The following is a 288,358-nucleotide window of genomic DNA, read 5'->3' as shown; positions in this document are numbered from 1 at the left end:
AGATGAACCCCACTACAGTTCCCATGGCGAGTCTTACCAACAATTCTACAAAAGCTGTCCACTCAGTCTATTATCACTTGACCTTTAAAAAGTCCCCAAATGGTGCTGATAAAAGATTTAAAAGTGACTCACCTTACCTCTTTAATGTATGCCACTTTGGAAATTTAAGAGCATGTTTACAAATGTTCATCTAAGAGTCATCAAAGTGATATGAGTTTTATCTGTTCAGTCTTGTTGAGTTAATTACTCTCTGGAATCAATACAATTTCCAGAGATTCCCTGAGCTTCTCAGAGACTCTGAATGTGACTGACACACAAATAGCAGCTGTGGGGCTCTGGCCATGTTTAGTTTGGTGCTGTCTGGACTTCAAAGTCACCCAGAGCTTTGGCATCAGCCCCAAAAGTAATTTTCCCAACACAGTCCAGGGAACTTTCTCTAAAAGATTGAACTTCAAATGGAAAAATAAATATTGAAAGTGAGATGAGGGGGAAAAAGAAGTTCCTGCCCTTAAAAAGGATTTTGAAAAGTTGATAACAAGTCTTCAGTGAAAGCCTAGGGAACCAGACAGAGAAGGGATGCTAAGTCTTATTGGAAGGACAGCATCCTGGAAATATCTCTGGCAGATATGTTGGTCAATTACTTTGTCAACATTTCATGTGGATTTTCCAGTCTGCATTTAAAAATCAAGCCAACCAGGACTAGGAGCCTCAGTAATCCTAGCAACTTGGATGGATAGGAGACAGAGTTTTTTTGTTTTTTGTTTTTTGGCCAGCTGTGGATGAAAGTTTGCAAGACATCATCTAACTCAATAGCCGAATGTGGGTGACATGACTTGTTATCCAAGCTACAAGAGAAGCACAATGGCTGTGCATGGTGGCACCTGCCTGTCATCGCCAGCAACAGGGGAAAGCACAAGTAGGAAGAACAAAGCTCAGGCCAGTCTGGGCATAAACTGAGACCTAACTTCAAAGATACCCAATGCCCAAAGGGGCTAGAGGTATGGTGTAAGTGGCAGAGTACTTACCTTGCAAGTCTAAGCACCTGTACTGCCAGAATGGAAGGAAAGAAGGAAGAGAAAGGAAAAATGGAAGGAGGGAAGGAAGGAGGGAAAGAAGGAAGGAAAAAAGGAAGGAGGGAGGGAGGAAGGGAGGGAGGAAAAAGGAGAAAAAATGAATAAAAGAAGGAAGGAAAAGAGAAAAAGAGAGAAGGAAGGGAGGAGGGAAGAAAAGAAAGAAAGAAAGAAAGGAAGAAAGAAAGAAAGAAAGAAAGAAAGAAAGAAAGAAAGAAAGAAAGAAAGAAAGAAAGAAAGAAAGAAAGAAAGAAAGAAGGAAAGAAAGAAAGAAAGAAGGAAAGAAAGAAAGGAAAGAAGGAAGAAAGGAAGGAAGGAAGAAAGAAAAGAGAGAGAGAAAGGAAGGAAGGAGGAAAGAAAGAAAGAAAGAAAGAAAGAAAGAAAGAAAGAAAGAAAGAAAGAAAGAAAGAAAGAAAGAAAGAAAGAAAGAAGACAAAGAATATAGAGGCCTATATATTTTGCTCAAATTTCTTTCTTTGGAGTATGGTTGGAATCTGATACATAGAAATGAACTACAGCAGCTAACAAAGCTCCAAGATTATCTTCAACTGACCAGCCATTACTCACTCATTAATTAGATGGTTTGACATTGATAACACTTTGTGTCCTTAGAAAATGAAAACTCCCATAGGTACACAGTAATAATGAACAGCTTGTAACGGGAGTATGCTTCCTTGAATCTGGATGATAATTAATGCTTTGGAAGTTGCAAAAAAATATTAGGCCTACAAAGTGAAGTGTTAATCCTGGATTATTTGCAGGCACAGCAGTGTGCTTTTCTGGTTATAGCTTAGTTCTCTACCACCTGGTGCCCCATCTTTGAGATTTTTGATAAACTAAGATAAACCTAGGTACCTGTTATTAGGAGAATATCATGTAGCATGGGGAAGAAGATATGTAAATACTCATAAGCTTCATGAGAATGAGCTGTTTTTAGTTGAAATGGATGTGATCCAAATTGGACCACGGAATCAACTTTCTCTTTGATGCTTTTGTGTACAGAAGCCTAATGATTTTCCTTGAGGCAAAGTTAAAGCTAGAATCTTAACCACTGTTATAGAGTTCTATTTTTCTTTTCTTTTCTTTTTTTTTTTTGTTTTTGTTTTTGGGTCCGGTCGTGGGGTCTGAACTCTGGGCCTGGGTGCTGTCCCTCAGCTCTTCAGCTCAAGGCTAGTGCTATACCACTTGAGCCACAGCGCCACTTTGGCTTTTCTCTTTTTGCTTATGTGGTACTGAGGAATCGAACCCAGGGCCTCATGCATGCAAGGCAAGCGCTCTACACTGAGCCACCTTCCCAGCTCCTATTTTTCTTTTCTTTTTTTGCTGCTCATGGGGCCTGAACTCTGGGCCTGGGAGCTGTCCCTCAGCTCTTTAGCTCAAGGCTAGCACTCTACCACTTGATCCACAGCACTACTTCCGGATTTTTCTGCTTATATGGTGCTGAGGAATCAAACCCAGGGCCTCATGCATGCAAAGCAAGCACTCTACCACTGAACCACCTTCCCAGTCCCCTAGAGTTCTATTTTTCTACATTTTAGTCTGTTTAGTTGGCTTCTTTGCTGGGCTACCCTGGTTATATTTAAGCTCTGTTCTGTGGTGCTAAGACCTCAGCTTTGACAATGATCTCCAGCAGTGGATGGTTCCAGGGCCTCTTCCCAAAGCACCCCAGGCAGAGTGTACCAAACAGACAACGAGTCTTGCAAATACCCAACAACTCTGAGAATGTCCCAAGCCAAAGAAAATTGAAGAGATCTCCAATAACAGCATTTGGAAATATTCACAGAAATGATAGCAACTTTGAAAAAAATACTGGTGTTGATGGGTGCAAAGCAGGAAGGATACAGGATTGGAAGCCCTCTTTAGGTACCCAGATCATGGAGAGAGGCGTCTCAAAGAGGGTCAAAGGATACAGAAAAGGGGAAATGAAGAGCATTCCAGGCAGATTTTATGTTGTTGTATGCAACTTTGCCATTCTGAAGCTGATACAACCACCTCTGGGTATCATGGCGATCTCTAACCCAGTTCAAGGCCCCTCTGAGCTCTTTCTCTTGGTTGGATGGATGACATCATTTGACAAGTCATCTTCAATTATGTCAGGAGTTTCAGGGACAGGGAGAGATATCAACAGAATTTAGAAGAGACTAAAAGGTGATGCTCATTGGGATCCATTCCCAGTTCTATCACTGACTCATAGGCTGACTTTATTATTCCTATTGTTATTAGGTCTGTTTTATTAAAGGGCTGATACAATACTTAACAAGATTTGGAGGTCAATCCAGGACCATTCTTTGGAGCTTTAGTATCTATATTAAATGTAAAACTTTCTTTGAGATTGAAAAAAAGGTAAATGTAAAAGTTATAAAATTCAAAAGAAGGAGAGTTGGAGATTTTGATGCATCATTTTCCCTCTTAAAATGTATTTTTTACTGTAATTAGTGAAATTTATAGAATAGAAATTTAACCATTTGGTACATTTAAAATGTTGTAGAAGTACTCCTCCTATCTACTTGCAAAATATCTCAATATTCCAAAGTAAAACTCATACCTAGAGCTGGCTGTAGCCATAATCCCTGCAATCCTAGATTGGAAGCACTATGTTTTGAAATCAGCCCAGGCAAAACATTTTGAGACCCTATCTCAACTTTTTAAAAACAACAAATGGTTAGTCTGGCGGTACACACCGATCAATGCTGGAAATATAAGAGGATCACAATCTAGGCCAGTTCAGGCAAAATTGTGAGGCTTTATCTCAAAAACAAAGCAAAAAGAGCTGGGGTTGTGGCTCAAGTAACAAAAGCAAAAAGAGTTGAGAGTATAGCTCTCATGATAATGTATTTGCCTTGAAAGTACAAGGTTCTGAGCTCTAAATCATAGTATGATACACACATGTACACACTCTCCCTACATATGCACATATATGCACATATAATTTTTATTGCACATATTATTGTTAGCTCTAATTGCAATTCTGCACAACGGATCGGTAAAACTCATTCCTCCAGTCCAACTGAAATGACACACCATTTGACCAACATCTCTGCTTTTCCCCTTCCACTCCCAAACTCTGGTAACCACTATTCTACTTTGTTTTCATAATTTTTACTTGTTTAGTTTCCACATATTAGTGTAGTATTTGCTGAATATTTTAGTAGGAGCAGTGAATTACAGAAAAGGATTCATCATCATTTCTTGAAGAAAATATCAGTATCTATTTCCTTTGAGCCTTCCCAGTTAACAGAACTGTTTCATTAGAGTTAAAGGTTAATGACAACCTACTCCTACCATAATATGGATGGCTCTGATTCATTCATCACTGAAAAAAAAAGGAAGAAAAGGATCTCTAAAGAGCTACCCTCTGTAGGAAGCTGGTAGCTCACACCCCAGTTACTCAGTAGGCTGAGATTTTAGGACCTTGATTCAAAGCCAGCCAAGGCAGGAAAGTCCATGAAACTGATCTCCAATTAATTACCAAAAGGCTGGCAGTAGAGCTGTGACTCAAGTGGTAGAGCACTAGCCCTGAGCAAAAATGCTAAGGGACAGTTCTCAGGTCCTGAGTTCAAGCCCGAGTATTAGGATGTGCACTGCAAATAAGGAAATGAGTAATTTCTGTGACTGCAATGTGCATGTTTTCTTGGTAATACTGTAAGCAATGACCTGAGATGAGCCAAGGTGCAGGAAGGCCAGATGTGGAAACTCTATTTTTCTTTCTTTGCAGTAATATATCTACCACTGAGCTCCACCCCAGGTCTCAAATTGTTAAAATATCTGTGAAAACACTACTTTGGTGATATTAAACCCAAGAGGTCTACCACTTAATTCTTGTTTGCTTGTTTGTTTCTCTCTCTCTCTCACTGTTTCTCTCTGTCTCTCTCTCTGTCTCTGTCTCTCTCTTCCAGTACTGGGGCTTGAACTCAGGGACTAGGCTGTCCCTTGGCTTTTTTGCTCAAAGCTGGCACTCTCCACTTGAGCCACAACTACACTTCTGGGTTTTGTTTTTGGGTTTTTTTGGTGGTTAATTGGAGATAAGAGTCTCTTGGATTTAGGATCCTCAGATTTCAGCCCCTGAGTAGCTATGATTACAGGTGTGAGTCACTGATATACAACATCTTGTTTCATTTCATTTTTTCTCTTTTTAGATTTTTAAAATTATCTTTAAGTAGTTGTACAAAGGAGTTGCCCTTTGACAGAGCAGCTTATGAATACAATATATCTTAATCAATGTCACCCCTTTCAACATTCTCACCCCTTAGTTCCCCTACCCATCCCTTCCTCATCTTCTTAGTTTTGTAGATACACATTGGATTCTTGACTGCATTGATTGATTCTCCTAGATTTCACTAACTTTGCCTGGCTGGCCTCTCATTCAAGATCCTCCTGCCTCCATTCCCAAGCTGCTGGGACTACATGTGCACCAAGGTGGTGTCATGTTTGCATTGTCACCGCATTGTGCCACCATAGTGAAGCAATTCAGCTTGCCAATCCATGTAAAGAGAAAAGCTGAAATTGAAGTATAACACCCATAATTCCTGTTTCTGACTGAATGCATGGTTTTTCTCTTCTATTTACAGTAACAGGAGATCAAGCAGTAAGCTGTGGGTGAAGCTGGTCGCCAAGCAGAGATGGGTTTAAACAGGTGCTTCTTTGATAGCACAAAATCCAAAATACAAGTCATAAATAAAGCCAGACACAAGATTCAGGCATGAATTAGGAGCTAATAACCCATTCTACCTCTGAGGGACATTTAACATTTCTATGGCCTGCATGTATGTAATTTTATATAATTTTAAAATACCTCCAGCCCATATCCAGCTAAGAAGCCTAAACTCTCTGCTGTTATTAGAAAGAAAAGAAAAAAAAAGACATAGTACTAACCTTTGCAGCTATCACTGATGACTCTATATCTCAACAATATGATATCAAAATCCTGTGGGCTCATGTCCCATAATTCCTAGGGAAGGACACAACAGATAGGAGAACATATTGTCCAGAGCATAGGAGAAAAACATCAAGATCTGTTGGTTCTTAAGACCAAGATCTGCATTTAAATTCCAAAGGGACAAAAATAAAAGAGGTAATTCAAAAAGACATCTACAAATCACAAAGAAAGGCTGTCAATGGACTGAGGGCTGGTAAGATCTGAAAGAGTGTCTCTCAGCCTCAGCCCAAGCAGCTCCAACAGGATCAGCTGGGAACCTGTTCCAAAACCAGTGCCCATGCCTACACTAGAGCAACTATTAAGCTGCCGTAACATAGTTTAACAAAATGGGTGGCCTACACAATAGGTATGTATTTTCTTATCATGGAAGGCTAAAATTCCAAGATCAATAAGCCATCAGGAATAGCTTCTTGAGAGGCCTCTTCTGTCCTATAGATGACTGACCTTTGTCCTCACATGGTCTTTCTTCTGTGTACATTTTGGAAAAGAGAACTCCCTGGTGTCTCTCTTGTTCCTATAGGATGAAGCCCCACCCCATATGGCCTCATTTAAGCTAAACTACCTCCCTAAATCTACTTCTTCACATTGTCATATTAGGGAGTAGGGCTTCAATATCTTAATTTGGGAAAACACAATTCAGTTATAGCACCTATAGACTCACAAACATTGAAGCAAAGTTCTTCCCCCCCCCAAAAAAAAATTGCCTTTAGCAAGCCTTCCAGATAATTCTGATTCTTAGTGAAGTTTGAGAATTACTGATATAAAACTGAAGATGTAGCTCATTTGACACCCAAGTTCTTAATGATTTGTGCATTTACTCAAGAAAAGCACCTTCCTCTCATCAGGAGTATGTGAACTTCAAAAATGGACCTATAAAACCTGCCAAGATGATCAACTGTGTTGGCTTTTGTTGTTGTTGTTACCTAGGCTAAGACTGATTTTTTGGAAGCACAAAAGCAATCCACACATAGTCAGAAGGAAAGAAGCCAAACCATTTAATGGGACTAAAAAGGGCTTTTCTGCTGGAAACAGCTGCCAGTAGAGGGGTGACCTGCAGCGTCTGCATATTAAATATGGCCATTTTGTCCTGGCCCAGCAATTATGAGGAAAGCAAAGACTGGAGAGAAAATTCTTAAGTCAGAGAAAGGGGTAACTGTTGCTCTCAGTGGGAAGTTGTTCAGTAGCACGTTGCCTATAAGCTATGGTTTTCTTCCTAGAACAGCAGAGACAGAATTGATAGACACCCCCCTCCCCCAGCCTGTGAAGGATGAAGGGGGGGGAAAAAGGCTAGAAAAGAAATGAGAAATGCACTCTTTAAAGATAAAAAGCAAAAAAGCAGCCATGTTAATGCATTTGCATTCATGGTCAAGAGCCCAAAATTGAGTCCTTTAGGAAATACTAAGCCAAGGATTTATTCTCAGAGAAAAATAAACTTAAAGAGTAAGACAAGAGCAGTAGAGATTCAGTTTAGCCCAACTCAAGGAAAATATGGGAAACTGAGAGGCAAATAAAACATACATTGAAAAAAAATTGCTATCTGGGCACCAGTGGCTCATGCCTAAAAACCTAGCTTACTCAGGAGGCTGAGATCTGAGGATCACAGTTAGAAGTCAGCCCAGGCAGGAGAGTACATGAGATTCTTTATTTCCAATTAACTGTAAAAAGCTGGAAGTGGAGCTGTAGCTCCAGTGGTAGAGTGCTAGCCTTGAGCACAAAAGCTGGGGGACAGTGCCTGAGCCTAGAATAAGCCCAAGGACCAGCAAAAAAAAAAAGGATAATAATTTCTTGACAACATACAAACATGAGGTTTTCCTTTGAGTGGATATTTCTCTGTTCTTCTGTTAATGGGAAAATTACAATTAGCATTGGCTTGGAAACTGTCGTATAACCAAGAAATAAAACCTACTTGGTTGTAATATTTTACTTTTTCATAGGTTGCTAGACTTAGCATTTTAATTATGATGATTTAATTTGTATTTACAAGTGCTATGGGTCTGTAAGTTTCCTTTCTTATTGATTCTGTACAATTTTGATATCAAAGCTGTACTTGACTCAAAATATATTGGGGGAATATTCCCACTTTTCCATTTTCTAGAAAAACTTAAGACAGTCTTTATTTCAGATGTATAAAAATATCCCTTAAAATGGAAACAATGAAGACAATCATACATCTAAAATATGAAACAGGAGGCTAGAGATTATTTTCTTTCAACAATTACATCTTCCATTATCCTGGCTTTGTTTATTTCTGATGAGATGTTTCTTTTTTTTTTGGGGGGGGTCCTGTCATGGGGCCTGAACTCTGGGCCTGGGCTCTGTCCCTCAGCTCTTCAGCTCAAGGCTAGCTCTACCACTTAAGCCACAGCGCCACCTCCGGCTTTTTTCTTTTTGCTTATGTGGTGTTGAGGAATCGAACCCAGGGCCTCAGGCATGCAAGGTAAGCGCTCTACCACTGAGCCACCTTCCCAGCCTGATGAGATGTTTCTTGTTTTAGTTTACATCTTTGAAGCTAATCATAACCCGCCCCCCTTTGCCACTCCCAACTGTTTTTAAAACTCTTCTATTATCTTTGGTTTTGTTGGATTTTTCTGATTATGGATACTTTTTCTCTACTTGATTTTCAGTTTCTTTCCTCCCTGTTGTTGAATTTTATGCCACATGAAAGGTCTTGCTGTTGGAAAACCCCTAAAATGACATGCATGAAAATGATCGAGATCCTCCTAGGAGCTGATGTAGCAGATTGCAAAATTGGAAGTATAGAAGAGGGGGTGCGGGGTGGGAGTATATTAGAGAAAGAAAGAGAAAGGGAGAGAGAGAGATTTTGTAGTTGTATAAGTGTAACCCAACAAGAATTTCCATTTTCAGTTCCCAGAATCTTTACATCAAGCTTGAGTCATACGTTTGCTGAATACTAGCAGCATTATGTGGGTCTAGGTCTATCTGAAGACAAAATGAAACAGATAAATAAATTCTGGCACTTCTCAGGCTTGGCAATTTCTCCTCTCTCAAGGACAGCCTCTATCCTCAGCACCTTCTGTGACCCCCCCATTAGGCAGACACAGAGAGGCAGGGAAACCACATTTCCTCTGATGTGTTCTGTAACTATTTCCTTCCCATACCTGTCTCCTAAAACTGCTACACAGAGCTGGCCAGTGGTCAATATTCTTGACTTTCATCTTTGAACCTAGCCTCACTCACTGTTCTTGGGCTTCAGGCATTTTTACTTTGTTACCTTCAATAAGTTTAAAGTGAGAAATTATGAGTTAATTTCTCAATTGTTAAAACCCCTATCTGTTTAACCACTTGATTTTTCTACCAAGGCCAAGAGTTAGTTTCCTCATCCCCTCAAGTATCACAAGAATCTTTATCATTCAGTACTCATTCTCATTAGATAACTGTTTCCTAGCCCTATAGTTTCCATCTGCTTTTAAATTTCTTAATTAATTCTAAACATTACTTTGATTTAAACCATTTTTAAACTTCCCATTGTTCACTTTATCTGAGCTTCCCCCATGGTTTCTCTTTTCTTCTCACTGAGAATTTATTTTTTAATATTTTGTTAAGGAATTATAGTTAGGAAATTATGTAAAACTTTTATGTCAGGAAAAAATGTCTTTATTTCACCTTGCTCTTTGAAGAAATTCATTTGGCAGACAATCCCCAGTCATGGGGATTTTTCCTCAGTGCTTTGCTTCTGCCACTCACTGTGGCCAGTGAGAAGTTAGGGGTCAACCGGAGTCATGTCCTCTTAACTCTCAGTCTTCTCTTGCTGAACACTTTTACGATTTACCCTGATCCGTGAGCCTCCCTAGTTTTTCTGGATGAGGATTTACGTTATCCTCTGGCTGGATGTTTGGACTGCTCTTTAAACCATGCTTTGTTTCATGCAGCATTCTAGTCAGTCCTTGATCCTTTAGAAAACAGATCTTCACACCTTTTTTGCAAATGGTTTATGTTCTACTGTGTCTGTCAGATAATCATTCATGGCTCACAGGTTATAAAAAGGTCTACTGATTTTCACTCTAGAAATCTGGGCATTTTTCTAGTCTTGAGCAAATACACTGTTCTGTGCTCTGTCTTTTTCCTACTCAACTAGCCTTTTACTCACCATCCACACACTACACTACCATCACCATCACCACCACCACCATCACCATCACCATCTCTACCACAAATATCACCACCACTACCACCGCCACCACCATCACCACCACCACCATCATCACCATCTCTGCAATTCTACCAGCCACATGATGCTCGACAGGAGTTAAGTCACTTGAAATGCAGGATATGTTCAGAAATATAACTCCAATGCCTAGATATACATTCTGAGGGAGACCTGTAGGTACATGTTTACTCACTCCCGCTATCTCTCTCTCTCTCTCTCTCTCTCTCTCTCTCTCTCTCACACACACACACACACACACATACATCTGAAACAGAATTCCACCAAATACTACCTACCCTTACTTCATGCAATATACTGATACTTTCTATTTTATTCTGTTTTATTTGTTATTTTTTTAAAACAATCATCACTCACTAAATAGTTTTTTGGGGGTAGGATGGAGGTGTGTGTGTGTGTGTGTGTGTGTGTGTGTGTGTGTGTGTGTGTGTGTGTGTGTGTGTGTGTGTGTGTGTGTGTGGCAGCGCATGTGCATGCTGGTCCTAGGGCTTGAACTCAGAGCCTGGGTATTGTCCCTAACCTTTTTTTGCTCAAGATTAGTGGTGTAGCACTAGAGCCATAGTTCCATTTCTGACTTTTTGGTAGTTAACTGGAGATCAAACCACAATCCTTAGATCTCAGCCTCTTGAGTAGGTAGGATTACTGGCATAAACCACCAGTGTCAGGCAACTAAATTACTTTAAAGACTGTCTTAATCCACTCAGGATAACAGTGAAAATCATTTACCAGATGGCTTATAAACAACAGGCATTTATTTCTCACAGTTGTGGAGGCTGATGTAAAGACTCATCTTCTGTTCACAGGCAGCAGTCTTCTAGCTGTATTGTCACAGGACTGGAGAAGCACAGAGCTCTCTGATGTCTCTTTTTAAGGACACTAATCACCTCTGAAAGACCAATACTTCCAAAGAGCATTATATTGGTATTAGGTTTCAATATCTGAATTCCTGGGGGATAAGCACTCAGTCTATAGCAATAATCCCATTCACCGATGGTGGCCTTAGCTTAAAAAATACTAGTTTACATATATCCTAAAAAGTTTTAAATTGTTATTATAAAGGTGATGTACAGGGGGGTTACAGTTACATAAAGGTAAAGAGTACATTCTTTTTGGGAAGAAGTCACCCCTTCCCTTGCTCTCTCCCAGGTTTTTTCCTCCCATCCCACTCACAAGTTGTATAGTTCATTTTCAACATAGTGTCTAACGAGTACCGCTGCTGCATTTGTTCACCCTCCCTCAGTTTATGTATTAAGAAAAAACATTGTGAGTTAAGAGTTTTGTGTGCTGGACTGAAGTTCTACTATCATTTGTAAGATGGTCTTACTGGGAAAACGTATTCCTATTTTCAAACAACTAGATTAGAATCCATCTGGGATGATTCAGTACATTTACAAATTGGAGATTTCCATGGTCTAACTTGGGAGCATTTTTATATTATGAGTTCATTTAGACCAAAACATAGAAAAGCCAACTACCAACCTTCCTAAGGTAATTCCAATCCACTGTCTACTTGGTAATAAAACTCATTAGGAAGTAGTCAACCTTAACATTTATGCAACTTCTTTTCCCCTTATAAAATAACTTCATTTTAATATCTGAAGACAGCACAGAGGAAATTCATTTCCCCTGTAAACACAAGAATTGGAAGCTACTTCAATGTGTTTGCTATAAAATATAATTTTGCAGTAACTCAAAGTTTTTTTCTGTATCCACCTGGTTCCATCCCTACATTTCCAGCTGTTGTGTAGGCAAGACTTTTCCCATCTCAACCTGTCCTATTGGAGAGGAGTCAGGAAGTTCTAGAACTCCTTCTCCACATACCTGAGCCTTATTACAGCTAACTTCAGGAGCTCTCAGAATATCATTAGATATTCTGACAGATGCTAGCCTTATTTTTAGGGTTTTCTAGAGACTGAGATCTGAGGAACACGGTTCAAAGCCAGTCTGGGCCGGAAGGTCTAATCTCCAACTAAGCACCAAAAAGTCAGAAGAAGAACTCAAGTATTAGAGTGCTAGCCTTGAGCAAAAAAGCTAAGAGACACCATCCATGCCTTGTGTTCAAGCCCCAGTACTGACACACACACACACACACACACACACACAATAAAACAAAGAGACCTATATATTAATCAGGTTATGTAATTATTTTAGACAATATTGGGGTTTGGAAGCATATAGGTAAGTCTACCAATCTTCATGACCCTTTTTGTTGTTGTTGTTGTTGGTTATAGGGCTTGAACTCAGGGCCTGGGCACTGTCCCTGCGCTTTGGTGCTCAAGGCTAGCATTCTACAATTTGAGCCACAGCTCAAGAGTCTTACAGATTTTCCCGCCTGGGTGGTTGTTGAACCTAGACCCTCAGATTGCAGCCTCCTGAGTAGCTAGGATTACAGGTGTGAGCCACCGTCACTCAGCCATGCACTGATGAATGCCCCAGGGGCTGAAAGCAAGATCCAAGCTGCCCCTTGAGTAGTCTCCATAGCAAATGTCCAGAAACTGCATTAATCTTACATCTTATCTATTCTGAGTCACTGTTGGAGAGAGTCTCCTATTATACACGATATGAATGGGATGAGAGGCCACTTTCAAGCCCCTTCAGTGCCCCCACCTTTCATCTAGACCTTGGGCAAATTCCTTAATTTGTGAAGGTAAACCTCGGTTTCTTCATCTACAATTTACAAATCCATGTATTTCCTATCTGACTTCTCTACAAAGGATGCGGGACTAAGGGACACACTTAGCTGGTATGGGAGAAGTATTTACTATAGTGTCTAGCACATCGTAAGCCTCCCATAATTAACTCCTTTCTCTCAACTTCTTATTTAACATGCAAGCTCAAACAATATTCTGGGGGGGAGGGCTGAGGGGCAATTCAAGACTGAGAACTGAATTCATCCTCTGCCCCTTTCTGCCACACCTCCCGCTACACTTGAAACCCCATCATATGCAATAAAGCCATAATATCCAGTAAGAAGGGAAATGGCTCCCTTGAAACATTATACCTTATAGTAATGTCATTGTTTGCCTAGAGTGTTGGACCAAGCAGGCAGCAACAATGTGGTATGGGGTCTTGATCTCTTGAAAGACTGGAAACACACAAATGGCATTGTCGGTCTACTGTGCCCATGTTAGTGGAGTCCTAGCAAGGACTGCTTTGAGTGAGCATCTGTGGTGGGCAGTGTTGTGTGCACATTGTCACATCTCAGGAAGGTAATGCTGTCATGCCTCTGCTAGGAGAAGACAATGCAAGTTTTGTGTTTTCTATATTCCTGGATTTTGCCCCACTTATCTCTTTATTTGGCTGATTTTTAATCTGTATTTTTAACTTGTACCGAACTATAGCTGTGAGTATAACAAAATGGAGTGGTTTGAGGGTACCTTCTGAACTTTCAAATGATGTCAGAGAGTGATCTTAGATGAACTGTACAAGTAGCTCAAGTCTTGCAGACAAAGAAACAGGCCATGTAAGTCTGGGTTATGTAAGACCTTGTAGAACATAGCAAATATTTTGGCTTTTATTTTGCAGAGAGAGAAGCAACTATATGGATTTAAATAGAGGAATTTAGATAAGGGGAGGTCTGAGATAATTCAGGTGTTAACAGGTCCTTATGAACACTGTGTTGATTAAGAATTGAAGGTAATCCAAAGGTGAATAAAGCAGGAAACTCAATGATCCCGAGGGAAATGATGGCAGCTAGATCTGGAGGGAGAGGTAAAGGAAGGTGAGACACAGATGTAAAAGTCGACCTCAAAGGCCTTGGTTTCAGATAGAGGACTCAAAGATGATGGCAAGATTTGGGGTCTAACTATAAGAGTAGTGTGGCCGTTATCTAAGGAGAAGTAGAGGGAGGGAGGAGCAAGTGGTGAGTGACGTTGGGACACCACATCAGGTCGTGACATGTTGAGATGCTTATTTCATATCCAAGTAGGTAATGCACACATAAGGATAATTACGCCTGGAATTCAAGGTAGAAGACTGAGCTGGTAATACAGACTTAGTAGCCATCAGTGTATATGTGATAATTTAAGTGGTAGAACTGGAATAGGTCATCTATGTAATACGCAGAAACAAAAAGAAAAAGGAAATGCCCTTGTGCGTGTCAATCTTTTGGAAGTCAAAACCGGAGAAGCAACTAGCACTGTAACTTGCATTGCTTTCCTAAGGTGTACTTGTTATCCTCTGAGAACTAAAATAGTACCAAAATCAGAGAGTGATGAGTGAATATGAAGTAGGGATGCTGACTCTAACCAGTGCCATCTTGGCCATTTTGTGGATGATAGGGTATTGGGTTTAACTGGCACCATCTTGTTTTCATGGTAGAGGCAGGGAAGTCCCACCTCCTAGGTGATGGGTGTGCCTAAATTTCCTAGAGGCAGGGGCAGGGACTTGGGCAATAGATTACTGGACCTGCCAGTCTTGGGTTGTGAACTATCAAGTTCCCCATGACCTTGCCATCTTTCCTGACCTGACCCTTAGACTGGAACCAGCCTAGGCACAGTTACGACCATGATTCCTGTCTGTGTCATGTCTCCGTGTCTCCTGGCACTTCTCCCAGTCACCATGGCATCCCGCTTCAGCTCTTCAGTAGGGCTGATCTGGTTTGTTGGTATTGTTTTGCTGCCCTTTCTTTCCTCTCTGGCTCACATGGCTCAGTTTTCTGACAGTGTTAAGTATATTCATGGGACTGCAGGTCTTTGTGACGAAAGTTTACCTGTAGTCACTGGTCTTCTAGTAGAGACTCCCAATTCAACCTCTCAAAATGTGGCTTCTCTGAATCTTGCTGACAGTCATACTGATTGATCAAAATGGTTTATTATTTACAAACATTCAAGTGGCCACAAAAATGGATAATGAGAACCATTAGAAGTGGAAGACTCTGAGGAATTAGATTGGAGATGAAATGGAGATATATTTATTCTTTATTAAAAAATCTTCTATATACCAACAGTATCTCCATGTGATGTCATTTTGCTGGGGTAAAAAGAAAGTAAAAAATCCTATTTCTCCAGGTAGGAAAAGTCTATTTTCTGCAATGATAGTGGTCATGGAACACTTTGCAAGATTTATGTGGCCCTAAGTAACCCAACAGTAAATACGCCCCATGGGAAATTTTCACCTTTGAGATTCATTTCCTTGGAAGAGTTTCTCTATACTTGTATTTGTAGGAAACAGATTAAGCAAAGTCATTTGCAGGCTTCAGTTGCTTCCACTCCATGATTGCCACTTTTTCTGACTTGAAGGACTTAGACTTTACAGACTTCTGGAAAGCACAGATTTTAGTCCCAGGGCACTCAAGTAGAAAAAGATAAGGAGGTGCAAATTAAGAGCAGGAGAAGTGTTTATGAAAGTCCCCTGGGCTATCAATGCCCATATAGGATTTTAAGAAAAAAAAACTACTAAATCTGATTAAGTATGAACCGCTGTCACCCAAACCGGCCACACTTTCTAAAGCTGCTTCTTCCTCCAGAGGCAACCCTTCACACAAGCCTATACTTCCACTGAATATACAAAAACACAGAGGAGCTGATGTGCTAACAATCAGAAAATCACTGATTTTCTGGGTACTGGAGTACCTGTGGCTCAGAGTTATAATCTTAGCCACTCAAGAGGCTGAGATCTGGAGGACAATTGCTTAAGACCAATCAGGCAGAAAAGTCTTCAGGAAGCTGGGCTGGAGGCATACCTCAAGCCATAGAACACCAGCCCGGCAAGCAAAGCCAAGCAAGCATTAGTACCTAATTTCAAACTCCAGTGCCACCAAAAGGGAGGAAGAGGAGGAAGAAAATGGAAAGAAGAAGGAAGAGGCAGAGGACATTCTCCATCTATTGTCAGAAGAAATTTTTGTGGGTCGAAGGGCTTGAACTCAGAGTCTAGGCACAGTCCTTGAGCCTTTCTCAAGGCCAGTGCTCTGACAGTTTGAGCCATAGCACCATTTCTGATTTTCTATGGTTAATTTGGATTTAAGAGTGTCATGGACTTTCCTGTCTGGGCTGGCTTCAAACTGTGATCCTCAGATCTCAGCCTCCTGAGTGACTATGATTACAGGTATAAGCCACCAGCGCCTAGACAGAGTAAATATTTTTAAAATTGTAATTTGTAGCCAAGTACCAATGTCTCAAGCTGTAATCCTAGCTACTCAGGGGGCTGAGATCTTAGGATGGTGGTTTGAAGCCAGCCTGCACAGGAAAGTCTGTAAGAGTCTAATGTCCAATAACTACTCAGAAAAAGCTAGAAGTGGCACTGTGGCTCAAGTGATAGACCTCTAGCCTTGAGCAAAAAGAGATGTTCAGGGATAGAGCCCAGGCACAGAGTACAAGCCCTAGGACCAGGAAAAAATTTAAAAAAATTAATTTCTTATATTTTTATTGTACCTTTCATTCAGATAACTTCAGGCTAGGGATGTGACTCAAATGGTACAGAATCTGCCTAATGAGTATGAAGCCTGCGTTCAAACACCATTATTACAAAAAAAGACAACAAAAATATCAGTTTTTCTCAAATAGCAGAAAATAGAATATTCAGATAAATTGGAGTGTTGTGCAAGATCTGATTAATTTACTTTTGAAAACTGAGCTAGGCAGATCATGTAGAGAAAAAGGAGAGAAGCAAGAGCCAATTCAAAACTGAATCTCTTGACTTGGTCCCTTGAAGTATAATAGTTTTAGTGAATCAATAGATCTAGGATTGGCTGAATGAGTAAAATGTTGAATAGATTAGTTAACTGTTAGTATATTAGTTAACAGCTACTATAACAATGCTGCATAACAAATAGTAAAAGCACAGTACACCCATAATAACACACTTTTCTTCACACAGTTTGGATGGTGCTCTTCTCATTTTGGCTGGACCTAGTCACATATATGCAAATTAGCTTTGAAGTGGTTGATGTGGATTGGACTGGCTAGGAAAGCTGAATGGAGCTGCTCTGCCTCACATGCCTCCCATCCTTTTCTGAGTCTGGACATGTCCTTTTTGTAACAATCGGCAGAGCACGCAAGAGCAAGTAGAAACAGGCTACTTCAGGCCAAAGCTAAGACTTGCTCAGTGCTTACTTCTACTAAGGCACATCCTTTTGGCTGAAGCTAACAGCAGACTCAAACTGTAGTCAAGAGGCAAGAAAATACATCTTGCCTCTTTAGGAAAGGACTTGCAAGGTCATATAGCAAAGGGCATCATTACAGGAGGGGATATAGAATTGATTTAAGGGAATTAATTCTACCCTGTATGGTAGTAGTAATGACATCCTACACATGAATGTGGATTTAGAGTTAACAGGGTATATTCAAATTATTTTGTCCTTTGTTACCATTTAGTTAGCTAATGTTCTTTTGATGTGCCCATATAAGAAGTATGGGTAACCAAAGAAAGACTTTTCTACTTCTGGCAATACCAGGCCCTTGATTGCCCAAGGCCTAGGGGTAAACTCAGAAGCTTATAGCTACAAGCTTTGAGAGCTATTAGTCTATTGACTCAGGCTTTAGAATCCAGAGAATTATGGTTCTACACTCTCAAGTTGGAGGTTTATTACTTTGGTCTTTAACCACCCACAGCTCTGACGGCCTCTAGCAACAATGGATGGCATTGGCTAGAGCCAGCAGCAATAGGCAGAACTGTGTAATATTACAGTTCTTATAAAGGCTTTGGGTGCTGATACCTTGAGCCAATCAGTGACGAGTTACAACCCTTAGGCCTAGGGTGTCACAATACCTAAACCTTGATAGCAGTAAGTGTTATAGTTCTTAGGTCTAAAGTATTGGGATCGACAGCCCTTGGCAGGGGTTTGTGTCAGACCCACAGGGTCTGAGACCTTGGTCTATAAGGCTTGGAAGCTCTCTGGAACTCTATGAGCAAAACCAGAGCTCAGTTTCTTATCTTCAGTTTCTCATTGTCTCCATCATTTCTGCTCCTACCACTCTCAGAAAAACCCTTCAGTTTCTCTGTCATCACTACTGCTTATATTATCACCACTATTGCTCTGCCACTGTATCCAATGTCCTGTCTTATCAGTTCAGCCCCTTCTAGTAATGATAAAGAGCAAAAGCAGGCAAGAAAAGACCACACAAAGAAAGCCTTTTACTAGGGGGCAGCTCAGCTTGATCAGGAAATGGGTCAAACAGCCTGCTTCCATAGTCAGAAAAAGGGTGGGGAAAGGAATATCTGCACCAATTATAACAGTCCTTCAGGAAAATGAACAACTGTATTTGCACCAATCAGAGACCTGCTTGAATACCAGGGGAAGTGCTTCCTTCTGACCTGAGTGGAAATAGCTGCAGGGTCATCTAAAGTTCACCAAGGAAGTATTCCTGATATGGCTCAAATGGGCAGAGTTCATCAAGGCTTGTAATGGCAAAACAAAAATAAAAAATCTGCAGTAAGCCGTTTGAAATAGTCATAGCTGGGCCAGTGCCTTCAAGAGCCAGAGTTGTGCTTCAGCAGCAAGTAGCAGTAGGTGCTGTGTAGCTTCCTCAAAAAGGCCAGTGGGGACAAGAGGCAGTGCTTCTGGCTGTTTGGCTGGTGTTCCCTTACTCCAGGCAGCTAAAGCACCAAGGAAGGAACTAAATATCTATCAACTAGGAAGTCAAGGGCACATTGCCACTAAAATCTTAGCTTATTAAAGAAAAAATAAACATTGGGGTGGGGGGGAGGTCCTTAATGAATCATCTTACCATTAACATCAACAATTCTAACAATGCTTAACTCCTGCTCTAGTGGCTCAGGGACAAGTAGGTCTCAATAATCTGACTACATTTGATTTTCCCATAGGGGGAAAAAAATAAGAGCAAATGTGAAAGACAAAAGAAAAAAGGGAACAGAGAAAAAAAAAGGGAAACAGTATTTAAGGCATTTGTCCGAGATGTATACTTACTGTAAAGAGATTGAGATAAGTCATAGGGGTTCGAATCCATAGTGAAATAGTTCTTTGTTGGTTATCTTGTATAGTTTCACTATAGGTATAGCAATGTTTTTGTGTTCAAGAAAGAGCTAGGTCACTTCAGAACGATTCTTGCTTGATATTGTACTTCAGGAAAAACCAATCACACCCTACATATCTACCACATTGGCTCTGACTCGTTGCTAAGCAACATACATAAATACAAATTGCTGTTTATTTTCAGATAAACATGCTAATTTGCGAAGTGACTGGGATGAGAGCACAAAGAATGATGAAAATTCAAATGCGGCAGTACTAAAATGCTAACAGCATCACACACTGAAAAACTGCTTATGGATTTCCTGTCTTCAACTGATTGGAAAAAAAGACTAGTTGGAGGTGATGAACTGTAGCATGTTGGAAGTAATTGGTTTAGTAAGGAAAAGGGTGTTAATTTAGAAATATCAATACTGCTACCCTCCTGGTGGATTAATAGAGAGAGAACAAAATCAGAGCTCCCCAATGATCTGATAGTTTATTGTTTCATTTGCCACAAGACAAGTGAAGCCTCACAGACATCGCCTCTAGAATAAGTGAGATTTTGCTTTTCTACCAGAAACATCCGTTCCCTGTCACTTATAGAGAGGAAGAAAGCTTGAACCTCAAAGTCTAATGAAGATTGGTGGTAAAATAAGAAAGGTGAATACAAGTTTCCAGTAATTTTTTTTTTGTTTTTTACTAATTATATCACAACTCTTGGTCAACCTAGACTTCAGTAGAAATCTTCTGGGAGCCCACTCCCCCCAACCCAAGGTTAGACCCCTGTTATATGAATGCAGAATATCCTACCGTGTTCTTGTATATTGCCCTTCTTATAGTTCTTGAACACATGGCAGCATGCCCTGGCCCCAACCACTGCACACATAGACCCTTCTGCTGAACACCATGTATACATCCCCACTTTGAGCTGAAATTGCTCATCTTCTACCTGCAGTTCAATCCCCACCACAGGGAGGGAAACCTTTCCAGACTCCCCAGTAGGTTACATGTCCCATCAAAGCCTTGCTAAAAACTGAAAGAAGGATACTGGATCTAACCAGTGCCATCTTGGCCATGTGGTGGATGATAGGGATTAGGTTTAACTGACACCATCCTGTCTTCATGCTAGAGAGGGAAGTTCCACCCCTAGGTGATGGGCATGCCTGAAATCCTAGAGGCAGGGACAAGGACCTGTCAGTCATGTGCTTTGAACTCACCACTCTCGTGTTTCCTGTGACCCTGCCCCCTGATCCTGGCCCTATTTAGGTCTAGACCTGTTTAGGTGCCGTTATGCCATGGCCCATGTCTTGTGTCTCCTACATCTCCTCCAGTCATCATAGCATCTAACTTCAGCTCTCCGTTGGAGTTGATCTGGGTTGTTGGTATTGTTTTTCTGCTCTATCTTTCCTCTCCTGCTCTCATGGCTCAGTTTTCTGACAGTGTTACGTGTATTTGAGGGGATGCAGGCCTTTATGACAAGAATCCACCTTGTCTCCAATAAAGACTACCAATTCGACCTCTCAAAATGCGGCTTCTCTGTTTTCCACCACTGAGTTCCTATAGGACAGAATCACCTACTGTTCTCTTCGGCAAAAGTATATTGGTTATTTTTTCAGTTGGTTTGTGATTATTGATTAATTACTATGTCCCTATTGTATTATAAGCTCCTGGAATCTAGGATCTATGATAATTTTGCCTATCATTTAATATGAGTTTTGCTTATGATTTAACAACCAGAGCTTAGCACTAGCATTTGGTCATATCTCTATAAATACTTATTGAATGAATCAATCAGTAATGAACCACACAAGTACCTATCTCCTACCCTCTGCCCAGATGGATGAGTATCTTGAGGCAATCGATGTGTTCATCCTAAGTTTCTTTTGTTATGTCAATACTTTTGAATTTAAATGACATGGGATCTTAATCAAGGAACAAATCTCAACCAATTACCCTCAGTTTCTTTGCATAACATATGACAAGTATTTTTCTATTTATCAGACTTCCCCTTAAAGACTTTTTGATTTTAAAAATGACACAGAATAGCTGTCTCCTCAGAGACTTCATCTTTATTAGCAATCAGTCCCTTAGTGAGCTTTCTCTTCTTGTCTCAGACATTTGTCATAGTTTATCATTAATGTTTTTTAGAAAAACTCCTCCTACACCCATCCTGCCACATATGGCCACAGCTTGTTTGCAAAGAATGTTGATCATGCTTTCAAACAAAACTATTCCCATATGTTCATGATTCATTCCCCTCTTCCTGCCTGTGCTTCATTTGTTTTAGAATTGGAGTTTAATTTTGAAACTGTAGCTATAACAGGAAGTATCTGGGGAGAGGAAGAATTAGAATAGGGACCACAGAAATGAGGGAGTAATAGAGAAGGTATGTTGTTTACTAAACACACAGAAGGTATGAAAGACTGTTATATTGGAAAAAGCCCTTCCAAGAAACAGCACGTTCCTAATCTGATCCCGTCCTTCCAGTTTAAAGAAGAGAAATAGGGAAAGCAGAGAGATGGAGGCACTACATCTCCATTCCTGGAATGCATGATGTCCCATTATTTACCCCACAACTCAACTCAACATACAGCTGAATTGGTAACTGGAGTGATCTTTTGAAAATTGGAAGCATTCCATCTCCAGAGAAAATTAATGAACTCAAGGGATGAATTGGGCAACTTTCTGCTGCTTATAACAGCTCCATGCATGACCTTTCAATGGAGCAAGATGTTTGTTATATAAAAATTATCTTGCACTCTTGGATAATTTACTCATTCATAAAATATTATTCCAAATTCATTACATGCCGTAGCCCTTCCTACATATGGAATATAACAATGGAAACGTTTACATTATCTACCTAAGTGAAACCATGCAGCATCTGTCTTCTTGTGCAGAGCTTATTTTACTTAGTATACTATATCCATCCATGTGGTCACAAGTATTAGGATTTCTTTCAATGATCCACTTTTAATTGAAGTTAATTGGATACACAGAATGAAAATTCTCTCTTTCCTAAATTGGCAAATTTTTAATGATTTTTTTTTAAAGATCCTCATAGATTTGGGATGGGGTAGATGGGGATATAGTAGGAATTGTTGCTTCCTAAGTGCCACAGTTATAAATTTTAAAGCACAGCAATTGAAATTTTACTTTGAGGTATCGTACACTTGAACTCAGGACCTCTCCTCTCTCTTGGCTTTTTTACTCAAGGTTGGTGCTATATCACTTAAGCCATAGCTCCACTCTTGGCTTTTTTTTCTTGGATAATTGGAGGTAATCTTGTTGATTTGTTGCCCTGGCTGGTTAGAAACCTCAATCCTCAGATCTCAGTCTCCTGAATAGCTAGGATTACATGCATAAGGCACCAACATCCAGCTTATAAGCATTTATATCAAATAAGTGTTCTTATAAATTAATATTCTGCTTTCTATCAATTTTGGTTTCTCTTCCAGCACAGTAATCCCCTTAAACATCCCTGAGTAATGGCCTCCTTCCCATTACTTGCATTTCTCCCATACTGATGAACTGATTGTGTTTGCCATTGACAGGGAAATTTGTTCTCACTTCACTCATAAAGGAGTATCAATTAGAGTTGCATTATGCTGCAAATAACAGAAAAACCAACTCAACAAGGGTTCCATTTTTTTTTAATGAAACAATTTGTTCAGATGTCAGCAATCCAGAGTTGGTGTAGCAACCCTACAGTACAAGGCCCATGCTTAACTTTGTCCATTATAGGATAGGTATAAAAAGTATGACCCATTGAGTCACCGTTAGGAAGAGTTTTCCCAATAGTCCCATCCAGCCACTTCCCCTTAAATCTCATAGGCCAGACAATTTTCCTTGTCTACCTCCAGCCACAAAGGTCAAAGTCAATGTTTCATCTGACATATTGGCATCTTGAGAAAAATTGCAGTTCTACTACCAAAAAAGACAAAGGTAATAGATTTGGGTCAGCAACCAATAGTGTGTAAAGCCAACACAAAACAAGGAAAGACATCCTCTAGTTTCACTTGCCGTTTAGGTACATGCTTTCATCAGCACTTTGAGATATAGATAGGCCATCTCTGGGTACCTTTGCCACAGATAAAAATGTTGTTTGATGGGCGGGTCACAATGGTAACCACTGCCTACATTGCACCCTCCAGAAACTCAGTGGATTAAAACTGCCGTCTTTTCCATGCCATGAACTTATTTTTCTGTTAGAGGACCGAAAGCTGTATGCTCAGGTCATTCTAGGCAGTCATTTCCTAGCCATGTACCCCATGAAGAGCCATGACATTTGATTATGCATGTGGAGACGGCCAATTATGCCATTTACTGCCAATCACCTTTCCCACACTTCAGACCACCCTCTTTGTTTATCCCATAAATACTCCCCCTAAGCCCTATCCTTTGAGAGGCAAATTTGAGACTTGTCTCTTTTCTCCACACAATTGGCACATCCTGAATAAATTCTTTTGCAAAACTCATGGTTGCTTCAACAATTGGCATACTAGAAAGTGGGAAAATCAGAACTTGTCTGGTATGTATGTATGTGCCAGAAAAGCATATTCTATTTTCCTGTATTCATATTCCTTCCCATCGTGAGACAAGAGAGAGCTCAGAGCTCAATGGACCAGTTCTGAGCTATCTAGGAAATAACAGGTGTAGGAGATAAAGTCAAAACCAGGGGAAAGACAGAGAACACACAGTCAGCAGAGGCAGCTCCTGCTGCCCCTGGGAAAGGAAGCTTAACAGAATCCCAGAGCATCTCCAGCTGGTCTGCTGGAGTTGGGAGGCTGAGTGAGGGTGGATCAAGCTAGAAACCTAAACAGAAAGCAGATGTTGCCTGTCTTTGCCAGTCTTGGGGGTGAGGGATCGTTTATACACATGTGGAACAATTCCACCTGTTCCATACCCATGTAAAAAATCACTTTTTCCTTCACTTTTTAAGAGCCTGGAATTATTCCTTTCCTATTAAGGATGTACATTCATAGCCCAGCACTGGTGGCTCACACTTATGATCCTAACTACTTAGGAGGCTGAGATCTGAAGATCACGGTTTGAAGCCAGCCCAGGAAGAAAGGTCTGTGAGGCTCTTATCTCCAAATTAAGACACCAAAAAGCTAGAGATGGAGCTGTGGCTCTAGCGTTGAGCTAAAAAGCTCAGTGATAGCACTGGGGCCATGAGTTCCAGCCACAGGACCAGCACACACAAAAAAAGATTTACATTCAGTAGAGCAACACTGGGTGAATCGGCCTTAATGTGTAAAATGGCCACACAGGTGGACATCTTGTGTAGACCTGCCATCCATATATCTGGGAGTTTCATTTTTTGATGGAATACAGTTAACCCATCAGCCAGCTAGGAGCCTTCCGTCCCATCGGAGTAGGAGAGGCTCTTCTCGTTCTCCTGGGTCCTTGGTAGGTTTTTATAATCCCCAGCAAGCAGCCAAGTGCTACCCTCTAATGCCATGGCTTTGGCTCAGGCTCTGAGGGCCAGGACCCTTGGCATTACAGCAACAAGTATTACAACTGCCCTGGCTCAGCTGTCAGACCCTTCGTGCCTTTCACAGACACTGCTGTTCTGCCACTCCTGACATTGCCAGCTCTGCTATCATGGGCCACCCCTGTCACTGCTGTTTCCATATTTGCTGGCTGCGCATGCCAGCTATGATAGCGCTTCTACCACTACTATCTCCTTTTGTGTGGACACCAGTATTGGGTCCACTGTCATTCCCACTGCTGCCAGCTTTGAGTATTCACCACTGTCGGTGCCAGTGCTGCTCCCGCCACCACTCTGCCTTCATTACCATGGCTGTCCACGCAGGTTCCCGTCACTTCCAGCTCTGATTGGTTGCTAATGTCAGCTTCAGTGATGCCAGGATGTATCCCTTATCCACTGCTTCCACTGCATATTCCCTTTGTTTTTATGCTGTCAGCTCAGTCACTCTATTAATCATAAAAACGAAAAGTAGACATGAAAAGGCAACTCAAGGGAAGCCTTGTATTGGGTCTAATGTTGCAACACTGGAAGTAGCCCAGGAAGCTGTCTCCCAGCTGAACCAGGAAGTCGGCCAAATGGCTGGCTGGTATAGGTCAAAAAGCCAGAGTTGAAGCTGGGAAGGTGGCTGAGTGGTAGAGTGCTTGCCGTGCATGCATGAGGCCCTGAGTTCGATTCCTCAGCACCCCATAAGCAGAAAAAGCCGTAAGTGCTGCTGTGGCTCAAGTGGTAGAGTGCTAGCCTTGAGCTGAAGAGCTGAGGGGCAGCACCCAGGCCCAGAGTTCAAGCTCAGGGCTGGCAAGGAAAAAAAAAGCCAGAGTTCTGTGTTGGAAGCAAACCCTGGTTGTCACACAACTTCCTCAAGTTATTCAAAGAAGCTGCCACTGGCATAAAGGCAGCCCAGAGCCTTGCTGGAGGGTCTAGGCTCAAGGTATCTAGGGCCCCAGCAAAGCATCTAGCAGTGTTAAACATTAAAAGTGGTACTTACATTAAAGGCATATCATTAACATAAACAGTGCTTTAACAGTGTCTACCAGTGTGTTAATGTGACTTAACTCCTACCTCAGCTCCCTATAGATGAGTCTCTACCATTAGCTTCACTGTCACATACTTTTAATATGTACCAGGTTCTAGGCTGTGCACTACTTATGATCTCCACATAATTCATTAGGAAGGAAATGGCGCTGTAGCTCAAGTGGTAGAGCGCTAGCCTTGAGCTGAATACAGCGCTCAGGCCCAGAGTTCAAGCCCCATGACGGACAAAAAAAAAAAATTCATTAGGAAGTAGTACCTTTTCTCAGATGCTTTGTTCTCATAACTCAGTGTTGCTCCCCTGGCCCACTGACCACCCTCCCCCAAGGACCCCACCCCTGGCCTTCACTCCTGGCCTTATCTGAACACACAGAACCGGACTTATCTGGAAGTGCAGGACTGTCACTGTCAGAAGGATACCATACCATAAATCCCCAACAGGATAGGACAAAGAAGATCTCACATTCGAATGTATAAAAACCTACAAACCCCTACACGCTCTGCTCCTTGTTTCTCCAACCCTGCTCAGTGTTGCATGGAGTCCCTCCGCATCAATGATTAAAGGTTGTTCTGGTCTACTGAGATGTCTGCCTTCTTTCTCTCCTGTTGTCACTTGATTGTTCCCTAATAGTGAGTAGCCAACCCACGATACAAAGCTCAAGTCTGATTCTGAACCCATGTACATGAACAAAAGTTCTATACTTTTTTGCCTTGAAGTCAGAAAGGAGCTAATCTAAAATCCTTTGGGTTTTTTGGTTTGTTTTTGTGTGTGTGTGTTTGTAACATGAGAACACACACACATAGCACAGCACAGTACAGGACTGGAGATATCGCTCAGTGCTCGCACATCAACCTAGCAAGTACAAGGCTCTCAGTTCAAGCCTCAGTATCACCAAAGAAAAAGGTATCAGAGACCTGCTCAATATTGACAGCTATAAGCAGAAAACTGTACCTAGTCTCCCTTCATTCTGTTTCTTTGACACAAACTTAACACCTAAGTAACTATTGTCCTTGCTGTTTTGGAGGGTCTTGGTTCCAACTTTTGCCAGAGATGTTATTATTTTCAAGTACTAATGTCTCTTTGAGATACTTCATTAATAATCACATTAGGCTAGGTGCCAGTGGCCCACGCCTGCAATCCTAGGTACTCAGGAGGCTGAGATCTGAGGATCCCAGTTCAAAGCCAGCCCAGGCAGGAAAGTTGTGAGGCTCTTATCTCCAATAAACCACTAGAAAACCAGAAGTGGCACTGTGGTTCAAGTGGTAGAGAGCTAGCCTTGAGCTGAAGAGCTGAGGGACAGCATCCAGGCCCAGGGTTCAAACCCCACAACCAGCCAAAAACAAAACAATAATTATATTAATTTCTTTCTAGACTAAGAAAATAATTTTTAAATCACATCCTGAAGCTATGATTAATATTCAAAGAGTTAAGGAAACACCAGAATGTAGACAAGTTTCAGATTTTCTGAATTTTGATTTTAGCAGAAAACCAAAATTAAGGCAAAAAGTTCTCCAAATCCATTCTGATAGCCTCTGCTCTAACGATCTCAGAGCAAGGAGCCACATGTGGCTCTTCCTGGAGGCCAGGTGACTCACTACCCCATGACTCTTTATATAAACCATCACCTGTTCCTCTGGGAACCTTCTCCTCTCCTCCAAACGAGACTCCCTGATGGAGCCCATGTAGAATTCTGCTTCTGGCTGTGATGGATTTGCTGGACTGGACCAGCCCTCCTGAAGTAAACAGCTATGACATTGGGCAACATAGATGAAAGTACAGTTTTCAGACAATGAACAAAAGGCCATGCAGGACTGTGATCCCTAAGAGCTCCCACAATACCTTTTCTGATTTCTGACACTTTCCAGATTGTAACACAGGGAGGAAGCCAAACAGGGCAGTGTTCCCATTGAGCTGAGGAGACAAATTGAATGTCTGGACCACAAGGACAGTTGGAATGTGCAGGGCGATGTTCCATGAGGAAAGGAGCTCTTCCAGGATCTACAGAGGGTCTCTTTGAAACTTAGGCTGATTCATGAGCTGTTCATTTTTTAGGGCAAGCCTGCCTACAGCTAGGCAAAGAACTCTGGGAATTGAAAAAGGAGCTACTAGAAACAGAAGAAGTCTGCAGAGGTCCAGTCAGTGACCACACATAATAGAAAGGTGACCCTGGTACACAGTAGACCCCATTAGAAAACCCATTGTAAACCTATTCTACTTAGGTTTTAAACCAACCAATGCCAAAGTCTATTTGTAAGGAAATAAACTGCCAGACAGAACAAAATTCAACACTCTAGTAAAAAAAAAAAACTAATGAATTTGACACATTCAATTATTGAGTATTCATAATTTGTAGCTTCCAACAACTAATATATGTGCAGAAGCTGTCACATACTATGGCCAGTTTAAATACAGTTGATTAAAAGATGTAGCAAGGACCAAGATGATAAACAAAAGTGACAAGGAAAGAGTGAGATTTCACAAAGAACACACAAAAAGCACCAAAAGATCCCTCACAAGGAAAAGCCTCTGGTTTCTGTGATTGCTAAGGGACAGGGGAAAGAAACATAGTGGCATCCTTTTGTTCCCAGTTAGCTCCTCTCTTGGAACCCAAGCTCTCACTCAACAATCTGGTGATTAAGAAGTGGAAATCCCAGTTCATATCTTCCTTGGCCTCTTTGGACATCCAATACCATTCACCACAATCTTTCAGAAATTCTCTCATTCCTTTTCTGTTTCTCTTCCTTTTTTTTTTTTTTTACAGTTCTTCTAGGTCTTTCTCACTATTTTCTTTTCTGTTATTATTCTCATCTCAGTTCTTTCTCCCCCAATTTTATATTTATTGTGACTCACCCATGATTCTTACTATCCACTTATATGTTACTTAGAAAAGCTCATTAACTCTCATGGTTCGCACTCTACCCCCTAAGCTTGTCATCAGATAGTGAATTATGCTCTAAGTGGCAGAAGCTGCCTGAGTTTTAGAAATGCCACAATGAATAAGTCATTATCCCAATTCTCAATGATGCTATGCAAGTATGTGCAGCAGAGGAAAACTCATGCATGCTTGTGCACTTGTGGGAGATGTCTTCCCAAAGGAAGAAACATTGAGCTGAGTCTGCAAGATGAGTGTAGAGAGAGGAGAGAGAGAGAGACTGCAAGTAGACCATAGTAATATCTCACACAAGGTTTCTAGCTAAAAACTGTTAGATCTCCCTTGAAGAACATGAAAATTGGTCTGACTAAATGGTTCATAGGTCACATTTAAATAGTTGATTCTTTCACTTCGATACACATCTGCTACATACATGTAATATATGTGACCATATGTACCGTGCTGCATGTATACAATTTAACTTCACTCAACACTAACTAGGCATCTGTGATATTTCACACTGAGAAATGTGGGTCTAATCCATTCATTTCAACTACTGCATGTTTGCCATTGCATGAATAGGTCATTTAATTACTATTTTCTTACTGAGAAACATGTGTTTCCTTTTGGCTCTGATACGTGTTTTTCCCAATTATAGAAAAAGGATATTTGGGTATTTTTTAATAAATATATAGCACGCCGCGTGCCGGTGGCTCATGTCTGTAATCCTAGCTACTTAGGAGGCAAAGAAGTGAGGATCACAGTTCAAAGCCAGCCTGGGCAAGAAAGTCTGTGAGACTCCTATCCCCAATAAACCACTAGAAAACCAGAAGTGGCACTGCGGCTCAGGTGGTAGAGCGCTCGCCTTGAGCTGAAGAGCGCACAGTCAGCGCCCAAGCCCAGAGTTCAAGCCCCACGACTGAACAACAACAACAAATATATATATATATATATATATATATATGTATGTATGTATGTATGTAACACATTCCATATATATGCAGTACTAGAGTTGTTGAGTTTTAGCACTGAGGTTTGAACTCAAGGCCTTGTGATTGCTAGGCAGGTACTCTACCACTTGAGCCATACTCCCAGCCCTTTTTGCTTTACTTTTCAAACAGGGTCTTGTGTTTAAGCCTGGGCCAGGCTGGATCATGATCTCCTTACACTGGTGCCTATAATACTAGCTACTCATGAGGATAAAATTTAAGAATCTCAGTTTGAAGCCAGCCTGGGCAGACAAATCTGAGACTCTTATCTCCAATTAACCAGCAAAAAGCTGAAGCTACAGGTATGGCTTAAATAGTAGAACAACAGGTATGATCAGAAAAAGCTGAGTGAGTTCTCAAGGCCCTGAGTTCAAGCTGTAGTATACACACACACACACACACACACACACACACACACACACACACACACGGCCATGCCTTTCCAGTTAAAGCGTATAATTACCTTACAGTGTGTGTTGAGTAACAAATATTTCTACAAAATTTGATGTCTGCTATTGCTCAAAATGCATCCAAAAGCTGGACGCCAGTGGCTCATGCCTGTAATCCTAGCTACTCAGGAGGCTAAGATCTGAGGATCTGAGGTTCAAAGCCAGCCTGGGCAAGAAAGTCTGTGAGACTCTGATCTCCAATAAACCACTAGAAAACCGGAAGTAGCGTTGTGGTTTAAGTGGTAGAGCGCTTGCTTTGAGTGGTAGAGCGCTTGCTTTGAGCTGAAGAGCGCACAGACAGTGCCCAGGCCCAGAGATCAAGCCCCATGACCGAGGCCCCCCCCCAAAAAAAAATGCATCCAAGATGCTTTCCTTCCTCACATGGGAATCCTAACAGCCTTTGTAGTTCTGGGTCTGCTCCTGCCCCAGTAAAAACAAACAAAAAACTTGTAGAATGAATTCTATAATTCTATAGTAGAATGAATTCTATAACTCTCACTTTGAAGATTAACAGGCCCATCAGAAACCGCCAGAGAAGGAAATGCCATCATTGTCATCAGAGTAACGTGATCCAGGAGAAAACTGCAAATGTGAGAATCAGTGTGGCCAGAGAAGGATCCTCCCTTCCTCCCACAAGCTTTTAAAAAGACAGTAGGAGGGTACTTACTTGTTTCTATTTAGATGTACCTTTTCCCTGTCAGCAGCCATGGCTTCTCCACACCATTGCAGTGTGCTGTCCCAAAGCGTGGCTCTGGCCATCTTTCATCCAATACTGCACAAGTCCACTTCCAATTCTCATCTTGCTGTGAATATGGACAGTGAGGATGAGGATGAATCATCCTGAAAGTTTTCAGGTGTGTCAGCCTTTCTGCACTGATTCTTCCAGTCGGTTTCTCCTTGCCAATTGTGTCAGAGAAACCCACGGTCACATTCAATACAGCTGAGGGATTCCACTGGCTTGATTCTCCCAAAACATTCAGTTGTTTATCCTCCCGAAGTTTCTCTGACAGGATGAATCAAACCCTCCTGGCATAGGCTTGGGCCATTTAGACCATCTGCTCTGAACAGAAATTGACAAAGAACTTTAAACAGGAAGGCTATAAAAATACTTCAGTTGAAGGGAAATGCCATTATTTGCCAGAGAAGCAGGCTAAAAGTAAGTCTTCTTGATAGAAATTTCTTGTCAAGAAATTTTATTCTAGAAGTCTTTGGAAGCAAGAAATTTATACTCTATCTTGTCCCCTTTATGATTCTAATTAGTCAAACTGGAGAGCAGTGTGCTGGGAAGGATGATCACATCCTAAAAAGGTTACATTTAAAAGGCTTCACTTCCAAAGTTGCTGGAGTTCTCTGCATAAGAGACATCACCTGTTCCTTTGATAGTAATTGTTTTATCAAGTCTTTTGGAAGACAAAGTTAACAAGCCCCAGCTTTGATGTTGGTTCCTCGAACTAAGGAAACAATAAGGAAATAGTGTTAGTAGTAGCAAGATTTCACTATAGCAGATTAGTCCTCTCCTATTCATGCCCTAGAACTAGAATTCTTTTACCCCTTTTAAGATTAAAAGGGATCAAAGTCATGAGGCAGGTAGGAAATAGGACAGGAGAGATAGGTAAAGAGATAGGGAAATTATACTATTTTTAATAAATATAACGAGGGCCAAGCACTGGAGGCTCAAATTTGTAATCTGAGCTACTCAGGAGGCTGGGGTCTGATGATCTCAGTTTGAAGGCAGCCTGAGTAGAAAAGCCTGTGAGACTCTCTCTTCAATTAACCAGAAAACAAACTGGAAGTGAACTTTGGCTCAAGTCATAAAGTGCTAGCCTTGAACTTTTTTGCTCAGGGACAGCACCACCCCCTAAGTACCCTCTAAGTTCAAGCCCCAGGACTGGCTCTCTCTCTCTCTCTCTCTCTCTCTCTCTCTCTCTCTCTCTCCCTCTCTCTATCTATCTATATATACATACATACATATATATATATAGGGGGAGAGAGAGACAGGTAGACAGACAGATAGATGGACAGACAGATAGATAGATAGATAGATAGATAGATAGATAGATAGATAGATAGATAGGTGGATAGATATCTCAGAAGTAAAAAAACAGTTAAGCTTTGCTCTATTTGAATGCTAAGTTACAAGACCTAAAAGAGGCTATCTAAAATTTCCCTCTTCGCTGGGCGCTGGTGGCTCACGCCTGTAATCCTAGCTACTCAGGAGGCTGAGATCTGAGGATCCCGGTTCAAAGCCAGCCCGGGCAGGAGAGACCGTGAGACTCCTATCTCCAATAAACCACCAGAAAACCAGAAGTGGCGCTGTAGCTCAAGTGGTAGAACGCTCGCCTTGAGCTGAAGAGCTGAGGGACAGCGCCCAGGCCTAGAGTTCAAGCCCCATGACTGACCAAAAAAAAAAAAAAAAATTTCCCTCTTCTTTGAAATGGCCAACATTTGGCCACCTGTGTAAAAGGATAGAGACAGAAAGATGAGAAACTTCTCTGAGAGAAGGAAGCCCTGAAGCTCACTTTTTGTCTCTAGGTTTACGGCAGATGCAGAGGCATCTCCGTATTTTAAATACTAAGTCGTGTTCACCTTAGCTACCCAGAGCTAGGCATCTTGATCACCCGCATTTTCCCAGCTCACAAAAAAACAAAGGCAGCCAGCATCAATTGCCATTTTGAGTATTTAACTCCTATTTTCTGCATGAGGAGCAGGAAGTGTTTCTCTTTCTCTCTACTTTATACTAAAATAAACTCTTCCCACACTCTCCAAATCCTAGAAAGCTGAAATCACCTTAACCATCTAGCTGAAGCTTACTGTTTCCCTTCATGGTATACTCTCTCACTTAGTGTGTATTTTCATTCAGTTCCTTGTTGAAGATGCTAAGATTCTAGGATCTTCACCTCTGTGACTACCCACAGGTAACAGCAACACTGCCTTGGTTCCCAGAAAACAATCTGGCGTGTCCAATCAAGACCATCATCCCTATGAAGACAGCAGTTAAAGGGGTCACGAGGAGCCAGCCATGACGGCACAACACAATTCACAGGAACTTGAGATCCATCCTAAAAAAGCATTTAGAGAGTTTCTCAAAGAAGAGAAGGTAGAAGGTAGCAATGATTTATTTTTAGCAAAACAGGATAAAGTAGGGAGGAATAAGGAAGGAAGGAGAAACAGCTTCTGCTTCATATGCAGGTGATGGAATGAAGAAGAATAAGGGTTTGTCTGGGGTCCTTATCTGAAGGATTTTATGTTGAGTTCCCCTAAGAAACCAAGTTACCTAGTAATGCCTAATCAGTTTACGGAGTTTCAGATGTACACAATGTGTTTAGATTGGGGCTATTGTCAAAACATGCTCTTTTGCATATACTCATTGACAAAACCATTTGGATCTCTCCCTGTTCTCTTTTTCCTTCCTCCTGGTTACCCTTCTTTCCAACTATAAACTCTGAGGAAAATGTGACTGAAGTGTTTGTAAGCATTCCAAGTTCCCCCTGATATTACCTCATAGCAGACACACAGCAAAGCCTTTTGAAGCCAGACACATTCAGAAGAGAGGATGGGTTACATACATGCATGAAAACTTGGAACTCCTTTCTTGAAGGAAACCCATTTGCTCAGTGGCGATGGCTCCATCTAGCAAAGGTAAATTCAATGAGACAGTGAGTAGGATTTACTACTGGTGATTACTACTCTCCAAGAAATATTTCGTTTCAAATCACCAGCCAGCAAAGCAACAATAAACCTGAGTGGTGAAACTGGGACAGGCAACTAGGAATGAGAAGAGTGAGCAGAACAGAGTTCCTAATGAGAGAAGGTGTTGACCTTCATTAAACCCCATCTAACATGGCCACAGGACTCACACACAGCTACAGTTCACATCTAAGTATTCATTGCACTGGCTGAGCTCAAAACACCAAATCCAGACTCATCAGCTTTGTTCACCTGCAGGAACAAGTCTATCAGATAAAATAAGAAGAGTATGAGTGAGCCCCTGGCCACACAAGCTCTCCAATGCTCAGACTCAGGGGACGAATAACAGGTCCTCACCTCATTATTCTCTAGTCCCAGACTCCAGTGAGTTCAATCAGCCTCCAAGGCTCTGGAAGCATTACGCACAGCAGCCCCAGCCATCAGACTGACATGAGATAAGATCTTATAAACCAGGATGTCAGTTAGCATTACACAGGACTTGGGGCTTAACAAATGAAATGCCACTCGAAGTCTTCGCTCTGAGATTCAAAGGATGTTCTTGTTAGGGTGCCAGCTGAGTGTGTAGTAGCATGTCTAACTTATACCAAATCTGGATAAGCACTAAGGAGACTTGTGTGCAGAATTCCTGTGGCAGCAGCGGCAGGGGGCTGGGGCTGGGGGGGGCAGGGGGGGTGTAAATTCCCTCCTACAATCCTTGATTACATCATGAATACCACAGAATTATACAGAATGAGCTCTCTTAAAGTACGCCTTTGAGGGCAAGAAGTTAAAGCACAATCAGGTTTATCCCAAGCTTTCAACTTTCTAGTTCCAACTGGATTCAGATACAGACACCAAAATTATCAAAGGAAAAAATGAATGCTTCAGAATCTCTTTATCACTCCCAGAAAGAAATATGGCTAGAATGTTCCAGAAAAGCCAAACCATCAGCCATCTTGATATTAGAGAGTAATTAACTCCACCTCAGGTTTTTGTGCCGTTATCTTCATAATCACATTCAATGGTGAACTGCAGTACTCAAACCCCTGGCTCAGACAATTGCTTCAATTATCCTTGCAAGTGCTATGAATTGAACTTGCAAAATGAGAAAAATAGATAATGATCTCTACCTCTGTGGCACCACTATAAGTACCTGTGCCTTAAAGGATTTCTTGGGGTGTGGATGGGCAGTCCTGAACTTTGGGCCTTCATGCTTGCTTGGCTTGCTTGCTCAACTGGCACTTGACCATTGAGCCATGTCTCCAACTATGCCCTTGGCTGGTTATTTTGGAAATGAGGTCTCACAGACTTTTCTGCCTACTCTGGCTTCAAACTTCAATCATCTAGTTCTCAGCCTTCTGAGTAGCTGGGAATGGAGATAATTTTAAGTAAAACCCAATTTTCAGTCACCAGAAGCAAAGTCCAGGAGGCTCACATTGGGTCTGCCCACTCACCCTCACATGCCAAATAAAGAGCATGGTGAAGGAAAAGAAAGGTCATCCCATGGTAGCCATGGGAAGACAACATTTCAGTACACCTTCATGGGAACAGACAGTGGTCTCAGGTTAAATAGAGAGAATTAGGGATAGGGGATGAGAAACTGAGGCAGTCCCAAGCTCACAGGTTGGTCATTAACTCAGTCTTTGATGTGAGTGGCCTGGCAGTTTGTCACTAGCTTTTGGTTGCTTTCTTCAAGATGAGAAGATCACACTGCCAGGTTGAGAAGCAGTTTGACTTTTGTCACAAGATGCATGCCAGGGACTCCTGCTTTTCCTGAAGCTCAAGGTGAGAGTAAACTGATTGCAACAGGGATTGGTTCAGATCAAAGAGCACAGATGTAGAGTGGGTGCCATTACAAGTATCCATCCCGGATGAACTGCTGGGGATGACTTAGGGCCACTTTTATGCCTTGCATCCCAAGTACCCACTAATAAGAGAATAAGTCAGGGATGCCTGCCACACAAAGGCCAATACACAAGAGACAAAATCTGATAGGAAGGAAGCAGGTTTATTCAAAGGCAGGCAAGCAAGAGAGGAGAGGTGGACTACTGCCTCAGAGCTCTATCTTGGGGTGGAGCACAAAAAGACTTTTATAGAGGGAAAAGGGGAGCAGGGCAAGGAGAATGTGTGCTGAGTTGTATGTGGGATGTGTGATCCAGGGTGTATCTCCTTGTTTTCGTCTTTTTCTTAGGAACATGGCTAGTTCTTGTGGTTTTCCTTAGACAGACACATTTATAGAACTAAAGGGTTACAAAGGTCATCAGATGATTTGGGTTCTTTAACTCTAAAGAATATCACTTAAGACTGTTTGGTAGGGCTTCTCTTCAGAAGTTGAAATGCAAAAGAGGAAGGGGCAAAAGACAGAGGGAATCAAGGACAATTCCAAAGGAGCAGCCCCGTGACAGGTTGAATGCTGAGTAAACAAAATACCACCATGTTATGGTGTGTGTGCATAAAATCATTTGATTTATGAGGATTTGGATTGAGGGAAGAGAACAATTTAAAAGGCTGGTGCCTACTAACCAGTTTGAAATCAGGATCTCTACCACCTCTTGGCTGTTGGGTTCAGGTGAGTTAACCTGAGTGTGTTTCTTCCTCTACTAGAAGTAGTAAAGGTTAGATCGCTAATTCTTTTATAGCACTTAGCAAAGTGTCTGGCACACAGGAAGGGCTCATTAAGCATAAACTCCTGTAAATGTTCAATCAATGGATTAAATCCTTTACTTCTGAATATAAATTGACTATAAAAAAATCTATGGGATTGTTTCCTCCATTATTTGCAAATACCGCATTGAGGGAGCATGCTTATTTGGCTTTGTCCTAAGGCCTGGCTCAGTTGATGTATTTCTCTCTGTAGTCATTTTTTGAGCTTTCTCTCTGAGTCTCTAAGCATTTATGAAAAGCATCACTCACAAGATAGATATTATACGCTGCTCTACTGAACAACCATAATCTGTGTTCTGACTAAGTATTCAAGGCATCAACTCCAAAGCTAATATCCCTATGAAGATGTAATGCTTATATACTAATAATTTAATACATTTAATGTATTGATCTAGTTTGTTGTAGGTGAGGTGACCTTGGGTGATATGGGCCTGACAGGTATTATCATTGCTCTACAAATATGTCCATTCAGACTCATGGAGGCTTGCTGAAGGTCACACACACACACACACACACACACACACACACACACACACACACACACACACACAGGCACAGCCCCGATAATTCTGTGCATTTTGAGAGCAAATGCTCATAAGAATAGAGTTTTGTCTACCCCATTGGCATGATACATTCCCACAGGGAAAGTTCTCTGCTTTGTGGAAAACATTTTAAAACCCTAGAGCCCATTTGTGAATGCCAGAAAGCTAAGGTTATCTTGTCTTGTTTTGTTTTATGAATCTAATAATTCGTGTCCAGATGAGAGTATAAATGTCTATCAACTATTTGTACAACTAGGTTGTCAGTTCAATCAACAAAATAGTCATACACTATAGAAAAAGAAATCAATGCTAAGTTGTTTGAATTTCCAATATAGTTAAGCAATGTAGTTAATAGGACTGTATATTTTGTTATATATCATATATAAATATACTGAAGAGAAAATGGGCCTCAAAGGTAGCAACTTGCAAATTAATCAGCTGAGTTCATATAGTTATTTAAAGTTCAACCTCTTAAACAAGGCCTTTGTTTTGGCTAGCTCATAAAAGTGTAAGGTGACTTTCATCATATTTAAATTCTCTTAGCTGTGGATTTGGGAAACCAAATTTAATCAGATAGGCCCATAGACAGCTTAATTTATTGTTAGTAAGCACCTAAATTTCTAACTTCAACAAACATGTCAAGAACGTAAGGATCACCAAGCTTAGAATACTTAAGTGAAAAGAGGCTTTGTTTTCCTCACGTATCAAGATGCTGGAGGGGGCTGTCCTGGGTATGTATGGTAAGTGGCTATCATGGAACCCAGGTAGGCCTTCCTTTCCAGGCAATTTCCTTTCCAAATGTGTTGCAGTGTTGCAAGATAACTGCTCCATGTCGAGCCACATGCCTACAGCTCAGATGTGGAAAGGGCAAAAGGCAGCAGGCAAAAAGAGCACACCAGCTGAATTTAGAGCTTTCCAGAAGCTCCATGCACATTTACCTCTCACTTGTCTCATTGCAATGGAGGATGGGACTATTTTTTTTTTTATCTGGACATGTTTCAGCTGTAAACCAAATTGGAGTTTGGGTTGTAAAAAAGAAAAGCAGCAAAAAAAGAAGAGGAGAAGGAAGAGGAGGAATGATGGAGGAGTAGAAGGGTTAGGTAACCAGCAATGCTTACCACCGCTCACGTAGAAGTGTCAGTCTGAAGAATGAAGAATGGATATATTGATCTTCTTCCTCTGGACATCTGAGTATGTGAGCTGTTTATAGACTTAGGCTATGGAAGAGGAAACAGTGGAGAGATCTAAACTAAAGGTCACAGAACAGTCCGTAGGCTTAGTTTCATTCTCCTGGTCCTTGCTGGTCATATTGTACTCTTTTTCATATTATTTTTCTAGTTAGGATTCTAATATTTCAGATGAAGCATATTATTGCCACATGCTGCTATTACCTTTCTTAGTTCATGTTAATTGGTATGTTAACCCTTCACTCAGAGCACATTTTCTGCTTGCATCTAAGTAGTTAGTACTAAACTCCCCATGTCTTTTCTTGCTGGAACACAGGAAGGATTTATGCAGGGAGGGACTGGCACAGCAGGGAACACCCACTAAATGCTCTATACAAGTACAATTATGATCTCCTCAGTTCCACCATAGGCTCTTCAAGTCAGGACTACTGTCTGATGCCTTGTGTTCCCCATCTGCCAGGCACGGAGAGGATACTGAAGTATTTGCTGATTGATGAAATGGGTTGTTTTAATTCATGTCACTGACCTATAGATTAAAGCAATTGCTGTCATCATCAATGTGATCCCATTGTGACTTGAGAGAAGGCTAAATGCGTTTAAGAATTTCAATTACCATCCTCTGTGTGGACTAGTTTCCTGGATTCCCCAAGGGAGTCTACAGGGCATAGTGGTTAAAAGTCTGGGCTTTGGAGTCAGACTGAATTAAGTCTGTGTTAACTTGCTGGTTGTAGGGCTTCAGGAAATTCACTTGTTCTCTTCCAACATCACATTTCTCTTTTTTCTGGACAATAAAAGTAAAATGTATCTTAGGTAATGTTGTGTAGTCCATGGTCAAGCCTGCGCAGGGAGAGCCTCCAGATATTCATGGGTGGGAACAGATCTGCTCCATTCCTCACCACCCTCCAGAACGCAGGGAGGCAGAGATACAGGGACCTGGGGAAGCTGGCCACTCCTACTTCTTTTGGTGGCCTAATTCTGTGGGAATGCTGCTCATAGACTGGTGCTACTGTACAAACCATCCTACTGGAACTTCCAAGAACCCTAATCTTCAAGGAATTCAGAAAGCCTAAGATGTGACCTTGGTGGAAGAGGGGGTCGAAAACACCTACATATTCTTTTTTCTTTCTTTTTGTTGGTCCTGGGGCTTGAACTCGGGACCTGGGCTCTGTTCCTGAGCTTTTGCGCTCAAGGCTAGCATTCTACCACTTTGGGCCACAACACCACTTCTGGTTTTCTGGTGGTTAATTGGAGATACCAGTCTCAAGGACCTTCCTGCCTGGGGCTGGCTTGGAACTACGATCCTCAGATCTCAGTCTCCTGAGAGTAGCTAGGATTACTTACAGGTGTGAGCCACAGGTGCCTGGCTATTTTTTCTTATTATTTCTTGGGTATTTGTTACTTTGGCTAATGTCTAAAGGTCTTAAACTAAGTTCCAAGATATGCTTGGAAGCCTAGAACTGAGATCTGGCTCCCAAGGTCAGACCTCGCACAGTGGCTACAATTCAATAAAAGGAAATAATGAACTTGAAGTCCTACCAACAGCCTGGCAGTGTGGTAAGCTCTACACTGTGACTTTTCATGCTTCACCCAGCAGCACCTAGGAGGTAACTGTTGCTTTGTTTTGGGAAAGTGAGCATGAGTTCCTTGCACTTCCTAGGGATGAAACTATAGAGAGCTGAAAGAGAAAAAAATTCTGAACCAAAGCATGAATCTCACTAGGACATTGCCACATATGCATGTGTGTACTTGGATCTCATTCATCCTCATCACCATTCTATTCCCCAACCCCTTAGTTCTTTCCTTCCAAGTCATCCTCCATTTTGGTTCATATCTGTTTGTTTATTTGTGTTTTTGGATATAGATGCTGCATATGAAAAAACACACTCACATTTTGTCTTTATGAGTCTCTCCTATTTTGCTTAACATTTTGCTTATTCATTTACTTGAACATGACATAATTTCATTTTTCTGTATGATTGTATAATACTCCATTGGGTATTTATACTAGCTGTCTTTATCCAGTCATTGGTTGGGCACTTAGGCTGATTCTATAACTAGACTATTGTGACAATAAACCTGAATATGCAAATATCTCTATTGTACATAATCTTACATCCCTTCAGATACATGCCCAGGAGTAGTAAGCAGGATCAAATAGTAGTTATGTTTTGAGATGGAAGAGAATCTCTATATTGACAACTCAGTAGATTATTTATTCTTTTATTGTTTAATTTTGTTTAGTTTTCTATATTTTGGATATTAATCTCTTGTCAGATCAATGGCTAGTACAGATTTTCTCCCATTGTATGGCTGTCTTATCATTCTAATTGCTTCTTTTGATGTATGTACAGAAGATTTTAAGTTTCATGCAATCTCATTAGTCAGTTCTTGCTCTAGTTTTAGTCTTCCAACTATGGATAACTAGTTTTCCCATCACTATTGAAGAGGCTCTTTTCTCCAATGTATTTTTCCCTCTTTCTTTCTCTCTGCTTCTTCTTCCTCTTCCTCCTTTTCATCTACCTTTTTTTTCTTCCTCCTTTACCACCTCCTCCTCCTCCTTCTTTCTATTAGCATAAATGAGTTATACAAAGATGGTTTCATTGGGTCATTTCTACACACATATATAATGTATCCCCATCATTCTCATCCCCTTTATCATTCTCCAGTATCCCATTTCCTCTTCTTAAAAAATTTCAACCGGTATCATTCTTATTCTACTTTCAGTATCATTCTTATTATACTTTCACACATGCAAAGAAACTATGTTGACCATATTCATCCTCTTTGTTAGCCCTCTCCCAAATTATGTTTTTTGATATCTTTGTCAAAAATCAGATGGCTGTAGTTCCATCATCTTATTATCTTATTTCTGGGTATTATTTTATATTCCATTGGTCTATATATGTGCTTTTGTATCAATATTATGGTTTTGGAGTATAATTTGAGGTTAAGTATTATGATACCTTCAAAATTATTCTTTCTGTTCAGCATTGCTTTGGCTATTTGATGATATTTTGAGCTTCCATGTAAATGTCAGGATTAATTTTTTTCTATTTTGCCAAAGAATTTCACTGGGAGTTTAATGGCGATTGCTGTAATATCTTTCAATAATCCAGCCATTTGCACAATATTCTGCCAATTTCTTTTTCTAAGCAAGTTCAATGTTGGTGTATTGGACAACTACTGGTTTTTGTGGGCTGATCTTGTACTTTGCTGAAAGTGTTTGGGACTGTTAAAGTATAGGATCATATTATCTGTACATTGGGATAGTTTGACTTCTTCCATATTCTTATTCCTTTTTCTTTCCTTACTGGTCTAGAAACAATATTGAATGAGTTTAGAGATTAAAATACTGATGTCATTTCTGATTTTAGGGAAAATGTTTTTCCCCATTTAGAACAATGTTAATGATATCATATACAGATTTTTATTGAGGTATTTTCCTTCTATTCCAAGTTTCTCCAGGGTTATTTATCACCAAAGGTTGTCAAACATTGTCAAGGGCCTTTTCTGCATTTATAGAAATGATCAAGAGATTTCTGTCCCAAATTATATTTGTCTATATGTATTGTTTACCAATTTACATAGACTGAACCATCCTTGCATACCTGGAATGAACCTAACTGAATCATGGTGTATGATCTTTTTAATATGTTGGTAAATTAATTTCGTATTTTATTAAGAATTTTTGTATCTATTTTCCACCAAGAAAACTGATCCATAGTGATTATTATGTTCTTACTGAGTCTTGCTATCATGATATTCCTGGCTTTATACAATGAGTTTGTTAGAAATCCTTCTCTTTCTATATCATGGAATAGTTTAAGCAGCATTCATGATCATTTTGTTTAAAAGTCTGTTAAGTCCAACCATGATTTTCTTTCTTTTTTTTAATTTTTTGGGTCTGGTCATGGGGCCTGAACTCTGGGCCTGGGCGCTGTCCTTCAGCTCTTCAGCTCAAGGCTAGCGCTCTACCACTTGAGCCACAGCACCACTTCTGGCTTTTTTTCTTTTTGCTTATGTGGTGCTGAGGAATCGAACCCAGGGACCCATGCATGCAAGGCAAGCACTCTACCACTGAGCCACCTTCCCAGTCCCAACAACCATGATTTTCTTTGAGAAATACTTTATAATTGGTTCAATTTGATCATTACAGATTGGTTTCACTTATTTATATCCCTCTGGTTGAATTTTGGTAGTCATATATGCCTAGAAATCTATCTATTTTGTCTAGATTTTCCAATTTATTGGGATTTTCCCCTCAAAATATTCCTTAATGATCCTCTGGGTTTCATTAATTGTAATGTCCTCCTTTACATTTCTAATTTTATCAGTTTAGATCTCTGTTACTTTTAGTTACTTTGGTTAAAGGTTATCAATCTCATTGATCTTTTTAAAAAATTGGCTCTCATTTTATACTTTTTGCAGCCATAACTGAGGTTGAACTCAAGCGTCTCATGCTTGCTAAGCAGACATTCTACCACTTGAACCATACCCTTAGTCCTTATTGTTTTATTTTGTGTGTGTGTGGGGGGGGCGAGGATAACATCTCACATTTTGCTTAGGATAAATCGGGATAGTAGAAATCCTAAATTTTCTGATAGAAGTGTGATACCCTGCCCAGCTATCAGTTGAAATGAAGTCTTTCTTCCTAACATTTTACTTGGGCTCAAATTACAATCCTCCTAAATCCATCTGTAGTTGGGATTAGAGTCACCATGCTCAGCATATTAATTCATTTTGTATTGGTATTGGGACTTGAACTCAGGGCCTCATGCTCCAGCTCAGAAAGTTTTACTCATGGCTGTTGCTTTACCACTTGAGCCACATCATGCTGATTAACTGGATAGTCTCCTGGATTTTTCTCCCTTGGCTGGCTTTGAGCCACATTCCATCCAAACTCATTCTCCCAAGTAGCTAGAATTGCAGATATGAGCTACCAGTGCCCATCTCTGATATTTAAACATAGAAATTCTTAGAAGTAAAATTCCTAAGACAGCATTTGCTGTATCCAATAGGCTCTGTTATGTTTTCATTTTCATTACTTCTAAGACTTTTTGAACTTCCTAATTTGTTTAATGACCCACTGATCATCCAACTACATTCAAGTACATTCTTAGCTGGGCACCGGGAGCTCATGCCTGTAATCCTAGCTACTAAGAAGGCTGAGATCTGAGGATCACAGTTCAAAGCCAGCCAGGGTAGGCAAATCTGTGAGACTTTTATCTCCAATTAACCACTAGAAAACCAAAAGTGGTCTGTGGCTCAAGTGGTAGAGTGCTCACCTTAAGCTGAAGAGCTGAGGGACAGCTCCCAGTGCCAGAGTTCAGGCCCCATGACCAACCAGAAAATATATATATATATATATATATATTGTTCTGGTAAGGAGAGGACACAGAAATGGAGGGACAAAGGGTGAACAAATGCAGCAGTGGTTCTTTCTAGACTGTGTTGAAAATACAGTTGTGGATGAGGATGAGAGGGAAAACAGAGAGAACAAGGAAAGAGGGTCATTATCGAAAAAGAAATGTACTCGTTACCTGACATATGTAAATGTAATCCCTTTGTACATCATCTTTATAATAATAATATTTTGTTCACCCATGTGCTTGTGTAGTTTCTATTGCTAATGATGTAGAATGTTATTCAATTATGATTCGGTAAGATATCAGATACTATTTTTCTTACATTTTTTGAGACTTGTTTTATGGTCTAAAATGCAATCTAATTTGGAGAAAGTTCTATAGGCTGCCAAGAAGAATGTGTATCTCTCACAATTGGATGAATTTTTCTGCCTATTATGTTTATTATGTTATAATTTAAAGATTTGATGACTTGAGGGAAGAGTTGCTGGATGTATCTGGATCTTTTGTCTCTTTGTGTTCAGTAGTGTTTTATGAAGCTAGGTGAACCAATATTTGGTACATATAAATTTACAATTGTTTTTCTTGACACATTGTTCCATTTACTACTAGTGAAGTATATTTCTTGTAGATAACAATCCAATCAGTCAATTGTACTTCAATAGGAAAGTTAAGGACACTTACATTTAGGGTTATTATTCTGAGGAGCTTTTTGGTTCACAGAATTTTTCCCCCTGTTGGATTCTATAATATTTGCTTATCTTGAAAAGTCTTTATTTATGCTTCTAGTTTAAAGTATAGTTTGGGTATAGTATTTTGGGTTGGCAATTATTCTCAGGCTTGAAATATGTCACTTAGGGTTTCTGTTGAGAGGTCTCATGAAATTCTGGTGTTAATACTTCCCCACACTCCCCCACCTTCATTTAATGTTTTCTATGCCTTAACTTACTTACACCTATTCTTCTATACCCATGACTCATTGTTTTGGTCTTTCAATGGTGTCCTTGAGGTCTTGTTCTATTGGTCCTCATTTCATAGTTTCCCTCATTTGTAATAATTAGAATGTGTCTAGGATAGTCCTAGCAGAGAATCATAGCAGCTCAATAACCATGTACATATGACCATACAAAGTGATGCTAATTGAAATGAACTCCAAGACATGGAAACAATAGGCCTTTTTTTTTTTATTGTTGACCTTGTCGCCAATATACTGTACCTAGTTCTTTCTTCTTCCTTCATTTTTCCCCCATTGGTTTATCCCTGGCAATCACTGACTGTCTTTGATTCTGGTAGCCTGTGTCATGTATATACATTTATCTGATTTGGGGAAGGAAAGAGAAATAACAAAATGCTGAAACAAGGACAAAGGATGACCAATTGCAACAATGATACTCACAAGACACTATGTTGGAAATGAACTTTACAACTTCTGGGAGTGGGGAAGAAGGGATAGTGGGAGAAAAACAAAGGAGTGGATAACAAGGTTTGACAAGAAATGTACTCATTACCTTACTCAGGCAACTGTAACTCCTCTACAGCTACTTTACAATAAAATTTTAAAAGGTTCTTGTGAAAAATGAATTGAATAATCTAGTGCATCTACTTTATCTTTAAACTGATAGATTTAATTTGATTCAGTTCATACAGAGGCTTTCAACTGAACTTTGTTTCCAGTACCAGTTTGTACTCAGGACCTAGTCTTGCTCAGTTTGCTTTCTCAGCTGAGAAAGCACTCTACCACTTGAGATATGCCTCCAACCTAGCCTTTTCTGATTATTTTGGAGAATCTTAAAGACCTTTATCCCAGTGCTTGTTTCCAACTACAATCCTTTGGATCTCAGCTTCCTGAGTAGCTATGATTACAGGTGTGAGCCCCTGTAGCCCAGCTGAATGTAGTTATTTGACTTACTAAGGTTTATATTTCTAAATTTTTCAAGATTTCTATCTATCATATTGCTCTTTCATATTCTTCATTGTCTTTATTTTGTCTGTTTTTTTTTTTTTTTTGCCGGTCATGGGGCCTGTACTTTGGGCCTGGGTGCTGTCCCTCAGCTCTTCAGCTCAAGGCTAGTAGTGCTCTACCACTTGAGCCACAGCGCCACCTCCGGCTTTTTCTGCTTATGTGATGCTGAGGAATCGAACCCAGGGCCTCCTGTATGCAAGGCAAGCACTCTACCACTGAGCCACCTTTCCAGCCCATGTTTGTCATTTTCTTCTTTAACTTCATCGATTTTTTTTTTTTTACAATTACAGTTTTGGCATGGTAATATTGCCTTGTTTTTCATATTGCTTATTTTTCTACACATGAGAGGTGAAGTTATTTCTTAGAGATTTTAATCACTTGTATTCAGTCATAGTTTAAATATTTTCGTCTTTCAGGTAGGACTATGTAGTATCAGGGTTGCGGAGCTATTTCAGATTGTACTGGTTATATGGCTCAATAACCAGGCTTTCACTCTCATGCTGAGAACACCTGATGTGTTCCCATCACTGTTCAGATAGAGGAAAACTAGCTAGTTTCTTGTAGAAAGAAGGGTGGGTTCTCCACTTTGGAGCTGCTTTCTCTATAGAAGCTTTTTTTTCTTCATGGACTGTGTGCCATTGCTGACCATCTGCAGCTTTGGCTTTGTTGCCTGTTAGCTAGTTCTCACCGACTCCACAAGCCCCTGAATTTGTGTCCCCAGGGGGTAGCAATCATCCTAGCCTAGGGTTATCACGTAAACGTAATGGAGAACAAGTAGAAAGGGCACCCCATTGATCGCTGAGTTCTGCACTGGCTGAAAGAGACAAGAGAACCAAGGCACCTCAGTATACTAGACAGTGCTTTCAGGTCTCACGCTTGGCAGTCTATGGAGATGACATGATTTATAGGCTAACATAAGTGATCAGGAGGCAGGTCCTGAAAGTTAAGTACTATGCTAGCCACAGGCTTTGTTCCTTATTTCTGCCGTGTTCCTGAGGCAACGGGACTTTAATTCTTAGACAGGGAGGGATTCTGATCATTCTACCATTCATTGTGAAATCTCCTTAATGCTTAAGAATCTCCGAAGGACCTTTCTAGACATTTACATTAAGATGCCCAATCCACTTGAATTGACATTAGTACAGGACAAGAACTAAGGAGCTAGTTTGTGTCTTCTGCTTGTGGTTATCTTGTTTTTCAGTGCTAGTTGTTGGAAAAGCTATCTTTTCTCCAGCATATGTTCTACACCCCTCTGTAAAATGAATCAGATAACTATATGGATCTACTTCTTGGCCTTCTACTATATTCTATTGATCGTCCTTTATGTGCCAATACCATGCTATATAGTATAATTTGAAGCCTGGTTTTTTGATACCTCCAGCACTGCTTCATCAAGATTTTAGCAACTTGGGAGTTTGTGCTTCCACACGAATTTTAGGACTGATTTTTCTATTTCCATGAAGGACATTGGGGTTTTGATAAAAATCACATTGGATTTGTAGAGCCATTTTTAATCTATTAATTCTTATAACCCATAAGCATGATTTTTCCATTAAAAAACAACAACAACAACAAAAAAAAAAACAACTCAAAATAACCCCTCAATATCCTTTAACTTTTCATGTGGCTGTTTCTTTTTTTTAAATCCAGATCTTGAATTGGCTTCCTTATTCAGTTCTGCTCTTTGACTCTTTTTGAGGTCTTTCATTTCAGTCATTTCAGTATCTCTCAATTCAGTTATTGGGGTTATGAACTTTTGGAGGAATCATTTTGCCTTGACTTTTTTTTCCTATTTCTTTGGTTGTTACCTTGTTGTTTGCACAGTAGTTAGGACAGCTGTCTCAGTTTATTTCTTGTTGGAATCTTCTCAGTGGAGAATATTCTCCTGGTGTCACAGTCCCTACTTTCACTCAAAGCGGAGAAAGCAGGCAGGATTAGCAATCACAATAATTAAAAAACACACAAGCTATTTAAAACAACTGGAAACATCAACTACACTCGAGGATAGAAAAGAAAGGAACTAGAATACATATCAAATGCATTAGGAGTGTAAAAATGATTACATTTAGAGGTACTAGTAATTAAGTAGTAAACAAGGAGAGAAAAGGGAAAAGGCAGAGAGAAGAGGCAAACTAGGAAATAAGAAAATATGGGGGGGAGGAGGCATAAAAAATTAGAAAGATGGTAAGAGAAAGTGGTAAAATGAATATAGCAAAAGACAAAAATGCCAAGAAAGGAACCACACCTGCTATTTATAAAAGTTAAAAAAAATTAAAGAATATGTACACCACCCAGTATTTCTTCCTTGCTTTGGTCTTGAGGCTGGCTGACTGACTTCCAACTGTCTTTTGAGTTTCCTTTGTGGGAGGGCAGCTTTTTGTTGGTTTTCCTAAGTTACAGTTGTGAACCTTGACCTGCCTTCCCTGCTGGGTCGTATCCAGGACAGTGTTTACCTATACCAGAGCTCCTGAGGAAGGAAACACAGGGCCCACCCTCAAACAAATCCTGATTCCTGAGTAAAGGATCTTCTGTCTAATTGGATGTCTCTGCCTGTGTTGGTTTATCATGAGAAATTTCTGAGTCCTGTGTTGGTTTATCATGAGAAATTTCTGAGTATTAGCTGCTGTCCACCAATTTCTTTGACCCTTCTTATATATGTATTTATTAACAGATGCTGAGTTTCTTCCTATGTATCCTTGTATGCTGCATAGAAAGTATATCTCCCATTTTGGGTTTTTGTAAAATGCCTACTGGTGAAGGCTTGTATGTTTTTCAGTCTTGCTTTTGTCTTTTGCCTGTACTCCACTCCCCTCCCTTCCTGGGGATTCTCCCTCTTCTTGAAATTTTGCTCATCTATGTTACAATTCATTGTTTCCTTTATTAATCTAAACTCCAGTATTACTTGATTTCATCCAAATTCTATGTACTTTCTGTTACTTCCTTTTATTTGAAAATCATTCTTTCCCTCAACCACAAACTTGATCATTTTGTTGCAGGTTTGTGGAGATACCATAAAATGTTGGATTTATTTATGTATTTATTATCTTGGGGTTGAATTCAGGGCCTGGGTGCTGTCACTGAGCTTTTTTGGCTCAGGCCAATGCTTTAGCACTTCCGTCACAGCTCTGTTTCCTCCCTCGTTTGGTGATTAATGGAGAGAAGTGTCTCGTGGACTTTCCTGCCCCAGCTGTCTCTGAACTGTAATCTTCAGATCTCTGCCTCTTGAGTAACTAGAATCATAAGTGTGAGCTACTGACACTTGGCTAAAAGGTTTGGTATTTCTTTTCTTTTCTTTTTGTCCAAGACAGGGACTTTTGCTCATTGGCTAGCTCTCTACTGAGTCATACCTATAACCCCCCTGCTGGCTCTTTTTAACCTGCCATCTGCCATCAATTCTGCAGAAGCTAAGGTTTAAAATGACTATTTTCACTATTAATTCTGAAAGCAGGATACTTAAGTACTTCATACTCTTAGGCATGAAAGTAGTACTATGAATCAAGGTGTTGCAGCCCAGAAAATTGTTTTCATGGATTCATCCTGCTCCATCATGTCCATCTTATGGAGTAAGAGTCAATGTAAAAACAAACATTTTAAATAGTGCTTTGGTTGTGTTATAATCCATTAGAATTTTGCAAATTAGAGAAATCAACCCATCTTTTCTTAGGTAGAAAGATAAAGTATCTTTTGGAACAGATTATTTATTGAAAGATTATTGGGGAGAGAAGAATCATAAGACATATTTTGTTTCTGGTGGAAACAGGTTGGCAATGGAGGCACAGTTGCTTCAAGAAGACAAAGCTGAGCAAGGGCACAGCTGTCCCCCACAGTGTATCTATCAGAGCATACTAACTGAAACTATATGTTATGGTCTAGATATGAAATGCTGCCTCCCCGCCAGCGTGGTCCTCTGCTAGTAGCTCTAATAATTTGGGAGGTAACTAGATTCTGACCTAATTGACAGATCAATTGATAACTCATTAGTCAATTGAGTGTGTTATTGGGAATTGTTGAAAACTAGGTGTAGTTTGACGAGAGAAGTGGGTCATGGGGGAAGACTGATGTCTTTGAAAGGTATACCTTGTCCATAGCTCGCTTCTCTCTCTCTTGCTGTGTTTTGTCTCCCGTAAGGTGAGCAGCTTCCTCCACCACACGTTGCTGCTGCCATGATATACTGCCTCACCTTGTGCTTAAAAATCAATGGAGTTAGCCAACCAAAGACTGAGACCTCTGAAAATGAGAGCCAAAGGAAGCCTTTCCTTTGGAGTGTTTTGTTGTTGTTGTTGGGGGTTTTTTAACCTCAGGTTATTTTGTCACAGCAACAAAGGGCAAACATGTTATTCATGAAGGAAAACAAATTAGTACTCATGATGGGTTAATATGCCAATAGTTAAGAGTTAAGAGTTGCAGAAGTAAAGGACTATAGAGCAAAATAAATAATGGAGAAAACCCAAAGAATGAACAAACCATTTCCCCTGACCTTGCTTGTCCATTTTAACGTTTATTCATTTATGTAAAATTATTCTTGTATTAATATTTAGAATGAAATAATCTTTTCATTTCTGAATAGTTCCATAGAAAATTTGCAAAAAAAAAAAGTGACTCAGAGTTCCTATACATTCTCTTATCCAGTTTCAACCTATTTTTGACATTTTACATTTGTAAGATACATTTTTTCACAATTAATGAATCCATATTGGTTGGTTATTAACCAAATTCCATATTGTATTCAGATTTACTGAGTTTTTGCCCCCAAAGACCTTTTCTGTTTTAGGATCACATCCATCCAGGATGCCACAATACATTTACTGTTTACTAATGAGGCCTAGGCTACTCTTGGCTATGATAGTTTCTTAGCCTTTATTTTGGGTCTCTTGACAGTTTTCAATAGTAAACGTTAGTGTTTTTTCTTTTTGTAGTGTCCCTATATTGAGCTCTGTCCATTTTTCTTGTGATTAGTCTGGTGTTAGAGGTTGCGGGGGATAAATATCAGAGAAGTAAGATGCCACTGTCACCACATCATACCAGGGTACATACTATCAAAATAATCTATCATTGTTTATGTCAGTCTTGATCACCTAGTTGAGATGGTATGATGTGCTTTTTTTTTTTTTCATGCCAGTACTGGGATTAGAACTCAGGGCTGTCTACTCTCACTCACCTTTTTTTGCTCATGGCTGAGACTCTACCACTTGAACCACACCTCCGGTTCTGGTATGATGATTTTTTTTTTTAAGTTAAAGTCAATCACAGTAATTTTAGAAATTGTACAAGGCAAACAAAAGCATGTCAAACAAATTGAAATTTTATGTTTTCAAACTCTAAATACAATACTTCTAGTCGACAAACAAGTTTTATAACACCAACTATTCCTCAATATTCTAGGAATATTAAGATACTGCAGGTAAAAGTTAATGTGTTTTACTGATGATTTTCCTTGTCAATCATATTAGTCAAGTCCACCAAATATATTAAAGAAAAAGCAACATTCCAAGTTTCACAGAATTGTTGACATTTGTAGCAAGTAGCAGCTGAAGCAAACTGTACTAATTAATCTTCTGTGAAAAGAACTAATCTGCTTGTGATTTTTTTCTAAAGGGAATAAACTATATTTTGGCCATTTAAGGGCTAAAAATCTTGACAATTGTTGTTTCCAATTTATAGGTGTTTTTAAATATCAAGTATCATTAAGAGTATAGTCATCACCTTCATCAGTGTTCAATCAAAAGAAAACATGCTGATATTTTCAGTGAATTTGTTTTTCAGGTCAGGGATGTAAAAATAGAAGAAACATCCAGGAATGTGCAATGAGCTTCAATAAACAGGATGCATCCAGATAGTACTGAGGTTCCACATGAAAGACTAGATGATGACAGGCATAATTTATGCAAGGGGAAGCAACATGCATATCTTTTAAAGTGTTTCCACATTAATGGTTAAAATAAACAACGTTCTTCCAGTTTTTAGGGAAAAAAAGCATACAATACCCTATTTTCAAAAGAGTGATAAATTGAGGCTTTAATGTAAAATTATATGAGGATGTTTCTAATGTATGTTTACTAACCAGGAAGGAAACCTAAAATAGGTTCTGTAGTCTAGTATGTGGAAAGTTTTGGCATACCGTTATCTTCCCAATGCATGTAAGTTAAATTCCCTTATTACTCATAAGCACACCCATTTAGCTGAGGACTGATGTACTGGCGAATTATAGACAAGCTATACCTAGTTTTCTGAAACCTCAGAGTTCCCTCCGAGATTTATTCTTGGTTCATGTGACATATCTTGGCATTCTTGACCTTCAGTATTTTCTCAACTTGATAATGCCCACTTTCTTATTGCAATTCCTAATTTAAACCACACTGATCAGTGGAACCTTGATTTGGAAATCTAGGATAGATGAATAAGAATGAAAAAATTAAATTCCCTAAAAAGGAGTATTTTACATAAATCTTAATTTCCTCACTCTATTTAATATAAGAATATACACTTAAAATACGTTAAGATGCATGATAAACTACAATAGAAGAGACTTGTTCCAGGTGAGTCTGGGGAGAGCAGAGCACTGCAAAGTGAGCCTATGGCTGCTTCTGTATGCGAAGAAAAAAAGCCTTTTTTTTTTTGCGGGGGGGGGGGGGGCGGGGGGAGGGGAGGTCCGGTCTTGGGGCTTGAACTCTGGGCCTGGGCTCTATCCCTTAGCTCTTCAGCTCTAGGCTAGCACTCTACCACTTGAGCCACAGCGCCACTTCTGGCCTTTTTCTTTTTGCTTATGTGGTGCTGAGGAATCGAACCCAGAGCCTCAGGCATGCAAGGCAAGCGCTCTACCACTGAGCCACCTTCCCAGCCCCTGAAAAAAAGTCTTAAGAAAACAAAACGAAATATGCTTCAAAGAACATGTAAAGAAAAATAAGGCACTAAGCACCTTTTACATTAATTCCTCTGTATGAAGCTCTGGAAAAAGATGTAGGGAAAACTCATTATAAAAATTAGATGCTGTATTTTTGTGATGTGTAAACAAACATGAAAACTAACTGATCAAAAAATCCTTCATTGTGCTAAAAGCCAGTGGGGCTCACACCTGCTATCCTAGCTGCTCAGGAGGATGAGATTTTAGGATTGTGGTTTGAAGCCAACCCTCAGCAAAAAAGCCTCTGAGACTTCTCTCAACTTAACCACCAAAAATATGGAAGTGGAGCTGTGGCTCAAGTGGTAGAGCCTTGGCCAAATAAAGCTCAGGGACAGTGTCCAGATCCCAGAGGTCAAGCCCCAGGAACACACACACACACACACCTTTCATGAATATATGAAAACTCGTGGACTCTTTCTGTTGATGTCACTGTGCTGCAGCAGCTTGTTTGTCTGACTAGATTTTCTATTTGATACTGTTACACGAGGCCTTGTGTTAGCATTAGAACTTCTTTTTTAGCACAATGCTATCATTGCTAAACCGTTAAGAAAGTTCTAGGTAGGCACGGGTGGCTCATACCTGTCATCCTAGCTACTCAGGGGGCTGAGATCTGAGGACTCAGTTTGAAGCCAGCCTGGGCAGAAAAGCCCGTGAGACTCCTATCTCCAATTATGCACCAAAAACCAGAAGTGGAGCTGTGGATTAGAGTGGTAGACAGCTAGCCTTGAGCAAAACAACTCAGGGACAGTGCCTAGGCCCTAAGTTCAAGCTCCATGATGACAAAAATAATAATACAATGAAGAGAAAAGCAAGTTCACCTTGTTCAACTGAATTCTGAGTCTTCTAAATTGTATTTGTTCAGTCAACCACCAGCCTGAAAAAGCTGGTAATTTGTAGGGAGCATCCTAGTCACAATGCAAATCAGTGATGCCACAATTTAATTCGAAAGCCAATTAATTTGTTAAAATGGAAATGTATCAGCAAAGCTTAGGGTCCATCAAACACTTCTGGCACATCATGGGACAGAGACCAACTCTACACTGGTTTGTAAAGATCACTTTACAGAAAATCCAAATAAAGATTATCCTCAAAGTATTTTGTCCATTAGAATTAGTTTACAAATGGAAATCTGCATTTAAGAAGAAAACTTCAAGACTTTGAGCTATAATCACATGACTTATGGGTAGCAATTTTAATACAAATTTATATGATGTCAAAAACTGTGTGTGTGTGTGTGTGTGTGCGTGCACATGCATGCACACCAGTAATAAGGTTTGAACTCAGGGCATGGGTTTGCCCCTTAGCTTTTTCAAAAGCTCAAGGCAACCATTCTATTACTTAAGCCAGAGTTCTACTTCCAGCTTTTTGGTGGTTAATTGGAAACGACTCTCACAGTTTCCTACCTGGGCTGGCTTCAAGCAGCAATATTCAGGGTTCAGCCTCCTAAGCAGCCAAGATTATAGATGTGAGTCATCAGCACCCAGCTATTGTCACACACTTTTTGTTTTGTTTTGTTTTTGCTAGTCTTGGGGCTTGAACTCTGGGCTTGGACACTGTCCCTGAGTATCTTTTTTGTTCAAGGTTAGCACTCTACCACTTGAGCCACAGTATGACTTCCGGCTTTTCCTGAGTGGTTTATTGGGAAGAAGAGTCTCATAGACTTTCTTACCTGGGCTGGCTTCCAATTGCAATCTTCAGATCTCAGCCTCCTGAGTAGCTAAGATTATGGATATGAGCCACCAGTGCCCAGTTTCAGCCATACACTTTTAACCACTAATTTAGAGAATTCAGTTGAAACAATACCTGAAGAAAGTAATAGAAGTAACAGATACTAAGTCCACAAATACAAACTATTTCTTTAAAATTTTTTTCCCCATGAACACAGGCCACAAATAGCAAGCATCTTGTACTCCTACTCCCAGAAATTCCATGGTAATCCAGAAAACATGAAGGTTAAAACCTGCATCTAGCTGGTTGACTATGAAAATCATAGGAGCAGCATTTAAGCAAAGATACGATTACTTCATGCCAAAGAAAACTGACAAACATCTGCCAAAGGTTTTGCTATCAAAGCTTTAGTAAACTTGAAACAGCACACCCTTACTGTCATTGTAGTAATATTGCCAAATAGTTAGAACTATAAAAAACCAGTGTTGCAAGCTGACAGATATTTATGGTGCCACCTGGTGATTCCCTTCAAGCTCGGCCAGTACAGCTATTAGTTTGAATGCCATAGGCCCTGCCCCAGAGGTGCACGTGGGGGGGCCCAGGGAAAGCTGTACTGTGAGGATCACACTGCTGCAGTGCTCTGAAGCATCACAGAGAAGAGCTGCCAGCCAAAAGAAAAGCAATGAAAGTGAATACTTTACTGTGCTTTTCCAGAGATAGAAGCATGACTTCATGTCTGAGAAAAGGAGCCTCCTTTATCTCAGATAACCTGCACATTTAAAATTCAAAATATAATTTTCCCTACAACAAGCAGTAAAAGATGCATCAAAATCCATCCAAAAATCCTTGATGGGACTTTAGTTTCCAAGGTGAAGGAGGAACAGGATCTGGATACTGAATGATGGCTTCAACAACATCATACAAGATGGCTTTTGGGTTTGCCATATAATGTAAGTTTCTTTGTTGTGAGAAGCTGGGCCAAGCCATTGAGAAACACCAGAAAGATGGTCATGGACATAACAATCACATAGTGGCTGATGCTGCAAAAAGAGAAAACGAACCATGTTAAATGCACAGGGAACACTTACGTGGAAAAGCATTGAGTCCTCCAAGTTTTATTCTCCTGGTAACTGAACTCAGGGCCCATGCTTATTAGGCAAGTGTGCTACCACTTAGCTATTTCCCAAACCCTTCTGTTTTTATTTTAGTTTAGTTTAGTTTCTAAGATAGGGTCTTATTAACTTTTGTCTGAGCTGACCACAAGCTTGCACCCTCTGTTTTCTAGCCTCTGAATAACTGGGATTACAGGCTTGCACCACCATACTTGTACAGATGTCTTAAATGGATAGGCAAATTACACGGACTATAAATGATACCAATGACTTCAAAACAGGTACTGAAATATTTTGAAAAACCCACAACTTCATTATATAGAGATAAATATGAATAATATAAGTACTTCCTTGGTAGTGTACTAATTAAAATTAATACAGGTAGCAGGCATTTTCATACTGTAGCTGTATCGTAATCTCAAGCTATTATGTTAAACACTATTTCAGCATAATGGTAGTTTGTATTATAATGTTTTAAAATAATCTATAATGGATATGCCTCTAGCTTGGTGTTTTACTGACAGATTTTTACTGACAGGCTTTGAATGATGATTTTCTAGATCTCAGCCTCCTGAATTGCTAGGATTATAGGTGTGTGCCACCAGTGACTCACTAAATCTCCTTTTAGTTTATTTATTTATTTTTGAGATAGAGTATTGCTATGTAGTCCAGGCTGGCCTTGAACTTCTCCTTCTCCTGCTGTAGCTGCCTAAATGCTCAGATTACAGGTATGTCCCACCTTGGCCACCTTAAGGCCTCACAATCCTATTTTGAATCCCATCCCAACTTTCCTACTGAAAATACTTCATTTTTGCAACAATACCCTCCTTTCTAAAATTACCATTTTTTTTCTCTATGGTAAACATATCCATCATACAAACATGTAGTTTTTCTCATCTTCAAACAAAAAGGCACCTAAGATATCATAACTTTCTCTAGAACCATCCTAATATCAAGCATCCTAAATTTGATACATCAAAAAAAAAACAAAAAACAACCAAACAAACAGATCTTACTACCCACAGTTTTCTTTACCAAACTGACTTTCCTAGTAATGGCTTTCCCATTCACTTAGTTACTTGAGATAAATAACTTAGGACCCCTATAAGCCCTCCCCTATAAGTGTCTCCCTCTAGTGCATTCTGTACATCAGAGGATTTTATGAACCTCTTTTAAAATATTTTCTTGGTCCAGACACTTGACCCATTCATTTTGAATTGTGACACTGGTAGAAGCTGCCACCATGTAGCTTAGACTATTGCAATTGCCTCTTCATCCTATAGTATGTTCTTCATACTGTGGCCAGAGTATTGTTTCAAAAATATTGGAACAATCAAATTATTTGCATGTTTAACATTCTAATATTTCATCTTATAATTAAAATACATTTCTAACTCCTTAAAATGACCTTCAAAGGCCATAAATGGTATCAACTGTCTAATCTCCAAATTTGCTTCTGTGGTTTCCCTCAACTATTCATGATACACTAACTTGTGGGATTTAAAAAAAGTTTTTACTTGAACTAAGGATACAGGTTGACCCATTGTAACAATGAGATGTACAAGACACTATGTTGAAAACGAACTTTACAACCCTGGGTGGGGGGAGGAAAGAGTTGAGGAGGTGGGAAGGGAAGGGATGGTAGGAAAAAAACAAAGGAGGGAGTAACAATACTTGATAAGAAATGTACTCATTACCTTACTCATGTAACAACACCTCTGTACAGTATCTTTATAATAAAAGTATATATTTAAAAAGTCTTTACTGAAAGTTTACTTTGTAAACAAAGCCCTATATATCTAGTTAGTCATAGCTGTAAGCCAAAAGGATATACAACTTCATTCTGAACCATGATTATCACTGAATTATTGAATTATATGTGATTTATTTTTATTCATGCTATTAGTATTTTCTAGAATAACCATGTGATGCATTTCTATTAATATAATGTTTAAAAAGTATGCCTATTATGAATCACAGAACTAAAGCTAATAATTATTACCAAAATCTTCAACAGTGTTGTTTCTCAGTTTTCATAGGCTATTTCAAAATCTGTAGCAATTCTTAAGATCAAAATCTGCAACCCAATCAGCTGAATATAATGGACACGGCTTCTCCATGCAGTAAAAATGTTTGACCCATAGGTCATGGACTGAACTTTGTAGCAGAGGCGAGATGAGTAAGTGAGGGAGTACAAACTGTCCACTACATAGTTTGATGGGTCAAAGCCATGGAAGCTCAATCTGACTTGGTTCCATGGGAAACCCAGGCAAGGAGATTGGAGGTCATGATATAGAGAGAAGCTCTGAGGACTGTAATACAAAAATAGTACATTACAGGAAGGACAGAGTGTAATATATCAGCATACTTGAACATTCCTCAGCTATAGCTACAACATAGATGAATGCCCAAAATGTACGACAGAGAGAGAAGCCAGTTACAAAACACTCTATAGTGTATGATTCTGTTTGTATGAAATGCCCAGAATTAGAAAGTCTGTTTAGACAGAAAACAGATTAGTGACTATCTGGGCTCAGGTAATTTTTGCTGATAAAATGCTCAAAAAAGCAAAATATGATGATGGTTGTATAAAAAAATTGAAATAATTTAAAATAAGTAAAACCTTCAAATAGATACATTTTATGGTGTAAATTATTTTACAAAAAATGTTGAGAGACAGAGAAGAGAGAAAAAGAGAGAGAAGGTTAAATTTTGTTCTTTTAAGTAAAAATATTAAATCCAACTTGATGTCTTAAGTAAAAATATTAAATCCAATTTGATGTCTTAAGTGTTCCATTCCAAAATTTAATGAAAAGTCTATCCATAAGCACAGTTATTCTACAGGTCACTCATCTCATTACAGTGGTCTGAAATGACTGACTCTTGCTAAACATTATCGGGAGAAAGAGCTGTGGAGCTCATCATCCTTGTGTAACTGAGACAACAGGCATCTAGCTTATATTTAGCATCCATCATGTCTTTCTGTCATGAAGACATTTACTGAAGTTAAAAGGTGAAGTGTCAATGTGAAATGAGTTTACCTATTCCACTACCTGCCTATCTCTATGCTGACATTTAAGTCTGCAACTGTCAAGGCAGACACACGTAGTGGGAGAGAGGGACCATATATGTGTATGGAGGACCACACAGAGCTACCAGGCAGGCCTTTTTAACCCTCACAATGGGGCATAAAAACGTCACTGCTTTCTTCTCAAAAGCAGACTCTATTAAATGAGCAGAAAAAGACTAAGAGTCATTTGAACAAAGTAAAAGGGCAGGGATGTAGCTCAGTATTAAGAGTATGTGTCTATCTCTAGCAAGGTCCTGGATTCCACCCTCAGCACTATAACAAAACAAAGCTTGTCTGACAAAGCTTGTTAGTCATCATAAGAGTAAGGCATTTTATAGCACTTACTAAAATATTCAAAGTGATTGAACCATAAGCTTCCATCATAACTAAAGAAAAATGATAAATACTTTAATCATCATTTTTTAATAAGGTATAACAGCAGTGCATGTGGGAAACAAAGACCAAATGAACACCCCCATCAAATCAAACTGCAGCTCAATCAGACTGATGGTCCTGACTCTAGTCACCTCACTGGAAATACATCTAGAACATAAATTTAAATATATGTTTTTATAGTTATGAAAATTATCTCCTAAGAATTGTTCCCTAGTTTTAAAAACGCATTTTCATTCTGCCATATAAAAGGTAATACTCAGTAATGTTTATGATATGCAATAAATGAAGATGAAGTGTAAAGATCACAGGAAGAAAACCCTAAATTAATTCTATCAACTGAGCAGGTTTACAGCCTAGGCAGGGTATTTTCTCACACAGTTATTAAAAGAACACCTGATGCCCACAGGTCTGGGGAAGGCTGAGGTTACACTGGAGTTTCAGCTCAACACACTGGCTCTGCTGTATTCTTTTCAGAGTCCCAATTAAATTTAGGTAAAATCTGCTCTGAAGATGCACTATAAACAGAGTTACTACACCCCTAAACAGACACGTTGTCCCACATTCTAGTAATTCAGCTTTATTGTCGAAGAAACTCTTCCTTATTCAATAAGTCGAAAATAACAGCTGAGGAATCTCTGCAAAGCATTCTGTAAAGTCACCGCAGTCACCTTACATTACCCAAACAAGGCAGACTACATTCATGCGCTCGACCTCGTCTCTAAAATTTCCAGCTAGGTTTGCACCATTTCAGTATCAGAAAGCAATACAATAGTGAGGATAGCTGTGCGCTCGTGGCTCACACCTGTAATCCTAACTACTCAGGAGGCTGAGATCTGAGGATCAAGGTTCAAAGCCAGCCTGGGCAGAAAAGTCCGTGAGAGTCTGATCTCCAATAAACCACTAGAAAACTGGAAGTGGCAATGTGGCTCAAGCAGTAGAGTGTTAACCTTGAGCTGAAGAGGACAGGGACAGCGCCCAAGCCCAGAGTTCAAGCCCCACAAGCAACAAACAAACAAGCAAACAATAGTGAGGATAAAAGGACATCTTTTATTCCTGTGAGTAACAGGCCTGGAATGGCTGATGGTATCAACTATATTACTAACAACAAGGAGTTCAGAAATAAAATTTGTCACAAAATAAAACCACCACAGGAGTGCAATTTAAATAACCCTGGTTCCCCTTAGGTAACTCTGCCAGGAAGTTCAATAATACTGGAACCTAGACAGAAAACATCTCTGTTTTTCCGATAAACTTTCACAGAGGAATTAGAAACCCCAACTTAAAAGCAACATTCTCACAAGTAAAATGCAGAAAAAAACATGGTAATTAGGTTTTGGTATGTACAGTGCTTTAGCTCTAAATCTTGAAGTTTATCTTCCTCCCTAATCACCTAGGCTTCTTCTTGGCAATAAACCAGCTGTCTATAAAGGTATGACCTGCTCCTGCCCATCAGCCCAGTTCTACATGGTCCACTGAAGCAGTGTATACTACCTCTGCTAGAGGACACAAAGAGAACATTGTAGAACTGTAGAACTCTAACCACCAAAAGCAGGAATGACAAAAAAAAACAAAACCTCATAGTGTCATATCAACTGGGGGAAATTCCATTAGGAAAACCTGATTTCATAAAGTTAGATTTCCTTTGTGTTATTGCTGCATTCTGACCTCTCTTCTCCAATTCCCTTCCTTCCAACGATCTTCCTTTTGAAGAGTGGGCATCTTTTGAATGATATGGTAAGAAACCAAGAAAACAAACACCAAAGAGATATTTCAGCAGGAATGACCTATGGAACATGCATGAAGTTTATATAGATTAGTCCAACGTTCTTATCCTGACTAACAGGACTATGACCTGTCCCTGACTAAATCTGTCAAGAGTATTTTAGCGAGGTGTTGGTGGCTCTTATCTATGCTCCTAGCTATTCAGGAGGCTGACATCTGAAGATCACAGTTTGAAGCCAGCCTGATCAGGGAAGTCCATGAGATTCTTATATCCAATTAACCACCAAAAGGCTGGAAGTGGAGGGATGGCTCAAGTGATAGAGCGCTCAAGCCTGGAGCAAAAGAAGCCTAGGGACAATGCCAAGGCCCTCAGTTCAGGCTCTAGGATCAGCCAAAAAGAACAGTTTATTCTGGAATAGTACTTCATTTAGCCTATGGGATTTAGATCCCTGATAAGCCAAGATATTTAACAGGTTAGGCCTTTATCATCTTTAGATAACCATCTGCTTAAATTTTTAATCTGGTATACATAATGGCAATGTTAAAGTTAGGATTGTCCCAGCTAGAGCAAGACATAAGGTCACCTGTATGTACAGAACAACAACCATGACAAAAGAAATTACTATTAAATACTTCTACAGCATATTTTACCCTGTATGTTATTAATTATGTAATATTTAATATATGCAAAAATCAGTACTGAAACATGGAGAAGAGCATGCTAGATCTTAAATACAACTTTTGCAATGGCTTTTTAAAGTGCCTAAGTATACACAGGTAACAAAAGTGAAAAATAATGAATTGACTGTACCAAGCTGGGTGTAGTGGCATAAGACCTGTGAAGCAAGGAAGTCACAGTCTCCTGAGGGCCACAGTGTCAGAAACAATGTGTTGGAAGACACTGTAAATGGCACATACTGTAAATGGTTGACATTCTGAAGTTCCTATTTAAGTTTGAATTTTTGTCCTACTTTGTTTTTACTTAAATGATCCTCTGGTGTCTGGATTACCTGTCTCTCAGATATCCCACTGGTGGGTGTATGGAACCTGTTGCAATGCACAATGGAATCTATTGCTCTCTTGTGTGTAGTTCTCTGCCTCTAATCTACAGGAAGCTGGCTTTGCGTGGGCTCTCCATGTTGTTTCCACAACTCCATTCTGACAGAGAGTAATTAAAATTGATTAAACTAGGGACATTTACTCCTTCCAACTATAATCCTCCTCATGTTCTTAAAATCTCCCTCATAGACAGGTATCAAGGTATTCCCATGAAAATAGTACCCTATATATCTCAAATTATACTTCAAAGAGTAGTCTAAACCTAGAGCCCTACTTCCTGACCTCCAGTTCTATTTATGCACTTCTCATTAATTTTTATCAAATATGTGGTACTTTAAAAGCAAAAAAAAAGTATGAAAATTTGTAATAAAAAGTAACACAATCTAGTTCTCCCTAACTTACTTTCTGGAGCACTCTAGTTCTCTTTTTAGATCTTCTGGTGGTTATCTACCTAACATGAATTAGTACCTTTATACTGTTAGGAGACAGGAATATATAACCTACTTATATTATGGGCCTACTCATTTCAATTTTAGATAGTGATCTTGGTTTCTATTTTTCAATTTTGAGGTATAATTCACATAAGAATATAAAGCCATCTTAAGTGTCTAGTTAGCAGCATGACTAGGGTTAGTCAGGCCTTTGCAACCATCATCACACTTAAGATACGAAACGTTCCCACAGGCCTTTGTGCAGTCAATCTTACCTTCATCCTGAACCTTAGACAAATACTGAAAAGCCTCCCATGACTACAGATTAGTTTGGTGTTCTAGAATTTCATATAGTTGATTAATATTCTCTCTTACATATCTGGCAACTTTCACTCACTGCAGTTTGGGATTCATCCAAGAACTTGAATTCATCGTTCATCTCTATTGTAAGTAGTACTCCATTATGTTGATGTAGCACAGTTTGTTTATCTATTCATGTGGTGATGAAGGTTTGGATTATTTTTCCTTCTCTTAGGTAGATACCTAGGCATCAAGTGGCTATTTCAAGGGCATTTAACTTTTTAAGAAAGTCTTGCAGGTCACAGCAGCACATGCCTCTAATTTAGCACTTAGGAGGCTCACAGAGGAAGATTGCAAGTTTAAGGTCACCCTTATCTACACTGAGAGATTCTGTTTACGAAAGTCTTTACCCTCTCAAGTTACTCATCAATAGGACAGGGTGGCTGCCGGATGTTCTATGCATGTGATAGAAATTGCTGTCAGGTTTTAGAAGTGAGCGAGAGGAGTGCCTGTCTCTACCCTCTGGGTAGGGAGAGGTATGAATAGTAGCAGGTAGACAGCTTTCCTCTGAGTTGGAAGCACATACAGCACAACAGTGAAATTCTTCCCAGCCCTTTCTTAAGTCTGTTTACAGTTTTCCTCTGGGAGTAAAATGCTTTCTTCATGGAGATAAAGGGGAGGGACTACAGAGAGACCCACTGATACTATCATTCAGCATTCATCAGACAGACATCTGTTTAATCCCCTGCTGGCTAAATCTCTTGTTCTCCATGTGACTGTCTGAGTGAGTCTGGAATTTCTGGGGTTCTGGTCACACCTCCCTTCTGGGCTTCTACTTCCTTTCTCTGATTGTCCATCATCTAAAAGGAAGGAAATTCTAACTCATGCTACAACATAGATGAAACTTGAGGACATCATAGTAAATGAAGATAATCTAGTCACTGAAAGATTAGCACTGCATGATGCCACTCAGGTTAAAAATGGAACTACAGAGTAACAGTAAGTATAGCAGACATACATTGATGCTCACTAGATGCCAAGTACTATGTGAAATGCTTTATATGGATTATTTAATTTAAAATGACAACAAGAGAAGGGAGGTGGGCTTTAAGACACTGAGTCATGCAGGGTCTCACAGTTAACAAGGGGCAGAACAGGGATTCAAACTCACAGACTGGTCTAAGCCTGTGTTCTGGCCTACTATCTGCCTAGATACTCTCTGACGAGAGGATATGTGAGAAATAGAAAGCAAAAATTGGACTAAAATCAACAAGAGTCTAAATGCCAATAGTGGAATTACTATTCAATCAAATGAACAGAGTGACATCTGTGAATAACTAGAAATAAAGAAAAACAACTCAATTTTAATAAAAGGTATTACCAAAGTTGTAAGTGGGAAGTTTTAAATATAAAAACCATTTTTTTCATATCTAAGAGACAAATGAAGACAAAATTAACAACCTGTTTACAATCTTTTATGTGCCCAGCATGTGTGGCATGCAAAGGATTCAATTTAAGTCAGGTACAGTGGCTCCAATCTGTAATCCTTGCTACTCAGGGGGGAGAAGTTGGGAGGTTTGCAGTTTGAGGCCAACCCTGGCAAAATTTCATGAGACCTCATCTCAACCAATAAAGAAATTTGTCCTGGTGGTATGCACTTGTCATCACAGCTAAATGGGAACCATAAATAGTAGGATAGAGGTGTAAGCCAGCTCCAGATAAATGCAAGACCCTATCTGAAAAATCATGAAGGCAAAAAGAGCTGGGGGTGTGGCTCATAAGGCAAGGTACCTGCTTGCCAATTGCAATGTTGAATCTTCAATACCACTAAAATAAATAAATAAATAAATGTAAATCAAATCCCAGATCTGAGGGGATCTGAAGTATATTGAGAGAGGCATATATATATGTATGTATATACATATACATATATGTGTGTGTGTGTGTGTGTGTGTGTGTGTATATATATATATATGTGTGTATATATATATATATATATATATATATATACACACACACTATAGTATGGCAATATAACCTGTAAGCTGCCTAAGAGGAGAGAATGTCTAATGCAATGTCTCAAGCAAACCTACACAATTCTTGGCAACTAAAAGTGTGAATAAATATTGACTGAATAAAATAAGCCAGAATGCATTTAGGAAGAAAAACAGAGGAAAAATTAACTTTGCTTTCTTCTTCTCAAAGGGAATAAATTTAATAATTATGACAATGTATATTCAAATCACCATAATGAAGACACTGATTTTGTTCAAATTAAATTTTAAATAACAATGTTATAGGGATCCATGTTAAACTGCTCTCACATTAAATAATCTAAAAGGCCAATAATGATCACATGAACCATCACATAAAATTCACACTACAACTTGAAAGCCTTATTGTTCCAAAGAGATTGTGAGATTAAGAGAACATGCAAAAGGCACTGGATTGGTCTACTTTGAAATCCCAATTTCAAGCACCTTCCTGTTGCCTATGAGTTATCTCCAGACTAAGCATTCATTCTCTTCCCCAGAGCATCCTAAGAAAAAATTTGCTAATGTGTTAAAGCCAAAAATTAGATGCAGTGTTGCCTCCAGAGGCTTAAAATAATTGATGCTTGCTATGCTTACCTCAAAATTATATTAGCACCTGCTATACTAAGATACCAATTTTTAAATTTTTTTCCAGTGCACTTTCAAGAACATCTATGTGAATATATACTATACCTTGTTCCAATATCAAGCCAGCTGCCATAATCCTTGACCAAGAAGAAAAAATGCTATAAAATAAAATATAAAATATTTATTATATTTTTATAATAAAATATGGCCTCACTAAAAACAAATTCTATTTATATTTAATATAAAAGCAAGAGGTGTTTTTTTCTCTTTTAGATTGTATGTTTCATATTTCTGATCCTTCAGAACCACTGTCTACCTTTATGGAACTTTTGCTTCAACTAAAATGAGCAATAGTCTCAAATGCCAATAGCAGAATTACCACTCAATCAAATGAACACAAAGTGACATCTGTGAATAACTAGAAATAAAGACCCAGCCAACTTTAATAAAAGCCATTAAATATACCAAACAGGTAGATAAAGTCATATCACCCACTCGTAAAAATATGCACTAATACTACCTACTACGTATGAATAGGCAATATACTATATACAATGATAAACTCCCGCTCATGAGTGAATATCAGATGTGCAAGTGCACATATTTGTACATGTCTGAAAGACATGTCACAGAGCATACAAGCAACTATGGAAGCACAGAGGAAGGTAAAAATCTAAGCCAAAAGCTAAGAGACAGATGAAAGAAGAGATGGAGAGACAATGTAGAAGTGTGTTTCGAGTAGAGGGAATAGCCTGTAGAAATACCAAAAGTTCAGACAAAGTTCGAGAGATTAAAAGTGAGGCTGGCGAAGAGAACACATGGGAGAGGCAAGAGATAAAGCCAGTCAAGTAAGCAGAAACTAGATCATAAATGGCTTTGCAAGTTTAATTAAGCAGTCTGACTCTTCATATAAAATGAACCAAGGAATTTTTAATAGTGTTCTACTTACATGTATTTGCCTATTGTAATTCTGTGAACAAAACTGATTTTGTTCTGATTGTGTGCCAATTTCAAAAAGATATTGAATACTTACTTCAATACATTGCAAAAATGTTCTCATCTAAATCAAGTGACTGGGAATTTAGCCTAGTCAGTATTTCTAGTCACTTCATGTGAGATGATATACAGCAAAGTTTTTGTTTGTTTGTTTTTTGCTTTTTTGTGGTTTTGTTTTTTTCTGCCAGCACTGGGGCTTGAAATCAGGGCTTTGTGCTCTTGGTTGGCCTTGTACCACTTGAGCCATATCTCCACTTCTGGCTTTTTACTGGTTAATAGGAGATAAGAGACTCTTTGATATGTCTTCCAGGGCAGGCTTTGAAGCTTAATCCTCTGATCTCAGCCTCTTGGGTAGCTAGGATTGTAGATGTGAACCACTGGTACCTCGCTGTAAAGTATTAATCTTATCCCAAAAGAGATATGGCCTTTGTCCTCATCCACTGAGAGGTCATTTCTAGGTCCTTTAAATGTAATGGTAGAAGGGTTTGCCCAGGATACTGGTCAGTAGGCAGTTCAATAACGTAATTTGTGTTGTGAGGCTTTGGTTCCACACTGTAGCAGTCCTACACCTTAAAGGATTGGAGAAAACAATCAGCCCTGTGGGCAGTATGTGATCAAACTCTCCTAAGCCCGGCTAACAATACTCTGGGATTATTGGCATGGTTCACAACCCCATTCCAGAGATAGAACTCAGAAGCTCTGCATCTGGATCTAGTGCTGCTCTATATATCTCTATCCTTCGCTGAGGTAAATCTACATCATATGTTATAAATCATAACTGTGAATATGACATTGTTCAGCAAGTACTGTGAATCTTTCTAGGGCATTACTGAACCTCAGTGTGATTTGGGGAACCTTCTGAGAATGTTTTTTGTTAATAAATAGAGGCCTAGCTACATAGTCCTCACAAAGAATTCATTTGTTATAGCAGCTATCATCTGATAACATTTTCTCCGCTGGTACTGGTGTTTGAACTCAGAGCCTCATGCTTGGGTTTGCTTGGCTTACTCAAGAGTTCAGCTAGTACTCTATCATTTGAGCCACATCTCCAACCCTGATAAGAGCTAAAATTTCTTTCTTTCTTCCTTCCCTCACTCTTTTTATTTCTTTCTTACTTTTTACTGATAAAATGGCTAAAGATCACTTTCAAATCTAAAGTTACTTTTTCTGTTCATTTCCTGTGGAAGGCTCATTTCAGGCACAATGCAATATGGAAGACTAGGTATAAAATGACAGGTTTGAGTAAATCAAGTAATGAGACTTCTGACACATTAGCAGGTGCTCTAATGCATATGTAATATAAAAAAAGTAATTTGTGTAAATTATGCCAGCACTTAGAACTCAATATCTAAAGATTTCATGCACAGAGAAGTATTTCCATTTCTTCTGATTAAATTAACTCAGCACTTAGTTTTTGTGTCTTATGTATATTGAATACCCAATAATAGCTTACCAAAGCCATAATGTCTGATATGATGAGAACAATGAGAAAAAGGCTGGAAAAAAAAGAAAAGTTACATTTAACAGGTACACTTTTCAAGTATGTTAAAAATCCAAATGGGAATAATTAGATAACTATGAGGATCAAGGAAACACCAAAAGAATGGAAGAATGGCCATGTAGAACTGCTGATGGCACTCACCAACTCTGTGCTACCAACCTCTAGACTCCTTGTTATATGAGGCAAATCTACCACTAGTTAAGATTTTACTTACAGCCCAAGGCATCCCTAATGGTTCATCCATAGGGTCCACAGCATTTACATTCCCTCCTAATGGCCTTTATCCAAATATACAAAGCCTTGGCAATGAATTCAGTCATTAAGACTGATTGATATACATATAGTGCGTGTGTGCGCGTGTGCATGCGTGTGCACATGTGTACATGTATTCTAGTACTGGCACTTGAAATGAAGACTTTGCACTCTTGCTTCACTTTTTCACTCAAGGATGGTGCTCTAATACTTAAGCCACAATTCCACGTCTGGCTTTTTGCTAGTTAACTAGAGGTAAGAGTCTCTCAAACTTTTCTGCACAGATTTTCTTCCAGTTCAGCCTCCTGGGTAGTTAGGATTACAAGCATGAGCCACTAACACCTGGCTCCAAATTACTGATATTTAAAAGTTAATTTTAAGTCATGAAAAATAAATAATGCAATCACAGCTTTATGAAATAATGCAATCACACCTTTTTCACTAAGTGGGAAGAAAGTTTCAATCATTGGCTTGTTATATTAAACTCATTAGTAGTATAGATCTAATAACAAGTTACAACAACAATAAAATAATACAATCACAGCTTTTTTCCTAAGTGGGAAGAAACACTGTCAATCACTAATTTGTTACATTAACTCATCAGTAATACAGATCTATTAACAAGCTAATAGTGTAAAAACCACTCTAATTTCTAGCCTTTTATGAGTTGTAAGCAGATATTTAGCAAATAGATAATAAGAAGGTGGCAATATGGTCAAAAAGGAAAGATGATATAAACAATATTTAACAATTTAACAAGCAGTTAAATTTGCAATGAAGGGTAGATGGATTTGGCCAATGTGATGCACTAGATAAAGAAAACAGGATAAGAAGCTTCATGTCAATAGAAAGAAAGAGTCACTGGGTTCATTGTGAGCTATATTAAATCTGAGGAGTCTGTGTAATATCCAAAGGGAAATGTCAATGTCTTGGAAGGGTTGAAAGGTGAAAAAGAAAATTTTTATAAAGCCTCAGTTTTCTTCCTTTTTGATTATGTGTGTAGTTTTTCACTGTATTAATCTCAGGATAGAATTACTAGGTACATAAAAACAAATATATGCACACATACAGATATTTACACTTCGACAAGTTTTCATTCCAAATGTTCTAGTTCTATTTAACCCTTTAAAAATCTATCCACTGAAAGAGTTGCAGGGAAATTCAACTGCTTTTTGTTGTTGTTGTTTTCCCCTGCATCTAAGTGTCTTCTGTGATATCTGGTAAGGCATGAATGTTTTCAATATTAAATTCATGAAAATCCTCTGAGAAGGTAAACTAACATTATTTCAAATTAGAAACAAGATTTTTTTACCCCATAAATAGTAAAAAGAATCTTTAAAAACAAAATCTATGGCATAGCCCTAATGGTATGCTAAATCCAGTCCTACCATAAACTCATCAAGAATAATATGAAAATTTATGTTAATACTTGTTTTTCATTCAGTATTGAATATGACAGCTTGATTTAAGAATAACAGAACTAGTAAGAAGTTTCATTTTTTTTGTGAGATTTATATTTTTACATTACGAGTTTTTTTGGAGGAGTTTATTTTTACTTATTTTTAAATTATCTTTAAATAGTTGTACAAAAGGGTTTCAATTCAATATGTAAAATTTTGTGCATAATGCATCTCAATTGGTGTCAACCCTAACATTATTCTCCCTTATCTACCTATCCCATCCTATTTAATGTTACAGTCTTACTAGCAGTCATATGAACATCCTTAAATGTTTATTCTCATTTACTAAGTGGGGTAAAAAGTCAGATGGATGTGCTGGCATACACTGGTAATCCTAGCACATAGGAGGACAGTGAGCTGGAGGGCAGCCTAGGTTACATAGCAAGTTCATGACCATTCTAAACTAGAGAGTAAGATCCTGACTCACAAATAGGCAAATCAATGCTTCCTAAACATTAACCTTACCTTTTTGATGATAACTGTGTAGTTAATTGAACTGCTTCAAATGCACACATCACAAGGAGGAAAGGAATTAAAATCTGTTTAAAATAATACATTATCAGTAACTAAAGCATTTGAAATATTTTTGAAACATACTATTTCTGCTTATAGATACATTTTCAATCTCTCAAATAACTTCTATACATACTAGTGAAGACTGAACACTGAAATTAAAAGACAATATTATGTTATAAGACAGACCATTTATGAAATTGATTTAAAAATCTATACTTGCATTAATAACTAGAGTACTCACAGATATATTTGTTGAAGGAACAGATTGATTCCAGGTTTAGGTTATGGCATAGGTATTATAACATAGTGGCTGCTTGGTGGTTGGGGACCATGGATTAAGGGAGGTTTAGAATCTTTAGCATCCTTGGTTTTGATCTTAGCTTCTTTGAAGGCTTAAGTTATCTGATAAGTTTTTCTGGGACTAACATTCAATCCTTACTCTTGGGATCAAACAGCCTTAAGAGTCAGTCAGATGCTAGTGGCTCATGCCTATAATAGTAGCTACTCAGGAGGCTGTGATCTGAGGATCATAGTTTAAAGTCAGCCCAGGGAGAAAAATTCTAGGAGCAGCAAAATGCTACACTGGAGGCGTGGCTCAACTGCTAGAGGAGCCAGCCTGAGCTAAAAAACTGAACAAGAATAAAAGATCCTCAATTTAATTCCTAGTACAGCACAGGGACACAAAACAAAGAGTAAGGCAAAAAAGAAGAACAGTATCTAGTGGTATCAGTGTCTTGCCTGAAATTACATTTTTTTCCCACTGCTATTTAACTCTGTCACAATGACTTGGTAATTTTATCATAATTTTGTCATAATTTATATAACCTTAAGGTCCAATTAATTCATAATCCTAAGCAACCAGTGCTTTAATACAAATAACAAAATTAGAAAACTAACCTTCCACATCATCAGGGCTCCCATCATGAAAGGATTAAACACAGTCAGAAAACAATACACCGAGGCAAGATCAAAGCTAAATAGCACAAAGAAAGTGGATTTAAAATTCATACTATAACTTTAAAATAATTGATTGCTAAAACTAATCCCCCCAAATCTATTCTTATTAAATAAACAAGCTTACATTGGACCAAGGAATATTTTGAAGTCATCATTAACAAAGTAAGTATGTGCTGATATATACCCATCTCCAAAACGTAAAAAACAAGATTACAGAAAATACCAATTTATACCATTTTATTAAAAAATCAGAATCTCACTATGGCACTCAGGTTGGTCCTCATCTTCCTGCTTCACTTTCCTGAATGCTGTGATTACAGGAGTATGCCACACAGCCCAGCCCTACAATATTTTTGGGTTATATAAACATATATGCTGTTTTCATTTAATTACCTGTTAATTGAAGCTATATTTCCAGTTCCAAAAAATGCTGTCACTAGGAAGAAAACCTAAAGAGAGTTAAGGAAATGCCAAAACAAGTAGAACAATTTCTTTCTCATTTAGAAAGGCATACCAGACAGCAATTTCCTTTGATCCTTGTATATTGTGTGGGTTGTGAAGTGATGGTAGAAATGAAGAAAGAAGGGGCTGGTGGGATTTAGATAAACTGCAGTTACATATGATTTCTTACAAGCTTTTGTGTTCTTCTAAATGGAGCAGGGGAAATTGAGAATAGCAGACCTTAAGACAAAAAGTCCTAGCAGGGGCTGGGGGTTTAGCCCTGCCTGGCAAGCACAAGGCCCTGAGTTCGGGCCTCAGCTCTGGGAAAAAAAAAAAAAAAAGTCCTAGCAAAGGATACAAGGAAAAAGGCTCTACGGATGTCATCCAGATGAAGCTGCCGAAACTGAGCTATGTCAGTGTTATAAGAGAACTGGATACTGTTGAGCTACAAGGCAAGAAAAGTTGTATCAATGTACAAAAACATCTGGCTCACATCTACACACAAAGACAAACTAACAATGGCTAAGTTACCATGGTCAGTTTGTCTCATGTTAACCAAAAACCAACAAGAAATCTTCTATAGCTTAATTACATTGTAATAAAATCCATAGACAGGTAAAATAATTATAATAATAATAGCATACTAAATACAGTTGCAGTGTTATTGTGTGTGTAATTAATATGAAAAAGGAGCACTTCCCTATTCTATGTAAACATTCCTTTCTTCTTCTTCTTTTTTTAAGAGATGAGAACCAAACTTGCTAGGCAAAGGCTCTTGCACTGAGCTAAATCCCCAATCCCTAAAGATTCCATTTTTAAATCTCTGTTCAAAGATGTGATTTCTCATTGTTTTGGTTTTAATCTCAGATACAGTATAATATTAAAGTAAATGTTTCTCTTTTTCCTGTTATATTTGCAAATATATTACTTTTTTCTACACAAAAGCAAAAGAGATCTGGGAGTGATGGCATATACCTATAATCTCAGCTACTTAGGATGCAGAGACAGTAGGCTCATGGTTTAAAAGTCAGCCTGGGCAAAAATTTGCCAAAACTCTATGTCAAAAAACAAATTGAGCCAAGTGTAAAATCCTGAAATCCCAGTTTTTTTGGGAGGTAGAGATAGGAAGATTTGTGGTTCAGGGCAAGCAAAGGCAAAAGAACGAGATATTATCTAAAATTAATTAATTAATTATAAAAGGGCTGTGGAGCAGGCTCAAGTGGTAGAGTGCATGCCTAAGAAGCATGAGACCTGAATTCAAGTTTCAGTATGGTTCAAAAATAAATAAAATAATTAAAGTAAAATGACATGAATTTTTTAAAAAAACAAAACAAAAAAGTCCTGTCATGGGTAAAATGGAAAGTCACTCAGCTATAATAAACTGAATATTGCTTAATCATGCTTCCAAAAGATATTGATTGGTGAGTTTAAAAGAAGATTTTCCCATGCCAGACACTATCAGGCCTATGAAATTTCCCCATAAATTTCTGTGGTGCTTTGATACTCTTTTTTAGAAAAAGACAGGCTTGCTTTCAGTTAAAAAAATATAATTTAAAAAGTGGTACACAATCCTCAGTTAGTCTGCTGAAATATTTAATAAAAAGGACCATTTCTAACCATTTACCATCAACCTGATAAAAATTTCTTTTCATGTTTTTCATTATTTGCATATTCAGGAGTGAAAATTAAGAACCAGAATTACTAAGTATACTTGAACAGTTTCTCCTGTATTGAAGTTACATATTCTGAACTATCAGTCGTCTGTATATACTCAAGTGGAAACCTTTCAGCGAATCAACACTCCAAGTGTTTTACAATATCCATCCATCTGACTCTGTAAAAGTGGAGCTATTCTATCACTAGTTTTTTGTTTTTTTTATTTCCCCTTCCCATCCCTTCCCATCTCCTGTTATCACTAGTTTTTTAGGATTACCATCAGTTCTAAAAAAGACAGGAGACACCAAGTTAATGCTTTCCTTCAGCATGATAAAGGTGAACATAAATTCTGGTTGGCTTCTAGCCAATCCCAAGGTTATTGGGTTGTATAAGTAGCCTAGGATTGTCTGAAGCTAAAATTATGAAAAGGACAAAAGCATCTTAGATTAGGGTGACTGGACACACAGCAATGGGCTCAGAAGTCATCACAGGATCAAGTTTACATACTAACCTAGGACAATGTAAAAATTCTTCTGACTTAAGCAATGGGAAAACTGGAGAATAAAGTAAAGGGCACTAATTTCTCCCTTAGTCATTCACATATATTGATGTTATTATATCAGTAGTTCTCTCAAGTAATTGCTGTTATTATAGTAGTGGTTCTTTCAAGTAATCACTAAAACAGCAAAGCTGTGCCTTTCTGTGATAAATAAAACTCTTCCTGATGTAGTTAACTGTTTAACTTAATTACTCATGACACATAAAATTTGTCATGAGTAATTAACTAATGTGATTTTAATGCTACAATCTGAAGAATGAAGAATTTTGGAAGAAACACTGATAATTTCCTCAGAGCAAACAGTATGTTTGTGTTTTCATTTAAATGTCACGTGGCTTGGATGAGCTACCTGCCGTTTACAGGACACACCAGATTGTTGTAGGGTTTCTTGTTCCATATGTATCCAGAAAAACATCAAAAAGGACAACACCAGTGGAAATAGAGCTTCATATCTAAGAGGTACAAAGTTGGGGGAGGGAGGGCAGAAATGAAAAGAAAATGTAAACAAAGAAAAATGTGAATTCAAACTGAGAAATCTTTCTTAAAATAATCTTGATAGCATTTGTAAGTCTTCATACAATCACAAAATTTAAATCTTCTAGGCTTTCCAGAAGAATAGTAGGAAAGAAAATAACATGCAAGTTTCAACTCTAATCTTATCTTATTTTAAATTTATTAAACCTTGAGATAGGTGTAAGTTTAAAATAGTAGATATTTAAAATAATTCATAAAATTATAGCAGATATTTCTCAAAGAGAAAGAAAATGTTAACATAAAGGTAAAAAGATACTTTTGAAATCAAGATTATTAATATATATAGGATAATAAGACAAACATTTCATATTTCTTAAAAACTATAGGTACAATGATAGGAAGACAAACCCCAAAATAAAAAGGGTATGGTGGAGCATGTCTGTAATCCCAGCTACTTGGGAGGTGAAGGTAGAGGACTGTAGTCTAAGGCTGGCCTGGAAAATCAAGAAGCTCTACCAGAAAAATAAACTAAAGCAGAAAGGGCTGGGGACATGGCTCATGTGAAACACTAAGTTCAACCACAGTAACACAATAATGTCTTGTATATAAGTTTATCTGATTTGGGGAGGGGAAAGGGAAGCACAGAAACAATGGGACAAAGGGTGAGCCAATTCAGCAGTGAAAGCCACTAGACACTATGTTGGAAATGAACTTTACAACTTGGCAGTGGGGAGGATGAAGTCAGGAGGGGAAAAACTGAGAGAATGAGGGAGGGGCTGACACTTCAAAAGGAAATGTACTCATCTGACTTATGTAACTATAACCCCCTTGTACATCACCTTTACAATGAAATTCTAAAAATAAAAATAACAACTATACAATATACATAAGTAGGCCAAAAACATGAAAATGTTTGACCTTATTAATATGGTATAGAAATCAAAGCAATTATGAAATATAGAATTTATCATGTTTGTCAATAATAAAAATATAGCATTGATAAGAGAACAATGAAAACAAATTCCCATGCTCTCTTACAGAAGTATGTATTCACTGGAAGCCCTTTTAAAACTATATATCAAGAACTCAAAAAAAAAGGACCATGGTTCAAAGTCACCCCAGGCAGACTATCTCCAATTAACCACAAGAAGCCAAAAGTGGAGCTGTGGCTAGAGTGCTAGCTTTGCCCAAAAAGATCTCAGGAGCAGCAGCTTGGCCCTGGGTTCAAGCCCCAGTACCCACACCAAAAAAAAAAAAACAAACAAAAAACAAACCCAAACAAACAAAACCCCAAACAAAAAAAGTTTACTTGTATATATTTCCTACTGGTATCTAAACTCTTTGAATTCAGTCTCTCTGTTCCTCACTGCAGACTTGGCTTACAAAAAGGGTTTTCAAGTGAGTTACTAGTCTAATTGGAAACACCAGAACTAAAGAAGACAAACAAAACCTATTTCCCTTTTAACTTTTCACCACTGAACTCTATACATCAAGCACTATTTGCTAACTGAAGAGAGCAAAAGAAACTTATGCGTTAGATTCTACCACAATTATAAAACAAAAACTGGGCAGAAAAGTCTGGGATTGAGAAAGCCCACACAAAATACTTGATTTAGAATGTCTAAGCCATGAATAGATATTATATACATGACAAAATATTATTAGTAAAATAAGAACAGAAAACTGTACAAAGCAGTGACCATTTATGGCCTATTAAGGCAGAATTTGGTACTTTTATTTAAAAATGAAAACATCAAACTAATAGTACTAAGGAAATGATGAAATAGGAAACTTTATAGTCTGTTGGTATTATTATAAAATGGTACTGTTCTTCAGACAAATAACAGTTTCAAAAAAGTTCAGGTGAGGGCTGGGAAGGTGGCTCAGTGGTAGAGTGCTTGCCTTGCATGCCTGAGGCCCTGGGTTCGATTCCCCAGCACCACATAAGCAAAAAAGAAAAAAAGCCGGAAGTGGCGCTATGGCTCAAATGGTAGAGCGCTAGCCTTGAGCTGAAGAGCTGAGGGACAGCGCCCAGGCCCAGAGTTCAGGCGCCACGACTGGACCAAAAAAAAAAAAAAAAAGTTCAGGTGAGTGTCGTAGTTCACACCTGTAAGCCCAGCTACTTAGGAGGCTGAGATCATTGAGCCAAGATCAAATCCAAGCAAAAAAGGACTGGGGCATGACTCAAGTAGTAGAGTACCTGCGTAGCAAGCAAAGGCCCAGAGTTCAATATTGCCAAAAAATTTTAAAACCAAATGAACGACTTATGCTATACTGAGAAGCAAACAAAATAAATATCTAAACTACAAAGAATGCATAACAATGTGGCTCAGTACTATTTATGATAACAAAATTAGAAATAAATGAAATGAGTAGAAGTGTGTGTATGACAAAATATCAAATGTTTACTAGAATGGTGGCTAGGCAGGTTTTCTCTCATTTGCAGAAGCTAGATGATCTAAAATACACAAGGACATGATAAATTATACAGGACTCTAGGAATCCACATACAGTAAGATCAAAGGAAGATAGTCTTAGGGAAGTAACACAAACGTGCAATGCCTATGTGCCTCTGATCATATAAAATATTTATCAAAATGAACTCCAAGAAACGGAAACAAGAGGTTTCTTTCTTTGCTGCTGTTTGTTTTCTTTCTTTATGTCTTGTTTGTTCATTTAACTGTCTTTATAATGGTAAGGAGGGGAAAATGGTGAACAAATGCAGCAGTGGTACTCACTAGACAGTCTGTTGAAAATGACCTGTGAAGCATCTTGTGGGGGAATGACAGGAGGGGAAAACTTGGAGACAGCAAGGGAAGGGATGCCATTGTCCAAAAGGAACTGTACTCTTTACCTGACTTATGTAACTGCTCTGTACATCACGTTTTGACAACAATAAAAAGAATAAAATAATGGATACAAGCCAATGACCCACATGGGAAAACGCCTCCAAATCATGTTAGGTAGAGAAAAAGATCCAAATTAGTATACGTACTATGATGATCAATTCTTTTTTTTTTTTTTTTTTTGGGTCCAGTCGTGGGGCCTGAACTCTGGGCCTGCGCCCTGTCCCTCAGCTCTTCAGCTCAAGGCTAGCACTCTACCACTTGAGCCACAGCACCACTTCCGGCTTTTTTCTTTTTGCTTATGTGGTGCTGAGGAATGGAGCCCAGGGCCTCAGGCATGCAAGGCAAGCGCTCTACCACTGAGCCACCTTCCCAGCCCCTATGATGATCAATTCTATGTTAAAAAAACAAATACAGAATTAACTGGAAGACAATATACTAGAATATCAGCAAGAAGATAGAGATAATACATAATTTTCTCTCTTATCCTTCCTTTCCAAAATTGGTGATAGTGTTTTGACAATGACTAAAAAATTAGAAACAAAATTTGGCTATTCTTTAAAGTTCAGTTCAACTTCTTTTTTTTTTTTTTGGCGGTTGTGGGGCTTGAACTCTGGGCCTGGGCGCTGTCCCTCAGCTCTTCAGCTCAAGGCCAGCGCTCTACCACTTGAGCTACAGCACCACTTCCGGTTTTCTAGTGGTTTATTGGAGATAGGAGTCACATGGTCTCTCCTGCCCGGGCTGGCTTTGAACTGCGATCCTCAGATCTCAGCCTCCAGAGTAGCTAGGATTACAGGCGTGAGCCACCGGCGCCTGGCTTCAGTTCAACTTCTACAAGAACATAATGGCCTCATGTTGCTAGTTATTTCTCATATCATAAAATTCACAATCCACAAAACTTAATTGCTTCATTTTGCAATTGTCTGACACTGTAAAATATTGTCATCATTTCACAGCAGTTTATAATTCTTCTTCATGCCAGCATTATGGTCATACTTCTTTCCGTATGTCTATGTAGTAGGTAAAAATAATTAAAAATAAAACTAATTAGAAATTACGAAAATGAAGAAGGTACATACTCCAGGTAAAAGGGAAACATGATTTAAAAAAATATTTGCAGTTATATATGAAGCTATTCTTTCACAACCCATAAAATAAAAATTCTTAATAGTTCTACAATTAGTGCTACAGATTTATCTCCTTTAAAAACATGCTCAACATTATCTCATGTGGTCATATGTACATAGCCTTTGACCTTCTCTGCTTGTCCTAGACATGTACTAGTCATTGCAAACAAGGGAAATCATGGGACCTATGTTTTTTTGGGCCTGGCTTACTTCACTTAATATAATTTTTTCCAAGTCTTTCCATTTCCTAACAAATGGGCAATGTCATTCTTTTTGATGGAGGCACAGAATTCCATTGTGTGTGTGTGTGTGTGTGTGCGTGCGTGCGTCTGCGTGCGTGCGTGTGTGTGTGTGTGTGTGTGTGTGTTTGTGTGTGTATCTCACATTTTCTTAATCCATTCATCTACTGAGGGATATTGGGGCTGGTTTCATATTTTAGCTATGGTAAATAATGCTGTGATAAACATGGTTGTGCTGGTAGCTTTGGTATGATCTTGTTTGTGATCGTTTGGGTAAATGCCCAAAAGTGGGATTGCTGGGTCATAAGGGAGCTAGCTTTATGTGGAGTCTTTTGAGGAACCTCCAGACGGTTTTCCAGAGTGATTGAACAAGTTTACACTCCCACCAACAATGTAGTAGGGCTCCCTTTTGGCCACATCCCCTCCAGCATCTGTTGTTACTAGATTTCTTGATTATAGACATTCTAACTGGGGTGAGGTGTAATCTCAACTTTGTCTTGATTTGCATTTCTTTTATGGCTAGAGAAGTTGAACATTTCTTCGTGTGTCTATTAGCCATTCTTATTTCCTCTTCAGAGAAGTCCCTCTTTAAGTCTTTAGCCCATTTATTAATCAGGCAGTTATTTCTTTGAGTATTTGTTGTTGGGGGATTTAGTTTTTTGAGTTCTAAGTATGTTTTCGATATGAGACCCTTGTCTATTGTATGGCTAGTGAAGATTTTCTCCCAGTCCATGGGTTTTCTATTAATCTTGCTAACTATGTCCTTTGCCTTCCAGAAGCTCTACAGCTTTATGCAATGTCATTTGTCCAATCTTTCTTTAATTTGTTGTGCTTCTGGGTCTCTATTAAGAAAACTTCGGCCTGTGCCAAGGAGCACTAGAGTTTCTCTTATTCCTTCCTGTAATGTTTTCATGGAGTCTGCTTGTATTTCGAGGTCTTTGATCCATTTGGAGTTGATTCTGGTGCAGGGTGATATATAAGGATCTAGCTTTAGTTTTCTACGAGTGTTTAACCAATTTTGTCAGCACCATTTACTAAAGAGGCTGTTTTACTTCCATTCTATTTCTTTAGCTCCCATGCCAAAGATTAGGTGGCTATAGGTCTGTGGGTTCATTTCTGGGTCTTCAGTCATATTCCATTCGTCCTCAGATCTGCTCTTGTGCCAGTACCAAGCTGTTTTTATTACTATGGCTTTGTAGTAGAGTTTCAAATTTGGAATTGATATTCCTCCAGCGCTGTTCTTTCTAGTGTTTTTTTCTTTCTTGCTAGTGTTTTTAATGTACTTACAATGCACTATGTGATTCTTTTCTTTCTTTTGTATGTTTTCTCCCACTGTATAACCCGTTTTCACTGGATTTGATGCCGCTGTTCTGCATCTTGTATATACATTTTTGTAATCTGGGGAGGGGAAGGGATAGTGCAGAAGGCTTAAATGGGGATGCAGGCTGACCCACTGCAACAACAGGATGTACAGGACACTATGTTGAAAACGAACTTTACAATGTTGGGGTGGGGGTGGGAGCAGGAGGAGTTGCGGAGGGAAGTAATGGTGGAGAAAAAACAAAGGAGGAGGTAACAATGCTCACTACAAAATGTACTCATTACCCTACTCATGTAACTATAACCCCTCTGTTCAACATTTTTACTATATATATATATAAAACATATGCTCTTGTCATTTCTTTTTTGCAAAACATAAATGATAAATCAGATCAAAACAATCTTCCTGTGGGACTTTATCTCTTAAGAATCTATATATTGTATAAAACTTATAAATCTAAATGACCTAAAATATCAATAAGTTATCATAAGCTTGAAGAGTGTGTAATGACCCTACTGAATCAAGATCTACCGGTTTATTCTGTGTGTAACCTGTTAGGGCTTGAATGGCATTCAGCTAAGTAATCAAATAATGTAAACATAATTCCAGAGGGAAATGCCTAACAACTTAAGAGGACAAATTATTTTCATGTACTACAATAGCTTCCATTTGCACACAAATAGTTGAAAGCTAATTAAAAATGAATTTTTATTCATTAAATCAAGGCCATATAGTTAGAATTTAGGATTACTAATTACTATATTTGTAGCAACATTCATTGTAAATATCTTATATGTCTGTCTACTCACTAAATTACATAGAGAAACCTTCAGTTATACAAAATAGTTATGCTGAAGCATAACAGGTGAGTAATGCTTTAGAAACTGTTATGACACCAGAAACTGTACTAATGTAACTGATTACACAGTGCTATTTCAAGATATCCTTTTAAAAGCTAAATATAGACTAAACATAGGCTCTGATGTTGAATAATTATATCTTTTAAGGCATTCATTAACATGGTCACACTTGGCATTACTACTCTGATTTCAGACATGAACTTTCACTTTTTAGATTTTCTTAAAAATAAGATAAATGTGCTTATGATAATATGTCTTCTCATGATCATTAACCTGACAGTTTAAAACACTATAATACTAATTCCCAAGGTAAGTTACAGGATTAACTCACTGTATATTATAAAACAATATTTTTGGTGTTAATATATATTTTTTAATCTACTAGACATTCCTTTGAATTTGTTTACTGCTTTAAAATGTAGGAGTCAAAAAAAGGGCTTTTTCATTATTAAGTGACTGTGTAGAAGTTAGCATGCGTTTCTCTACCTTCTTAAATATTTTTCTCTCTCTTTCTCTCTTATTTTCTTGTCAGTACTGGGGCATGGTTTCAGGACCTGGAAGCTCTATTTCACCCTTTTTGCTCAAGGTTGACACTCTATCACTTAAGCCACAGTAGCACTTCTGGGTTAGCCTGGGCTAACTTCGAACCTTGATTCTCAGATCTCAACCACCTGAGTAGCTAGGATTATAGCCATAAGCCATTGGTGCCTGGCATATATTTAAGTTATTTTCTGGGTGTGATGTCTTCATAAAATTCGCGTGTCACCCCAGATGTTGGGTTGGAATAGAAGCGATTTTGCCTTCTGCTCTCATATATAGACTAAAAACTTGTACATATCTTAATCTATTTTTGCTTTGACGGATGATAATATAACATGAAGTTTGATAGTCTTAACAATAAAGAGGAAAATGTGAAGAGTTTACGTGATTATTACTGCTGAGTAAGAACTGGATGCTCACAAACTGTTTTATTTAAAGTTCAAAGTTGTAAATCTCAAATCAAGCTATCTTAAAATCTTCTATTAGGCAACCAGTGAAAATGTCCATGATGCTCATATTATATCATCACATTTGTGGCTGGTTAGATAGGAAGAAGGGAAGACAGTAAATATGAGGAAATTTGGTATGAAGAGGTTTAGAGCCCCTAAGGGAGCATTTCCTTTTTTTGGAGTTTAGAAGAACTTCTTGAGTTTAGGTCACTGAGAATGCTAGAGTCTACTATGAAGCAACTGCAAGAATATCTTGAATCAGGACAAATAAATTTCCCAAGGAATGAATCCAAGTCTTGGGCCCCAGATGGCCTTACAAGGTCATGTAAAGTGCAATGGTGATAGCACCATAGTGAATCACTACATGTAATCTAATTTGGATCAAGATACTGAGTGAACTACCAGTAGTGTTTATTTTTCTGTTCAATTCATTATTTTTGTTATAAAGTAAGCATTTTTCATCCTTATAAGGATTTAAGAATGAATTAAATAAAATTTAGAACCAAATGAACAATTCTTTCTTCCCAAGTAAATAAGTAGAGTATATAACTATCCTCACCAATTCTAAAGTATGCTTCAGAATCCATGTCAAAATCAAACTGCTTTGTTTAGCTGTTGTTTTTGTGGTACTAGGGTTTGAACTCAGGCTTTGCACTTGCTAGGCAGGCACTCTACCACTGAGTCATGTCTCCAGCCCCTTTGTTTTTTTTTCATTTGATGAGAAAATTTCAATTCTAAGTAAAAATGATTGCATTAACTTTTGGAAAAATATTCTCCAGTGCCTTCAATCAAAGGAATATTTGGATTGTAATACATGTAATATATAAATAAATATTATATTTAAATAAGAATGAGTAAATTGAAGCATACTTTTTTTTCTTTTTGCAACACTAGGGACTGAACCCAGGGCCTTATACATGTTAGGGAAGCACTCGTAATTACTGAGATATACCTCTGTTCCTATAGCATAATTTAAAATCTATGAATAGGGCTGAAGGCGTGACTCAAGTGCACAATGTCCATCTAGTTAGTAGGAGGCCTCAAGTTTAGTTGGTAGTAGAAAGGTAATGGAAAACTCAAGAAAAATCAAAATCCTTCTGTCATCCTTTGAGACTTAAAATTCCTCCATAATCCATCAGAACTTTCTTTTTTTTTTTTTTTTTAAATTTTATTTTATTTTATTTGAGAACATACTGTACAGAGGGGTTACAATTACATGGGCAGGATAATGCATACATTTCTTACCAAGCATTGCATCCTCCTCCTTTGTTTACCCTTCACCTCCCTTCCCAGCCTCCCCCCTCCCTCCCACCCAATCATACCCCCCCTCCATCAGAACTTTCTAACATTCAAAATAAAAATTTGGAAACTTCATTAAACAGCAAGACCAAATAGGCAAATAGTCTGAAATTGGTAAGAGAACAAAACTAGAAGATTATTAAGCAAGTCACATAGGGTTCACATAGAGTAGAAAATATTTATAACTTATCCTTCCATATTTATTATTTATCCTTCTATATTCAAAAATGCTTGTCATTTCCAGAGCTTAAATACTAATAGCAAAAATGACAATTATAGCATTTAAAACTTGCTACTATAAAATTAACGTAAAAAAAGTTTACCCTGTGCTTAGAAGTAGGTAGGTAGCCATCAAGGAAAGAAGTATGCTACACAGTCTCTGAACGAGAGCTGTGGAGCTCAGCAGAGGCACAACAAAGGAGGAGGCTGTAATAAAGCAAAGTACATCATCTGTCACCCCAGGAGACATACATCATGTTAGTTCAGAAGCCCAAAATACTGTTGTCATTTGTGGCATTTGTGTGACTTTTAACATGTATATGTGACCTAATGATTTCTCTAAGAAAGTAGAAATTTCACATTTTTAATTTCCCATTGTGTTTAATTGTTTTGTTTTGGCAATATTTTGCTTTAAATAAGTCTGATTTTCTCAATTATTATTCAGACTAGATCACTGTACTCATGTTGTCCCAAATGAATAATTTATTATTTTCTAATGAAATAAAATATATTACTTAAGATTCAGCAACTTGTCTCTTAATTAGGCATTTATATCTCAGTGCAAAGACAATTTATTCCCTAGGAAACCTATTTTTTTCTAATTTTCTCCTTCTTCAAGGTCTCCCATCAGAAAGCATATGTGTATACTTGAAGTATGTCACTGAGAAAATTGAAAAGAGAATAAAATGACTTCCCATGCATGAAAGTTTATATAAAGAGTCATCCTTAATGAGAGAAGTAATGTTTCTTGACAAGGTAAGAAAAGTGACCGTCTTAATGCAGGCAAGACAAGTGAAAGGGGCAAAGGACAGCAAACATAAGTTCCTCCTGTCTTTATTTGGGAAAGACAAAGTATAGAATGAACTTCTAATACCCAAGGACTCCAGAGGACAGAGACTTGGGATGAAATCCTGCTGAATAACTCACTGTTTTAATTGTGGGATAAGTTTGTTAACTCACTAAAGCAGATGATTATCCATTACTCATCTGGCATAACATTAAAAAGTTACTGTATGTTTTAAAACAATTTCACCTAAAAAATGCTCCCTTAGCACAATGCCTGGCACACACTGCTTAGCTGCTGTAATTATTAGCTTATTATTAATCAATATCTCGTAAGTTAAACCTAAAGATAACTTCATTCAATGATAAGTTCTTGCAAGTTATATGCAAGTTATATTTCTAACATCCTTTGATGAGCAGCTTTTGGCTTTTTCAAATGCGAGTTAATTCCAATAATAATGGTATCATCATCTGATACGTACTCTAACTGGAGGAAATAACACTCATGGAGCTTGAACCCAGGACCTGGGTGCTGTCCCTGAGCTTTTATGCTCGAGTAGTGCTCTATCACTTGAGCTAAGCTCGACTTCCAGTTTTTGGGGGTTAATTGGAGATAAGTCTCACAAACTTCCCTGCCTAGGCTAGCTTCGAATTACAGGACTCAGATTTCAGCGTTCTTAGCATGAGCCACTGGCACCTGGCAAATATTTTTTTGTGTATGTGTACAAGGCACGGGGGCTTGAACTCAGGGCTTGAGCTCTTACTTGGCTTTTTCACTCTAGGCTGTTGCTCTTACCACCTGAGGCACATCTCTACTTCTTAAAGATTACAGATAAGAGTCCCAAGGATTTGTATGCCTGGGCTTATTTTAAGAGTCAGTTAAAATAAGATCTATTCTGTAAAATAATTTATTTTATCATCAGTAAGAGATTATATGCATCTAGATCTGACCTTAAGAAGGACATATTTACACAGTATTCTAGCGAATATGGCAAAACCTCAATTTAATTGAAAGGAAACGTCAGACAAATTCAAATTATGTAAGTCTATGTGCAGAAGTACTCTTTATTTTAAAAATATCAATGTCATAAAAGAGAAAGAAAGGCCAGGTGTGGTGATGTAGGCCTGTAATCCCAGCATTGGAAGACTGAGGCTACATGGTAAGACCTTGTCTCAAAAAATAAAAAATAAAACACAAGGGAAGGAAAAAAATGCCATAAAGGCCATTACTAGATTAACTAAAAAAATAAATAAAATGTACTGAATACATGTATCTAACAATGAAGGACAACATAAGGAGTATAATGTTCTAGTTTTCAGCTTTTCTATAAGTTTAAATATGAGATTATAATGACATACTGACAAAGTCTGATTCTGTATAACCTTTGTCTTTTTGGCTTATTACTAGACAGGTAAGAACGCCAAGAAATTGAATAAGGCTGCACTGTAGTGAGAGAAGCTGGCTGCCTACCTAGGCCTAATTTATTATCTACATGTATTGTTTATCTGCTGATGTGAGTTCTATGATAGTATATTTGTGAAATTACATGGCATAGCAGAAGACTTCCCTGTAATACTATATCTCCTATTCCTGACTTTCAGGTTTTCTGTGGATTTTAAAACATATCATGAGACATCATCACATACAACACTGCATAGAATACCTAGCCTCTGCCCAAGCAGAATATAAATTCTAGAAGAGTAAAGATTTGGTTTGCCCTTGTTAATAATAGGGAAGAAAACAGTGCTACAACATAGAACAAAATTTTTTAGAATGTGTCATGTTGACTAGTTAATGTTATTTTCAGCAAAAGAAACATGAAATTTAGCCATTTCTGAGAATTTATAAATTGATATGAAAATTAAGATTGTCTTCATTAAATATTCTCTTTCAGAACTCTGGATTTTTGCCAGATGTTAGTAAGTATACAATCATGTTATCAGATCATAAATGTATGAGATAGGAATATAGCTGGTTACTGTTTTTCTACAACAAAGTTGTTTCTTTCAATAACAAGAATTCAGACATAACTGGATCATTTAATAGCTAGCTTGATATAAAGTTAGCCCATTTAGTTCAAGGGATTGCTTACCTAATATTGCCCAACTCACAATCTGATTTGGAAGAGGTAGTCCTTGTTTCTTGAATAGACTACTATGGGTGCTGTATACAACATACATGGAAAGCACTATGCTCAGCATCTGAAAACAAAAACAAAACAGGACAGTAAGCGAGAAGGTGGTGAAAGACTATGTTAGCTTAGCATAGGAAGTACTGAGAACAACCAGTATCCAAATGAAATTGTACTAAAATTGGACCAGTTCCAATTGTGTGTCCTAGGCTGAGTTATCATTCCTGTACTATGTAAAAGTCCTTTAGAAGCATAACATAAAGCATTTTATACTTTCAAAGACGTTTTGGCATACATACATCATTACACTATTTCCATTTAAAAGTATTTGTTATAAATGTTTAACGTTTCTTAAATTATGGAAACCAAAAGAGCAAAAGGTATATACTTTAGTATAAATGGTTTAGATTAGTACCTTCCACCTCTGGCCTACCCCACAATAATTTATTCATCTGACATATTTTTGTGGCCTGAATATTTTATCTTGCACCAGAAATACAAAGTGCAAAAATATGTTTCAGAGAATATTTATAAATTTGTGTAGATTTTGTCAAACTACAACTTGTAGGCTGGTGGTATATTTTTATGAATACTGTTTTAACTGAAACACAGTTACTCATCCTAATTTATGTATTCTGCCTTTTGTACTAAAATGACAGAGCAAGAAAATCTGTAACAGACTCCCTATAACCAATCAACTAATATTTCTTACCTGGGGCTTTGTTTTATTAATTTAAATTTTATTGTGAAAGTGATGTACAGAGGGGTTACAGTTACATAAATGAGTACATTCCTTTCTGAACAGTGTCATCTCCTCCCTCATTTTCTCCCAGTTTTTCCCTTCCTGCCTCCCTTTTCCCCAATTTATATAGTTCATTTCCAGTATAGTGTGTAGTGATATCACTGCTGAATTGGTTCACTCTTTACCTCAGCGTTTCTGTTTCCTCTTTCCCTTCCCAAATCAGATAAACTTATATAAAAGACAAAGGGAACAGAAATAAAAAACAGTGACAAAGGGGAATAAATTAAAGGGAGGAAAACTGCAAACAGTAAAATAAAAAGCTTTTTGTTTCCATTTCTTGAAGTTCATTTCAGTGTTATTTTATATGATCATATGCACATAGCTATTGAGCCCTGCCCTGTGATCCTCTCTTATGAACATTGTCCTTTGTCCTTTGTTCTGTGTGATTTTTTTTTTTTTTGCCAGTCCTGGGCCCTGAGCTTCTTTTGCTCAAGGCTAGCACTCTACCACTTGAGCCACAGCACCACTCTGGCTTTTTCTGTTTATGTGGTACTGAGGAATCAAACCCAGGGCTTCATACATGCTAGGCAAGCACTACAACTAAGCCACATCCCCAGACCACTGTATGAATGTTTAGAGACCTGTTTAATTCATCATGTCCAAGTGTAATTATTTTTCTTTTGCTATCCATTGGATTTACCTGTATTTATAGGCACGTGGAGCTGTGGCTCAAAGTGGTAGAGTGCTAGCCATGAGCAAAAGGAGCTCAGGGCTAGTGACCGGAAAAAAAAAGAAAAAGGAAGAGAATGTACCTGGGCCTTTAGAAAAATGTTTCCTGAGCCCTAAACTATGCATTGTCACATTTTTAAAAAACTTGAACTAAAGTATGATTATAAATGAACTAAACTCTGAGTTCAGATCAATAGTCTCATTACCAAATCTTAGAGACGCATTATTCTCTTGTATTTCAATGAATTAAAAAATAAAAAATGCTACAATAAAGCTACAATACAATCCTAAAATCCTTTCAATTGTGAAATATTTTAATTATAGATATTAAAATGAGAAAAATGTGTATCAGAATCAATAAAAATGATAGGGAGTACAGAAATTAATGTAAATTACTAAAGCCAAGGAGGAAAAAAATACTTTATAATGGAGTTATGTAATACTCAAGGGTATTTCTAACAAAGCATGCAAGCATTTTAGTATCATATTCTTTGTTCCTCTAGAGTGAGAGTCAGAAAATCCACTTCTGTCAAAGTCCTCATTATTGGAGGTGAATTCTGTCAAAGCTACTGTCTTTAATGTAAAGCCAGTCAGTGTACCCTTTAATATGAAGTGTGAGGCAGGACATTTGACAATGTATTGCTTTTCTTTTCATAAGTTCTCTGCTGTTCTCCAAGTATCAATTTAAGAGATGATGTCATCTTTTAAATATTTTCATTGTTTCAAACTGTTTTGGAAACATTGTTTATTATTACAGCTTTGTTCTGGGGAAATTATTTGAGAAGACTCCAGATATTTTTTTCTTTGTCAATGTTTTAGATGTGGTTATTTATTCATCTAAGAAAAAAAGTGGTTTCCCATCTTATCTACAAAAAAATGGTACTTTACAAAATATTACATAATATAATCTCTACTTCTTACAACCCCATTAAATATTATTTCTACTCATAGAGTAAAAACAAACTGAAGTCAAATTACTAAAAATTATTCAATTTGCAGAATAACTCAAAATTGTGAAACTTCATGTTCAGAGAACTATTTACTGCACCTAAGCCACTAGCCAAATTCAAGTTCACCTTCTTCTAGGAGATCATTTGAAGGCTTAACTGGCTGTTCTTCATATAAACACAACCTAGCACTTCCACTTCAAACAAGCTTGCCTTTTGAGTGAGGACAATACAGATTCCCAGTCAGAGGAAGCCCTTTTCAACACCCCTGGATGAACACAGAGGCCTCTTACATATCTGAAATCTCTATTCTCTGGGCATATTTCAGCTACTTCTTGACCTTTTTGTTATTTAATTCCTTTTAGAAAATGTCTTTCTTTCTTTTCTTTTCTTTCTTTCTTTCTTCCTTCCTTTCTTTCTTTCTCTTTTCTTTTTTCTTTCTTTCCTTTCTTCTTTTTCTCTTTCTCTCTCTCTCTTTCATTCGGACAGTCCTGGGACTTTTTGCTCAAGGCTAGCACTACAGCATCACTTCTGGCTTTTTCTGTGTATGTGGTACTGAGGAAAAGAACCTAGGGCTTCATGCATGCTAGGCAAGCACTCGACCACTAAGCCACATTCCCAGCCCAAGAACTTATTTCTGTGTACTATTTTAAAGAGAAAAATTTCTTCTCAGCTAGCAGATACTGAATGATATGAACACATGGCACCATAAGGACATAACTAAAGGCTGTGGTATGGCTCAAGTGGTAGAACCCTATCTGTAATTATGAGGCCCTGAGTTCAAACCCAAAGTACCACCTCACAAAATAAACAAACAAACAAATAAACAAATAAACTGTAAGATACATTTTACAAGATCATTAGTATAATATAATACTGAAAATATGCAACTGACCTGTAACAGATACACCAAGAGTTCTTCTTCTACCAAATTAGTTTTTCTTTTTATGAGAGATATTACAACAAATAGGGATAGTAGAAGAACCAGCAAGCCAGCACTCATTCTGTTGCAAAATATAATTCATAATTCAAAAATCTGCTTGATATATGCTGTAAACATGAAAACATGAGATATTTTAATCTAATTTAAACCTCTGAGTAATTCTTTAACCAAGATGAAGAAGCAAAATAGATATAGGAATATAATAATGAGTAAGAATCTTAGGATAGGGGCTGAAAGGTGGCTCAGTGGTTAAAGCACTTGCCTTGCATGCCTGAGGCCCTGGGTTCAATTCCTCAGCACCACATAAGCAAAAAGAAAAAAGCCAGAAGTGGCGCTGTGGCTCAAGTGGTAGAGCGCTAGCCTTGAGCTGAAGAGCTGAGGGACAGTGCCCAGGCCCAGAGTTCAGGCCCCATGACCGGACCCAAAAAAAAAAGAATCTTAGGATAAAGACACTTCAGGAAAGGGACTATTTGTAACCATTCTTCACAAAATTTATTATCTTTATTTCCTTATTTAAATTTAAAAAATGTTTACATATGCTACCATATTTCTTAGCCTAATAGGGGTAAGTTTACATACGACAATATAAAGATAGTTAAATAAATACAGTATCAGCATAATTTGCATTTTATGACTACTCATAAAAAAATTATACTTATACACATTTAACTTCTAGTAGAACCAATAGCAGCTGACCTTGTGCTTTTCATCAGCTGCCCTAACTAAAGGACAGTGGTCACAAAGGTGCTATGTAGGTTGATTTCATTATTATATATTCATTTCGTGCTGTAATGAACAGATGGGGCTTTTCAAGAATCCCAAGTACACAATGGTTCCTGTAGTCAAAGGCAACTACTGCTGGAAGTATTGCCTATCTCCTAAACCTCTGAATAACACAAATGAAAGTATGTTCAAGATCAAGTCTAGAATGTAAATAGAACACAACTGAGAGGCAAGATGTTGGTTCATAGAAATAAAAAGCAAAACAGCCGAGCATGGTGGTACACTCAAGAACCTGAGACAAGAGGATCATCAATTAAAGGCAAGCCTGAGCTATATTGCTACACACTGTGTCAAAAAACAAAAACCCCACAAGCAAATAAAAGCAAAAAGAGAAAAAGTAGGACTAAATATCTAAAGACAATGCAAAGATGGAGTCCCCAGGAAAATGTTTTTTGTCTATGATTTTAAAAAATTCTGTCTATGATTAAAAAAAATCTAAAGTCGGGCACCGGTGGCTCATGCCTGTAATCCTAGCTACTCAGGAGGCTGAGATCTGAGGATCGTGTTTCAAAGCCAGCCCAGGCACGAAAGTCTGTGAGACTCTTATCACCAATAAACCACTAGAAAACTGGAAGTGACGTTGTGGCTTACGCGGTAGAGCCCTCGCCTTGAACTGAAGAGCGCAGGGACAGTGCCCAAGCCCAGAGTTCAAGCCCTGTGCTTGACTCCTCCCACAAAATTCTAAGAGTTATTGGGGAAAAAGTATGAATATATTGAATATGGGTGACATTAAAACTTAGAAAAAATGGTCATGTATGATCAAAGTTCTTCACAAGCCAGGAATCAAAATCAATTAACAAACAGAGATAGTAGGAAACCAACCTAAAATTTAGTCAAGGAGCAATTTAAATTAAGTATCAAGAGAAAGCAAGAACTGGAGTTGTCATATTTTAACTGGTCTATTTGCTTCCTGCCTTCATCTCTTTAATAGATTATGCAAGTAGTAAATTTCAATGGAGACTATACAATTTCCTCTTCTTTTAGTGCATGATAAATTCTGCTCAACAGGATGAATATTGCTTGACAAGGACTGATATGCAGTGGCTGATAAAAGGAACTAGAACAGCTTTACAGAAACAACACAAGAGCTCACAGAGCAATTTGTAGAAATAAATGAAAAAAATTGAATTTATTTTCTCACATACTATTCATGTTTATGATAGGTTCACAAGGTTTTGACTTGCCAACACTTTGAAAGTACAACTTAGCTAGGATAGTCTTAGAATTTAAACAAATATTGGGCTCTGATAAGAAGTTGACTTCTTTGTATAATTTCTGATATATTGCATGTTGGTTTTCCTCAACAAATGAGAGAAAATACGTAAGACTTCTTAAACTAACAAATACCTAAAAATATTCAGCATCTATTCCTGTTTAAAAAGAGATATGCATGGTGCTGTGGGCGCTGGTGGGTCTCCCCTGTAATCCCTAGCTATTCAGGCATCTGAGATCTAAGGATCGTGGTTCAAAGCCAGCTGGGCAGGAAAGTCTGCAATATTCTTTTTTTTTTTGTCGGTCGTGGGGCTTGAACTCTGGGCCTGGGCGCTGTCCCTCAGCTCTTCAGCTCAAGGCGAGTGCTCTACCACTACAACGCCACTTCCGGTTTTCTGGTGGTTTATTGGAGATAGGAGTCTCACGGTCTCTCCTGCCCGGGCTGGCTTTGAACCACGATCCTCAGATCTCAGCCTCCTGAGTAGCTAGGATTACAGGCATGAGCCACCAGCGCCCGGCTATCTGCAATATTCTTATCTCCAATAAACTACTCAAGAAAGCCAGAAATGGCTGTGGCTCTAGTGGTAGAGCACTTGTCTTGAACAAAAGAAGCTCAGGAACAGCACTCAGGCCCTGAATTCAAGCTCCAGGATCAGCCAAAAGGGAAAAAAAAAAAAAAAAGATATGCTCTTATCTACAAAAGGTTAAGGTTATGATTTTCAAATGCTCATGGAACAAAGGTGAGTACTGTTCATATAATAATCCTAGCTACTCAGGAGGCCAATTAAACAGCAAAAACTCAAAAGTGGAGATATGTTTTAAGTGGTAGAGTGCCAGCCTTGAGTGAAAAAAAATCAAGTGAAAGAACAAAATTCTGAGTTCAAGCCTCAGTACCAAAACCCCAAAAGTCACAAACATGACTACATACTAAAAAAATAAGAAAGGAAATGTTAAGTAAAATAATAACCATTTAGCTTGCAATGTATACAGACACATACACAAACATACACAAACACACACATAGCTATTAGATTACTCAACATTAATCCAAAAAGTATAGTTAAAAGCAAAGACAACCAATTATTTTACATATTCGTGTAGGTCATGTTGAGGAGAAATTTAAGTAAAAGTACACAGAAGAATTTTCACATAATTTCAATGATTAAAAATGGAAAACTTATCAAGATAAAGGGTTTCCTCCCAGGGAGATCTTTGTATGATAATTAGAATGGGAAAAACTTCCATTGTTTTTAGAAGATATGTTGATGTGGATGTGCACAAAGGCAAAGAAAGAGACCTTTTTGTTTGGATGATGGGACATTTTTCATATGAAATTTAAAGATAATTTCATTGTGGAGACTTGGAAGCATCTCCAAGGGGATCTAATGACTCTCAGAGCATTAACTGTCTGTTCATATGATCTTAAAATTGTAATTATCATCAGACTAAAATTCATAGCATTGATTCAAAAAAATTTGTGGTGTAAAGGAAAGAAAAGATTACACATACACTAGAGATATATCCGGCTTTCGACCTACAACAGGCATCAGCGGGAACACTGCCAGAAGCAAAGAGAAGAAAGTCCAACAAAAGGAGGTAATCTAAAATCAAGGAGAAAAATATGTTTAAAAAAAAATAGTACAGATATTTGTTTTTAGTGTTACATAGACTATGCGACTATGATACTGACAAAAAAATATAAAATCATACAGCTGTTTATTTTTTAACTAATAAGGTTAATATTTATGAAGGACTTGTTTTGTACTAGGTGGTGTATTAGGTATAACAGGAGCATTATCTCATTTAATTTTCAATTACCTCAACTTACTATTCCTATTTCAAATAAAAAACTGAGCTGAAAAAAGTGAAAACATAAGTAGTATTGGGTCTACAAGTAGCAAATAGAACAAATAAATATGGGGCTGATATTTCAAAATAAAAATATCATTCAGTTCACATTATACCATTTTTTGATGATGACAGCTGTAAGAAAACTAGAATGAGTCCAGAAGGAAAATAAGTAAAATCTTTTTATAATTAGTTAAGACAAAAATGATCAGTAATCTATGTACTGGAGTTGGTTTTTTTGTAAATACTTTTTCCTATGCTGGTACTGGGGCTTGAACTCAGGGCTTAGGTGCTGTCCCTTAGCTTTATCACTCAAGGCTGGCACTCTACTACTTTAATTACAACTCCACTTCAGCTTTTTGGTGGTTAATTAGAGATAAGGGTCTCATGGACTTTTCTGTTTAGCTGGCTTTAAACTGAAATTCTCATACCTCAGGCTCCGGAATAGTTAGGATTGCAGGAACCAATCACCAACATCCAGCCTAGTTTTTGTAAATTCTTGGACAGAAACAAGACATTTTTATCTTCCAGATATTTCCATCAAAAAATACCTAAATGGCCGGGCACCGTGGCTCAGGCCTGTAATCCTAGTTACGCAGGAAGCTGAGATCTGAGGATCATGGTGCAAAGCCAGCCCGGGCAGGAAAGTCCAATTAACCACCAGAAAACCGGGAGTGGCACTGTAGCTCAAGTGGTAGAGTGCTCACCTTGAGCTGAAGAGCTTATAGACAGTGCCTAGGCCCAGAGTTCAAGCCCCATGACAGACAAAAAACAAAAACAAACAAACAAACAAAAAACAACCCCCACAAACCTCCAACAAAATGTAAACATAAGAATGGCCTTAATAGAGCAAGATGTGCTAGTGCTTGACTAAAAAGGACCAGGCTGTCCTGTGAGCTAAACCCATATCAGAACAAAGTAATTACTAAAGTATACTATGTCAAAATAAGCACATACCTTTGCTCGAGTCCACAGATGAGTGAAAAATGGCCAAGTTGCAAATGCAGTGAGTCCTGCTGTAAGCATGTAGCGGTGGAAAAAACTGAGAACCTAATAATGAGTTCCAAAAAAATGAGAATTGAGATCATTTAATATAAGTTACATATACATGAAAGACATCTGCCAATGTTCTAATCTCGTAAATTACTTACTAACACTTCGATTCCCAAGGTAAAGATGAACAAGTACCCAACCAACTGGCTCAGAGGAAAAGTTAGCAGTGATGTAACAAGGTCTTGAATAACTTGAAATCTGTTATAAGAAATAATCCATAAAACACTATACTAGGAATTGAATTTAAAAAGAGCAAAAAGTAAAAACTTTGACAAAGCTTCAAATTAGGGATTGTTTAATTCATAGGTTACTTTAAAACTAAGTAAATTAATAGATTTCTTTGAAGGGCTCTACTATTGATTTTGTTCAGAATATAGAAATATTTGAGGAAAAAATGTAATTTGAATTAATTAGAAATGATTACACAGTTTAGTTTTTACAAACATCAATGACAATGTGTGACTCTTATTTGATCTCAGTTTAAACACAGGTACATAAATTACAGATATAAAATCAGAAATAAAATGTAATACAAATACATGCAAACTAGAAAAAAATGTAAATATCCCTATGGTAAGTTTATATTAAAATCTCAACCATCTTAATGAAACTAAAGTTTCTTTTTTTAATTCAGGCAGAGAAATTTTAATTTTACTTTTTCTTTTCCAGTACTGGAAATTGAACCCAGGGTTCTGTGCATGTCTAAGCAAGTGTTCTACCAATGGCCTGCATCCTTACACTTCATTTCTGAATGAAATTTTATTTTGAAACAGGATTTCCTTAAGTTACTCAGGCTGACCTTAAATTCACAAGCCTCCTGCCTCTACCTGCTTCACACTAAGATTATGGGCATGAGCTACCATGCCAGGCTCAATTTCACTTTTTAACTGAGCTAAATAACCTTTTCCAAACCCAATCTAGAATGTCATTAATTGTATACTAATTGTAATAGCAAATTTATAACCATCAAAAATGTATTACATACTTGAGTACTTTTTACATTTCATCATTGGAAAGAAAAAGTTTAGCATTTGTAGTGCATTAAGTAGGCAATTATAAAAGGTCAGTATCATTTAGTTTATGACCTTATTTTCTGGTTGAAAACAGTGGCTGCAGAATGTTATCAAATTATTAAGGTGCCATGTAGGAAAGAAAAGCTAAGACTAGTTAAAAGCAGAATGCTTCTTTAGTTTTCAAGAGTGAGTGAGGCAAAGAATGAGAGATGACTCTGCACAAACACTTTGAGGACATTTTTCTACAAGAAAGGTGAATATGGAATATAACATATTTTCAAAATTATATCTTCCCTAAAATTTAAATTTATTTCATAATTAGGATATTTAATAATATAGGAGGAATTCTATAGTAGAATGGGATTTTCTATAAGGATAAACCTTTTAAAAGTTGTAAAGCTAAAGAAAATAGTATTAGGAAAATATCTGAATAAGCAGATCTAACAACTCTATTCCTTTCAAAGAAGAAGTAACAGTATGTTCTTTGGTCAGTGTCTTTTTGCCTTATATAAAAATAGCTAGGATTTTAAATATTTTTAGTATTATTTGTCTTTTGATGCATTTAACATTTTGATAACTTTAAGCCTTCATTTTTAATAGGATATGTCCATCCCTTTTTTTTCTTTTTTAAAAATTTTATTGTTATTATAAAGGCAATGTAAAGAGAGGTTAAGTTACATAAATCAGGTAGAGAGGATATTTCTTTTCTTTTCTTTTTTCTTTATATAACACAAGCTATCTCTAAACTCTAGATTCTACTGCATTACTGCTGGGGTTACAGGCATGTCCAACACAGTCATATTGTGAACCAATCTTGATGATGCCCTTAAAAATCTCTAAAACTTGATTGTCCACCTATTTTTGAGGCTTTCTAAAATGACTAGAATTTATGTTATTAACACAAATTTATGAGGAAGTACTTAAAGGTAGTAGAACCATTTGTAGTACTTGAATAATATGTACTAATCTCTGTCAGAATACGTTACTGTGTTTGATTTAATTACAGTTTCATTTATCTAGCTTTACATGATGGCTAATAAGGGCAAAATAAAACAAGAGACAGTCTGGATCTGACATGATAAAATAAATTCAAATATAAGGTACTCATGGTATATTACAATCAGTATTAATCAAGTTACTTTCATTCCAGTTACTTTCATTTCATATTATTAATTAAAGATACACCAAGAAGAAAATAAGGGCACTGTTACCTCAGTATAATAAAAGATGAAGATAAAAGGGAAAAGTAAAACGGCAAAAGGATGATTAATACATACCATTTATCAGTTAGCAATGAAGTGAGGGGCCTGGAAATTTGATTATATTTTTGATGACTTATGGTACAAAAATGTAATGAATTTAAACACAGAATTAACTGTTGATGAAGTAAGAAACAAGGAAAAAGGATGTGTTACTTACTCTCTTAGAACTGCATACCATATTGGCACTGGCAATAAACAATATACATAGTAAGTCCAGGGACAGGCTTGAATCAGCAGGAAAAATATCACCAAAACTCCAATAGCTACAAAACTACTTGACAGGAGGTGGTTTGGTTTCTGAAAATCAAATGAAACATAGAAAAACACTTTCAAACCATGGGAACTGACATGTTCCAAAGAGATTTTATAAAGTGTAGAAAAGATTACTTCCTTCAAAGGTTCTACAACTAGATTAATCAAAGAATTGTATTTAAGAAGAAAAATCTAGCATTTGAGAAGCATCTTACTGAAGAATAAGCTGGATAGACTGGAATTATTGTTACAATTAGGCAATTTTGGCTTAAAAGTGATGATAGTCCTCAAGTTTATTTGCAAGTGGTTTTTCAGAACACTGAATATATTTCCTCTTATCTGCAATTTTTTTAACTGAGTTCTCTGGCTAGTACACAAAAGTTTACTTAATCCATAATAAAACTCTAGGATTTAACCTTCATTTGGAACAATGCTTCTGTTTAAATTCCAATTTGGAATGCAGCCTACAGTGTCTTTCCTCCATGGCCCAACCACAGTAGGTTTATTCAGTCATGGCTACTCTTCCCAACAACCTACCAACCAAGAGCATTCTTCAGTGTAAGTGGTGAGTGACAGCTTCCATAGACTAGATTCATGGATGCTTTAGGCCAAGTATAATGGTACTGTAAGAGTCAGGAATAGATATTCCAACAACTGTGAAAAAGACAAATTTATAGAGAAGTGGTGCTATTAAGAACAAGAGTTCTAGGGTATTAAACAGGAGCTAGAAACGGGTATATAGTATTCTAGAAAAGGTTAAGAATACCTGAAAAGAAAAGTGGGAGAGAGGGGGGAGGGGAGAGGAACCAAAAGGCAATGTGGAGCTCCTTTGCTTCCATTCCATGTTTACGTTTTCCCTTGCTTTGTAGCCAAGGTAAACAAGGTAAGAATTAAGAACCTCCTTCTGGAAGAAGGTAGGTAAGGTAGATAGATGTTAATTATAAGAGTTCATGTTGTTTTGAAAATAGTGAAGTGGTAAGAAATGAAGGATGTAAGAGTACCTGAAAAAAAGCCACTTGGATTTTCTTGAGTCAGTGCAATATGGTGTAATCATCTATCTTTGATACATGTCACAATCCACACTAGAAATGACACTTATTTACAGGAAACTAGAACATAAAGAAATGCAGTAGTTTGAGCTATTCCTACTAAGGCAATAAAACAGAAAAGACTTTAATAGTAGGAAACATTTCATACTTAATCTTAAATTGACTCTTTCTCCCTCCTCCCCCCCCAAAAAAAACAAAAACAAGTGATAACAAACTATGTATTTATTAAGTCACACACTACTTGATTTGAGGATTTTATATCTTATATTTTTATTTCTATTAAGTAATAGGGAGCGTAATAAGGAGCAAGTGAGACTTAACAGAGTAAGCACTGACAAAAATCTGAAAATTTAGTTGCAAAGCAAAAGACATCTGAACTAGCAAGAACAAAGAAGCAGCCATGGATATACCAAAATTAAATAGAATTCAAAAAAGGGAAGCTATGGAAAACTACATTTCAAGGAAAGAACTAGTCATTGAACATACCTGTAATAGTAATAAATTTAAAAAGACATCTAGATTCTGGAGGACAATAGAGCGGCATAAGCCTTGGAATCAAACCTAAATTCTGACACTGCCATTCTTTTTGCTTGTCAATGGACTAAATCAGTTAGCAGGTCTGATGCTGTTTCCTGATGTGGTGAACAGACAATAATATTTGTTGCAATCTCATCTTTTCCTCCTTTATTAGGCCCTCAGTACTCCCATGGCTCTTCCCAGAGACCTGTTACCTCTCTGCTCACTATCCACATACTATTCTTTCTCTTTTTTCTATTGGGCTACTTGACCCACCTTTAATATTCTATTGTGGAAATAACTTACGAGAATAGTCCACACATACCAGTGGTAAACATTGTACATTCTAGTATATGCATTGCAACTGTATTACTATCATCTAACTGCTTTCTAAGACCCCTTCAGTTAATGCTGTAGACTATGGACTATTGTTTTTCCTAGAAACTGGTGAGTTGTGTAAATTCCCACTGAAAATTCTCACTGAAAAGGAATCAGAATATTTTTATAGACAGACCAAAGGATCCAAAATAATTTAAATGACCTCAACTATAATGGTCAGTTTTATGTGTGAAGTTGTCTGGCTACTGTCTCCAATTTCAAATACTAATCTAGTAGTACTGCAAAAGTATCTTAGAGATGCAAATAAGTTCATAGCTAGGTAATTGTTTTTTCACTATTTTATAATTATCAACATCTTAATTGTAAACATTAATAGGTTTCACTGTGACATTTCCATACATGCATATATCCTGCATATATCCTACTCTAGTCCTATTTAGTTGACTTTAAGTATGTCGAAGATAATCCTAGATAGTCTGAGTGGGCCTGATTCCATCAGCTTTAGAAGTAGAATTGAAGTTCCCTGAAGAAATGTGACCATTAAGTGCAGCTTCAGCTCCTAACTTCAAGTTCTATTTCTCTGGTTGAGCCCCAACTGATACACAATTTATCACTGAAGTACAAATACCAGTATTTGAGGCCTTTGTTTACTTTTTTCTAGTCTATACTGTCAGTATTATATGTTATCACTTCCTTGAACAAATTCTCTACATTCTGCCCAAATTTCTCTTAAAGGCAGCATAAAATAGAAAAGGCAAGAATTTGTGTTATCCAATATAAATTCTGTCATTTTGAGTCTGTACATTCTTGAAGAAGACCTGTAATCTTGCTAAGCCTAAATTCTATTCATATCATGAGAACTGTAATCACTAAAGGTTGGCTAACTTTAAACTTAACAGGATAATGTCACAGGACACTCCCATAACAGTGTGTCTCAATTAAGGTATCTTATTCTCTGAACATGGTAGAATATTTGTCAAGTTCTCTCTGTATCATTCAATCTACTTTAGTTCTTATCCTTACCCTACAATCCAACTGCTAAACTTTCATCAAGACTTGCGTTTGCCTGTAATTGTCTGAGCTAAAGTGAGTCCTATTTTTTGTTATTGGGAATTGATGCCAGGGCCTCACAGATGTCAGGTAATCATTCTATTGTGAGCTACATTCCCAGACCTTTTGATTGTAGTTGGTTTTTGAGATAAGGCATAAATGGCCTTGAACTTGAGATCTTCCTGCCTGTTTCCCAAGTAGTTGGAATTACAGTCATTTACCATGATGCTCAGCTGACTTCTACTTTATTTAAAATATGATAATCTTTATACAGTCTCCAAAACCTACATATTATTGTTTGTAATACAGACACAATGATCAATATCTAAAAAGGTGGTTGTGTGTGTATATCTCTTACTTTATTTAAATTCTAAGATACTTGAGGATAAAATCTCAACTTCCTATTTCTCTGTATAGTATCCAGCATTGTACTGTTGACGCAAATATTCTCTACATTATCAGACTAATGGATAAAAATGATTTGTTCTCTTAATGCTCTATCATTCTAAAAACATCATAATACCCTTCTCAATAAACTAAAGACAAACATTTTGAAAAAGCAATTTTTGGTCACAGATTTCAGTGTTAGTTCCTCTATCCTCATTGATTGGTTTAGTGAATTAATACCCTTACCTTCAGTTTCAACTTTGTTTGTTGTTGGTTGTTGGACTTGAACTTAGGGCCTGGGTGCTGTGCCTGAGCTTTTGTGCTCAAGGCTACTGTTATACCACTTTGAGCCACAGTGCTACTTCCGATTTTGTGCTGGTTAATTTGAGATAAGAGTCTCATAGGCTTTCCTGCTTAGGTTGACTTCAATCCAGGACCCTCAGATCTCAGCATTCTGAGTAGCTAGGATTACAGGCATGAGCTACCAATACCTGGCTACTTTCAACTTTTATAAACAAAAGTTATAATGCTTACTTCCAGCACTTTATGAGTCTGTATATTTCAAGTATTCATTAGATTGCCTAGATATATCTATTTCTAAAACAGTCATTTCTGTATTTTTTCTACCATGTATAAAAATATTTCCTATTATAGCCAAATTCAATTACATTTAAATAACTGAACTTACATGAGAGAATTATTTAAGATGTATTAAAGCATTATAAAATATTAAAATTAAACACTAATGTTCTCCCCTCCAGTTTAGAAAAATAAATGTAAAATTGGAAAAACTAGTGGATATTTTTATAGACTATTATTACTAGAAGTATACCACCAGAACATATTACATTTAAAAGGATTTGGATTTAGCGATAATCATTAGTGAGACTGAAGCAGAGGAAATTGAAATAGCATACTTTTCTTGGTAAGTGATGCTTAGTAATATCTTCTAAAAGAGCAGTGTTCTAATGAAGTAAACCCACATATGTACTATTCTATTTCCTGTTTAGACAAGTTTTGAATTATTTTCATTGAAAGCACAGATACATTCTTAAAATAAGGATAAATCAAATGTGCTGAAAGTTTGTATTTTGAGAAATTGAAGAAAGTTGAAAGAATAATAATTCCAGAAAAGTTCATATATTATGTAAAGAGAAACATTTTAAGCAAAGAATTTTATCATTTTTCTAGGCTTTAAACTTCTTATCAGATAAAGTTAAATATATTGCTTTGATGTGCTTTTATAATCACCTGTACTGTAAGTATGTGGAATACTCACATCATGTTAAATAGTTATTTTAAAAAAAGAACAAAAAGGGGCTGAGAGGGTGGCTCAGTTTTAGAGTGCTTGCCTTGCATGCAGGAGGCCCTGGGTTCAATTCCTTAGCACCACATAAGCAGAAAAAGCCGGAAGTGGCACTGTGGCTCAAGTGGTAGAGTGCTAGCTTTGAGCTCAAGAGCTGAGGGACAGCACCCAGGCCCAGAGTTCAGGCCCCACAAGCGACAAAAAAAAAGGAACAAAAAAAAATCATTAAGCTTATAGGAGAATTTAAATTATTTACATATCTTCCTAGCCCTGTCAAGTGTCAAAGTCAATTAATTAACCTATCTTCTTATTCACTAAATAAATTGAGGTAATAGAAAAAGGGTCCAATATATCAAAAGCAAATGAAAGATAGTTAGCTTAATAGAAATGAGTTGTACATTCTGTGAACTCACTACATATTTTTATATCACTATCTAAATCTTCATTACATTCTCTGAACCTACCTTAACTGGTTTACTAACATCTCTTATAAAGTTGGAATGAGACTTGATGATCAACAAAGAAGCATATGATATCCATCCCACAAAACCAATGACAACACTGATGCCCAAAAAGAATCTGTCGTAAGTGTGATAATATGACAGTCCTTTCAGCGCACGATCAATCAGCTCCTTGCAAAGGTAGACCTATGAAGAAAAATATATAAGTTGCACATGGAAAATACACACACAAAAAAATTCAAAGGCAGGAAAATTGTAAAAGTTCCTAAAAGCCAAACCCTTGTAATGAATTAGAAATTAGAGTAATTTTACACAGGGATCTAAGAATAGATTCTAATACTATGAAGATCTTCATGCCAAGATTAAACAAAAAAAACCCCTCTTTAATCTTGACAAGAAAAGGCATTTTAGTGTAATGTGCTTATGATATATCTGATATTTTAAATTAGTTCATTTTTCAAAAATTGATCTTCAGATGATACATAATAGATATTAATGTTCTCTAATACAACATCCCAAATGATGGAAATTTCTTTGTTTGTGGGTATAACTACACACACACACACACACACACACATGTTTTACTTTCTCAGTTTAATTACATTTACTCTAGAACATCAGTAAAATAGGCTAATGCTTTAGAGAAGGTTAATTTAGTATTTTAAAAACATAATAAAAAAATCAATATTAGGAATACATGAGTTGGCATCTTGGAAAATGAAAGCAGAATTCTAAGGTGACCATAGTAAAACACAATTGGAATACTAGCTAGTAAGAAGTCAAGATCTGAAGGCTGAAGCCAGCATGGGCAACTTAGTATGACCCTTCCTCAAAAATAAAACAAATCAGTTATTCAGGAGATGGAGACAAGAGGATCACGGTTCAAGGCCAGTCAGGCAAAAGTTAGAACACCCTATCTAAAAAAAAATTCCAAACCAAAAAAGTGCTTTTCTACTAGCAAGTGCAGGAGACCTGAATTCAATCTCCAGAACCAAATTAGAAGGAAAAAGAAGAGGAAGGGAGGGGAGGAGAGGAGAGAGAAAGGGAGAGGAGAGAGGAGAGAGGGGAGAGAGGACAGGAGGGAAGAGGAGGGGAGAGGAGGGGAGAGAAGAAGGAGAGGAGGGGGAGGAGCTGTAGAGAAGGAGGAGGAGGAGGAAGAGGAAGAGAAGGAGAAGAGAAAAGAGGGCTAAGGAAAAAGAGAAGAGGACTGGGGCTGGGGATAAAGCTAAGAGGTAGGTAAATAAGCCTACCATATGAGGTTCTCCATACTGTGAAATTGAATGAATGACTGAAAAAAATGACAAATGAAAAACACAGTGTGGTGGCAGTTGGAAGGATCAAAGTTCTGAGCCATTAGACTTCTGAAGAGATAATTTTTTTACAGTGTTATGATCTATTTATTTAAACCAGCCTATAGCTTCATTCATTAACTTGGATTAAGACACATCTTAAAAAATCTAATATTAACTCCTTGTATCCACCATCATGAGATACTGACAATACTTTTAGTTTCTGATCAGAGAAAGGACATTTTGAAATGGTCAATCTGATTCTACTACTAGTTTATAAAGGAAAAGATTACATCTTAAAAACAAAGTCCAAGAACAAAATTTTTCAGTACTCATCTCTAGTGTACCCCAGCAAAATATTCACAGATATTAAGAAATTGCTAACTCAGGTGGGATAAATATTAAATGTAGTACTTTAAAATATTATACATAGCCGGGCACCGGTGGCTCATGCCTATAATCCTAGCTACTCAGGAGGCTGAGATCTGAGGATTGCGGTTCAAAGCCAGCCTGGGCAGGAAAGTCTGTGAAACTCTTATCTCCAATAAACGACCAGAAAACCGGAAGTGGCGCTGTAGCTCAAGTGGTAGAACGCTAACCTTGTGCTGAAGAGCTGAGGGGCAGCGCTCAAGCCCAGAGTTCAAGTCCCATGACCGACAAAATAATAATAATAATAATTAATAATAAAAATATTATATATAACAAGGTGACTAACTTGAAATTCATTTTTTTCAGTTATGAAAGTTCATGTCTAATACTAACACAGAAAAATCTACCCATGCTATTATGAGAAATAGAGAAGTATTATGTACATGCTTAAGCAGCAACTCCAGAAAGCTCCCTAATAGGCCTAGCAAGATTCCTATTGCTACATCTTATCTTTCCCTCACTCCAAAAAGATAACCAGCAATTCATGTCCATAAGGCCTATGCACTTACCACTTCTGCAAACTGCTCCTGCTTCATAAAAAATCTTGCTTTTCTTAAAATGTTCAGTTGTTCAGACTCTGAGAGTAACCTACAAAAGAAAAAAGTACATAGGTTTATGGAGTATACTCATTTTAATTATATTGTTCTTGTGTTTTATTCTTATTTGGAAAAAAATTTAAGTGAAAAATGAAGGAAAACTAAAGCTAATTGTACTGTTGCTGGCTATCCAAACTCTTCTAAGAAACTTACTTTTCTTGACCCAAATTTCCTTTCATTTTCAAATTTTAATTTTATTCTTTTTTTGGCAGTTGTGGAGCTTGAACTCTGAGCCTGGGCACTGTCTCTTAGCTCTTCAGCTCAAGGTGAATGCTCTACCACTTGAGCCACAGCACCACTTCTAGTTTTCTGGTGGTTAATTGGAGATAAGAGTCTCACAGTCATTCCTACCCCCGCTGGCTTTGAACTGTGATCCTCATATCTCAGCCTTCTGGGTAGTTAGGATTACAGACATGAACCACCGGCACCCAGCTCACTTATTTTTTATAAGTATACAGTGATATGATGAGGGGTTTGTGTTAATTCTATAAATGCATACAGTGTACTTTGAACAAGTTCATTCCCTCTATTATATTTTATTAAATGACCCCTTTTTCAAACAGTGGCTCATGCTTGTAATATTGGTTACTGAGGAGGCTGAGATCTGAGGATCTGTAGTTCAAAACCAGCCTGAGATAAAGTCTGTCAGATTCTTTTTTCTAATTAACCACCAAAAAGCCAGAAGTGGAGCTGTGACTCAAGGTAGCAAAAGAGCTCAGAGACAGTGCCTAGATCCTTATTTCAAGCCCTAAGACTGACACACACACAAAATTACATAACACTATATACAAACATAATATATGAACATATATGAATATATATTCTCATTTTATATATAGACACACACATATATATACATACATATGTGTATATATATATATATATATATATATATATATTCACACAAACACACTCAGAATATATAGAGTTCTAGTTCTAGTCTAAAACATAAGTTCCAGCCCAGTTAACATAATACAGCTAGGTCCTATTTGCTCACAACTAAAATCCTAGCTACTTAGGACAGGAAGATCATGGTAGAAAAGTTCATGAGTCACTGGCTGGACACAGTGCCCTGTGCCTGTCTTCCCAAGTTACATGAGATTCTGAGATTGGGAGGATCCTTGGTCAGCTTGAAAACAGAAGTCCACAAGACTCCATCTTCACAGAAAGGAAGGTAGACATAGTAGTGCATATGTGATCCCAGTGAGGATGAGAAGCCTAAATATAGGCAGATCACAGTTCACGTATGTGCTGGAGCAGCAAAGCCAAGACTATTGTAAAAACAACCAGTGGAAAAAAGTCCTTGCTCAATATCACATCAGTCTAGCAAGCATAAGGTCCTAAATTCAAACCCCAGAATCATCAAATGAACTTGAGTAGTTAAAACAAGAATTTTTGTCATAATCTATTTTGTTCAGAATATGTAAACTATTTCAAAATTAAAAAGGTAATAAGTAGGATATACACATACATGCATATATACAACATAGTATGTACAGTGAAATAATAAACTGTACTTTTGTCTCCAGAGTAAAAGACTGTAAGACTACATCAACAGAGAAAAAACTTTTTATGATTGTTTGTGTAATTTTTAATGTGTACATGCATCATCTTTATTAATAGTTTAATAATCAATTTTTTTAAAAAACAGTAAGGCATTAAAGTTTAACCATACTTCTAGCTATGACCAAGAAATCTGGAGATATTAATATGGCCACCAGGAACAAGAAAGCCTGGGAAATAAAATTAAAAATCAATTCAAAGCACCAAGACAATCAAGAATTGAAGAGCTAAAATCCTAGAGAAACCAATGAGAAGTAGTAAAACTTTCTACAAATTTAATTTTTAGGACATCTGACATTATTGACACAGGACAAAAGAATTTGGAGATATTATGGCAGCCAGAGAATAGAGAATCTAATGGGGCCTTTGGCAATCTTAGAAAAATAAAAATTACAGTTTATAGCTGCCAATGTAGTCAACACTTGAGGATCTTAAAAGAAAAAAATTCTTTTTAATGTACACTTTTGCTCTGGGTTAAAGAAAAAAATTACCTAGCTGGGTGCCAATAGCTTATGCCTGTAATCCTATTGACTGAGAAGGCTAAGAGCTAAAGATCATGGTTCAAAGCTAGCCGGGGTAGGAAAGTCCATGTGACTCCAATTAACCACCAGAAAACCAGAAGTGGAGCTGTGGCTCAATGTGGTAGAGCGCTACCCTTGAGCAAAAGAAAAACGAGTTCAGGGATAGTCCCTAGCCCTCAGTTCAAGCCCATAACCACCATCATCAGCAACAACAAAATTCTATTTAACTTCCTTAATAGTGTAGATTATTTTCACTTTAACCAATTTTCTTTTATAATACTCAAAATCTATTAACAGATTTTTACCACACTGTCCTCTTAATGCAGCTGTTTAAGTACTTCTTGCTTCTCAAATGATAAAAGAAAATAGTGACAAGGAGTTTTGAGAAGATTCATAATAGTGGCAAGATCAATTAAAGGGTTGAAAATTAATTTCCCTTCAAGCAAGGCTAAAGAAAACACATTATTTAACATAGCAAAGAGGAGGAGGCTTCAGGAAGGAAAATATTTCTCAGATGTTAATAAGGAAGACCTTGTAATCAGCTATTCTTACTTTTGAAAAAAGTCATTTATGATTTACTTGTTACAAGAATTTTTTTTCCAGAGACTAGGATTTTATTTAAAGAAAAGAGTTAAGGTATTGACATTTAAGAGTTTAGACAACAATAAACACTGCATCAGATTTTTCTATCTCTTTCTTATTTTGTGGTACTGAGAACTGAACTCCAGGGCTTGTGCTTTTTAGGTCATTGCATTATCCCCTGAGCAATACGTTTAGTCCCCCTCCATCTCTATATTTCTATTTCTCATGAAATTATACAAGCTTTAGGTACAATACTGCATAAGGTCTTCGGAATATTTGAATCATTAATTAGCTCTCATGCTCTTATAAAGAATAAGGCAGTAATGGAATGCACAATTCTAACAAACATAAGAGACTAATAGAAAAAAAAGTTGAAATCTTAATGGTTGAAATGATAAAAATATATTGCTTGATGAAGAGATACTATTATTGATGACAGAAAACACACTATGTCTAGAGAAAAAAAACAAAGCACATTACAAAGTGAATGGCTGAAAAGCCTACTATAATACATTAATGTGGATGTTCAAAGAGTATTATCCTTTATTTCATAAACCAAACAGAGTTGTTAAAAACAGGGTGAATATAAAAGTAAGGAAACTGGTGGCTATTTAGAATCTGGTACCACACAATACATCAAATTCCATTTTACTTTGTGATGTAAGACATAAGAATTTCATAGCAAATTAGTATAACAAGGAATATGACACTGTGGACAATGTCAGTATTTTGATTTTAGATATTAGACAGGGTTTGGTATAGTAAGAAATACCTAAACAATTTTAATGGAATGTTTAGTTCCTATGTTAGGACAATTAGTTGGAACAGCAAAATTTCAAATAAGAAAGATTAGTTCATAGTAGAAAACCTGGAAAGACATGGAAAAAGGAAACCTACTGTTTTCTTGTATCATAAAATTAATCATATATTTGTGTCTACAAAAAATGGGAAAAAACAAGAGTTGAGAAATAATTGTCTTTTTTAAATTCTAGTTTTATGAGTCAATCATGAATAAAAACACATGGAGCATCATAGAGATATTTAATTTTTACTTTTTATTTATTTATTTAGGTCATGGGCATTGAAGGGCCTGGTGCTGTCCCTGAGCTCAAGGTTAGTAATCTACCACTTTGAGCCACAGCACCACTTCCAGTTTTCTGGTGGTTAATTGGAGATAAGTGTCTCATGAATTTTCCTGCCTCGGTTGGCTCAGAAACATGATCCTCAGATATCAGCCTCAGTAGCTAGGATCACAGGCGTGAGCCAGCAGCGCTCAGCAAGATTTAAACATTTTTTTTAAAAATTCATTTACACAGGGCTCAGGGTATAACCTAATGACAGAGTACTTGCTTACATGCATGAAACAGAGTAACTTTTTCCACAAAGTAATGGTATAAAAGCTGTTGGCTTACATCATTAAAAATTTCTTCACAGTGAAAATTTATTATGTTTATACTATTTTGGACTGCTGCTAAGATTAGGCTTCGAGAAAAATGAATGACTAACGCATAACAACATCAACGGGGGTAGATTAGATATTCTAAAATCAAGCATTCCACAATGCTGACTTCATGTACTATACTACTGACATACATAAAACCTATGCTTGCTTAACAAAATACCAAATTTCGGGCTGGGAAGATGGCTCAGTGGTAGAGCGCGTGCCTTGCATGCCTGAGACCCTGGGTTTGATTCCTCAGCACCACATAAGAAAAAAGAAAAAAGCCAGAAGTGGCGCTGTGGCTCAAGTGGTAGAGCGCTAGCCTTGAGCTGAAGAGCTGAGGGACAGTGCCCAGACCCACAACCGGACCCCCCAAAAAAACAAACAAACAAAATACCAAATTTCACTACATTAACCAAAAGAAAAAGTCTGATAGTAGCTATTTTCAAACAATAAAAGTATGAAATAATATAGCATCTGAGATAGAAAGAATGAGGAGTGAGCATCAGATCAGGAGAAAGAATATCTGGAGTCAAGTCTCAGCTCTGCATCTTACTAGCAGTGACTGAAGACTGGAAAGTCTCAATTTTATTACTCATAAAAGGAGAGAACATCATTTCATTCAATTCACTGGTTACTGACTATGCCTTAAAAATCATTATTTTGAAGGAACTACAAATTCTTAACCTGTCTAGAAAGGCAATACTCTCTTTTGCTCTTTTTATATGTCTTCAAATGCCAGATATAATTTGCCTTAGCGCCTTTTCAAATACAATTTTGTTCTCATTTTTTTCAGTCTTGTTTCCCATTAAAAAAAAAAAAACCTATGTTCAAACTGACAAAGTAAAACCCATTTATTTTATATTTTGTTTATTTTTGTTATAAACTTTACTTTTCTTTTATAGTATATATTCCAGAAAGCTATAAACAGAAATGCTTCTCTTAAAATAATTTTCCATGAAGACATGATTTTTAAAATAATTGATAAATACAAAAAAAGTAAAATATAAAAGTTACTTAAGCACAAATTATCTTTTTCTTTCACACACATGTTTTTAATGTAGGTTTAATACTAAATATGCATGTAACTTCACAACTTGCATTTATCTTATAAACATGCTGACATAATATCTGAAAACAGGATGTTTAAGGATTACTCTATAGTCTAGTTAACAGACATATTGTTGTTCAATGACATGATTTCCACCCTTTCGATTAGAAACTATCCTGTGATGAGTATCTAGGGGCTGAGACTTTTTCACATTTGTTTCCTGAAGATAGCTATTACACAATGGTACTGAGGGAAGGCAATAAGAGACAGATAGGGAGACAGTGCCCCCTTTTCTTCCTGGAGACCCTGGAAAGTGAAAGAAGCCCTGGTGAAAGCAAAGCCTTTGATGACCCTGAAGCAAAGGACAGGCACCTCACCTCTCCCCTTGGGGCAAGAGGACAGTGACCTGACCAGATGCCAGGACAACTGACACACTCCCAAAAGAGATATAAAGGGAGACCTCGGGAGCCCTACATCGGGCTACCAATTTCTGGTCCCAATTTGCTTGTACCATGAAGTCTACAATCTCCTCCTCCTCCCTCTCCTCTCCCTCTTCTTCTTCCTCCTCGCCTGGGAAGCAGGTGGACTGGACCTCATACAGCATAAGGCTTTCCTCCCAGCAAGGAGTCCTGGCTGGAGCTTGTAGCAATTTACCAGTAGTTAAGATGCTTTCCTTAATCTTCCTGGCTCCTTATTCTCACTTTGAAGAAAATGAAGTTTGCCTCTGTTTCCATTTTGTCTGCCTCATAATTTTTTTTAGTTTTTTTAAATTGGTTTTTATAGTAGTGATGTACAGAGGGGATACAGTTATATAAGTCAGTTAATGAGTATATTTCCTTTTGGAAAATATTACACCTCTTCCCTTGCTTTCATTATTCTTTATTTGGTGGAGAAAACAAAGAACCCAAGACTCTTGGATGGTATCAGTCAAAGATCATAAACACTTTTTAAGGTTCTTCACTGTGTGGAATTTAATCTCCAGAAAATAGATTAAACAGATTTAGGCCGAAATTGTGGGAATATTCACTTAGCCACATTATCATAGGAAAAAAATTGGGGAGTTAATTCTAAAATGGAAACAATGCGTCAACTTGAATTAATTTTTCCTCGATGACTAAAAAGGTTATGATTTATATTTACTCCACTATAGTTTTGCAAGCTTCTTGCCTTAAAATGTTTTAATAAACTGTAGAATATTTACCTATTTTAAATTAGATAAACTTGCCTTTCTTAAAGAAGTATAAATGTTATAATCTGGATTCTTTTAATTCAATTATAGTATAATGACTCCCATTCTTAAAATTCCACCACTGTGGAATAATTCTTTATAATACTTTTTTTAATCTCCATAAATAAAAAATGATTAATAAATTCCATCCTTATGTAATTATATAACAGAATAATGGACTTGTTATGCTTATAAATGCTCACTCATAAGATTCTTTTTTTAAAAAAGTAATTTTATTGTGAAGGTGTAATTTTTTTGGTTTTTGTGGTTTTTTTGTTTTTGTTTTTTTAAGATGCTAAGGATTGAACCTAGGCCCTCATAAATGCAAGACAAGCATTCTACCACTGAATTATGCCCCAGACACTAGTACAGTATTAATTTGTCTTGAAATCAGTGTTTTCATCTAATCATACCTAATTCTCAAATGCAAGAGCAAGGAGTAGTAGAACACAGTACTAGAGAGCTTGTCTAGACTGTACTTCTAGAAACAGACACCTGATCCCTCCTACAAACTACTACTTATGATATCACAACAAGAAAATGTACCATTTCTGAATTTCAAAATTTGACTAGGTAAAAAATAACTTGATTCTTTTAGAATTTGATTTTGGATTCTTTTTTAAAAATTCTTTTAGAATTTTGATTACAATTGGATTCTTTTTCAGTATTTGATTTTTTTCTTCAACTTCTATTTTAGGACACATCTGTTGATGTGTGGCCAACTGAAGGCTTCCCAAGCATCCATCTTTGGAGATTGTGGGATAAGCTTGTGGCTTAAAAAAAAAAAGTATAAGAAAAAAATATAAAAGGCTTGAGGCCAGCCAGGAGAAATGACAAAGAAACTTCAAAGTAATTAGGTCACTGAGCGAGAAACATAATTAGGAACACTGGGCCTCAGTGGGTATTTACATCTAAACAAGGAACTTTGGAACATATAGGGTTCATAGGAGATCACCAGAGAAGAGAAGGACTGCACAGACAGTCCTAGAGAACATAGTTCTGACTGAGGTGAGCAGACTGCTCTACCATCCTCGCCCTGATCTCGTCTATGGCCTCACCATACAATCACAGCAATGGACTGAAACCTCTCAAATCCTGTCCAAGTAAACCTTCCCTTCTGACTTATGTATTTTGTTAACAAGTGCAGTCAAGGATCCCAATGTATATCCTACAAAATTAAGAAGAACGAGGGAAGTAGTGGGTGGGGGAGGAATGAGTGAGAATGTTGAAAGGGGTGACATGATTAAGATACATTGTATTCATAAACTGCTTTGTTAATTGGCAACTCTTCTGTACAATTAACCTACAGATATAATAAAAAGGGAAAAAGGAAATGGAAATACAACTAATATACAGCTACAGTCAAGCTATGATACATTAATACAGGATTAGAGTGTCACAATTCCAATGACTAGTGTTCTTAAAAGGAGAACAGCATAGAAATAGACACACAAGAACAAAAGTTAAATGTTGATAAAGATTGAAATGATACATCTACAAGGCAAATGTAAAAAGACAGTAGCCAGCCACCAGAAGTCATGCACACACAAGGAAAAATAATTCCCTAGAGAATTTGTTTTTTGTTTCTGTTTTTTTTTTGGTCAGTCGTGGGGCTTGAACTCTGGGCCTGAGCGCTGTCTCTCAGCTCTTCAGCTCAAGGCGAGTGCTCTACCTCTTGAGCTACTGTACCACTTCCCCCTAGAGAATTTGAAGGGAACATGGTCCTGATGCCATCTTTATTTTGAACTCTAGCTACCAGCACTGTGAAAAAATAATTTTTTGTTATGTTAAGCCTCCCAGGTTGCAGCAGTGTGTTACAGCAGCTGGAGAAAACAAATACACCTTCCATATCATCTGGCAAAATTCAGGTGCTAAAAAAAATGTTTTCCCATTGTTTAGTTTTCCTCTCAATTTATGCACCTCTGAAATACAGTGTGTGCGGGTTTTTTTCCTCTGTCATTTTTAAGGTACTATCACAAGTACACGTAGCTTTTTTGCTTCTCTTGGTCGTATAGCTCCACCTGCTGGTCACTCCTTGGCATACCACTAGAGTCCACAGGACTTTTAGTTTCTTTTTTGAGCAATTTTAAATATTTCTCAAAAGGAATACTGCAAGATTTTTATTCTTCCTTGAGATTTTAAAATATCAAAGAGAAAAGTTACTTATTTTAAAAAATAGGATAAAATGTGATATGCAGTTTCCAAAATGAACCCACTGGACCTTTTTACAAATTAAAGATATGTGTAGGATTTTAACAATCTTACTTTTCTGTATTTTAAAACATTTGCTAAACTGGGTGCGGGTGGCTCACACTTGTGATCCTATCTACGCAGGAGGCTGAGATCTGAGGATTAAGATTTGAAGGCAACACAAGCAGGAAAGAATGCAAGACTTTCATCTCCAATTAACCACTTATATATAGGTCAAGTAGAACTGGCTCAAGTGGTACAGTGCCAGCCTTAAGCAGATAAAGTTGAGGGGAAAACTGACAGTGCCCACACTCTGAGGTTAAGCCCCAGTACTGGAAAAAAATTACTATTTAATAACCTTAGAAATTATTTTATTATTCACTAATTATTCATAATACTCTAGAAAATATTTAAAGGCATAATAAAAGGATGGTTTAAAAAAATCTATCAAGCTGGGCGCAGGTGGCTCAAGCCTGTAATCCTAGCTACTCAGGAGGCTGAGATCTGAAGATCGCAGTTCAAAGCCAGCCTGGGCAGGAAAGTCCAATAAACCACTAGAAAACCGGAAGTGGCGCTGTGGCTCAAGTGGTAGAGCACTCACCTTGAGCTCACCATATCCCAAAGCAAATTCTCCCAAACTTAAGAGCATTTAAGTAAACAATATATTCCTATGAACAACAGTGAAATACTCACTTTCTACATTCCCTCTAGAGTCTCCTACATGTTTGGTAGTTTCCACCATCTTCATGCTAATAGCTTCAAAATCTTTGCAACACATTCATATCTCATGAAATGCAAGCCCCATTTCTAATGAATTAATTGATATCTTCAAACAAAAGTTGAGCTTGTTTCTCAAATTAGCTCATTTCTTATAAACCATAATGGTACCAGGATCTTCCTAATCAAGCAAGCCAAGAGCCAGGGAGTCATACTGTCTACTGCCCCCATACTTTCCCCATCAGTCAGGTAAGCCCTGATGAAGCCATCTCCTCAATACTTCTCAGATTATCTTTCTACCTCTCTATCCCTTCTTCTAACCATTCAAGGGTATCTTGCATATGATCCATTAGTTAATCTAATCAATAGAAATTCAATTCGAGTTTACACTAATGTACATGAAACAAAGTAATCTATCTCATCAGTACCAAAAGCTTCAAAAATTCATTACTTCAAGTTAATTTTAAAAATGTAAGAGACTTACTTAAATGGTGTAAACAAAAATGGTAAAGTAGCTTCTTTTTTCTGAGTCATCTTCACCTGGGAACCAAGCATGAAACTATTTTATTACATTATAAATGAGAAAAAAATTAATACATTTCATTTTGAAATATAAACAGTCATTAAAATGGCTCTTCAGGAATGATTAACTACTTTGAAAATAAATGAAGTTTTACATTAATATATTGTTTCATAAATACTTAAGAAAAAAAATCTCAGTAAGCTGAGACTTAAGCAAAATAATCTTGCAAAATAACATATATAGCTATCAATTAAAACAGTATTCTCCTTAATTCTTAAAGAAAAGGCAAAGATTTAGTCAGAGTCATCTCGATGTTCTTCATGTATCCAACAATGTACATGAAATGACAAGAGATATGGCAAGCTCTAACAGTACTGTCGATGGGGCAATAAAGATTTGACTTAGCATCTTTAAAACATCCTTGATAATCTTATAATTAGAGAGAATCCTGTTCTTGGTACTGAGTCAGTCTATAGTACAAAACATGAAACTAGGTAAAAAAGCAAAACTGGGAGAAAATTACACAAAATAACTTATTAAAACATAAAACCAAAAGCTAGGTGCCAGTGGTTCATACCTGTAATCATAGCTACTTGGGAGGGTAAGATTGGTAGGGTCATGGTTCAAGTCTAGCATGGGTAGAAAAATTCTAGAGTCTACTTCTCAATAGAGAGCTGGATACAGATTTGAGTCTGAAAGCCTAGCCAGGAGGAAAAGCTAAAATAGGCAGATCATAGCCTTAGTGTATGTGTATGCATGGATGTACACATCAAGAAGCAACACCCAATGTCTAAAATAACTAGCATAAAAAAGAGCTAGAGGCATTACTCACTAATTTGTCTGCCTGACAAATACAAAGCCTTGAGTTCAAAACTATCATCATAATCAAATATTTTCACTTAACATATTCAATTTCAAAATTTCAGTGTTGTACATGTGTCTTTTTAAAAATTACCTTGAACTGTTCTAGAATCTGTAGTGCATTGGTAAGCATGCTTTCTGCCTTGAAGAGATCAGTGTTGTTAAGATAGTCTACAGGAAGGGTTCCCTGAAAATAAAGAACAATGGCCTTGTATTAATAATGCTCAGGCTATTCTAATAAAACAACAGACTTACACAAAGGCAAAGATGATGTCTCAACAAATGAATTATTAGACTAAATGAAAAAAATCTTCTGAACATTTTAATTCAGCAATGATCTATAATTTTTCTCACAAAGTTGTTGTAATAAATAAAACAAATGTAATAAAATTTAAACCTAACATTGATTGAGATTGTTCCTATGGCTTGGATCTTAAGTGTCCCCTAAAGGGTCATGTGTTAAAGGCTTGTGCCCTACTCACTGCTATTTGGATGTGATGGACATTTTTAGAGGTAGAGTCTAGTGGGAGTAACCCTTTGAGAAGGAGTCTGGAGCAATAGAATATCTTCAAATGAGACTGTGGGACCTCAGTCTTTTTCTTTTTCTCTTTCACTTTCTTGTGCAGTTTGGCTCTGCCAGATACTCGCACCATATTGTGCCAGAATGGACTGAGAGCCCTACTACTGTGAACCAGAACAAACCTTTCCTCTTTTTAAGTTGATTTTTTGGGGGGATTTATCAGTGTGTTGAAAAGTGCTCTAAGTATTATTACTACATCTTGCCCAACTCAGCCCAGGCCCATTCCTAATAACATAACTGATGCCTATTAAGAAACAAGATGCACTGTCTATAGCATGGTTGGGTTGTAATCAGGGTCCCTATTTTTCCCCGGAGAAGGATAGGCAAGTACTTTAGGCCAGAACATCTGGAATTTGATTCTTGAGAGTCAAGGAATAGAAACTAAAACAGTTATAATGCTACTGTAGTCTCACAGTGGTGCCCAGAACATACTGGTCCTGTCACAGGACTATGGTGATTTGTGAGTGCTGTTGGTTCATGGATTTTCATCCCCAAGCCTGGTTTTTGATCACCTATGATTCAACAAACCATCAATACTGTTTTAATAATTTCTCTTTCAAAAAGATTGTCTCTATAATCAAAAAGGTACTTTTAACATTTTTATTACTTATAATTGGAATACAAAGATTAAAAAAAATATATATTTAAAAATTTAAAAAATCAAGGAAATGATACTGGGCTTGTTAGAGATTATAAGATATTCATATATAAGGTATAACAAACCTAAAATAAATGTATAAGAACATAGTTTTAAATGTAGTTAAAGATTATAAAGAAACGTAAAAGCAAATTTGACTGTATAATTTTTATATTGATTATTGATAATAAATTTTATTCCTCACCACTGAATTAAGAGGAAAGGGAACTCCAATAAGGGAAGCCATCAATGGTGCAATATCAGCCTACAAATAGAAAAAGTTTAATTCTGATAAGTGTATAGGTATCAACAAAGAAATCGATATGACAGAACTCACAGAAACTTGACAAGCATGCAAATTTCAATTTGTATAACAATTTTTCAGTATTATTTGGAGGAAGTCTTCTCTTAATTTCACTTGACTTTAAAAATATTTTCCATATGAGGCTAGTGGCTCACACTGAAATCCTAGATCCTACTTACTAGGTAAAGATTAGGATGATCATGGTTGAAGCCAGCCCAGGTGAAAAGTTCTTTTTTGTTGTTGTTGTTGGTCATGGGGCCTGAACTCTGGGCCTGGGCGCTGTCCCTCAGCTCTTCAGCTCAAGGCTAGCACTCCATCACTTGAGACATAACAGCGCCACTTCCAGCTTTTTTTGCTTATATGGTGTTGAGGAATCGAACCCAGAGCTTCATGCATGCAAGGCAAGCACTCTACTACTGAGCCACCTTCCCAACTCAAGTGAAAAGTTCTTAAGACCCCCATCTCAACCAATAGCTTGTCATGGTCATATGCATCTGTCATCTAAAATACTCAAGGGGCTGAAATTGAGAGGACTGTAGTTCCAGACCAACCTGGACAAAGAAACAGATGATCCCTCAACTGAATAAAAAAAGGATGGGCATGGTGGCTTATACATATCATTCTAGGCACAATGGGAAGTATAACTAGAAGGATCAAGGTCCAGGTATGTTTCTGGGTAAAAGTGAGGCCCTATTTCAAAACTAGTAAGAAGACTAAAACAGACTGGAAGCATGGCTCACATGGTAGAGGGCCAAACAATAGGCCCTGAGTTCAAATCCTAGTACAAAAAAATTGGGCACAAAGAGATTGGTTAGGCTAAAACATTTGTACTTACTCTTATTGATAACTGACATATATCTAGTGTTCTGTCATGATTATTATTACTACATTTTTGTCTAAACTTCTTATAAATTGCATTTGAACATAATTAAATTGAAATGGTCACCTGATTGACATCCCGTCTCTTCCAATTCTCCAATCTCCATTCTAAAAGACAGAAAACACATCAGTTACAAAATCCCAGTATCTAGAGTATATATCCACTAGGAAAAAAATGTGTAAGAAATAGCATTTGTGAAAAAAAATGTTCGACTATTTACTGTAGATGTGTTGCTGACTACATTGCTCACTATGCCCTACCATCTTTATCAGGATCTAGGAACAAAATACAATGATACATCTATTTTTTTCCCTAATGGATATATACTCTAGATACTGGGATTTTGTAACTGATGTGTTTTCTGTTTGGGTTAGAAAACTAATCAAATTTACAATTGTCCTTAAATTCTAGGATTTTTTTTATTCGTTTAATCATTATCAAGGAAACCTCATACTCATACTTGAATTAATAAACAAGATTCAAAAATTAGTTTAGTAGATACTTAGAAAGGTATAAATAAATATTAATACTGGAATGCTGGTATGTGTTTAATAATTGGTTCTACAAAAAGAGAAAAAGCACTGGGAACTGATGGCTCACACCTGTATTCCTTTTTTATTTTTATTTTTTAACTTTATTGTCAAGGTGATGTACAGAGGGGTTACAGTTGCACACATAAGGTAATGAGTACATTTCTTGATGGACATTGTAACCCCTTCCTCTTCTTTCTTCCACTTTGCCTCCCCCCCACAAGTTGTAAAGTTCATTTCTGACATATTATTTAGTGAGTTCAGCTGTTGCATTGTTACCCTTTGTCTGAATTCCCAACTACTCAGGGGGCTGGAATCCAAGGATCACAGTTTGAAGCCAGGCTGGGCAAGAAAGTCTGGGCAGGAAAAACTGGAAGTGTTGCTGTGGCTCAAAGTGGTAGAGCAGTAGCCTTGAGCAAAAAAGCTTAGGGTCAGTGCCCAGGCTATGAGTTCAAGCCCCAATTAATCTAAAATCTTATTTCATCTTAATGTGTGATTTCTGAAAGCAATAAATACAAATGGACATACCTTTCAAGAATTCATCATTAAATTGCTGAGCTGATACTTTCTGTGGATACTTGATTCCAGCTCCCCAAGTGACTAATGGAGTTAAAGTCTCTGAAGGATGACCAGCTCCATGGGAACCTATAAATAAGATACCAAGAGTAGTCATATAAGAAGTAATAACTAACTTAGGGATACAGCTCAGTGGTACAGCACCTGCCTAGCATACCAAGACCCTGGGTTCAATCCCCAGCACCATAAAAAATTAACATATGGCTAAAGATTTGATCCATACACAGTTAAGTCTACACAACAAATCCCAAATACAACTTTTTAAAATAATGTTTGAAAAATTATCCCATTAAACAAATTCAGAACATCAATAATAGACAAAAGAAAGAAAAGGAAGGAAGGAAGGAACGAAGGAATGAAGGAAGGAACGAAGGAACGAAGGAAGGACAGACCCAAAATGCCTTCTTAGTTACTCTAGGTAAACAAAGAAAAATCAAAATAACAAATGATAAAGGAGACAACTAAAGACACTAAAGACAAAACAGGGAGAATTCTTTTTGAAATAACCTTTCCTCGGTTTGGAGCAAGTAGTCTCTGAAGAGGACAGCAAGGTATATGGACTCTTTTCTTCCAAGTCACTCTAGCTGGTATGGCTAAAGAAGCCCTTTAAAAAATGCAACTCAGCCCACTAGAATTCTATCTTGTGATTGGGACCCAAATCTCATTTCTACATTAAACTGTTCTCTGAGTACAAACTACATTTGCACTGAGAAGCTCATAGGAGGCATGATTCATCCACATAGATTTCAGCTGTCTTAAGTCTTAATAATGCTGTCTCAACCTCACACCCCTTTGCCATAATGTATAGTGAGTTCTGGGTAGATAAATAATAGGGGCTTTTAATTTTCTTCTACTTTTCATTTGCTAATAACAATATATTTTTTGTACAATTATAAGAAAACGATTTTTTACGTAAGATCAAAGTTTTGTTTTCATTTTTTGTTAGTGTGGGGAATGATCTCAGAGCCTGGACGCTGTCTGAGCTCTTTTTGCTCAAGGCCAGTGCTCTACCGCTTTGAGCCACAGCACCATTTCCAGTTTTGGAGTGGTTAATTGGAGATAAGAGTCTAATGGGGACTTTTCTGTCCAGGATGGCTCTGAACCTCGATCTTCAGATCTCAGCCTCCAGAGTAGCTAGGATCACAGGCGTGAGCCACCAGCACCCAAAATATCAGTGGTTTTTTTAAAACAACAACAACAACAACATTTTAAGCTTGTAATTACTACTTGCTAGACACTTTGCACATAGTACGACGTCTCATCACCTCAAACTTCATTTCTCAATACTTTCATTGAAAAATAGATATCACTTAAAGGCAAACTAACCCCAGGCTGTCATTCCATGGTCAGAGGTAAAGATAAATGCTGTTTTTCCGTCATTTCCATAAAAATGTTTAAACATAGACACAATTTCTTTCACTCCATCATCAACTTTTTTAATATTATCCTTATATTCTCTGTTTATAAAAAAACAGAAGAGCAAATTAAATTAACTTAGAGAAATCAAATTTATTTAAGGTAGACTCATTACATTCAAAGTCAGGAACAAAGAAATGCTTTTAGATTTAATATTTAGTATTTTAAAGTCAGACTCTTTAGATTATTGAAAATACTTTTATAATGACTAAGGAATCTGAAATAGATTTCAGAGGTGGCTTAATAGGAGAGTATTGATTAGAAAGTCTATTTCAATTAACTCTTTTTTAAGTCTTAAGTGAGATTTATAAAAAGATTTTCAAGTTCATGTCTATCATAACAAAATACACTGGGTCTGATCACTTAGCACAAGTTCATTGAAATAATGACACTTCTTCATCTATAAAATGTCTGTGATATAAAATACAATTCTATATTTTGAATAAATTATACTAGGTTTTCCATACGGTTGAATAAAGACTGCATGATATGCACATATTCCATCATTTAAATTGTGCAACATGTTCAACAAGGAGGATATGAAGTATTCACTACTAGCAGTTAATCAGTATACTTTATAGAAAACTAATATAAAACAGATTCCACATAAAAAAATAAAAGCATGATCTGGTTTCTTCTTCTTTCTTATGGTCTGAAAACTGAGGATAATATTTGTTCTTCATATTTAATGAATGTTAGGAAATGCAGATTATAAAAATTTTATTTCTTTTATATAATATTAATAAATGGAACATACAGTGAACCATGTATCTTTTCAGAGCTGCAAACATTGGCAGACATGAATGACTCATACCTTAATTACTCAGGAGACTGAGTTTGAGAATCTCAGTTCAAAGCCAGCCTGGACAGAAAAGCCCAAAAGACTCTATGTCCAATTATCCAGCAAAATGCCAGACTGGATGTACGGCAAAAATGGCAGAGCACTATCCTGAACAAGAAAGTTGAGAAAAAACCCAAGATCCTGAGTTCAAACCCCAGTACTGGCACAAAATAGAAAAATTAATACCATAAAATAATTTGCTTCAAAATGTACTGAAAAATATTTCTGAAACATATACATACAATTAAACATTTTCTCTACCCTGATAAATGAAGAATACAGAATAAGAGTTTCACTTATTTTCAATCTCAGTGTGGCTTCAGTACATGTAATTTTAACCACTCTATGGTATGCTATTGTATATAACTGAGAACTTATTGTACATTACCCAGTTACTTAAAGTATTATATAGTATGTTAAAAGTTAAAACAGAAAAGTTACATTCCTTAAAAAAAATTAAATTAAACATAGCATTACAATTACCTTGATGATGGTCGGTGAGCATGTCCATTTGTATCTATTCCTAGTAAGTGTAAGAAAAAAACTGTTTTTTCTTCATTTACTTTAGAAAATAAAGTTTGGTTCTTCCTGGCAGCATGAAAGAAGTCCTATATGTAACAAATCAGTTAAAATTAATTAAATTTATGCATTACTCTCAAATAAAATAATTTGTCCTCAAGATCTAATATAAAGTCCTTTTTAAGACATCATATTTTGGGAAACACCCCATTTTTCCTATTGATTTTTCTTTTTTCTCTCTTGCTCTTTTTCCTCTTTCTCTTTTTTTCTCTTTCCTTTCACTCTTTCTCTTTTTTCTCTCTCTTTCCCTCCCTCCCTCCCTCTTTCTTTCTTTGTCTCAATACTGGGTCTTGAGCTCCAGGTCTCACACTTCACTTGGCTTTTTTTTTTTTTAATCCACAATTGGTGTTCTACCACTTAAGCCACATCTCCAGTTCCTTCCCACCTTTTCTTCCAGCCAGACATGTCTTTAGGGATGTGGCCAATGAGATTTAAGTACTCCAATCAATGATATGTAAATGAGCTAGGAATGGTGGCTCATGCCTGTCATCACAGCTACTCAGGAGGAGGAGAAAATCGGGAGGATGGAAATTCAAGACCAACCCAGGCAAAAAGTCAGTGAGTCCTCATCTTAACCAATTAATAGGTTGTAGTAGTGCCAGCCAGTCAGGACATAGACTGGAGGATGAGGACAGCCTAGGCATAAACATAAGGTCATATTACAAAAATAACAAAAGCAAAAAGGACTAGGAGATGGCTCCAATGGTACAGTACCTGCCAAACAGCATGAGGTCCTAAATTCAATCACCAGTAAAAACAAACAACAACAACAACAATCTATGTGAACCATAGGAACCACTGGTTATTTGAAAAAGATATAACTCATTATGAAAGAAGGTCCTTTGGATTCATCCAACTGTTGTCCTAGAACACTGAAAAGACTACAAATGAAGCACCATCTGAGACCACAAGATGACCTAAAAATAAAAACCACTCTCTGAGGACAGAAAAGAACTTTAGAAAACTAGGTCCTGATGACACTGCCTAGAATACTAGACTGAATCAATTCCTGGTTGCCTATATCTAGCATTACCTTTCCTGAGTCAGATGTAAACATACCTAAGTCCTGTGTTTTCTACCACACAAGACTACACCTAGTCTGAGCTAATACACATATCTACCCACCAACAAATTCCTTGATAGAAGCTTAGAGTTAAAAAAATAGTATGATACATGATCAAAGGGGAATGGGCCAATGAATCAATAACTCATACTAAAGCATAATAAAGTACTAAAACAGAAGTTGTAGAACACAAAACAGGCTTATCTAAGTCAAACTGGGAGCAGGAAATAAACTGAGTTTTAAGAAGTAAATAGATATGACATGGAACTTTTGAGTACATTATTCTGAGTAAAATGAGCCAATCACAATGCACAGTAAAAGAAAGCAGAATGGAGATTACCAGGGACTAGGAGAAGGAGGAGAAAGGAGTTATCATTAAGTGGTTAATAAATTCTCAGTTTTGCAAGATAAAAATGTTCTAAAGATTAGTTATCCAATGGTGAGAATATATTTGACACTAATAAATAACAAATTTAAAATGGTAAAGATGGTGAATTTCATGTGAATTTTACACCATTTCCAAAAAGAAGTGAATGGAATTTTTCACGGATTTGCAACAGAATGTAACCTAAATTTGCATCAGTTTTTGACCATAAAGTCCTGATAAGACTCTCAACTTCCTCTCTAGACCCACTTTAGAGATCCTGTCACATTAACCTCTCTTTTCTCAGTTCCTCAAATCCATTAGGCTGGCTTGTGCCTTAGACTCAACACTTACATAATGCTATCAGCCTTAAATCAACAATTTCACACCAGTTCTCCCCAGTTATATCCTTTCCTTCTTTTATCTCTTCAAAGATCATCTCATAACTCTCAGGAAAACATCCTGGTAACTGCCTGGTCCAGATTAGAATTTTCTTAGTCTGTATGTTGCTTCTCACTTCTTACAACTGTTGATGATCTGAATTACTGTTACTGATTAAATATATATCTTTGCCATATTGTATGAAGCAATCATGGCCATATCCTTTTTCTCTTTTCGGTATCATATCTCACCAACACTGATGAAATGAAGAAAGGAAAGGTATACACATATGGTCAGTGCCTGCCCATTCATAAGGAATCAAAACCATGATTTTGGAGTATTTCAGTTAACGTAGAAATTAGAAGCCTAAGGCTGTTAATATAACTAAATTATCTTAGTAAGTGTTTAGCAAAATAATTTGCTAATTATTTTCTTAAAGAGGTTTTATTTAATTTGAAAGTTTTTCCTATTGACTAAATTGGATGTTGGGGTGAAAAAAAGTTAAAAACACTAAAGGAGAAAGATCCCTGACAAAAGAAATACATTTCAGCAAAAAATTTATGAAGTACTTAATTTCTACTAAGTAAATACAAAGAAAAACGCAGGTACATACTGAGGAGCATGTTTACAAGAAAACTAAAAAAATTAAAAATGACTACTGAATGGAGAAGATACTACATAGATATGTAAAAATAATATATCTAAGATGTATTTACTAACAAATCCATTGTCAGAACTTTACGTAAATATGTGTTTTGGAGATTACCACCCACCTTAACACTGTCAAAAACCCAGGAATCCAGTTTTGTTGCATCCTGGGAACCAAAATCTTCTCTTTCAGCATTGTAACTGTATGTATAAACATGGTCTCCACTAGCACCTGCAAAGGAAATTTAGAAAGCATACATTTTAAAAGAATCTTTTAACCTATCATAAAGTATGAAATAATCATACAAACATTTTTTTGGGAATACTCTCTTGCTGTTGCCCAGGCTAGTCTTGAACTTTAGGGCTCAATCAAACCTCATGCCTCAGCTTCCAGAGTGCTGGAATTACAAGTGTACAACACTACATTTGGCATTATTTAAAATTTTTTCTAAAGTAACCAAAAATTTTTACAAAGCACTTTATTTCTGATAGGGGAAAAAAGGTTGAGAAATAATTAACACATTAGGTGTCAAGAAATAGTGCTATGTACCTTATCATATCATTTTTGCCCTCATAAGAGCTTATTCTCATTTCATAGTTATGTTACATATAAGTTAACTAATTTGCAAAGTAAAAATTCTAATATGTAATTAAACAAAAATAAGCACTAAATTTTATCTCCTTTAATAAACTTTTTAAAAACTGTATCATGATATAATATATAAGATGTAATATAATCTAAACTAGATGAAAATGTCAGACATATAAACCTTAAGACTAGAAAAAAATTCAAATATTTCATCTGTCATACGGACCATGTATTTTACTAAATAAAAGGCAAAAAAAAGCCTATGCCAAACGTTTAAAGAGGTCAATGACACACTAATCTTAGAGATTTGCAAGGTCTGTTAATAATCTGACTAACTTCTGGGGTAGATAAAACTTTTGTTGGTCACAGAAAAAGTTATAATAAAGTAATATGATCCCTGTAATATAAAGTCAAGTCTAATGATCCTATTTCTCAGCTCAGTCATTTTATTTCCCACATCCAAAGTTAAGCAGCAGTCGGTTATAAGATGAACTACAACATTCTGATTGGACTGTGTGGGATTCAGGCATGATCCTGTTCTATTAGTTATAGGCAGAAGTAGGAAGATGAAGTTGGTAAAATATAGCAACTTAACCAGTCTTCACCACCAATTAAACAGATTTTTTTTTGTTCTACTGAGTATAATAATGTTCTATGAATAGTAGATGAAAATACATTAAATATAGATGTGTAATGATCTTCAGGGTTCTAATTATTCAAATTATATCCATGGTTAAGCATAATGTTACAAAAACTTTCCATATAGTGAAATGATCAGTCACTCTGACCAGTAAAAAGCATTTAATGGCAGTATATATATATATATATATATATATATATATATATATATATATATATATTTATTATATATACTTTTCATTGAGAAATGATCTAATACATTCAGGTTTGTGAAATGAACAAATTCAGCACATCTAAATGTCATACTCAATTGCAGCAAATATAATTGAATATAATGGCATTTCAATATATTAAAATCCACTAATACCGTAGATATCAATGTAAAATATATGGCATAGTAAATACATTCAAATAGGAATTGTAAATTTTAATATTTGTTTATAAATACCTACAATTTCTTGGTTGTAAAGTACAATGAATCACACATCAACATTATCACCATAATGAAGGTAAGTGATAAGCACTTTAATAAATGTTTCAGAGTAATTCCCTAATTTAACTCTAAAAACATTACTATTGTTGCATTTTTCAAAAAGGAAAACTGAAAACTTTATAAAACCAGCTATTAAGATTGTAAAGTTAAGTGACAGAGCCATACACTATTTTACTGAGTACACAGTACTACCTAAGAGTGTGATGTGCTAGTGTTAAGTATAATTAAGAAGTAAAAAATGATTCCAATTAAACTGGCATGTCTATCCACTGTAACACACATCCTCAAAGATGTGTGATGGAAACATGTCTCTTAAAATCAATAAATATAGTAACAGATAAAATGATAGAATACAACCTAGTGCACCTGAGTAATATAATGAATGACTCTTACCTTTGGCAAACATAGGCAAGATATCTGGGCTTCCCCAGCTCCATGTGTACTTGCTTTCATTAAAAAGAGAATCAAATTCTACAGGGTTTTCTTTCCATCCTTCCGGTAATGAAAAAAAATAGCAATAAGAACAATAAATAACCATGGCAAATAATCTCTAAATGATATATTCTTCAAATAACAGTACCTGGAGATGAAATACTAATGAATGTAATGAATCTTGATTTTAGGAAAAATCTTTAGACTGGTTTTTAAATTATAGATTTTTGCCATACATTTTATATTAGTATTTTTAAAGAGTAATAAAAGTCATTACTAAAATATAAAATCACTTTTTAATTTTTGACCGTAGTATGTAGGTAAGTCAAACATCCATCCAACTATATTCTTTGAGTACCACAGGAAAATGGAAAGACTAAAGCTTAATTCCAGAATCAGTATCAATTTGTGGTCATGGGAACAAGGCATACAAAAACACTTTACCAGAAAAATGTGGAAAGGGGTAACAAGTTAGACAAGATATGTACTTACTACCTTATTTATGTAACTATAACTCCTTTGTACATCACCTTGACAATAAAATTAAAATTAAAAAAAAACACTTTACAAAAGTATCTCAAAACATGCTTTTCAGCTTATGAGTAATTTGATAGTAAAGAAGTAGCAAATACATTTGTACTTACAGTTATTCATACAGTGGCAAATACATTTATACGGTAAGTATTTCATTTAATTAAAAAAGTTTAAGCAGACAATACCTTTGGCAACTGCACTGACATCTTCATAAAACCCAGCTATCAAGGCTACATGACCTGGCCGAGATTCTGTTGGCACCCGTGTATGAGATATCCCCCAGCTGCCTTCATGCATTATAATGTTCCTAAATGATAACACAGATGAATAGCGAGTAGACTCTACTATCATAGTCTGCTCTTATAAGGCTTTAGAAAAGTAACATTATTACAGAAGAAATCAAGACTGAAAAGTTAAAATTCAAGATAGTAAGGAGTATTTCAAACCTAGCTGACTCCCCTGTAGTACCCATGCCACAAGTTCAATACAGAAGCACAGGAAGCCCAAGTGGCACAATTTACCGCTTAACCACTGCATAGAATCCCAAGACAAACACAGCATTAAAGGTGTAGGTCACAAAACACTAAAGCATGTGTAGCTAATATATAAAATACCATTACATCAATGTCAAACTTCATTTGGTATGATGATCGTATTGTGGTTATTTAAGAGCAAGTCCTGTTCTTAAGAGATTTATGTTTGTTAGGGGTGAAATGTCACAATATCTTGCTTCTAAATAATCCAGGAATAAAACAATTAAAAGCAAGTATATGCATACACAGCCCTGTATGTGTACATGTGTTTGTGGGTATATGTGTGTGGGGGTTATGTATACATGTGTATGAACTGTGTATGTATGTTGAGAGACTTTTAAAAGCTGAAAACAAATGCATATAAATATTCACAATATAACCCTTTGTTGAAAAACTTTTTTAACAATTTCTGAAAATTTCTCTTTTTTTGACAGCACTAGTGTTTAAACTCAGAAATTCACACTTGCTAGGCATGCAGGCACTCTACTGCTTAGGTCATAGTCTTTTCCCCCCTCTGGTTATTTGTTAGATACAATCTTTTTTTGCTAGGTCCAGCATGGACCATTATCCTACTATTTACACTTCTCAGTGTAGCTGACAGATATACAACAAAACAATCAGTCTTTTCTACTTAGATAGAATCATGCCAACATTTTTTTTTCCTTTTCTTTTAAGCCCAAGCTGGCCTAGAATTAAAATCCTCCTGATGTTAGCCTCTTAGTTGGCTGGGACGACAGATGCACAACACTATGCCCAGGTTATTACTTGAGAAGAGGTCTTGCAAACCTTTTGCCTAGGGTGGCCTCAAATATATCTGCCTCCCAAGTAAGTAGCTAGGATTACAGTGATGAGTCCCCAAGCAGGTAAACAGCTTGTATTCCTAATTACAAATTTAATCATATTCCTAAATTTGAGATTAAGGCAGAAAAATATTTATTTTGCTAAAACTTATCAATACTATGTTGTATTACAGTGATTAGCAAAATGTAGGGAATAAAGAAAAATCACTAGTGATGCTAGTACAGAAAGAGAGCCAGTAGAGCAAGAAGAAACACAAGAAACACAAGCATTAGTAGTACTGGACCCTTGACTTTCAGTATTTTCTGAAAAAAAATGTTTATAGTTACTGGTTTAGATTCTTTTGATAATGATTAACCTTATAAAACTAATTTGGGTAAAACACATACATAGTAACTGTAAGGTCCGCCCTGGGCCATGTAGGCCCTGTGCAGATACCTTCCCCTACACCTGCATGTCTTCCCCTACCCTCACCCCCCAGTGCCTGCATTACCTAGGTAACCAGCACACCTGGAAAAAGTCACCTCCCCCTCTCCGAGGTCACATCCTGGGCTGCCCCTAGACAGACCTCCCATTGGGAGGTATAAAATAGTCTATATAAGTCTCAGCCCTCATGGGACTTACATAACAGTAAGTAATACATAAAAGAAAAAATATTAGGGCTGGGAAAGTGGCTCAGTGGTAGAATGCTTGTCTTCCATGCATGAGGCCCTGGGTCCGATTCCTCAGCATCACATAAGCACAAAAAGCTGGAAGTGGTGCTGTAGCTCAAGTGGTAGGGCACTAGCCTTGAGCTGAAGAGCTGAGGGATAGTGCCCAGGCCCAAAGTTCAAGACTCATGACTAACAAAAAGAAAGAAAAAATATTAAACAAACTAGACAGAAAGTAATGCTGACAGTTGGGGACAGATAAGTACATGAGTATTTAGATAAATCTCCTTTGGAATCTGATTTTAACCTCTCCATAAATCATTAGGAAGGGTTTTTGAGGGACTTCATATTAATCAGAAAAGATATATTGTTTATAGTAACTTTGTAAGCCAAAATAATTAAACATCTCTTTCCAAAGCCACTTAGTAAAAGCCAAAGTTACATTGAACAGTGGTAACAGACTTTATAGCAGGCTGTATTCAAGCTGTATTTTGGCTTAAACTCTGTATTTTCTAGTTAAACTTCAATGCATTTAGTATTTAATATTATTTCTTCTCATCACAAGAAAAAATAGCAGATTTTAATAAATTAATAAATAGCAGATATAAGAAATTGTTAGCTAGGTTTGAAAAATTACAATGAGTAGGCCAAATCAGATAGGGCTATATGTTTTGATTCACCTGGTATCAGCTTCTACCATAATAAAAATAACATCTCAGAGAAAACAAACTAGCAATCTAGGGCTAATATAGAAATGCAAATGTGGCAGGGTCTCTTCTCTTTCTCATCACCCCTGCGCCCCTGTGAGACACACAGCAAGGTATTTTGCTGTTTACCTGACCTCAGAATAACATTTCTAAGAGACACTCTGTACCCGTTGACATGCTTACCTAATAAATGGTGCTCGAGTGTTTCCATTCTCATCCAGTTCATAAAGTGTGTCTGCTCGAAGGCCATCGGCAACAATCAACACTAATCTTTTTGCTGGAGGAGGCAATGGTGTAATCTGAGGAGTCATTCCATGAACCAACGGAGATGTAAAATAAATGTCAAAGATGGAGGCAAAGAACACAAAATGTATGAGCAATCCCAAAGCAAAAAATAACAGCATATCCCGTAACTGATTGATCTTCAAGAAAACCTGAAACAGGGAACAAAATTAAACTGAAATAAATCTTAATACATATGTGTTTTCACGTATTTTCATAAGTACATATAAATTGAACATGTATTTTATTTTATTTTAAGTAGTTGTATAAAGGGGCTTCAAGTTAACAAATTAGTTTATAAGTACAATTCATCTTGATCAATGCCACCCCTTCCATAGGACATGTATTACAGAATATTAGATAGTTCACACCTCCTCTTCCACTTACAATAGTAACAATAAACATGATTTAACAATGAGATAGTGCCAGGAAAAAAAAAACCAGCAAACTACACCAAGGAAAAATTTCAAAAATGTTCATTAGGACTAACAACCGGAGGGCTGGGAAGGTGGCTCAGTGGTAGAGCACTTGCCTTGCATGCACGAGGTCCTGGGCTCGATTCCTCAGCACCACATAAACAAAAAGAAGAAAAGCCGGAAGTGGCGCTGTGGCTCAAGTGGTAGAGCGCTAGCCTTGAGCTGAAGAGCTGAGGGACAGCGCCCAGGCCCAGAGTTCAGGCCCCAAGACTGGACCAAAAAAAAAAAGGACTAACAACCGTTAATAAGCTTAAGTCCTTACTAAGCACATAAAAATTTTCAAGGAGGCAAAAAAGAATTAAACCACCTCTAAAATGAATTAAGGTTCAGTTAAAAAACATGTATATATCTATATATAATACTCTTGCTTGTGCATATTACAATTGTTGCTATTATTTGTAATTATTTAAATATTTGTAGATTGAATTTCATTAGTTTTTATCTTTTACTGTAGTGATCAGCTCAAAGAGCCAAGGGGCTCTCTTGCCTATTACAAAATTGAAAGGAATCACGTATTCTATCCATTTAGGTGAGTTATACATAGGAAGTTAAATTTCATCTGTGCTTCAGAAAATCTGCACTCTATTTTTTGCACTCTCTTTTTAGTCCCTGAATCAATACAAAAAAGGCTACATTTATTCATTCAGTAAAAATATTCTCAGGGCTGGGGGTTTAAAAACCTCAGCGGAAGGGCGCCCGCCTGGCGAGCTCAAGGCCCTGGGTTCAGTCCTCAGCCCTGGAAAAAATGTTCTCTATACATGATGTCAGCATAATTATGAGCGTGAGGCAAAAAGTACCAGGGAGATATAATCACAGATATGACAAGCTTACAATTCCCAAAGACAACTCAGTGAAGCGAAAGGTTTCAATAACACTGTAAGACAGTATGCCATTAAACAGTATGCCATCAAACTTGCTATAGGAGGATTTTTCACATCAGTCTACTAATTTGCTTTTGTTAACAGATCTCTCTAAAGAAGAAAGAAAAAAAATCACTTGAACTTGATCTTACTTGAATCAGTATTGGCTACATATAATGACCCTGGGTTGAAATATACCAAAGACAGAATCATTTGAATTATAGACACATCTTTTTCCAGGACTGAAGAATCATCATACCATGGAATAAAAGGATGGCAAAATAGGCTGCAAAAATGAAAGAAAATATTAGAAAAAAATGCTTATCAAAGGTAAATAAAAAACCCATACAACAAAGAAAATATGACAGAGCAAAAAGGTCAAATCATATGCTAATTTTTTTAGAAAATCAAGAGTAAACTAAATATCAAAGTCCAAACAACATAAAAATTCCTTAGTAAGCAGTTATAATCAAAAGCAATGGTCTCAGTATAAACGTTTGCTCCTTTTTTAATCTACATGAGCTCAATGAGACAATAAGCAGAAACTTAATAATGGCATTCTAAGTATAAATAACAAAATTGTTAATAAATAATATAGGAAAATTACCTATGTTTCTACCACCTGAAATAAAGTCTTTGTTAATAGTTTCTTACAATTTTCATTCTATCTACATTTTGTAAAAGCACACAATTTTACTTATTCATTTTTTCTTTTTTCTATTTTTGGGGGGGAGGGGGTCCGGTCATGGGGCCTGAACTCTGGGCCTGGGCACTGTCCCTCAGCTCTTCAGCTCAAGGCTAGCGCTCTACCACTTGAGCCACAGTGCCACTTCCGGCTTTTTTCTTTTCTTTTTTTTGCTTATGTGGTGCTGAGGAATCGAACCCAGGGCCTCATGCATGCAAGGCAAGCGCTCTACCACTGAGCCAACTTCCCAGCCCTTACTCATTTTTTCTTTTGCATACATTAACATTTCTTTTTCAAAAATTAAACATTTTCCCATATATCACTTACCACACTCTATTCTATTCTACAGAGTCTTATTTTCCTGATGAAACTAAGGTTGGAATGTTTTCTAATTTTTCACTATGAAAAGCATCACTGTGGCTGGGAGTTGGTGACACACACCTCTAATCCTAATTACTCAGGAGGCTGTGGTCTGAGGATGCTTGAAGCCAGCTGAGCAGCAAAGTATGTGAGTGGAGGTTTGGCAAAAGTACTAAAGTGCCAGCCTTGAACTAAAAGACAAGCAAGCGTGTGCTGGTGGCTCAGCTAGCTACTCAGAAGGCTGAGATCTGAGGACAGAGATTCAATGCCAGTCCAGGTAGCAAAGTCTGTGAGACTCTTATCTCTAATTAACACCAGAAAACCAGAAGTGGAGATGTTGCTTAAAGTGGTAGAACCATAGCCTTGAGTGAAAAAAGCTCAGGGACAGTGCTCAGGACCTGAGTTCAAGCTCTACAACCTAGAGAAAAAAATAAAAAGGCCAAGCAGGAACTTAAGGCCCTAAGTTCAAGCATTAGTACTGACACACATACAAAACTCAATGTGAATAATTAAAATTTATATATAATTGTATAGTCTTAAATATATCTCATATTATGTTTTAAACAAACCATAAGTACAACCATTAATTCACAAGCTATAGGCACCTTTACTGCTTTTGACATCTGTATACAGAAACAATTTTTTTAATTGAACATTGATTCTCCTAACAATAAATTAATTCAGTAACTCAGCAATAAATATTTCTCTTCTTTGCTTATTTCATAAGCCATCCTAAGGAAAAAGCTGCCATTTCCAATAGATACAGCATAACAAAGAAAATTGGATAAATAAAAAGGAGATGTGGTATATAATATTCAGGCAATACTTCAAACAGAATTTTTAATATCTTTTATTATTATTCAATGTGTTCACTTTATTTCATGAAAATTTTCAAATATTTTCATGGCCATTACCATATATATATATATATATATATATATATATATATATATATGTATGTATATATAAACTTTAGCTCCTGTTTTAAAATATTTTAAGATATACTGAAATTCTCCTCCTTGACTATGCCTTCAGGATAATTCAAGAAAGCCCCAAGATCCATCAGGAGCTATCAAAGTTCAACACCAAGATAGTCTAAGACTCTTTCGGACAACCTTAGAGGAAACCTACCAGTGTAAGCATGAAAACTTATAAAGCAAAAGAGATACCAGATAAAATTATTTTAAAACGGGAAACAAACTTTCCTAGACTTAAAGAAAATAGAACAAAATTTTACTGTTAAATATATCTCTTGAAAAAAGTAAATATATTCATGTGGGTGAAATTTGACTAACCTCTGTTAGAATAAAAGCATATTTGACTAAATCTAGTATCTTAGACCAATATCTTAGAAATATTAAACATTAAAATTGGCTTGCTTTATTCAGTGAAACAAAGTATCACTTAACATGTAAAAAGACATGTAAAGACCTTCAAGAATACTTCTTATGAGCATTACTGCTCTTGATAGGAGTTTTTTAGGAAAATATTTTCCCTTGTATATCACTATATGCCTTCTTTCAATTAGTAACAATGAACTACACATTGTATTTCATTAGGTACTTTCTAAGAGCACCGTCACCCAGTTTTTTCTTTCCAGGTTGGCATTCTACCATTTAAGCCATACCTCTACTTCCAGCTTTTTGCTGGTTAATTGGAGGTAATTATCTCATGGACTTTCGTGCCCAGGCTGGCTTTGAACCTAAATGCACAGATCTCAGCCTCCTGAGTAGGCAGGATTACAGCAAGCCATTGGTGCTCAGCTCTATTTTGTATTGGGTTTTGTTGTTATTTTAACAGGATGTCATCCTTTCTACAAATATTACTCCTTTCATTTTCTATTTACATTCTTGTCTCACTTTGGTTACTGAATTTTGAAATTACTCAAAATTTGGTCTTAGGCTACCTTATCACCCTGTTCTTTCTATCCTGCCTTTATTTAATCATATCCTTATTTGCATACCTGAGGAAATGATACCATATTATCCTGAAGTATGCAAGTCACAGAATTATCCATCATTCATTTTACCACACTCTCCCTTATATTTCATCCAAGAATTGAGTCTACTTTATTTTCTTGGCTCTTTTTCATTTGTCTTACTCTACTCCCATTCCTGTAGTCCTCCAGGTATGCCATCCCTTGCCTGAACTACTGCACTCAGGCAGGCTGACTCCTAATATTGTCTTGGCACACAGTCATAGTATTATTTTCATGATTTTTTTTAAAAAAACAAAAGACAGTTATGTACATCTTAGATGCTGTATAAAACCCTGCTGTACTGCTCTCCATCCTAGTCAAGACTTACAAGGTCTTACATGGACTGGTCGCTGGTCGCTGCTTCCTTTTCTAACCTCATCCCGTAATACTAACCTTTATTGCAGTTTAGCTCATTTCACCATTCTCCTTTATCTCTCCGAGTATCCCATGTGCCCCATTGCTATACAATGTCCTCTCCATAGAATGTACTTCCAACCTAGCCTCCACTCTCACTTGTCACGCTGTCTCCTTTCAACCTCACTTCCTTAGGGACTGTGCAGGCTAAATCAGAAACCAAAACCTTTGGATTGAGTACTTAACAATGTCTTTGACTGTTTGGACTAACGTATCTCTCCACCACGTCACTGTAATTCTAGGGAAGGAGGATAGGACATCATTAATGTCCATCACAGTCCTATATGCACTTGGTAAGGACTGAGGTTTTTCTGAATTATTTGTTTACCATATCAAAGACAATATGTGCTATGGACACTAGAGGTCGCTGTGATTCCCTTTTTAATTCTAGACCAGATCTGTAAAGACTGAACTACCTGTAAAAAAAAAAAAAAAAAAGACCCACATTTTATGTGTAAGTAATCTCTGATACATAAAAAGCTCAGTAAATTTAAAGTATTGGTATTTACACATTACTTATTATAGCCAAACACATGAATATTAAGCAATACTATCATGTGATTTTTCTCTTTAAAGACAATCACTTCTTGTTCCCATTTATTGAGAATGAAACTCCTGCCATGATTCAATTGTTTGGAAACTTTCCTATCTTCATGCATCAATAAAATCTATCTGGCTTACATCTGTTGGATGTTTAACACACACTGAAAAGTAAAAAATTATTAGATATTACTAAAACTTTAGAACGTTAGCCTCCCAAAAATATTCCTCTTTTTTATTTTGATGGTGGTAGGGCTTGAACTCTGGACCTGGGTGCTGTCTCTCAAGGCTAATAATCTAACACTTTGAGCCACAGCTCAATTTCTGGCTTTTTGGTAGTTAATTTTTTTTTTTTTTTAATTTTCTTGCTGGTCCTGAGCTTGAACTCTGGGCCTGAGCGCTGTCCCTTAACTCTTCAGCTCAAGGTGAGTACTCTACCTCTTGAGCCACAGCTCCACTTCCATTTTTCTGGTAGTTTATTGGAGATAAGAGTTTCATGGACTTTCCTGCCTGGGCTAGCTTTGAACCACAATCCTCAGATCTCAGCCTCCTGAGTAGCTATGGTTACAGGCCTGAGCTACCAGTACCCAACTCCAAAAATATTCTTTAACACTTACATGATTAAAGTGCTTGGAAAATAAATTTTATATCTTTATTTCTAAAATACAAATTTCAGTAGCTATTATTATGCAGATAAAACATTAGCTATAAAGGCTAAATCTTCAGTAGAAAGTAAATTTCCCAATAATATTAGTAATAAATTTTGATAGCAGAGATCAGAAATTATTATAGGTTGTGTCACTTGCATATTTTATTGATAAATAAAAATCTACACTAGTCAGGTGGTAGCAACTTAGGCTTACAATCCTAGCTGCTCGGGAAGTTGGGATTGAAGCATGGAGGTTCAAAGCCAGCACAGGCAGGAAAGTCTGTGAGACTCTTATCTCCAATTAACCTTCACAAATCTAGAAGTGGAATTGTGCTTCAAGTAGTAGAGCACCAACCTTTAGCAAAAGAACTAAAGGTCAGATCCTGACCCAGAGTTCAAGTCCCAGTACAGTTACAACAAAACAAAACAACGTGTTCTGATGGTGGTATACAGAGGTATCCCTCTAGGCACTTCCCAGGACCTAGTGGGAAGACTGGCCAGTTCATTTGTTATGGGCTTGCAAGGTCACATAAACAAGCCCACGCTTACAGGATAGGCATTAGATGTAGTAAAAACAACGCATTTCTCTATGTTCATCAAGAAAGAACTTCTACATCCAACTTCTTACAGTTCTCCAAGGAAACATTTTTAATCTATTTTCAACCTGAGTGTTAGAACTCAGATCCTAAATTAAGGGTATTTCCTTTTAGCTCTGCTGTCCTAATTACTTTTTCAGGCTTTATCTGCTAAAACAGTAGCTATTTGGTTTCTAAAAATGTTTCAGTAACTACTATTTCATTAATTAATAACTGGCCATACTAACATTTATGGCTTACCACTGTGACAAGAATATTCTCAATTTTATGCCTTTCATTATCCCCTTTAGCAGATGAATGCCAGAGTTTGACAGAATTTAGGCTTGAATTTTTTCAAGGTCTCATAATTTATATGTATAGTTGGGACTTTAACTTAGGCTTAGATTTCTAAAATTTTGCATTACAGAGATGGATATATTGTACAAACAATCCATTCTTTTGTACAAACAATCCATTCTATTGTACAAACTAACCATTCTTTTCCTGTGTCATTCACTAATCCTCCATTCCAGTGTTTAACTTTTAATCACTTTGGCAAACTGAAATAAGGATCGGCAATCCCTTTTGATTTAAAAAAATATGTAAAAGGATAGAGTATTGGTCATTTTAATATCATTGATATAATTGGTATTATTCCCTAACGTTGGAATTTCTCGTATTTTCTTCAACAAGTGGCACTGAAAAATATTTAACATAGAATATCATGAGGTAGTCCTATAAAAAATTTATAGTCTAAAGTAAGCAAGGGCAGGCTAATAAGATCTGGAGGATGGCAGGACACAGCCATGTTGGACAGAAACGTTTGTGATGCGCTATCTCCAAAAGAACCAGCAAAAAGTTAGGCTGGAAGCATAACTCAAGTGGTGGCATGCCAGCTAAGCGAGCAAGCAATCAAGCTCAGTACCAGCCAAAATAAAAATAGCTCAGGGTTCCATTCAAATGAACATTTCAGTTTGCTGAACCTGGTTCAACTGAAACTCAAGCCTACAACTGTTGGCATATGTTACCTGTAAACCTATAACCTGACCTAAGGTTATATAAGAATGCTCTACTTTTATTTTCCACAAAGGATACTTTACTGCTTCAGTGTAATATGTAACTTGCCTGATAGTCATAATTACAGCTGCTTGTTTGTTTTTGGTGCCTACTGAGGGCTGTACTGTAGGAAATTGAAAACCTGCATAAGTAGCAAGTTGTGTGAGAAAATAAGCCATCAGCAATAGCCGTCTAGTTCTGTCCATTGGAAAACATTGCTTTTTTCAGCTTGTAGCCAAAAGGTAATGGAAAAGATAAGCGCCAGTCTTCCCAATTAAAGACTACAGTGTCAACGCACCACAAAGGAAATCAATACTGCCTACAGCGCTCCACCTTTAAAATCAAGTTCCACAAGCAAAACCTCCATCCTAGCTTCAACCAACCAGGCAGAGAGCGTGCAGGGCATTGTGGGAAAAGGACGGCTCGGGACGGGCCACAAATGACGGGACTTCCTTTGAAGACTTATTGGTGGAGCTCCTGGGGACGGGTCCTAGAAAATCTCTGGGCTTTAGTTTACACTCCAGAGAAAAGTCCCTGCTGTGAGAATTGTGTGGTGAGTCCCAGGTGTTCCGGGAGCGAGTACTTAACACTGTTGTCACAGACCGACGCTGGGCATTGCATCTTCCATTCAAACTCCACGGCGCACCGCGCTTCCCACGGGCGGGGGGAGCCCTCGCCCACACCCAAGCCACTCGGGGCTGTCGCCAGGCCTCCACGGGGACAAAACACAGGGGCGGGAAGGGCAGGAAGCCCGGCTCTGGCCAGCGTGTGCGGGGCACTCGGCCTCCGCGCTGAGGAGACGTCACCGAGAGCAAACAGTGGCGCGGATCCGCGGGACCACGGTTCCCGCGAGGCCGCGGCTTCGGAGCCCCGCGCTTCAGCGCGATGGTCCCGGGACGTTACCTGGGTCAGACCTGATCTCGGAAACGAGGCCTCCTCAGCGCGAAGGCAGGACCAAAGGCCATGGAGCTATCGGAAGGGTTCCCCACAGCCCACGCAACGGACAACCACCAGGGTGTCCCTAAAACCACCTCCACACCCGACCCTCAACCACCAGACGGCCCCGACACTTCCCGAGCCGCGGCAACTCTCACGATAATTCCCGGGCCAATCCCCTGGCATCCCAGCCAATCAGGAGGAGTGATGGGCGGGGTTTTGCTTTTGAGCCGGGAGCGGGTCCTTCAATCTTGGAGCCTTGGGGCTGAGATAAGGCGGGACTGAGGCGTGCTGGGGCGGGGTTAAGGCGGGGAGAGGGCGGGACACCCTGCAGTTCTCGCGAGACTGGGGACCAGGAAGACGCCTGCAGAGCCGGCTGCTGGTGCAGCGGCTGCTGAAGCAGTGGGTGTTGCCGCACCCGGACCTCCTACTTCCGAGCCAGGGCTTAGCCTCCAGGTGGGGAGGCGGGACGTGGTTGGGCCGTGGCGGTGTAGGCGCTGCGAGGCCACCGACGCTCAGACTCAGGCTGCGGCCTGTTGGCGCCTGCCAGGGAGGCGCCCACTCTCCTGTCAGGATAAGATGGCGGCGATGGCGCCCGGAGGTGGCGGCGGCGGCGGCGTGAATCCGTTCCTCAGCGATTCGGATGAGGAGGACGACGAGGTAGCGGCGACCGAGGAGCGGCGGGCAGGACTTCGGCTGGGTACCGGCGTGGGCCTGGACCCCGGCTCTGCGGGCTCGCTGTCGCCACAGGATCCCCTGGCCTTGGGGAGCGGCGCGCGGCCGGGGGTCCCGGCGGAGGCGGCGGCGGCGATGGCCCTGGGGGGCGCCGGGGAGACCCCGGCTCGCTTGTCGATCGATGCCATCGCCGCCCAGCTGTTGCGCGATCAGTACCTGCTGACCGCCCTGGAGCTGCACACGGAACTGTTGGAGAGCGGCCGCGAGCTGCCTCGGCTGCGCGACTACTTCTCCAACCCAGGCAACTTCGAGAGGCAGAGCGGTACCCCGCCGGGGATCGGGGCTCCCGGGATCCCCGGAGCGGCGGGCCTCGGAGGCGCTGCAGGTCGGGAGCCGAGCACGGCGTCGGGCGGGGGACAGCTCAGTAAGTCGGTGCTGCCTGTCACGCCCGCAGGGTTGTTTGGGATGGTGGGGAGTTATTGTGAGGGTGTCGGGGTGGGGGGGGGACTTCTGGGGAAGGGGTTTTTTCTATATATGCGGGGATGTCATTGGGGGCCAGTGAATGTTGGGTTGGGGGATAGTGTATTTTGCTAGACAACAACTGTGTCTGTTGTTCCTGCGGGCCTCCAGTTGGGTGTTGCACTTGCTCCTGGGATCCCCACCCCCAACCCCCACCCCCAGAGGAGTCGGTTCCTATAAATGATCAAGTTTGCAGTTTACAGGTTCTTGGGGGACTTGAGAACGCGACCTAAACGTTTGCTCTAAACGTTTTTGCGCTTCCCCCCCCCCCCCCAGTGTCCTGAATCACACTACCAGGAAACAGTGTTCTTCTAACTGCCCTCAGTCATTCTTTGGTTCACAATCAAGAGAAAAGGTATAGGAAATAAATGTTGCTTCTGTCTCCTAAAGCCAGATGCACCTAAGAAGAACCTGTTGTCTTTGGGACTTTTTTTTTTTTTGTCGTTCATTCAGAAAATGGGGTTTCCGTTCTTTTGTACAATTAATATATAGTAATGAAAAAAAGAAGGGACTGGATTTTCTGCTGCTTAAAGTTTGTTTAAAAAGTCTTTACACTTTAATGGCACCAGAAATTCGAATTGTTAAACGCAGAGGTAGTGGAACTGCCAAGAGTGCATTTTCTTATCAAGATACATCCTGGCTAACCAAGGTGGCTTATGCCTGTAATCCCACATGTCCAGGAGGCAGGGCCCTGGAGGATCTTGTTGGAGGCCAGTTGGGAGGAAGGACGGGGGGGTAGCAAGACCCTATCTCAACTAATAAGCCGAGCCTAGTGTTTCATATCTGTGATCTAGCTACTTGGAAGGTATGCCTTGGAAATCAATGTCCAGACTAGTCCCACACAGAAATTCCAGACTGAGCTTAAGTGGTAGAGCACCTGCTTAGCAAGCTCAAGTCCCAGAGTTAAAAAACAATGGTACTCCCAAAAGAACCACATTTCTTTTTTGGATAAGGAATTTTCTCAGTAGATATACCTTCCATACTTCGTAGGACAGTCTTCTTTTCCAGGAAGAGATTTTCTTATTGCTCACCTTTAACACATAAAATATGACAAAGAGCAATTTTCTGAATTCTTTCATGATTCTCCCTGGCAAAGGCTTCCTCTCTCCTCAAGGCCTAGCTCCAATGTCACCTTTGTAAATGTTTCACACACTCCCTGGCTTAGTTAATTTAATTGCTTGGTTCTTCTACTGTGCCACTTTCAAACCTCCATCCATCATAGAGCCTTTAGCTCTTTTGGATTTTATTTAGTAATTTCACCATGAGCTTGACAATTTCTTGAATTATTCATCTTCCTCTATTTCCTCTCTCCTTTGACCATGCTGTTTTTCCCCAGCACCTATCGAAGGTACTTTTACCTCCCTGTGTTCCATAGTCCTTCCTAAGTGTCACCATTGCTGCCCTTTCATGTTGCTTTCTTCCCAGTTCTCATCCCTCCTGCTTTACACAAGGGTTCCTTTCCTGTCTTAAGTTGAGATAGGGTCTGATGCTTTTGCTTTTTGAGAGAGAAAATATCGACAGAATATTTGTAAAATTTATTAAGTTTGCTGTTCTTAGATAAATGGGGTTGTCTGTTGTCTGGGCCACTGACATTTCAATATATCTATTGCCTAACTCACTTTTCTTCCCATGGCTTTCCAGTTGTTTCAAGATTAATAATAATTCTTGTAAAAATGTAGCCTATTTTCCTTGCAGCTTATAGTAAATATATTTGATACTTAGTAGTTTTACATTGATACATTTGAAACTTTGAGCGGCTTAGGGTTACATGGAAACAAAAGTATAATGGAGCTTACCTTCTTGATAGAGAGGGAGGGTTGAAGACTGTGGGTGCATGGCTCAAGTGGTAGAGCCCTGAGTTCAAACTCTAATAACTCCAAATGAGAGTTAGAGAATATCTTTCTGTGGTAAAAGATACATAATAGTATGTATTTGAAAATGCTTGTCATTTACGGAAATGAAATAGCCCTTGTGGAGAAGTTTGACTCTCAAAGATAAGTAGTGGTTTTGAATAATTAGTAACGTTATTATCCTGAATGAGAGAAGGAAAGAAAGATAAAAATTATTTTTGTTTCTCCTTGTATAACGCATTATCTGGGAACATCAAGCTACCTTGCTTACTGTTATCTGGCTCACCACATAATAAAATGATTCAATTTAGATAGTTGAAAAAAATCTGGTATGACATTTTTAAACTCTGTGGCAATGTATAGGGAAGCAGGATGTATTAGTCTGGGAAGATAGACCTTTTTAATGTCAAAAATTAACATTGTTCTCTCTGTTTTTAGGCTAAAAGTTAATTTGGACAAATTTTGTTAAATGAAAAATAGAGAAAGGTCTTAAATACGAACAGCTTTTTTCACAAGTTTTTTTTTTTTTTTTTACTGAGTTGCTAATAAGTACAGTGAGCTTTGATAATTACACGTGACTTTTAAATTATTTACACTAAAACCATGAACCTCCCCTGGTAGCTAAGAATACAAGCCCTCGCCACTGATTGAGACAGTCTCACTGACTTGTCTTCAAACCTTGCCCTTCTGCATCTCTGCCTCTATACTAGCTGGAATGGTAGGGGGCGAGACACCATGCCCAGCTGCAATTAGCTGCCCCATTTTACTGAAACAGGAGACAGTACTACTCTCCAATTCCACATACATACTTTCTAAGCTAAGGACCATGTGAACAAGTTGAGTATACTTTGGGTTGGTTGGCTACTTTTCTTTGAGAAACTCGTCACAGAGTTCTTAGAAATTAATCTACTGTACAATTGAATGTAGCAATGATGCTTCCCAGCAATCAGCACAAGTGAATACTAAGCCATAATAAAATGAAGGAGAATGTTTTAGAGCTGGGATGTGTGAATTACAGCAAGATTCATGACATATGTTGTCCTGAACAAAATAGAGAAATAAGGGTGTAATTGAGTTGCTGTGGCAAGATAAAGCAACCTCAGGTCTGTGCCATCAATGCAATTCTCCACTTGTCCTACAATTTGAAGACTAGTGGACTTGTAGAAATAATATCTAACTCTCAGTTTGGTCTCCTGCTTCAAGATCTGCTACCTTGGGTAAATCACTTTTCATTTATTTTGGTTTGGTTTGGATTTTGGGGGCTTAGGCAATACTCAGCTTGAACTCAGGACTTCAAGTCTGCTCAGCTTGCTTGCTTGGCTACTAGCACTCTACCACTTGAGCCAAAGCTCTCTTTCCCTGGATCTCAGCCTCCTGAGTCACAGACACCTAGCTCAGGAATCACCTTTTAAGCCTTGTTATTAATAAAGTTCATGTGAGAATAGTATGTAAAATAATTTCAAAACATTTTACAGTAATTTATTTTATGAGAAAAAGTGAAATACTAGAGGCCACTAGCTCTGATTTGCTGATAGAAAGTTAGGAGGTATCTAATAGTATAGGATTAAGCTGGACTAATGAATGTTTGCTGTCCTAACTAAATAATAATAAAGCAATAAGAGTTTCACCTTATTATTTTCACCCTATTTTTTCACCCTGCTTCAAAGACAGGTCTTCCTACAAACAAAAAAGTTTGAAAACGGATAGACATCTGTGCTTGAAATTCACTTGAAAAACTTGATAGCATTTCTATTTGACTGTACATTATAGAGATAATTACATCCATGTATGTTTTAAATTAGCATCTTACTGAGTTTTTCTTAGGTATTAGCTCTCAATTTTCTATGTGACATAAAAGGAGATGACTTTTATTTTGAACTTAGTAATATTTTTTAATCCATATACATTGCCATTTACAGAGAAATATGTAAAAAGCAAAGGAGTAGAGGTAGAAAAATTGAGTTAAAGCATAGAATAAAGCCATGGAATAAGCTCAGAGAGTCTGGTAGACTTGTTAGTTGATAGGTGATTTTTGTTATTGTTTTGAGAATTACTAATTTATGTTTGTGGGCTCTGAATTGTGGATATAAGGTTCGCTGGATCTTTGATTTTATGTTAAGATACCTGGGCACATCACAGAGCCAGTGAGCGCCCTCAGTTCCTCTGAGAGCCTTAATTTTACATCCTACAAAGGCTTCTACAACCTCTTTTTAAAAAGCTGTAGTTCTGCAGAAGAGTTTTGTGTGATATTACTGCTCTTGTAAACAGTGTATCCCGATCAACCTCTCTGTTATTTTCCTCCAGCCCACTCCCCTTTCTTAAAACAATATAAACAGGTTTCATTCTATTTCATACATGCAAATAAACTATATCAAAACAAGTTTACTCCTCATTCACCCTCTTATATAGCCCTCCTCTCCCGGCCCTCTTTTACTTTGCTGTTGATTGATATGTGATTTGGGAGGTGGGGGAGGTAATAAGAAGCTTGAACTCAGGACCTCACTCTATTTTCTGCTCACAGCTAGTGCTCTACCACTTGAGCCACACTAGCTTTTCACAGATGAAGTGATGATAAGGCTTGTCTTTGAAGGCTGGCTTCAAACCCCAATTCTCAGATCTCAGCCTCTTGAGTGATTTATGATTACGGTCATGAATCTAGCACCTGGCTTGATCTATTTGTTTTGTGTTTTAATCTGCTATCTCACTGGATTCTCCCTAACAGAGATTTTTCTACAAGTAGTATTTTCTTCTGCATGTAATTTTGTTTATACTCTAGCTGAAAGGTAACTTGTACACTGACATGTTGTTGGTAGGACACTCTTTTAAGAGTAATTTGTTCAAAAAAAAGAGAGAAAAATAAGATAACCAATCCTTTGGGTTGGAGTATGGCTCAGTTGATAGAGTGCTAGCCAATGAGCTAAAACTGCAAGTTTCAAGACTGTCTCAGACCTAAAAAAAGGAAAAAAAAGAGTACTTTGATAATATCAATCACATTTTAAAAGTGTATGTTCTCTAACCTCCAATTCCATGTCTAATCTATTTTAGACATGCTTCCACCTCCCACCCCCACCCCTGGTCGTTGGGCTTGAACTCTGGGCCTGGGTACTGCCCTTGCACTCTTCAGCTCAAGGGGAGTGCGCTACCACTTGAGCCACAGCACCACTTCCAGTTGTCTAGTGGTTTATTGGAGATAAAAGTCTTCACAGACTTTTCTGCCCAGGCTGGCTTTGAACTGATCTTCAGATCTCAGCCTCTTGAGTAGCTAGGATTACAGTTGTGAGCCACCAGCGTCCCTTAGACATGCATTTTTATTGTTATTATAGAGGTGGTGTATGGGTGGGGGGTTACGTTTATGTGAGTCAGGTAAGGAGTATATTTCCTTTTGAACAGTGTCATCTGTTCTCTAATTCTCTCTTAGTCCCTCTCTCCCATCTCCACCACAGTTTGTATAGTTCACTTTCATCAATGTCCAGTGAACTCCACTGCTGCACTTTTTTACCCTTTTTCCATCAAGTTTTGTGCCCTCCCTTTCAACCTCCCAAAGATGTACATGTGAATATACTGTTTATAAGGTAAGGAAAAGTCATCAAAAACTAAAAAGAAAAATAAAAGTCTTTTGTTTTCATATCTTGGAGTTTGTTTCGGTATGTATATTACTTTATATAAATATGAAGCGGCATTGCACCTTTTTAAATATATTTTTATTGTAAAGTTACTGTACAGAGGAGTTACAGTTACATGAGTAAGGTAATAAGTACATTTCCTATCAAGCATTGTTACTCCTTCCTTTACTTTTCCCCTACCATGCCTTCCTGCCCCACCTCCCCAACTCCTCCCTCCCCCTGCACCTTTAAGACACTTATTTTTATTTTTTATATTTATTTTTAAGACATGTTTATTTTTACAACAACAAGTAAACCTAGACTTTATAAAAGCTCTGGGCTAGGATTGTGGCTTAGTAGTAGAGTGCTTGCCTAGCATGTTTGAAGCCCTGGGTTTGGTTCCTCAGTACCACATAAACAGCAAAGACTGCAAGTATTGCTATGGCTCAAGTGGTAGTGCACTAGCTCTGAGCGAAGTTCAGGGACAGTGCCCAGGCCCTGAGTTCAAGCCCCATGACTGGCAAAAAAATAAAATAAAAAAGCTTTTTAAGTAAAAATATTAAAGGCTGAAAACAATGTCCAACAATAGATTATTTAAAACAGGAATATATGTGTGCTGATGTAAAATATCACCAAATACAAGATACATTTAAGCAGATAGATTAGAATACAGCCAATATATGTATGCTAAGATTCTATCTATTAAGGAAAGAGAAATTGCATATGCCAACATGCTTATAAAAAGATACATACAAAATAATCTAATAATTGTTCTTGCAGATTAAGATTCTGGTTGGGAAGTAAGGGGGCCCACTTTCTATGTCTTTTACTACATACCAGGTTATAAGTAACAGTACTAAGATTCCAGATAACCGTGATCCTCAGATCTCAGTCACCTGAGTAGCTAGAATTATAGGCGTGAGCCACTGTACTGTGCACTTTCTGCTAAACCATAAATGCTGCATATGTGTGCTTTAAAACACAGCTCTACAAAAGTTAGGTTATTTCAGAAGAATATGATGCAAACTGTTTTAACTTAGTAGAACTGTTAAAATACCCAATCTATTTTGAAGCCAAGCCACGTGATATAAAAATCAATCATTAAAAAAAATAAAATGTCAAAATATAACACATACTAAGGAAGTGGTAAAGAATCTGCCAGAAGCATTGTAAAGTGGTCATACTACACAGCACAGCATTAAACTTAATCAAAATCAGGATGTTGTGCATATATAATTGTAGGATATTCAAATGAGACTATGATCAAGTAGTCATCAACTAAAAGTCAAGTATACTATCAGCTATACTGAATCAAATAATCTAACAAAACCAAATTAGCTTGCATTGTCTTTTTCATCTTGAAGCTTTGCTGCACAGTTATATTTAAGTTTCTGTTCTAATGAAGAATGCTTGGGCTGGAAAGGTGGGTCAGTGGTAGAGTGCTTGCCTTGCATGCATGAGGTCCTGGGTTCAATTCCTCAGCACCACATAAACAAAGCTGGAAGTGGTACTGTGGCTCAAGCCTTAAGCTGAAGAGCTAAGGGCCAGAGTTCAGGCCCCACGACCGACAATAAAAAAGAATGGCTAACCTTTGGAAAGAATAGAACACAGTTGCAGTCTAGGGTGTAGCCTTTCAGATTTTTCTCATCCAGTATTTCAACAGTTCTAGGAAGTAAAAAATGATGTTCATTTGTTCTTGGAACCAGCTAGTCCTGTTGTGGGTGTATAAAATTGCTCAAGGTAATGTCATGAAATTTTCCATATTGTTTCTAACCATTTCCTGGTTCTGTACTTGTGTGCTGCCTTATTTTTTGAGCCTTTAGCTCATTTCTGGACCACCAATTTTAGTCTTGCCCTGTGGCTTTAATTTGTTCCAACATTTTTACTAATTCAGAATTTTACTTGTATACTGTTCAACGTAGATTAGTAAGCATTAATGAGTAAATACATAGCCTTCAGTTTTCACAGCTTTAAAAATTAGAGCATTAAAGCTGAGTGTCCGTGGGTCACACTTGTAATCCCCTTCTTTTAAGTCCCCCTTCTTCCTAGCACACAGAGAGAAAAAAAGAAAAAATATTAGGGAGTTGGGCTGTCTCTAAAATGTCTTCTCAAATATTTTGAAAATACTAGCCATTGGACACTGAGCCCCAGCATTAGAGAATTGAAGATCCAGAAATTAAAAATGTGAGTTTGTGATGGACAGAAGTAGGACTTTCCCTATTTGTTGTTGTTTGTTGTTATTTGCCTAGATTCTAGTATATGCAGACATTAACTTTTTACCTCAGTTCAAGCATATTAAGTGCTTCAAGTCTTTCCTGTTTCTTTTACCAGTGTTACCACTATTTTTAAAAAATTGGTAATGTGGCTTGAACTCTGGCCTGGGTGCCTGTCCCTGAGCTTGTTTGCTCAAAGCTAGTGCTCTACTGCTTTGAGCCACAGCTCCACTTCCTGCTTTCTGGTGGCTAAGAGTCTAATGGACATACGTGCTTGGGCTGGCTTTGAACCATGATCCTCTGATAAAAGCTTCTTGAGTAGTTAGGATTATAAGCCTGAGCCACCAGCATCCAGCTTGTTTCTACTATTTGCAGCCATATCAAATATTTCAAGATTGAGTTATAAAAGTAGAAGATAGAGTATCATTGTGGTTTTATTGGGATGTTCATAAGTACTCTCTCCACTTAAAAGAAAATGTTCATTGAAAGTTCATTCAATAATATAATTTTACATTGCTTCCAAAGTAGAAAAATTACATTTAGTCATATTTCTTTCAGCATCCATATTTTAGAATAACTATAAGTTATTCTAAGTGCATAATATATTTAGACATTATTCTAAGTGCATAATATATTTAGACATTATTCTAAGTGCATAATATATTTAGACATGACCTTAGGCTTAAATATGATTTTTTTTATTTTTTTGGTAGTAATAATTTGAAGTCAGGGTCTTGTGCTTGCTAGACAGATAGGCAGATAATCTGCTACCACTTGAGCCATAGCTCCATTTACCTTAGTAATAGTGTCTTTATTGTATAAATGTAGTATGTATTTTATATCATTTATCATAACAGATTTTTAGGCATTTAATGTCCTTTATTATAAAATTATAATTTAAATCTAGCTCGTTATTTTTTTCCCTGCCATTTTATTGACAGCTAAGTATTTACAGGATTTTAAAATGATAGAGCTTCCATAATAAAAAATCAAATATATTGTGAGAAAATAGTTCAACATTCTACTCCAATGAGACAATTATTAATACTAATGTAAATATAGTATAAATGTATTCATATTAATACAGTATAAATACAAATAGACTTAACATTTATGGACTTGTTTTTTCTTTTCCTCCTTTAAAAAATTTTTCATACAAGATCTCTAGCCCAGTCTGACCCTGAATTCAGGATCCACCTGTCTCAGCCTCGTTGCTTATATTACAGGTGTATACCACCTGTACTTTCTATGTCCCTGTCCTTTTAAAAAGTCATGTTTTGGTAGTTCACTTTATTTCTTGTCAGTGAGTTGGCCTATAATAACTGTTCAATAAATGTTTGAATTTGGCCATGATTGCATTAAACATTCCGTCAGCACCCAGTCAGTTTTTTTTGTGCATTGTATACTGTAATATTTCTACAAGATACCTTTTAAAGAATCTGGAATTTTTGTATGAGTGTTTGTACACACATGCACCAGTCATAACTCTAAAACTGGAGGCTTGGGTACTGTCCTGGAGATTTTTTGCTCAAGGCTAGCCCTCTACCATTTGAGTACGGCTCCGTTTCTGTCTTTTTTTTTTTTTTTTTTTTTTTTTTTGTCGGCAGTGGGGCTTGAACTCTGGGCCTGGGCACTGTCCCTCAGCTCTTCAGCTCAAGGCAAGCGCTCTACCACTTGAGCTACAGCGCCACTTCTCTGTCATTTTTGATAGTTAATTGGAGATGAGAGTTTTAAGACTTTAATTGCTTTTAATTGGCTTTGAACCAATCCTTAAATCAGCTTTCCAAGTGGCTAAGATTTCCATTGTGAGGCACCAGTGCCCAACCTTATTTTTCTTAATATTGTGAAAATTAATATATCTCAGTATTAAAATAGTAAATAAAATAATACTTATATGGTATGGTTTATAAAATCATCTTGCATGCTTTTTTTGAGCTGGTACTAAGGTTTGAACAAGGGCGTTCATTTGTTCCATTTGCTTGGTTGGCTAGTGACAGTGACTTGAGCCACTCCTCCAGCCTGGCTTTTTTTTGCCTGGGCTGATTTCAAACCATAATCCTCCAGATGACAGCCTCCTAAATAGCTAGGATTCAAAGTCGGATCCAAAGGCATTGGGCTTATTCTGTGTATCTTGTATCACACCATGTTTAATAGATTTAGATCTCAGATTTGATAAACTTAAGAACAGGTCTTACTGGTTTGTGAACTGTGATGAAAGTTCCTAATCATTAGCTTCTGAGTTATAAAGCAAATTGTTAAGAAGTTACACAAGCATCCTGGCATTTGAAGAAATGCTTTGTGGTTAAAGTACTTCATATGAGAACATGGTGGTTTCTCTTCTCTGCTTTCCTCTTCTTCCTCCTTTTCCACCTTGTCTCAATTATTCAAACTTTTGGGTTCAAATGATTGTCTCACCTCAGCCTCCCAAGTAGTTAGGAATACAGATATATGACATCTCACCTGGCTGATAACTTCTTTCTTAGTCACACTTTTCCCTTTTCATATTAGAACATTTATTTGTCCTAGAAAAGAATTGTGGCTGAATCCAAACAAACATACAATTCATATAGCTATGATAGAGCCTCTTAGTAGTCTTAAACTTAAAAGTATGTTAACTTACAAAATCTGGTAGAGCTTAGTTTGGTCAAGGTTAAAATTTTTTCTTCCATAAATATTTTCTGATGAGATAGACTTGGTTTTATTAAATTGGACAAATTACTTAACTTTTAATTAAAAAGAAGCTCATGGAATATAACATCGTTGACTTGGAACTTAAAAAATGATAGGTGCTGGAGGTGTATTACCTGTAGAGCACTTGCCTAAATGCTTGGGGCGTTGGGTTCGATTCCCATCATTGTCAAAAAAAAATTAAGTAACATTTTAAATATATCCATAATAATATCACATTGAAATTTAGTCTGTGTATTTGCCTTCCCCAAAGATCATTTCTATTGTATAGATGTGTTCTTTAGTACTTCAAAGAAAAATAGTTACAATGTAATGGATAAGGCATGTTACCTAAAGATATTGTAATTTAGGCATATACAATAAAAAATTAGGAGAAAGAAGAGATTTAGTAAAGCAGTAGATAGATGAGTTCTTAACATAAAAATACTTTATCTGAAATCAGCAGCTAACTAAACATTCCATTAGGAGTAAAACAGAGTTTAGTATCAACACCAGAATAATGTTGATTTATCTCTATAATCTCTCCAACCCTGTGTTCATCTAACGATTTTAATTTTTATGATTTTAAAATGAAGTTGCATATCAGTGTATTTTTCCATAAAAACTTCTACATGTATATCATTAGAGATCTTTAATTTTTTAAGTTAAAATTTAAAATTAAGAAGATATATAGATTTTTTTTTTTGTTTGGTTAGTGTTTGTTTTTTGTTTGCCTGATTTTTGGTATCAGTACTATGGCTTGATCTCATGCTCAAGCTCAGCTTGCTTGCTCCTGTCTGGAAGCCTGCTGCTTGAGCTACACTTTCAGTCCAGTATTTTACTGGTTAATTGGAGATGGAGTATTATAGACTTTTCTCCCCTGCACACCATTGATCCTGTGATCTCAGCCTCCTGAGTATTTAGAAATACAGGCACGAGGCACTGGCACCTGGCTATAAGAGTTAAATATACCATTTAATGAGTTTGGCAAATGAATGCACCTGTGGTTTCACATACCCTATTACAGAAAATCCTTTATGCCCCTTCCTAATCCTGTGTATAGAATTTTTGTATCAGGCCTTCTAATTTAAGACATTCAATGTCTTACGTGAATAGCTTGATTAACATAGCATTTAAATATCTTAAAAAAGGATTACCCAGGGCTGGGAAGGTGACTCAATGGTAGAGTGCTTGCTTTGCATGCTTGAGACCCTGGGTTCAATTCCTCAGGACCACATAAGCAGAAAAAGTCAGAAGTGGTAGAGCACTTCAGCCTTGAGCTGAAGATCTGAGGGACAGTGCACAGGCCCAGAGTTCAGTCCCCACGACTGGCAAAAAAAAAAAAAAAAAAAGGATTACCCATTTTAAGTGGATAATTCAGTGGTTATTAGAATATTTACGGAGTTGGGTAACCATCAGCTAATCCACTTTTGACTGGATTTCTTGCAGTCTACCCTATGTGTATATTGTTTACAAGCTAGCCAAAGATAGGGGCAGGGAAACTTGATTGCCTTAAAGTAGTTTAAATTGATTTGAGCATTTTTACCATGTTTGTTTAGTGGAATTCCTAGCACTTAAAAGTCATGTTCTGGGGCTGGGAAGGTGGCTCAGTGGTAGAGCTCTTGCCTTGTATGCCAGAGGCCCTGGATTCCTCAGCACCACATAAGCAAAAAGAAAAAAGCTGGAAGTGGCACTGTGGCTCAAGTGGTAGAGCACTAGCCTTGAGCTGAAGAGCTGAGGGACAGCGCCCAAGCCCAGAGTTCAGGCCCCACGACCGGACCCCCCCCCCCCAAAAAAAAAAAGTCATATTCTTATTCGTAGGTGCTTATCTTAAATTTTATCCCTTACTTGACAACTAAGTAAAAATCTATACATTAACCATTTTACTTTTCTGTTTATTATAGATCGAGCTGGAAGCATAAGTACTCTTGATTCTTTAGACTTTGCAAGATATTCAGATGATGGTAACAGAGAAACAGATGAGAGAGTAGCAGGTGAGTAAGATTGTAAACATAGACTTGGATTCTTTGACTTTCCAGAAATATTAAAAAGGCTTGAAGAATTCTCTTCCTTCTACAATATGGTATGTTACTATAATGTATATAATTATTATACAAAGTTGTGTTCTTAACTTCCTGTTACTAATTACTAATTAGGTTTTAGGATTCTCCAGCTTCCTGTTTGAGAAGTGCTGAGATTTTTGCTGAGAGTTTTGGTATTTATATACCTCCAATTTGCTGAGTTTTCCTTGTAGCTAGCAATTTACAACCAAGTAGTTGTAAATCTGGTGAAAAACAGGCTTAAGTTAGCCATTGTGTAGTACAGTTATTGGACCTTAGCCTCATTTGCCTTAATCCTTTAGTCTTACAAGTCAGGGTTATTGTGATATTGTGTATCACTGTAACTATTGATTGTTAAAAATTGGTTAAAATAGCTACATTTTGGTTGGTAAATAAAAGTTAGCCTTGAGTTCCCTGTACTCCCTAGGCACACAGATTTCTAGAAAGTTTCTTTCTTATGATTCAGAAAATAGAAGGATCGTGCTGTTACAATAAGCCTTTCCAGGAACCTGCCCATGCCAACAAGGACATCTTTTCTAATTGTTTAGTTTTTCATTCCAGTCTTCTTTCCCCTTCTGTACTCCACCCTTTTCTTCACAGCCCTGCCTTGTAGATGTTATCATTGGATCTATAGGGACTTCAGAGAACCAATTTGTACTCTATATTCTGCCTATGCCAGATGAGCCCATTGGGAGTCTGCTGAAGCAGGGAGTTGGGGCTTTCATGCTGGAATTTGCCAGTATAAAAGCACTGGCTCTCTAGTGTGAATATCTACTATCTCAATTGCTCTTTGCTATTAAAGACAATGTTGATTGTATTGCAGAAACTACTTTTTGGAAGACTTTGACTCTGAGAGAGATGGAAAAATAAGACAGTCAATTGGACTGTGCACACTTCACTGATATAGAAAAGTTACCAAAAGGAACCCTGCAATAGACCACAGATAGAGCCTGGGAGGGTAGTATAAGGTCAGAGAGTGCCCTTAGTGGAGATTGATCTATTCACTAAATCTATTGAATTTTTTAAAATTTATTGCAACAAGTTTGTTAAAAAAAAACTACGAAAGGAGGCTGGGAAAGTGACTCAGTGGTAGAGTGCTTGCCTTGCATGCATGAGGCCCTGGGTTCTATTCCTCATCACCACATAAGCAGAAAGAGCCAGAAGTGGCGCTGTGGCTCAAGTGGTAGAACGCTAGCCTTGAGCTGAAGAGCTGAGGGACAGCGCCCAGGCCCAGAGTTCAGGCCCATGATTGGCATAAAAACAACCTACCAAATACTTCCCTGTTATGGTCATTATGGCTAAAAGTATATACAAATTTGTATGTAGCACTTGCCCCTAACAGTGTATATTAACTCATTGATGATAGAATTACTATTATCTTTCCTTTCCCAGGTAACTGAGGCACACAGATTACATAAGACTTCAGTAGCAGAGCCAGGATTCAAATCAAGATAGCCTAGCAACAGAGTCCACAGTTGACTGCACCATATGCTACCTCTTGGCATGAGGATTAGGTTTGACCTAATTAAAAATAACATTCCCATAAATGATGTTCATTCCTTGCTTGAGATTAGAGATTGAATATTTAAAACCTCAGTGTTGCAGGAGTTAAAACAAAAACTATTATTAATTCCACAGAAGCTTAGAGAGAATTCAGCATATAAACAACAGTAATATCAATTTAATAAGGACATCACTGAAAGAATTTAATGAAGCTCCTTGTATTAGATCATTTATTGACAAGAATATCAAAACAGTAAATCATATCAGAAATATCTAAAAGCAAATCAAGTATAAAAGCATTTAATGTTAGGATTAATTTATCCTATATGTCACTTGTAAAATTGTATTACCTGTAAAGTAGCATATGTAATCAGATAGTAGATATTTTTGTTAAATGTATAGTATTTAGTCTATATATATATGCATATATGTATATTTACATAAAGTTTGACATGTTCTTTTTCTGTACATATTGATACATTTTGCTCCTATCCAGAAATTGGTCATATGATTATTTTGTTTAATCTTTTGAAACATATTTTAGGTTGAGTCAAATTGAAATGCTCCTTGTTATTCTTCATAGTTAGCTGTTTTCATGATTCTAATTAGTATTATGCATGTAAGAGCAAAATATTCATAATCATTAATTGGAATAATCTATTCATGGCCACATAGGTAGAAATAATAGTATAGTTCCTTTGACTCATACTATATATATGATGCTTTCATTCCCTGTATAATTTTCTATTATTTTGAGTAATCTGGATACTTCACAAATATATTCAGCTAAGAGTGAAATGTATTAAATGTGATCATTTTTACTTTACATTTTTAATGTGAGAATCTAAAGAAAATATCATACCTCTACATTTGAAAATACTTTGTGACTTTTAATTACTACCCTGTATTCATATATAAATTTATCTTCCCTAGAAAACAAAGATATAGTATACTAAGAGAATAGCTTTCAATCTTTTGGTGCTCTTGTGTTGTTATTTAAATCAAATGTGTGAATATGGATGAGGCTTTACCAAAAATTTCAATTTACTGAAACTCCCATTTCCCAAAAGATGTGTTAACCATTCATAGTAAGTAACTAAAATCCTTATCAAAAGACTGATAATTCAGTGCGTCTTTTTATCTGCCATTGGATCATATATAAACGTCTCTAAGTTTATGGATAATGTAGGTAGAGAGTTCCTACTCTATGTCAGGCACTTCGCTCTGTGCTTTATATAAAATTTTAAATTTTGTTAACAGTCCTACAAAATAGATCATTCTTATTTTATAATTTAGAAAACTGAGACTTACTAAACCTGGGAAATTTGCCACTAGCATTAGCAGTGAGATTTTCTGGTACTACTGTTTTATTACTTAGTATTGCTTTTGGGGTTTTTTGTTTTGTTTAATTCAGAACCCATAATATGTCCTTTAGGAATAGGTTGTACCCCTGAGCACTGCAAAATCATGGGAGAAGAGTCCTGTCTTTCTCAAATAAAACTTAAGCTACTCACTGGTATGACTCTTGCCTGTAAGTATAGCTAGTCAGGAGACTGAAATCTAGAAGCTGCAGCGTAGTTCAATGGTAGGCAAAGTTCAAATGGTAGCATACCAGCCAAGCAAGTATAAAGCCCTAAGTTCAAACCCTAGTATGGGCAAAAAAAACCCTCAACTTACCCATTTTGTTCTCAAAAGAGTAAAAATTTTAAAAGTTTTGTATCTTGGTATTTTCTGCTTTCAATTTACTTTTCTTATGAAGTATGTATGTTCACATAAATGATTTAAGTAGAAATTTAAGATGCCCAAAACACCTTAAATGGATTTTATTTTTCGTTAGTAAAAAGCCCAAGATTTTTTAAAGTATCAAAAGACATCCATGTTTCAAACATTTGAATTACTATAATTTAATTTATGCATTTTGAGTGTCTGCTATTTATTAAGTACTATGTTAGTAGATATAGAAGTAGTTTTTGCCCTAAAGAAATTTGTTCAGAAACTTATCTGTATATTATAACACAGTGGTTTGAAAATGCTGACAGACTCCTTGTTAATTTTAGAGTTACCAATACTCCTGTTTCAGGTTTAGAAGATCAATCTTTTACCATCAGAATTCCTGTCTGACATTCTAGTATCACCTTCTGCTAGTGTGTAGCTTCTCTAAATCACACAGTTCTGTGCTGAGATTTAGAGAAGCATAACAATTGTACTTTCGAACTTGTAGGGAAAACTACTATTTTTTTCTTTCTTTTTTAAGTTTCTTGTAAAGATGGCTGTACAGAGAGCTTACAGTTATATCAGTAAGGTCATGAGTACATTTCTTGTTGAGCATTGTTACCCCTTCCTTTGCTTTTTTCCTACTATCCCTTACCTCCCCATCTCCTCCACTCCTCCCCTCCCCAAAGTTGTAAAGTTCATTTCCAACATAGTGTCTTCTGAGTATCATTGTTGCAATGGGTCATTCTCTGTCCTTGTTTCAGCATTTTGTTATTCCCCTTCCCCTCCCCAAATTAGATAAATATATATACAACATGCAAGGTATCAAAATTAATACAGTGACAACAGGGACATACCGTAGGAGGAAGAACATACAAAAGCAACAAACAAACAAAAAAAAAGCGGGCACCGGTGGCTCATGCCTGTAATCCTAGCTACTCAGGAGGCTGAGATCTTAGGATCACAGTTCAAAGCCAGCCCGGGCAGGAAAATCCATGAAACTCTTATCTCCTATAAACCACCAGAAAACCGGGAATGGCATTGTAGCTCAAGTGGTAGAGCACTAGCCTTGAGCTGAACACCTGAGGGACAGTGCTCAGGCCCAGAGTTCAAGCCCCATGACAGACAAAAAAAAAAAGAAACAAAAAAAATTACATAGTACATTAAAAACAACAACAACAACAAAGTAAAACCTCTTGTGTCCGTATGTTGGGGTTCATTTCGCTTAGCATCTTATATGGTCATGTGTACATAGCTTTTGAGCTTTTGTGCTCATCTGATAAGATTATCCTAGACATATACTAATTATTATTGCAAATAAGGGAAACCATGGGACCTATATTTCTTTGCATCTGGCTTACTTCACTAAATGTGATTTTTTTTCCAGGTCTTTCCATTTCCTAACAAATGGAGTGGTGTCATTCTTTCTGATGGAAGCATAGAATTCATAGATAGATAGATAGATAGATAGATAGATAGATAGATAGATAGATAGATAGATAGATAGATAGATAGATAGATATACACACCACATTTTCTTGATCCATTCATCTACTACTCTTAAATGCTGGCATGATCAGTTGATGTTTCCGAAGTATTGGAAACATTGCCCACTAAGTAAATATTTTGAACACTTACTCTACATTCCGGGTCTTATGATGTTCTAGGAATAACAGTCAATAGCACAACCCTATGTAACCTTTATGATGCTGACATGATACAGTAAACATTCTAAAATGGCCTTCAGACTTTTACCTGCAGGATAATCTGCCCCAGTCCTCTGAGGAAAAAGTAGCATCTGTATCCCTCAAATACTTTAGGTAAGGGCCTGGCAGTATGCAGATCCAGCTACCTTAGGATTTTTTTTTTACTACTATATCTCTTATATATTCCTCCTCTGTTACAGCTTATATATTCCTCCTCTGTTACAGATACATCTTCCTTTCTCTATTAACAGTAACTTTTTATTTCCTTGTATCAAGCCTTATCTAAATCCTATTTTATAATTTTGTATCACAATTAAAATAGGATGCTCCAACAAGGCTGAATAAAAGGAAGTATTTTCAAATAGATTTATCTGCATTTGTTACCATGAAACTAAGATAGGGTTAAGGGAAGGAGGTATATATTATTGTAGTGGATGTTTATATTCGTTAATTTTTTGTGGATTTCTCATCTTCTTTAATATTACTTAAAGTTCATAACAATGTTAGTTGCATAAAGGAACAATGAAAGTGGGGAAAATAAGAGAATTTTATGGTTAGATAAGTTTAGAAATTCATGTTTTTCTGTAGGATTTTTCAATCTTCAATATGATTATATGTTTATTTAGTAATTTATGATTCTATAACATAAAGGTCTAAAGTATGAGCAAGTACAGAGACAGTTGCTTGAGGATATTAAAGGCTTAGATTCAATATGGTTTAGACATTTAATAGGAGGAAGGGTAAGAAAGAAATAGTCTTGAAGTTTCCTTGGTTTGTCTGCTGAGTATATACTAATACCTTTAATGGATAGAGACTGCAAGGGAAAGAATAGATTAGAGAGGAAGATGATGAAATTTATTTAGATAAGATCAAATTCAGGATTTCAAAAACATTTAAGTGGACATGCCTAAGAAATAATCTGGTAGATCTGTGTCTTGGAGAAGAGGATTTAAAAATTTGAGCCTTCAGAGTACTTGTAATATTTAAAAGCAGAGGAGTATCATCTATCTAGATAGTTAAGTAGACTGAGAAAAGGGCCAAAGATGATACCCTGAGAAACACCAAGTTTGAGATGAGTGACAGAGGAACCTAAGCAGGAGACCAGTAATTGAAAGAAACTTTATTTTTTCTTTTTGCTTGCTTGCTTGCTTGCTTTTTTTCTTTTCTTTCCTTTTTTTTTTTTTTTTGCCAGTCCTAAGGCTTGAACTCTGGACCTGGGTGCTGTCCCGAACTTCTTGCTCAAGGCAAGCGCTCTACCACTTGAACCACAGCGCCACTTCCACTACTTCCACTTCTTCGGCTTTTTGAGTAGTTTATTGTAGATAAGAGTCTCAGGGAGTTTCCTGCCCAGGCTGGCTTCGAACCATAATCCTCAGATCTCATCCTAGATCTCATCTAGGATTACAGGCGTGAGCCACCAACTAAGAAATGTTTCCTTAAAGGCTCAGGGAATAGAGGATGCTTCCCTGTCCCAATATTACATGAAATGAATGAAGAAAATGCAGCCTACTAATTGTGGGATTGCATCTAGCTTTGATGCACTTATCATTCTCTAAGTCATACCTCACAGAACTAGGTGTTTCTAAAGTCCACTTAGAGGATCCTTGTAAATCCAGTTGCAAGGTAAAGTACTACGTTCTTGCCTTATGTTGGAAACAAATTTTTATTCTAACTTAGAGTCTTAAGAAAACTTAAATTTTTCCTTGTTCTAGAACTATTCCTAGGATAATTAAGTAAAACAAGTATTGAAAGTATAAAATTGGGGGCTGGGAAGGTGGCTCAGTGGTAGAGCACTTGCCTTGCATGCATGAGGCCCTGGGTTCGATTCCTCAGCACCACATAAGCAAAAAGAAAAAAAGCCAGAAGTGATGCTGTAGCTCAAATGGTAGAGTGCTAGCCTTGAACTGAAGAGCTGAGGGACAGCACACAGGCCCCATGACCGGCCACCCCCCCCCCCCAAAAAAAAGTATAAAATTGTTCCTTCAAATTACCTTGTAGTACAAAAAAAATCCAGGAAATTCTCAGCTGAAAGAAGACAAATTGTACTTCTGTGAGATGCAAAGTTCTAACTTGGAACTGTTGATCTGAACTTTTGAATGGGAATGAAAAACTTCTTGACAAATGTTACGGAAAATATCTTCTAAATATTTTTGTGTTTCATGTCAAAATGAACTGCTTTTATCAAGTATTTCAAGATAAATATAGTACTAAATATAGTCAGAACCATCGAAAATTATTTCTGACTTCATTTGTTCACCTCCAAAGTCATGAAAGCAGGACTTTTGTATTTATAAAGATAGAGATACACATATAGTTATAAATATAGGTATATTGTTATTGTTTGAAACAAGAACTCACCATGTAACCTGTCCTGGAATTTGAAGTTCTGCCCCAGTCTCTTGAGTAATGGGATTACAGGCATGTACTACCACACCAACAGAAATCATAACCTTTAATAACTCTAACCTGCCAGGTGCCAGTGGCTCATACTTGTAATCCTACCTACTTAGGAGGCTGAGATCTGAGGATCACAGTGAAAAGTCAATCTAGGCAGAAAAGTCCATGAGACTCATAGCCAATAAACCACCAGAAAACTAGAAGTGGTGCTATGGCTCAAGTGGTAGAGTGCTAGCCTTGAGCTGAAGAGCTCATGGACTGCGCCCAGGCCCAGAGTTCAAGCCCCATGACCAACCAAAAAACAAACAAAAAACCTCTGGTCTTCTACTAGTATTAGGGTGAGAAATAATTATTTCAACTAATTTAAACATGCTTATACTGGCTCAGTCATTAATTGTTTTGGTAAAATTGTAACATGCAATATTAATATGTACCCACATGCTTGTAGCTATTACTTTAATTGCTTGTAGCTATTACTTTAATTCCAGTAAGAATACATTCATCTAGGTTGGCCAACTAGAGTGAGCAGGTTGGTTGTTAGTTTCTGCAGTATTTTTTATAAACACGTATTCTCAAATTTTTAATAAGATTTAAAAATATTTAAAAATACTTGGAAATTTGAGCTCTAATTCATTCTTTTACTAAAGACAGATTTATATATATATATATATATTAGCACTGCTATGAGGAGCCTTTCTTATTAAATTTTCACACAACTGCAATTACTTGATTATACTGTGCCTTTGTAGAGATGTGCCATAGCCTCAAATATATACTTGTCTTTTAAGAACTACAATGTATACTGTACTGTAAGAAACATGCAGCAGAGTGAATTCATTTTGATTGAAACTGTCTTTTCCAAACATTGGTAGTTCCTGATGACATTTGGCTATATATGTGGAGATGTGTATAAAAATATACTATATTCTTGCCGTCTGACATGGGTTTTTCTGGCTTTCTGTGCCTTAATCAGTGTTTTGCTCTTGGTCACAACTTTTCACTAATTTAATTTGAGTTTTTACCAATTTGTGTTTTAACCAAATTTTCCCCTTGTTTTTGTTTTAGTTTTTTCACATTTCTGTCATTCTGGTATAGGGCATTTCTGATCTGCAATTGTTCTGTAATACATCTAAGTAAATTTTTAGTGATACTGAAAGCATAATATGTACACTTTTACTTAAGATACAGTACCATTAGATATTTTTAAACCAAAATCAGTTACCTAAATTTAGAAAGTGAACAAACATACTTTAATGTGTATTTAGTCTTAGCACTAAGTTTCTAGAAATGTAAGCTGTAGGGGAAACGTCTTACCTTTGTTGCACAGAAATGTTTGCAGATCAGCATTGCTGACTACCAAAAAGCATACAATAACATAGTGTCATCTGATTTTTTTGTTGTGCTTCCATCTTTGCTGCAGTTAAATTCTGTGCATCCAAAAAATTGGCCATCTTATACTAGATGTAACTACATCTCAAGTTTTTATCAAGCATATGCAAACTGAGTGAATTCTGATTTTTCCATATATTTTTATAGGTTTGTCATCTCTGACCACATCTCATGTAATCTTTTTTCTTTTTACTAGTCAACTAGGAAAAAAAAAATCAATCTTTAAAATGAAACCTTAAATCCCCTAAGTTTAATACAGAACTATTAACTTGTCTTTTTAATATTCAATTGTGACAAAGTGTACTTCATTTTTCCAGAGATTTACTTAAATGTTTTTTCCCTCAAATCTAAGTTGCTTTTTTAGCCTAATATTTATAAAGTTAAAAAAAAAACCAAACATATGTATTGAAACTTTATTCATAACAAAACATTTTAAAGAGCTTAGTAAGAACACAAGAAAGATCTTGTGTTCCTTTTTATTTTATGATCATATTATGGTAATAGAAATCTTTTAGTTTCATTAATCCATTCTAATATGAATAAATCTATTTGAAGACCTATCAGAATCTTTGGAATTCCTTAATTGTACTTGATATCCTTAGATAACTATGCAAAATCATTTTAGAGTTTAAATGAACATAATCACTTGCTTTAGGAATTATCCCAGCTAGAAATTAAAAGAGATACTACTTTACTTTTTATTTAAGTAAAAAGTTAATTAAAACCCTATTTTTATTTTTATTTTTTGGTGCCAATTCTGGGGCTTAAACTCAGCATCTGGGTGCTGTCCTTAGCTTTTTTGTTCTACCACTTGAGCCACAACTCTCTAGCTCTTTTGGTGATTAATTGAAGGTAAGAGTCTCAAGGACTTTTCCTGTCCAGGCTGGCTTCCAACCCTGATCCTCAGATCTCAGTCTCCTGTGTAGACATGAGCCACCAGAGGCCAACCAAAATACTTAGAATTTTTGAGGTGTTTAACATAACTATGCTTATTTTCAGAAAATATATTTGTTTGTAGGAAGATGTATAGGCATCTTACTGTTAGTAAAGTATTTAGTCTATATTTCTTTAACATCTTAACAAAAAGAATCTGTTCACTGATATTATTACATGTTGATGTTAGAATATTGTTCTAGACTGCATTTTAAAAACTTTTTGGAAAAATCCTAATGATATTTATTTAAGGATAAATTTCATCTAATTTTTAATTTTTCCTCTAAAATTATTTTGCCTTAAAACATTTCATTTTTTTTACCTAGACTGAGTGAAACAGTCTTAGAGATTATAAGATTTTACCATTACCTAAATGAAAATATGCTGTACATTTTATTTTTAAATAGAGCTATTCCTTGTCAGACAGCTAGAACATTTGCTAATAGTCCCTTAATTCTGCTAAAACTATGGAAAACATTCACCAGTTTGCTTGCAAATCAACTCTGCTGCATGCGTTCACAAGTTTCATAAAGATTGCATGCTTTCTGTTTTCAATACAAATTGTATTTTTTTTCATACCCATCTTTGCTTTTTATTTTATTTTTTATTTTTGTTTCCCTTTTCTTGGTTGGATGCCTGTGTGTGTTTATTCCAAATCCCTGTCCAGTCCTGGAGTTTGAACTACGGAAAGCCAAGGAGACCATTCAGGCCCTCCGAGCCAACCTGACAAAGGCTGCAGGTGGTATACACAAAACTTTTCTGAGACTTTTTTACTTTGACTATGTAGAAGTAGCTAGGATATTTTTAAAGGTAAAATAATAAAACATTATATTTTCTTTCACCAGAACATGAAGTTCCTTTACAGGAACGAAAAAATTACAAATCAAGTCCTGAAATTCAGGTGGGTCAGTGATAGATCTAAAAGTATCTTTCATATAGATCCTTAGCACAAATATTAAATGAGGAAATTTACAGCTTGTTCATCTATCTTTTATTTTGCTTACAGGAGCCAATCAAACCTCTTGAAAAGAGAGCTCTAAACTTCTTAGTCAATGAGTTTTTATTGAAGAATAACTACAAGCTTACATCAATAACATTTTCAGATGAAAACGATGACCAGGTAAAGTCACTTTAAAAAAAGATTGATTTCCTTTCTAACTTATCATTTACTTTATTATTTCGTTGCATTGTTTTTTGTTGTACTTATAGTAAAATTATATAAGGCTTGTTACCAAAACAATCCCAGCTTACTCAGTATATTCCACTGGCACATAGACTTTTGCTGATTTTTAAGCTTTCTACATATAAAGACTTTTTTATTCTTTCCAGGTAGCTTTTTACGACTTCCTAGTTAAAACACATTTGCATGTTTTCATGGGGTAGAATTGAAAACCCAGAAATGAACCTACAGACCTATAGCCATCTAATCTTCGATAAGGGAGCTAAAACAATAGAATGGGGTCTGCATTTTTTTAACTGTAAAATATTTACTCAGTCTTTGGGTGCTAGTAGTTTCATGCCTACAGTCACAGCTACTGAGGAGACAGATTGGGAGGATCAATATTAAAGCCAGCCTAGGCAAAAAGTTTACAATACCCCTCATCTCAACCAATAGGTGGTGGACTTAGTACCATTCTTCTGGTCGTTCCAGATAAAGCAGGAAGCATAAATAGGAGGATCACATTCCAGGCCATCTTAGACCAAAAAACAACACCCTATCTCAGAAATAACCAGACCAGAAAGGGGCTAGAGGTAGAACTTACGTAGTAGGAGCACCTGCCTAGCAAGTTCAGAGCCCTGACTTCAAAACTCAGTACCACCAATAACAGATGTATATTGTAAGTTGATACAATAATTGGAAAATATTTTGAATGAAACAACACTACCAATCATTCTGAATAGGTAATAAGTAAAAATATTATTTAATATTAAGTAAAAGATTATTATTCTGTTAAAAATCTTGTACACAAAGAAATAGTGGCTAGTTTTGATATCATCTCTCAATTCTAGAAATTTTTGGTAAATTACTGTTCTAGTTCAGTCTTATACTTTTGAAGAATAATGCCAGAGTATATATTGTATGGAAATCAAGAAGTCACTTTTTATTTTACTTTTTATGTGATGCTAGAGATTGAGCTTGTATTGCATATGACTTGTATGTACTAGGCAGGGCAGGTGCTTTACTACTAAGTTGCACCCCCAGATCCAAGAGACCATCACTCCATTTATTTCTAATTTATTCTTTCTAAAAGTATTGTTTTATTAGAGTATGTGAATTGTACAAAGTGCAAAAGGGTTTATTGTTATATTTGCACCATTTATATAATGTATGGTGATTACATTTGCTCCTTCCATGCTTCATTCATTATTCTTTGTTAGCCTCTAGCCCCCTAGGCTCCACACCCCAGCTCCTCCCTCCCTCCGTCTTTTTTTCCCCTTTTTAATTTGAAACAGTCTTGGTATGTTGCCCATGCTAGCCGTCTACTGGCTATGGAGACCATGCTGGTCTCCAACTTGTAATCCTCCTGCATTCACTTCCCTAGTGCATGGATTTTAGATAAGCGGTACCTATATTTTTTAACTTGTAACTTTTTTACAAATGTTTTTAAATGGGTTTCATTGTGTTCACACACACACACACACACACACACACACACACACACAGACTTTGATCATTCTATTCCACCCTTGCCCTCTTTTCCCTCTTCCACCTCCTCTGGTTCCCCCCTCATAAAGTATAAAATCTCTTCTTGTTCGTGTGCCTTTCTTATAAAAAAAAAAAAATCTAGATTCCCCATAGGAGAGAAAATAGGATATTTGAAATCATAAAGCAGTTTTTAATATTTGAGATTTTAAATGAAGGTCATTTCATTGATGCATATCTCCCATGGATCGATCTCTTGGCAAAAATTGAAATTCTCTAAGGGATATAGCACTTTATCTCCTCAGTTATTATCATGTATTTGACAAAAATTAAATATAACACAACTGTGTGTTGCTTAACAATTTTCTGAGAAGTGTGTCATAAGGCAATTTGATCATTATGCAGACATCATCATAGAATGTACTTACACAGACTCACATGGCTGACATTTAGCTATGTAATTTTGGGGGACCACTGACTAAAATGTCATTATGTGGCTTATAGGTATAGATAAATGTCTAGTAATTATTAATTATTAGCTGTCCCAAACATATTCTTCATAAAAGACAAAATCGTTTGCTATTTACCTAACAATACTATACTATGCTAACATGATAGTTTACATTAATCATGTTTTCAAAGTGGCCAATTAAGTAATGAATAGGGAAAACTTTAAAATATATGAGAATCCAGAAAGATTGCAGAAAGGGGAAAATAGGAAGGACACATTAACAAAAGAACAGGATGATAGATTTTAACCCAGCTGTATCTTTCTTTAAGTATAAATAAGTATAAATAATTGATTCTGAGTGCAGTTGATTACTTAGGAACTTCAAAAGGTTTTTGTAAAAATCTTTGTCCACAGAATACTTTATCTTTTTGTAGTTTTAATGAAGTTATGTTAGATTGAATTAAAGAAAATGCTTTAAAAGTAGAAAAGCCACTATTTGGATTTTGAAACTTGGCCAAAAGCATTTTCACTCATGAAAATTAGATTGGAAACATTAACAGAGAGAAGACACGTTGATTAAACTGATTACTAACCCCAGGAGACCACACAAATTACTTGTAGGTTGTTACAATGAATAACAAAATATCTTTAGCAAGTTTACTTGTAACCTGTAAATAATAGATTAAATAATAGGTAAAAAATTATGAATGAAGACCTTTTTAATCTTGATATATTTTATGTCTTCATGTTTTGTTAGCTTTGAAATTAACCCAGGTTATAAAGTTAAGAATGTACTTTAGTTTCTTCTTCACCTATTTTCAGTGCTAGGAATTTCATCTAGGGCCTTATGCAAACAAGATGAATACTCTACCACTGATGCTATATTCCCAGCCCAAGATTTTTACATTTTTGATAGATTTAATAAAAAAGTTGTAATAGAACACATTAACCCCTAAGCCAATAAACCTATTTACTAGAAAGTAAAAAAGAATTTATGAATAATAATAGACAATAGAATATTTAGCATAAACTTAAGTATTATGTGTAATTGGAATTATGTAACTTGACATTACAACAAAATTGTGGTTTTATTGTATTTTCCGGAGCAGAACATAACGTTTTATGTTAACAATAAAAATATGACTTAAAAATACAAGATAAAGGTATTTTTATGTTATTATTTTTTATCTTTTAGGATTTTGAATTATGGGATGATGTAGGATTAAATATTCCAAAACCTCCAGACTTATTACAACTTTATCGAGATTTTGGGAATCATCAAGTGGCTGGGAAAGATCTTGTTGATGTGGCCAGTGGAGTAGAGGAAGATGAGCTAGAGGCTCTTACACCAGTTCTAGGCAGCCTTCTTCCTCCAACCCTGAACACCCCTCAGCCTGATGAGGTGAGAAACACCAGCGAACTGATTGTCCACAAAACATATTCATGCAGAAGCATACAATGAGATCTTAAATTTCTGTTTTTCTCTTACTTTGATTTTAGAATTCCTTGCTAGTACAGACACTAGAAGATAAAATTAGCTTATTAAATAGTGAGAAATGGTCATTGATGGAGCAAATCAGAAGACTTGAAAGGTTAGTGCTTGGTTATCATTTCTAAAATCTTGGCAAGTTGTAAAGCATAATTTTTCACATTGTAACAATTCTAATAGAAAGTGTGATAACTGCTTTCCGTATTTAAAATAGTAAAATTTAATGTAGTGATTTTATAATCGATTAGTTTTTTGAAGTAAGAACTGTAAGGTATTTTGACTTATCTTGAATTGTGTCAGAGTAAAATAACTACTTTTATATTAGTATTACACATTCCCCATTCATTATTTTATTTAATTCTTATAATCTATGAAGTTAGTGATATTATCCCTATTTTGTGTATGAAGAAAGGTAAGTACTGATTAAAAGTAGGTTTATATGGCCCTTTTTAATGCTGAATTGTTTATGGATATACTTTTATGTAAATGAAGCATCAATGGGTTGTGCAGAAAAATTTATTATTTGTCCTATAGTTTGCTGTTAATATGAAATATTTTCTATGAAGTTGATACTATTGTCAAGGTTTTCAAAATTCCTTTTTATTTTGCAGTGAAATGGACTTCCTCAAAAATGAACGCTTTGCCATACCAGCAGTTTGTGATGCTGTTCAACCATCCTTGGATCAGCCTTGTTCCAAAGACTCTACAGACAGTGGACAGAGTACACTTGTAAATAGTTCTGACCAGGGTAAAAAGCAGAAAGCCCATCTGTCAGAATCAGATGAAGTTGATTCCACTATTCCTAAAGAAAATTCCTCAGATTCTTTTCCCAGGAGAGAAAGAGAAGGAATTCCATCTTCTTCTCCATCAAGTAAAAATGTAGTTCATTTTGATAAACCCAATAGGTTAGTATGTTTCCCATATTTTGAAATACATCTTTCACTTAAGTCCATTGTCAAATGGAAAAATTTCAGTTCTTGAACTGCTTTTGTAGATTATATGTATGAACTTTTACACAGACAGGAATGCAACGTATAGCAAAGTATATGTAGTATGAGTAATTTAATTACTAAATTAAATTATATTAGAAGAATAAATGATAAATTATCTAGATTATTGGGCTTAAGTGTTAGTTGGCCAAGTACTCAAGCCCATAAATAATATGTGATACTATGTACTGTTACCACTTCTAATCAGTGTTTTGTTTTTTCTTGTTTATTGTGGAACTGAAGTTTGAACTTAGTGCCTTGTGTTTCTTTGACAGTAGGCTCTGTCATTTGAGTAGCTCTGTCAGCCCCTTTTTACATTGATTATTTCAAGATAGGCTCTCTGTGCCAGGGCCACACTTGATAGTGATCCTTTTACTTGTGCTTTTCTCCTCATAGCTGGATACTCACTGCTTTTTGCTTTTTTTAAAATTCAATTATTATCAAACTCAGTAGGAATTTTAGTGCTATAGAGTTGGCCATAACCAAGAAAGGAAATAGTTTTTTTGCCAGACCTTTTGCTTATTACCTGTTTTTATCACTAATCTTATATCATCAATATTCCCTTAATTTTTATTGAGTTACAATGCTTGAACCTCAGAGCTTATACAGAAAGATAGATAGATAGATAGATAGATAGATAGATAGATAGATAGATAGATAGATAGATAGATAGATAGATAATACAGATATAAATACATATATATGTATGTATGTATGGTCTCTGCCCTTCATGATCATATTTTCTTTTTTTATCTCTTTTTTTTTTATTGTGAAAATACTGTACAGAGGGGATACAATTACATGGGCAAGACAATGAGTACATTTCTCATCAAGCATTGTAGCCTCCTCCTTTGTTTCCCCTTCCCATCCCATCCTCTCTCTACCCCCCCCCACCCAATCCTCCTCCCCTCCCCACCACCAAAGTTGTAAAGTTTGTTTTTGACATAGCGACTTGTATGTCTCATTGTTGCAATGGTTCCATCTGTATCCCTATTTAAACGATTTGTTTTTTTCCCTTCCCCTCCACCAATTTACCCAAATGTTCACAAACAAGACCACACTAAAGCTACCAGCACGACTATATTTATTGTAGCCTTACTTACCATAGCTAAGATATGGAACCAACCCAGATGCTCCTCAGTAGATGAATGGATCAAGAAAATGTGGTATATATACACAATGGAATTCTATGCCTCCATCAGAAAGAATGACATTGCCCCATTTGTTAGGAAATGGAAAGACTTGGAAAAAATTATATTAAGTGAAGTAAGCCAGGCCCAAAGAAACATAGGTCCCATAGTTTCCTTTATTTGCAATAACTAGTATATGTCTGAGGCAAGCAGGAAAGGTCAGATAAGTTGATGTTAGGGAAATGAACCCTATGATATGTATTCAAATGTTTTTTTCTTTCATGCAATTGTTTCTAACACAATTGTAAGATTATTTCTTTGTTGCTTTGTATGTCCCTCCCCCAAGGTATAACCCCTGCTTTCACTGTACATGATCATATTTTCTACTTCAGAAAACAAAGCATTTTTAAATCCTTCAGATTACAGTTTGAAAAGATACTTTGTTGTTGTTTTTGTTGTTTTTATGGTCATGGGGCCTGAACTCTGGGCCTGAACACTGTCCCTCAGCTCTTCAGCTCAAGGCTAGTGCTCTACCACTTGAGCTATAGCACCACTTCCAGCTTTTTTTGCTTATGTGGTGCTGAAGAATCAAACACAGGGCCTCATGTATGCAAGACAAACATTCTACCACTGAGCCACCTTTCCAGCCCAGTTTGAAAAGATACTTTAAGGAATAAATGTTCATTGAGCTTTTTCATGTTAGCATATAATTTCAGCTCTTAGTGCTTTTATGTATTGCCCTTTCAATCTAATGTGCATAGATATAATTATAAATATCTATGTTGTGGCCAGATCTTATACTTAATCCTAGTTAGTTGAGAGGTTCTCAGAAAGTTAAGGCCAGGATAAATGTTGTTCTGAGAACATGTAATCAAGTCACCTAACCTAGTTATCTAAGGAGGAATAGTTTCATGGAAGAATTGTGATCAACTCTGAGATTTAAAGACCCAAGTAAAAGTTAACTAGGCAGGGATGAGAGGAAGTGTTCCCACTTCCCATTGAAAACAGTGTATGTCAAGAGAACTCTGTGTTGAGGGAAGCAAAGAAGAATCAGTAAGGTTTATGTAAAGAATACAAGTGAAATAAATGATAATTGAAGGAGAATTAAGTGAAGATTAAATCTCATTTAAAATATGATGGTAGCTCATTTTCTGAAAGGTTCCTCCAAAGTAGAGTTAATTGGAAAGTAACAAAATTGATTGATAGAGTACATATTAGAGGAATCCACATAAGAAATGTTTGAGGATTGGGAATGAATTGAAGAAACAGATTTGCCTGGTAATTACATGTCGAGATTATCTGGAGAAAGACAGGCTGATTTGTGGTTTCTGGCTTGGATAAGTGGATGGCTTTTGGCCCCTCCTTGTGGGATGGGCAAAAAGGAGAAGAAGAAGAAAAAAAAGATAAAAGCCTTGACATATGCCACTCTAATCAGGAAAATCAATGGGTTCCAGTTCCTTGTATCTTCTAAAGAAATTTTATTCTGTAACTTTTAATGTTAGCTTTTCTTTCCAGGTTGAGCATATAGCATATAATTCATAGACAGGAGTCTGTGAATTTTAGAAATAAAGATAATTTTACCATTTATTCAATATATTTTTTAAATTATATCAGGAATGTTGAATGCATCTCCTCTTCATTTATCCAAAAAAAAAATTTTCTTTTATGTGGGTTTCTAACATTAGAGTTTATCATAGTGTATTTATCAATGCAACTTCAGTTCATCCTACTATATCAGGCTTATATCTGTCTTTGCTAGCCTTTCTGGGACCATAAGGATGGGTGGTAGACAAAGTCACAGTTATAGATTTTACAGATATGTTATCATTGACCCCCCCATACCACTTTTTCACTAATATTTCAAGAGCTGTTTGTTTTACATAATATCAACTGATGTTTTTTCTCCTGTATTAATTCCTTAGTGAAGTGTTCTTTAAGTCACTGGTGCTAAAATATCTAGTTGACATTTGTGAGTTAGGATTAATACGGAAATGGGAGGTAGAATATGCAATTTACTTTTTCAATGTCAGTCAGTGGTGATTCTTTGATACTGTTCCTTTTCATCCCATCTTTTTGTTTAGGAAATTGTCTCCTGCTTTCCACCAGGCATTACTGTCTTTTTGTCGAATGTCAGCAGATAGTCGTTTAGGATCAGAGGTAAATAACACCAAATATTCTTATAGTTTCTGTAAACATATCTATTATTTTTCTTCTTAGTGTCTCATATTGAAGTCTGATATAGAAAGTCTGTGTAAAGTCCATAAATATCTATAAAATTTTAAGTAATGCTCAAAAAAAATAGAACATACCAGTAACCCGCCTGTACATCACCTTTATAGTAATAAAAAATTAAAAAATAGAACTTAAAACTTTAAATTTATTTTAAAAAATAGTTGATTATTCTGGGTTTTTTTGGATTATATTTATTAATATTAAAGTGTCCCTTCCTAATCTCACTGTTTATTGGTCAGTTGTGGGACTTGAACTCAGGGCCTGGGTGCCATCCCTGAGTTTTTGTGCTCAAGACTAGCACTCTGCCACTTGAGCCACACTCCATTTCTGATTTTCTGGTGGTTAATTGGAGTTAAGAGTCTCTTAGCCTTCCCTGAACAGACTGGCTTTGAACCATGATCCTCAGATTTCAGCCTCCTCAGTAGTTAGGATTGCAGACATGAGCCACCAGAGCCCAGCTCCTAATCTCTTTTAAATATAGTGTGTCTAACTATGACATCTTTTAGCTATAATTCAGAAAACCAACTTAAGGGTACACCATCTATATTCAGTTTATTTGGGTAACTCCATTATTTTCATTTTATTAAAAGTGGTTTGGTGGCTTTGGTAGCTGACTTTAACTCTTTTCTATTGTTTTAGGCCCATCTTCAAAATACAAGTTTTGTACTTTGTATTCCCTCCTCTTTCTAGTTACTTTTTGTTGGTTCCACTTGACCTTTCATAGGCTCCCTGCTTCCAAATGTTATTGGGTCTTTCAGATCCCTTGATGAGTTAAGTTGCAGTCTAGCAGTCTTCATTATAATATCAAAGAAGCTCCCTTGAGCCGTCCTTTATATGCAACTTCATTATGGTCAGATTTTTGTGGACATATTATTTTAAAGAAGAAACAGAGAAGGTTGCCCAAATCTGTGGTATTCCTGTAGCTTCAGAGAATTTAAGCCTACTAATTGAACTTCATAACTGATAGTTCATTTTATCTTTCTTTTTTTGCTGATACATAGTTCCTGTATATGTTTATGGGATACATTGTGACATTTTATGCATTAAAACAAAGTACTATCTATGATCTTATCACATTACATTGGCTTACCTATTACTTCGGATATTATTTCTTCCTGTTGAAAATATTCAAAATTCAGTCTATCTACTACCTTGTTTGAAATACTTAATTCTAGTCCACACTAGTTATCCTACTGTACTATATAGAACACAAAAAGTCATTCTAGGAGCTGGGGATATAGTCTCGTTCTAGAACACTTGCTAGTCCAAATGAGGCTCTGGGTATGCTTTCTGGCACTATAAAACAATGAATAATTATTCCTCTTATCCCTTTTACTGTAGCGTATTTAACTCACTTCTGGCCCACTGAAAAGCTTGACGCTATTTGGGGACACTATTCTTACTGCTATCCTCTACATAAGTTAAACTATAGGAGTGTGTGCTTAGAGCATAAGTGACAGAATCCAAAGCATTAATGTCCACTTTACCATCCTGCACAGAAGTCTTCCACTGAATCATTTACTGATTCTTTGTTTCTCTAGGTGTCTCGGATTGCAGACAGTGAAAAAAGTGTTATGTTAATGCTGGGGCGCTGCCTGCCCCACATTGTTCCTAATGTGCTGTTGGCCAAGAGAGAGGTAAGACGCATAAGAGTATTTTCCTCCAAAGAATCTCATCATGTTGTCCTTTTTTTTTTTTTTTTTTTTTGTCCTTTTGAAGTTTAGTGTTATATTTTTATTTTGTTAAAGTCTGTTACTTGCAATCATATTCTTACTTTTGTGCATGCATCTCTGCTCCTAGAGAATGGTTTTACACCTCTGTCAGGTGAGTTGAGTAAAAATGCATGGTATTCATGTTTTTCCAACTTGGCTTAAAGCATTATTAGCTTCTGCAACACTATTACTGTAGGTCCATTTCTATGCCATGTACACTGTTTTGTGTTACTGGTTGTACTTTTGTTATGATCTGCTTGATTAGTCTGCAGAAGTGAAAACTGTATTGAAATTGATAAAAAACTAAGAATAATATAACCCTTTTCCAACTATATTTATAATATTTACAGTAATTTAGATGTATAATGTTTGTTTGGCAATGAATTGCACTTACAATCATAGAATGGTCATCTTAAGTTTTAGATATAGTTAATTTGTTAACAAATGCTTTAGCTAGCAAAGCCTATGTGGTAAACCATAAACACTTTGGGAAGTTACCTTTATAATTACATTTATAAATTATGATCAAATTGTTATTGCTAACCAGTAAAAGATGAATGAAAATTGCTTTGCGAATAAGTTCTTAATTTGAATTGTTCAGTTTAATAAAAAGTACATTGAGAATATTTTAAAATATGTCATTAGTTTTATTCATAATTCATGGGACCTACAGTATGATAGGTACTTAATGCATTGACAACACCCACTTAAGGCTTATCCTTAATATCTGTTAAGCACAAGAAATTTGTACTGATCCTCGAGAAAGTATATGTAGAGTTTTAGAACTTTTTGATTTTTAAAAAAAGGTTGAAAACACTATTCTTACTAATAGTTTTATTTTTATGTAATGACTTAAACCATAGTTATAAGCTATTAAAAAGTATGGACATTTTCTATGTCTTGAAGGATCAGTGTCCAATTTCCGATTGTTTTGCAGTTCTGCCTGGCAGAATGATGTTTGAGCTGCTGTCCTCTTTCAGCTTGTACCATAATCCATGTAATGCACTGTTTGCATCCCTTCTCTGTTTCCTTACTATACTTTCAGTGTTACAGAAACCTAATTTTCATGAGATACAGTGGTTGTACGTAGTATCATAAGAATCTACCAATAAAATCTGATTGCCCTGCATGAAGTATTTATACATTTGCATCATCAGTAATAAAATACATTCTAAATATAGATATATATGTATTTACAAGCACACATATATCTAATTTGTGATATGTTTACTTTCCCACTGGTTTCCATTTTTTTATATTTCAAAAGTATTAAATATATTTAAAGGATCATGAAGAATTAATCTTTTCTGTTCATTTACTTGCACCTTGTTCTTTTTTATTAGAAAATTTGCTAAAACAAAGTTACAGTCTCTCAAAATTAAATTAATAGATAATGAAATGTCTTAAGTTTTTTTTGCCAGTTGTGAGGCCTGAACTCTGGGCCTGGGCATTGTCCCCTAGCTCATCAGCTTAAGGCTAGAGCTCTACCACTTGAGCCACAGCGCCACTTCTGGCTTTTTCTGCTTATGTGGTGCTGGGGAGTCGAACCCAGGGCCTCACGCATGCAAGGCAAGCACTCTACCACTGAGCCACCTTCCCAGCCCTTAGTTTAGTTTTAAACATGTCCCTAGGTATGAAAGGATAAAACCTCTAAATATGTGCTTAGAACTTGTGGGACTCTAGATTCAATTCTCATCACTATGAGAAAAAAAAGGACAGACTATATTTCATTTTATTCATTGACAAAGAAATACTTGTTACTATTTCGCCAAGGTTTCTCAAATCCATATTTTAAAAAACTTGTGATTGAAGGGTTAATATTTGGACTTTTTCTTACTTCTCATGTTTTATACATTTCTGTCAGCATAAGTCTTTATTGGCATATAAATATAGTTAAAACATTCTTGAGTAAACAAAGTCATAATATCCTAGGTGTACATAAAACATTAGAAACCAGGTTTAATGTTTTAACTAACAAATACATTTACATAGTTTGTGTGTGTTTGTGTGAGTGTATCTACTGGGGCTTGAACTCAGGGTGTGGTTAATTGGAGATAAGAGTTTCATGAACTTTCCTTCCTGGGCTAGCTTCTAACAACAAACCTCAGATCTCAGCCTCTTAAGTAACTAGATGTACAGATGTGAGCCACCTGCGCCCAGCTAATATTAATTTATTTTTACCAGTTTTTGCTTGGGATTATTTTCATGTTTTTGAGTTATATGAACTTCTTTCTATATTGTGAATAATAACCCTTATGGCATAAATTATTTATAAATATATTTTCTTTCATCCTGTAGGTTATATATATTTTCTTTCCATCTATTGATGAACAAGTGTTTATATGTCTGTGCATGATATTTGATACATATTTTTTCTTTTGTTGCTTCTGCTTTTGATGTCAGATCTAAGAATCCATCATGAAATTCAGAGCCAAAATTTTCTACTTCTGTGGTTTCTTCTATTAGTTTTATAAAGTTAGATTAGTTGTTCAAATCAAAATATTGCTGATTGAGTACCTTTCTACTTTTTTTCAGAATTTAATTAGTTGTAAACTTTGAGATCTCTTCCACTGGTCTCAATTCTGTCCTAATGCCACCTCCATACTGTTTTAATTACTATTGTTAAGTTTTGAAATTGAGAAGTATAAATCCTCCTATTTTGTTTTTGTTTTTCAATGTTGTTGGGTTATTCAGGGAATCTTGAGTAGTTCTATGTGAATAAATGCTCAGCTTTCCATTTCTGCAAATTAGGTCTTCAGAATTTTCAAAGGGATTCCATTGAATGTGTACATTACTTTGGGAGTATTCCATCTTGCCAACATTAAGACTTCCACTACCTGACTGTGTGATGTCTTTCTGTTTACTCAGGTCAATTATTTTTGAGCAGTATTTTATAATTTTCAGTGTGTAAGTCTTTTGATTCTTAGTATATTTAGTTTTAGGTATTCTTTTTGTTGGAACAATAAGTGAAAGTGTTTTTTTAGAATTGTTCATTGCAAGTATATAAAAAGCATAACATACATGTGTTTTGATCTTTTCAGAAACAGTTTTTCAGTGCTAGTTTTTTTTTTGACATTTTTGTTTTTGATTTTATGAGTTGTATTTCTGCTGATTGAATTGTGGGGTCTACAAATAGATACTTTTACACTTTAGATAGCTCACCTTCCCCGCCCCCCACCCCCTTCCTTAAATTGCTATGACTGGGACTACCAAGACACTGTTGAAGAGGAGGAACAGATATCCTTTTCTTATTTCTGATCTTCGGGGGATACTTTTGCCTTTAAGTTTGATGTTAGCTATAGAATTTTTATAAATAACCCTCATCATGTTAAGGAATTTCTTTCCATGTTTAGTTTACCGAATGTTACTTGTGACATAGCATTGAAATTTTGTCAGAATGCTTTTTCTACAACTCTTGATATGATACATGGATTTTTGTTTCCTCTGTTAATGTGATATTAGGCTTACTGATTTTATGTTCATGTTTTAAAACTTTTTATTGTGAAGATTGTACAGAGGGGTTATAGTTACATGAATAAGGTAATGAGTACATTTCCTGTGTAGCATTGTTACCCCCTCCTTTGTTTTTCCCCTACTTTTCCTTTCCTCCCCACTTTCCTAACTCCTGTCTCTGCCCTCCCCCAAGTTTAAAGTTCGTTTTCAACATCTCATTGTTACAGTGGGTCAACCTGAATCCTTGTTACAGAATTTTGTTATTTCTTTTCCCCTCCCCAAATTAGATATATGTATATACAAGATACAGGGCACCAGAATCAAATACAATGACAACAGGGGTTGTACCATGGGGGAAGAACATACAAAAGAAAAAAAAAATCACATAGTACATAAAAAACAACAGCAAAAAAGAAAACATCTCTTGTGTCCCTATCTTGGGGTTCATTTCGCTTAGCATTATCTTATAGGTTCATATGTACATAGCTTTTGAACCACTGTTTAGTTTTTGTCTAGTTTTGGTTTCAGGCTAAGAGTGTCTTAAAATGTATAAGTACTATCCTCTTCTATTCAAATTCAAATTTGGGTAGAATTGCTGTTGATTCCTGAATTAATTTGTAGCAGTCATAAATGAAGCCATCTGGCTTGGGACTTCCTTTTTGTTGAAAAAGCTTTGATTCAATTTTTTTTTTTATCTTTTTACTGTTTCAGTACCGTTTTTCTAGTATGAACACACTGATCTTATATTCTCCAGTGAGAGTATAACAATTTTTCAAAATACCCACATACAATCTTAAGAAAATAGAGTATACATAGGAAATAATTTATGTTTGTTCTTAAAAGTAAAAGAGTTAACCATCCTCAAGCTCCTAGAGCTGATCAACCACTTTGGCAAAGTAACAGGATACAAAATTAACCGACAAAACTCAGTAGCCTTTCTGTATGCCAACAATGTATAAGCAAAAAGGAAAATAATGAAAACTCCATTTATAATAGCCTCAAAACAGTTAAAATACCAAAGAATTAACCTAACCAAAGATATAAATGATTTTTATAGCAAAAACTAGAAAAATCTGAAGAAATGAAGACATCAGGAAATGGAAAGACCTTCCATGTTCAAGGATAGGTAGAATGAATATTGTGAAAATAGCCATACTGCCAACAATGACAAATGCAATGCAATCTCCATCAAAATCCCAATGATGTTCTTCACTGAGATAGAGAAAACAATCCAAAAATTCATAGGGAACAACAAAAGACCTAGAATAGCCAAAGCAATTCTAGTCAAAAAAGTAATGCAGGTAGTATCACAAAACCAGACCTCAAACCCTACTACATAGCCATAATAACAGAAACAGCTTAGTATTGGCATAAAAATAGACTAAAAGATCTATGGAATAGATTAGAAGACCCAGGAATAAAGCCATATACTTACAGTTTCCTGATATTTGGTAAGGGAACCAAAGACATACAGAGGGAAAAAAAAATGGTGTTGGGAAAACTGGGCAGCCATATTCAGAAAACTAAAAGTGGATCTCTGTTTGTCAGCATGCACTAATATCAATTCAAAGTAGATCAAAAACATCAATGTCAGACCCAAAACTTTGAACTACTTCAAGAGAGTAGAAGAAACATTAGAATTTACAGGTATAAATAGAAACTTGTTGACTAGACTCCCAGGAGCACAACAGATGGAAGAGAGACTTGACAAGTGAGACTACAGCTAAATAAAAAGTTTCTGCACAGCTAAGGACATAGTTACTAAACTAGGAAGACAGCCAACAAACTGGGAAAAGATCTTTACCAGTAATATATCAGACAAAGGCATAATAGCCATTATATACAAGGAGCTCAAGAAACTAACCCCTCCCAAACCTAAAAAAACAATCACTAAATGGAAAAAGGAGCCAAGGTGAGATTTCTCAGAAGAATGGCAAAGAAACATGTGAGGAAATGCTCATCATCCCTTGCCATAAAGGAAATGCAAATCCAAAGAACTCTGAGATTCCATCTCACCCCTGTAAGATTGGCTAACATTGTGAACTTGTGCAACAACAAATGTTAGCAGGGATTTAGGATAAAGGACCCCTACTGTGCTGTTAGTGGGAATGTAAACTAATACAACCACTCTGCACAGCAGTCTTGGAGATCCCTCAAAAACCTAAACATACATCTTTCCTATAACCCAGCCATACCACTCCTGGGCATCTACCCTGAACATGATGAGCCAGGATGTGATAAAGAAACATGCACATATATGTTCATTACACACTATTCACAATAGCCAAGATATGGAAACAGCCCAAACACCCCACAATAGATAAGTGGATCCAAAAAATGTGGTACCTATATGGAATTTTACACAGCTATTAGAATAATGTCATTTGCAGGGAAATGGATGGAACTAGAACAAATCATATTGAGGTAAGCCAAGCTCAGAGAGGCAAACCGCACATGTTCTCTCTGATACACAGAAATTAAATCTGAAATCCACTAGGATACAATAAATTATATAGGGTTCTAGATATTCACACACAGTGAGACCAAAAGAGGAAACTTAGGAGAAAAACACAAAGGCTCAATGTCTGAGTGCTTCTTCATATTTATATAAAATAATATGCATACTGAAATGAACTCAAAGATATAGAAACAAGATTTCTACTTTTTTTCCTTTTTTTAAGTTTTTAGTTGTTGATAATTCTGCCACCTTTACCTTATTTATGGTATATTCAAGAGAGTACATCTTCAGAAGGGTTGGGCAGGGGTATAGAACTCGTGAGAAAAAGGGTGAAAAAGTGCTGCAGTAGAACTTGCTCAACATTGATGAAAGTGAACTATACAACTTGTGGGTGGAGACAGGAGGGATTGGGAGAGAATGAGGGAACAGAAGACACTATATGAAAGGAAATGTACTCATTACCTGACTCGTAATTGTATTCCCTTTGTATAATAAAAAATAACAAATTAATAAAATTAAATTTTAAAAGTAAGAGAATTCAATATGAAGGCATATGCAAATATTTCTAAAGAGATTTGCAGTCTCTTAAAGAAAGACCTTTCTGTATTATCATTAGAAGTTACTTGCTTTACTTGTAAAACCCAAATAAAGATTAAAATACTAGAAATCTCTTCTACTTAAGTCCACAGATAACGTAGCACTCGAGAGGTAGGAGATTTTCACAACTATCTTTGTCATTAAAATTGAAAAAGTCAGAATAAACTAACATACTTCCCTGAATGAAGTGCAAAATGTTAATCCTCTACTAGTCTAAAAACAAAAAAAGTCTCAAATCTAGGTTGCTAAAGCAATATATAAGATCCTTGTTGCCTGGAAATAGGAATACGTATTTTCCCCTGTCGGGAGAAATACCTGTTTTTGTGTGTGGCTGTACTGGTGTTTGAACTTAGGACTTTGCATGTTCTAGGAGGCATTCTGTCACTTGAATCACACCTCTAGTTCTCCAGAAATGATCTTTTCAATCTAATGTTTACCACTGGAGTTGTAAGTACCATTGGTGTATTAGTACCGTAATAGTTTTTTTAATAGAAAACTTCAGGTATGATATTTTACATTACTTTGATATTTTCAAGAAATGTTTAATCTTACAAAGGCATCTTTTATTTATTTATTTATTTTTTGGGTCCGGTCGTGGGGCCTGAACTCTGGGCCTGGGCGCTGTCCCTCAGCTCTTCAGCTCAAGGCTAGCGCTCTACCACTTGAGCCACAGCGCCACTTCCGGCTTTTTTCTTTTTGCTTATATGGTGCTGAGAAATCGAACCCAGGGTCTCTGGCCTGCAAGGCAAGCGCTCTACCACTGAGCCACCTTCCCAGCCCCCACAAAGGCATCTTTTAAATAGTAACACTTTGTATTCAGAACAAAATTTATACCATCATACTTAAATGCTGAATTCAAAATTATTATAAGGTACCTTTTCAATGACTAAATTTCTGCAATTAGAACGCCAAAAACAAAATACTGATTCCAGTTGTTAATCTATAATTCATGTGAAAATTATAACTATGAACCTAATAAGTTTTAGGGTATAGAAATATTAGTGCTTCAAATAAATAGATGTATTCACAGTAAATGTGAATAAATAGCACAACAGATACCTGCAGAATTCATTATTGAAGAGTATTGCATACCAAGGTTGTTAATGACTGAATCGTGGTGATATTAGTATATTTAGAGCTAGCTCCAGCTTAGCAGTTAAAATGCTATTAGGAGCCAGATACTGGAGACCCACACCTATGATCCTTAGGACAGGCAGATCTGAGCGTCTGCCCCAACAAGGGCAGGAAAGTCCCTGAGACTCTTATCTCTAATCAATCAGCAAAAAGCTGTGTGGCTCAAGCGGTAGAGCACTAGCCTTGACCAAAAACGCTCAAGGACTCACCCAGGCCTTGGTTTCAGGCCCTTGGATCAACACACATAAACACACATAAACACACACACACACACACTGTTATCAAGAATCCTTGCTGAATTTATAAAAGTACATTTTTCCATTGTCACTTTATAGACCTCTGCTCAAGTCTGTGTAACATATAACAGGAAAAGTGTTCTGGTATTTTTTCCATACTGTGTTATATCTGAAATAGCAATTAGCATGCCAGGATATGCATAGTTCTCTCTGGTATGGAGTATCAACCAAATCTTACTGGCAATGACTTTCTATATATTGTTAATTTTGCCAGCATGAAAGAAAGAAATGACAATAGAAATTATCACTGTGATTAAGAAGAGTACAAAGTGTAAGTTAAATTTTAGAATTCCTAACTCTAATCTGTTTCTGAATAATCATATCCATATGAGAAAATATATTTCATACAGTAAAAACTTTATTGTTCTTTTCTCCAAGTTACATATGGATAATACTCATGCATTATTACATAATAATTCTTCTTTTAAATCTGTTAGAATTTTTTAGTGGGCACTGAGGTAGATGGGAAAAAAGGGAATAATTATTTTTCTCTTTATTGTATTAGAATTTTTTGTGATAGCTGCAGAATACTATTTCATATAGCTTGACAGAATTCTCTCTACAAATATTTTCTCTTTTTTTGGACTTCTAATTTCATTAGTTTTAAATATCAAAACATTTGAATGTTAAAATGTAGAACAAGTTTAATTTCAAACATGTCTATAAAGAATAAACTTTTGGCTATTTTTGGCAAAATACTGTTTAAAATTTTGCAATTTAACATCAAATATTTCTACTCACATTCTGTATTAGTATTGAGAAGATTCATTGTTTATAGAAATAGTTTCTCTGTCTCTATCTCTCTCTCTGTCTCTCTCTGTCTCTGTCTCTCTCTCTCTCTCTCTCTCTCTCTCTCTCTCTCTCTCTCTCTCTCTCTCCATTTTCCATCCTACCTTTTCTCCTCTTTCTTCTTTGGGGCAAAACTCAGGGCCTTAAGAATATTAGGCAAAAAATAAAAAAGAAAGAAAGAATATTAGGCAAGTGTTCTACCCCTGAACTAACTTCTAGCCTCAGGAAAAGTTGCTTTTATTTTATGATTTTAAGTTTTAAAATATAGTGAACTTCAACTTTTCTTTTAAAAGCACTCTCAGAGTTAAAGTTATTATATTATTTTGTCATGTGATGGAATGTTATTTACTATAAAATAAGTTTCCCTGGGGAAATACTGATTTTAAAGTAAAGTTACTTGAATCTTAAGTGGCTTTTAATGCATTGTGACTTATACTTTTTATATAACCAATATATTAATGTATTGTAATGTTTTCTGTGTTTTGAGTTATCAGTATTACAACATTAAAAGTTGTTACTTTGTATGTTGAAGTTTAAATGTCTATCTAAAAATACTGTCATGCATTTTTGGTTTGAATTTTTTCACCCTCATATTTCTGTAGGAGTTGATTCCCCTCATATTATGTACAGCGTGCCTGCATCCTGAGCCTAAAGAGAGAGATCAGCTGCTCCATATTCTTTTCAACTTGATCAAGAGACCAGATGATGAGCAAAGGTGAGTATGATTTACCTCTTTGGGACCTCAGTACAATATTGACTTGCTAATTTTTCTATTTTGTCATCAACATTGACAAGAGAATAATAGAAAATACCCAAAAGAAAGTTAAAATATGCAAGATTCTCAAATGCACATTGAAGGCATACAACGTACAACAGATTTGACAATTCTGAAAAGTGAGTCCATGTCATGAATAATGAATTTGAAATGTGAATATGCCACTGTATTCACTGGCTACTTGCAGGATTGAAGAATCATTCACTCCAATGTATATAGTTTTAAGAATTAATGGAAACTTCACTACTACTTTATAATACATGATAATGAACAAAATGTAAGTATATCCATTGCTTGACTAGCATGTGAGAGCTCCTGGTATTGCCTAAGCCTGTCTGAATCCTAAGGCTATGTTTCTCCACTTGTTTTCCAGTATATTTTGGTCAACACCAGGAAGGAGAGATGTACTATAGAGTTCAAAGCTTACTAGACTTTTTTGAACACTCTTAGTTGAGAAATTCCTTGCATTGTGAGTCTAGTTTGTCTCATGATTTACTTATGATTTCAAACCTTCTCAAAAAATGTAAACAGTCTAACAATTACTTAAATTATATAAAGCTACCAAATTCTAATTCTAGTTTATTCAATACAATTCTAGTCTATCAGTACAATTCTATTGTCTTATGAGGTAGAAACAAAAATATTGTTTTATGAGTCCATAAACACATTTAGCTACATTATCTTAATCTAACTAGTATTTAGTCCACCTCCCCGCATCCCACCACTAACTATGTTAGTGCTGTTGCAATTTGAAATTTTCCTAAGCATAATTTGGTGAGACTTTGTTTTCGTCTCTGAAAACTACTGTAATCTATCTTGGTCATTTGATAATGAAATACCATGAATTATACTTTTATCTTTTGATTTGCAAGGCAAAAACCAAAGACTGAGATTGTTTTTATACTCTGGATGTAAAGTTTGGAGCTGCCACCTGGTGGCCAAAAATATCTATTTGCCTTCATGAAAGTAAGATGTTGAGATTCATCAGGGTTTCAAAACACTGCAGAAATATAGCTGCTAAAATAGATCAATCAGTTGATTAACAATATTACATGTAAATAAGGCAAATATTTTAAGTTAGCATGATATTTTCAAATACAACCAGTTATTTTTCCTTGCTTGAGAAAAACTTAACTTTATATTCAGTAATGGTGCTTTTTCTGGTACTTTGTTACCAACTCTAACTGACACCATATATCTAACCTAAGTCATTGACTAACCAAACAATCTTACTCTTCTTGCTGTCAACTACTAAGTCTAATTCCAATTCAGTTAATACTTTGTAGGCCATCTAACCTTTCAGTTTTGAACTGCATTTCAAAGCTATCATATTTTCTAGTTAGCTCTACTAAATAGCTCTGTTTGAAGGGATCTAAAATTTTTTCTATTAAAGTTTATACATCTTTAATACAGTTAGTAATGGTGACTCAGGATTTGAAGTTCTATACAAGTATGTTTTCTAATCATAATTATCGACATTTGTATGTGTGGTGTGGGGGCAGAAATAATACCTAGATATTAATGGAATTTTCATAAGGGAAAAGACAGCTAACGTGGCTTGGGAATTTCTTGCTTCATTTTAATTTATCTGTCCTCAAAAAGTAGAATAGAAAAAGCAATAGAATATCAAAGGGAAATTTGAGAAATAGACACTTAAATAGCCTTAGACTGGGCTTTCCTTGGGATATTAGGAGAAGTCAAGACTCTTCCCTAATAAAGTAGGGAAAATTAGCTTAGAAAATCTAGCTTCTAAGTCAGGCGCTGGTGGCTCACGCCTGTAATCCTAACTACTCAGGAGGCTGAAATCTGAAGATCACTGTCCAAAGCCAGCCCAGGCAGGAAAGTCCATGAGACTCTTATCTCCAATAAACCACCAGAAAACCAGAGGTGGTGCTTGGCTCAAGTGCTAGAGCAATAACCTTGAGCTGAAGACTGAAGGACAGCACCCAGGCCCAGAGTTCAAGCCCCACAACCGACAAAATAAAAAGAAAAGAAAAGGAAAATCTAGCTTCTGGATCTTGTGGTTATAGTCAGGTAGATGTCACTCTTTGTTTTTAAGTCATTAGGAAATAATCAGTGATTAAACCATCTTGAGTGAGGTACAAAGAGAATAAATGCATATAAAGGAAAGTCACTGGCTCAGGTTTATATAGCTCATTGGTGGCACGTGGCACTGGATTTGGTCCCAAACACTGGAAAAAGTTATTTTACAAAGTTATTTTACAAGGTTATCATGGGTCATATGTTGCTGTACAACATCAAAGACATACTGGGTCATTTTGCAAATTTTACAGTTTTGAACAAGAGCACTGAACAATGCCTAGCTTAACTCAACACTTGGACCTAGTTCTGCATTTGAATGGATATACATATCTCTCCTGTCTTTTTTTAAATCCTTTTTAGGCAGATGATATTGACAGGTTGTGTGGCATTTGCACGTCATGTTGGACCTACACGTGTGGAAGCTGAACTTTTACCACAGTGTTGGGAACAGGTAAACTGACTTACTGGGCTTTCTATTGCTATTTCACTCCAATTTCTTACAATAGTTAATATCTTTTAAATCTGATTAGTAAATTTATGGAATATAAATTATGCTGTTATTGCAGTTGTGATTTAATTGTGTTGAAGAATGGTTTAGTGTACTTTGCTTTATTCCTTTATTCAACAAATACATAGAAAACACAAATTTCAGTGCCAGTTGCTAGTATAGTTAGTCATCCATGAATGCAATGGTGAACAAAAGATCAAGATATCCTCGTGGGAGAAAAGAATAAACAATGAAATAATAGGCTATCTTATAGTAAAATATGCTTTTTGAAGAAAAATAAAGCAGCAAAGGGATTAGAGAAGGGCAGAGAACAAATGATGAGAGAATGGATCTTTAAGGAACTGATATTTAAGTAAGAATCTGAATAAAGTGAGACACAACCAGTACTTAGATGGGAATGTGCCAGGAGGAATAAGATACACATACTTGTGAATGTGTACATTTAGCATTTATCTTGTCTATATTGTATACTTGTGTTGCACACAGTATATGGAATGTAAGCTTTGCATGTGGGAGGTTTTGTGTTATAATTTAACTTGTTTTAGTACTAGTACTTTCAGATTATACTGAACATTCTAGTCCTCTACAGAATTCAGAATTCTTGACTATCTACTTGATGTTTAAATCATTGAACACCTTGTTTTTCCACCTAAAAAAAGACTTTCTTACCTATGGAGACAAATTATATGGCATATTTATAAAAGCATAGTCTCATATTCCTAAGAAAAATATGGACAATGGGTATTCATATTTTCTTGAAATATGATAGAGCCACTAGATTTAGTATGAATAAAATGAATAATGTATATAGTAGCAATTACCTGTGATTGTGCCATATATATCTTTACATGTTCATACATATTAATGTAGAGTAAGGTTTTAATTGTCTAAAGTTGAAATTAACTTGGATACAATTTATCAGCTTTGAATTCACAGTTTTATAATACATTATTCATGTGCACATTCATTTTTTATAGTTTTTTTTTCATTTTCTTTATTCATATAGATCTTAGCTTACCCATTTAAAAAGTACAAGTCATTGGTTTCAGTATCGTCATAGTGTGCAGTTTCAACTACAACTAGTTCTAAAACATTTTCTCCCATCAAGCTTATTTATTATTATTATTACTATTCTAACACTTCAAGCTTATTTTGTCTCTTAATGGATCTGTCTGGTTTCCATATGACTATTAGGATCAGTTTGTAAGTTTCTACAAGAAAAGAAGCTGGCTGTGATTTTTCAATTAATTCACTGGATCATTCTATTAATCTGAGATTATTTCCATCCTACTTTATTAAGCCTTTCAATCTATGAGTTTAGAATGTTTTACATTCAGTTGAGTCTTTTAAAGTATCATGCTACGGTATTTTATATTTTTCACAAAATAAGTTTTATATCTTTTTTGTATTAATCACATCAAAATACTTCCACTCTTTGCTATTGCAAAGAAAATTAATTTGATTTTCATTTTGTTCATTGCTAATATACATAAATATGGTTGATTTTTCTCTCATATGTACATTTAACTTTGTAACTAACTGATCTAGACAAAAGCAAAACAGAACAAATCTTTTATGAGTAGCCATTGACATTCAGGCCATTCTGGTTTAGAGGGAACTACATCTGAATTAAATATAATTGCAAGTTATCAGTAATAAACCACCTTCTTCTTTATAACCTGAATAAACATTGATTTCAGAGATCTACCTAGCTTCCTACCTCCGTTTGTTGCCCAGTAGGTTACTCTATAATTTCTTTTCTTAATTTTAGGGATCCAATATATTATTGAATTATGTCACCTTTTCTATGGGAATATGAGAACAAATATACTTCTTTTCCAGTCAATGAAAGATTTATATTCTATGACGAAGACATATGGGAACAAAACCCAGTATGTGTCTTTTTGTTGTTGTTACTTTTTGTTAAAAATCAGTGTAGTAGATGTGGTAGCAAGCCCCATCATTTTGTGCGTACATACAGGAATAAAGTTTTTTTTAGAAAGAAAACCAGAGCTAAGTACAGTTTGTAATCCTAATTACTCAAGAGGCAGAGATCTGAGAATTGAGGTTCAAAGCCAGCCCAGGCAGGGAAGTCTATGAGACTCATATCTACAGTTAACCAGCAAAAGACAGAAGTAGAGCTGTGGCTCAGTGCTACAGTGCTAGTTACTAGTCAAAGAGTTAAGTGACAGCTCCCAGCTCCTGAGTTCAAGACCCAGTACCATCACACACACAAAAGCTATACTTTCTTCAAGCTGGCCTTGACTTATTAAAGAAATTATTTCCTATTACCTTAGGTAAGAGACTGGCACACATCTGACCATATCTATCATGTAAGATCCAGAAACTGAATTTTAAGTTAATTTCATTAGGTATGGGTCCTGGCTTCTCCTGAGATGCTAAAGAAAACTTAGTTTTAAGCATATAATGTCTATAGACACCTTACCAAATTTTAACTTTGGTTTTTCTCTTAACAAATGACCCCTGTGGCCTCATGTTTAGGCTATTCTTCATTTCCTTATTCCTGATCCAGATATAGCTGCAAAGCGATTTCAAGAAATGGAAAAGGAGCATGCCTTATAGCACTCAGCCCAGGATTGATGGTGAAAGTAATTCTCTGTTGAAAGAGGAGAGTGTATGTGTTAGTGCTTGATTTATTTTTTTTATTTTTTTGCTGTAGATTAATCACAAATACCCAGAAAGACGACTACTTGTAGCGGAATCCTGCGGAGCACTGGCACCTTACCTTCCTGTAAGAATTCTTTTGTCATTGAAAAATTTGTGTTTTTATACAGAAATGTTTTTTTCAAGTGTCTTACCTACTTTATTCCAAATTCTTCTAGCAGTGTAGCTTAAAGGAAAGAAATCAGCTGGGGAAAAAAAGGGGGAAAGGCTCATGTTAGTGTTATCTTTACTTACATAGGTGTCACTTACCTTTATTTCTTTTCTGTATATAACAGTATCATTGGTTTTTGTTGAATATAACAGTAAACTGTTACTAGAGTATGGTCTGGGTTCCTTGAGATCCTTTCTAAGAGGTCTGTGATATAAAGGCTATTTTCATAATAATACTTTTTTTTTAGTCTTTTTCACTGTATTGATATTTGTATTGTTGGTTTAAAAAAAAATCTAGGCTGAACAAAATGCTAGAAACAATTTTGTGTGGGTACTGGGATTATAGTTCAGTTATAAAGTGCTTGCCTAGCATGTGTGAGAAACTTTGGGTTTGTCCCTAGCATAGTCCCCCCAACAAACAAACAAAAAAAATAGATCTTTGTGAATCAAGATATTGTGGTGTTTGACTTTATATTAAATAGTACCATAATAAATTAGCTGCACATTTAAAAAGCTCTTTTGAGGTTTGCTCTTTCATTATCCTGCTTGAATTTCTAGTCTCACTTTAGAAATTTTTTTTTAAATGAGCATCAGAACTTCATAATTTCTCATCCCACCTTAGCATTTGTTTTGATTGCCAGAGTAATTCCTTCCTGTTATAATCCTCAACACTGTTCTGTACTTAATAGATGATAGGAAAAATCATTCTCTAGTTATAGCTGAATGTTGATTTTTTTTGAGTAGCTAAATGTGCTTGAGTGTGCCACTGTAAAGAATTGAGGATTTTCACATTTTTAGCAGCAATACAAAAACTTGCTGAGAGATGATTAACACCGAATTCAAGGTAGATCTTATTACCACTAAGAGAGGAAAGGTAAGAGTAGGGACTTGGAGAGAGCAAAGATTGGAAAGCAAATACAGCAAAATATTTTGTGTTTATTTAATATGAATTTTGAAAAATAGGGCTATTAGTGCTATTTTCTATCTATACTTTTATGCTTTACTCTAACTAAATGGTAAAATCATGTCCATTATTTTCAGAAAGAAATTCGTAGCTCCTTGGTCCTTTCAATGTTGCAACAGATGTTAATGGAAGATAAGGCTGATTTAGTAAGAGAAGCTGTGATCAAAAGCCTTGGTATCATTATGGGATACATTGATGATCCTGACAAATATCAACAGGTATGTTTTCCAAAATGAACCTCTTTAACACCTTGACAGAATTCCAGATAATACAAAATTCCACATCTCTGATTCAGATACTTTATAATGTGTAGTAGGGATGTATGTATAGCAACTGGTCCACTGGGGATGTTTGACTGCTTTTAATTTGTAAAGCTCAACAGGAATTTGGCAGCCGATATGCTATGTTTGTCTGTCAGTAATGCATGGCAAGAAAAGGAGATCAGTAGGCTTTTTGTCTTACTTAAAATATTTTTGTAAATTTCTTGAAATGGATACATACAGCTTTTGATTAAACTTCTTAACCTTATTCTCTCTTCTTTTTTGCAGGGTTTTGAATTGTTGCTGTCAGCTTTGGGTGATCCCTCAGAAAGAGTAGTTAGCGCAACACATCAAGTATTTTTACCAGCTTATGCTGCCTGGACTACAGAACTTGGGAATTTACAGTCTCATCTTATACCTACACTACTGAACAAAATTGAAAAGCTGCTCAGGGTAAGTTGTTACTTATAACCAATAAACTGTTCTTAAAGCTATCTTAAACTCATAATAAGGAACGGAAAGTGCCACTTAGCTGAATATTATATTCCTTGTTGGTCTGGAGCCAAGAGAAATGAAGGAAATTTTGCTTTACTAACACTAGAGGAAAGTGGCATGATCTACCTTTGTGAAAATAACTGAAGTATTATTCAGAAAGCATTCCTCGACTCTCTGAAGACTTAACTAGTTTACAAAATTCACCAACTCTAGTGAAGAATGCAGAACTAACTACAGTCAGAATCTCTGTAGCTTTATTTCTATAAATCAGAATTATTTTATTTTTTTTTTGGGGGGGGGCCCAGTCGTGGGGCCTGAACTCTGGGCCTGGGCTCTGTCCCTCAGCTCTTCAGCTCAAGGCTAGCGCTCTACCACTTGAGCCACAGCGCCACTTCCGGCTTTTTTCTTTTTGCTTATGTGGTGCTGAGGAATCAAACCCAGGGCCTCAGGCATGCAAGGCAAGCACTCTACCACTGAGCCAACTTCCCAGCCCTATTTTAACTGTGTATTCTACTGCACACTTAAGAACTTTCCATTCTATTCAAGCAAAAGATTTGCAGAAAAGTTAAAGAAATGATAGAAACTTCCTGATCTAAGTTTTGTTCTAAAAGTTTTTTTAGAGGACACAATATTAACATTTCTTAAATACCTATTGGGTGCTCTTGAGGGTAGATACTTTGGACATAAAGAGTCTATTCCATTTTCAGAATTCTATGTCACATATATTGATTTACTCTGTAAATTTCAAAATGGATATAAAAACAGACAACTAGATTGAAGTAACTGTTCTACAAAACCTAGGGAATTTTTAAAGAAAATTTTTAAGTGTTTGCATTCTTTCTTAGAATTACACATACCTGGGCCGGGCGCCGGTGGCTCACGCCTGTAATCCTAGCTTCTCAGGAGGCTGAGATCTGAGGATTGCAGTTCAAAGCCAGCCCAGGCAAGAAAGTCCATGAAACTCTTATCTCCAATTAACTACCAGAAAACCGGAAATGGCGCTGTAGCTCAAGTGGTAGAGCACTAGCCTTGAGCTGAAGAGCTGAGGGACATTGCTTAGGCCCAGAGTTCAAGTCCCGCGACCGACAAAAAAAAAAAAAAGAATTGCACATACCTGTTTTATTTGTTTTGTTTTGTTTTTATATCATTAACCTTATTAATTGCACAATGCTACTAAAAATTTCTGCAATATTCAGCCAATAACAATTGTCTTGTGTAGAAATTAAAACTATGTAAATAGTTCATTTATCTGTTATTTCTAGCAGTTATTTCTAATATAGTAATGATATCTCCCGTAGATTTATACTGCAGTAAACACTTTTGTCTCTAGACCAATCCTTTTATTCTTTATGTCATTCTTTCTTTGTTTCCTTCTAAAATTTCTTCTCCTACATTTTATCTATGTGTGGAAGCAATATAAAATGTTTTCAGTACTTGCAAATATAGCTATCACCAAAACTGTAAAAGGCAATAGGAAGCAGAAGAGGGGATATAGCAAGTACTTGTGCTGAATTAGCAGTTGAGCATTTAATATGATTCCTGTGGTTCATCAATTTCTTTACCCTAACTTATAAAATTACAAATTATGAGGCAGTTTCTAATAAAAGGAGAACCTATTAAAAAAAATTGTTCCTAACATTGGAAATGACTGGCATTCGCCCTAAACTTTTTCATATAAAAGAATCTATTACATCCACAGTGCCTTATTGCTGTTTCTCATTTTGAATAGACCATCTTCATTAAGTGTCATGTTTTCAATCCAACAAAGTGTCCGTGTTTGAATCCAAATCCTTAAATGTTTCATTTGCCGTAAAAAGGGAAAACATCACAAATCCAATTAGCAATGTAATTTCAAAAGACTAAAATTAGATTCCACCTCCTTATGTTTCAGGAAGGAGAACACGGGCTGGATGAACATAAGCTCCACATGTATCTTTCTGCCTTGCAGTCCTTGATCCCATCTCTCTTTGCATTAGTGCTACAGAATGCACCTTTCTCAAGCAAAGCCAAGCTTCATGGTGAAGTGCCACAGATAGAAGGTACTGAACTTAGGTTCTGGAAGGAAGATGTAGAATATTATTAGCACCAAATTTTTTTATAAAAATTCTAAAATTTACAATGCAATTAATAGAATGTATTTTATATGTGGAATAGCTAAGGTACACTATGTGGCTTCATCTTTATGGGTGTGCCTCATGGTATAATATTTATACTTTCCATTCTTACTCTATATTCCTTTTTTTATAACTTTAGGAGTCTGGAATAAATGTTCCTTTCATGAATAGATCTGAATCAATAAAAAGATTCAGATAACAGTATATATAGTTTGTCATTTCACTTTCTTTACATGTTTTCTTCCCTGGCATTTTCAATTGAAAACAAATAGGGTAAGGTAAATATACTTTTCCTGCTTTGTCCTCAAAAGAAAGGAATACAATTATATGTAGTAGAATTTTCTGTTTTTTCATAGAAAGAATGTTACTTACTTTCAGAAGCATGAAATTATTAACAGAAGCAGGTACTTTCTTATCTCTCCAGGTAGCCAGTAAGTGACCTTTGAAATGTGGCACATGATGGATACCCCCACTGTCCCTAGACAACAGGATAAAGGGCTATAGATAAGCTTGCGGCCATGTATAAAATACCTTTGTAGATGTTTTCAGGTTTGTGAAATCACCTGTCTTTACTGTCTACTGATAAAGAAGTATGACATTGAGAACACTAATAGTCAATGTTTTTAGAAGTATAATTTTCATATCAAGTAAACTTGTCTTACTATATTCTATTCTTGGGGCTATGAAGTAGTGTTCAAGGAGACATGAAGCTATGGGATAAATTATCATGTGCTATTTAATGTCATATTTATGTGAAAAACAAACAGTGGGTGAAATGGGGTTAGTTTCATGCTTTAAAATATTATTGACTGGATGCCAGTGACTCACGCCTGTGATCCTAGCTTCTCTGAAAGCTGAGATTTGAGGATTGTGATTAAAAGCCAGTTCAGGCAGGAAAGACTGAGCGTCATATCACCAATTAACCAGCAAAAAGCCAAAAGTAGAGCTATGGCTCAAGTGGTAGAGTGCCAGCCTTGAATGAAAAAGCTAACGACAATGCCCAGGCCCCGAGTTGAAGCCCCATTCATCCACACATGCATGCATGCATGCGCACACACATACACAAAATGATATTATTGAGTGTAGTAAAAATTCAAAGTTTTTAAGATTTATAATTTGAAGGTAGAACTTCATAAAGCACTCACAGCTGTCCACTTCTGATTCTCCCACTTTATTCATAAAAGCTCCTCCTGTCTTTCTCATCTTCTCTCTCCCTGTTTCTTTGTAGGTTTGGCTATATTAGTTTGTTACAGCTGTCTCAATTAGGGCTTACAGACTAAGTAGTTTAACAACAGAAATGAATTAGCTTCCCACTTTGGAAGCTAGAGGTCTGAGATGGAGGTTCAGCAGGATAGGTTCCTTCAACAGCTGAGGGAAGAGCTGTTGCATGTCCACGCCTCTCCCTGAGCTTCTGGCAGTTTGCTGGTAGTCTGTAGCATTCCTTGACTTGCAAACACATCACCTCTTTCTATCTTAACATGTCATTCATGGTGCCTATTTCTGTGTCCTTTGTCATATTAGATAAGGAGTCTACCCTACTCAACCCAGTATGACAAAATCTTACTTCCAAGCCTAAGGCTTTGGAAAGATAGGAAAACTCAATTCTGCTTATACTTGTTACCATTTCTTTATTTAACAAATAATCGTTGAATGTCTGTTGCCAAGCACCTACTAGAGATCAGATAACAGTTTCAAAAGAACTCTTACCTTTCTGAACATATTACCTCTTCTTGTGATTAACTCATTTTAACAAAAATAATATTTTGTTTTCAGAGTTTATTCTTTGACTTTTAACAGTAGCTGTAAATGTTAGTTAATATGCCCTTATTTAGGTTAAAATGTTTTAAAAACAAAGATTATCATAACCTCACTTAAGAGAAATTTCCTGTATCTGTGTTTATGTACATATATATATATATATGTAGTTTGGAATATAGTTCATTATAAATGAAGATTTGTTTTCATAAATGATGGTGACTCACAAATGATTTTATTAGCAATTTATTTTATACAACATTGACTAATATTTATGTCATGCACTCTTATTTTTATTCTATTTTTGTATATGTGTGTGATGATACTGAGACTTGAACTCTGGGTCTTTTGCCCCTTGCTTGGCCTGACAAATGTTTTACATCTATATTTAAAATTTGTCATATGCCAATTCAATATCAGAGGACCTTCTTTTCCTTTGGCAAGACTACCTAAATTTCCAAAGTGCCATTTTCCATGTGCTTTATTTTGTTTGTTTTATAGTGACTAGGTTCCCTCGGCCTATGTCACCTCTTCAAGATGTGTCTACCATTATTGGAAGCCGTGAGCAGTTGGCGGTGCTACTACAGCTTTATGATTACCAGCTAGAACATGAGGGCACAACAGGCTGGGAGAGCTTACTATGGGTTGTCAATCAATTGTAAGTTTCTACTCCATGTTCATTTGATATACCTAAGTCATGGAAAGTGATTCTTAATAGCCTTGGAACTGAGGGCATAATTATTTCTTTTTTATTTTTTTTTTTTTTGGGTCCGGTTGTGGGGCTTGAACTCTAAGTCTGGGCGCTGTCCCTCAGCTCTTCAGCTCAAGGCTAGCTCTCTACCACTTGAGCCACAGCGCCACCTCCAGCTTTTTTCTTATGTGGTGCTGGGGAATTGAACCCAGGGCCTCATGCATTGCAAGGCAAGTGCTCTACCACTGAGCCACCTTTCCAGCCCGCATAATTATTTATTAAAATAATTGTTTTAAATAATTTTTATAAACAACTTCTCATTATCATCACTAGTAAACTTTATCTACCACTGAATATGTAATTACTGATCTAGGGAAAAGCTGCCTCTTTGTTTGTCAGAAGGACTAGTCTGCTGCCTTGTTTGTCCAGTGGTGGTGATGAGTTCTAAAACTACATCCAGATTTCTCCTTTTTGAGGCTAAATAGATGCCATGTAGCCAAGCTGTTGTCGAATATCGAATCTGTGAATTTGAAGTCGGATTTATGTATTTTATGGCAGTTAAAAAGTATCTTGTATGTACAGTAGAATGTAATCTTAAAATCTTTCAAAGCATTTCAAACAATTTCTTTCAAAGAACAAAGTAGTAGAAGGTGTTGGATTTGCATTGTTCCAAAAATTGGCAAGGAAGTAATAATTTATATGAAGGGCTGGGAAGGTGGCTCAGTGGTAGAGCGCTTGCCTTGCATGCCTGAGGCCCTGGGTTTGATTCCTCAGCACCACATAAGCAAAAAGAAAAAGGCCGAAGTGGTGCTGTGGCTCAAGTGGTAGAGCGCTAGCCTTGAGCTGAAGAGCTGAGGGACAGCACCCAGGCCCAGAGTTCAGGCTCCACGACTGAACCCCCCCCCCCCCAAAAAAAAAAAGTATCCTGGATGTAATAATTTATATGAATCACCTGCCTATTCTTTCTTTTCATATTCAGGTTGCCACAACTTATAGAAATAGTTGGCAAAATTAATGTTACTTCAACTGCCTGTGTCCATGAATTCTCCAGATTTTTCTGGCGCCTTTGCCGGACATTTGGCAAAATTTTTACAAACACTAAGGTAACAACTTGTATTCCATATTTTCTTAGACATAAATGCTATAACAGAATAAAAAGCCTGAGCCCTCTCTTTATCCTTAGTAGAATGTTGCAACGGTTAAAGAATATTCTAGTTGTTACTCTTCTTAGCTTTATTGTTTTAGAAGATATTTCACTTTGAGTGTAATATGTACCTAGCCTTCAGTAAAAGATTTACCAAGGTTTTTACCATAGGATGGTATCAGCTGGGGAACTCAAATCTGTTCCCTTAACAGTGCTTCTGATATTTCCTCACCTGCAACAGGTTCTACATGCAACTATTTGCTTGGCAGAAACTTGGTAGAAATTTGGTAGAAACCTGAGGTGGTTTTAGAGCCATAGCAACTTTACAAAGCTTGCTGCAAGCATACCAATTTAGGAATAGCATGTACACAGATAAATTTATATTTCAATTACTACCAAAGGTATATTTTTGAGCCAAACCTCTGTATGGCTCAAGTTGTAGAGTACAAGTGATGAGCAAAAGTTGAGTGAAAAGGAAAGGCACTGACTTCAAGCCACACTACCAGGAAAAATATAAAAATATAATTTGCCATGTTGATCTATATGTAGGTTATATAGTAGGTTTAGGTATTAAAATTGGAATGCCCTTAGATTCCAATTTCTTAATTCTAATTTGTAGCATACTCTTTAGTTCTCTAGATTTACTAGAAACATTACAGCAGCATGGTGCCTGTGATTCATGCCTGTAATCATAACTACTATGGAGGCTGAGATCTAAGATCAAGATTCCAAGCCAGGCAGGGCACGCAAATTTTGAGAGACTTTTATCTCCAATTAACCAGGAAAAAAAAGTGGGAAGTGAAGGTTTGTATCAAGTTGTAGAGCACCAGCCTTGAACAGGAAAAGCTAAGAGTATAAAGCCCTGAATTAAAGCCTCAGTATTCACTCAAGAAAGGAGGAAGAGAGAGGTGAGGGGAGAAGGGAGGAGGGATAGTTACAATCAAATATTAAGACATTGAAAAGGTAAGCATCTCTTAGTGCTTGTCTTTACCATTAAATGTGTAATTATTAAAATATTTAAAGACCTAAAAATAAACTAGAAAAATTTAGAGAATCTATGGCCCTATTAAGTGCTAACATTTATGATCTTAATAAGTATGATTTTAAAAATCCGTGTTTAGTCTTGTATGATCTGAGTGCCTTGGCCAGCATCATGGTGCATACCAGCAACCCCAGCACTCTCAGGGAGCTGGAACAGGAGGAAAACCAGTATGAGGACAGCTTAAGGAAAAAAAAAAAGATAAGAGGGAGAGAAAGGAAAGAGGGAAAAGTTGCTTCAGCTTGTTTGGTTCTGTAAATTAGTAGATTTAATGTTTTAACAGTGGGCTGCCTCTCAGCTTAAGTTAAACGTGTAAATTAATAAGCCTGCCTATAGATAAGAAGGCAAAAGATAAATCTTTGTATTATTGTAGGAAATGCAAAACCAGTGTATACTTTTCGTTAATGTCTAATTTAAATACTTTGATTTTACGGCTATCAAATATTGGCAAAAAATCTTCATGATGTCTTAAACAACTTAGGTTTTTGTTTGTTTTTTGTTTTTTACAAAAGCAAGTTTGGGTGGGAGGGTCACTTTTGAACATGTCACACTGTTTTTCCTCTGTGGTCTGAAATCTGTGATTAGTGCTAAAGATAAAATACTGAAATGAGCATTAGCTTAAAATATTAACATTCTCTTATTTGTTATTTGAATTTCTAAAAAGTTACAGTAAACGATTGAGATGGATATCACATGATGAATGTTAGCTGTATAAACCCTAAGTTAACAGAATTTCCTTTTCCTTTCAATTGTATATAACTAGTGCTAGATATATTAACTGCTAAAGTATATGTGTAAATTATACATAAATATATGTAAGTAAATAATTACATTATATATACTATAATGGTTATAATGAATATAATAAATAGTATTTACATACTTAATGTGTACATATAGTATATATTCTACAGTAGCATATAATTATATAGTATATATAGCTAATGTATGTATGTATAGCATATAATATATAGTATATGTAAATATGTAATAACTAAGTAACATTTTATCAACAAGTTCAGTTTTAAGAAACAGTAATTTTAAGCATTTTAAGTCATCTTGGAAATTTTAATTTAGGAAAGACCAAACGGCAATCAGAAAATACTTATTGACCTGAATTGACTTTTATCCTCAAAGGTGTTGTTTTCTGTATCTTTTTTAATTCTAATAGTCATAAGGACTAATTCATTTCTGACTATTTCAGTAGTCTATAAAGCAAAGTAAATAATAAAATAGCATTAGCAGTAGGAAATATTTTGTTTAATCATTCATTGAATTAATTCTTTAGACTTGAGACTTGTAAATTTTTCTCTTTGGGTTGCTTAGGTAAAACCTCAGTTCCAGGAGATTTTAAGACTGTCTGAAGAAAACATTGGTAAGTATGCCCATTACTATTTTGAGAAACAATTTTATCTCTTTATTCAGAGAAAATGATGTTTTTAATATAGCTACATTACATAGTAAAATTGAAAACAAAACATTGTATTATAGTGTTTTTAGTTTTACCACTGTAAAACATAGTTTTTACAGCTTGGGAATTTTTTAATTTTTTTGTATTTACTTTTGTCTCTTAGCTATTGTTATTAGTTTTACAAATTAGTTTACATCAAATATCTTTCACTTGTAGTAAGAGTGATAATTATCACTATCAGTTTGGTTATAACTATCATCCTTTGTTGTGACCAATTTAATCCAAGGTTGAGCTTCTCAAACTAGGTACTTAGATCCTTGGAGTTTTGAAGTAACGTATTCAAGATACTGAATATTGTAAAATAAACATCATCAATTAATATTCCCCATTTAAAACCTCAACAAAGTTAAATTTAGGGAGGTGAAAAAGAACTTTCTTGTTTTGCTGAAATTCCTGTGGGACAGTTAAATATATCTTTTCAACTCAGTTTCTTTATAATTTAAAACTATACAGAAATAGAGCTGGAATAACAAAAAATAATAATGTAGAAGCAAACCTAAGGTACTCAAAGTAGTGCCTAATGACAAGGAAATAAGAATTGTTTTGGTATACTATTAATGTCACCTCATTATCTTTGGAACTATGATGCTATAGAAGCAAGCCAGTCTCTAGACACATAGACGGTTAGATCTCTTCCCCCAGACTCATTTTATTTAGCCCAATTATTCCTTCCTCCATGAAAACAACCAATCAGCTCTCTGTCACTGAAATTACTGCAGATGTTGTAGGTACCCTGTGTTTAGCAAACTGCTGAAAACTAGGGAGAACCTTATATCTGAAAACAGGTTAAATAAAATGTAGCTATGTGCCTGCTTTCCATCCAGCTCCTTTGCATTTAATAAAACGGTACAAGTTGAAAGCGTAAAAGTTGAGGAAGACCTGGCTATGTAAGCACTTTGGAGACTCAAAAAAGCTCAAATTTTGGTTATGGAAATAAGAATTTGATATCTAGTTTAGTTATTAAATTTCTTTCTCATCTTCTAGATGAGAAATGACTTTCAGATGCTAATGACCTTTAGGAAGCATTAAAATTTATTTTAACAAAAACCAAATACAGGCCAGGCACCAGTGGCTCATGCCTGTAATCCTAGCTAGTCAGGAGGCTAAAATCTGAGGATCACGGTTCAAAGCCAGCCAGGGCATGAAAGTCTGTGAGACTCTTAGCTCCAGAAAACTGGAAATGGCGCTGTGGCTCAAGAGGTAGAGTGCTAGCCTTGAGCTGACGAGCTGAGGGACAGCGCCCAGGCCCAGAGTTCAAACCCCATGACCGATTTAAAAAAAAAAAAAAAAACCAACAAGCCAAATACAGAAAGTGTGTTTGGTCACAAAGTTTTCCAAAATAATGTGAATATTTATAATCTTAATTGCATGTTTCTTTTTTACACTTAAAACATATTTGGACTTTTAAAAATATTTTAATAATTTTAGATTCCTCAGCAGGAAATGGGGTCCTCACTAAATCTACAGTCCCCATTTATGCAACAGGAGTCCTTACGTGTTATATTCAGGTAAGGGAAGTTTTCTTATTCTCCAATAAAATCACCTTCTATTTAGAAAAATACTGTGTATTTTTTTCTTCTTTTTTTTCCTTTTATATCAAGGATCAGATCCATGGCCTCTGTCATGCTTAGGTAAGTACTCTGCCATTTAGGCAAGCACTGTTGATCCAGGTCCTGATGACATAAGTGAAAATATCGTTGCACAAAAGAAAAAACAAAATTAATGTGTTCATTTTACTATAAATTATTTATAATGGGGAGCATTTGAACACTAAGGTTCTGAATGAAATGTCAGAACAAATGAATTAGAAATTGCGTGCTTTTAGATATGTTTTTAATTGAGGTTACACTTACAGTTTCTTTGTGTTTTATGATAAAATTTTTCATAGTAAATGACAGAATACACATTAGATGACGCAAACTACAAAACCTTACTTTGTAATGAGCTACATAGTACAAATAATGAACTACCTCCAAACATAAACAGCTTGTAATAGCTATAAACCATTTTGTTTGTTCATGGTTGTGCAATGTGTGAGGGTTTGCCTAACGACTTTTCTGATAGCCTAGCTAGTGATCAGTCATGCTGCTTCACTAACCTGTTCAGTAAATGGGGCTTCAGTTTCACATGGCTAAACTCTTATCTATGTCCATGTAGTCACTGGGCCTCTCTCCTGAAGGCCTATGCATGAGCAAAAATAGACTTAATAACTGGTGATTTTTTTATTCCCTAAATGGTAGACTTAAGAGTTAGGCCTGGAAGTAAGACTAGGTGTGTTAAGGTTCAGACACATGTGTACCAGGAAGTGTGGTTCATTTTTGGTTACCACCAGTATAGCACCATTACTCTACTTAACATCATTTTAAGTAAATTACAAGGCATATTAGTCAGTTTTAAGTATGAAGCATTCCCAACAGATATTTGGATATCATGGACTCTTACTAAAACATTTTTTTTTAATTTGAATGAAGAAGGAACTCATTTTCTACGGATTTCTTGAATTTTTACCCACTTCTTTTAACATAACTTCTTTTATCCTTTGGATTCAAAATGCATCAATTCATATTTACTACATCTTCCTCCCAAAAAAGTAATCTTACAGTATTTAAGTACAGTTCTAGTATCATATTAACAAATGGAAATTTCATCTTTGTTAAAGTAACACAGTATAAAACTTTTCTACAGGCGTTTCAAAGTCTACCTCATAATACAGATATACACAGAAACTATGTACATAGAGTAGTATATTGTCTCTGGTATTCCTAGAGTTATGGAGATCAATAATATGAAGTCCTGTTATAGGACCAGGCACATATAAGCATGTATGCCATTCTCTTATTGCTAATTTTATGGCAGCTGTTCCAGCTAAGTCTGATTCAAACATTCTCTCTTCTTAACCTTTTGAGGTTTTGCATTTTGATTTTAACATAAATATCATTTTAAAGCAGGAGAAAGTATAGGTACAAGACAGTCAATTCGGAGGATAGATTTGCAGAATAAATAACTAAGGACATGTCTTTTGAGTCCTATGAAGTCCAAATACTGGATATGTTTAAAGAGATAAGAACTTTTATCTCTGTATACTTGTCTTTTTTAAAGATAAGAATTTCTTATCAGATTACAAAGCAGTAAATTGAAGTAGTATTACAGACTATCACTGTCATTTATTTTAGGGAGCACATTAAGAATTTTTCATGCTAAGGGAGTGGTGCTGTAGCTCAAGTGGTAGAGCGCTATTCTTGAGCTGAAGAGCTGAGGGACAGCGCCCAGGCCCAGAGTTCAAGGCCCACGACCGACCAAAAAAAAAGAATTTTTCATGCTAAACATAATTTTTTGTTAGGATAAATCTTAGCACTATTGGTAAGCAAAAATTATCTTGATGTCTGTAGATGTAGTTCAGTGGAAGAGCATCTTCCTAAAATAATATACAAGGTTCTGACTTCAATACTCAAATCACATAAGCTCTTCTTTCGAAATTTTAAAAAATGGGAAGTAAGATTATAGTAAGTTTTCAAAACCCAAGAATACTTACTCATTTAGAAATCTACTTTAGAGCTTTTGTCAGCCTCAAAATTTGCTTTCCAAAGTTATGTGTATTCCATCTGGCTTACTAGGCAGTAACAAAGGATGACATCTGTGTCCACCGTGGCCTTGAAGCCGGCTGGTCACTGCGTATGACTTTTCACTATGTCAACTGCCATGTTTTAAACCTGCTGCATCCTTCCTCTTTTGAACTTAATTATTTTGTCACTCCTTTATGTCAACCTCATTTATAAATGACCAAGGTAGAAAAAATAAGGGACAGTAATCAGATCGTCCTCAGGGATGTTTTAATACATTCAGAAGGAATTAATTGTTAACATTTTATAGCCTTTTGACAACTTGATTTTAACTTAGTATTATTTTCCTGATATAATGTCCAGTTTCCTTTCCTTATAGATTCAAGAAAACTAAGCATGATTTTTTTTTTTTTGGGGGGGGGGGGGTCCGGTCTTGGGGCCTGAACTCTGGGCCTGGGCGCTGTCCCTCAGCTCTTCAGCTCAAGGCTAGCGCTCTACCACTTGAGCCACAGCGCCACTTCCGGCTTTTTTCTTTTTGCTTATGTGGTGCTGAGGAATCGAACCCAGGGCCTCAGGCATGCAAGGCAAGCGCTCTACCACTGAGCCACCTTCCCAGCCCCATTAAGCATGATTTTTAAAGTTGAAAAAAAAAAAAAACTCCTAGTTGGGTACCAATGGCTCATACCAGTAATCCTAGTTACTTAGGACCCTGAGCATGGTGGTTGGAAGCCAGCCCAAGCAGAAAAATCCGTGCGACTTATTTCCAGTTAACTACCAAAAAGCCAGAAGTGGAGTTGTGGCTCAAGTGGTAGAGTGCTAGCTTTGAGAAAAAAAAAAAAAAAAACAACTCAGGGACTGCACTTAGGCCCTAAGTTCAAACCCCAAGACTGGCACAATAAAGTAAAAAAATAAACTAATTTTTCTAACTTTTTCCATTATAAAGGTTTAATTCTAATTTTAAAAGTAATAGTGGTTCATTAAAGAAGGCTTGAGGGCTGGGAAGGTGGCTCAATGGTAGAGCACTTGCCTTGCATACATGAGGCCCTGGGTTCAATTCCTCAGCACCACATAGGCAAAAAGAAAAAAGCCGGAACTGGCGCTGTGGCTCAAGTGTTGGAGTGCTTGCCTTGAGCTGAAGAGTTGAGGAACAGCGCCCAGGCCCAGAGTTCAGGCCCCATGACCGGACCCAAAAAAAAAAAAAAAAAGGCTTGAAAAATGCAGGTTTATTTTTAATCAAGAAATGCCAGTAGTCTGTTCAGCAAGTATATAGTTTTTTACCACTGGGATGGTGTAAAATAATCTCTTGGGAATTAAGAAGATATTTGTTTACTAGTTTATATTTAACTATGAAGAACCAAAATTTATGGGAACTAAAATTTTAACAAAATATTATAGCTATTGTGACTAATGAACTCTTACTCTGCTTCACTTGTTTTAATTTAAACATAATCACATGTAGCTAATACTCATCATATTGGACAGAATAGATCCAAATCAAAAAAGATGGGAAATCTTTCCTCATTCCATTGTGATCATTGATATGTTTAATAAATATCTTCAATTAAATTAGTTTTCTAACTAGGGTATTTTTCCTTGCTTGATAACATTTTCTAATTATAGGTAGGCAATTATGGTATTTAGTTCTACTTGATTACTTGGAAATTCATTATCATTATTTTTACTCTGTAGGAAGAAGACCGGAAGCTGCTGGTTGGGTTTTTAGAAGATGTAATGACCCTGCTCTCATTATCTCATGCTCCTCTTGACAGCCTGAAGGCTTCTTTTGTGGAACTGGGGTAAAAAACTAATTACACAATGATCATATTTTTCAGACATGAGGGATTTTGGAGATTGTTTCTTGGTTTTACTTATTATTTGTATTCCAAATTGTAATATTCTCGATATTTTTTTAATCAATCTATTGTAATTTTTAAGGGGGATAGAGTACAGGCATGTTTTCCTTAAAGCTGACACGTTTTCTTTTTTCTTTTTTTTCTTTAAAAAAATGAAATGAAGTACAAATATTAGGTTTCCCAGAAGTGATGAAGCTGTAACTCAAAATCTGTTCCATAGACTCCTTATTCAGTTGTATTTGATTTATGTAGTCCTGCTCAGAATCACATCATCTGGCTGCGAATGTAGTTTATCTTCAGCTTCACCGAAAACAAACGTGCATTTATTAATAATGCCATCTTTCATTTGGATAGGCTTCATAACCAATATATAAATATCATATAAACATCTATGCATTGATCCAGCAACCTTGTGGCAAATAAGACATGTATTGCTTCCCATTCTAAGATGCAAAAGCTAAGTCCTACCAAGGACTTATTTAAATTCTAGTTATCATTATAAACAATTATATTTCTGTCCCTTTTGCAGATGTTTAGAGAAGTTTAAAGTAGTTTCTGGATATAGTTTATAGTTTTATAAAATAGCTTACTTTTTTAACTGAATCCTAGCTATGACATAAGAAACCATTCCGTATGTTCTACCATAAAGATTTCCCATATCTAGTGTTTTTCAGTACACCATTAAGGCACTGTGGCTCTCAGTTTCAACATTGGTATTTCTTCTAGTGCAAATCCGGCTTACCATGAGTTACTGCTAACTGTTCTGTGGTATGGTGTTGTCCATACTTCAGCACTTGTGAGATGCACTGCTGCTAGAATGTTTGAGGTATGTCAACATATACTTCTGTTGGTTTTATTATAGTGACTTTCTCTGGAAAGGGTCAGTGAACCTTTTTTGTAAGGCTTTACAATACCACATTATGTTGATATGTAGCCTATGGCATTAAACACTGTCTAGTTGTGTACTGTGTGATGGAGCAGAACTTTAGTTTTGACCCATTTGAGGATGTTTTCTAGCCTGATTGGTTCCTTCATTATTTTTCTGTCTGTCTCTCAAATTTTCTTTTAAATCTTATTTTAATTTCATCATATAAATGTTTCTGATTATGCTTTTCTATTTACTAAGATAAGTGACTACTTTAAGCTAAAACAGCAGGATATTTTTCAAGTTGCTGGACTGAATAGTGTTAAAAGTCAAGTATGTACAATTACAGATATTTATCCTCCCCTACCATATCTCCAGATATCTGGAATAACATCTCATTGCATTCACTGTCCATGGACTTCTAAGAGCAAGGAGAGTGTTCATACAATTCATCTAGTTTTTCTTCAACTGTTGTCTACCCAAGTTAACTATAAAAACTGAAATATATATCATTTGTACTCATCAAATAGCAAATATGCCATAGCTTTGTATACTTTCAAATGCACACGTTTTTAAAACTTCAGTTAGAGCATTCAATTGGTTTGCTGTTTGTTGCTTGGAAGTTTTACCACACAGTCAGAATGCCTGGGTTCAGTTTCCATCTCTGCCACCTAATGACGCTTCATACCTCAGTTTTCATCTGCAAATTGAAGATTGAAGCTACAAGTCTCCATCTCAGATTTTTGTTAACTAGATGAATCCGTGATTGCAAATCTCTTAAAACAGTGTGAAGCTTATAATAAATGTAGAGCTTATAATAAATGACAGCATTAACCTCATTTTTACTCCATACTATTTGTTCACAAAATAATACAAATAGGGAGTATACACTTATCTTAAATTGTCCCTGATAGGCAAGTGATCTTAAAACATCTTAAAGTGCTTTATTCCCATAAGAATGAATTCATACTTTGTAAATTCCAGAATTTCCCCATAATATGTTAAGTTGTGATTGAAGAATAGAACACTCATTTATAAATATTTGCCTTCTAAAGATTTTTTTTTTTTTTTTTTTTTTTGTCGGTCGTGGGGCTTGAACTCTGGGCCTGGGCACTGTCCCTGCGCTCTTCAGCTCAAAGTGAGCACTCTACCTCTTGAGCCACAACACCACTTCCGATTTTCTAGTGGTTTATTGGAGATCAGAGTCTCACGGACTTTTCTGCCTAGGCTGGTTTTGAACTGCGATTCTCAGATCTCAGCCACCTGAGTAGCTGGATTACAGGCATGAGCCACCAGTGCCTAACTTTAAAGATTTTTAATATATAAATTTGGCTCATTGAATCTAAAGAAAATTCTGTTGTGACCAGACAGTTAAAAATCCTCTTTCCATGTTACTCCCTCAAATATTATAAATATTATATAAATATAAATAGGGCTCTATGTTGAGGTGAATGCCAAAGTAAGTTCGGTGTATACTTTTTTGTTTACTCAAGTTCCTCCTGGGTATAAATCATTTTGGTTATTCATTATGCTAAAAAGAGGACATGACCATGAACACGTCCTTTTTCATTATCCTCTTCCTCTTCAAAAGAAAAAAAATGCATCTTTTTAAATTTTTTGGTGGGATTTTACTCTAAGACCCTAAAAGCAATTTCTTTGTCTTAAACCCTGAATTATATGCACTAGAGAGGCATACCATATAAGTGAAAATGATTTACATAAATTTAATAACAGAATGCCTCGTCGTATTTGTTTGGTTTTTTGTTTTCTGTCTTGTTTCCTCTATGTATCCTTGTCTGGTTTGGGTTTGCTGTTTGCTGTCAGTGCTGGTTTGCAAACTAACTACACCTGTGTCTTGTCACCGTGATAATGAAGTTTTAAGTCGAGTTTGAGACTATTTCATTACTTTTCCATTTTATTTATGATAACTTTTTTGACAGGCTCAGGAAATTTTTTTGTTTTGTCCCTGAGTCTCTCTGTGCTTAAGGCTAGCACTCTAGCATTTGAGCCACAGTGCCACTTCCAGCTTTTTCTGTTTATGTGGTACTGAGGAATCAAACCCTGGGCTTCATGCATGCTAGGCAAGCACGCTACCACTAAGCCACATCTAGGAAAGTTATTTTATCAGTAGGAAAAATTAAAGTTTCTATCTTTTCATTAACCATATTTTGAACAAAATTATACTAAAAAGTAAATATGGTTCATAGATTTATTTTTACATCATGGTATATAATTCAGAATTACTCCTGCTTTCTCTTTAAGATGAGTGACTCTAAAATAAACACATAAAATTAGGATGTTTAAAATAACTTTATTTTTTATTTATTTTTTTTTGAGGGGGTCCGGTTGTGGGGCCTGAACTCTGGGCCTGGGCGCTATCCCTCAGCTCTTTAGCTCAAGGCTAGTGCTCTACCACTTGAGCCACAGCGCCACTTCCGGCTTTTATCTTTTTGCTTATGTGGTGCTGAGGAATTGAACCCAGGGTCTCATTCATGCAAGGCAAGCGCTCTACCTCTGAGCCATTTTCCCAGCCCCATAAAATAACTTTATTATTTAAAATGTGAGGCCAAAATTTTTTGAGAAGTAAGAAATAGATACACTAGTAACCTAATATGAAATACTTAAATTGAACAACAAGTTTTAGTTTTTAGTTTCTGGACAAAAAGAAACATAGTTGGTTATATTGTTTACATCATTAAAGCAGGAGGCTGTGGGGTTGGAGTCATGCCTCAGTTGGTAGCCCTCTAGCCAGTGAGCAAAAGTGTCAGGTAATGAGTTAGAGTCCCAGTTTCAGATCTAAGAAAGGAGAGAAAAAGAAATAAACAAGAGTTATAGTTTATCTTTTTTAAGTAGCAAAATAAGATAGGGCATTATAGACTTCCAAAAAGATGTAGGAAAGAGCTTCACGTCACTCTTTCTAGTCCATCATGAGGAAATTGAGTCTGTTAACTTTAGACTACAACTCAGAAAATGCCACGGACATTAAGTCAGACAAGACTGACTCCATTTCCTAGTTTTACTACTTACTTACTGGCTCAAAACTCTGGACAATTACTTCTTCAATCCTTAGTTTCTTTATCTGCTAAGATTCTTGTATTGGTATGCCTCGTCAGGTATAAAGATCAAATGATGAATGGAAAATAGTTGATAGTTCTTAAATTTACTTTCTAATTTTCTAGCCTAAAGATATTAAGCTTAAAAGTCCAAGAGCAAAGAAGTGGCGCTGTGGCTCAAAGTGATAGAATTGAGAAAATGCTCAGGGACAGTGCTCAGGCCCTGAGTTTAAACCCTATGACCAATCCAAAGGGGGGGAGAAAAAGATCCAAGAGCAATAAAGTTAAATTGTAGCCAGGTGCTAGTGGCTGCACCTATAATCCTAGCTACTCAGAGGCTGAGAACTTACCATCACAGTTTGAAGCCAGCTCAGGCAGGAAAGTTTGCAAGACCAGAAGTGGCACTGTGGCTCAAGGAGTAAGGCAATAGCCTTGAGCACAGAGAGGCTCAGGGACAGAGCCCAGGCCCTTAGTTCAAGTCCCAGGACCAGCCAAAAACAAAAAAGGAAGTTAAAACTTGTGCCTATACTACCTTCTTTTGGTGAGCATGAGATTCAAATATGATGATAAAGTGATACAGAGAAGGAAGTTTTACATAATATTTGAACTTCATTGTCTCGTTTCTGTCTACCTGACATCTGTAACATTTAAGGTAATGACTAAAGCTCATTTGATTCTAGCCTAATTACCTACGGTTATTTTATAACAATTACTTCAAAATAAGTCAGTTTATAAATTGTAGAGATTATTGCAAAAATTAGTATATTCACTTACAAAGCGGGCTATTCTATCTCTGTGTTATATACACAGTATATGCACATAAGGATAGATTTTTGTTTCTAAAAATTCTATACTTTCATCTTCTATGAAAGATGAAAGTTCCAAGAGTAGGTGAGCAGATTAAGATTTAGAATTAATTTGTGCTTCTATTGTGGAGTAGAGAAGTGGGTTACCCATATGTATTAACTCAGAATTTAGTATTATTTATAAAAATAAAATACTTCTCTCACTTTTTATTTTGAAAATTATAATTGGCTAGTGAATTGTTGTATGATTGGGACAGGTTAATTCTGTTCATAGTTTTTTGTGTGTGTGTGTGTTTTTTTTACTTAAGCTTCTAGAGAAAAATTCAAAACTCAGATTATTACCAAAGTTTTAATGAATTTCTGTTTACAACTATCACAAATCATATATTGGAGTAGTCATAACTAAGCTCATTTCTTGAATACATACTTTTTAAAATTTTGCATAGCATTAATAACACAAGAATCCTTTGAGTTAAATATTAGTATCATCTTCAGATGAGAAAACTGAGTTTCAAGAGATTTTGTGATATAATCTAAGAACATACTGCTAGTAAGTGAAGAACTGGAACCTGAACCCAGAGCTGATTCCTAAGTATAATACTTGAATATTACGCTATGTTACGTCTTTGTACCTCAAGGAGAAAGCTAGGTGACTTAAAGATTTGGAATTTTCCTATTTTGGCTTTTAAATTTACTTGCATAGAATAATCATAGATAGCTTAGTGGTGGCTATTCACCATTTAAGTTTGGTTTAAGAACAATCCAGTTTTTGTACCTTGTTGGTAATAATAAAATTCCACTCTCTGAGAATTTCAGTCATAGCACCCAATATGCATTCTCATTTTAGCTTCTTTACGTTGTTGCGAGACTGGCACTCAAACTCAGTACTTGATACCCTGCTCATTGACCAGAGCTCTACCAATTGAGCCATGCCCTCAACCCCTTAGCTTCTTTTCAAAAACTAAAATTTTCTTGCATTGTATGGAACATAGGAAAGGCATAGACTTTTTGACCACAAAGGACAAACTACCATCAAATTGTTGACAAAATCTTTTTTTCAAGGACTGCTAGGCTATTTAAAGCTTTTATTTTCCTCCTAAAGCATTCTCTGCCTCTGTAAAGCACTCTAGTAGCCGTATTTGCTTAGCTTCTAATTTTGGTTTTGCTTTTGTGTTTTCTCTCTTTCTCTTGGTTGTTCCTTTCTACTTCCCATGGCACGCTGTGTTTGCTCTTTCCGTGCATCACCTGTGAATACCCCCTGTGCTGACCAATCAGCTGTTGGTGAAGGGGGTGAACGAAACTCTGGTAGCTCAGAGGGTTGTTCCTGCTCTCATTACTCTCTCCAGTGACCCTGAAATGTAAGTGTTCTTGCTGCCTTTTACATTCAGCATCCCTTTCAAAATGTGCCTGCCAGGAAATAACCATCAGCTTTTTAATTCACTGAAGAATCTCTTTAAAATAATAATCCTAGATTGATTATACTTGCCTTAAACCTTATCTATCATGTTACTATTCACATATAAGCTTGCAATCTTTTTTAAGTCAGCCTTCAACAAGGAGCCTAATTTGGAGGCCATATGATAAAAGCAATCTATATTAGAACTGTTAGTAATCACTAAACATTTTCAAACACTAAACGGTGCTGATGGACTATTTCTTCCAAGCCACGAAAGGGTGCTCTGCTAATCTCACTAACAGTTGTTATCAGTAAGTGTAGTGGCATGAACCAAAGGCTTAACATTTTTAATGTCTCGTGTGGGTGACTAAAGCAAGAAAGGCCAGTGAATCTGCCTGCCCATCCTCAGTCACAGCTAACCCAGTTCTCATTCCAGTTTACCAAACCATTTTTTATTGCATGTTGACTGGTTTACAGCTGACTCTTCGAGGCATGAGTGAAGCGTTAGTTGACAAGCGGGTTGCTCCGGCCCTTGTTACCTTGTCCAGTGATCCTGAATTGTGAGTTTCACAGACTGCGACCTTAAGTTATCCTGCCTGTCTTTTTGAGCATTCTTGTTGGTCTGCTGTTTAAAATTTTTAATTTGTCATTGCTAGAGACTAATACAGTATTTTTACCTTATACTTACTTTCATACACATTTTAATAATACTCTCTTTTTAATAATGGCAAAGAAAGTTTCAGTTTGTTTATTTTTTTAATTTCTAACAGCTCTGTCAGGATTGCTACAATTCCTGCCTTTGGCACTATTATGGAAACAGTAATCCAAAGAGAGGTAAGAAATAATTGAAGCAACGCATATCAGAACCTTTTTGTGTTATTTCTTTTAGACTAGTGGAAGGTATTGGTATTTTAAAGCATGATTAACTACCCTAATATAGATATGTTTCCTTTTCCTAATTCACTGTTCCATATACCATATGTTAAATATTCTCAATAAAAACTTAAGTGTAGGTCTACATAGATTTTTTTTTTTTTTTTTTTTTTTTTTTGGTCAGTCTTGGGGCTTGAACTCTGGGCTTGGGTGCTGTCCCTGCACTCTTCAGCTCAAGGTGAGCGCTCTACCACTTGAGCCACAGCGCCACTTACAGTTTTCTAGTGGTTTATTGAAGATAAGAGTCTCACGGACTTTTCTGCCCGGGCTGGCTTTGAACCGTGATCCTCAGATCTCAGTCTCCTGAGTAACTAGGATTATAAGCGTGAGCCACCGGTGCCTGGTGCCTGACTAGATTTTTTATTTTAAACCTATCTGAATATTACAGTTTTGAATATTAAGTTTTGTTTCAAAGCCTTCTATTATGATAAGATAGATTTTGGTCAATCCATATTAATTTTTTTAATTTTAATTTTATTTTTTTATTTTTAAATTATTTTTTATTTTATTGTCAAGGTAATGCACAGAGGTATGTCAGTTACATAAGTAAGGTAGTGATTACATTTCTTGTCTAACTTGTTACCCCTTCCCTCATTTTTCTTGATTGCCAGTTTCCACAGATGGGAAAACTTTCACCAGAAAATATTAGGAACACAAATTCCTCTTCCAGTTTTTCAAATTGAGAGGTTATTTGTATTCTAATAATTACATCATTGGCACACTAAACTGTAATATCACGTAATAGATTAATTACATAGCTTTTATTACAGCATATATCATTAAGCAAAACTTTGTCTTGTCTACTTCAGACAATTACCAAGCGCTTCCTCCCTAAAGGTGTACTTTGAAACTGGCTTTATTTCCAGTTTTTTAGGTTCTATTCCAATATCATGTTAAACATGTCTTCATGAACATCCATGCAGATTAGAAAATCCGTTTGTGAAATTATTACCCCTCCAAATAATTTCTATAAAATTCATTTATCATAACAATTTATGATTTTATAATAAAAATTTTTGTTATAGAAAAAAAATTTCCTTTTTTTCTTATATATTTCACTAGTAAAGCAACCAAAAAAAAAAAAGGCAATATACTATTTTGCAGTGTTTGCAGTCTTGACAGAATTTCAACATGTTCTTAAATCCTAAAATAAAAATGTCTGTTAGGGAAATATGAGTAAGCTATAAGTCATTAGTGACTCATTGCTTTCAGAAGCAGAGTAATTGAGTAATAGGTGCTGTGATTTGTTTTATGAATTATAACTTACACGTAAAATCTACATAAGCTTGCCAACTTAAATATTATGGAGGCGATAATTTGTCAGGGAATATTTACATTTGAAAAAAAATGAAAAATTAACAAGCATAAGCAAAAATGAGTAATCTTTTCTGAGTTAAAAGGCTACATCATTACTTGATTATCCCCAAATTTCTATTATGAGATTTTGAACCTACTTTCATATTCCATAAAAATGACAGTTCAATATCCAATTTTCAGTTGCTGGAAAGAGTAAAAATGCAGCTGGCTTCTTTCCTGGAAGATCCTCAGTATCAAGATCAGCACTCTCTGCACACGGAGATCATAAAAACATTTGGTAGAGTTGGGCCTAATGCAGAACCCAGGTTCCGAGATGAGTGTAAGTTCCCTGTTTCTACCTTTTTTCCTAAATTGTGCTGTCAAAGCCGGAAGCTTTTCAGAATTTGTCATGTCCTTTCTGTCCTTTTATCTTTCATGTAAAAAAAACTGAGTTGAAGTTATTCTTTGTGAGGTGATCAGTATTGGTTTAAGTTTCTTATATAGCTACCGGTTGCTGTAAATCATATAAAAGTAAATCTAGACTTAAAATTATTTTAGAAGCATTTCTTCAATAACTATTCATTGCAGAATACCCTGCATCTAGAAATTTTTGCATGTTTCTAGACATTCTTATGGAAAATACTCATTTTTCCCACTAAGCATGTCATTCGTCTCATTCATATACTACTTTGTTGTCATTGTCAGCTTGTCAAGCTAAAGGACCTTCATGATTATCTGCAAAAGCATTACTTTTATATAAGCTTCAACCTTATGACAACTAGTTCTTAGGGTATCGTCAGAATATCCAGAATTGTTACTTAACAAAGCATATTCATAAACCAGGTTCCAGTTGCTCACACCTGTATCCTAGCTGTCCAGCAGGCTGAGATCTGACAATCGTGGTTCAAAGCCAGCCAGGGCAGAAAAGTCCTGAGACTCTTAACTCCAGTTAACCACCAGAAAACCAGAAATGGTGCTGTGACTCAAAGTGGTAAAGCTCTAGCCTTGAGCGAAAAAGCTCAGAAACAGCATCCAGCCCTTGAGTTCCAGCCCCACGACCAACAGAAAAAAAATTTTTTAAAGCATCTTTGTTGTCACTGTTATACTTCAACACGTTTACTTTCTGCAATTTCACATGTTGTAGAGAAGGCTGTAGGTTTAACCTGTGAACTCAGTTTGGTTTCTAGTAAAAAATTTTATTCTCCAGTAGTCCTAATTATTACAGCTTTTAGAGGCAATTACATTTTTATAAAGAAATTTACATGTAAGAACTATAACACAAGATAAAGATTGTTTATATTTGTTCATTTGTTTTTGACTTTTAAAATTGGGAAATTGGATTACATAAAGTGACATCAGATGTTTTCCAAACTAGATTTAGTTTTATTATTCATTGCAATGTGACTGTTTTTCCCAAATCCTAAATCACTTTTTATTTTGTTATACTTCCTTTCCTAGTGAGAAGATACAAGCCTAGGATGGGAATAATCTTTTGAAAGCATCCAGGCTCAAAAGGAAATTTTACTAATTAACATGGCAAATCGTTTTTGGTAAAATAAGTGAGTTTTGAGTTGCATGTTTGAGATAAAATGTAACAATTTCTTTTTTTTTGTTTTCAGTTGTTATACCACATTTGCATAAGTTAGCCTTAGTGAACAACTTACAAATTGTGGATTCTAAAAGACTGGATATTGCTACCCATCTATTTGAAGCCTACAGTGCACTTTCCTGTTGTTGTATCCTTGCTTTGTTACAGTGTGTCTGCCTTTACAATGAACTTACACTTGTGAAAGTTTGAAAAATAGAACCAACATAGTATTGTAGAAATTTGATTTGACTTGCCCCATTCCTGTGCTCACTGTCTCATAATTTTAAAAGATAACTTTAAGTCCTCTGTGTTCTACAGCTTTTAAAGCATAGATGAGTTTCTTAACCTGATTTTATTTATATTAGTCAGGTAAAACTGAATGAGGAATGAAGGGCAGAATAAATTATAGCTGAGACTTCTGTTAATCAAATTCTAAAGCCGTGTATATATCCTGGCATTGGGTTTTTGATGATTGTGTAATTCAGTATCAGTTGGGATACTGAGAATTTCTCTTTAAGAATTACAACTCAATAGAAAAGTACTGAGCCAATATGGCTAATCATCTACAGGGATTATTGTATAGGTAGAAAACTTAAAGATCATCTAGGCTCTTATCAGCCTCTATATTGTAAATGATTAATCTAAGTCTTGAAGGCATTAGTGATGATTTCTGTTTTTAAAAAGTTAAAAATTGACTGGAGCAAAGAAACAAGTTATCCTGTGCATAGTAAAAAAAAAAAAAAAAAAAGAAGAAGGAAGTAGGATGGACAAAGTGAAACTCCAATTTGTGCTTCTTATTAAAAGGCCAAAGAGCTCAAGGAAAAGGAAAGAAAAGGTTGAAAAAAGAATGGAGTGCCAACAAATACTCAAAACGAACTACTAAAGTCCATACTAGACAGCATCATGGGAGAATTATGACAGAAAAGATAATAGAGGTTCTCAGTAAAAAAAAAAATAAAAAGTAGAGAGAAAAGGCATTTTCAAGAATAATATTGGGGATTGTACCAGCTTTTACTCATAAGCAAGTGAACAAAGAATTTTAAATGAGATTAGTAAATGCGAAATACACTGACATTTGTTGCCACTTATTTTTTTTCCCTATGAAATGTACCAATGGAAAGATTTTTTTTGTTCAGGAAAAATTAAATGTCTGTTAGGGAGCAGTTTGTCATTTTGGAATTAAGCAGTCAGAAAATAAGGTGCATTTTTGAATGCACTTTATCTTTGGAGTCTACTACAAATGATCTACTCATGTTGCTGATAGAAGGTACTTTTTTTTTATAAAGTGGGCAGATACTATATTCTAATGATTTTATAATGCCATTCTCCGTGTCCTGCATAAGTTTAACTCCACTAAAAGCAGAAGTTACTATCATTCCTGATTTATCTTGTTGGCTTTTTCAACTCAGAGAAATTAAGAGGAAGCAGAAAGAGGAACTGATATTCTGAATTGGCAAGGAAGAATTCTTCAATGGAGAAGTGACAAGAAAGTAGTAAAGTGCACGAAAGTAGTAAAGGCATGTCAGGGTTTATAAGTGTTTTTATTAGATCCTGCAAACTTTTGTGTTTAAGACTTAAGCAAGAACTCACATATAACCTATTTTGCATCTTAGAAAGTTTCTGAAGGATTATACCTCAAGGAAAAATAGGAAAGTCAAAACAGTCTATAAAACTAAATTTTCTAATGAGAAAGACAAGTGGTTCCTGAAGAACATAGAAGAACTATATATAGAAGATATCAGATTTTGATATGCACAGGCTCTTACTGAAATTAAATATATAATATATATATATATATGTATGTATATATAATAAAAGGTCATCAGTAGGACAAAAGGGAAGGCCTCCTTAACTGTAGTCTTTGTTCAGACACCACATTTCTTAGTTTCACATGGGCAGACCTTGTACTAGAGTCAGGAGTATCATATATAGTCATTAATAAAACAGCATTACCCAAGTTTGTTGCTATGTCCCGTTTCAGTCTGAGCAGCCAGAACATGAGCTCCTTTCAGCACTGACATCATATTTTAATAGTGACAGAAGTTTAAATGTATAACATTTGACATTATAGTAATTCAAGAAGTCATGCTGAAAACAAATTTAAAGAACTTAGAGATGTTTCATTTGGAGAAGAAGTTGGACAAGTAACTGAAAGGCAGTTATGTAGAAGTTAGAAGTAAGGTTACACACTGGCTATGATAAAGAGCAAATACAAGCAGAGGATGGGGCTAGCTTACTAAAAACAAACAAACAACTCTCCTTGTTAACAGTTAAAGGTCTTCTGACCATCCCGCCCTGATCAGAATATTAGAAACATTCTCCAGTATCAAGTAAGACTAAATGATTTCATGGGGCAACGACCCCAGCTGTGAATAGAAAGAGTAAATTCTCTCTCTTGTACATGCCCATGTTTCATTAGATCAGATTCTTTGCTGATCCAAAGGTCACTCACAATTATATGTTGGTGGTACTTTCCCCATATCTAAAAACAAACTGTATCATAGGTAGTAGCCCTGTATATTGTATGTATAAAGTGAATTTATAAGTTACTCATTATAGGAGCTTTGTGAGCAATTTTTATATCTGTATTTTCAAGGCAGTAGTTATGTATAACCCAGCTGTTTTTCTTAATGAAATTCCTTATGAAATTCCTTATGAAATTTTTAAGGGCTAACTAAACCAGTTTTATGAGGAAACTCATTAACTGGCATATTTCAGTTTAATATGATATGATTTTAAATGACTATATATTTAACTGAGTAACAACTAGAACAAGGGGAGTATGGTGCCAGAATGGATGTGACTGAGGGAATTTTTTTTTTCTTTTTTGGGGGAGTCTGGTTGTGAGGCCTGAACTCTGGGCTTGGGCGCTGTCCCTCAGCTCTTCAGTTCAAGGCTAGTGCTCTACCACTTGAGCCACAGCGCCACTTCCGGCTTTTTGCTTTTTGCTTATGTGGTGCTGAGGAATCAAAGCCAGGGCCTCAGGCATGCAAGGCAAGCACTCTACCACTGAGCCACCTTCCCAGCCCTGGAATTATTTTCTTGAGAAATGTGTGTTTAGCCAGACACCAGTGTGGCTCACACCTGTAATCCTAGCAGCACAGAAGGCTGAGATCTGAGGATCACAGTTCAAAGCCAGTCAGGGCAGGAAAGTCCATGAGACTCTTATTTCCAGTTAGCTATCAGAAAACCCAGAAGTGGTGCTATGACTCAAAAGTGGTTGAGCACCAGGAACAGCACATGGACACCCATGACCGACCAAAAGAACAGAAATATGTATGTTTTCCTGACTGCATAATCAAGCCCAAAGATGACCAGGAGCTATAAATAATAGTAAACTTACAGTAGAAGCTCTGCTACTTAATTAATAGAAACTTACGGTAGCTAAAACAAGAAACCTAGAAAATGCTGTATATCTTAGATGACTTGTTTTAACTTTAACTGTTTTATAATCAGTGTTCAGCTATAGAGTATCTTTTCTGTGAATCAGCAGGTTCTAGATAAAGAACTCTTATATAAACCATAGTGAAAGGTAGCTATCACAGAAAAAGAATTCAGAACATTTCTGATGCAGGGTATATAATATCTCTACATTTTAATATTTTCCCAATCTTTTATTTTTCCAGTCCTGGGGCTTGAACTCAGGGCCTGGGCACTGTCCCTGAGCTTCTTTTCCTCAAGGCTAGCACTCTACCACTTGAGCCACAGCACCACTTCCAGCTTTTTCTGTGTATGTGGTACTGAGGAATTGAACCCAGAGCCTCATGCATGCTAGGCAAGCGTTCCACCACTAAGCCACCTTCTCAGCCCTTTTCCCAATCTTGTACATATGTATTAATTAAATAGCAGTGTGTTAGGTAATTTGTCTTTATCAGTTTTTTTCATTACTTAAAAGTCATGGAAACATTTTATTATCTTTCATAAATATGTGACAATGATTTGATTTTCATGTTCATGGTCTAGTAGAATGGCTCATTCACTTAACCCCAGATATAATCTAGGCAGAAATCAGGAGAGGATCACAATTCAAGGTTAGCCTAAGCAAAACCCTATCTCAACAACTTAAGTTGAGCATAGTCATTCCTATCTGTAATCCCAACTATGTGGAAAGCCAGGGGTTAAAAGAGCACAGGTACAAAGCACAAGACCCCATCTGAAAGTAACGAAAGCACAAAAGGTTGAAGATGTGACTCAAGTGGTAGACTGCTTGGGAGGCCCTGGATTCAGCCCCGGGGCCACTCATATATACACATTTGTATCATATAATTATGAAATACTGGGCTGGGAAGGTGGCTCAGTGGTACAGCACTTGCCTTGCATGCATGAGGCCCTGGGTCCGATTCCTAAGCACCACATAAGCAAAACGAAAAAAGCCGGAAGTGGCACTGTGGCTCAAGTGGTAGAGCGCTAGCCTTGAGCTGAAGAGCTGAGGGACAGCTCCCAGGCCCAGAGTTCAGGCCCCATGAGCAGACTTCCCCCTCAAAAAAAATATTATGAAATACTATCTACAACACGAACAGATCTGTGAGAAGTAACATGGTTTACTCTTGAGAAGGCCTACATAAAGGCAACATTTACTCTGAGTAATGAGCATGCCATAGTATCGTTGAGAGGATTCTGCTTTACATTTTGTTTCCTTTCCATTGCACTCCACTCTGCATTGTTTTATATTTCCTTAACAACCTGTCTCAAGTCATTTCAGAAGATTTAATGGTAAATCACTTTTTACCAGGCCTCAGGTGTTTACGGACTGACATGGAACAGCTCTCTCCAGAGCATGAGGTGAGTTACTGAGATTATTAGCACCTGTGTGTGTGTGTGTGTGTGTGTGTGTGTGTGTGTGTGTGTGTGTGTGTGTGTGTGTGTGTGTGTGTGTGTGTGTGTGTGGTGAGTTACTGGGATTATCAGCACCGTGTGTGTGTGTGTGTGTGTGTGTGTGTGTGTGTGTGTGTGTGCATGTGCATATGTCCCATACACTCATCTGTTCTTCCTGTGAAGCTTATGATGTACGAGGCTTAATGTTTATAATGATCAAGTTCAATTTCCTCTGTCAATGTATTTACTAGTAGTAATATTCTGAGTGACTTTTGACATTTTTGAGTCAGTTTAATTCTCTATGGTAACACATTCCTTCACTGTATATAATCAGAACTTAGTAAGATAATTATCTCTGACAACGTTTATGGGTTTAGTTTCTATTTTTCATCTTTCCTCACAACTAATTTCATTCATTCGCCTCCTACTTTTATATTTAATTAGCATATTTATTAATATAGTTTTATATTTAATCTTTGGATTTTCAACAAATTTACCTCCTCTGCCTTAGTCCCATTCCTCCCTCCCCACTCTCTTTATTTCTTGTTCTTTATCTTTAAGCTATTTTTCTACCAGCTTTCCTATTATGGTGTTTGACTTCTCTCTTAAATAAAACAAACCTCTTCATCCCAACACATAGCACATCACCCCTTGCCAGCGTTTCCACTACTGGCACCACAGCTTGCTCACATGTCTGAAACACTCCATCATCCTCTTTCACTTTTTGCCTACTAGGAACAGCTCTGTGTAAATCACGTCTCCACCATAGCCTTCTGCAACTCTGTTTAGTATTTTATCCAAAGTCCTTATCCCCTTCTAGTATATGTTACCTATTTCATGTGTTTATTTTATACTTCCATTATTAAAACAGAAGCTCTACAAAGAAGGGATATTGTTTGTGTTATTTTCCCTATCCTTAGTGTCTAAAAACATTCCTGGCACATAGTAGAAAGATAATAAACATTTCTTCAATGACTTCTACGTCCAAAATATGGACGAAGGATATTCAAGAAGGCCATTCACTTTGGGTGTGGCTGCTAGCAATGAGTACTCACTTCAGCCAGGCTCTAGTGGCTCACACCCGTAATCCTAGCTACGCAGGAGGCTGAGATCTAAGGATCATGAAAGCCAGCCTTAGCTGGAAAGTCTGTGAGACTCTTATCTCCAACTAACCACCAGAACCAGAAGTGGTGTGGCTCAAGTGGTAGAGCACTAGCCTTGAGCTGAATAGCTCAGGGACAGCACTCAGGCCCTGAGTGCTCACCCAGTCTCACTCCAAGAATGTCTTAAATGTCTATACTATCCCTGATTACAATTTAGTAGGCACAGAGCTGTACTTAGTCTCTGGGCATTAAAATAGAGTAATTTGCTTTTTGCAAGTCAAAGGAACATGAACTAGCTCAGTTCTGACTAGGAAAGTATGTGTGTGTGTGTGTGTGTGTGTGTGTGTGTCCACGAAGTGTGACAATACTGTATCTATATGTTGAATATTAGATCTATAAGATCTATATATCTAAGATCTATAGATCTGTAAGTATTGTTTTAATGTACAGATTAAGAACAGTCTTGCAGGGCTTGGAAGGTGGCTCAGTGGTAGAATGCTTGCCTTGCATGCACAAGGCCCTGGGTTTGATTCCTCAGCACCACATAAGCAGAAAAAGCCTGAAGTGGTGCTATGGCTCAAGTGGTAGAGCACTAGCTAGCCTTGTGCTGAAGAGCTCAGGCCCCACCACCTACAAAAAAAAAGTCTTGTTTTTAACATTAGATGGTAAAGAAAACTAAGGGAGAATGGGAATCGGGTTTAGAAAAAAAGGCCAGTGAAAGATCAAAATAAATTAAAAATTACATAATTGAGGTTTGGCAGGGAAGTACTAGAGATGAAACCCAGCTTCTCAGGATGCTAAGCACACACTACCACAGAGCCACACCTGCAGCCCGTGGGTTGAGACAGTGGAAGCTACTTATATACCTGCTCTAACATCAGTATGTAGGACTCTTTTCACAAAGCAACCAGCAAAACATTGAATTCATGATTAAAAAATTGGTTTGGGAATATATTAAAAATTATCTCAAAATGTGTAAAAATATCAAAGATTTCACTATCATTTTTTCATCAGGTTATTTTAAGTTCCATGATAAAAGAATGTGAACAGAAAGTAGAAAACAAGACTGTCCAAGAGCCTCAAGGGTAAGACATTTTATTCTTCTTTAAGGCTTCATATGAACCTTAATTTCTTTGAGTTTGGTGTCTCTGGTATAATGTTTCATTGCGTTACTTTACATTGATGTATTATCTGGAAGACATAATTATTTAAGTTAGCTTTTCTCAAATGCTGATCTCCAAAGCATTTCACTAGAAGTATCTTGGGAATTTAAAATGTTCCAGGTCTTTACCTCATGCTTACCTTCCTTTCAACATTCTGACTCAGCCTAAGGATGATTATGTTCACACACACACACACACACACACACACAGCTGAAGCCGGGCACCAATGGCTCATTGGCCTGTAATCCTAGCTACTCAGGAGGCTGAGATCTGAGGATCACAATTCGAAGGCAACCTGGGCAGAAAAGTGACCATGAGAGTCTTATCTCCAATAAACTACTCAAAAAAGTCAGCCGTGATACTGTGGCTCAAGTGGTAGAGTACTAGCCTTGAGTACAAAGAGGCTTAGGGACAGCACCCAGGTTCTGAGTTCCTGATAGATTCTTTTCAAGTTCTATGTTAATAAAAGTTGTATATATACCCATTTAAAAAGGTGAAAAACTTCTAAAAAGATTCGGACACAGAAATGGATTAAGGACTCACTAGTCAAAACAGTATCAGGCTGGGAAGATGGCTCAGTGGTAGAGCGCTTGCCTTGCATGCATGAGGCTCTGGGTTCAATTCCTTAGCACCACATAAGCAGAAAAAGAAGAAAGACAGAAGTGGCTCTGTGGCTCAAGTGGTAGAGCACTAGCCTTGAACTGAAGAGCTGAGGGACAGCACCCAGACCCAGAGTTCAGGCCTCACAACCAGACCCAAAAAAAAAAAAAAAAACCAGTATCTAGAAATTTATGACAGGTTTTAAAATAAAGATTTATTCTATAAAGGATTGTAAATTTAGTGGTATTCTGGCCACACTAATTAGAATTCAGACATTCAATGAATTGTGAATTTAGTTCAAATTAAATGTGAATTACAGCTGTAGAAGAAGAATGTTATTAATAAGGGAGTAATTTCTGAGTGAACTATGTGTGCCCTAATTCTTAATTGCTTAACCTAGAGCAATTAATTATAAATTGACTCAGATATTAAAAACTCAGAAGTGTTTTCTTTACTGCTGATTACCAGGAATAAATGTTTCATTCTATCCATTTACACATACATACATTTTGTGCCTCTCTGAAATATGAGAACCCTTACTTTAGCATTTCTGATGACAATTCCATGTATACCCACCATTTTAGCCATAGTTGGTTAACACAACAGAAGCACAGTGAAGAAATAAAAGGCTTCCTACCTAAACACAAAAATCCCTAAAACCAAAAAGTTCTTTTCATTTGCCATACATTAAATTTGAATATTAACTGTTTCTCTCAGTTAACTAGTTATGCTGTAGTTTGACCTGCCTCTTGCTCTTGCTAAACAAGCACTCTACCATTGAGCCTGCTTCTAGCCATCAGAATATTATTTGAAAATGTATGAAATTTTAGAGAAAAAGAGACAATTTATATAGGGAAGTACATATTACATGAAATTTTGTGAATTTACACATAGGAATTTAAAATAGCATCTTTTGTCATAATATATTAATAGTATAAGGAGTTTCATTATGATAATTCCATAATCCCCCTATTTCCTACTCCCTTAATCCCTCCCCTACACCTCGCCTTTTCAAGCAGTATTTGCTGGGTTGTTGCAACTTTCTAAGATTTCTTGTTATATATAGACCTTTTTAAAATGCAAAAGAAAATCACTTTATATGTATAATCATGTTTTTCCATGTTACCAAATCTTCAGTTTTATTACTGATTTTAAAATCTCAAATGAATTCCCTTGTTTTTATCACTGAGCATGAACTTTACTCAACTCACTCAGTTTAATTCCATTTTAAATTGTATCTTGTCCTTCCTATATGCTATATATAGTTATTTCTAAAAACTAACTACTTTTGAAAACATAAATAATTCCCTAATATCAGCTCTTCGTGTTAAAGTAAAATGTCTTTTAGTGGGGCTGGGAATGTGGCTAGCATGCATGAAGCCCTGGGTTCAATTCCTTAGTGCTATAAACAAAAAAAAATTTTTTTTAAATGTCTCTTTCCAGGGCTTTTTGTTGGAGAAGTTTTGATTAAAGTATTGATCTGCAGGCAGAAAATATGTGCTTAAATGTTTTGATATCCTATAGTCATTTAGAGTAAAATTCACTGAGCAGTTATCAAGGGCTATCCCTCTCTTCCTAGATGAGCTTGAGCCTAGAATAGAGCCTTTTCTTAAGATCTTCACAGCTGACAGGGGAATGGGAGGTGTTTAAAAGTATAATTAAACAAAAAGACACTAGTCAATGCTTGTAACTTTCCAAGGGAGAAATGTTCAAGGAAGACAGAGAATTGCAATGCAAAAGACTCAGCACTGTGCACAATGAAACATATACAGAGGAGTATTTGGAGCTCTTAGTACAGCTAGAGCAGCCTGAGAGAATAGCAGCAGTAGTTGTGTGAAGATGGGCAGGCGCAGAAGTTTGAATGCCACACTGGTTCAGCCTCTTAACTGATGGAGTTGGCAGACATCAGTAGACATTACATACTATCTTAAACTTTGTGGCCCCGACAGTGTCTGCCCTAAATACTCAACTGAACTTTGCTATGTGATAAGAAAGCACATTGACAGTGAATCCACGTGGCTGTGTTCCACAGCTTGTTGGACTTGGCCTGTCCCCTGGAGTTTCCTAGCTCTTAGAAACTTTGGTTCTTCAGTTTTAGGGTCCATCAGACTCACCTGGAAACTTCCAGAGACTGAAATTGAGATTTATCAGATGTAGGTTGGGGTCTAAACAGTTGCATTGAGAAGTTGCCAAGGAACGCAGATGTTCCCGGTGTAGGGAGCACTGGTTGACGAGCACTGCTTTTTAAAAGCAGGTGGAGCATGTTGGAAAGTTTTTTGAGGTGTGCATGATAAAATAAATACCCTTGTGAGCCTTTTTTTAGGCCTTGTTTCTAATTGGCTTAATCCCAATACATTGTAAATATATTAGCTATTCCTGCTTTCATTTTACAGCTGACACGGAGGTGGGTAAACTTGCTCAAAGATCACAAGGCTACAAAGGAGGAGCTACAATTCAAATCTAAGCATTGTGGTTTTAAGACTGAGATCTTAACTGTATCATAATGCCTATAAATAGCAGTGGCTATGAGAAGTTAATGGATTAGAACTATTTCAGATAGGACCTCATCTTGGCAACAGATTAGCAGTGAAGGACAGTAGAATCTTAGGATCCTAGATCTCTACTTTGAAAAATGTAAGTGCATGGTAGCTCAATACAGCAAAACAGAACTATCAGAACAACTGTTATGAAAAGGAGCATTTAAAATATGACTTAGGTAGTGGTACTGTGGCTCAAGTGGTAGAGTGCTCACCTTGAGCTAAAGAGCTCAGTACAGCACCCAGGCCGAAAGTTCAAGCTCCAGGACCGACAAAAAAAATAAACACATAAATAAATAATAAATATACTATGACTGAGGTTTAAAGACATTAGGATGTGATTAGTAATGAGAATAGTTAGCATGAAGGAAGTGGTAGACATCACTTGGATAAGGGATTCTCATGCATCACATAAATCTCTTCAAGCCGTTCTCACTTCAATTTTACTATTCATGCTTCCAGATGTTTCCTTTGTTGTCACCACCCTCCCAGAATATTATTAAAATTTGATCATACATCTCAGATGTGGTCAGACCCATACATCCTCTTTTCCTACATATAAATGAATGTAAATGAATGTCATTTATATCTTTTTCATTGAGTTTTGTACAAAAGGACAATTGTGCTGTAAACCTCAGATATCAAGGAAAAATACTTGGTCTTGAATAGAAGTTTAACAATGGGTAAGTGAAGAGCTGAGGGACAGTGCCCAGGCTCAGAGTTCAGGCCCCACGAATGACCAAAAAAAAAAAAGGTTAGCCAGACCCATTTCAACAAAGAATTGGGATACAGTATTGCACACCTATAATCCCAGTTTACATGGTAGGCATGGATAGGAGGATCTCAGCCTGAGTCTAGCCCTAGCAAAATGCAAAACTGTCTTACAAATAAAGGGGTTGGAGGTATGGCTCACATGGTAGAATGTGTGCCTAACCATGTTCAAGGCTCTGAGTTCCGCCTCCAACTTCACAGACACACAAAAGTGACTATTTCAGACACTAATCAGACAATGCAAGGAAGCCAGATGCAAAACTATTGGAGGATCTCAGTTTTAAAGTATCCATGATGGAAACAAAAAAAGAACAGCAGAAGGGATGTTTTCATAGAATAAGGTCACAGAACTTGATGACTGGTTTGAAGTAGATGAGGAACTATTATATTACTGTTAGGAAGAGAGGAAATGGCATTTCTAAAGTTGGATATTTAAAAGAAAAAAAAAAAAAAGCCTGAGCTCTTGGCTTTCTTCAGCAACAGTAGTGATATGGGACTTGCCCCCAGGAAAAGAGGCCTGCTTCAGTACTTATTTTAGTGTTGTCAAAATTCAAAAGTTCAAAAGTTAGTTTTGTAATTGGAGAATCAAAAGCCAAACATTATGGAGAGTTTACTTCATGGATAGAGAGACAGCTCCTATTTTGTAGTACCAGAGTCATCTAAGACATGAAGAGAAATGACTAGAAGAGATTTCCATGTTGGGAGTTGTGGTTGTGTGGTGCGCACCTTGAAAGAATCCCACCTAGATTCCCTCGGTGGGGCGTTCACTGCAAGCTGTGGTTGGAGCTTGTGCACCAGCAGCTTGCCAGACATCACCCCTAGTCTGTTCAGACACATCTAATTGATCCTCGGGCTACTCTCCAGTGGAGAGTGCAAGCTTGCTCACAGGCTAGCATACTGAACCAGAAGCATACTGAGATCAGAAGCATCTTGACCAAAACCACAAAGGCAGTAAACTGGGTTTCCTGAGTCTATTGTAGGACAGTTGTGAGACCACTAAGAAATCGTGCTTGATCAGTATTCTCTTTTCTGTTCAGTAGTGTATAAAATTTGCATGTTTAGTGTCCTTTGGCTCTGTTTATTTCATGTACACCAGGTTGGTAAAACCCAGGAAATTTGAAAATTATTGATTAAAATGAATAGAACTGGTCATTGAGGACATGTTCACTTCACAAAAGGATAAGATTCGGGCTAGGAATGTGGCTTAGTGGTAGAGTGCTTGCCTAGCATGCATGAAGCCCTCAGTTCAATTCCTCAGTACCACATAAACAGAAAAAAATGGAAGTGGCACTGTGGCTCAAGTGGTAGAGTCCTAGCCTTGAGCAAAAGAAACTCAGGGACAGTGCTCAGGCCCTGAATTCAAGCTTTAGGAGTAGTGAGAAAAGAAAAAAAAAAAATGAGATTCCTGTCAGCACTGTCCAAACCTGGGTGGTTTAGTATGCTCATAATGTAGAAACAGATTGACTGTGGGAGCTAAATGAAGTGCTGCCATTAAAAGATCACACACTAAAACTAGCAGCCTACTCTAATGTGTGTTGCACTGTGCTAAGCACTTTCCACTTGTGTAGTCCTGCCAGCTCTATAAGGAAGGGCTCCAGGCCACACAGCTAGTAAACAAAGCCAAGAGCCTGTCCTATCACAGACTAGGTCTTAACCACTCTTGTGTCCTTCAGATTAATACAATACATATGAAAGTATATGGCCTCATAGGGTCTGTGAAAACTCCCCTGGTAAATACTAGTTTCCCTTTTGTGATGCTCATTGAGAATATTAATGATGTATTGCTAGAGAAATGAAAAAATGGTTTTGGCTTTTGGTTGCTTTTCATGACTTATATTTCTTTCCCAGCTCGATGTCGATTGCTGCCAGCTTAGTAAGCGAAGACACGAAGACCAAATTTTTGAACAAAATGGGCCAGTTGACAACATCAGGTGCCATGTTGGCCAACGTGTTTCAGAGAAAGAAGTAGAAGAAGAAAAGAAGCCCCTGATAAACACTAAGATGGACCTCGAGCAGACCAGTTCCTTGTACTTGAAGTACTTGCCTTTTTTATTTCTCAGTTTTATGTTACTGCATTATAATTTTATCCTAACCTCCAAAGATATTTGCACTGCTTTTGATTATTGCTGTATTATCTGTTGATATGGGGATTACAACTATGGTATTAGAAGATTGATTTGATGGTCTGTACCAAGTCCCTCTTCTATGTTCTTATATTTGAAAATTGTTTTATGTATATATATGTATATGTACATATATATACATAGTAGAGGGTTTTTGTTTTTGTTTTTTGTCTTTATTTTTGGATGGGATATTAGCAAATATCTATTATACTCTAAGCTGTTACAATGGTACTTAAAATAATGTAAATTGAAGTCATTGTTATAAAGTAATAAAAGTGGAGATTACGTAAGTATTTAAATTATGGAAGAATAATGTCGACTTTTTATTGTTTCTTAACTGACTAGAAAGAGCCACCAGCATTACTCTGTGCCTTTTGGACTTGAGCGTGTGAGTTCTGTAGGGATTGCGTGCATTCCATTCACACAGTATTTCCTTAGGCTGCTGTGATGAACTTGAATTCCAAATCCTACAGTAATTAGATAATGAAACGTCCAACATTTCCAAGCTCTCATGAATATTCTTTAAGTGCTATTTAAACCTCCCCAACACTTACATGCGTATAATGGACTTAGCTGAAGAAAGACTGCACGGAAGCACCGGGGAGTAGTTATCCAAGGTGAATTCTAGTAGATTCAGTTGCTCAAAAATAAATGTAACTAGGAAGAGCTAATAATTGTGTTTTCCCCCAAAATTGAAATGCAGAAGAAAATGTGGTTTAAATCTAAAATTTAACACTTATGCAAAACATTTTACTTAAGAGGTTTTCTGGTGATTTTAATTTTACTTTTCCATCCTGTGTGTTACAGAGAAGTACTGCGAAGTTAAGGACATTTTGGGGCTGCTTTTTTCCCTCTGAACTGAAAGTGACATTAACTAAATTATTATTGGTTAGTTGCTACCTTATCCCTTAAAGTCAGTGACTATTCTTGTGTTTGGTATATTTCCGTAGCCAAAAGTTAATGTACAGTTCCACTGGGATTTGATGGCTTTCATACAGTAATACAACTTAAAGTAGAAAGGAGTGCTGGACATTGGGGTGCTTGGTTTGAGGGATTAATGTGAGGCCTTTTTGAAAAATGAATATTTTGATAAAGAGAATTCTCATTTGAGCACAGTTGATACACACAGGGATTCTCCTATTTGTTGTATAAACCGGTTTAGTACACTTGGAATATAGTTGGATTACATTCACTTCCTGGGAAAGCTAGGTTTACCACACATTCAAGCTTAGAAAATGATTTGCCATAGGCAAAGCCGTTTTAAAAGTTTATTCTGAAACTTATTTCTTTTACCTACCGTGAAATGATTGTTGACTAACTGGTCTTTCTGAAACCTGTTGGATTCTAGGCATTCCTGAGAAGTTGAAAGTGGCTACCTTTCATGTCAAAAATGTTGATCTATTATAAATAAAATGTTTTTGCATACTTGTTTTGTTTGTGTCATGTGTTTTGGTTTGAAACACAATCAAAAGAAACAAAACATATATTCATGAAGATATACTAATATTTTAGAAATACAATCCAAATAAATCGCTTACTTTGACATAATCATTATGGTTTAACATGATTTTTTAGTAAAATGTGAACAATCATTTTTTCCAAGTACATTCTTCTGAAACAGCATAAAACTCCCATGGTCATTCCTTTTAATTGAGTGTAATTTACAAGTTTTCAACCTAATGAAAAGCTAATTTGAAATTATATCTGTATTTTCAAAGCAATTAATTTTTCAGAATTCCAGTGGTGCTTTAATTATCAATTTAGCTGAATTCCCTCAAGTTTAATGCTTGAGTAGAAGCAACTCTACCTCTCTTACATAGGTTTCTGACCTTTATCCTTCACCCCTTTTCAAAAATAAGGTTTGTTTCTTTTGTTTTTAGCTAAATAGTAAATTAGCATTCAGCCTGAATGAAATTGCAAGTCATTGAAGCCAAGCCATGATCTTTTCTTGCTCTAAATTTCCACCAGTATCTCTACTATAATTCTAGTGGAGGACACAAGTCTATATTTTTTTCTTACAAAAACAATGCAGGTTTAAATTAGTCTCTGATAAAGTTTGGGGAAGTGCAGCCATTATTATTGTCTTTTCTATGACTCCATTTTTTTCAGGCAACCTATTTGGACTCTAATTTGATCTTTAAGGGCATAATTAAATACCACCTTTGTGTTAAAACTGCAGTAGCTAACTACAGCTAACATTTTGTGCTGGTTACCATTTACTGTTGTTTGGATACAGAATGTGTGTTTGAATAGTTTTGTAAATGACAGTTCTAGTTTCTGATTCTCCAAATTGACCAAGTAACAAAACTATGTTGGATATCTCTTATACACAAATTACGCCATTAATTTAGCCTTTCATCTGAATAGACTTGTTTGAAAGTTCCAGCATAACTTTACAGAAGACTTGTTTTCTTACAATGTTATCTCAATATATTTAGAAGTAACAGGCAATACTGTACCACTGAAAAATAATAAATAGGTCTGGAAAGTATCTGCATATTAGCAAAATAATTGTTTTAGTCCATTTTTATACCACATACAGATATATTCTCTGTGCATTTTGTTGCTGAATTGGCATTCGGATTATAATTTTAGAGTGGCATATTTCATAATTCATGTTTCCTGTTCAGGACCAACTACAGGAAATTGGTTGGTTGCTTGGTTGGTTGTTATATACCCTGAGCTGGCCTTGAATTTGCAATTCTCCTGCCTTTGCCTTCCAAGAGCTGTGATTATAAGCATGTGCCACTACCTCAAGCCAGGAAACTGTTTAGATTCTTGTTTCCTGGCTGGCTTTATTTGCATGTTTAAGAAAAAAAATCTTAAAATAAGAATTCCTATAAGACCACACCAGTCATAATATACATCATAGTTAATGTGAACTTAACACAAAAAACCTAATTATGTTTTTATAATATATAGTATTTCTTTCCATTTTGAATTGTGAAGAATGTAAATTATTTGCCTTTCTCCAGAGAAGAAATCTGAAGAATTATGTCCAAAGTTTATCTACACAAAGTAAACCATTTTATGCAGGTTTTTTTTTTTTTTTTGGCATGTCTTTGTCTGTGTCTGGGAATGCTAGTTCAAGCAAAGCCAACCCAGGAAGGAAAGTTCATGAGACTCTTATCTCCAATTAGCCACCAAAAACACCAGAAGTGATGGTGTGACTCAAGTGGTAGAGAGCTATCCTTGAGCGGAACAACCCCTAGCTAGTTCAAGCCCCAGGACCAACCCAGGGATGTGCACCCATACCAGGACCAACCCCCGCACGTGCGCACATACCAGGACCAACCCCCGCACATGCGCGCATATCTGTACACACACACACCAAAAAAAATGAAGTAAGCACAGTAATCAGCTTGGAAAAATTAGAATTCATAATTCAAGTTTCTTGCTGAAACTATAATGTCTCCCTGTCTTCAAAAGTAAATGCTAAACATACCAAACTTGGAGGGTGTTTTGTTTGCTATACTACTAAAACCCTCCCAGTATTGTAAGTATTGTCAAGAAATCATGGGAAAATGACAGCAGACTTGAGATGGCAGATGTCATGATTTTACAGAATGCAGATTTAGTTTCAGTCTAAACAATGCCTCTCACTAGGTTAGCCTTTTCTTACCAAACTAAGTAAACCCCCCCCATAACTATTTCATACCACCTGCCTTCTCATGAGTAGCTTTATCAGTATCAGGTGGTACTAGGTTTGAACTCAGGACCTTGTGCTTGCTAGGCAAATGTTCTCCCACTGATTTTTTCAGAAAGGACCTGGAGTTTTGCTCTGAGCTGATTTTGGATTGCAGCCCTCCCCAGACTACAGCTCCCAAGTAGCTGGAATTACAGGTATACACCTTCATGCTTGGCTTGTTCTCATTAACTTTGTGCCTGGGTTAGCTACAAACCACAATCCTACCTCTGCTCTGGGATGACAGGCATGAGGCCACCATACCTTTCCTTCATTCTCTTGTCTATCCTTCCCCCACTGGTAGGTTCTCAGTAATTGGAGAATTAGTGAATTGCTGAGCTTGATATCATTTCTGTACAAGAATACCAGTTAAAAGGAATGGTTTACAACCAAGATTAAAGGTCCCCCAAAGCAGTATATTTGCTAAGAAAGACTACATGTCAAACCTAATGACTTGATAATGCCATTCTGTGTTGACAGGAGAATGGTATGTTTTGCATCTTGACCTCAGCAAAGTATTTGATTGTTGCTTATAATACCGTTAATTATATTCCAATTTGAACATATGAGCTTAATAAAAGAGCAAGCTAAAATTTAAAAAATAGTAAGAGCAAGCCTAGTGCCAGTGGCTCACGCCTGTAATCCCAGCTACTTGGGAGGTTGAGATCTGAAGATCACAGTTCAAAGCCAGCAGGGGTAGAAAAGCCCATGCGACTCTTATCCCCAACTACCTAGCAAAAAGCCAGAAGTGAAGATGTGGCTCAAGTAGTAGAGTGCCAGCCTTGAGCAAGAATGCCAAGCAAAAGTGTGAGGCATCCCTAAGGTTGGGTTCCTTCATAGGACATGTGCCAGTCATGTGTCCCCTGCTGCATCACTGCAAAGGAAGAGGAATTGAGGAGACTGAAGAAAATGTTCACAATAAGCTGGTTACTGCTATTTTCTTGAATAACCAACTCCTTTTTCACTGTTCTAGAGAGAGGCCTGTACTTTATGCTACCAGCCATGGCCAACTTTAGCAAGCAAGCAGGATAAACTTCCTACCTTTTGTAGTTTTTCATAGCAGGTTAGCACTTGTTAGCAAGCTCTGCTGATACTGAAGCCAACGAGAAATTTCTCTCATGAGTCCTCATAGTAACCTTTAAGTCATCTCAATCTACTTTGTCCCTGAGAATGTTAATGTGATCTATTCTCAACCCAACTGCCTGTAAAAAAAAAAACAAAAATGTCTTCCTTAAGGAAAGAAATCATAATCCGAGCCTTAATCCAAGTTTTTGTCTTAAAATCTGCAATCAATTGGAGAATTACCACTTTTGGAGAGAAGATCAATTAACTATACACTACTAGGGAAGAAAAAAGTCAACTGACAGAAGGATCATGCACAAACTTTATTTTAATACACAATCAAGAAAAAATGTTGTCTCTAAAGCAAAAGATAGAAACCACAATGTTTTCCTACTGTGTTGGGGGTGTCAGGAGCTGCTAATGCATTTGACTTACTCTGTATCAACACTGGTTTCCTGGTGCCTTCTATTTAATGGGTTTTATATTAGATACATGAAGAAGAGCAAAATGTTACAGTGCCAGTAATTAAGAACTCTTCACTGTAACAATTTGTAAAGTCTTACATTTACTTAATAAATTCATCTTTTATATATTCTCTGAGTTCTGTACCTGGTAGCAGCTATTTTTAATATCACCACCTGAAAAACATTAATAAACTGATCACTTCTTATTCTTGAGACTTTCATAACCATTTCATTTACAAGATTGCACCTGTATTTTGATCTTAAATTAAGACCAGCTCGGATGGAATACAAGACTTGCAAGCCATCCACCAGGAACAAAAATGATAACCACATTCTTATTTTACCTTTTTAATTTGGAAAGCTAGAGTTTATACAGAGTGGGGATTTCCAGGGTGTGGTGAACTGTCCCTAAATCCTTTTCAGTATAAACCTGTGATGCTGAATGGGCGTACTATGCTTCATTTCATCCCAGCAAAAAGAGGATTCATTGTCAGCTCATTACTTCTTTAAAAAAAAAAAGAAAAAGAAAAACATTTAACTTTAATAAATATTAAGCATTGGTTGTTTAAAATACACTTGTATGCTTATTATACTTAACTATAATTTGTGTAGGTACTGATAAATGTCTTTTATTTATGTACTTGGGGGGGGGGTGCCAATACTAGGGCCTGAATTTAGGGCCTTGGCACTATCCCTTAGCTTTTTCACTCAAGGCTGGCACTCTATCACTTTAGACACAGCTCCACATTTCAGCTTTTTGTTTTTTCATTCTTTTTTGGTTGATTAATTGTAGATAAGAATCTCATGGTATTCCCTGACTGGGCTGGCTTCAAACCTCAATCCTCAGATCTCAGCCTCCTGAGGAGGTAGGAGTACAGGCGTGAGCCACCACCGCCCTGTTAAATGTCTTTTAAAGCACACGTAACATCAGAAATAACTCCTGTAAATGATGCGTAAGTACTTTAGCTATCATTGTAAGCCGTCTTCGGTTAATATAGAAAAACATTAGTGACAGTTATTTTTCTGAATTGCGATCAATAGGAAAACAACACCCTTGGCTCATTTTAATAGATTTTATTAACAAATGCAGGCTGGGTGCAGTAACATAATCCCAGCTCCACAGGATTGCATTGGTAGGATGGCAGTCAAGCCAGCCTGGGCAAAAACATGAGAACTTCTATGAAAAAGGAGGGGCTGGGGTGTAGCTCAAGTGGTAGAGTGCCTACTTTAGGAAGCAGTTTCGATTCCAGTAACATCAAAAATGGTCATCTAAATTCATGTCTATAAAATATTTGAGTTCAAGCCGGGCGCTGGTGGCTCACGCCTGTAATCCTAGCTACTCAGGAGGCTGAGATCTGAGGATCGCGGTTCAAAGCCAGCCCGGGCAGGAGAGACCGTGAGACTCCTATCTCCAATAAACCACCAGAAAACCGGAAGTGGCGCTGTAGCTCAAGTGGTAGAGCGCTCGCCTTGAGCTGAAGAGCTGAGGGACAGCGCCCAGGCCCAGAGTTCAAGCCCCATGACCTACAAAAAAAAAAAAAAATTTGAGTTCAGTGATAGTTCTGTAAAGATAGAAATACAGCCTTGGAAATTAATATTTAAATGTGCTAAATGGTGGGTGTAGTGTGCTGACATGAGTCTTCTGTTCAAGAGTGCTTCCGAACCGATGCGCTCACCTCTGGGGCTTTCCAAGCAGAAGTTTTAAATCCCCCTAATCTTCTTTGAAAATAGAAAAGGGTAAGGTTGGAAATGTGCCAGGAGTAACTTACTACTTCTCATGAAGTGCCACAGTGAAAGTACCTTCTCCCACAAACCAGTTCCTTTTACCAAATCAATCTCATCCAGCTTTTCTCTTCCCAGAAAGCCTGTCTCCCCATTCAAGGCAGCATACGCCAGATAACTGAATTTTACCTCATCCATCCTCATGGCCATCCTAATGCTTTCTTCGCTTGGAATTCTTAACCTCTGCTTAACCAAGTTTGGTGGTGGTGGTGGTGGTCATGGGGCTTGAACTCTGGGCCTGGGCACTGCCTCTGAGCTCATCTACTCAAGGCTGGCGGTCTACCACCTGAGTGACAGCATCACTTCCAGTTTTCTGTTGGGTTTTTTTGGAGTCTCATAGACTTTCTTGCCCGGGCTGGCTTTAAACCATGATCCTCAGATTCAGCCTCCTGGGTAGGTGGGATTACAGGCATGAGCTACCATCACCTGGCTACTTATCAGATTTATAGTCCTGTTAGCTAGAAATGCAAAAGTACTTTTCCTCGATGTAAATACAATGGCCCCTCACTTACAATGGTTAGCCTAGCCTTTTTTTGTTTGTTTTTTGTTTTTGTTTTGTTTTTTAGTTGGAGTGGGCATGCTGGAGGTTGAATTCAGTCAGAGCCTCCTGCTGGTTAGGCAAGTGCTCTACCTCAGAGCCATGCCTCCAGTGCTTTTTTGCACTGTTGTTTTTTTTTTAATTAGCATATATTAGTTGTGCTGGGGAGATTTCCTTATGCCATTTCCACACATGGATACAGTGCATCCCGGTCAGCAAACCCTCCTGCATGCCTCCATCCTACTCCCCCTTCTGGAAACAGTTTCAGCATTCTGTCTTTATACATGCAGATGAGCCACAGTGACCATGCTCATCCACATTCTCCCTTAGCACTCCCTGGGCCAGGCCCCACACTCCCCCACCCAAGCGTGTTCTACTTTCCTGTCATTTATTTCATGTTTATTTTTGTTTTTAGTGTGTATTAATTGCACCGAGGAATTTTACTATAGTATTTTTCATATGAGCTATATTATGTTTTGTCAGAATAACCTCTATTGCTTTCTCTTCCTGATCGGGTCCTGCTTTTCGCCAATCATATGCTTAAACCACAACCTGCCTATTATGCACTCTCTTTATAGCTGGGATGGGCAGCAGTGCCACCGTGCCCAGGCTCTTCCATTAAGATGGAGTCTCTTGAACTTTCTTGGCCTGGGGGGGGGGGGGACAGGGGGGAAAGTGGGGGACCTAGGCTGGACAGGAGCCTCAATCAGCTTCCCAAGTAGCTAGGATTACAGGTGTGAGGCCACCAGCACCCAACTGACTGACAACATTTCAACTTTACCCTGGTGCGATTGTGATCAGTAGGGCTCCATGGAAGCCATACTTAAACTTTTATCTTTTTTCCAGCTAGAAAGACATGACACAATCTTCTCAATGCAGTGCAGAAGCTGAGCCACCTCAGCCAGGAGAGGAGAGGGAAAACACTGTGAAGCCATTAAACTAGAAGTATTAAATACAATTTTGACTTATGATGAGTGATTGTAATATGATCACACTGTAAATCAGGAGATACTTGCAATTTAAAAACAAGAAATAAAATAATAATTTCTCTTCTGCAAGTCATTTGATGCTAAAAAAATTCAATGCTTAGTGAAGCAGGATTGGAATTCCAACAAAAGGCAGCCAGGATTTGAATACCAGCTCTGCAATTTATTGGCAAATGACTCTAGATAAATTCTTTTTTAAATATGTTTTTAATTGTAAAAATACTGTGCAGAGTGGTTACAGTTATATGAGCAAGGTAATGAGTACATTTCCTATCAAGCATTGTTACCTCCTCCTCTGTTTTTCCCCTACCATCCCTGCCCTCCCACCTCTACAACTGCCCTACCCCCTGCCCCGCTCCTCTCCCTCCCTGCCTAAATTGTAAAGTTCGATTTTCAATATAGTGTCTTGCACATCTCATTGTTACAATGGGTCAACTTGTATATCCCTCTTTAAGCATTTTGTTTTTTCCCTTCTCCTCCCCAAGTTAGAGGAGTGTATATACAAGATGCAGGGCACCAACATCAAATGCAGTGAAAACAGGGGTTTATACCATGGGGGAGGAACATACAAAGAAACAAAAAAAAGTCACATAGATTATAAATACATTAGAAATTATAGAAAGAAAAAAAAAACACTTGTGTCCCTATCTTGAGGTTCATTTCGCTTAACATCATCTTATCTGGTCATATGTACATAGCTTTTGACTCTTTCTGCTTGTCCCAAACATATACTAGTTACTGAAAATAAGAGAAACCATAGGGCTTATGTTTCTTTCAGCCTGGCTTACTTCACTTAATATAGTTTTTTCTAAGTTTTTCCATTTCCTAACAAATGAAGCAATGTCATTCTTCTGATGGAGGCATAGAATTCCATTGTGTGTGTGTGTGTGTGTGTGTGTGTGTGTGTGTGTGTGTGTGTGTACCACATTTTCTTGATCTATTCATCAACTGACAGGCATCTGGGTTGGTTCCATATCTTAGCTATGGTAAATAATGCTGCAATAAACATAGTTGTGCTGGTAGCTTTAGTGTGGTCTTGTTTGTGATCATTTGGGTAAATGCCCAAAGGTGGGATTGCAGGGTCATAGGGGAGCTCTATGTGACTCCAGATAAATTCTTAACTTCTGTGTCGCTGTCTTCTTTAGCTGTAAAGTAAGAGTACTAATAGTATTTCTCACAAGGCTTTTGTGATGATTTAATGTGAGTCAAGTGTAGCATGCTATTATTCTTTCCAGAAACTTCCTTTTTTATATAAATAAAAGCACATTTATGGTTGTTCACTAACATAGGATGGACGATATTGCTCTGGAACTTCTCTTAATCTATGGACATTATTCCAAAATGTCATAATTTTCTTAAGTAGTTGCGGTGTATCCTGTTTCAACCATTTCTCTTTTAAATGATCATTCATACACTTTTTTTTCCCTGGGTTTATAAAAGTGCTACAGTAACTTCCTCGTGCCTCTTATGTATTAATATGTTAAAGTTCCGAGATATGGAATTACTTCCTCAAAGGATATTGACATTTTTAACTTTCTATGCCAGTGCTCTCAAATTACTTTCCAAAAAGCAGCTGGGAAATGCATCCATCAAGCTGCACAATAGAGAGGTTAAAGTTCTGTAGGCAAGCTAAACATGATGGCTCAAGCCTGTCATCTCAGCATTTGGGAGGCTGGGTAGGAAAATTATGAGTTTAAGGCATACAAGAGATGTATAAAGTAAGCTAGAATCCTTTAAGTCCAAAAATAAAAAAGGTCAAGGAGAAAGAAACTAATCGGAACAAAAAGCACAAAATGATTTTTTAAATGTCCTTATATCCCATTAAACCTGAGTGATCTACAAAATGATAACATGAAAATGAAACACAATTACACACTGTCATTTTACAACAGACATAAACTGGAGACGCAATCAGCTAAATCACCTAAGTGCTATTCCCAGGCTCTACCGTGCTGACATGGCTCCACCATGAACAACGAAGATGTCAGATTCTACAGATCAACAGCTCAGTGCTGAGAAAATGGGTCAAATCATCAAGATACAGTTATACATTCTCCTGCTTTCATCCGTTTGGCAAACATGAAAAAGAAAACTCGGTAGAAAGGAAAACGAACAAATGGAGCCATGGTCAGAAGTGTCCACGACAAGCAGAAGGTTAGGAAGACAGACCACGGGCAGGTGTTACTGAAAACGCGCAGCACCGCACCAGATCCTTTGGGTGTGGCTGGGGTGGGGGTGGGGGGTGGAACTCCTAGCCTCTGGGGCCCTGCAAGTCCCAAATCCAGAGAGACTCCTCGGACAGGAGAGATGCTGCGAAGCTCGGCCCTAGACAGGACTCCTGGCGTGCACGCGCACTCCTCTGCGACCCAATCAGTCCCCCGTCCACGCGCACGTCTTCGCAGGGTGTCAGGCCAGGACTCTGCTCAAGGCCATGGTGAGGACTGGGGGGGGACGGGGGTACTTTGCCCCGACTGCCTGGCAGACTCTGTTCTCACTAGAACACACCGAAGGCGAGCGGACACTTGGGGTTTTCAAAGAAATGCAAAACAAAATAGTGCCGTCGACCTTCCTCTACGGGGCTGCCTACCCCGCGGAGCAGGGCCGCGAGCGCGTCCGCACGGATCGAGCCCGCGGGCCCGCCAGCCCCGAAAGCCGCGGGAAGCTGGGCCGCAGGCCGCGGGAAGGAGGCTCCCCGAGCCTCGGCGGGGCGGGCGGGCGGACAGGTGTGCGTGCGTGTGTGTGTGTGCTTGTGCGTGCGTGTGTGTGCGTGTGTGTGTAGGCTACCATGAGGGGAAGCCCGGCGCTGTGTCACGGGGGTCGGGATGTCGTGTGGGTCCCATTGGATCCCATGGGATCCCCTTGGATGTGGTCGCTAAAGTGGCTCCACTTGCAGAAGTCCGGGAGGGTCTGGGCGCACGGGGCAGGAGCCAGCCCGCAGGCCTGCGGCGCAGAGCGGCCGGACCGGGGGAGGGTGGCGGCCCGCGCGCCCGCGGGGGGAATCGGCGCCCGGGACGCCCTCCCAGCCGGGCACCGTCTGGCGGGCGCGGCCGCAGGGGGCGCCGAGCGGGCGTCAGGTGCGGGGCGGAGCCGGGCCGGAGGGGCGGGGCAGGACGGGCAGCGGAGGGCGGCGGCTCCGACCCGGCCACCCGGGCCGCAGAGGAGGCGGCGTCCTGCCCGCCCGCCCGCACCGCGCCATGGCCCCGCGCGCCCGGCGGCGGCCCCGGCTGCCCGCGCTGCTGGCGCTCGGCGCGCTGCTCGCCCGGCTGCAGGTAAGGAGCGCGCCCCGCCAGGCCGACACCCGGGGGGACGGGCGCGGGCGCTGCGCTGTCCCGGCCCCTCCGCCTCCCGACGCGACACCTGGGGCTTCCTGACCGCGTCGGGTAGACGGGAGGGAAGGCAGGGGAGAACGTCGGGGTACGGCAGGGATCTGTGGGCGCCACACGAGTCCTTTCTCCCCCTTTGATGGCACCGTTTATTCTCCAACCCCCCCCCGCGTGCCCACTACCCGCTCACCCCCCCCCGCGTGCCCACTACCCGCTCACCCCCCCGCGTGCACACTACGCGCTCACCCCCCCCGCGTGCACACTACGCGCTCACCCCCCCGCGTGCCCATTACGCGCTCACCCCCCCGCGTGCACACTACGCGCTCACCCCCCCCGCGTGCACACTACGCTCGCTCTCACCCCCCCGCGTGCACACTACGCGCTCACCCCCCCCGCGTGCACACTACGCGCTCACCCCCCCCGCGTGCACACTACGCTCGCTCTCACCCCCCCGCGTGCACACTACGCTCTCACCCCCCCCGCGTGCACACTACGCTCTCACCCCCCCCCCGCGTGCATACTACGCTCTCACCCCCCCCCGCGTGCACACTACGCGCTCACCCCCCCGCGTGCACACTACGCTCGCTCTCACCCCCCGCGTGCACACTACGCGCTCCCCCCCCCGCGTGCACACTACGCGCTCACCCCCCCGCGTGCACACTACGCGCTCACCCCCCCCGCGTGCCCATTACGCGCTCACCCCCCCCGCGTGCACACTACGCTCGCTCTCACCCCCCCGCGTGCACACTACGCGCTCCCCCCCCGCGTGCACACTACGCGCTCACCCCCCCCCGCGTGGACACTACGCGCTCACCCCCCCCCCCGCGTGCACACTACGCGCTCACCCCCCCGCGTGCACACTACGCGCTCACCCCCCCGCGTGCACACTACGCTCGCTCTCACCCCCCCGCGTGCACACTACGCGCTCACCCCCCCGCGTGCACACTACGCGCTCACCCCCCCCGCGTGCCCATTACGCGCTCACCCCCCCCGCGTGCACACTACGCTCACTCTCACCCCCCCCGCGTGCACACTACGCGCTCACCCCCCCGCGTGCACACTACGCGCTCACCCCCCCCGCGTGCACACTACGCGCTCACCCCCCCGCGTGCACACTACGCGCTCACCCCCCCGCGTGCACACTACGCTCGCTCTCACCCCCCCCGCGTGCACACTACGCGCTCCCCCCCCCGCGTGCACACTACGCGCTCACCCCCCCACGTGCACACTACGCGCTCACCCCCCCCCCGCGTGCACACTACGCGCTCACCCCCCCGCGTGCACACTACGCGCTCACCCCCCCGCGTGCACACTACGCTCGCTCTCACCCCCCCGCGTGCACACTACGCGCTCACCCCCCCCCCGCGTGCACACTACGCTCGCTCTCACCCCCCCCCGCGTGCACACTACGCGCTCACCCCCCCGCGTGCACACTACGCTCGCTCTCACCCCCCCACGTGCACACTACGCGCTCACCCCCCCGCGTGCACACTACGCTCGCTCTCACCCCCCCCGCGTGCACACTACGCGCTCACCCCCCCGCGTGCACACTACGCGCTCACCCCCCCCCGCGTGCACACTACGCGCTCACCCCCCCGCGTGCACACTACGCGCTCACCCCCCCCCGCGTGCACACTACGCGCTCACCCCCCCGCGTGCACACTACGCGCTCAACCCCCCCGCGTGCACACTACGCTCGCTCTCACCTCCCCGCGTGCACACTACGCGCTCACCCCCGCGCGTGCACACTACGCTCGCTCTCACCCCCCCCGCGTGCCCATTACGCGCTCACCCCCCGCGTGCACACTACGCTCGCTCTCACCCCCCCGCGTGCCCATTACGCGCTCACCCCCCGCGTGCACACTACGCGCTCACCCCCCCCGCGTGCACACTACGCTCGCTCTCACCCCCCGCGTGCACACTACGCGCTCACCCCCCCGCGTGCACACTACGCGCTCACCCCCCCCCGCGTGCACACTACGCGCTCACCCCCCCGCGTGCACACTACGCGCTCACCCCCCGCGTGCACACTACGCGCTCACCCCCCCGCGTGCACACTACGCTCGCTCTCACCCCCCCGCGTGCACACTACGCGCTCACCCCCCCCGCGTGCACACTACGCGCTCACCCCCCCGCGTGCACACTACGCGCTCACCCCCCCGCGTGCACACTACGCGCTCACCCCCCGCGTGCACACTACGCGCTCACCCCCCCCCGCGTGCACACTACGCGCTCACCCCCCGCGTGCACACTATGCGCTCACCCCCCCCCCCGCGTGCACACTACGCGCTCACCCCCCCGCGTGCACACTACGCGCTCACCCCCCCCGTGCACACTACGCGCTCACTCCCCCGCGTGCACACTACGCTCTCACCCCCCCCCCGTGCACACTACGCGTGCAAACTACACTCACCCCCTCGCGTGCCCACTACATGCTCACCCCCCCGCGTGCACACTAAGCTCTCACCCCCCTCGTGCACACTACGCGCTCACCCCCCGCGTGCACACTACGCGTGCAAACTACACTCACCCCTCGCATGCCCACTACACGCTCACCCCCCAGCGTGCACACTATGCGCTCACCTCCCTGTGCTCACTACGCGCTCACCCCACCCCACCCCCGCTTGCACACTACGCGCTCACCCCACCCCACCCCCCGCTTGCACACTACGCGCTCACCCCACCCCACCCCCCGCTTGCACACTACGCGCTCACCCCCCTTCCCGCTTGCACACTACGCGCTCACCCCCCTTCCCGCTTGCACACTACGCGCTCACCCCCCTTCCCGCTTGCACACTACGCGCTCACCCCATCCCCTCACCGCCCCCCCCCAGGCTTGCCCACTAGGCGCACCCGCTGCAGATCGGGGGATCCGGGGTGCACGGAGGTCGCCCCGTGGGGGAACCTGGTCTAGAGCCTGGGGGCTGTCAGGCCCGCCTGACCCCCTCCGGAACACAGTTCTCCAAGTTGGTCTTCACACCCTTCCCTGCCTCAGTTTCCTCTCTGATGAGGACTAGAGCCGCGGAGGCGCGAGGCTCCGGCGGGGCGGAGCTGGAGAGTTCCTGCGGGAAAGCGGCCCGCTTCCTTCCCACGTCCCTCAATACCGAGAACCACGGGCTCCCGGAACCCGGGCCCTGCCCGGCCGAAGTCCGGCTGATAGCGGGAGTGTCAGGCAGGTGACGTGCTGAGAGCCAGGGCCGGTGCCAGGAACACAACCCGGATCGGGTGTCTGGTGGCCCGGGCTGGGGCCGGGGTGGAGCGGCGGCTCTGCGGGCGCCGCAGGGCCTCACCTCACCGAGGCCCAGCCTGGGGGCTCCGACGCCGACCCCCACCCCGAGCCCTGCCGGTCAGCGGAGGAGGCAAGTCGGTGTGGAGAGTCCACGCCAGCTCGGCGTGCGGGCAAACTCCCATTCCCTTGATCCCTGAACTCCTGCGGGGCCGTGAACTGCCCCCCGCCCGTGCTGCAGCGCCCGGGAGACTGATGGTGTGCTTAGCTCTACACAAGACAGCTAGACACAGCCGAGGCCCGCACACCAAAACGCGCTACTGAAAAACATCACTTAGGCTTGAAAGTTCGGGGGCGGGGGGGGGGGGCGGCAGGGGGAGGGCGAGGGGGAGGGCTGGTGGTTTTTCTGCTTTGCAGCTGTTTCAGATTTTCCTTCTCTGTGAACATGAACTTAGGCTTCGGCCAGCAGCACAGGGCACCGAGCCACAGGGCACCGAGCCCTGTGCGGACCTGGGGAAGTGCCGGGGAGCCCGCGCGTGGGGCCACAAGAGCTGGAGGGAGGAAGCCTTGACCAGAATAAAAAGGAGGGAGGGAGGGTGAAAAGGAGAGAGAGAGAGGGAGAGAAAGAGAGGGAGGGAAGAGAGAGGAAGGAGAGAGAGGGAGAGGTATAAATGTGCTGAAGGTTAAAAGAGAACATTCTAGGTTCATTCCGTCATTTCCAGTTATATGGGTCTCAGAATGATTGAGGGAAAAGAAAATGGAAACACCTAATGGAATTAGGTATTGCTTAATGAAACGTTCAACAGGTCAAGCAGGATGCCCCCCCCCCCCCCCGCCCCCGTTTGAATGAAAGGATTAAGAATCCTGTCAGGGGCTAGTCACTAAGAACTGTCTGACCATGGACCTAGAAAAGTGCTTCCCACTAGTTATTCAACAATCACATATACAATTAGATTCCGTGGTTCATAGCAAATGCTGTCAATCCAGTTCATTAGAGCAAATGTTCCATTGGGAACACATGCTGCTACAGGAAAATTGCAATTCAAATTGATACGGAAAGCAAGGAGGATACACATGGAGAATGTGTGTACCTTTAATCCACCTGTATACTGCTCTATTGGTCATTTCACCAAAGGATCCTGGGTGGTCTCCTGCTTATTTTAGTTTCTACCCAATCTACATTCTCTGAGTGGCAGACTTAGCTAAGCTACAGTGGAATTAATCACGGTTATACAATGTTATACAGTGTTACCAACGTTCCTTCTGTTCAGTTGCTGCTTATTTTGGACAATTCATGTGATCACTTAAAAAATTCAGGGATCCATGTGTGTGATTAGGGACCCACTCTGGGGAAAGCTTGGGGTTTTGCTTAACTGAGAGTTGAGTGTACGAAGTGGTTGGCAAAACTGGTTTCTAGGAAGTGATTTATGTGTACACAATGTTATCTGAGATAGATGAGTTACATGAGAGATTCAGCTTGCCTTGGAGATTGTTGTCTAGTCTTTCTAAACACTTCTGAGATTAGATGTGCTTCTAAATATGACTAAATTTGTTTTCAGATATGATAAGGGTATTTGTCTCTAAAAGAAAGTCCTGTGTGTGTATGTGTATGTATGTATGTATGTATGTGTGTCTTGGTACTAGAGCTTGAACTCAGAACCTGGGTCCTCAGTCCCCTAGCTTTTATGCTGAAGGCTAGTGTTCTGTCATATGAGGCACAGCTTCCCTTCAGGCTCTTTGATGGTTAATTGAAAATAAGACTTCACAGACTTTCCTGCCAGAGCTGGATTTGAATTAGGATCCTCAGGTGTCAGCCTTCTGAGTAGCTATGATTACAGGTATGAGTCACTAGCACTGAGCAAATTCTTGTGTGGGTTTTTGGGTTTTGTTTGCTTTTTGTTGTTGTTGTTTTGGCCAGTCCTGGGGCTTGGACTCAGGGCCTGGGCACTGTCCCTGAGCATCTTTTGCTCAAGGCTAGCATTGTATCACTTGAGCCACAGCACCACTTCCGGCCTTTATTTGGTACTGAGGAATCAAATTCAGGACTACAGGCATTCTAGGCAAGCACTCTACCACCAAGCCACATTCTCAATCCAAGTCTTGTGTTTTTATATTGATAATCCCACTTGTTATTCAAGGAAAAAAATACAGATGCACACTCTTCACCAAGGTAATTGACATACTCTACAACCTAAGGTCAGATGCCTTCCTTCCCAGGACAAGGTATATTTACAGTATGTAAATCGTTGTGTGGGTGAGAAACAGGATGGGGACCTAGATGTGTCGTCATAGGCCACCGTCTAGTGGAGAGGATTGATAATAAAGAAGCAAGGAAAATAAAGTACAGGAACAGCAGAGGAAGGAGGGAGCAAGTAAAGTTGGGCTTTGGAGGAAGAGGTATCTTGAAAGGTCTTTGAAAGATGAGTATGAAACCAAGGGTCCAAGAGGTGGGTGAAGCAGAAAGCCTTCTAGGTCAAGAGGATGGTATGAGTGGCGCAGACATAAAGGAATCTTGCCAGAAAGAAACCACATAATATTTATGACCTTACAGAGAGCGTGAAGTTCTAAATGCAGGAAACTCCACCACACAGACGGGGCAGTAAACTTTAATAGTTGTGAGATAACGCCTGCATGACCCTTACTGAGATGGCTTCTTCCCAGGCACACTAGTAAGAAAAAGGTAGGTGTCAGGACCCTGGAAAGGCCTATGGGGAGACCCCCTCAGAGGAAATCCCCAGGGTGGGGCTCAAGCTTGTGGGTAGGTGGATGCCCACTGCATCTTTCTTCTTGCCACAGCATCTCATCCTCCAAGGGAGGCTTGGATCTAGATTAATTCCAGAGACAGACAGGTGGCCTTTGAGTTCAGTGTGCTGATAAGCATTTCAGATGCCTCTCTTCTCGTTTCCTATCCATCACTTCCCCTCCCATGGCAAATCTGTACTAGGAACACATTCTCCATGTTGATAAGGAACTATGAATTTGCTTTTTCAGTTATCTACCAGTGGTTCTTACACCGGGAAAGCTGGAACAATAAAGATGTGTGTCTGAAGGTCGATAAATCAGTATTTTATGGGGCCATGGAAAGGGGAGTTCCAGACAGACGTGGCTCCTTTAAACAGGGTGTTGTTTTTAAGAAGGGGTAGTGTGAACTTTAGCTGCCATGGCAGGATTTGAAATTTTCCCTCATTGTATTTTCCTATTTTGGGAATTCATGGGGGAAAAAAACATTCATGTTTCTCCCATGTGATATAGAATAGATTCTAGAAATGCTGTCTGGACTTTTTTGTTGTTGTTTGGGGCTGATATAAAGCTGTGTTCTGCACCTGATGGTCCTCAGTCTACGTGGTTGATGCTTTTGTTGAGGTCTCTTGGCTGGCTCGGTGGCTGCCCGGGAGAGCGGTTGGCCTATCTCTGTAGACCTGCTTCTAAGCCCACAGGTTGCTGGCTCCATCTCCATGTATTTCCTCTTCCTGGAAGAGGAAGGCTTGTGCCTGGCAGGTGATTGTGTGTGTGTGTGCTGGTATTAGGCCTTCAATTCAAGGTTTTACCCTCTTCTTTGGCTGAGACTCAACTACCTGAGCCACAGCTCCACTTCTTGGCTTTTTCAGTGGTTAGTCAGAGATAAGAGTCTTGCCAACTTTTCTGACAGGGCCAGCTTTAAACCGAGGCCCTCATATCTCAGCCTTCTGATTAGCTAGGACTACCAGCATGAACCAACACTTGGCCTGCTGTGCTCCTTTACCTGACATCCATCCAAAGAGACCCATTGCAAAATGGAAGAAACCATTCTACCTTTTGACATGGAGTAGTGTTTGAACAGACGAAGTTCATGCTGGGCAGACAAAGCTGTGATTCTTATCTCCAACTGACCAGCACAAAGCTGGAAGCAGAGATGTGGTTCAAGTACTAGAGCACCATCCTTGAGCTAAACAGCCAAGTGAGAGAGCGAGGCCTTGAGTTCAAGCCCCACTACCAGAACCAAAAAAAAAAATGTTTATAAAATATGACGACAGGGATAAACCACCCATCAGGCTTGGCAGGTGATTTTTCCTCCAAGCACCTTTCATTTCTGTGTTTCCCTCAGGTGCTTCGTATGGGCTTTCTCTAGACTCTACCCCTAGAAAGGGTTCAGCTCATCTTCCCGGTTCCCAAACACTGAGCCCTCCCAAAAGCAAGAAGTAGCCATGGGCTTCCACTAACAGCCTGGGTCCCTCTGAAGTTCCTAGTGAGCTTTTGAGGCTGGGAGCCCTGTGGGCATTGAGGGAGGCTACATACTGCTAGCGTCTTCTGTCCAGATGCTGAAAGATGCTCAGACTCTTTTTCCTGCCAGGGATTCCCCTCCCCCACTCAGCATTGCTGTCCCATGCCACTGAGTTCCAATGGCACACTGTCACAAGATGCCCCACGGGATAGAAGTTAGCAGGCAGAAGCTCCTTCTTCCTGGCTGTGTTAACAACTTTATATCTGTATTTGTTTTTCTACTGCCATAGACCTAAAACAGGCTTTGAGACCCCAGGCCCAAAGTCTTGGAGTCCCAATTGAGGCCCAGCCACTTGCCTATAGGCCAATAAAGAGACATGGGGAAGGGCAGAGAAAGGAGAATGATTCCTTGGCAGCCGTGGGGAGACAGCACTGGGGACAGCTCCAGCCAGCTTCAGGGGTGCAGACAATGGCTTCAGGCTGAACAGGGCCAATTGGGGATAGTGGATGAGAAAGGTGTGCAGAGATAGACCAGCCCTACGTCATGGGTATGACGCCTGCTTGACCATTAGCTCAATGTGTCCTGGGAAGAATTTTGGAGAAGTGGTCACTTTGTTACTGCAACAGGACAGAAACACAGTGGCTTTTGAAAGTTTGACAGGAAGGAATCAAAGCCTGTTTGAGGGGCAGTTTGCTTTCCACACCAGATGCTTACTTGAACCTCCTGCAAACCAGGTGATCACGAAGCAATGGCACAGAGAAGAGCATAGATCATAGCACAGACACAAAGCTGGGGGAGACTTTTAGTTTCATGTACAGGCCCCAGCAAAAGCTAGGTTGCCTCTTACAAACCTTTTAAGGTGCCTCTTACAAACCTTCAGTCTGATCATGCAGGAAAGGATATTCAATATGGAGCGACAAACCCAAATTTGTGTTACGTGTGTTCTTTATTGTCACAAGTCCAACACTGCACAACACAGCGATAGGCAGGAGACAGAGTCTCAGGGCCACAGCCCCTGTCAGGAGATTGAAGGTTCAGCCCCATGCAGGCAAGGAGATTACTACAGGGACAGACTTCCCTGTCTTCCTTTCCTTGTGCATATCAAAAGCACTACAGAGGGACAAGAGGTGTGTGTGTGTATGTGTGTGTGTGTGTGTGTGTGTGTGTGTGTGCGCGCTCGCGCTGGGAGGGCTGCTTCTGGAGCGGTCAGTAGTAGGTCTCGGGGGAGGGCCCTCATACAGTTCTCTTCCTTAGAGAGCTTGCTTGGCCTCTAATATGGAGGAGAGGAAGGCAGAAGCCAGCACTCAAGGCTTTTGGTGTGAGCAAAATAGTTCAGATATGATCTCGCTGCTGGGTGAGAACTGAGGGACCTGATCAGATTTGCGTGTTAAAGGAGGCGTGGCCAGGGTGGAGCTGGACTGAAGGAGGCCACTGCATTGGTCAGGGAAGAGCTAGAAAAGGCGCAAATCAGGTCAAGGCAATACTAAGAAGAGAAGCTCACTTCAGGGACAGTTTCAGAAGCAGGGCAGGTAGCCAAGACAGGTGAAAACCACACTGCTGTTAGGCCTATTAGTTCATACTGTAACTATTATTGTTTAAATTTTAAAAATTATCTTTAGTTGTACGAAGGAGTTTCACTTCAACATGTCAGTTTTATTATGGTACAGGTCTATCATCTGACCATTAGGATTCTATTTCCCACAACATAACTAAGGAAATTACTATCTTTTGTCTGACCAGTGTTGTTCAAATTAAGAATGGCATTTTCTCCAAAAAAAATAGAGAGAGAGAGAAAGGAAAGGGAGAGGGAGAGAGAGGATATGAAGTTCATGTGATTGAACCCCAATATCTTCAGACTTACTTCTCAGGAGGTAGAGATGCAGTTCTTCAGAGGTAAACAAGCTAAAGCCCCAGGGCACTGGCCCAGGCAGGATATTTGTGTGCTCTGGAATGTTTGAGAGCCATTTCCTTACTGGGGCTGTCCTGGAACTGCACATGGAAGCAGAGCTCTGAAACTCACTGAAGTGATCAACAGCAGGAGATTCCCAAGGGGTCCAGCATCACAGCAGGTGTGACCCGACCCCTGGTCTCCCCATACTGGCCTCAGATAGGTCACCTGACCCCAAAGAAGCAGTGTTTATATTGGACACAAATCCTGGCAAAACTCGCTTGTGTGACATGTTTTCCTGGCAGGTCATTATTGCCTAACAGGAGTATTTCCCTTTTTCTTAGTCCCGCCCCCCTTACTCCTTCCATTCCCCCCAGATCCGAAACCAGCAGGTGATATGGAGCTGTGTCTGGCCTGAGCAAAGGCTAGCTACCAGGTCTCCAATCAACTACCCAAAATACCCCTTCAGTTCAGCAGAGTAATAAGAACTGATTACATTTCCTGTTCAGCGTTGAGGATGCAAGAGCCACTTCCGCCCACTACTAGAATTTTAACATATTAGTGCATGAAAGAAGAGGCATGAGGATGTTGACTGTAGCATTTTTATGAAACTACATCCTGCTACTTCCCAAGCTACTCAGGAGGCTCAGATCTGAGGACTGGGGTTTGAAGCCAGCCCAAGCAGGAAAGTCTATGAAACGCTTATCTTTGAGTAACCACCAAAAAGCTGGAAGTGGAACTGTGACTCAAGTAATAGAACACTAGCCTTGAGCAAAAAAGCTCAGGGACATTGCCCAGGCCTAGAGATCAAGCTCCAGTATTGGCATGCACACACACACACACACACACACACACTCATGCATGCTCACAAGCAGACCTAAATCTAACACGCCAGTTTGATCCCACTTCCTCAAAGTTGTTCTTTAATCAGGGTGAAGACAGGTCATTAAATGTCTGTAATTCTGATCTTTATCGTATTGAAGATTGGCAACCCATTACTTCCCAACCCCCTTCCACCCCCCGCAGGTTGTTCATACCATCCTTAAACTCTCAGTAGCTTTGTGTGTGTGCCAGTACTGGGGCTTGAACTCAAAGCCTTCTACTGTTGGCTTTTTCCACTCAAGGCTAGTGCTCTACCACATAAGTCACATCTCTACTCCAGCTTTTTGCTGGTTAATTAGACTGGTTAATTTTGCTGGTTAATTTGACTCCTGGGCTGGCTTTGAACTAGCAGTGCTGGTTTCCAGGTGACTTTGATGAAGGTCAAGACCTTGGGATTCCACCCCAAGGCTCTGAGCACAGCTCTGTGTTAACAACTGGATACAATTAACATCGAAAGCACGGATTGTTCCTCAGATCTTTCCTGTGTGTCCAGTTTGTGTTAGGTACTTCTTCTCCCTCCTTGGGAAGTTAAGGAAACAGAGGCACGGAGAGGCTAAGACATTCTCCCAGACTTCCTAGCCCGCAAGAGGCGGAGATGGAGCAGCGCCTCCCAGGCGTCTGTTGTGGGGGCCTCGATTTTAATCATGAACAACTGTGGTCCAATTGCTCCTTGACGGGCAGAGGGCATAGACAGAGAGGTCTTCAGGAATGCTGGGAAGGAAGGAAGCTGTCTGTTTTGGAAGACTCTGAGCCAGTCTGTATTTGTGGGGTCTGTGACATCCTCTTTTGTTCATTGAGAACTTTCTAGAAGAATTGTTTAGTAGAACTGTAAAGGCCTCTAGAGATCAAAGGCAGGCACCCAGAGCACCTTTAGAACCTGCATGCCATCCGTCCCTGACTCAGGAGGAATGTGACTTACTGAACCATCTGCCATTTCCTGAGGCAGCGGCGCCTCCGACTCCCCGTCAGAAGCACACAGTGCTGCCCCCAGAGAGTGGCATTCCCTCCTCCCACTCCCCCTGCCTGCCCAGCACCGGCCTGGGGTGAGCACGTGTGCCCTGACCTTCCGTCAAAGCTGAAATGTGTGGCCTCCCAAGTTTGTGAGGTGAATGACACTGTTCACGGTTCTGGAGCTGCTGCTCTTAATACCGTTGATGTCATCACTGTGATACATATCAGAATCACTTTCCATTACTGACAGTGGTTTCAATTCCTTGAAAGACACCCTCTTAAGCAGCTGGAGAGGAAGTCAGGTAAGGGAGGGAGTCAGAACACAGAGAAGCTTCTGGTCATATCCATCTGCAGCTTTGCTGGCAGTAAGATGGGTGACAATGACAATGTAGTTGCACTAAGGATCAGTGAACAAAAGCTAAACACAGGCCCCTCGATAAGGACAATTATATCCAGTCCACACGATATAATTATCCAGTCCACACTGGATATAATTGTCCACACGTAGACATGAACCCGAAACCCATTGATTTCCAATGTTCAAAAGGTTTAAAAATGAAAACGTGAAGCCGGGCGCCAGTGGCTCATGCCTATAATCCTAGCTACTCAGGAGGCTGAGATCTGAGGATCACACTTCAAAGCCAGCCTGGACAGGAAAACCTGTGATACTCTTGTCTCCAATAAACCACTCAGAAAACCAGAAGTGGTGCTGTGGCTCAAGTGGTAGAGCGCTAGCCTTGAGCTGAAGCGCTGAGGGACAGCACCCAGGCCCAGAGTTCAAGCCCCAGGACAAAAAAAGTGTGTGAGCCGTCACACAGCCCCTCTCTAGTAAACATAAAGAGACCTAAGCCACTGTTATGTGTGCTGGCCAGCAGCCTCCTTCTTTTGTCCCCCTGGAAAAAAACCTTCAAGCCTGGAAAGACATTTCTGATCTCCATTTTGCAGTTGCTTATCTCCAGGCTGTCTCTGATTTTGCCCCAGATTGGTAAAATATTTCCCCCTTGGTGCTTAGGGTGTGCCTTTGATTGAGTACAAGTAGGAAACTCTTGTAAGTCTTCTAGAAAGGGAAGCTATAAAATCACCATGGGTCTTTGAAAAAAACAGAGAGCTTACCATAAACTTAGGACCTGGGCATTCACTACCAGCCCAGCCCAGGTCCAGTCCTCAGCTCCCTAGCTTCTGAGCAGCTTGCTCCCCCTGACCGGTGAGGGTGCACATATGCACACTACTCTAGCACACTACTGCTGATACTTAGTAAGTGTCTCATCGCGGCGGTGGATTCTTCTGTGGCTCCATCTAATGTTAATGGTGTCTGGATCCAGTGAGGGGAAAAGTGTGTGTGTGTGTGTGTGTGTGTGTGTGTGTGTGTGTGTTCTGAGGCCAGAACTCAGCAATTTCAAACTTAGTGTAGTAGCTGATCTGAGCCTGGAAGGTTGATGAGGACCACACAATTGCTGGAGGAAATGCAGGGACAGGGGCTGGCATGTGTTCCAGGCCTAGGAGGTTGATTCAAGTGGTAGAGTGCCAGTGTGGAGTGAAAGAGCTAAGGGACAGCACCCAGGCTTTGAGTTCAAGCCCTAGTACTGGCTGTGTGTGTGTGTGTGTGTGTGTGTAGTTATTACAGTCTTAGGCCCCCAGACCTATAGAACTTCATGTCAGCAAAGCTCCATGAGGGGAGGTAGAGGAGTGTGGACAGTTCCTTCTTTGGCCACTTTGGGGGATTCACTTTATGACCATACCAACTTGGTGCATCCTCTGAACGGGGGAAGAGTCTGGAAGGGTCCTTGCCCTCCAGGTAACTGAGAAGCTCTTGGAAGCCAAGCATGGAAGATACTGATGTATACCACAGAAAAGAAGAGAAAGCAATTCTTATGTCAAATGAATGAGCAATTAAAGAAAATAAATCCAAGAATGGCTAGAAATAAGAAGGCTGGCTGGCACTGGGAGAAGGAAGGCACGCTGGCTGGGGCCGGGCAATGCAGGGAGCCGGGCTGGGCCAGCCAAGGCCTTCCGAATCACCGTGCTTAGCAAACAGCACGCCCTGGCACCTTTTCTTTTCCAGTAGCTCACAGCTGCCCACTTTTTTTCATCCTTTTTCTCTTTGAGACAAAGAAAGTTTTGAAATACAAAGTCATCTCATCTTCTTCTCTGGGCTGTTGTGTTTTCTTTTCAAGGAGCAGAGGTAATAAGTGCATTGTGGAACAGGGGAGAGTTGCAAAATTGGGCAAAGATCAATAGGACTTTGGTAAGCTCCTGTCTGAGGGATGCTGCACTCTCTTTCTATAAAGGACATCTGTGGAATTGGTTAGGGGGAAAATGCTGATGGGCTCAATAAACAGCAACTTTGAAGGCAGTATCTAAAGCCAATTGTTTAATGTTTGCTAAATCGACGTGGAGAATATAGTACAACTTCAAATAGGACATTGTTAACTCAGTGTTTAGAAGTTTGTTTTCCTTGAATCAAACTTGCCCTAAATAGGTATTTTTTTAAGTATATCTACTCCAAAAATATTTTGCAAAGTGATTGCGATGATAAATTCTATTTCATGTGTATTTGTTTTATACACACACACACACACACACAGAGCATGGACAATTGCCTTAGTCCATTTTATATTACTACAACAAAATATGAAAAGGTAGGTGCTTTACTTAAAAAAAAAAAGGTTTTCTTTGACAGAAAACAGCATGGTGCTAGCACCACAACATGACCGATGGTATCACATAGCCGAAGTGTGCCCAAGAGAAGCGAGCATCTAGTAAGTTTTGGGGTGGCCCACAGCCAGGGAAGAAGCACGAGACCCACGAGGGAGCAGGGACCACTCTCTCCTAGTAGCTTGCTGTCATGGAGGAGTCCACTCCTGTCAGTTCCAGCTCGCCCGGGCTCCTCGCAGACGATGAAAGCAAGCTCAAGTCCCAGATCTCCAGTCAGCACTGTCAGTACCTAAATTATGACCCGTGAGCAGGTCCAGGCCAAAAGAAATCTTCCCAAACAAAATAAGTGAAGACTTCAACAGATATTCCTGCAAAGAAAACACGCAGAGGGCAATATGTACGAAAACTTGCTAAACACCATGAGTCTTGACAGAAACACGAGTCAGAACCATAGTTGACAGACTTCACACCCATTGTGACCATGAAAAACAACAGTGGCAGAACCTAACACTTGTCGTTGAGGAGGTCAAGAAACTAGAACATGCACTGGAGGTAAAAATGCCATAGGAAACAATGTTGGAACTGAAATATGCCCATGCCAGTATCCATTATAGTATGAGTCAAACAATCCTGTTTTATAACCAAAACATGGACACCGTGGAATACTATTCATAAAGATGAATGGAATTCTGGCCTATGCTACAATATGGAGGAACCTTGAAGATGTTACGCTGAGTGAAAGAAGCCAGACACCAAAGGACAAATGCTGTGTGATTCCACACGTCTGAGGAATGAAGATTTCTCCACCATCAGTATTGCTGCAGCACCAACATTTCCTACAGCATCTTTGCTCTCCATTCCTCCCATGAGATCTCTCTCTGTTCTTGTCCATCCGCCTTTACAATATAGATTATGGGTTGTGAAAAGGAAAAGACTGTCCCTTTCTCCCACAGCCACCTCACTGCCCTTCCTGGAAGGCCGGAAGTATCCTGCCTCTCCATCAGCACACACCTGGCTCCAGGCCTGACTCTGGGCCCTGCACCTTCCTGTGGCTTTCCGCATTGCTTTCTCCCCTCCAGCTGCCCAAGTGCTCTTCCTTCCACTTCTCCCTGTGGTGCCCTATCAGCCTGCCCTTCCTCCCCAGACCCAGCCTATCTGAGCTGAGAAAGATTGGGACACTAGGCTCAGGTGCCTGGGCTAAGCTCCTTATCCTGTGTAGGGCAACCTAGACTCAACCAAGGATTTAGTAGAACTTGGAATCTGCTCCCCAGCCTCGCCCCCAACCCCTACTAGAGGTCAAACCCAGGCCCACTGCTTACCAGAGACTCCTCATTCAGATAATCACTCTACAACCTGAGCTATGCCTCAAACCCTCCCTCCCTGTCATCTTTTGGATACAGGGTCTCATTGCATACTCCAGGCTGACCTCAAACTCACAACCTTCCTGGTTCAGCCTTCCAAGCACTGGGACTACAGTCACACAGTGCTGTGCCTGGCTGGAACTTGGATCTTTCCAGTGCTTGGACTGTTGTACACAGCTCTATCCACTACCTTGCTTTCCTCTTCAGTTCAAGGCCTATGGCCCCAATTTGGATCTTTCCAGTGCTTGGACTGTTGTGCACAGCTCTATCCACTACCTTGCTTTCCTCCTCAGTTCAAGGCCTATGGCCCCTTGTTAGTCAAAGCGTAGAGACGACAAGGACAGGTCTGGCTTTTAGTCTTGCTCCCAGCCAAAACTTCCAGTAGAATGGTGAAAGGGAGTGTGGTGAAAATGTCCTGGGTGCCGTGATGACATCAGAGCTGTTGAAAGAGGTGGACAATCTTTGGTGGTAAACTTCAGACTAGACCAAACTGTGTCTTCTACCCTCTCTTATGAGGAAAAATGTTCTCTGAGAAAAGGGTGACTGACTTGGGAAAAGGAAAGACTGGTCTTACTCTATGTTTTACAGTCAAGTCAACTGACTCCCAATCCCCTTTGGGGAGAGACCATATGTCTGTGTGTGTGTGTGTGTGTGTGTTGTATGTACATATATATGCATATATATATATATATATATATATATATATATATGTGGGGGAGGGGGAGCAGTTGCTACATATTTGTCATTTTCAATGGCCCCAGTAGAGTTGACCATATGGAATGAATGCCTTCAAGTTGAAGGTTTGCATGATCTATAATTGGACAGAAATTTGTTCACAAAAGGTATTTCAGAACCCCCACAATCCTTTAGTAGCAGGCTAGTAACAGTGTTTTTAAGGACCAGAATTCTCTTCAGAATGTCCACTTCATGCTGACCACAATGTAATCTCTAACTTCCTAACCCCCTCCGGCAAACACACATCTCTCTTCATGTTGAATTCACCACAAATACTAGAGCTTCACTTTGACTGTACTGGGCTTTTGAATGTCTGACCTCCCACTTGCCGGTGTTTGGACCACAATTCTTGCAGAAGGATTCTTGTTCAGGATATGCATCACAGTGTGTTTTTTAAATGAATGGCAAGCCTCTCTCTGCAGTGGCTCATTCCCTGTGCCTGGCTCTGTATAACCTTGGCTCTCTGGGTTTCCCACAAATTCTGTAGCTCACTGTCTCCCAGGTGGGATAAACTTACCCTCGGGGCTGTGCCAAGTGGCACATTGGGGAGCTGAGGCCATCCCAGATTTTCTCCCCTATTCCATTTTCCATTTCTAGCTTTAAGATTTTTCCCCCCTCATGGTATTGTGATTCAAACTTAGGACCTCTGTACTTGATAGATAGATCTCCCACCACTTGAGCACAACCCAGCTCTTAAGTTTTTGTTTGTTTGTTTTTCAGTCATGGGGCTTGAACTCCGGGCCTGGGTACCATCTCTGAGCTCTTTTGCTCGACTAGTGCTCTACCACTTTGAGCCACAGCTCCACTTCTGGTTTTTGAGTGGTTAATTGGAGATAAGAATCTCATGGAGTCTTTCTTGCCTGGGCTGGCTTCAAACTGGAATCCTCAGATCTCAGCCTCCTGAGTAGCTAGGATTACAGGTATGAGCCACCAGTGCCTAGCCATACAACCTAGCTCTTTTTGTTTGGATTGTTTTTTAGATAGAGTCTCACTTTGTCCAGGTCAGGCTAGACCACACCACTCTATTTATACTTCTCTTCCTAGCTGGAATGAGAGACACCACACACCACCGTACCCAGTTTCTTCCATGGAGATGACATCTCATGAACTTTTGGCTGAGGCTGGCCTAGAACTGTGATTCTCCCATTCTCTGCCTCCTAGTAGCTAGGATTACAGGCATGAGCCAGTGTGTCTGGTTGTATTTTTAATTTATAACATACATTTCCTCATGTGTCTATGTAGTGTTGCTCTGAAGCATGAAATGGAGTTTGGATTTGTACAAAACACTTGTTTCTATGTCCTCTAAATTTTATAAAATTGCAATTCTGGCTGTATTTTGTTTAAAATGAGAGTGTCTAGATGGGCATTCGGCCTAATTAACAGAAGTCACTGATAGATACAATCTAGAGCTGCTTCAGCTGCAGACATTGTGAGTAACCTATCTGCCCACACCCAGGCGTGGCTCATCTAACCAGCTGAAGCCCAGATGGAAAACCACAGAATGACTCGGACCACTTAGGAAGAAAGGATCGCAGAAGCACTTGTTACTGTCCCAGTTCCACAAGAGACTACCTCTTGGTTGAAACTGGGCTTGCTTTTCAAAAAGCTGAGCCCCTCCTCCATCTGTGCTGCCAGAATGCCCCACCGTGCAGCCCTTGTTTGCCATGGCTAGGTTAAAAGGAAAGAAGGGACCAGTGCAGTGGCACACACCTGTAATCTCAGCTACAGAGGAGGCGGAAGTAAGAGGATCATGGTCAGAGACCAGCCTAGGCAAAACCAGGAGAACTTATCTGAAAGTAACTAATGCAAAAAAGGGCTACAGCCATGGCTTCTGGCAAGCACAAGTCCCTGAGTTCAAACCCTAGTAATGTAAATAATTAATAATAATAATAATAAAGGTGGCATAGTTAGGAAAACTCTCAGATCTTCAGGGGCTTCTTTTGCCCATTTCTGATGACTATGTTTTCCCTTTGTCCTCTCAGGGAATGATTGGTCTTAGTAATTTATTCTTACAAAGTCTATTCCATGTGTACATGAATATCCCTCTCTATGGAGTACAGGTGATTGGGTGAGGGACGTAGATGTAGCAGATTACTGACATCTCCCACAACCTACTAGAAAGGTCCTTAGCTTCCAAATGAGGAAACACAATGCTAGTATTTATGGAGAATCTCCACCTGCTGATGCTGCGTCATTTCCAATCTGAAACTGAACATAGTGGGATGAACACAGTGGGATGAAGTATTTGATGGAGGTGGGCCGCGTGTATGGCTGGGTGTCCTTCCATCTACAGGCATATGACTGTGGGTAGGCAAGAGCAGAACACCGGCTGGGGTGGAGTGTATGCAAAGTGTTTACTGATGTATTTCCCACCATTCCTAGTACAAATTAGGAAGAAAGGGAAAAGAGGAGGGAGGGAGAAGTAGAAGGGAAGGGAAGGAAAGAGAGAGAAAGGAAGGATGGAAGGAAGAAAAGAAGGAAGGAAGGAAGGGAGAAAGAAAGCATGAAAAGAAGGAAGGAAGGAAAGGAGGGAGAGAGGAAGGGGAAAGGGAAAGAGAAAAGGAAGGGGAAAGAAAGGAAAGGAAAGATCTACATAAAATAGAAAAGAGTACTTGCTCTCTTTTTGGAGAAAAGCAGCGAAGAAGGAACCTGAAAAGCTCTCCCAGAACAGCACAATTGGAAGGACCTGTTTTGTTTGTTGTTTTTAATTGGCTTTTGTTTGTTTGTTGTTTTGGTATACTAGGTTTGAATTCAAGGCCTTTACTTGCTGGGCAGGTGCTCTACGCTTGAGTCATGCCTTCAGTGCAGGATGTGTGTTTTGACACATTGACTGAAAGGTGTGCGAGAGGGAGACTCTTCTGTCTGCTCTCTGGAGTGTCTTCTCAGTTGACTAAGAAAATAGACAGTGAAAGAAGCAAGCGTGTCTGTTTGCAGGCAACTCTAATCATTCAGGCTGCCTTTCATTTGTTTGCTGTTTATTTACTTGTAACGACAAAGTACTTGAGTGAGAAATCATTTCGTAGTGTGAGCTCAGCAAAGTAAGGGCTGGTATCAGTTGTAACGTTCAGCACACATTGGTCTCTTGTCATTTCTTTGTCTTGCTTTCTGGAAAGGAACAGCCCCCAGAGGGACTTTCTGCAAGGATGCATTAAAAAAAAAAAGACTTATACTAAGTGTTATTTCCACATTTGATACCTCCTTTCTTAACAAAAAGCACTTTGTTCAGTTCTGTAAGGTTCAGAAATTTGATGCTATCGTCTCAGAAATTATAGCCCCATTCTTAAATAGACGCATGGAGAACATTTTACAAAAGAAGTCTATGGGAAAATCCCCCATTGAACTTCCAAGTGCAGGTCTTTCCCTCTTAACTTGACAGAGAGGACCAAGCCTCTGCTTTGTTCTGTGTCAGGGTGAATTTTCACTGGAGTGAAAAAGTAATTATAGAAACCATAATGACTTTCCTTACAGCTGGGCTGATTTAGCAGCATGAAACTAGATGTTTAAGCCAACCTTCCCCACAGGATTCTATATACAGATTCACTAATCTCTCTGGCAGAAATGTATGTTTCTTCGGTTTATGGTTTTCAGACTAAGACCCAACCTGGCCTTGTAAGGGGCTATAAATCCATACACGTTTCTTAACACACACACACACACACACACACACATCATTTTCTTTACAAGTTATGTTCTCTTTTTTCCTTCCTTTACACTGACTATAGACATGCTTATTCTGGTAGATTCTGTCATCTGTGAAAAGAAACATTATCCTGAAACAAACACGCACAAGACACAAAGTGACAAGCACAAGAAAGGTGGAGGAGGCAACTTTAGGGCATCTTGCCAGGTTCTTTATTAGACTTGCCTAGGAATTTGTATGTATAAAAGACATTGGGCTGGGCACCGGTGGGCCTGTAATACTAGCTATTCAGGAGGCTGAGATCTGAGGATGGTGGTTCAAAGCCAGCCTGGGCAGGAAAAGTCCATGAGACTCTTATCTCCAATAAACCACCAGAAAACTGGAAGTGGCGCTGTGGCTCAAGTGGTAGAGCGCTCACTTTCAGCTGAAGAGTGGAGGGACAGCGCCCAGGCCCAGAGTCCAAGACCCCCCTCTCCCCAAAAAAATTGACCATTTCCTTCCTCCCTCCTTCCCTCTATCCCCTCCTGTCCTCCTGCCCTCCTGTCCTTCCTTCCTCCCTCCCTTCCTCCCTCCCTCCCTCCCTTCCTCCCTCCCTCCCTCCCTTCCTTCCTTCCTTCCTTCCTTCCTTCCTTCCTTGTACTGAGGCTTGAACTCAGGACCTCTCTCTTACTTGGATTTTTCTGCTCAAGGCTAGTGCTCTACCACTTGAGCCACAGTTCACCTCTAGCTTTTTGCTAATTAATTGGAGATAAGAGTTTCATGAACTTTTCTGCCTGGCCTTGTTTCAAACCAGGATGCTCAGCTCTGTAGCTATGTTTATAGTAACTATATTTATAGGTATGAGCCAATAGCACCCAGCTAGAAATGGAGAATTTTAAACACTTTACTTCCAATTCACATGCCTTAAACATGGGTGGGGATATGTGTTGCCTTTTAAGTCCTATGTATTGAGGCTTGCTCTGGGTGTAATTGGACTGAGGTAACACAGTGGTTTGTGCTTAAATCTCCTTAACTGCACATAAAACTTCATTGTGCCTCACTCTAGTGAATATTTCCAACAGCAAAATATCTGGTCTCTAAAATACCTGTAAACTTATATCTCTGTCAAGTGCACATGTCAGTTTTAGAATGTTTAGATACCAGTGTAGGAATATACCAACTCCACTGGTTCTTATACTTTAAAAGGTTACATATATGGTATATTAATTACGTCTCAACTTTTTTTTTTTGGTGGAGGAAAAGAAAAGCGTGTCTGGGTGTTAAGCCATAATAGGGTAGAAGCTTAGGAAAGAGAAGATTTTTATTTTGGTTTTTGGTGTTGGTACTTGGGCTTGAACTCAAGGCCTGGGTACTATCCTTTAGATTTATCACTCAGGGCAGGTGCTCTGTCACTTGAGCCACACTTTCACTTCCAGCTTTTTGCTGGCTAGTTAGAGATAAGAGTCTCACAGACTTCCCTGCTTGGGCTGGCTTCAAACCTAGGGTCCTCAGACCTCAGCCTCCTGAGTAGCTAGGATTATGGGTGTGAGCCACCAGCACTTGGAAAGGAAAGGTTTTTAAGGAACATTGTGTGTGTGTAAGTGGGGGTGGGGAGGGGGCCAGGAATCTAAGACTGGAACAGAGGATTCTGTGGAAAGCAGTGATTCCTTGTGTGGGTTATATGTTGGGTGGTTTAAATGAGTCAGAGCCATGTCCTGGAAGTGGAAGCGACCGTCCTCGTGGTCAGTCAGATGATCCTGGAGCCCAAGACCCGACAAAGGGCACTGGACAGCATCCCTAAGTGACTGCTTCACACCTTTGATGAAATTCCCCTAAAAAGTACCTTTCTGTGTGTGTCACACAGGCCAAGCGTGCACTTACATGACAAACACCTCTGCCACTTTCGTAATGGGTCAGAGCAATTGATAACCTTTGTCTTCTGCTCCATCTTCCTCTGTGACGGTGTTTTACTATGCTAGACCCTGAGAAGGGCCTCGTTTCCTTCCAGAAAAAATCCAAGGCCTCTCAGAACAAGGGAACAGTAGTGCATGGGGGAGAGGACTGTTGATTTCTCCTAAGTCATTCCTCCTAATTTCTACCGGACTCGTTACCCTGCTGTCCCTGTCACCCAGTGAGTTCACTGGAGCACCCAACACACGTTGTCAGGTGTCTAGAGAGAGTGGTCATCCGGCCCAGGATACCCACGTACAGCTCCAACGCAATTAGTTCCCGTCTCCTGGACCTCAGAGTCACTGTGTTTCTGACCCCACTTGTCCAGCCAGTAGGAGGCCAGGGAGCCCCAGCCCTAGCTCCCTACCCAGCATTTTGTGTCACTCACCAGCCCCCTTAGGGGACTGTCCCTGGCCTCCTGCTGGGGCCCAGGCTGTCTGCCTCCATGGTAACACCTGCCCAAGTGTGTGTGCACCAGTTACCTGTCAGCTCCCTGAGAGGAAGATCTGTTAGCTGGTGTGAGGACCGGGCAGCGAGCTTGACCTGTGGGTTGAGTACAGGATGGTCCATCAGCTACAAGCAAGTCTTCTGTTGCCTTGCCCCACTTCTGACATGAGCACCTGTCCACGGTCCTGTGGATTCTTGTTGTTTACTTTGATAGTGGTTTTTGTTGTTGTTGTTTTTGTTGCACTGAAAAGGCTGGGATGTGAAGCGAGTGCTCCTTCACCTCTCTGGTCATTATAGGGGTTGGGCATTTTGTTTGGTTTGGTTGATTTTACTGAGATGAGCATGTTGAAAGATTAATTTTTATATTAGACTCAGGCTGTTGGCCCAGCAAGGACACAGAACCCCATGATGCTTAAGCAATGTGTCTAGATTCCTTTAAAAAAGAAAGTTCTCTGCATGCCTAACATTTCAGAAGGTAAGCAATGTTAAACACCTTTTAAAGTGCCAAGGTAATTTGAAAGACCAAACTTGACATCCCCTGCTGGGATGATAAGAAGAGGCTTCATAAACTCCCTGCGCTTCTGTGACCACAGGGAGTCCACCATATTGGCTGCCATTTGACCCCAGAGAAAGGAGCCCACTTGGTGTGGGCTCATGTAAAGCAATTTTCAATTTTCTAAGGACAGTTTGCAAATTTCCATTCATCCACCCTATCTCTATGAACATTTTTTCTTGTTATTATAAAGGTGGTGTACAGAGGGGCTACAGTTGCATAAGTCAAGTTATGAACACATTTCCTTTTGGAAAATGTCACGCCTTCCCTCAATCTCTCTCCCAATTTTTCCCTCCTTTTGGAAAATGTCACGCCTTCCCTCAGTCTCTCTCCCAATTTTTCCCTCCCCTCCCACCCACAGGTTGTGTAGTTCAAGTTTAACACAGTGTCTAGTGCATACCACTGCTGCCTTTGCTCCCCCTTGGTCCCTCCATTTCTGTGTTCCCCCTAACTCTCCCAAAGACAGATAAACAAACAAGATGAAAAGAAAACAACAACAACAACAAAGAAAAACCCCTCTTGTTTCTATTTCCTGGAGTTCATTTCCATATAAAATATGTGTTTAAGTATATAAACAAATGTCCAGCCCAGGGCTAAAACGACAGATTGGGATTAGATATTCATAGGGTAAATGATCTAGAAGAGTGAAGTGGCATTTTTTTAAGATGACAGTGTGAGCAACTAATAGTATTTTCTTATGCTTATTAGAGGTGTACGTTGGTGGCTCGCTTTTTGCGTCATTCAGGTAAAGCACATGTGCATATCTGCCCCATGTCACTCCTCTTCACAGGTGACTTTGCAGGTCGCGCCTCCATGCAGCAGAGACAGGCAGTATGAGCTCCACGGGAGGTGCTGTAGCAGATGTGAACCAGGTATGTCCATCCCAGAACAGTCCAGAACAGTCCAGCACCTGCCAGTGGAGCAATGGAGGGTGCTTCCTCTGGCTGCTGCTGCTTTCTCCTCCCCTCCTCCTCCTCCTCCTCCTCCTCCTCCTCCTCCTCCTCCTCCTCCTCCTCCTCCTCCTCCTCCTCCTCCTCCTCCTCCTCCTCCTCCTCCTCTTCTTCTTCTTCTTCTTCTTCTTCTTCTTCTTCTTCTTCTTCTTCTCTTCTTCCTCTTCTTCTTCTTTTTATGGTCCTATAGGAAAGAAAGAAAGAGACAGAAAGAAAGAGAGAAAGAAAGAGAGAGAAAGAAAGAAAAAGAGAGAGAGAAAGGGGGAAGGAAGGTAAGAAGGAAGGAAGGGAAGGAAAATGGAAGGAAAGGAAGGAAGAAGTGAAAGGAAGGAAAGGAAGAGAGGGAAGGAGGGAGAGAAAGAGAGGAAGAAAAGAAGGAAGGAAGGAAGAAATTGGTTAGACCTTTCATAGTAGAGACAAGTAATAATGACTGACACGCAGAAGACAAAAATTGTTCCATCAATAGACAAAACCACCTAAAAATCAAAGGCAGTTTCAAAGGCCGGGTTTTCATTTGACACTGAGACAATATTTCACATAATACTAACTTAAGAGGGCATGGTTTTCAAACCTGTATTTTAGCCCCTTTATGATTCAAACTCTGGGAAAATGTGGAATGCAGCTCTTGCTGGCACAGAAATCTTGTTTGGGAATAACCACACTGGAATTGCCTGCGTTTTGCTAGGCCTTCTCCACCTACCTGCCGGGAGCCGCACCCTTGGCTGCCTCTTTCCCAGGGCTGTTCTGTTGCAGTGTGGCCAAGTCTTTCTAAGGCCACTGTCAGGGCCCCAGCCCACAGGGTCCCTGCTCTCCCTGTTCTAGTATAAGATAGGACACCTTATAACAAGAGCCTTTGGGAGTTGGGAATTGGTGGCTCACACCTTTCATCCTAGCTACTCAGGAGGCTGAGATCTGATGATAGTTCAAAGCCATCTCTGGCAGGAAAGTCTGTGACATTCTCATCTCTAACCACCAAAAAGCCAGAAGGGTGGCTCAGTGCCCTGGTCCTGAATTCAAGCCCCAGTACCACTCTTCCTACTCCCAAACCCTATGGGTGTTTCAGCTGCAGATATTTCTTGGATGTACAAAACCAAGCTCCAGTGATTGTCATGAACACACATGTATGTGACTTCCGAACTGTCCATGAGCCTGTAGGGCGGGTAGTGCTACTCATGTGTTTTTCCCTTGTGCCATACATACAAGCCATGCATTTTAGACCTGTTTTTATCACTGGTACAGTCTTTATTTGTGTTGTTGTGTTGGTTTTGATTGGTGCATTCTCCCCTCTTCCAATTTAAGGAAAGTACATGTCTTCTAAATGCACTACTACCTCTGACAGTGTATGTCTGCCCTGTGGCCCAGAGGAATATCTGGAGACCTGGAATGAAGAAGATAAATGCTTGCTGCATAAAGTTTGTGATACAGGTGAGTTAGGCATGTCAGCATGTGGGTGGGAAGAATGGAAAACAGAGGTCATCTTTTGTCCTGAAAATCTCCCATTCTGTAAATGTTTTCAGATACAAGTGTTATTTCTTTTAAAGAGTCCATAAAGGATTGTGACCGTAGTTTTAGGTCCTTGAAGCCCTGGGTTAAAATGCTCTTTTGGGGGGGGGAGAAGTTATTTTTCAGACAGGGTCTCATGCTTTTGTAGGGCTGGCCTTAGACTGTGATCCTCTTAATTATGCCTCCTGACTAGCTAAGATTACATGCACCAGAATGCCTCGTTTATTTGTGGAGATGAAATCTTCCTAATTTTTTGTCTTGACTGGCCACTAATCTTGATGTTTCTGATCTCTGCCTCCTAGGTAGCTAGGATTCTATGTATGTACCATTGGACCTGGCCGTAAAAAATTCCTTACTTAGAACTTCTTGTTCTACAATATGCTTATGCTGCAGTTTAATTACGAACACATCTTACAGTTGACACACATTCCTACAGTGCTGTGTCAATTGCTCCTCCCAGATCCCTGTAAGATAGTTGGACTTTTCCCATTTTCAAGATGGAGAGTTAGACTTGGGTTACATGACTTCTCCAAGGTTAACAGATGAGAGAAATAAGACTCAGAGCTACTCTTCTGATATGTAAAGCTTTTTCCTAAACTGTAAAAGTTTTACTAGCTTTACAGTTTGATCTTCTTACCAGATTGCCTTATTTTCTTGTGTTGTCTTCAATGTTTCTAAATTATAGTTTGTTGGTCTGATATGGCTGAACATTCCTGTAATCCCAGCATTCGGGAGGGTGAGGCAGGAAGATAGAGTTTAAAGCCAGCGTGGGCTACAGACAAGACTATCTCAAAAAGATTAAAAACAAAACCAACCAAACAAAAAGCGACTATAATTTCTTCTCACAAGTTCCTTTCTCTTTCTTTTTTTTCTTCTACTCTGTTTACATGTTGAAGACCCCACAATATTGCCCTTGTGGACTTGAGTGTGGGTTTGTCTGGTTGTATGTCTGGTTGTGGATGTATCAGCTAAATCTTGAACACATTCTTCTGCTGCCCTGTGGTTCCTCTAAGTAGAAAGCTGATCAGATTCTGGCTTGATTTGGTTTTGGTTAAAAACAACAACAACAACAACAACAAAACAACCCTCATGCATTGTATCATTCCTATATTTAGTGCAGTGTTGGAATTGCACAATAGCTGTGTAGCTCAATTTTTTTTATGTTTCTGGGGGCTGCGGCGGAAACTGGCTTATTCTATCTATTTTTATTGGGATATGTAGGATGTGAGATCTTCATCTCCCCACCCCCATTCTCTCCTCACTGATTTGCTGAGATGCTTCATATAGACAGACATCCCTCATACATGATTTGTTTCTCCTCACATGCAGTAGCACCTCTAGGAAAGATGCTCATAACGTCACCTGTGACTCCAAAATAATATCCTATTGATATCATGAACTCATAAGTTTAGATGAGTCTGGGGCATTTCAATCTGGTGAAGTTAGTGACCATTTGAGCACCAGGATGGGGGCCACTTCTTGCAGGTGGCCTAAGTCTTCTGATTCAACCCCAGGCATTTCGGAGGGCTCCTGGCTTCCAGATTTCCCCTAATCACTTTCCTCCTTTCCTCAAGGATCCCTTGCTGCTTTTAGCAGATCATTTTGTTCAGTGATTTCAGTTGAAGTAGTAGGGAGACTCATTGCTACTGGATTGATCTTCCATTGAAGGCTTTGCTTCCCGCCCTCCTTCCCTCCCCAACGCCCCCCACCCCACCTCCAATGGCAGAACTAAGAACTAAGTAGTTTGTTGTTGTTTTAACATTGTAATTTTCCCCCCACTTGGCAGAACTAAGAACTGAGTAATTTTTTTTAACATTGTAATTGTCTCTAATATGTTAGGGGCAGCTGGCAGATTTGGGGGCAGAAGGTAGCATGGAAACTCCACTGAGCAGAAGTATTTGATCAAGTCTTTATTTCCCATTGCTTAGTAATGACCTTGACTCATTCCTGTCTCTTGGAAATAAAGATTCATTCTGTCTGCTCCCAAATAAAACTAAATACACTAAAATATTTTAAAAGATGGCAAAACTATTCACCACCTTATATTCACTTACAGTTGAGTGGCATTACTGAACTTTCCAGAATATTTAGAATACTCCAGAAAAGTGGCATTTGTCCTTGTATGCCCCATGCCTTGGTCCTGTAGAGCTCACCCGGGGCGGGAAGAATGGGAACGGGAGGGTAGTGGGATTTCACCACCCTTGGCCCTGAAAAGGATAGGAAATGATGCCTCCCAGCTGGCGTGGCTGCAGCTTGAGACAATGAAGAAGCAGTTTCTGGTTAATGTGTCTCTTTTTTTTTTTTTTTTTTTTTTTTTGTTGGTCGTGGGGCTTGAACTCTGGGCCTGGGCGCTGGCCCTCAGCTCTTCAGCTCAAGGCGAGCGCTCTACCAATTGAGCTACAGCGCCACTTCCGGTTTTCTGGTGGTTTATTGGAGATAGGAGTCTCACGGTCTCTCCTGCCCGGGCTGGCTTTGAACCGCGATCCTCAGATCTCAGCCTCCTGAGTAGCTAGGATTACAGGCGTGAGCCACCAGCGCCCGGCTAATGTGTCTCTTTAAAGAAACAAATATACTGGTACAAGGACCACTGGGACAATCCAGATGAGCTGGGTTCCAGGTCAGTTTTAAACACGGTTAGGGTTTCGTTCTACGTGTGTGCACATACAGTTCATTCTCTTTATTCATTGACTGCGATAAATCAGCAAATTCAAGACCGCTGATCCTAAGGGCTAGGTTCCTGCAAGGCCCAGGTCAGGGCATTGTCACCAACCATCCACACCCATCTTGTTGCATGTGGGTTACTCTTTGCTTGATGTATGGTCGACTCCTTGACAACGAGCTCATGGCCAGGGCCGCGCAGCGCATGCAAAGTCATTCTCACACACGGGTTTTCTCTGTAAGGCACACAGCCGCCTTCTAGCAGCGGAACACCACCGAGCACTTTCACCGCGACCTTGGGGATCATCACCAACAAAAAGCAGTAAGGGAGGAAAACATGGCGCTGGCTAGACTGCGTGAGGGACAGTCACTTGGCTGTGAGGGCTGGAACGAGAAGGCAGAGGGGAAATCAGTGTGGAGCGGCTCAGGGTGACCCAGCGCTTGCAGAGCTCTGCGCGTGTGCACAGGAGATGGAGAGCACACCGAGGTCATTGACTTTAGGTGATGATGAAGTGTGAGTGAGCGCACTGATTCATAAATGTGAATGTGTGAATAGTTAGGGTTAACTGTGTGCGTGCATGCAAGTGTGCGTGCGCACGCGTTTGCACGCACAGTTCAGAACTGATTCCAGAAACACTGGCCAGAGCCAGGAGTGTGGAGGGAGAAGACGAAGCTGTGTTTTGATTAGAGTGAAGCGTCTGGGGGCAGAGCCTGATCCCCAAGCCGCCTTCGTGCTGCCTCTGTACTTTCCCCACGTAACCTAACCGCCCAGGCGCTCATGGGCTCTTTGTCTCCCACAGGCAAAGGCCTCGTGGCCCTGGACCCCGGCAACCGCACGGCCCCGCGGCGCTGCGTCTGCACGGCGGGGTACCACTGGAGCCAGGACTGCCAGTGCTGCCGGCGGAACACCGAGTGCGCGCCCGGCTCCGGCGCGAGGCCCTGTAAGCACGGTCACCGCCGCCCCGCGCCCGCCCCAGCAAGGCCACTTCCCAGCCCGTGTCACTGCCGCTCTGGGGAGCCAGGGGACACCTAGGAACTGTGGAGAGGAAGGGGGACCCCTGGGTTTCCCAAGAGACACAGGCTCAGGCCAGACCGGGGAATGAACCCCAGTCCAGAGGGCCCGGCCTCCTGTGCCCTGGGGGCCAGGGAAACGCCAAGAACCCTCTTAGGAACCCTCTTTTTCTTCTTAAAAAAATGATGCATCCTCTTACACACACACACATACACACACACACAATTGGGAACCTGTGCACATCAGGCATTGCTTTGACTCCTACTGTCTTTCTTCTAATGACAAATTTTAAACAGTTGCTTAGGATTTAGTTGCCAGAGAATTATAAATGAAGTAAACACTTTAAAACAGTCCAGGCTAACAAGTCCTGGTGGCTCACGCCTGTAATCCTACTTACTCAGGAGTCTGAGCTCTGAGAATCATGGTCTGAAGTCAGACCCAGCAGGAAAGTACATGAGATTCTTATCTCCAATTAGCCACAAAAAAGCCACAAGGGGAGCTGTGGCTCAAGTGGTAGAGTGCCAGCCTTGAGCAAAAAAGACAAAATGATCACAGGCGATGCCCAGGCCCTGAGTTCAAATCCCAGAACCAGCATGTGTACATGCACACACACACACCACACACACACACACACACACACACACAATCAATGAAATCTAAGCACCAGAGCAGTTTGATATTCACCGTTCTGTGCCTTCTGTATTGTATGGCCATGATCACACAGTGACAGGACATCAGAAGTTATTTTTATTATTTTTATTCTATATTTTATTATGTTATAGTCATTATTTTATATTTTTTGTGTGTGTGTTACAGTGAAGACTTGTACTCTACCACTTGAACCAAAGCTCTACTTCCAGGTTTTTGCTATGTAATTAGAGATGATCTCATGGGACTTACTGATCTGCATAGCTTTAAACTTGGATCTTTAGATCTCAGCCTCTTGAGTAGTTTGGCTTACAGGCTTGATCAACTAGTACCAAGCCTAAAGTTATTTACTTATTTATTTATTTGCAAAACCTGGTGCTTGAACTCAGGACCTGGGTGTGTCCTCTGTTACTGGTGCCACAGTTCCGCTCTGGCTTTTTGTTTTTTGGGGGTGGTTAATTAAAGATAAGTGTGTCACAGACTCTTTTTCTTTTTTAACCCAGGCTAGCTTCAAACCACAATCCTCAGATCTCAGGCTTCAAGTAGCTAGGACTAAAGGTGTGAGCCACTGGCACCTGGCTCATCTTCAGTTTTGTTGAAAGAAAAGAAATAGAGATTTTTGGATTTATACAAGTATCTCTCTCATTTCTTATTATCTTTAATAAGATAGTTGCACAAAGAGGTTTCAATTCACATTTCCATTCATGTGTGCCCTCACCTTGACCAGTGTCACCTTCCCATGAATTCTCTCTTCCCATCTGTCCCAACCCCCTCTGTCCCCTCGAGTTCCCTAGTTCCATTTCCCTGCATGTACAAGTATTTCTTAGAGTCATTTGCTTTCCCAATGTCTAGGAAGTATTACAAAGAAGATTTTTTTCTCCCAAGATGCAACAAATGATTATTGTTAACCTTTCACTTACAGGCACTTTAAGGCAAAATAGTTGGACAGAGTTGGGAGAATTCTAATATCATTCATTTCAGTTTATATAGAGGACAGTATCTATCTGTGAGTCTAAGAAATTAAGAATGTACTGCCTGACTTTAAGCAAGTAAATTTTAATTCCTGTTTTAAGACTATACTCATGAAAATAGACCACGGAAGTGCTAATAATTCCACAAGTACTTTGTGGTTTGGGCCTAGGCCAGTTGCCTGATTGTTATTTCACATAGCAGCCAGTATTCTTTATTGGACCTACCAAAGGTTTATGTGCCAGTTTCAGCAAGGAACAGTACTAGACATAGGGAACTAAGACAGCTCTTGGTGGGTTTTCTTTTAGTTTTTTTATTGTTGTTGTTGTTTGTCAGTTGTGGTACATGAACTCAGGGTCTGGCCTGGGCACTGTCCCTCAACCCTTTTGCTGAAGGCTAGTGCCCTATCACTTTGATACCCAGTGCCACTTCTGGTTTTGAGTGGTTAGCATGAGGTAGGAGTCCCATGGGGACTTTTCTGCCCAGGTTGGCTTTGAACTGTGATCCTCAGCTCTCAGCCTCCTAAGTAGCTAGGATTACAGGGGTGAGCCCCTAGTACCTGGCTTTTAGTTTAGTTTAGTTTTTTGTTTGTTTGTTTTTATGGAGCATATGAGAATGGAGTGAAGTTTACCAACCAGAATCAACTCCTGATTTGAGCACTATGGGTTAAGACAAAGGTCCATCCCACCACTCGGGTTTGTTAATAAAGTTTTATTGGAATGTGGTCACATCTATTTATTTTAAACATTGTCTAAAAGTGTTTTGCCTGAGATACTTAGTACATGGCTCTATATAGAAAAGTTGATACTAACCCTTGATTGGAGAGAAAGAGACCTAACAGGTTTTTGTGTTTTTTTTTTAATTGAGAAAACATTGTTGCCACTCCAATACTTGGAAATTAAGCTGACCAGAGACAATGTATTTCTCTTAAAGACAGTACTGGAATGCCCATTCTCAGAAAATGAAGGCTTTTGTAATTATAATAGCAGAAAGGAAAGGGTCAGATAGCAAAACCTAGTAACACAGGCCCCCAGACTAGGAAATAGCATGTTAATGCCCAGGTCAGTGACTCAAGACAGCAAAAGATTAAGCCGAGCTGTGGACATACCACACAGGCATTACTGACCTCACATGGAACCAGTTTGCTTGTTTTGGTTTTGTTTTGGCTCGAATTTAAAGCTGTCCCTTAGCTTGTCTGTTCAAGGCTAATGCTTTACCACTTGAGCCACAGCTCTGCATCCAGCTTTTTGCCTGAGATAACAGTTTCATGGACTTTTCTGCCAGGGCTGGCGTCAAACCTCAGATCTCAGCCTTTGGAGTAGCTAGGATTACAGGTGTGAGCCACCAGGGCCTGGCTACCAATTCGTTTCTGAACAGAGTTCTGTAGCTCATTGCAGGAATTAGAACTGCTTCCTAGGCTCAAGCCATTGACACAGGCTATGGAGCAAATATCAGGAAGAATGAGAAGCAGAGATGGGTGAGGCCTGGGAAACACCGTCCTGGCTGATCTCTAAGTGTTGTTTGCTTTCTGTTTGTCCTTTGTATCTGTCGGTGTTTGGACAGTGCAGCTCAACACGGACACGGTGTGTGAGCCCTGTCCCCTCGGCGAGTTCTCTGATACCTTTTCTTCCACGGGAAGATGCAAACCCTGGACCAAGTAAGTAACAATGAAGATGTCGAAAGAAGTCATTGCCTTTTAAATAGCCACACCTCCACTCTCACATCCGCCTGGGAACAGGCTGAGTCTTTCTAGTAGCTTCCTCTTGGATAAAGTCTGTCTACTCAGTCATGTGTGACAAGACCTTTGTGTCACTTCTTGGATTCAGTAGTCTATGACTTAGAGGTGTAGCTTCTATTTTCCCTTTTCTAACCATATTTAGTGGAAAACTACTTATGACATTTTTTTATTTGTATAGTGCTTGGGACAGAAGCCAGGATATCAAGTGTATGAAGTACCCCTTCTTTTATGTCATTTCTGGAAGTATCGGTGAATACTCAAATGGTAGAATGCCAGCCTTGAACAAAAAAGCCAAGCAGAAATGCAAGGCCTTGAATTCAAGCCTAAATACATACACATACCCCTAATTTATGACATTTCCTACCATTCATTTACCACACCCCTCAAACTTTCCATATCTGGGGGATACTCACAGGTGAGCACGTTTAGGGGGATGATCAAGGCAGGACCAGAGCATTCTCTGTAGAAAGGCTTTTCTTTTTCTTTCTTTTTTTTGGGGGGGGTCCGGTCATGGGCCCTGAACTCTGGGCCTGCGCGCTGTCCCTCAGCTCTTCAGCTCAAGGCTAGCGCTCTACCACTTGAGCCACAGCGCCACTTCCGGCTTTTTTCTTTTTGCTTATGTGGTGCTGAGGAATCGAACCCAGGGCCTCATTCATGCAAGGCAAGCACTCTACCACTGAGCCACCTTCCCAGCCCTGAAGTATTTTTGATGTTAGATTTTCAAGTTATGGATGTTAAAACTTTACATACTATGACTCACTTATATGAGCCTATTTAGAGTTGAATTCCTGGATCCTTTCACTATATAGTTATTATTAAATATAATGATTAATGTAATGGGTTTTTTAGTTCCAAATATGTTTTTTCTTTTGTTTGTTTATTTGATACTTGTATTTGGCCTAAAAGCCAATAAATTGGGTTCTATACTCTCACTGGCTTTTTCTGTTTAAGGCTGGCACTTTACCACTTGAATCACATCTCCACTTCCAAATTTTTGCTGGTTAACTGGCAATAAGTATTTCACAATCTTTCCTGCCTGAGCTGGCTTCAAACCATGATCCTCACATCTCAGCTTCCTGGGTAGCTAGTATTGGTACCTAGTTCCCAATATGTTCTATTAGGTATTATTTCCTGACTCATTCAACCCAAATTTTGTGTTGAAAAAATCATTTACCTCCAAAGGGCATCATCACCTAACTATGCTAACTAAAAGATTTAGAATCTTCCTTCTTGAACCTTATTCTCTTCCTGAGCACACTCTCTGTAGTTCTTAGAGTATTCTCTAGGAACCAATGTGATGGGCTCCCCATGGAAGGGCCTGGGAACCCAAATGTCCGAGATGCCCATAGACTCCCCTCTTGTAGGAATCTCCAGTAGAGCCTTGCCTTGGTTTGTGTTTTTCAACAAGAATCTTACATTTAATACTTAATATTTAAGACTTAAGTACTTTCCCTTCCACAGTTGTACCATCCTTGGAAAGACAGAAACACGACATGGAACAGAGAAATCAGACGTGGTTTGCAGCTCTCTGCCACCTGGATCACCACCGATGGGTATGACTAAGTAGTGCCTGTCCCAGGTGGTGAGCTTTCTGTTTCTCTCCAGAATTACAGGCTGTATCTTCAGGCTTTCATCTGGGCCTCTGCAAAAGTAGTCAGCTCAGTGTTATATACTCCTTAGTATTTTAATTCCATAATGCTGCTTATTCATTTAGTTTTTTTCTTATAGTGCTGGGGATTGAACTTAGTACCTCACAGATACTATGTTACTTGATAATTTTTTAAACTAGATTGGGAGTGACTAATACAATAACTAATAATATATTCATATTTTTAAAAAGCAAAGAGCCAGGTGTTGGTGGCTCATGCCTATAATCTTAGCTACTCAAGAGGCTGAGATCTGAGATCACGGTTCAAAAACCAGCCCAGGCAGGAAAGTGTGAAACTCTTATCTCCAATGAACCACCAGAAAACCAGTAGTGGGACTATGGCTCAAAGTAGAAGACACTAGCTTTAATGAGAGAAGCTTAGTAACAGTACCCTGAGTTCAAGCCCCATACTAACAAAAGAAAAAGAGAAAGAAAGAGAAGAAAGCTAGAGATCCTGGCCCTGGAGACTTGCATGGCTGTGGTTCTGTTCTTGTGGTTAGCAAAACCCTGGGGCCATGTTGGTTTTTGGACAGAGACATGAACAACAGCATCTTCTGCCTGCGGAGACTATCTACCTAGAGAGAGATGAGAGAGTTCTGGGGGCAACAGAGACAAAGTAGGATGGCTCTGAGGAATGTGGTTCGAGAAGTTTTAAGGTAGATAGTCCTGGGCTGACTTCACGTAAAGGGATGCTGACAAAGCAAGACTGGGCTAAGTTGTACAGTTCACACTCTACACTGTGAGTGCTCTCTGACAACCACACTGTCTAGGTAGAGGAGTTCCTGCTTCTGTTACCCAGACACACCCTGTATCCTTAATTTGGGGGCAGGATTTACAGTGTTGCTTTTTGTTTTAACTAGATCAAATGAAACAGTCTTTAATAGCCATCATTTTTTGCATTTGTCTCCAACATAGAACCCCAGTACTTACCTGGTTTGATTATTGTGCTGCTCTTCGTGTCTGTGGTGGTACTTGTTGCTGTCTTCTTTGGTGTTTACTATAGGAAGAAGGGGAAAGCACTCACAGGTACTGTGTCACAGTGGTGCTTCATAAGCAATCTTAAAGGAAATAGATACGTTTCTTGGTAAACATTTTGGAATACGAGTATGTTGTCAGCTGTCTAAGGGATCTGCCTTGAGGTGGCCACACTTTAAGGTAAAATGCCTTTTGTGTTTGATTGTTCTCTAGCAAAATAAATAATAAATAAAAATGAAAACCAAGCCAGCTGCCAGTGGTTCATGCCAGTAATCCTAACTACTCAGAAGGCTGAGATCTGAGAATTACATTTCCAAGTTAGTACATAAGAAAGTCTGGGAGACTTGGTTAATCTCCAATTAACCAGCAAATCACTGGAAATGGAGCTGTGGCTCAAATGGTAGAGTGCTATCCTTGAGGGTAAGAGCTAGGGGATAGTGCTCAGGCTGAGTTTAAACCTGAGGACCAGAACAACAACAACAACAACAAAAGCCATCAGTATGCCTATCTGTATATGGGCAAAAAAGAATATTCTAGCATTTGGGAAGCCAATATCTTATAAGCTGCAGGTTAAAGTTGTATGGCTTGTACAGCATCAGATATATAAGGAGTGCATTTATTCTAGAACATATCCACTGTTTAATGTACCTATTAAGGCAGAGATAAAAATTTCCAGATAAGCTGGGCGCTGGTGGCTCATGCCTGTAATCCTAGCTACTCAGGAGGCTGAGATCTGAGGATCGCGGTTCAAGCCGGCCCGGGCAGGAGAGACCGTGAGACTCTTATCTCCAATAAACCACCAGAAAACCAGAAGTGGCGCTGTAGCTCAAGTGGTAGAGCACTCGCCTTGAGCTGAAGAGCTGAGGGACAGCGCCCAGGCCCAGAGTTCAAGCCCCATGACCGATAAAAAAAAAAAAAAAATTCCAGATAAAGGGTGATGTAAAGGAGGTTTGGATTGGGGTGTTATTTTTAAATGTAAGTCTAAAATTATGAAATAAGCTATCTTATTTCCTATAGAATTTAGATCGAAAGAATCCCTCATTCTTAGAATTGACAATCAAGTGTTACTTTCTTGACAATATTTTTTCCCACAAAAACTGTTTGATAATGTCTTTATTACATTGTATTTAACTTTATGCTACAAAGCTCAAAGAAGTGTAATTTTTCTTCCTTATTCTTTTTTTGCGTGCTGGTACTGGGGCTTGAACTCAGGGCCTCAAGCACTTGCTCAGCTTTTTCACTCTACTGCCTGAGCCACACGTTCACATCCAGCTTTTTGCTGGCTGACTGGAGGTAAGAGTCTTGTGGATGTGTCTGCCCAGTCAGGGTTTCAACTGTGATTCTTAGATTTCGGCCTCCTGAGTAGCTAGAATTACAGGAGTGAGACACCCATACCTGCAAGAAGTATCTTTTTTAATGAATGGATTCAAGCCTCCATTGGGTTTGCTGGTGATACTTTATTTATTTACTTACCTGTTTCTTTGTTGTTGAAGGGATTGAATTTAGGGTGTGGCAGGTGGCCCAGCAAGGGCCCCAGCCACTGAGCACCAGGTGATTTTTATTGAAATGTTTTTTACTCACAGGAGCACTCACTGAGGTACTTGTAGCAGAATATTGAGCTGACATTGTTGCAAATAATACTAAGCGTGGCACTGAGAAAGTATCACTTGAGTTCATGTGAGAAATCAAAAAAGAGGTGAAAGACACATATACCGAGACAAAGAATTAGAGTGGTTAGCAGCTGCAGGAGGGAAGGAAATGGCGAGAAGTAGGTCAAAGGACACAAAGGCACAGACCTGCAGAATAAACAAGTATAGGGGAGGACTTTCACTAAATGGGTAGCTTTTAGTTCCTCCAGCTACAAGACATAGTAGATGCATTAATTTGTATGACTACAGTAACCATTTTACAACCTATATTTATCCAGTAGGATCAAGGTAAACATTCCAGCTGAAAGTTATTTTAAAAAGCAATAGGAAATCATACTATGAAGCCCTTCTCTTTGCTTTGTTTTTCTAGCTAATTTGTGGCACTGGGTCAATGATGCTTGCGGGGGCCTAAGTGGAAACAAGGTAAAGTTAAAAGTTTTTAATACCCTCTTTAAGTCCTTCCAACCATCAGGCAGATGGGACTATAATTAGTCAATTATTGAGCCTATTACTTAACAGTTACTTCCATGTACAATATCAAACCGGAAGCCCCAAGATTGAGCTCTGCAAAATAATGCGGGGCTCACGTCAATGCTTATGCTGTATTTACGTTATATATCTTCCTACTCCCAACTTTCCAGTGCTGGGGATTGAACCCAGGTTCTTGAGCATGCTAGCTAAGCACTCTACCACTGAGCCATAACACAGCCCCCAGGTTATTTCTCTCTTGTCTGTGTAGGTGTTTTGTTTGTTTGTTTGTGTGTATCATTGTAAGTGCCTAGTGTAGAGTCCTGGGGAGACTCATCTACAACTTCACACTGTAGTTATTTTATCACTTGGATTTAGACAGAACTTCAAAATTTTAGAAAAACGGTGAAAATATTACAATAAACTTTGATATTCCCCCAAATTGTTCAGGTTTTATCATACTGCTATATTCTTTGCTTTCTCTAACCTATATATGGGAACAAGAAAATACATGATTTAATTTTTTTTTCTTTTTGGCAGCATTTGACTTTGAACTCTGGTCCCGTGTGTGCTAGCTGAGATCATTTCCCACTGAGATATGCCTCTAGCCCTATTTTTGCTAGTTATTTTTGAGACAGGGTCTCACTTCCTCCCTGGGGTATAACTGACTCAGATCCACTCATGTTAGACTTCCCAGTAGCTAGCATAACAAAATAGGACATCCATATTGAGAAGACACCTCTCAGTTTTTCTTTTGTTCCCCTGTAATCTCAGCCTCCCAAGTCTATAGGCTCCTGGGTGCTGTCACCAGCAGCCAGGCATGAATGGAGCTGAGTGGAGATGGCATGTTCCTATTGCCTCCAATACCTTAATGGGTATTTCTTATGAATAAAGGTCTTCTTGTTTATAATGATATATATTTCTCAAAAGTACAAAGATAACATTTTTCTAGTCTATATGTAATACTAAAATTCCATTGATTATTCCATTTTGTCCTCTAGATCCATGCTCTTGCATATAAAAGCTTATCAGCCTTACACTGATTTCCTGAATTCCTGTCCCACCGCAGGGCAGGATTCCTTCTCCCCTTTCCCTTCCTCACTAGGCTCTTCCCTTCCTGAGCAAGCGCTGTGATCGTGAGAGCCTCTTATTCTCAGCATCTTTACTCCCGTGCTCAAGTCTGGAGTACACAGAAGTAGTTTCAGAATTACCCAGCCATACCGCATTCAAATAGAGCTACTGCCTACTGAAATTCAAAATTGGGTTGCATTTTTGTTATTGTTTTCATCTACTGAAACTGAGATTAGATCATCAAAGCACCTTGTTCAGATATTGTTGGGTTAAGGTCTTTGCTTGCTGAGGTGTGAGACTTTATTCCTTTGAAATGCAGTAGGAGTCGTTGGATTTTGTAGGCTCTTCTCACATTCTGTAATTTTACGTGTGTATGTATGTATGTATATATGTATGTATGTATGCATGCATGCATGTAAGTATGTATGCATGTAAGTATGTATTATGTATGTATGTATGTATGTATGTATGTATGTATGTATGTATGTATATATGTATGTATTTATGTCAGCCATGAAGTTTGAACTCATGGCCTAGGCACTGTCTCTGGCCTTCTTCTGCTCAAAGCTAGCGCTCTACCACTTTGAGCCACAGGGGCACCTTCGGTTTTTGAGTGTTTAATTGGAGACAGGAGTCTCGTGGACTTTCTTCCCCGGGCTGGCTTCAAACCGCCATCCTCAGATCTCAGCCTCCTGAGTAGCTGGGGTTACAGGCGTGAGCCCGGGGTGCAGGCTGCCCTGAGATGGTAAATCGCAGTTGAGGTGTCACTGGGATGGTTGCAGTTGGGGGGAAATGGATTCGAACCCGCGCGGTGTCCTGCAGCATTCCGTCTACTGAGTCTGGTCACCTGCGCCTGTGGCTTGGTCCCCGCAGGAAGCCTCGGGGGACAGTCGTCCGGGCGCGCACCCCACCGCCTCCAGCCAGCGCGACGCGTGCGAAGGCGTGCTACTGCTCACTCTGGAGCAGAAGATGGTTCTAGAAGAAGCATGCTCCCTGGACGGGGCCGGGGCCTGGGGGCACCCGTGTGCGGGAGGCCCAGCCCGCGCGCCGGGCGAAGATGCTGGCGTGTTCTCCTTGGTCAGCGAGGAGGAGATGGAGGGAGACACCTTCAGACAGATCCCCACGGAAGACGAGTACGTGGACCGGCCCCCACCGACCCCAGACTCCTCGCTGCACCCCAGCCCGCCGGGAAGCAAATCCACACCCCCTTTCTCAGAGCCCCTGGAGGTCGGGGAGAACGACCGGTTCAGCCAGTGCTTCCTGGGCACGGAGAGCCTGGGGGAGTCAGAGAGCTGCCTCTCCACAGGACCCCCGAGCCGGACCGACTGGATGCCGGGGTCCCCCGAAAAGGACCTTGGAAAACAAGTGGAGGGGAGCAGCGGCCCGCCCTGGGGGGACAGCTCGGAGGCGGCCGAGGCCGGGGAGGACGCCCAGCCCGCGGCGTGCTCCCCGAAATGTGGACCGTCCCCGCAGTGCGCCCAGGGCGTGGGTCTTCCTACTGAGGACGTGGCTGGAAGGGGAGAAGGGGGTGCCCGGCCCGAGGCCGGAGCGCAGGAAGGACTAGCCGGCTCAGCCAGGGGCGGCGCGGGGGCTGCCGGCGCCCCCGGGGACCATCCACCTGCATCTGGTAAGTTCTTCTCTAGCTCCCACTTTTGGGAAGGAGGAGGTGGGGAGCGCGTGCACCTGCACTGGGACTTGAACTCCGAGCCTCATGCTCCACCTGGCGCTTTCACTCAGGGCTGGTGTTCTGTCTTGTGAGCCACGCTTCCTCTTCCAGATTTTTGCTGGGTAACTGGAGATCAGAGTGTCTTGGACTTGTCTGCCCAGGCTGGTTTCGAACTGCGATCCTCAGACCCCCGCCTCCGGAGATGATAGCTAGGATTAGAGACACAAGCCCCCGGCACCTGACCTGAGGGTGTTCTTGGGATCTGCAGTTTGGGCAGAACGCACAGGCCTTGGTGTAGGCCGGTCGTATGCTTCTTGTGTTTTAGATCTTCACGTGGGTTCACGTGGGTTCGCGTGGAGCGGCGGGCTCCCGTGGCGGTGGAAGCCGTGTGTGTGTGTGTGTGTGTGTGTGTGTGTGTGTGTGTGTGTGTGTGTGTGTGTGTGTGTGTGTGTGTGTGTGTGTGTGTGTGTGTGTGAAGAGAAAGGATGTTAGTACGACCGCTTCCACTTCTGTTTGTTTTGAAGAAGAGGAGTATTACAGTATGACCCCATGTCTTCAGGTCTGGGGGGAGGTGGCACCACCCTCTTTGGAGGAAGGGAAGTAACAGCCAGACCAGGGGGAGTTGGGGTGTGTGCTCAGGTAGTGTGGCTGGTAGCCACTCTGGTGTGACCTCGCCTCGGATCCTGGGGCGTATTACTGCGCATGCGCATGTCCTGTGTCCTTCCGGGGTCAGGCTTTTCGTGGTCGGGTGAGACCTTGAACCCTAGCACTCACTGGTCCTTAAAAAATAAAGTCAACATGAACCTCGACCCTGACTGCAGGAAAGCTGTTCCTCTGACTTCTGATCTTGAAATTTTGTTTTAAGAGAAACTTAGGCCTTTTAAATCTCCCTCCTCCCCTCCCCCAAAAAAGCTCTTACAAATTTAAAGAAAACAAACAATACTATTTGGACGGTTCTTTATTAATATTTGAGTAGCATCTTGCTTCTGTACTAAATTAATGATGCAGTAAAGTGTCTTTGAATGCTTTATAGGCAAAGCCCCTTTTAGAACCACTATGCATAATGTGTTTATAGGACGAGGAGAATAATTTACAATTTGGCATTATTATAGGGATATATTACTACAATATTGCTTAAGTACAAACAACCCACCAATGATAATATTATGACTATTTTTCCTGAGGGTGAAACATTATTTGTTCTGTTATTGTAGTTATAACAGACTTTGCAATGGATGTGACGCTTTCCTCTGGCTCTGTGTAATGCTAGCCGTATCAGGGGTCAGAGGTCTCCTTGTCAATCTTTCTTTTCATCTATCTATCTATCTATCTATCTATCTATCTATCTATCTATCTATCTATCTATCTATCTATCTATCTATCTATCTATCTATCTATCTATCTATTGTTGGTTATGGGCCTGAACTCTGGGCCTGGGCACTGTCCCTCAGCTCTTCAGCTCAAGGTTAGCATCCTACCATGTGAGCCACAGCGCCACTTCTGGCTTTTTCTGTTTATGTGGTGCTGAGGAGTCGAACTCAGGGCCTCATGCATGCAAGGCAAGCGCTCTACCACTGAGCCACCTTCCAGCCCTCTCAAGAATCTTTTTTTTTTTTTCAGTCCAGTCGTGGGGCCTGAACTCTGGGCCTGAGCGCTGTCCCTCAGCTCTTCAGCTCAAGGCTAGCGCTCTCCTCTCGAGAATCTTAAAGCTATAGATACTCTCTCCAGAAAAATTAATACACGTATGCATACTGTTTAAGAGACTTCACAGAATCTTTCTTTCCTTATTTTTCTCTCTCTTTACATCTCCCCTTTCTCCTTCCCTCTTTACACACACACACACACACACACACACACATCCCATTTATGGGGTAGCCTCCAGAGTGTCTTTTTCTTTCCTGTCTCTGAATCTGTACAGCAAGTGGTGCTAGCAGCCATCTTCAAGCATCAGACCCCGGCCTGAAGCACAGAGGCTGTTAGGCATCAAGGGAAGGAGACTTCCTGGCTTATTTGCTTAATTTTCTCCAGCCTCTGAGATCTGATACAAACCCATGGATCCACCAGTGTACAAATTCTGTCCTATTCATTACTAGCCAAAGAGAAAGGAGATGAGGAGCTCTAGGGTAGCTTTTGCAGAACCACTATGGTTTCCTTCCTCAAGAGATTGGATTTTATTTTTAAGGTTCTAAGGGATTTCCATGCCTAAAAAAGAAAAAAGTCAGGCTCTGTTATTCATCTGCGTTGTTCTGCATCTCTTCTAGCAGAATCTTTTCTCCCCTCAGGTCTGGAGATAGGCAGCAAGCTGGGACTGAGGCTGTGGGAAATGAACGGGAAGGTTGCAGCGCAGCCTCCAGCAGCAGCTGGCTCTTCACAGCTCTGAGGGCCCAGTGGCTGACACCACTTTTGTGATGACACTAGGGAGATGGGATGGGCCACTGTGTAGAAAATGTAAGTGGTTCTTGGAAGAACACGGTTGGCCAGCTTTAAAAAAATATATAGTCACAGAACCAAAGGCCAAATTTCTGCTCTCCCATCAAAGAGTTAAAACAAGTGGCCTAGTCTGCTTTCCATTCTCTTTTGTTTCCCCAGCTTGCACAGTAAAGCACAGAGAAAAAGAATTCACCGTGTGTCACCAACTGAGTAGTGTTAATTTGCAAAAAGTTTACAAGGCTGTTTTTGGTCTTTGTCTGGTGCTTAGCCATGCAAAATATCTGTGAGCATCATCTGGGAGTGTCTGCCGGGAGCCCGCGCTAGCCAGAAAGCCAAATTCATTCTCGCCGGAGGGAATGCAGCGCCCAGATTGATTTTTGATGCTGCGCTACTCCCTTCACAATTCTTTCTTCTTGATCAGGCCTTATGGTTTCTGGTCAAATGAACACATTCTTATTCTCTAGAGTGTGCTAGGGAATGCTGCTTGAGTGTGAAGCAGGAGCCTAATCCCAGTTTAAAAAGTATATACCCTCAGGATCTGAGGGAGATGATCTTTTCCTGTTATCATCATCATCATCATCATCTTTTAACATATCATTTGGTTTGTTTAAACTTCTAAGTCAAGTAGTTTTTTAATGACAGCAAGATGAGACTTCTGCCTCCAATATCAATATCTTAGAAAGAATATCATCTACTACTTTGTGTTTTGCTTTTAGCTAAGTATTATAAAGTAGATATTAATTAGCCTCAGTGACCCTTAACCTTTATGTTAGAATTGATTTATAATTGGCTATTTGATAATAATACTCAGCACCTTTTGATAATAAAGACAAACACTCCTTGGCACTAAAAACTCATGCATTATTTCAAAATATATGAGCAATTTGTTTTCATTGTATTTTTTTTTTGGCTTAATTTAGTCTTACATTTCTTTTTTCTAAGCCAATGGTGCTCTTTTTGGAAGGGTCTGGTCCATTAGACTTTTTAAAGAATCATTCGTAAGCATGATTCAGGATGGAACTATTAAATACTTCTTTCCCTTATCATCGCATACCTCATTTCTTCCAAATGCCTGAAATGGAGCTTACATTTCCATAAAAAGGAAAGTCACATGGAAAGCATATGGGTTAAATATAAAATAAGTGTGGTGTTTTGTTTTGTTTTGCTTTAATTCCAGAAGAATCCCATGAAGCCTGGGCGAGATGAGTGTATTTGTGTATATTTTTAGTTCTGTTCCATGGAAGAAAAATCTACATGACAATTTGGTGGTATTATCTGGCATAGTTCTTGCCGTTTAATATTTATATGCTATGCACTTTTAACAACATAATATGTTTTTTGGGGAGAAGAAAAGTGTTTATTACCTTGCTTAGAAATGTAAATTCTGTCAGGGATTGTGTTCTTAGAGCTAAGCTCATTCTTTCTGCCTGAGAAAAACAGATTCTCTGGAGCCTGCTATGTACAGCAAGGATTTAGCCAAGTATAAACATCTTTCTGATTATATGGGACACATCATTTGTTCACTGTTTCTGTTGATTTAGACACTATTTTTAACACTCTCAAATGATCGGAGTTTTTTCCTACCTCAGTCATTAAATATTAATGGTAAGCCAACTAATCCATTTTAAATACTCAAATTGCTAATTTTATAAAAAATTTCCATGTCCTGGTTTTCACATCATAAATATAGGTAGCTCTCATACAGCATTCTCTCAATATATTGCATTCAGAGACTGAAAGATGATCCGGATACCCTGCAGCTTATAGTTTTATCAAGGAGATTGTAGATATTAGTTACCGGGCACTGCATGCTTAATGTGCATTATTTCCTTAGTTACTTGCAGAAACCCTATTGGCTAGGAACTCACATAGCTCAGGAATGACAATGCCATGATTCAAATATCTGGTAGTGAAGCAGGTGCCTTAAACCACCATGCCATCTCCTCTTAAATCCATGCCAGTGATGTTGATTTCATTTGATCACTGTGCCTTGGAGAGTCATTAATGCTCCATAGCATAAAGAGAATCGCTGCCTGGGGCCCTGGGCAGTTTCAGCTCAGTGAGGGGCAGCAGCCGGGCAGCAGCAGGCCAAAGCCAGGCCTAGACATTTCTGCAGAGGTGCAGCAAGCAATTGTTCTGTGGCCTACAATAGGCTTCTCTCTCTCTCTTTCTCTCTCTCTTTCTCTCTCTCTCTTCTCTCTCTCTCTCTCTCTCTCTCTCTCTCTCTCTCTCTCTCTCTCTCTCCCCCCCCCCCCCCGGAAGTTTCTTTGGTAGAAAACATGGAAAAAGCCCTTCCTACCACAAACCTCTGATGTCATCTTTTCTCCCCTTTTCCTCAAGTGAGTTAAGCTTAGAATAGATGCAAAGGGGGCAGACTTAAAGGAGAAAGCTGCCCTGAACGCAGCCTGGGAAAAGCAGCCAGGGTGGGCAGAAGCCCCCGCTTTATGTGTATGCTTGGAAGCTTCCAGAACTACTAGTACCCATAAACGACTCATGCCTTTCCTTATATAACGACTTCAGTGTGTAAAGCGAGCAGTTTAGGGTTCCTAATTTTATCAAATTGGTGGGGGTGGGGCATCACAATTTCCCACCTTCATACGCACCTCCCTGTTATTAGCATTCCCTACCAGAGTGGGAAGATTGGTGACAACAGTGTACATAAAGGTCCACACTGGGTGCTGTGGCGTCTATGGCTTTGGCAACTGTGGGAGGATTTACGTCCGTCCACCATGGTGGTGGTGGTTTCACTGTCCTTAGACGCTGTGCTCTGACTTTTCATCCCACCTTCTCTCCTCTTATCCTCTGATACTCATCGATTGTTTTACTGTCTTCATAGTTTACTTATCGAAAATATTGTTGGGCTTCTGTAGTAAGTAGCTTTTCTGAGGCCGGTTTCTTTTACTTAGTAGTAGACATTTAAGGCCTTTCTATGTCTTTTCATGGCTTGATCATTTCTTTTGAGCACTGAATACAATGCCATTGTTAGGATGTTCCACAATTTATCTGTTCACCTATTGAAGGACTCTTTACTTCTAAGTTCTGAAAATTATGAGTAAATTGCCCTAAACCACCATGTGCAGATTTTTGTGTAGACATAACTTTTAACTGAGTCAATACCAAAGGTTTATTATTGGTTCATTGTGTGGTAACCCTGTGTTTGGTGTTGTCAGAGGTTGCCAAACTGTCTTCCAAAGGAGCTGTGTGATTTTACATTCTCACCACCATGAATGGGAGGGAGCCACCTGTGGCTCTACGTCCTCACCGGCATTTGATATTTCCATGCACTGGAGTTAGCCATTTGGGAAGGCATGTAATAATAGCTAATTGTTTCAGTTTCTCACTTCCTTCATGAAATATGATGTAGAGATTTTTTTTTTTTTTTTTTGCCAGTCCTGGGGCTTGAAGTCTGGGCCTGGGCATTCTCCCTGGACTCCTTGTGCTCAAGGCTAGTGCTCTACCACTTGAGCCACCGCGCCACTTCTGGCTTTTTCTGTGATTAACTGGAAATAGTCTCACAGACTTTTCTGCCTGAGCTGGCTTCAAACTGCAATCCTCAGATCTTAGCCTCCTGAGTAGCAAGGATTATAGGCATGAGCCACTGCTGCCTAGTGAGAATCTTTTCATATACCTAAATGTAATTTGAATATCTTCTTTGTTTGGTGAGATCTTCTCTTTGGCATTAAGGTCTGTTAAGGTCTTTTAAGGTCATTGACTCTTTTTTTTAATTGGGTAGTTTGCTTTCTTATTATTAAGTTAGAAAACTTCACTGAACAATTTGAGTAATAGTCTTTATCAGATATGACTTTCTGCTTTCTTTTGTTGTGGTTGGTCATGGGGCTTGAACTCAGGGCTTGGGCACTGTCCCTGAGCTTTTGTGCTCAAGGCTAGCACTCTACCACTTTGAGCCATAGCTCCACTTACAGTTTTCTGGTGGTTAATTAAGAGATATGAGTCTCATGGACTTTCCTGTCCCAGCTGGCTTTGAACCTCAGATCTCAGCCTCCTGAGTCGCTAGGATTACAGGCATGAATTGCAAGCACCAGGCTTCAGATATGACTTGCAAATATGTTCTCCCAATCTGTGACTTCTCCTTTTCTTCTCTTAATCCTTGGGCCTTTTTAGGCCATCTTGAGCAAGCCTCATTCAAACCATCCTTCTCTCTTTACATACATCCTAACCAGCTTCCAGCAAAGGAGAGGTTCACTAGACCAGAAGAATATTGGAGGGGACCCCTTGGTTCCATGTCCTTCAGGGGCGTGGATCAACTGCAAAACAACAATGACAACAACAACGACAACAACAACACCCCAAAGCACCACTGGATTATGCAGCTAGCCAACATGGTGGCCTGCTTATGTTTTTATCCCTGAACTTGGCTCTCTCAGGTCAGCCTACAGAACCATAAGAACTCTTTCTTTTCTAAAATATAGAACTCAAATTTTAAGAAATTATTGCTTTCAGCAAGGACATTTTCAGGACTGAGCTATATTAAAAGATAAGAATATTACCAATTCATTCTGAGCCTTTTGATCTAATCTAGCACAACATTCAACTCACAACTGACTAGCGTGACAAGAAATGAGACTATGGGGCTTCGTGCAGATTGATATCGATGAGTGTTTTCACCAGAGGCAATCACGATGATGGATGATTTCAGAAGCTGGTTAGATTTCCAGAGGAAAATACGCTTTGAGTGTTTGAGACACACTGAGATCCTCCTCCAAGACAGAGATGGAAAGGTGGCATGCTCCACGGTCTGTTCCGTACAGTTCTGTATCCTTGGGATTCTGTGGGCACTAATGTTACCTTGGAAGAATCAATGCCATCGTTGCACTGGTGATTAATTCTTTGCTATAGCCCAAACATTTTCAAATCTCTCATCTTCTTTTGGCCCTTAGGGAATTCTGCTGGGTATTCACAAACTCCTCTGTTCATTCATTTAACAAATGCACCTGCTCTATGTGGCTACACACTGACAAGCTGGCATGACCTGATGATAATTGATGCCTATGTTCTAAATGGACAGACAGAGCTGTGGCAAGAAGTTTGTGCCAAATTCTTCCCACTATTGAAAGCACAGGACAAGAACAGAGATTGTTTTGGACCTGCTCCTTCCTTGTGGTCTCCTTAGTTCTTTTTGTTGTTGTTGTGGGACTTCAACTGTGGGCCTGGGTACTTTCCTCCATGCAGGAAGCACATTGCTTATAGGCTACCCTGGACTCCAGTGCCTGACTCTACCCACTGAATGCTGTGTCTGTAGGAATTCATGGGTGTTCCTAAGGGTGTGGGTGAGAGCTCATCTTGGGGTCATTTAAAACTTTAAACATTAAAGAAGAACACACAGACACAACATCTCTGTGCCTCCTATCAGTATTTATCCAAATGAAAAAAAAAAACTTTAACTGTTACATTCATTGGCCAACAAAAAGAGTTTGATAAACATGAGGATTGTTTCTATGAAACAACTACATGCTTTGGGATGATTCAAAGAATGAGTTATTGAAACTCTTTTTACCATTGAAATTGAGGTGGATAAGACAGTTGTGAAAGTTTGGGGAATAAAATTCTAGAAGGATTCTGCACTTGAGCTGTTCGAAGAATGACTCTGCATTCTCATTCTACTTAAAAGAAAGGAACAGCTGATACCATCAGCAGATTTACATTCAGACTAATTGAAGGGTGTGGGTTCTTCTTTTTCTGTCACTAGATTTGACCTCAGGACTTTGGGCTTACTGGGCAGGTCCTCTACCACTTGAGCCACATTTCCAATCCTAATTGAGGATTCTGACAAGGAAGAAGTAAGCAACAGTGAATTCATGATGACGATATACCAGAAAGTGTTAACTGGTGGATAAGTCATGTCACAATCATGTAACGCTAAGTAGGAAGGGGATACAGAAGAGCTGTTTAATTAAAAGGTATAACGAGTCATGCAGGGGCTAGCAATCAACGCCCTGTGTTTCATGGATTGAAGAATAGCAAAACTAATAGTTAATGATGTTGTAATAAAACCATAGGAAAGCCATGCCAAGAAAATTACTTCTGAGCAATAGAAAATTACTGATTTGATTAAATAGATACAATAGGGTTTAAATCAGAATGTAATGTTTATGGTATGTACATGGTGTTTGACTTGAGGGGAGGGGGATACTGAAGTTTGAGCTCAGGGCTTCTTTCTCACCAGGCTCGAACTCTACCACTTGAACCACATGCCCAACCCTTTTGTTAAAGCTATTTTTCAAGCTAGAGTCTCACACTCTTTGCCCGACATTAGAGTGAGCTCCTTGCCTTCTAACTAGGTGGGATTACAGGCATGTTTCCACCATATCTGGCTTGTTTTTCAGATAACATCTCGCTCACTTTTGCCTTGGTTAGCCTTGAACCACAATCCTCCTGTCTACATCCTCCAAACAGCTGGGATTGCAAGTATACACTACCATTCTTGATTCTGTACGTGTTATTCCCCTCCAATTGCTCGCTCTTCCCTACTGCGTTTATCTTATTTAAAAACAACAACAACAACAACAACTTTGTATTTGGCAAGAGGAGAAAGGCACAGACATACTTTAAAGGAAGCCCCTAGCTTAAAGTACTCTGTATATTTTGAGTGTATTTTAGGGGAATGGAGAATGTGCTACCTCCTGGAAAATAGAAATACTAGTGGCCTCTATTATGTCGGTTGAGTAATTATTAGATAATAGATCTATTAAGCCACTCATTTTTAGCAATCTATGGAAGAAATGCCAGAAGATTGTGACTAGAAAAATCCTTGGGTTTCCATGGGTATTTCACTGTGCGTCCATCTTGGCTTTGGTAATTCGGGAGACGTCTCCCCACAGGAATTTTCTATATGCCTCTAGATGTTTTAGTCAGAAGGTGCCAAACATGGGGGAGAATGATGTCATATGGAGGAGTGACAGAAACTTTATGTCTGAAAAATATTATTGAAGCTGGGTCACAATAGAGAAAGGCTAAGCATGTTGGAAAATCAAGGAGCCATTCTGATATTCGTGTCTTCTAGGCGGTGGACACATTCATTGTTTGCGATACTGAGTGTTGGGGAGTTTAGGGCTTGTTGGGCTGGAGCAGTCATTTTCACCAGGGAGTGCTTCTGGAACCTCGGTCTTTAAGACAGCAGAATAATAAAAAGTGACAGGTTTCCTAACATTTGTTGAACTTTCTATTTCTCCAAATGGTCTGATAATTAAAGACTGGTTACTTCCAATCGCTCACAAAGAAATGACAGAACCCCAAAGGAGTTGAACACCCTTTAGGGTTTAGAAGGAAACAGTGATTTGTCAGCTCCTCCTCTCTTTATAGTTTTCTGAATCTTCTCCCCGCCACTTCCCCCAAGAGTAATTTGTTTTAAAACAATTTACTCTTGTTTTAAACAATTACTCTTCTTCAGCCTTTGCTCGCAAGGCTGGTTCTCTGCTCTGTTGATGGGTTTGTTGTTGTTTGCTGGTTCCATTGGCGGTAAGGGATCTTTCTTGCCTGGCAGGGCTGGTTTATGAACTGAGGTCCTCGCACGTGCCTGTTTAAAGCTGTTCTTGAGTAGCTGAGGGCTACGGGTGCCAGGCCCGAGTCATCTTTTGTTTTTTAAATGAATGTTAAGAGAATGGTTACACCTGTGCTCACGACGAAGCTCAGGTGGCTCCCTGACCTTCCACAACCGAGCCTTTGTTGCACGGGGAACACACTTTCTTCATAATGCGGGCTGTGGTCTGTGATGATTCTGCGACCCGGCCGCCTCTCCCGCCAGGCCCACGACCCGCGCCGGCGCGGGAGAGTGGCTCCCGGGCATCGCTTCCCTCCTTCCCTCCTTCACCTCCGCCCTTCTCGCTCCCCGCTGCCTCCGCGGGCCCTGCGCTCCCGGTTGTCCCGCGGCTGCCCCCGACCTGACTCGACCTCTCCCGTCCCCGCAGGCACCGTGACGGGAAACAGCAACTCCACGTTCATTTCCAGCGGGCAGGTGATGAACTTCAAAGGCGACATCATCGTGGTCTACGTGAGCCAGACCTCGCAGGAGGGCGCGGCGGGCGCGGGGAGCGGCGCGGCGGGCGCCGAGCCGGAGCCGGAGCCCATGGCCTGCCCGGTGCAGGAGGAGACTCTTGGACACCCGGACTCGTTCGCGGGCAACGGGCCCCGCTTCCTGGACACCTGCGCAGGCCCCGGGCTGCCGCCGGAGCCCGAGAAAGCGTCGCGGCCGGTGCAGGAGCAGGGCGCAGCCGAGGCCTGAGCGCGCCCCTGCGTCCCTGCGCCCCTGCCACCCCGGACCCGGGTCCAGCCCGGGAACGCAGCCCCCACCCCCCAGCCCCGGCCAGGCACCCGACTGAGCCCCAGGCAGGACCCAGAGGCACAAGTGGGGGCCGGGCTGGCCGGTGTCCGCCCCCCTTCCTCCTGCCCTCCCCAGCGAGGATCGGTACCTGGGTGCACAACGCCCGACCTTCTCTCCACGCCCTGCTTTTCACCGACCCGGGACTCTGCCTGAGCCGCTGTGCGGTGGGACTCCTCGCGTCCCCTCCACACGCCGGGCGGCCGCGGGTCGGACCCTCTCCCTTCCCCAGCCACCTCCCGTTCTGATTTGTGACTTGGTGACGTTTGTTTCGGGACCATCTTGCTCAGTGGAGATCTGCATCCCCTCCATATTTATAGTTCACTTTTTTTTTTTTTTTTTTTTTTTGTACTCTGTGTCTTGTTACTTCTTCCCCTTCTTCCACCTCTTCCTCTTCTTCTTCCTGGACTGTATAAGGAGTTTTCTAGAAAAAAAAATGTCTCAAAGGTGCCAGTCTCTTTTAGAGATTTTCTTCTGTGACCCTTCTCAAGGCGATTGGGCTTTGAGTTTCTTTTCTTTCTTCTTTGGGTGTTGGTTTTGTTGTTGTCGTTGTTTTGTTTTGTTTTTAAACAGGGGCTCATCGTGTAACCCAGGCTGGCCTGGGATTCGTGAACTTCCTGCCTTCACCTCCTTTAGTGCTGGGATTACAGGTGTACACCATCATACCTAGCTTGGGACTTTCATTTTATGAAAAATATTCAGTGTATTCATTTTTATAAAAGAAAAAGGGAATTTCCTTCTTCTGATTTTTTCTTTTTTTGGTGGTACTGAGGGTTGAACACAGGGCTTTGCCCGTGCTAAGCACACACACTACCACTTGAGCGACAGCTCCACTTCCAACTTTTTTGGTGGTTAGTTGGAGATAAGAGTCTCACAGACTTTCCTGACTGGGTTGGCTTTTAACCCCAATTTTCAGATCTCAGCCTCCTGAGTAGCTAGGATCACAGGTGTGACCTACCAGTGCCCAGCTAAGCATGTATAGATTCTTGAAAATGAAGTTCAGTGAGTGACCTTCTCCCCTACCTGGTTTATTTGTCCTCACTGACAGTGCTAGTAGGCACTTGCCAACTAAATCACTAAAAATGCACATTTCTGCTGTTGGGCATTTTACTGCTTGATGTTTCTCTAGAAAGGATGTGGACAAAGAGTAGGATGTGGAACCAGGCCACATACAGAGTGATAAGAAGGTGCCAGGGAAGTTGACAAAAGAAGGAATAAAGTTTTGTAGCTCACAATGTCATGTATGTGACTAGGCAGCAAGCTTTCTTTCTTCGTAAGCATGAGTTGTGCATTCTGCCATTTAACCTTATAGAAGTAAAAGACAATCCTCCTGGCTTCCAGTGCATTTGAATTACAAATTAAATCCTCACACTGCAGATATAAGAAAATTATCATGCTACAGGTGTCCTTCTCTTGGCCTTGATCACCTTGCCAGGAAACACAGATAAGTCAGACTGAAAGAAGTCACCTGGGCAGAATTCTCTACTGTGTCCAGTGAGCACCAGTTCTCATTAAGTGCTGGGGGAATAGTTCAAACACTTTTCTGAAGCAAATTAAAAATAATTTCGTACATCTGGCATGGATGGGAGTGTTAAAAGTGACCATTGTACAAACTTCAGAGGCCGTCCATGCCCAGCTGGAGTGAATGGCCAGTCCTCACTGGTTTCTTGCTCCATGTTATACTTTTCCTGGAAATGGTGGTGGTTGTAGTGGATTGTGATTTTTAATACAAGAACAGAGGACAGCTCTGTAGTTTCTGCGACTTGGCAGGAAGTGATTGCAATGCTGTGATGATCCACTGGTGGGAAGTTATCAATTGTTATGCTCTTGTGTGTGTGTTTGTGTGCACACACACGCGCATGTGCGTGCACAGGGGTTTGAACTCAGGGCCTAGCATTTTTGCTTGTTTTTTTTCACTCAAGGCTGGAGCTCTACTACTTGAACCACACTCCCACTTTCAGCTTTTTGATGTTGAGTTAAAGAGTCTCACAGACTTTCCTGCTCAGTTGGACTTTGAAGCACAATCCTTAGATCTCAGCCTCCTGAGTAGCTAGA

At 38.7% G+C, this 288,358-nt stretch overlaps 3 protein-coding genes across 8 annotated transcripts; 2 read left to right on the top strand and 1 right to left on the bottom strand.

Annotated features, from left to right (window-relative positions):
- Positions 1-54,118: 54,118 nt before the first annotated feature.
- Positions 54,119-137,227, bottom strand: Pign (phosphatidylinositol glycan anchor biosynthesis class N). Of its 2 annotated transcripts, XM_042668553.1 has the most exons (30): positions 137,086-137,227; positions 130,078-130,211; positions 128,491-128,741; positions 125,805-125,926; positions 125,047-125,145; positions 123,058-123,164; positions 120,381-120,505; positions 118,967-119,097; positions 117,593-117,709; positions 116,601-116,641; positions 115,556-115,615; positions 114,228-114,320; positions 113,234-113,289; positions 103,370-103,448; positions 101,146-101,328; positions 95,940-96,079; positions 93,606-93,705; positions 93,412-93,504; positions 92,116-92,207; positions 88,564-88,672; positions 85,212-85,320; positions 82,440-82,542; positions 73,311-73,413; positions 71,105-71,191; positions 70,699-70,754; positions 70,246-70,321; positions 69,298-69,371; positions 67,073-67,115; positions 64,729-64,781; positions 54,119-54,952 (listed from the first exon to the last, which is right to left on the bottom strand). In XM_042668553.1, the coding sequence occupies exons 3-30, from the start codon at positions 128,709-128,711 to the stop codon at positions 54,829-54,831; spliced, it is 2,796 nt and encodes a 931-aa protein (XP_042524487.1). In that variant the 5' UTR covers positions 128,712-128,741; positions 130,078-130,211; positions 137,086-137,227; the 3' UTR covers positions 54,119-54,828. The 2 variants fall into 2 exon arrangements, with proteins under 2 accessions (XP_042524487.1, XP_042524488.1); XM_042668554.1 differs by lacking the exon at positions 130,078-130,211.
- Positions 137,228-137,450: 223 nt separating this feature from the next.
- Relch (RAB11 binding and LisH domain, coiled-coil and HEAT repeat containing) lies at positions 137,451-225,705 on the top strand. 5 transcript variants are annotated; one of them, XM_042668535.1, is made up of 29 exons: positions 137,451-138,217; positions 150,549-150,638; positions 161,013-161,084; positions 161,191-161,246; positions 161,352-161,465; positions 164,636-164,842; positions 164,941-165,032; positions 165,541-165,834; positions 169,130-169,205; positions 170,822-170,917; positions 180,322-180,434; positions 182,898-182,988; positions 185,726-185,797; positions 186,922-187,062; positions 187,393-187,557; positions 189,491-189,638; positions 191,970-192,126; positions 193,139-193,262; positions 195,669-195,717; positions 197,242-197,321; positions 201,063-201,169; positions 201,953-202,052; positions 207,226-207,308; positions 208,117-208,180; positions 209,777-209,915; positions 211,195-211,311; positions 215,857-215,945; positions 218,096-218,166; positions 224,001-225,705. In XM_042668535.1, exons 1-29 carry the CDS (start codon positions 137,698-137,700, stop codon positions 224,119-224,121), a joined length of 3,648 nt encoding a protein of 1,215 aa, XP_042524469.1. In that variant the 5' UTR covers positions 137,451-137,697; the 3' UTR covers positions 224,122-225,705. The 5 variants fall into 5 exon arrangements, with proteins under 5 accessions (XP_042524469.1, XP_042524470.1, XP_042524468.1 ...); XM_042668536.1 differs by having other exon boundaries at positions 137,618-138,217; positions 197,251-197,321; XM_042668534.1 differs by lacking the exon at positions 207,226-207,308 and adding an exon at positions 207,824-207,906 and having other exon boundaries at positions 137,618-138,217.
- A 24,272-nt stretch (positions 225,706-249,977) lies between these two features.
- On the top strand, positions 249,978-286,207 carry Tnfrsf11a (TNF receptor superfamily member 11a). The gene is made up of 12 exons (XM_042668551.1): positions 249,978-250,022; positions 253,997-254,074; positions 258,624-258,686; positions 259,374-259,455; positions 260,833-260,958; positions 264,495-264,635; positions 267,887-267,980; positions 269,523-269,614; positions 270,625-270,735; positions 272,704-272,756; positions 274,746-275,499; positions 285,894-286,207. Exons 1-12 carry the CDS (start codon positions 249,978-249,980, stop codon positions 286,205-286,207), a joined length of 1,953 nt encoding a protein of 650 aa, XP_042524485.1.
- The last annotated feature ends 2,151 nt before the right edge of the window (positions 286,208-288,358 follow it).

This window comes from Dipodomys spectabilis, unplaced genomic scaffold, assembly GCF_019054845.1.
Source record: "Dipodomys spectabilis isolate Male_0828 unplaced genomic scaffold, ASM1905484v1 ptg000455l, whole genome shotgun sequence".
NCBI lineage: Eukaryota > Metazoa > Chordata > Mammalia > Rodentia > Heteromyidae > Dipodomys > Dipodomys spectabilis.
The sequence above is the reverse complement of the archived record's forward strand: the minus strand, read 5'-3'. Positions and strand labels throughout refer to the sequence as shown.

Coding starts and splice junctions, on each gene's coding strand:
- Pign (XM_042668553.1), bottom strand. CDS start 128,711: ATGCTGTTATTTTTTGCTTTGGGATTGCTCATACATTTTGTGTTCTTT. Junction 114,321..115,555: donor CCTTTCCTCTTAATTCAGTG/GTGAGGAATAAA, acceptor CTTTATTTTCAG/GGAACCCTTCCTGTAGACTA. Junction 70,322..70,698: donor AATATAGCTTCAATTAACAG/GTAATTAAATGA, acceptor TGTGCTATTTAG/CTTTGATCTTGCCTCGGTGT.
- Relch (XM_042668535.1), top strand. CDS start 137,698: ATGGCGGCGATGGCGCCCGGAGGTGGCGGCGGCGGCGGCGTGAATCCG. Junction 138,218..150,548: donor GTCGGGCGGGGGACAGCTCA/GTAAGTCGGTGC, acceptor TGTTTATTATAG/ATCGAGCTGGAAGCATAAGT. Junction 161,247..161,351: donor AATCAAGTCCTGAAATTCAG/GTGGGTCAGTGA, acceptor TTTTGCTTACAG/GAGCCAATCAAACCTCTTGA.
- Tnfrsf11a (XM_042668551.1), top strand. CDS start 249,978: ATGGTATCACATAGCCGAAGTGTGCCCAAGAGAAGCGAGCATCTA. Junction 260,959..264,494: donor GCATAAAGTTTGTGATACAG/GTGAGTTAGGCA, acceptor TGTCTCCCACAG/GCAAAGGCCTCGTGGCCCTG. Junction 275,500..285,893: donor GGACCATCCACCTGCATCTG/GTAAGTTCTTCT, acceptor CCGTCCCCGCAG/GCACCGTGACGGGAAACAGC.